Source organism: Bacillus rossius, chromosome 3 (assembly GCF_032445375.1).
Source record: "Bacillus rossius redtenbacheri isolate Brsri chromosome 3, Brsri_v3, whole genome shotgun sequence".
Classification (NCBI taxonomy): domain Eukaryota; kingdom Metazoa; phylum Arthropoda; class Insecta; order Phasmatodea; family Bacillidae; genus Bacillus; species Bacillus rossius.
This window is the reverse complement of record NC_086332.1, coordinates 37902200-38190557: the sequence shown is the minus strand read 5'-3', so window position 1 is coordinate 38190557 and position 288358 is coordinate 37902200. Positions and strand designations below refer to the sequence as shown.

General features: G+C 39.6%; 5 protein-coding genes across 11 annotated transcripts; all 5 read right to left on the bottom strand.

Annotated features, from left to right (window-relative positions):
- Positions 1–14331: 14331 nt before the first annotated feature.
- On the bottom strand, positions 14332–43635 carry LOC134530539 (protein fem-1 homolog B). 2 transcript variants are annotated; one of them, XM_063365444.1, is made up of 11 exons: positions 43540–43635; positions 42823–43434; positions 40323–40500; positions 38479–38844; positions 37739–37931; positions 35241–35562; positions 33538–33681; positions 30123–30340; positions 29606–29722; positions 23480–23586; positions 14332–18844 (listed from the first exon to the last, which is right to left on the bottom strand). In XM_063365444.1, the coding sequence occupies exons 2-11, from the start codon at positions 42988–42990 to the stop codon at positions 18684–18686; spliced, it is 1974 nt and encodes a 657-aa protein (XP_063221514.1). In that variant the 5' UTR covers positions 42991–43434; positions 43540–43635; the 3' UTR covers positions 14332–18683. The 2 variants fall into 2 exon arrangements, with proteins under 2 accessions (XP_063221514.1, XP_063221513.1); XM_063365443.1 differs by having other exon boundaries at positions 42823–43626.
- A 6149-nt stretch (positions 43636–49784) lies between these two features.
- On the bottom strand, positions 49785–63354 carry LOC134530541 (MIP18 family protein galla-1). Its single transcript, XM_063365448.1, has 4 exons — positions 63001–63354; positions 58530–58609; positions 57156–57339; positions 49785–50327 (listed from the first exon to the last, which is right to left on the bottom strand). Exons 1-4 carry the CDS (start codon positions 63176–63178, stop codon positions 50230–50232), a joined length of 540 nt encoding a protein of 179 aa, XP_063221518.1. The 5' UTR covers positions 63179–63354; the 3' UTR covers positions 49785–50229.
- Positions 63355–81722: 18368 nt separating this feature from the next.
- LOC134530540 (maternal protein exuperantia) lies at positions 81723–95908 on the bottom strand. 2 transcript variants are annotated; one of them, XM_063365446.1, is made up of 4 exons: positions 95516–95908; positions 89816–90090; positions 85765–86094; positions 81723–83546 (listed from the first exon to the last, which is right to left on the bottom strand). In XM_063365446.1, exons 1-4 carry the CDS (start codon positions 95520–95522, stop codon positions 82515–82517), a joined length of 1644 nt encoding a protein of 547 aa, XP_063221516.1. In that variant the 5' UTR covers positions 95523–95908; the 3' UTR covers positions 81723–82514. The 2 variants fall into 2 exon arrangements, with proteins under 2 accessions (XP_063221516.1, XP_063221517.1); XM_063365447.1 differs by lacking the exon at positions 95516–95908 and adding an exon at positions 95124–95143.
- Positions 95909–117491: 21583 nt separating this feature from the next.
- On the bottom strand, positions 117492–120950 carry LOC134530538 (uncharacterized). The gene is made up of 2 exons (XM_063365442.1): positions 120795–120950; positions 117492–119861 (listed from the first exon to the last, which is right to left on the bottom strand). The coding sequence occupies exon 2, from the start codon at positions 119457–119459 to the stop codon at positions 117786–117788; it is 1674 nt and encodes a 557-aa protein (XP_063221512.1). The 5' UTR covers positions 119460–119861; positions 120795–120950; the 3' UTR covers positions 117492–117785.
- A 2756-nt stretch (positions 120951–123706) lies between these two features.
- Positions 123707–272725, bottom strand: LOC134530536 (homeobox protein orthopedia B-like). 5 transcript variants are annotated; one of them, XM_063365440.1, is made up of 5 exons: positions 272602–272725; positions 216293–216648; positions 141937–142123; positions 137834–138031; positions 123707–128304 (listed from the first exon to the last, which is right to left on the bottom strand). In XM_063365440.1, exons 1-5 carry the CDS (start codon positions 272636–272638, stop codon positions 128042–128044), a joined length of 1041 nt encoding a protein of 346 aa, XP_063221510.1. In that variant the 5' UTR covers positions 272639–272725; the 3' UTR covers positions 123707–128041. The 5 variants fall into 5 exon arrangements, with proteins under 5 accessions (XP_063221510.1, XP_063221507.1, XP_063221508.1 ...); XM_063365437.1 differs by lacking the exon at positions 272602–272725 and adding an exon at positions 272083–272437; XM_063365438.1 differs by lacking the exon at positions 272602–272725 and adding an exon at positions 272083–272437 and having other exon boundaries at positions 137834–138013.
- Positions 272726–288358: the final 15633 nt, after the last annotated feature.

Genomic DNA, 288358 nt, shown 5'->3' with positions numbered 1-288358 from the left:
CGCCTGTTTCTGGATCGGGTCTGAAAGGATCGTCTTCATCACCACGGTATCCTTGCAGCTACTGTGATACGTCGTTCGCATTTTACCATGATGCACGAAGACATGAGCGGAGCAAATGCGCGAAGAATCCTTCTCGCATGAAGTTTCGATGTGATGAGTGCCTTAAATGGTTTACTCGAATTGACAGTTTGCGACATCATGCGAAAAAATGTAAAGGTGGAGTCTGTGCTCCTACTGCTGAACTACCTGCCGACATTTCGACTCCTCGCTTTAGATTGGAGACACGAAAGCGTACAACCAAAAAAACAGATGCCCAGCAACCGATTGTTATGACGTCTGAACATGGAACTAAACCTAAGACTGTGTTCGTAGCATTACAAGTGAACGATAATGGCTTCTACTTGGCGCAGTCTGCATTTCGTGGAACGTTGAAAGACTACTATTATCTAAATACGTTCGGTGAGTCGAAGGACATTTGTAATTTTCTTGACGATATCAGACAGAGATAATCAATCAGCTTACTGATGATGTAGCAACAAACGGACCTTTGAAATATAACTTGTGGTTGGACTGTATATATGGAAAGCCATATCCGTTCGATGACGAAGTGAAGAAGTGTGCATTCAAGACATCTGCTGCAGTAATTTACAGTTCTAACGATGTGAAGCAAACTGTTAAAAACGGTATCCAGAAACTCTGTCAAGAAGAGGTGGACTATGTCTGTAAAGGTTCTGGCTGGACTCTGTCTAGTATAAACCGATTGGAGCTAAGAATTAGTCATTTCACACCGCTGCGGAACTAAATGATTATAAGATTGTTGGCTTTCGTAAGTGATCCTGTAGTAGAATAGAAATTATGTAATAAATATTATGTTTGTAAAAGAACTTGCGGTGTTTAATTCCTCGAACCTGTTACTATTATGTTAAATTGATGATATATTTAATTTTTTTTGCATCATCCTAGATCGTACCAAGGATCTTAGTCGATCTAATTAATCAGTATATTGATCGGAAATTTATTTAATGATTTCTGAACTTTTTCCCGGATCTCTAGCATTAAAATTACACATTTCCAATATGGCGGCCAAATGACAAGATGGCGGATGTCACAGTAATAAATGATTACTGCACTCTTGCGGATACGAATTAAACTAACATGTCATCGGCGCACTCTAGCCGACGATACAATGATGATGGCTTCCAGCATCGAAGACAAGATGGCGGCCATGACGTCATACTAGATGATGATAAAAAGTGGTGGGAGTCAGTATGCCTGCAGCCACCTCGGGGGAAGGATCGGTCGCCATTTTTATTTTTTTGCACTCGTCGGGTTCGAACCGAGGACTCCGAGCTCCGTGTCGTAAATGTTTGTTTTTTAAATATTTTATTAAAAATTTTATTATTTAATTTGTTTTATGAATTTTAAATTTTTTTTCATTAAAATCGGATAATAAATTTAAAGATGGCGGCCGTAACGGAAATTGCAACGATGACGTCATAATTCAAGATGGCGGTCATGGTATCCTTATTCCTAGAAATGGCTTAACTGAGGCTTGAGTTAAGGATGCTTAAGCCAGTTTTAGGAATTTTCAGCCGCTGGGATTTTTAAGGACTAAAAACGGGAATTTTTCCCTCGAAACGGGAAATTTTTCCCTCGAAATGAGAAATTTTTAATTTGTGGAATTTTTTGAGATTTTTTGGCGGAACTTTTTTCCACAGAAATGGAAATTTTGGCGATTTTTGAGGAATTTTGGGAAAATTTTGCCCAATTTTGGCGGATTTTGGCGATTTTTGAGGATCAAATTCAAGGTCAAGGTCAAAGGTCAAGGTCACATCCATCCAAGATGGCCGCCGTGACGTCAGAATCCAAGATGGCGGTCGACAATCTTCAATCCACAGCCTTAAAGCCTGTTTCCGGAAATACATTCGTATACTACTAGTGACAGTGTCAGTTCGCGCGCATTCTGTCAGTGACAGTGCCAGTTCGCGCACATTCTGTCAGTGAGAGTGCCAGTTCGCGCGCATTCACAACCGTCCAGGCAAGCGCTGGGGCTGTAGAGGCGTGCGCAGACAAGCATTGCCCCCTTATTTGCTTGTTTTAAAAGAACTATTAATGAAGGCTTTGAAGAGTAATGATATTTTAACATAAACTAATTGAAAAGAGTCTTTAAAATCGTATTCGAAAAAAACAAACATAGGTTAGTCTACTATTCTGCCAAGTGATAGCCAAGTTGAGGATGATGGACTCTGATTGCAACAACTTTTTAAAAACGATTTATTCCTTCCTTTCAGACAGGAGAATTCGCTGAAATTCATTTCTGGCGGGGAATAGAACCACTTTTCCCGCTATTTTCTTTCAAATTATTTACATTTGTTGGTGGGACTGACAAAGTTTTTTGAATTTCGGGGGGGGGGGGGGGGGGGGGGAAGGTAATATATTTCCCCCATTGCGTACACCCTTGTTTTCAGATGCTGCTCGTTTGCAAATGTACTGGTTGACATTATATAATTGGCCCACAGAGCAAAAAAGATAAAGTGGTAACTCAATGCTATAACTAACGCTCTTATTATTTTTTTTGAAAATCAGTGAACTCTGTGGTATTTATTTACATGCAACCTAACAACCTGAAACTCGTTAAATTCTCGAAAATAAATGTTGGCAACCTTAATATTTTTTTTATTGCGGTCGTTCGTTGCTGGGAATATTAACCTAATACGTTTAAGAAGATTTATTTTTCAGTACAGATCAGCCAAAACACTAAACTAAAATGCTTTATATTTTGTTTCAAATATTGAAAACTGCATAGCCGCGAAGTTCGAGCGCTGAAAATCAAAACCTCAGTTTCTATTGTTGAAAATAAACATGAGCAAAGTTTATACAAGATTTTTCTTTACAGCCATACTTACTTCATTGCTACCAAATTAATTTAACAGTGGCAAAAAAAATTCTAAAGTATATTTTGCCCTTTATACTCAATATGCCACTCCGTTAAGACACCATTCCATAAATGCTGGACAAAGAATGTTCGTAAATATTCTTTTGTTTATTTGCATTATTATATTTAAGAAATTTACATGTTTTTCTCGTATTGAAAACTTAATTGTTGATGTTGACATTACTGAACCGCACAGTTTTTACGTGGCCGTATTCCGCCTGTTCAGTTGCGCCCCCTGCTCTGGCCCGTCCTTGTTCGACTCCCGGAGTGGCCGCCAAGTCGCGTCTCCTGCACCGTGAAGGGGGGGAGGGTGGGGACTAATTGCCGCGGTCCCGTCGAGCGACCCGAGTCCCACGTTTCGCAAAACAGGAATGAGGTAGCGATAAGGAGGGGGGGGGGGGGAGGGAGGACATCAGAAGCTCTCAACCTCCTTCCTGCCCCGCCGTGAGCCCCGGGTGGCGCAACTCGTCCATTAGCCCGCCGGGGGCCGCCATGAATGGAAGCGACCGCAGGCACGAGCTACCGGCTGCAAGACGCCGACAATTATTATCTGGCACTACTAACTGGGATGAGATGTCCCCTCCTTCCCCCCCTCCCCCCGGCCATACCCCCCCCCCCCCCTCCGAGAGCTAATTGTCCGCGACTCTGCTATCCCCGAGATGATGGTGCCGCGAACACAAGAGACTGGTAATAAATCCAGCGAACAGACTCACGAAAGCTACGCTCGTTTCCCTCAGGAATCAGTCGTCGTTTTCACACATCCACCTTTTTGACAAAAAAAAAAAACAACTCAAGCACCATCATTTATGAATACCTACTTGCGTGAGTAATACAATTAATTATCCTTTCAAAGTATTAAACGACTGGCGTAAATGTCACAAAATTTACTTCTTTGGACATTATCACAAAAAAAATTGTATGCGAGCGCTAAATTATGCTATTGCGCAAGCATGCAAGTGTTAAATTATGCAAGTATGCAAGTGTGCAACTATGCAAGTGTGAAAGTATGCAGCATCATTTCTTCTATCTCTCCAGGCGTCTCCACCTCTACCGGTTCCCCCACCAAGTACCTAAATATTCCCCTCCTGCGATCGAATTTTTCGTAACACTCGAAAATTGAAGACCCCTCAGCAAAGAAGTTTCACTTCAAAATTACAGTTCTACACTGAGATTACTATTTATCAAACAAAAGTAAAGTTACAGCTCTAAATTCCAAGGATCACCACACGTGGTGCGTTACAATTTTTTTTCCCCATTATGTATTCGTTCCGCGAACAAGCGACAGTAACTCAAATGTGCAGCTAACTGTGCCGCGCGAATTGTCTACATCCGTGGCGCAAATGGTTGAAGCACCAGCCTAGAGGAAAAAAAAGAAATTGTGGGTTCGAATCCGGTGTCTTGCATAAATGTATGGCGTGGTTTAAATTATAAGATTGCATTTAGTCTTATCTTTTAAGTTCTCCTCCCCACCCTCCTGATTAATCTGCTGCATATAAGTGGGGTCGTTTATAAGCCGAAATTTTAAGTACGAAACTGAAATATCGTGGTTCACGGAAGTTTGAGAACATTTCAGAATCAAAACGTTTGATTGAGGTCAAAAAATATATTATCTTAAAGTTATACTTCTTTAGGCGTGTTATAAAATAAGATTGATTGAATTTTTTACAATGCGCACACACCATGGAACTAAATTTTCACAGGATAAAAAAGGGCTACATACAAAAAATTACATACAGATAAAAATCAAATATGTGCTTTTAAATCTTATACTTTAGTGACTGATATTGAATACTGGTCCATAAAATTAAAAAAAAAAAAAAAAACATTTATTTATTGTGAACATTAGTGATAGAAATTGTGTTTATGAACTTTTTCAAGCGCATTTTCATTTTATATATAAGTGTGTTTATGTTTCCGAATGTATAATTTATTTGCATTATAAATTATTTAATTAATACTCAATACATCATTAAAATTAATAAATGAGATTAACCATTCAGCATATATATTTATTTGTATTATTAAATAAAATTGATATCAATTATTTTACTTATTTAATTATTATTTTATACATGCAATGCCTCTTTTTTTTAAATTTGTTTGAAGTAGGTACACATACACAAAGTATCTCTCTATCTGTCTCTTTCTATTGCATGCAAAATTAAAGTTATTTTTTTTTATTACGCCAAGTAAGTACCTATAACTTCTAACGCGCATACATTAGTACCCGCACTCATTTTATTAAAAATGGTTTTAACTATAAGAAAATTTTAATTGTAGCGATGACCAGATTATTTAAATGTTATCAGCTGCAAGTTTGTCTCGTGGCCCTGAAGTGGTGAGAGAACTGGAGAAGGGATTCGCCGTGAAGAAAGGAACCACCCTAGCTCTGGAGTGGTGGAGTGCTGGTGGTGGTGTGAAGCATTACGAAAGAAAGCCAGAAAACCTGGTTGACGTCAGGCACCAAAGACACGCCGCTAGAGACGACGCACATACGGGTATTTGTTAAATTTAGCTGGCCAATAGTCGAATCCTCAGAATTTCACATTGCACTCAGGTAAAACAAAAACAGAAATACAAAATCAGTCTAGAAAAATGTTCCATCACATCTAATCTGTACATAATACAAAGTTAAATTAAAAAATTATTTATTATAAAATTATAGTCAATCCTAGCTTTGATATTTACTAAAAAAAATTATTTATGATTTGAGTATTTCAACAATGAGTAAAATTTATTGTTGGTTAGTCAATTTTATTGATAAATAATTATTGATATCCTGAGCAGTTATTTTTTAATGAGTAATAATTTTGTTCATTCATGTTTATTTAGAACAATTGTCTTCTTTCTCTCTTTTTGGTCTGTCTGTCTCTCTCTCTCTCTCTCTCTCACTGCATTTTACCCCTTACGATATACTTACGAGTCGAGGTTTGAATTGCCAAAGAAGTTTCACTTTTCTTACATGTAGCCTACTGAGTAACATGCACTATTTTTTTATTATTTTATATTCTGTTGTGAAAAGATAAATTTTAGTTATGGATTCTTAAACTGCTGGTAAGATTTTTTATAACCCAAATAGTATAACTTTACACGTCATTTTATTCTTTTGCACTTTTAAAAAAATAATGCATTTCCCGGCTATGGTTCTTATATATTCATAAATTATAGAAATTAAACTTCTTAAAAATGTATAAATTGGTTCCAGCTAATACATGCTCACCCATGTAGAGCAATTTAAAATTTCTAACATGAAAATGTGAAAAAAATTATAATTTTCGATAAATGTAATTTTTGTTATTTCAGGACATTTTGTAAGTAGTATGATGACTTGTAAGGACATATTTGACCTGATGAGATCATAAAACTATCTATATTTTAACGACAAATTAGAATACATCGAAGATTACTTGATTTTACATAAAACTTATACTGAAGAGCAAATAATAAAAAAAAACATAATTTTTCAATTTTGAGATCATAAATGAAACATCGCTGGGTAGCAGCAAAAACAGAAATGATTTATTTGCGAAAAAACAATGAAATGTTGTTGAGTGTAGTGTTTGAATTATCCGTGATACTGGCAAGACCGGGTAGACCAACAAAACCTTTTTTCAAGAGGTTAATGAGAGAAGAAAAAGACACAAGACTGGAGAGATTGCGTTTGTCTATGATTTATGATATCCCTGAGAAAATTATCTATACAGCTGAAATGGAATTGAGAGCCCAAGGAAACATATGTGCGTCAAATATCCTGAAAGAGATTTCAGAAAATGAGGGTCAACTGAGTGCGACAAGGCACAATGCAAGGAAGTTTGTCCGGAGGAAGCACTAGCAATGTATGTAGACGCAGGTTTGTTAGGGACGCAGTATGACAGGATCAGACAAACGACAGGAAATCTTCCCTGCTGATCAGTTTTGCAGCAATAAAAAAAATTCCTCCCGACGAATCTTTCGATGTAACACACAACCGAAACCTGAGCCGAAGTGAATCTACAGAGTGTCGTGAACCACACAGCCGAAAGATTACTTTTACATTTAGGAGAAGTTTTGAAAACCCTTGTCGATGATGAATATGCTCTCCAAATGATTTGTAAATAGGGATGTGATTGCCCGCAAAACTTGGAAAATGATAGCGGATGTGACACAAACATTTTTCAAAGTTCGTTTGTGCCTCTGCGTACAGTTTATGGAACGGAAAAGATATTGCGGCAGAACGCAACTCCATCATCACCCCTCTAATGTAGACCAATCCGTATACGCTTTGTAAAAGAGACGGTTGACATAACGATGAAATAAATCAGTTACGTGGAAAGTGCGGCAAGTAAATTGGAACCAACAACAGTTAACAATTGGTGGAAGATAGTGTATTGTAGAAAACAAGATGGTGCTAACAATGATAGTCTCAAAAGTGTTCAATGCGTTAACAGGCACAAAATATACAATGAGATGTTATATACGTATGTGGAGCTACATCTAAAGATTTCAACGATTTGAATAAAACAAGTGAGATTAATGAAGATTACTTAAAATTCGGTTTGTCTATTTCACACGCTAGGATTTGGCGTGCAAGATTTGCTCGCTAAATCTGTAGCAGACAAACTTTTAATACAAAGAAACAAATAAAGAATTCAAGACGAATTTAAAAGCAAGCTAGTTCTCTGTGTAGATTTTCACAAAACTGGATTCGGAAACATTAATGACGGAAATACAACCCGAAGATTTTTGAAAGTTCTGAGTTGGCAGTTGAAATAACCGGCCTGGATGTTAATTTAATAAAAAAATAAAAGTGATTTTTGAATGCATTTCAAACAGATACCAAATAGATGTACAAAAATTTCAGAAATTTTAGAGTGACTGCAGAACTTTATGTTGCACTGTATGGTAGGAATAATATGACGCCTATGCAACAATTTAAAATCATGTTTCAATAATAATAGAGAATGTGCTGTTGCCAATAGAAAAATTGTCTAAAGAAATGGCAGAAGCCAGAAATAAACATTTCCGTTTATACAGGAAAAATTTCGCACGGAAACTCAATAAGAGTAAATTGTAATACATATATTTTAAATAGTCAGTTTCTAGCATCTGATATCCTGCTTGCATCAAAGTGAATAATGATTAAAAAAAAAGTCTTTTATGAAGGAAACATTGGAAATGTTAATATGTGAAGACAGTTAAGACTTTTTCATTTAATATTTATATTTTAGTCATGAAATATAATTATAATAATTATTTATTTTTATTGAGTTCGTATATACATATATATAGGTATATATATATATATTACAGCTGTAATTATTAAAAAAAAGAAGGAAAAAAGCAGTCATGGGGACTGTCGACAGAAATAAAAACTGAAAACTTTGTTTTCAAATAAATGTAATATGACATCATTTCTACGTCAAATGTACGTAAGAAAATTATTTTGGTAGGTATTATATCACTAGTATGTCGGTGATGCGAACCTAAATTTTTGCCCCTACTAATAATAACTTTAAAATAAGAAGACACGAAATTTAATCTTTGAAAAAAATATATGAACTTAAATCTACAAAAAATCAACATTACCTCTCATAAATCAATAACCTGACATTTGAAGAAATTCACTACGTAAATAAATAAATAAACAAAAGAAAAACATAACCTCAACTTAATTACCTACTAAAAAATAACCAATACTCGCAATATGTACCACACAATAACGTTAAAATTTCCTTGGAAAATAAAAATTAAATTAAAAACTTATAACTTTAAAATTAGAATAAATGAAGTTTTATCCTTGAAAAATTCAAAAAACTATGTACTTAAATCCAAAAATAATCAACATTCACTACGTAAATAAACAAACAAAAGAAAATCGCTCAACGCGGTCAATTTAACTTCACTTACTGCTACTGCAGCATGTCGGTGACGCGAACTCACAAGATTTTACCCATCCAAACAGAGTCCAACACGCACAAGATACAGTCGAGTATATACAATGTATTAGTGTACATATGCGTATACCTACATGTACACAGGCAGCTGCGCATCGCCAGTCTGGCGCAACACGTCACTAGCGTGTCGGTGACGCGAACCCACAAGTTGTTCCCCTTCCAAAAACCGCTCAACGCTGCTAAAGAAGTTTTCACTTCATTAAATTTTACTTATAAGTACTTTGATTTTCTTTCGCCCTTTGCTGCATTGCTGGAAACAGATACTGATACGTTTGCTTACAAGTTTTTATGAGTTACAGATTATTTTCCAAACGATCAAGAACGATAAATGATTTAGTCGTTGCTAGATCAGTGAAATGCCACGCGATGTGCCGCGCACAGCCGGCCGCGAGGTCGCGGGGCGGAGACCTTGTGGGAGGGCAGCTCCAGTTCCCGCCCGCCGCCTCTCACATTCCGCGGCGGCGCTCGTCTCCGCCGACCGCGCATGCGCGGGCACGTGACTGCTCCCGGCGCCCAAGGACGCGGTCTCGTCTCCAGTTTCGCAACCCGCGGCCCGCCGCGAGAACACACACCAACCTATACACACAACTACTGACCACGTGCTTCTTTTGTAATATAACAAGAGTCACAACTGTACAATCATTCCTGAAACATCATTGAAGCGCACACTCCTCTCCATTTAAAACAAAATCATTGTTAGGGAAATGTATTATGAATGAGTCAGGGCCGTCATGGTGGGGGGCATATGAGTGTGTTATGCCCTGTGTCCCACTTAAAATGAAAAATAATACACGTTTACTCTAAAAAATGGCTAGTTGCAGTCAGGGGCGCAACAACTAAATTTCCAAAAGGGAGGGGGGGGGGCAATATACCTTTTTATAAAGAATCATCGATCCCCTCTTATTGAAGCGGGGGGTCCGGGGGTCCTCCCCCGGGAAAATTTGTATTTCAAGGTGGAAAATGGTGCTATTTAAGCAGTTTTATTATCTAAAAATTGATTACACAGCACTTTCTTTGCCCCCGTTTGCCTGCACTTCAAGGTTTCAGAGGGGGGGCAAAATACCCTCCCCCCCCCCTGTTGTTGCGCCCCTGGTTGCAGTCACAGGCGTAATTCGGGGTGTCAAAGGGTGGCATTTGCCACCCTAAAATTAACTCAAGTAATTAACAATTAATAGTTTAGGGTAAATAGACAATGTTAGCAATTATTTTGATTTGTGGTGAAAATAGTCTAAAAAAAGCTTTTCAAATAATTAACAATTTAATGCTTAATTATTCCACACCCATGGCGTGGTTCGATCCCATCAACATCACTCCAAATATGCTAAGGTGGGTCCGGGCTCAGGGCCGGCGCGTCCATATAGGCGAACTAGGCAACCGCCCAGGGCACCAAGTAGCTGGGGGCGGCGCAGCATGACACATAACAGCTTATATAATATGTTTTAACGATTATTGAAACTAGATGAAAATGGATTTTTGTAACACTTTGGAATGTTTATATTGATATAAGTAATCATTTAAAGTCCACGGTGACCTGTTTATGATTTGTAATAAGTAAAAAGTAAAAAAAAAAAAACAAGCCTGCTTACATTTGATTGTTGACAAAATCTTAGGCTTACGTGATGTATTTTGAGGCAAGGAACAATTTTTTTGGGGTGTCCGGCGGGGGACGTTAAGGTTTTTCGCCTAGGGCGCCAATTTACCTTGCACCGGCCCTGTCCGGGCTCTTAGGCCCGTTCTACAATGGCGGAGAAATGGATCACGCAAATAGATCCGGACTTCCTAGAACGTCTGCTGCTTCCACAATTCACGGAAACGTAACCAATGGCAACCAACGAGACTACATTTTAAAGTTAAGAAATATTACTTGAATTATTAAATGTTTTATGCTTCGAGATAATAGCACGGGCAGAATTGAGTATAAGTTATAATAAAAATAAACGACAAAGTTATAATATAACACTAGATATTCTTGTACTGAAATAAATTTTAATATATTTATAGCATAAACAAACATGGCTACCATCGCAGCCAAGTACCTAATCGGCTTCTAGTGGTAAACGAAAGAGCTCAGCATTGCCTAGCTAGTAATCCATAAAAGTCAGTCTCAGCCTGCGTGCTATTGTAGAAACTGTGTTCCGTAAGATCCGTATCCATGACATTGTAGAAAGGGCCTTAAGAACACTAATTTATTACCGCTATTAGATATTTAGTAATTATCTGTTGTAAAAATTAGAGATGAAACATAAAATGCAAGAGAGCTTTTGCAATAAATTTACCGAAAATTCCTCCAATAATAATGGCAATGCCTAATGACAAGAAAGTGAAACAACCAACCCAACGCGATGTAAAATCCTAGCTGTACCTAATAGTCCGTCCGTCAATCATGTGACATGCAGCCAATAAGAAAGACCGAAAATTTTCATCCGTCCATCGCAAGCATGGTAACTTCATACCTACTTTTAACGAACGGATGATATTATAACCTCCAAATGTCATTTAAGTGTTTGCGTGTCAAAATATATTTTATTAGAAGGTATTAAAGTTTGTTTAATTGTTTAGCTGCTTCCAAAATTATTTTTTAACTTACGTTTGAAAACATTCGAAAAGCTTTATTTTTATTTTTTTTTTTTTAACAAAAAAATGGTCTATCACATAAGTGTATTAATTACACATTTCAAGTTTTTTCTGAATTTTGAAATTAAATAATGCATCACATTGCTGGAAAGAAATTTTGAACTTATTACGTTTGTGCATTTTAACAATTTTTTTTAGCATGAATAAATATAAATCACAATAATATTAGTTACATAATAAAATAATTTTTCAGTGATTTTTTTACAGTTTTAAAAACATAATTTCATTTTTACACATACAATATTTTCGCTTACAACATTCATATAAAAATTATTTTAGTTATTTAACATTTTTAATCTCTTTAATCGGCCACGTGCTCTTCGCCATTTTAAAGAATCGTTGAGAAAGGAAACGGATGTTTTCAGTTTTCGCTAGGCACGATTTTAATCAGCCGATCACTTCCAACATATTTTAGGACCCGTCCTATACGCAGAATAACTGACGGAAATTCAAAAGTCATCCAACTTGTCAAACAAAAATGGTGGCGAAATCACAACCCTCCAACTTAGACACAACATATTGGAAGGTGTTTGACTGTGTGACAGAGCCTTAATTCAGGATTAAGTCGGCATGGCAACCCCGGGCAGTCTCCTCGCCGCTGGGACGTCACGTGGTGCAAGTCGCAACCCGCCCGCCTCGTATCACGTGGCCGGCCTTGAGCCCTGCCACCTCGACCTTGCGCGGAGCGAGCGAGGTCGTCCAGTGCAGTCCCAGCTGTTCAGAGTGGTTTTAGGCGACATGCAGAACCACCCAGTTAATGTTGCGGCATATTTCGAAAAAAAAAAAAAAAAATAATAGCTACCGGTATTATATCTACGCATTTCTGAAGTCTTCAAACTAATTAATAAACAATATGGTTTAACCTGATTTTAGTGTGTTTAAGTTAAAAAATAAACACATCAGTACATCCCTCCAGTTTTTTTTTCTGGTTCAAGGAGTTGGTTTTAGGAGGGGAGGGGATCACCCCTAGGCCGGTGGCAGTCAGTAAACTATAGCACAGTCTAAAGTAGCTATTAGCATAGAAGTGTCCTTGGAAGTTGTGACTGCTAACGCTCGAACAGCGCGGGCTGTGGGGCATATCTCCACACTCCACAACGACTTGAATTTATGAGCATAAAGTCGGTAGCCACTATAATCTTGGAGGTCAAATCCCTTCAAATCTATGTGCATAACCATGCAACTTTCACATCAACAGGCGAACTTGAAAGGGTAAAATTCATTTACTGCCCATCTTGCTGCAAGGTTAATTTCTGGAGATCATTCAGTAAATACAAAGTATGTAGGTACATAGTAAAAAATTAAGGGAGTGGGAGAAAGAGGTGAGAAGATGGATGAGGGAATGCAGTTCCCCACTTGAAAAAAAATACAGGCTTGACCCTTGCCAGAAATATAATTGTCTTGGTGGAAGACTATAATGGCCTCTGTGAAGAAACATGCAAGCACATGGCACAAAGATCATCAATTGCAACTGTTCCTGTTACAGAAAGTTACGACTCTCATTAGGGGCGGCAGCACGTCCTTTCCCCTCTCCCACTCCAAGGCACTCAATTTCTACAGCCATGTGTTAAGATCAAGTAGCTTGGAGCTCACCATAACTTAAGATTTCGTAGACCTACCTTTACCTTTCTGCCAGTCACCCCTTCTTCCCTTCGAATCACCATCCTAGAAGTCATCATGGCATCACTGGTCATGGGCTGGTTGACCAGTGAAGATTTAGGGTTTTATCAGCAACCAGTCAAAGAATTCAATAGTGATATGAAATGTACGTAAAAAAATATATGTTCAACTAACAAAATATAATGTTAAGATAAAATGTGTCCACCAGACCATGCATACTTTCATTACTCAGTTTGTCTGTGCTTTCTAAGATCTAAATTTGCAATTGCTTTCAAGAATGAGACACATTTGAAAAGTATAGGAAATTACTGTGTGTGTAAATTTTGAAATTGTAAATCTCACAGTACACACGCCTTTGTTAATCAATTATGTTCGATCTTACTTTATAATTTGCTTACAAAAGCTTTTTCAGTTCCCAGGTTGCAATGAAATTAATATTTCATATTAAATAACACAGGGTTGACATATCATTTAAGTTTGTTTGATCTTACTTTATAATTTGCTTAGTGATTTTGTAAATCTCACATTACATACACACAGTATTGTTTTTGGTATCATATTACAAAATGAGTTACAAACTGAATGAAAATTTTATTGACACAAAAACATCCTAATTTTGTAGTAGGTACAAACATTGTTTGTAAAAAAAATTCTGAACAATAATTTACAAAAAAAAAATCTATTATCTGATACCATCATAGCTCTTGATAACTGATAAATTGTGTCCCAATTTTAAAAATTGTGTTATCTTCATCAGCAGTTGTTGCAACAAGGATCTAACAAATCAATTCACACCAAAAACAGAAAAAAATTACGAGACTATCCATTGAATTCTTCAGAAAGGATGTTTATTACATTATATCTTCCAGAAAAATAAAATAATAGGCTATTTATTCCCCAAGATAAAAAGCAGCTCTGAAAAGGAATGTATTTTTAATATTTTTTTAATGTCACTATCCAATCTACAGTAATAATCTGCCAAACAATGGCTTGAAATAAGTCCTTAGCTGCTTTACACGAAGTTTCTGCTGCATTTTGAGGTTTCAAGATAAAAGTCTACAATATCTTCAAAAGAATATTATTGGGACAAGTTTAAAAAACAATTAAATGTTAAGTTTCAAAATACTTAGTACAATCTTTGGTTTCCACAAAGATCATGCAGTTTTACTGCCATGTATCATTATTGAATTTAAAAAAAAGGTAGTCAGCAAACAATCAGTTATGTTCTTTTATTTAAAAAGGAAAAACTCAGACAGTTTTTTTGTTACACGTCACTAAGTTTGGCCTATTTAAAAATAAAAGTAAAAATTAAACAGGCATATATTTTCTAAAAACAAGAGCTGTAGACTATGCTCACAGATCAGAATAGTGATAGCTTATGCAATCTAATGTTTCCTTTTGCTTCCCTGAAAATCAGCAATGGATTGCTTCTTGTGTTGCAAAGTGATGCACTGATTGAAAGGGTAGGAATTATCCAACATTTTACAACTGAACCTTAACACAAGTTGCTACAATCAAAGCAGTACCAGACAGAATACCTAAGTGCCTCTGGTTAACTAGATGATTGCAGAACTAGAGAATAATCTACAGCTGAGATTGAAATACCTCTTACTGCTACTGAATATGACCACCTGGCTTTGGATGTAGCTACACAACTGACACCTTGCTTGGATTAAATCAAAACACTTTTACTAATTATGAAGGAAAAAAAATCACTTTTTCAAATGACAAAACCATTAAACAGGCCAAATGACTAGAAACACCATACATTGGGTAAAAAATTATTTTAAACAACAGGCACAAACACTTTCTTCAAAGTTTTAAATCCACAACTTATGTAAAGACCACTAAGAAATAATGCCTATAGCTCTTTACTTGAGTCCTTAATTTTCACAGAAACCACTTTTTCACCACAACAATTTAATTATTTATTTATAATAATAATAACCAACCTAATAAATGTCACGTGACTCAAATTTTGCTCGTCACAACTAGACTGCACCAGATTAATAATTAAATAACTTTCTTCGTAAATAAAAACACAACAAAACAATAATAAACACAGGACAACTTAGTATGGAAAAAAATCCTATTTTCTTCCAAAAAAATAAGTCTTCTCAATATTCACATGAGTTGATCAAAAGTATTCAGAACAACCCACATTAAATCACATACATAAAATAACTAGTTTTAAGATGTGACAAGAATTATAGAATCTACAATTTAGAGTTAAACTTATGTACACCACAAATATTAAATTTACACCAACCTGTTTTCGAAAATTGGGAAAAATAATTACATTATATATTAAAAAAATGTAGATATTGCAAGTTAATTAATTTTTTTGGAATAAGTAGTTAAACCTGACACGTGAAGCAAAAAACAAATCAATTCTGGTAAAGTAAACTGTATGTTCCATGATGACAAATATATGCATTAACGAGTACCGGCTTGCAGCAGTTTATGAAACACTGTCTTACGAAAAACGGCAACTATAGAAGTTCCCAAGACAAGCAAAATGCAAGGTTGACCATTTTTTTGTCAACCTGCAAGAATACTTCATCAGTTGCTAACTGCAGTCATACATATGCTATTGTACACCTATCCCTCACTTAGCACGTCTTCTGATTGTGCGGATTCATTTAGTGTGATGTTAATTTTACTGCCCCAGTCTTGAATAGCATGTCTGTAAATTTCAGTTAACATGAAATCACCGCAGGAAAAAAAAAATGTCTGACAGAATGCCACGAATTCTGTTTCAATTTCTTTAAACAACAGATGTGCCGAGGGATACAGTTAGCCCAAGGGAGGAAGAGATGCGCACAGGTCTGACTACGCTATCGGCTATTGTACAAACATCAGCTATGGCAAGTTAAATTTCAGCTATGGAGTGTAAATGACCAAATGTTTTTACGTCCGCGCGTATGTCACCGTGCCGTGCCGTTGTTGCCTGGCCACAGACCGGGCTGTGAACTCATTGTAGCCAGTGGCAGGGAATTCACTCAAACAAAAGCAACGTCTGCCCATTCAGATGCCGGTAACTGTACATGCTTGATCACTCATAATGCATCGTGTTCAAGTATTTGAGACAAAACTATAAGTATTACGGAACGCAGATTGTCATGAAGGCAATGCTTATGTTGGTCGCACTTTAGTTTTAAGCAAGTCAACTGTGCACACAATCGTACGAAATAAGGACTCTTATCAAAAGTTTATATAAGTCTGATGCTGTTGGTTGTACTAGCGGAAATATATTTTACATTAGATACCGAAACAGAAATGAACAGATGATTCACGTGGAAAATGTTGTTAAATGAATGTTGCAATGAAAAAAATAATCATTAGCCTGACAGGATTGGTGTGAACCAGGTGGTGATATGCGAATAATAACTTTAATTTTTGAAAAATAAAATGTAATTATCCGGACAGTAATATTGATTTAACTGTCAGTAAAGGATTGTTTGGAAAGGTACGCGATGTGAATTGAAGGTCACGCCCAGGCGGGCAAGTCAGCCAGCCAACTGACGATGATAAAGTACATAACCACGTATCTCCTGTTACGCAGTGTCGTATTTGTCATACAAAGTGCGATGGGAGGCATATAAAGATTAATGGTGTGACATATTTGTAGTTTAGTGTTATTCTACGGATTTATATTAAGTAAAGTATATTTTCCTACACAATTTTGGAACACATTAAATAAATAAGCCTTGCTATTTATGGAAACTAATGCTTCAAAAAACGTGATTTTGAATAACACGAGCATTTTTAGGAACAAATTAGTCGTGCTAAGTGAGGGATAGGTATACTAACCAGAGTACTCATACTTGATAATAAACACTATTTTGTTGGAACACCATGCCAGATAGAATTGTAACAATAATTAATTTAAACTATTTTTTTTTTGTAACAGTAACAAATGGGACTTAAATATGCAACACCGCTTGCTTGTAGGTGTATAAAGAAGTTTTAAAAAAGAGTAGCCTTTTCTTGTAAATTTGTATCTGATTTATATCTTTTTGCTTATAGTATAGTGCTATTATAACTTTCAACTGTACTTCTGAGGTACCATTTTAACCACAACAGTCTTAGCTACTAAAATATTGATAACCAAATCATGTCACACTTGATATTTTATTGTAAATAACCAATATGCAAGTAAAAACATGGCTGCATAAAACCATGTCAAAAGCTTGGATTTTAGCTAATTCTGAGATGTGCGATAATATAGGTATCATATCTGCACAGTTGGTTGTCACTGTACTTAAAATATTTAAACTTTTAACAACTTAAAATATGTTGTTTATTAGTAAAGATTTTTCCTTAATTTTCAGGTGAACACTAGCATAAATTTCATGTAACCTAGAATATAAATAGAACAATTGTTATGTAATTTCCAGAAGAGTTTACAATTCAGCCTTTATAAAAATAATTCCCACAAATGCATCTCTTTAGGTCGAAGGCTTACCTAATATTGTTTGCCATGAAAATATCTTTCCACATTTATAAATTATAAGATGATTTGAGGAAACTACAAAACATATATAAAAAAACTATTAAAAAGTTTCCACTGAAAATTTTATCTAAATAATAAATTAAAATAATTTTGCACTTAAACTGTTGTAAATACAGACAATTGAACCCTTTCAATAAGTTTTACTCGTAAAATATAAAATTGAAGTCCCTTCTTAAATATATATATATTTAATAATTTTTGTTTTTCAAACAAAAGAAAAATATTAAAACATGACGAAGTCAATCAAGTTGCAAAAAAATTAAGAAATTTGCCCATTTTTTCTATTTCAAACATGATTGTGTACAAATAATCAGAAGCTTTAGCAAATGATACAAAATTCTGGATTTTCAAATGCGTATAGGATTATGACATCTAGCTAACTCAACATAACAAAAATGATAGGATCTTACAATAATTTAAAGCACTGCACATATAAATTATTTATGAATTCACTTCAACCACAAAAGACATATATTATATTCTACACTCCACCAAACAAACAAAAATTCTGAACACACTTTAAACTGTCCACAAAAAATGTTTTAAAATGCATTACACAATTTGTATGGTACAATAAAAATATTTACAGAACAAAAATCTGAGTTATGGCACTATACAGTTACATTAGTAACAAATTTTGTATGTTGACACACAGACCATTTTCTTCACATTCTCAGTAATTTACATATTGTACAGTTAATAGAAATAAAAATCAAACCTATTTATTTCACAGTTCGCCAAAAAATGTACAAATGTCCTAGCATCAATATGACATTGAAGCAGGCTTCTAGAGTATTTATTTACAACCTCTTAACCCTTTCTTTATAAAAAAAACTTATAGTTTATATTGCACAGCTGTTTTTATCACATAAAAAAAAAATTAGCTGGCACAAGGTCGTGGACTTGGTGGCAGAATCGGAAATGGCCACACACACAGCCGTGCGCTGTTAAACGTGACAACCTTTGGGCCAACTCCAAAAAAAAAAGAAAAATCACTAGAACTTAGGCAGTGAGAAACGTCTGTTGGGTCTGCAGCGCGCGCAGACACCTAGCCTTGATTTACGCTGCCGGAGCCGTGCAGCTCGATGAAGCTCTCCAGGGAGCGCGGCACCTGCCCCTGGTACGTCAGGCGGTACGTCTTCACGGCCTTCGCTGCCATGCACTTGAGACACAGCTTGGCCTGCGTCCTCAGGATTATCTCCGCCACACCTGCCACAAACACGTCTCGCTGCGATCTCCTCACCCACAACGCACACTCAGCGAGGTGGCCTCACATCCGGGTCCATCCAGCCAGCTTCATTTTGGTTTTTCGTGTTCACCCTAAATACTCCAGGCAAATGCTGTGACAGTTTCTCACTAAAATATTCTGCTTCCTTTCCCAATATCACTGGCCTGTATTGTTCCTCCAGTCTCAAACCTTCTATCGACACCCACCCGCCCACCCACACATTGTGGAGATAAGCTTTACCTGTTTTACTTTAATCCTCAATCTTCTTGTTTCAAAGGTTTTTTTAATACCTTGTATTAACTGCACATTCAAAGAAAAAATTTTAATTTAATGAGGAAAATATATATATTCCTTCTCCATGATAAACAAATGCTAAAGTGCATCTTCAACTATTGTAGTGAAACATCATTCACAGAATTTTTTTTTTTTAGGTGTACATTGTGATAAATTTCTATATTTGCATTTTTTTTTGTGCTTATACTTAATATGTACTGTCACGGGTTTTACAGTTGAATTATTTTGATATTTTATAGCTAATTATTTAATTAAGGCTAATTTCGGTGTTATTTCACGATACCACGATTCACGACATTTCCGTGCCCTTAATGATACAGCAAATGCTAATCTGGCAGGGTTGCTGTCCCAAACATGCCAAATCAAAGATCCTTCACTGTACTACCACAACAAACACATCTCATGATGATTTTCTCTGCACATACAAGGTACCATATACATATCACCTCCCCCACACCTACCAAAGAACACATTTCCTAATTATGTAATACTGAGCGACAGTCAAACATTACATTTGCACTCCTGAGGACCCAGGTTTGAATACATCTTAATTTCACGTGTCTATAGTTTCCTGAAATCATCCCAGGCAAGGACTGGCATGGTTCCTCACTATAGTTTACACGTAGCGCATCTAGTAAAATGCAGAAACGCATCTAGTAAATAACAGTGTCAGGAATTACATTAATCTCTTATATCAAAAACATTATTACGTACATATTTTGTAACTCAGAAATACAATGCAGTACGTGAATTATTAAATTTAATTTTAGGTGGTTTTATCTCAATTTTATTCAATATTTATTTAAATGTATGGCTATCTAGACATACGTATATTAGTACTGTATAGTAATTTAGCGGGAGTAGTGTCTTGATTAAAATGGTACTCAGCAAGCATACTAACCTGAGTGGAAAACGAATTATTTTGACTCTCTTATTGAAAAAACGCATCGACAAGCCCTGTTTTGATTAGCACTCCGTTTTCTCGGATACGAATTAGGGCGTTACTTCATCTAATTTTCACAAACTACATGTATATACATATTAGCATACTGTATGTCAGATTATAAACTGACGAAAATACGGTGCTGTGGCCACTTGATTTTAGATTTATTTTAATTAATTTTGAATCATGGCTGTTACGTAATTTTAGCTTTAATATTTGCCCCTTTCTTTTTTTGGTTTGTTATAAGTTTGTAAATCTTATTTTTAAATATGTTTTTATATTATGTTATTTTTTACGTTAATGGTTTAGTTTCTTAATATTTAATAATAACGCTTTGGACTTTCAATCAAAATACTGTGTGCGACGCTCCCCCGCTGTGAGCATGCAAATGGACTGTTCCAAGGCTATAAGGTGGTGGGGGAAATACGTCAAGAAAAAAAGAAAAAGACAGAATGAGCTGTAGGCGGAGTGTCGTCAGCTGATCGCCGTGTGGCGTGTGTGCGCTTCGAGCGTAACGGGCGCGATGGCTCGTGGTATTGGGCCTGGGCAAGCTCGCGAATACTTTTTCAATAAAATCAGCTGACGTGTATTGAGCATTGGGGAATACTTACGTCGTCACGGGTGCCGCCAAGAAGAAGAGTTCACGCTACATTTTCCGTTGATTGCAGAGTTAATATGAAGCATTTAGCACCTCTGCTAAATTACAGCCTGCTAAACTCCAGGCCAGGAGGTCCGGGGTGTGATTCAACGTACATCATTCGTCCAAGTAAGTGATTCCGGCCCCTGAACTTTTGCCCCTGTAATCCCGGGGCGTTGATTTGAACTTTGCCAAAATAAGAGTGAATAATCCAAAAATAACTTCTGCAAAAAGACCCTGCCCACAACTTCGAGTGTATGTTCCATCGTGGTACCAATTTTAACGAACCTTGTACAGTAAACTCTCGCCAGTCCGTGGCCCGAGAATCCGAAGTTCTCAGAAATCCGGGGTATTTCCGAAGTGACATGATCGTTACTGTTTAGATGTATGTATCACTATTCTCAGTGGATGATAAGAGCGACGCTCACTGATATTTATAGCGCGGTAAAAGGCTCTGAACTGGCGCGCAGTCATCTCGTTCCCGTCAGATAACTGTGAAATTTGAGCGGTGACCGTAACATTATATGGCGGGAAAATAAAGATAAAGGTGTAATGCCTTTTCCTCTGGTGCTTTCAAGAAATTTTTTAACGGTTTTTTACACCTAAAACTTCAAAACCATGCCTTTTAGCCATTTTAACTCCTCTTAATCCGATATAAAAAAAACAGTTGGGCATTAGCAAATTCTTAAATGCTTTTCGTAAACAGACTCCAGTCGGATATTTAGAGTAGGTTGGAAATCGCGTAGGTTTTCCTGAAGCTCTGGGCACCGTGTGTCAGTGTGTGAAACATGTTGCCAGTGAGTGTGACAAGTTTCCTAGCTGTGCGCGGCACACGACTGTAGTTGTCATGCGTCACACGCCGGGAATGCTGGCCGGAGGGAAGGTGAGTATAGTTCATTTGCGGTAAAAATAAATACTCTAACCGCCCTGCTAAATTTTTCCATTAAAGAAATTTTGAAGTTTCAGAGATTTTCCACCAGAAATAATGTTCTGTAACTAACAAACAAATTGTATCAAAAAATTAACGGTAAATGGCTGCCGTGGGGGGCCTTAAAAAAATGTTCATTTTACCGGGAATGGACTATACAACCTGGCTTTCGTCGCATGCAGTGTGGAGTAGGGGAGGAAGGATGTTGACAGTTTCACACGCAGAAAATGGCTAGAGGGCTGGAGAGAGGGAGAGAGATGGTTTGTTGTCTGGGAGGGAGAGGTAAGCCGTATGACGTCATGCATCCGCTGCCTTTGCAGCCGCCAGCCTGTCTAGACGAGATTCTCGCACTCCCACTTACGTCGCACAAGCTACTGCTGCCGTGTTTTTAAACGGACTGTCCAATTTTTTTCCTCTTATACGAACATTAGTAAGTGCACTATAAACCAACACAAAATATATGCTGCATGTTAAATAATAGCTTTGTATAAGCTTTTATTGTGAGTTTTACCATTTTTTCCCCGATTATTTTTGTTTTGTGCCAAAATTTCAGATTTTTTGATGGTTCTAGTGTACAATTAACTAATGATTTTTTTTTTATTTCTCCCGTTTCTCTTTAGTTTAACTGGACTGGCCGTGTGTCTGTGAGGGAGTGGCCTTGAGTCTCTTGCCAGCTACGTATCGCTTCTCTCTCCCGCCCCTCCTAAATTCACTTCCCCTTATCAAGGGGCTTCCCGTTTCAGCGCACGCCACATTGCTACGCCTAGCTCTTTCACATCAAAGTGCGACTTCGGGTGCCATTAATTTAATTTAAGATGACTTTAAATTACTTTTTACACAATTTACTACCAACTTGAACAAATGGGTGTGTTAAATTTAATCAGGCCAGGCTGTAAATTTTCAGGAAAAAAAATTTCTCGGGTGCTTCATTTACTATGAATGGACTATACTGGTATTGCTTACGTACCATTCTGTTAACTTCTCAAGTGTCTTGTTTATTATGACGTCCTGTGGTAGTATTACATGTTCATTGACTACCATCTTATCTTTTAGAATTTTTTTTTGTATTTTAATGAAAATTTTTCAAAAATCCGAAGTTTTCAAAAATCCGAAGGTCATAAATCCCCGACACCCACGGATTTGCGAGAGTTTACTGTATCATGCTTGCCGCGAAGTGTCGAAAATTAAAAATCACCCGGGTGTAATTAAGACATTTTTGAGTGACATTAACTATTATTTAAAAAGAATTGTAATTCATTATTTATATACATACACACACACACAGATATATATATATATATATATTTGAGCAGCTTTTCATCAATATCTGATTTTATTTATGGGTTTATTACAGTATTTATTTATTGGTATATACTAAAACGTGGCTCTATTAAAAGACTCTGTAGCTCTATAGGGCAAAAGGTTATAGGTATTATTGTAATCTTTTTGAGATTTTGTCTTCAATTAAATTGCCTGCCATGTTCATGCGCAAGTAGTCCTATTAAAGTTTTTGGCATTTTAAGTAATTACGTGTTTTTCGTTTTAAATACTATTACTCTGTTCTCTTCCTTTTCCAAAAGGTCTTTGAATAATTTACTTAAGAATTTTGGGGCCCCGGTTTATTGGAGCAGCCCGCAAAATAATAATTTGAAAAAGATTAAGAATTTACGTGGAGTGTTTAAGGCTGTTCCCAGACGGGTGTCTGACTTGTGGTGGTGTGACACAGGGGGTGCCAACCACGACAGTGCATTCACGAACAGAGATTGGATTAAGTACAAGAGGATTAAAAAATAAAATGAAGGAAATGCACCCACCTGTTGTGGCAGCATCAAAAGGTGTCTCGCCGTTCACATTCACTGTATCTATGTGCGCACCAGCTTCAGTCAGATCCAGAATAATAGAATGCAAGGTCAGGAAATCACTGTAAAACAAATTTAATTTGACACTATAATTATAAACACATGTCAGTTCACAAATAATGAATACATTAAAGGATAAACACACACACACATATGTATGTACAGGGGCGCAAAAACTAAATTTCCAAAAGGAGGGGGGGGGGGGGGGGGGGGGGGGGGGCAATTCCTCCGGGGAAAATTTGTATTTCAAGGTGGAAAATGGTGCTATTTAAGCAGTTTTATTATCTACAAATTGATTACACAGCACTTTCTTTGCCCCCGTTTGCCCCCACTTCAAGGTTTCAGAGGAGGGGCAAAATACCCTTTCCCCCTCTCCACTGTTTTTGCGCCCCTGCATATGTATATACATAAACATACATACATTATTGTTCTAAGGAAATTGAAACAATGAGAGTAAAGTGTAACCTCTCAACCATAAAGGTTTTGTCTTACAATCAATCACACATTTTCTTCCCCAAGTTTAGAATTTTTACATTTCATGATTACAGACAAAATTTTATGGTTTTATTTTTATGTCTATTTTGTTTATAATACTTTAGATTTCTGTGTTATTGTTTGTATTTTTTTATAAATTCTGTATATTCATAAAGATAACATATTATTGAACATAAATGACACATAAATGTTTTCTGATACTTATTTCACCAAAATAGTGTCATTTTAACTGATAGATGATGTACTTGAAATAAAAATAAATGTCCAAGTACATGTTTGAAAAATGTACCAACATTGTAATGTAAAAATGAGTTACTAATGAATTAAAAAGGAGTAAAATAAATGTTTACAATCTACTTAGTACATACATTTTTTGTAAAAACTTAATGCTAAATGCATTATTACATTCATTAAATTTAATATATATTAAATATTACATTTTTGTGATTTGTTTAAAGTTTTAATCAAAAATGCTGATTACTTTCATGATAGTTGACAGTTGTTGCATTTTGGTGCATTATGGTGTATTAACTTACTATTCAGTGTTATTGACATATTATCCTTATTCACAATTAATTAAACTTTATTACTTTTATTCAACATGCAACTACTATCTGAACATTATTTAAACACTTGATTACTCATTATCTATGCTATGACATATCAGAAGCTTTATGAAATAGGTTTTAAATAGGGATGGGGCGAATCCTGATTTCCTCGAATCCGAATCCTAACTCAAATCCTTGACTGGAATTGCCGAATCTCGAACCCAAACCCGAATCTTTTAATAGATGATGTCCACATACCTAATGTAAGTGAGATGTATTCTGCTTGCACTAAAAGTCCCTTGACTTTATCACATGTAGTTTGGTACATTTCTGGTATAAGTGTATATAAAGACAAAAAAATTTTCTTGAGAAATTTCAGTTTTAGTACAGATTAGCGGTTAGGATTTTTTCTATAAATAAGCTAGAGGTCTGCGAGCCTAAGAATTTTACTTCGAGCCTAGCTCGAGCTTTTGTGTACAGTTACACTTTTGGGAAATTATTTTTATCTTAAACTTAGTATAATGTTTGAATAAAGTATTAAAATGAAGTGGGCTTATTAATTTTGGGTAACTATTTACAGAGTGTGTTTACATTTTGCACTGCCATAAAAAAAAATAACATTTTTTTCCATTGAATCTTACCTGTTTCCATTGGTTAATTAGTAACTGATATCATCCAACTAACATAACCAAGTATATCTTTGTGTAAATGTAACATATCTTTGGAAAAATTTCATCTTTGTCAATTTTTCTGGAGTCCTTACTGAGCTTCAACAAACTTAGCACCAAAAATCACGTTGTTTCAACATTTCCACTTTTTAGCACAATAATTCTGAGAGAGATTGTCACAGAGTATTAAATTCTGTTCTTTAATCTATCATGCAGAACAATAATTTGTTCTGCACGTTCAGGAGTTAAATTAGATCTACGATTGGAGATAGTGTTTCCAGCAAAAGAGAAGCGTCTCTCACTGGCAACCTGCTTGGCTGGAATGCTTTAGTAAAATTGCTTAACCTCAAAATTAGTGTCATAAATATCTGTAACTGGTCATTAAAGTTTAATCAATTGAAAGTAATAAAAATAAAAGCATTTTACTTCATTCAATTTACACTTGCAAAAAAACATACACACAATAAACCTACATGGAAATTAAAGTCTTTTTGGTAAATCTGTATTGTACGGATTAGCGCCAAAAAAAATCGTACAAATATGAAATAACTTTCATTATATGCTCTTTTACGTCCTCTTTTCAAAACCGCCTGCGGAGATTAAAAATTCCAATTACTTTTGGAGATATCGCCGTTCTTATTTTGCAATACAAGCCCTATGTAATCATTCAACAGACGCCATTTTATATTTTGCCGTGTGTGCATGAATGCCTAAATAACAGAAATTTTCCATTAGGTAAGGTTAGTTACATGATAAATACTTCAAAATAAACGGAAATTAAAAATAATATCAATTAATTTTACTTATATAGTTTTAAGTATTTATAATGTAACTGACCTGACCTAACAAGACAGGACAAAGGTAGATTAGGTCAGGTCAGCTACATTATAAATACTTCGAAACTGAACGGACATTAAAAATAATAAAATTAATTTTAATGGTTGTTTAGTTTTAAAGTATTTATAATGTAGCTGACCTGACCTAACAAACCGGGAAAAAGGATGAACAGTAGGAACTCACGTAATTTTCATTTTACGTGATGTAGTCGTTCAACTACGTCGCAGAAAAAAAAAATCATACTTGTAAACAAGCAACAATGGTGAACGCGGGAAGCCTACGATTCACTCATCTTTCTGGACATACCCGAATACTCACGTTGGCAAGCCTTCTTTCAACAGGCGAGAGGCTAACGCCCGATCGTGCATCTTCGGTTTTTTTTTTTGTTTATTGTAAATAAATATGCAACTCATGAAAACTAATGGTCAATTAGGTTATGTTAGCTACATAATAAATACTTCAAAACATTGTGGATGGTTGATTTGGTTAGGATAGCTACATTAAAAATACTGTGAAATCATGTAAACGGTTTCCTAGCGCTGGATAGCTACATATTAAAAAATTATTTGCTAAGCAACCATAAAATGATTTTACAGTTTTTTTAATGTAGCTATACTTACCTAATATAACCAACCATCCACAGTGTTTTAAAGTATTTTTAATTACTTCTTGCTAATTTTAAGAAAAGAAGGCTTGCCAACGTGAGTATTCGGGTATGTCCAGAAGGATGTGTGAATCGTAGGCTTCCCGCTCAACGCCGCATCAGTGCACATCATGAAAATTAAAAAATTCCATATCTCCTAAAGTATTTAGAATTTCTGATCTCCGCCGGGTTTAATGAATAGAGGAAGTTAAAGAGCACAGAATAAAGGTATTTTCGGATTTTTAAAATTTTTTTTTAAAACAAAATCGCCAAAAAATGAATATTAAAAAATTCGATACCTCCAAAAGTTATTGGAATTTTTTATCTCCGCAGGCGGTTCTGAAAAGAGGACGTAAGATAGCATATAATGAAAGTTATTTCATATTTGTACGATATTTTTTGGCGCTAATCCGTACAATACAGATTTACCGTCTTTTTCAATATCCTGAAGTCTTAAAAATGTTTACTCATGTCATTAAATGTAGAGCTGTATTGAAGAAGCCGATTTTGCCAATATTTAGTTGAATCGGCATTTCTGCCGACTTCCGATACAGTACGCTCGTTAATTTTCGGCCGATATTACTGAAAAACGAAAGAGACTGCCATAACCTAAAAATCCACGAGTACCATTTTCACTTTTCGTAGAAGTACTGCATTCTTTCAGATCGCATTATTTCTTAGCAACATGTACCAACCGTACATATCAAAGTTTAACATCCTTTTTTTCCCCAACAATGTTCTTTAATTTAATATGTCATAAATAAATAATACATTACTATCACGGTAAATATACATCTCAGTTGTTACGGTAACTATAGTGCAAATATGGTAGCTATCATGCTTCTGTAGTAATTATGGTATTCTACAAAGAATCTTTAGTTCTTTTTATGGTAATTATCTTAAAATAATTATTGGGTTTGTACTGTAGTTATGGTACATCATCCATATTTCTTCGTATGTTGTTCATTTGTCTTTTCTTCATATTTACGTGGGCCATTATTTGAGACAGGAAGTTTCAGAAAAAATTTTAACGGACATTATATCACACATTTAATGGCGTAAATGATGAGACCTCGGGCAATTTAAACGCTTTATACGGAAAAACCTACCATGCGGGACCTCGTAAGCGAGTTTTACTGTATTTTTTTTCCCGTAAATAGTAAAAAACCGAATCCTTTGACGAATCCTTTATCAGACCCGCCGAACCTTCGAATCCCTAGGATTCGGCGGATTCGGCGGATATTGGATTCGGTCGCCCCATCCCTAGTTTTAAACTAAACTGTTCTGAAACATAAGTAATTTTGACTTAAGCAAATGGTCACAACTTATCATGTATAAACCATCAGAATACTGATGTATCCAGAAGCAAACTTTTTTGTAAATTAAATTGCTACATAAACAACAAGAAACACAGATTTCAGAGTCATGGATATTGTTGTTGTCAATGTCGTCAATATCTGGCTATTTGTTTTTGTGTATTTTACTACTGTTCAACAATCAAAGCATACATCAGTGGTGTTGGTGCTTTTTTTTTTGACAATGTATATGGAAGAAAAAAAAATTGTTGATCAAAAATGCAAGTGGATAATTATAGCAATGTTTACAATAGATTTTTGGTGGGACAGATTATTATAAACTACAATCATGGTCAAATCATCCATGTGAGAACAATACAGGTTTAACCATAGTTTTATTTGGCTGAATTTCCCTTTAAAGCACAATATGCATGACAGATGCGCAATGTGTTCACCACACTCCCTTAAATATCAGGAAACGAGATTCATGAACTACACTGCCGCTTCAATTCAGTTGCACAGGCTCTCAAAATTGCACCTGCTATACAACCTCTAAACACCCACTCAACTAACTGTTGTATATTTGGTCCAACTAGCGGATTATTCAATTAGTTTAATACAATTATGTAGTTCAATAGATCAATACACATTAATACACACAACAAATGTTTTTAAACCCATTTATAAAGCACGTAAAAATCTAAGAATATTTTATACAGCAGCAAGATCCAACTTCTAATACCCAGAGACAGGATTACAAAGAACACTCTTCAAAACATTTTTTGCAATGGAGGCATTGCAAAATACCAACAAAATTTTTGTACTTGGCCATGCTAGGTTAGCCATCTATTTCAGGAGAAAATTAACTATGGCCAAACATTTATCAATTTACTAAACAAATTTTTTAAACAGTTTTATTTACGATTAGATTGTTAATGGCAGCTAGGTAAAGTTTATTTTAGTTCAGCAATATTATGAACACATTTTTCGCCAATTCTGAAATCCGGAACAATAATTTACGCACTTGATTTACGTTAGAAAGCTTTGACTGTCTCGCAAGATGGTAAATTAATTGTGACTTGATTCAAACACCTTTGCAACTATTGCATTCACTTATTTTAATGGCCATCACAAGGACTGCCGTTTTGAAATGAACACAAATAAAAGTTTTTTTTTCAAGTTTAAACTGTCCAAAATAGTGTTTTTAACTGTCCTCGAGGTTTTTGTGCAACTTTTTCACAAGACAGCAGTAAAATAACTTTTTATACTTGTAAGTTTAAAATGGTGAATAAAGTTAATGTGTTTGAATGTGGGGTCGCATTAAAAGATCTAAACAGGGTATTTATATCGCACAAATTACTTAACCTCAAAAGTCAATGTTCAAATATCGATATGACATTTCATGAGATATACGTACTAAGTTTAATATTTATATAATAAATTGACTAAAACACGAATAATGTACTATTCATATTTGAAAAGTTGAATACTTATCACGTAGTTTGCAGATTTGTAAACAAAACCAGCCCAACACTTATCTTCACCTACTTAATGAACACATTAATAAAAATATTTAAGAAATATTTGCCACGAACCTAATTGGTTTTTGATAGCTGACTATGAAATGCAGAGGAGTATTCCTGTTGTTGTCCATAGCATTCACGTCTGCACCACACTGTATCAACAGTTTAGCTGTTGCTGCACAAGGAAAACTGTAAAACCACAAAAAACATTCATATTAACAAAAATAAGAGCTCAAGAACAAGATAAACATAAAACATAAAAATCCACTAAATCTAGTGTGTTACTCAACTATGTTTAGGCATAAGATTGTATTTTGGTAAAATTTATTTTATTTTTTGGAGCAGGTTTTTACTTTGTGTCTGCTACTAAATATAAATTAGTTTGATATAATTTGGACTGCAGTACCTTTAGGGCAGTGTAAAATTGTAAAATCACTATTTCCTCCTCAGTAATCATTACAAAACCTAAAGGAAATCTGATGATGTGAGAGCTGGTATTATTGTAAAGATGATATTGTCTATCCTGCCACAATCACAGCAGGCTTGCAGAAGTGAAAGGGTGGAAGGGCAGGATGGACGAGCGACCTACTTGCAGACGTCATTGGTGTGGAAGTCGTCGACGGGGGTCTCGGAGCTGACGCACAGGTGCAGAAGGGTCATGCCCTCCCGGGTGGTGACCTTGAGCTGGTTCAGCTGGAACACCAGGCGGAACACCCGGAACTCGACTCGCTTGTTGCACGACTTCATCTGGTTGGTGATGATCACCAGGATGTACAGAGACGTCATGATGTTGCTATCCATCTCCTCCTGCAACCATGGAACCAGCATTTGGGCTTGACTTAGGAACTCCATGTGTGCCCGGGCTGTGCAACTCCATGTGCGCCCGGGCTGTGCAACTCCATGTGCGCCCGGGCTGTGCAACTCCCTGTGCGCCCGGGCTGTGCAACTCCCTGTGCGCCCGGGCTGTGCAACTCCCTGTGTATCTCGACTATGGACCTCCCTGGAGTCCAAGTGCCATAACTATATGTAGGCGAGGGGTATATAACACCAAAAACAAAACAGTTACCAAACATTACACATACATGCTAAATAAAGTTTAAAAAATAACTACATCTAATACTGAAAAATACTGTGATATTGTCTTTGATTTAATTTCCTTGTTTTGCATATAGACACCAAGAAAAGTTTAACTAAGAATGATAATTACCATATTGGCCCGTATATAAGACGACCTGCAGTTTCAGGAGGCCAAACAAACGTGAAAATAATTTTGGTAGAAATTAATTTTTTTTGAATTCATTAGACATACATTTTGTGTTGATAAATCTTTTTTGCATTTATGTATAACAATTAATTTATATTTATCACATTACTTATTTAAAAAAAAGTTTGAATGGCCTACCGTAAAAGTCAAAAGAAAACAATTAGAAATTATTTACATTTTTGACTATTACACTAGAAATTTTTTTGTATTTTCACTCTAATGCAGCTGCATCATTGTCATCTTCAGAGCTGCTTTCTTCCTCTGAAGTACCACTTGCCTGTTCAGAGACATCCTGCCACAGGCAATCATCTTCAGTTCCATTTAGATCATTGGAAATACAGCACTTTTTGAAGCCTTTGACAATGCTCTCGGAAGTAATGCTCTGCCATGCTGTCGAGATCCAAGCACAGAGCTGTGTGACAATTGGTTTTTTTATTTTCCCCGATGGAGTCAATGGATGGTTGTTACAGAGAAGCCAGTCATTGTACAAGCATCTCATTTTGTCTTTGAAAGGCTTGTTTACTACAACATCTAATACCTGCAGTTGAGATGTCATCCCACCTGGTATTATCACCAAGTGTGTCTTCTCCTTCTGCAAAGAAGCCTTCACCTCTGGAGTAACATGGCCATGGAAAGAGTCTAAAACAAGCATGGCTCTCTGGCCCAGTAGTGCTCCAGGTCTCCTGCACCATACACACTTAATCCAGTCCATCCATCCCTTCTCTCGAACTCTAAGGATGACATTTGGTGGCTTTTCCCTCTGCATTGTTTTCCTTTTCAAAATGATGTAAGGTGGCAGCTTCCTTCCATTTGCTAACACAGTTAGCATAACTGTCACTGTTTGTTTTTCATTTCCTGTTGACACTGTTTGCACAGACTTTGCCCCAACATTGTCTACTGTTGTTGACCCTGGCATGTCAAAATATACTGCTGTCTGGTCAGCATTTCCTATTTGAGATAGGATATATTTGTGTTCCTTCCACAAATTAATAACATACCTTTGGAAGGATATCAGTTTCTCATCAAAATTACCAGGCAATTTTTGGCAAACAGATGTGCGCCGGTGTCAGCCCAAACCTTCTCATCATTCTTAGACACCAACCAATACTGGCCTTGAACTCAGCTCTCGGAACACCTAATTCTGCTGCCACTTCAATGGCTTTCATTACCATCATTTCTCGCGTAACTGGTTTTCCTTCGTCACGTTTTGCTTTCACAAAGAAATCTACGCGCTCATCGACTTCGGAAAGACGTCCATTTTTTGGTCCTCGAAACGCCTTTCGTGTTGAATGAGCACTTCGCAGCCTGTTGTAATCCTTACGCCACCGCCTGACATTGCTTTCTGTGACGCCGTACTTCCGTGCAGCGGCACAATTGTTCGTCCTTAGAGCCTCCTTTACCACCAACACTTTGAAGTTCGCATCGTAACTTCTCCTACAACCAGCGTTTATTTGTCTAGAGCTCGTTCCCCGCCGTTCCACAGATGTGTGATTGTTCATTTTTCACAGTTTACTGTATATACGAATTTAAAATTTTTACTATGGCTATTAATCACTCTTAAAATACCGCATTTAACTTTCCATTTCACTTAAGCTACGTATTACTATTTAGTAGTGTGTTAAACATAACAAAGCAAACAAAGAATGCAGCTTGCCGGAACAAAACAAGTGGCTAGCTGCCATGGTGAAGCATACGGCCATGAATAACTTCGGCGACGTGACCGCGAATATTGTCCATATTACTCTCTGACAGAGTCTCTGTCCTATGAATTTTAAAGAATAATCTATGATAATTATGTTGTTTGAAAGGTTTTTACATAAATAAAGAGTGGATTACTGTGAAATTATTAAAATAGCTTTTGAAGCAACGTACCAAATTCCTGTAAATATGGCGTCTTCGTGCGTGTTCGGCAATGTTCGTTTTACAACAAAGAAATATTGTGGAAAGACAGTTGGCAGCCGTGAATTTCCAAACATTACATCCAAAATGTTCTTAACATTTTCTGTTTGTAAACGTAAACAATCGTTCTGAAAATAGCTGTGATATTTTAGAACAAATATTTCCGTTAAAATTCTGAAAATAAATTATCGTAAATGTTAACACGCGATTGTACACAAAGTACAAATATGAATTGTGTAATAAAAGGTTGCCATTTCGAGATGCTTCTTCAACATTCACATTTCTACTAAAGAAAAAATATTTTAATTTTAAACTCTAAACAATTGTGAATTACTGCAATATTGGGTGGATTCATCATTTTCCCCGTGTGAGGTAACGAAGTTTTAGTTAATATAAAAAATCGTGAACATTTTGTTTAACAATGTTTCTACTGTAGCTTTCAGCTTGAAACTAATGTTTGCGGTGCGGACGTCTTGGGTGCAAAAATAAGGCGACTTCCAATTTTCGCATTTCTCGTTTATGTAAAAATGATCGCCTTATATTCGGAACAATACGGTAATACTCAATGATGCTATTAATTTGGATTGGTGAAATTCTTTGATTTTTCAAGTTTTCCAGATTTGAAGTGATGAATTTCTGATTTTTTGAACCAGGATGATGTGTGTATACCTCTGTGTTTACACCTTTTCTGGTAACCACGTCCAACAGGCGGATGAAGATTTTTTTAGTTATATTATCAACCATAATGAATGAATAATGCTTAAGTGTTGCTGTAGACATATTAGATAAATGTGGCTATTGACAAAATCCTTGTACAACATTCAAAACAAATGATTATTACCAATATTTGGTCAACATCATCCTTTGGGCCAGGAGACACCAGTTTTTCTTTATTCCTCTGCAGTTCCAGAACACACGCCGACAAAACATCTTCTACGTATGCGAATGGTACTCCAACACCAATGTGAATCATTTGAGAAAACACCTGAAAATAAAATAAGCCATATGAAGTTCTCATTTAACACCTGTTGGAAATAATAAAGAAAGCATATTATTACGTTAATGCAAATTTACAGCGCATAATTATTTTTGGCAGTTCAGTAAAAGCTCTTTCTTAATCCGACTTAATGGGCCGCACCGAATTAGGACAATTGCTACATCATGGAGTTTCAATAGTTTTCACAGGTGCATCAAAGAAAAATTAACATATAAGTACACCTACGATGATATTTAAATTAAGTTGTAATAATATGCTCTTTGGTAAAAAAAAAAAAAAAAAAAAAAAAAAAAAAAAAAAAAAAAAAAAAAAAAAAAAAAAAAATGGGATGGGCCAAACAAATCCTCAAATACCATCCAATCTAGTATTTGAAGGATTCAATATTCGAGATAAAAGAATTGAAGAAAAATATTAGAGGAATTAAAATAAATTAAAAACATTCAACATTGATAACCTCTGAAGTTTAGTAAGCCAATTTTTTTCTTAATACCTATCTTATTACCATTCCCCAAGATATTGTAATTTTAATTACAATATTTATTGATTCTGGAAACTAAATTTGTGAAATAATCATTTAAAGGGTAGGATGTTTCAAAACCATGGTTAATATTTTTCTTATATTGTACATTAATTTATTTTTGATCCCTGACACTTTGATTTGGATTTGAGGGGTATATTCGAGGTACTCTCTGGAATATTAACTTGAGATTCGGATCCAAGATGATTGGGATTTGACCCATTACTCAAAAAAAAAAAAATGTATCGGAGCGATACTGTTTAGAAACATATTACGTGGCATTGTGTCCATGATTTGGATCTCCAAAAAAAATCATTAAAGATTATACACAAGTTTATGAGTTTTGCAGAGTTACAACTGGCGGTCAAAGTCAACAGCAGATATGCACCCAAAAAAAATCCAAACATAAGCAGCTTCATTGGTGCCGGATTGGAATGTGTGGTACTCACACCATATGGTACATTCTCACAGTAAGCAATACAATTATGCAAAAGGGTGAAGACAAGTGATAAGTGATGCTACATAAAATACGTATTGTTTAAACATTACATGGGCTTTCGTATCATTTTGGTTCAAATTACAAGCATCAATAGCACACCACAAGTGTAAACTACCCTTCACTCGTTCTAAATTGCGCTCAGCCAAGACCTGACCTATTGTAACTCTAGTGCACGGCCAAAGAGATTAACCAACTGCATGTTTTTACTGTCACGCGTGCTACATCAGGAAAGTAATAATGAGCTATTTTGTTTATTTGATTGAAATGTAAGTGAACTATAATAATACTTTAAAAAGCAATTAAATCTGCTGTGTGCTGTGTCAAAAGTCTTATATTCTAGAAATAATGAGAAATTTTTTTTTTAAATTTATCACTAAAAACAGTGTGTCAATACAGGCCTAACTAGGTAAGCTTTTCAACTTTGATGTATTTCCTTCCTATGAGATTATACACTATATTATATGTATGTTTCAACGTCTTCTCTCCCCGGACTGGTAACGACACGCAGGTTGCCCTGGACGGGGTGCGGACCTGAGCGAACCTCAGCAGGTCCTTGACGACGGCCACCTTGTTGACCTGCCGCAGGTGCAGGGCGTGCAGCCACAGCTCGATGCAGCGGTCGAAGCGCGCGCTGTCTGCGAACACGGCCCCGCGGAAGATGACCGGGTGGGGGACCTCCGGGTTGTGCGTGCCGAGGATGCGCTCGCGCACGGCCAGCGCCTCCATGTGCAGCGCGTTGGGGTCCCCCTCTATCCTCTCCAGCTGCTCCAGGGAGCGGCACTCGTCCCAGTTCTCGTAGGCGGGCACGCGGTACGTGCCCCGCTTGGGCACCACGGCGTCCCGGTCCTCGTACCTGCCGGCGACACCGTGCACATTGCTCCGGCAGTAGCGCGTAGTTAACGCTGACTACTCCTCACCCAAACAAAAACAACATTTCTGAGAAGAATGTAAGAAATACAAAATAACATAAAATTAAGACACATACATAAAAAAAATGTTTAATAAGTTCATCAAATTTGACTGGTTTTACAATTTCAAACTAAAGTTACATACGAATGTTCATTGATAACTTTATCACACACTGTTGCACAGAAAAATATTTAGACAACAGTTGTTATGGGTACGTAACATTTTCAATTAAGATGGGTTTTCTCAAATTGTTTATCTTAAAAAAAAAAAACATAACTTTCTTCTTGACACACATGAACTGAGGACAGTGTATTAACCGACTAAACCTATAATGACAACTGAAAGTCCAGAATTAAGCTATACATTTCATAAAATTCGTGACTATTCCTAATAGTGAGAATCCTAGATGGAATGAGTTGTGAGCTTAATATGTACCAAAATATCCTATGCCAAACAGAACACTTCCGAACCAGGTACCTGTCTCCCCTAAGGGGTAACAAGTCCTACAATGAAACAGAAATGGACTGCATAGAAGTGAGAAATGGAAAACACAATTCTCCTGTGGAAAAATAAAAACCAACAGCCAGCGGCAACATCCACTATTAATACAATGCAAAAATTTGATCGTGATGGGAACCAAACCAGGATATTTCTATGGTATGTGCGAGTAGTTTTATCACTACATCACATGCTTAGGTATTTACACACGCAAGTTGAGACCATATGCTTATCTACAAACTCAAGTCAAGTATTATCTCAGGATGCAGCCTTTTAGAGAACCAATTTTCCTTTCTAGTTGGACTGCCTGTGATTTAAAAGATTTTTTTTTGTGCTCAAGTCAACCAGGAAATGGCACACCAATCCTGAAGCCAAGCCTGTCAAACATTACTGCTCAAATTTTACATGTCGGTATTCAAGGGCATATCCAGCTCAAAACAGAAAGGGAAATGGAGAGGGAGCATTTATCAAAACCAAACAGGAGGGGTGGTAATTTTCAGGAAATCAACATCTTTCATGGGGGAATAGGGCCCATGGGGTCATTAAATATTAAACAATAACAAAGAAAAAGCATTATTCAGACCTGCCAACTTTCAAATTTAAAAAATCATGAGGTCCTCGATAAAAATTTTCAGGCCCATAAATACAGGTTAGATATAAAAAACAACAAATGAGAATCTTTAAATTTAAGTGACATACCTGTACATATGTTACATGATCTCTGCTTCAAAATTTATTTCTACAAATTATAGGTTGCAGATTTAATTTAGTTGTACATAATTTAGCGCTGTCGTGTAGTGATCATGCAGGGCCGCAACTAAAAAAGATGTAAAATAACATTCTGCTCGTGTAACATTATTATCACTGTTCACAGCAAAAATTTTTTTTTTATTGGAAGCAATACACTTCACGTGTTAGTTGTGTTTTTTTGTAGTGACATGTTTCACAATGTCTCCTCTTCCACTATGCGAGATAGAAAAATCAGCACGGCACATGCTACAAAACCCAAAATTGCTTCCTTACGTGACTCGAGTATTGATGGCAACTCGTTACTGTAAGCTTTCGTAAAACTTGTTTTGTAACTTTTACAAACAAAATCTTGGGGCCCCAAAAAATCGTGAGGAAACACTATTTTGGCGTGAGGGCGTGAGATGGACCTTAAAATCGTGAGCCTCACTCCAAAATTGTGAGAGTTGGCAGGTCTGTTTATTTAAAAAGAATTATTTATTAAAAAAAATTGTGATCTGCAGTTTGTGAGGATTAGCTGGTAATTTTCTCTAACTACAGAGCTTTGCTCCTTGTTTAATTTATTTTTTATACTTTAAAAAGGGGCAGGGGGCAACTATCCTTGGATACCCACATGTCAGTACAAGAGGGGAAACAGGTTCGAAAAGGATAGCCCAATTTAATTAAATAATGTTTCATTATTTAATAAAATTTACACTATTAATATTTACAGATGTATAAATAAGAAACTTTATTACTAATTTAAAGTGAAACTGAACAACACAAATTGAGAAGACAAATAAATGTTATCAATGTTAATATCTAATCATTAAATTAGAGTGTTAAAAACAAAGAAACTATGTGGTCTTGTACTTTGACAGTGCATGATAACTGACCTCATCACCATGGTTCGGTGCAGATAGTTGTACGCCTGCTCCAAGCAGTAATAGTCCTTGTCGTTGGCAAATGACGCCCCGAGTAACTCCAGCGCATCTATCTTCTCCTCACGCGATACTTCTGGCCGAGTGATGAGGAACTCCACGACATCTGCTCTTGTCCTCTCAGCGGCTGCTATGAGGGGCGTCATACCTACAACGCAAGAGCCAAACCTGTATCACTTATGTGCATGCATTAACAAAATTTTATATCACTGTTTACACACATGAACACCATGAAATTTTAGTCCTTAAAAGTAAAATTTGATGGTACACGAATCAAGAAAAAAACCTTACACTGCACCTCCACAAAATTAGTTTATTTTTACCATATTTACAGTTTCTTAGTTAAGGAATTATTACTTACAGTGCTATGGTATAATTTGATAAAAAAAAAGAAGAAAAAAAAAGATTATGTATTTAGAAGCTAGCAGGATTTTTACAACACTGATAAAAGTGATAACCTTACACTGCTAAACTTCTTGTATCCTTCATTTTCTTGGCTTCTGGGTGTAGGCAGTGCAGTTAATTGTCTTGCCATGTTTCGGCAGTCATTGCAGCTGCCATCATCAGGTAGACTAAGTCTGACTTACACCCAGAAGCCAAGAAAATGCAGACAATAGCTGTGAAAGCCTGCGCTCTTTATTCTTGTATCCTGCTGTGACACCACGCAATGCAGTTGCCGGCGGGACGGTACTCACCGTGCTCGTTCCTGGAGACGAAAGCGCCGTGGTCCAGCAGCTCGCGCACCACGGCACAGTGGCCGCACTCGGCAGCGAAGTGCATCGCCGTCGCGCCGCAGTGCGCCCGCTCGTTGGGATCGGCGCCCCGCGCCAGCAGGAAGCTCACCACGTCCAGGTGGCCCTTGTACGCTGCGATCATGAGGCACGTGTTGTTGTACTTGTTGGCTATGTGAATGTCGGCGCGGTGGTCCGCGAGGTAGCGCACGATGTCGAGGCGGCCGTCGAAGCAGGCGGCTCGCAGCGGCGTCGAGTTGGTCTTCGTGGGATGGTTCACATCCGCGCCCATCTTCACCAGGGTCTTCACCACGCCGAGGTGCCCTGCACCTGCCACACGCAACATCGTCCATCATTGCTTCAGTTCAACCCGACAGCTTGGTGCCAACTACTCACCAGAGAAGGGGGAGGAGGCTGGGGAAACCACTTTGGGAGGAAACTACCGCCAATGCTGACGGCCCAGGCACAAACCCACAGCCTACCGAATGTGAGCGAGAAAAGCTACAGCATAACCAAACATGCTCACATTAATTTTATTTTGAATATGTGCACAAGTTACTATTTATATAGTTTTAACATCGTGTTGCCAGCGAGGTCATTACAATGAAACCAATCTGGAATATTGAGAAAGGATCAGTCATGGCCAATTGTGAGGAATCATTCCAGTGATTTTAGAGAAACCATGGGAAACCAAAATAAGGAAGACCAGACCTAGACACTCACCTGGGTCCTCTGTAACATTAGTTACGGTAGTGTCTTACCATTGTGCATGCCACCTTGCTCATAGTTTGAGTATGGTTCTAAGCCCCAAAGTTACACCAATTTTAATAACTTTTGGTGATGGAGAGATGCGCAGTGGTATGACACTGGCCTCCCGATTCCAGAATACCCATGTTCGAATCATGCAGCGGCAATCCTGTTTTAGGTTTTCCATGGTTTGCCAAAATTACTCTAGCCAAACGTTGAGGTATTTCCTCGTGGTAGGCCAGGAGCGATTCCTGTTCCAATATCTACATTTGGTATCATCGCATGTTACCATCTATAACAACCTCGAGTTTTACAAGATGTTAAGCCCAAATGAAAGAAAACAATAATTGAAATAGACTTGTCGTAAATCATAACCTGTAGTGGCACTACAGCATTACAATGCAACTTGTACAGCTTAAAAAACACCAACAGACATAACAAAAGCTACATATATCTGCAGCTCAGTAAATATTCAGATCTCACATCTACCAAAGTGATCCCGATTTGATTTCCAGTTGAGTCAAACTCAGATTTTTCTATAGTGGGAAACACAGCAGATGTGAGACAACAGGTTTACTTGGGGCACTAATTTTCTGTAGGTAATTGTTTGTTTATAAGCATCTCTTTTACTAACATTATTATACAGAGGTACTATTTTAGATATTTTAAGATCAATAAAGAGTTTACCATCAAGTAATTTCTGGGTGAAAAATTTCAAACTGCTACACTGGTATAGTACAGTTTAGGAAGTACATCTTTTAAATTACAGCTACATTAAAAATACATAAATTCCAATCTGAACAAAAGATTTTAAAAATTATTCATGTGGCTGACTTAACCCAACATTTTATTAGTTACTATTCCACTTATTTCCTCAAAGCCACAACTCAACACATTTACCAAACACAGCAGCTTTTTTCATACAAAACCTTACTCAGTACATTTGGAACAAGTATACGTAAAGCACAGTGGATCACAATTGAAGCAATGGGAAATACACATAATCAATCTAAAGGGAGTGGAAATACGACTTCACGGAAAATTTCTTTTAAAGCTCTCACCTGCAGCACACCAGAGAGAACTGGCACCCTCTATCACGTAACCATCAAACTTGACGGTGCCTTCCTGTTCGATGTCTTGCTTGAATTCATGCAGCAGCATCTTAACCACTTTGTCGTGGCCTTGCCTCGCAGCTATTATCAGCGGAGTGCACTTCTGCCCATCTTCGTCGACAACCGCCTGCAAGGAAGGGAGAAACCTCTGTACTGCGTGTCTCAATGTTTAACAGCACTGGACAAATATCAGGCTTAAAGGCACTACTTGAACTAGAAACAAAAAAAAATATTTTATCAAAGTAGTAACAGTACTCAGCTGTTTGATGTTTACATCAGTTACTCCAAAATAACTTTCCATCTTTGTGCGCTTGAAGGTATGACTGGCCAACTGCTTAAAATTATGTACGACTGTAAAACCACACATCAAATGAATTGGTTAAGAATGGTCTACAATTGACATAGACACTAACACATGGATATTACATCAATAAGCACTTACAAAACACAAAACAAGCCCAGCATCATTAGTACAACTCAGTTCAGCCTGGCTAAAAGCTGCACTGTTCACAAAAACACTTCAAAACAAATAAATAAATTCTGAAAATGTTTACCAAAAATTTTCTTGTCAATGTTTTAAATTTTCAATATTAAATATGAATTTAGTTGGTCAGTTAGTAGACCTACTGAAGTAAGAGATTTAGTAGATTTAGCTTTATTTTTTCGTTCTTGCACAAAAACAAAACAGTGTACACTATTACACAATGTTCACAACAGGTGCGCACTGGTTCCATAGCAACAAAAATGAATTTTCCCTGCTCAAAAGTGAATGTTTATAATTTTGATGATGCCAAAACGTTCTGAATACTCACACATACTTTACATCTCGCAAACAAGTCCTGACGTCGCCTGGCATCGACGGTACGAGTCAAGGACAAATGTGTACTTGGAATGATGGCTAAAAGTCATAACTCTATCGTGGGCTATATGCAAACGACTGTGGTCACTAAAAATCTAATTAAACATGTTCGAAAAAAGGTTAAAGAAAACGGCGCATTCCGGACTACAGCCGTAAAGTTTGTCACTTAATACTACCAATAGTTTGAAATATTTACACAAAACCTAGTAATGGTACTTTACTAATAGTTTTAAAACTTATTATTTTTATTTTTCAAGAATGTGGCTTTCCTCCAAAATTACCAATGTTTTAACCAATCAGCATAAAACTTCCTCCCATATACCATGTAAATAGAATTTAAAATTAAAATCTTCAAAGTGTTGATTTTATGTAAATAGAGAAAAAAATTGAGAGAAAAAATAAAACCTAACATGCCTGAACACGACCTCGCAATAAAATGTGAATCTTCTGTTTTCCGCATTGGTCTGTGTGTGTACGTTTTGGAATACTTTTAGTTAATACAGGTATTATATTAATAACGAAAATAGTTAATATTATGTGCTGTCACACATCACAAATCTTCACTCCATGTCTCCATAGAGCTAAAAAATTTCTGGGTTGGGTTTGGATGTGCAGTAGGGACTAACAATATTTTTAGTTTTTATTTACCTTCCACTGCATCACAAAATTGAAATACATAACTTACACATTATATAAGGAGAATTACAGTAACTGCAATGAAATTAAAGCAACAAATGGTAGTGGCAGCATCAATTGAACAAGTATTGTAATGTAACCAATAAACTGAAATATCTCAGAAACCAGTGAGAATTTATCAATGCTGTTTTCAGGGACAAACAAGGAACATTTATTGTACTCAAAAACACAATTTTTGGAATTATATTGTTATATTTTCGGAAAAACCCTGACGTAAGAAAATCACTGAATAAGTAAAAAAATTATAACAGCATAGATGGAAACAGGAGATTAACAAGACATTAGCAACAAGAACAATAAATAAATACAAAACCAACCTTGACAAATCCAGCGCCAAACAGACGAACTGAACGATGATACTAAACAGATAATGTGGACAACACAGAGAGCACAAATTAAACTCGGGACATGACAAAACAGATATTCTGGACACAATGACGCCAGCATGGACAAACACAGTAGGCTTCCTAAGACAACAGTTGTGTCGTTTCGGGAACAAGATATGTTCCTATCCTGAGGCACAAACAGAATCATCAGTTCAGACTGATCATGTTCATTTTTTTGTTTGTTATTGAAATCACCAATTACTTAGGCCTATGTCCAAACTAAATAACAACTTGAATTATTCATTTTTAGTGTTGTAAATAACAAACGAGGGGATAGTACTCAATAGTATTGAAAAGTCAATGCATATTATTAAAACCAAAATAATCTCTAGTTAAAAAAAACACTGAAAATTAAATGAATGTTCATATATTATTCACATTCGAACAAAGAGGTTTCACATTGTGTCTAGTTCTTTGACATTCAAGAGAGGAAAACTGAGAGTACCATATTACAGTCTGGTTTATTTTATTTACACAAGATGAATAATTTAATGTTGATATTCCTTACCTCACTTAAAAGATCCTTAACCTCACTCCTGTCTTTGTCAGCCAAGAGCGCGAACAACGTTATTGCCATGCCATCACGTGCATAATAATAAAGCCTATGTTTGAGTCGCTGGGGCGACAACCCTGGTTCAGTCATTTTCTTACAAGTCCGAAACGTAGGCGATGTCATTATCAGCTTGCATTACTTCAACAACATCCACTCAGCGATGACCAGCATCTGCTGACTACTTCTGGCATTACGTCCCGAATTTCAAGATCACTACCTTAGTCACAGTTTTCTTTTGGACACAAAACAAGGGAGACAGTTCTCGGAGCTATGATCTGCGACTTTGGCACTTGACGATGGTCACACTGCGCGGCAAGCTGAATCCAGGCAGTTAACGTAAACCGTTTCGCGTTTTCTATAATTGGCACATTTCAAGGAAAGGTTTCCTGTAACTTTGAATATCTGCCACAATTGTGTTGCCCATAAAGCGCAGCGCAACAGCAGACGGCAGAGATGTGGTAATGCTTCAGTACTGTTCGGTATTCGCAGCGGGCCTGCTTTTACATGTATATTTTAACCATGCTTGTTATTTATTTAACAGTCCAGAGAAGTAAGTATAACTTAGGGCTGTAAATGAAAAGAAATATTAATAGCTTACGCTACAGATATTTAATCATAACACACACTTAAACAACTATAGATTTAGTTAAGACATATAAAAATACACTTCACTTAAAACGCATAACATCTTCTTTCTCTTCACGTTGGCAACATTCCTTCAGATACAGCTGGACCTGGAACAAAGCGCTGTAAGGTTGCCAGCAACTTATACACAGGTCGACAACTTTTGTTATGTAATAGACCAGAAAAAAAAATGTCTGTGGGAGAACAGTATTTTTAGTTTTACGTTTACTGTAAACTTGGTTTGATTAATCTACTTTTTATTATTTATTGATTTTAGTTGGTTCAAGAACAAAGAAAAAATTATGACGCACTAGGTACTATTCTGTTGGGAAAAAAATTAAAACTGAGCTTACGGAAGTTGCAGTACTAAGGGAGAAAAGAAGTAAATTAAATTCAAATGAACCGAAAAATCACCAAAAACATACGCATGTAAAACATTTTTTTAAAATTAGATTCTAATCTAAGCCTACATAGTTGGCTTTCTAATATGACTATATTGTGAATCAAATTATCACTTTGCTTGAGTGGCGACCCTTTATTATTTCGGGCTTGTGCCAAAGGGGAGGGGAGGGGGGAAGCGGGCATACGACCTTACCTTTACCCCGTAGGAGTAATGCTCGTTGCCTTTACCATAGAATAAATAGTTGGCCTTACCGTGGAGGGGAAAAGGACAGTGGCGTAGCGTGGGTGGGGCGGAGGGGGCGGCCCGCCCCGGGCGGCAGCCCGCGGGGGCGGGTCGCCGGTGAAGCGGGTTGAGATCTGATCTATGATTCATTCATTACATGTGTCAGACACACTAAAATGTTCCATTTTTATCTAAAATTTTGCGCACCAACTATTTTTTAATATTTATTTAAAAGAAAAACTGCGAAATCACTGACAGAGCTCTTTATAACGTTTGTTTGTTTACATACGAACGGCAACATCGCATCACGCCGCGCCGCCCGGCGCGCACGAGCCGAGTTGAGCGGCACTCATTATGTTAATTACTCATACAAAATCTTTTGTTTCACGTGTCGGCTCGTGTCGATGCCTCTCTTTCGCACTCATTGAATTTAGTATGGGGGGCGGCAAAATGGGTCTCCCGCCCCAGGCGCCGAGATGGCACGCTACGCCACTGGAAAAGGATATAGAATATCACCAAGAGAAAATGTACTGGGGTCCTTCCCTGAAAAATTTTTACAAATAAATTCTTTAAGACTAAATTTTAAGCCAATCTGGAACTTCATTTTGACAATGGTTTTGCTAACTTATCATAATAAAATTTTGGTTTTTACAAATGCATAGATATTTAAAGGACCAGCACAGGGCCTTTGTCGGTCGTCCAGGTTCCTCAGTGGCAAGTTCCCATCTCCTTAGATAACAGTTTATGACTAGAATTTTTTTTTGACGTGACGTCTAATAAATCGATGAACGCTGGCTGCACGCACGAAAAATTGTCCCACTACGGATGTGTTTACGCATGCGTGGCATATCTCTGGTATGTTACGGATGGTACGGAGAACTCGGCCGGCACGTGGCGGCGTACTGCTCAGGTTTCACCCCGACGTGCTGCAGGGATAGGCGGGTTGCGCCGGTTGGATCACGCCTGCGCATGTCGCCACACACGGCTTGGGGCAGACGACAACATAGCAGGGTTCGAGGTTTTTGTTGTGCACTGCGCCACGGAGTATATTCGCAAGGAAATGGCATTCTTACAAGTACGTATTATTTTAATTACTAGTGTAAATCAGTATATTTAAACAGCTTTGTATGAGTATTGTTTTGGCTGTGTAACTAAATATTTATTGCTGGTGTGATACTTTTCAAGCTTTAGTTTGACATTGGTAATTATTTGTCATGAGTTATTATTTGATCAACTAAATCACACACCGTATTATAGTTATGATACCACGAGCGTGTAAATATTTCGAGTCCAACAGAGAAAATGCTAGTTAAAAGAAATTCAAACAAATATTGTGCGTGGAATATTATTAATTTAAAACATCTGAAACAATTATATTCAATATGGCCTCGTGGCCGTCATACAAACCAAAGGTTGTCGGTTCGAATCCCAACAGCTGCAAATTTTTTTTTTGTACTTGTAAAAATAGATACGGCACACGCAACATTTCAAAAGTAATAAATATATTTGAATTAATGAATGCAAATAAAAGTAAATTTATTAATTAAATTGTACATTTCATTTCACTCCTTCTTTGTATCCATACAAAATAGTGATAATTCAATAAAATTGATTCAATTTTATTCATAAAAGTATGCAGAGGTAGATTTTATCATACAAAAGATAGAAAAATTAAAAAAAAAATTTCTTCCTCAAATAATATAATATTTTTAATGCCTAAATGGTTTGGTTGCAAAAACCTATTACGGTTCAGTCTCAGGCAGAATATGATATTTCCTTTTCTTCTGGATCAATAATTTCATCAATGTTTTGTTATGACTTTGTCACATTAAACTATCGTCCGTAAACCGACTTTACAGACATTTTTTTTTTTTTTTTTTTAAATTTTCAATTTGTATCTTGTCAGAAAAATCATGACGCAACATGTGATACAGCTATAATCTATCTAAATATGTAACCCATCTTTGGTGGATGCAGATTTTTGCTTCCACCAAATATTCATGTTCATGGATTCAATCCAACACCCTGGCCTATCTCAAAATTGTGAGCACTGAGTCAGTACCCAAGTGGTTTGGAACCCACTTTAATTGGAAGTCCCATTGCCTCATTGCACAATGTGCTAGGTAACAGCCTGTAAGCCAGCCAGATTTTACCAGAGGTTGCTAGAAACAGTCTGTTGTATTGGCACCTATATTTCCAAGTCTTGATCGCAATGGTATCTAGCCTAGAGACAAAGTATTCAATGAATATGGCACAAATCTTAAAATGTTCTTTAAATAATTTTTACAACGGTGATTACACTGGATTCTACAGAATCCTCAAGAATGGACAAAAAAGATAAATTCATGAACACACAGAGAACAGCCAAAATCAGCTGATGTCAAATGTTAATTAAATACACATATTAACATAGTGGGCTGACAATGAGATAGTTCTGAATTTAATTCCTTCCATGAAATTGTCTGTACTGCCTGGGCATTTAACATTTGGTATCAGCTGATTTTGGATTGTTCTCCTTGTGTTTATATATTCACCTTTTCAGTCTCTTCTTGAGACTTTTCAATGACATCCTGTGTGTAGACCAACAATGGCATATGTTCATGAAACTGTTTTACATCACAAATCTTAAACCTTATAATTTATAATTTTATATCTAATAACCTTGAGTTTTTGTCACTCTGTCCTCCCTCCAAAAACCACCTCTGCTTAAAACAACCACTTCTCACCTAGTCCGTTCCAGTCCGACCTCTCTGTTCTACTCACCATCTCAAGCTTTCTGGAATCTACTTTCTTACTCCCATTTAGCCCTTGTCCACCTGCTTATTCTCCCATACTACTCATTCATTACCTGCTACATTCGAGACTTCAATCAAAGCCTTTTTCAGTTTAGTATTTTTTTTTTTTACATTTATTACATATTGGTTTTGTGTACTATTTTGCACAACATTGGGGAAGTCAAGAACAATAAATCTTTAAAAAAATTATTTATATGCATCTCCTTCTATTAAGTGGCAATCTCCAAATAAAAAAATATATAATAGATCCAATGAGCACTAAAACATTAAAATGCATGAGTTTTGTCGTCAGCCGGGGCTTCGCCCCATGAGCCTGGTCATCCTCCGTTTCCCTCCCCATCCCTATCCTGCCCGGCATTTGTACCAATACGTACGTAGTCATGTGGGTGTTTGAATTGCGTGCCACGAACTGCCGCAAGAGGGCGCTTAGCTTCAGTGCTTCGTACCACTAAAACACCTAAATTAATATTGTAAGCCTTTTTCTTTTAACCCCTAAATAATGTTACGACAGGTCAGCCAAGTGAGTGTTCTTTTGTTTCTTAATTAGATAATTTTAGTAAAGTAAGTACAAGCACAGCCACGTGGGGGCCATGTGGGTCCTTACTCCAGTCAGCGGCGTGTGGGATGCCCTAAGAGCCCACTGCGATTAGGTAGCAGCATGCCCGACGCTGAGAGCGGGCTAGGTACAGGTACAGATGTCAACGCCGGAGTCAGGAGGGCCAATATCTCGCCTCACACGAGCCACATGACGCCCTGAGTAAGAGTTTCCAGTCGGGTCCATGTGCCCACTCACATGGTGGCGCCCACTATTTCCGCAATCAGTATAAAACGCAACACCAGTAGGCCTTCAAGTTATATACTTATTGATAACAACAAAAATAATCTCAGACAGAATAGAAATAATATGCAATCAAGAAGTCTGCTTCAAAAACTTCATTAGTAGTGACAGATTAATTAAATTTTCATCAACAAAAAGTTTCCCAGCATGTCAAATGTTACAGAAAATATAATAGCCAAGTCTATCCAGTGCCTTTATTATTTTCATTTTCATTTTCCTGATAAAAATTTGAAGTTTCAATTGACTACAATATAATTATTTGGTATTTACAGTTTAATTCTCTTATTCAAAACTGTAATTATTAGATTAATTAGGTATTTAGTATGATGTTAGGTGCAAATGAGGTACATAGTTTACATCATTTTAGTGTAATATTGTGACACAATATTTATTTCTAGTTCACAAATAGTTCTTTAAATAACCATATAGCCTGTAACAATTATGAAATGAGTGAATGAAATAAAAAAATTCTTATAATAATATTGCAAAGTGATTAATTTTGCATCACTGCTAGATAAACAGCAACTCTGTGATTAGACAGGAAGGAGTTCGCTTAACAATGAGAGTTGTAGCAGTGACACTACACACCAGATATAAACTTATTTTCTTTGTATAAAATTTCTGTCACAATTACCTTAAGAATAATGTAATTTTGTAGGCTGAACTCCATTTAGATTACCAGCATAAAATCTACACATTTATACAAAACAGTAAAATAAAAATACTGAGTTTCAAGAACACGAAAAATTTTAAAAATATGATTAGGATCCTCATTTAATTTATTGTTAAAGAACCTGCATTGTAAAAAAAAAAGAGGAAGTAGTCTCAGAACACAACTAGTCATATCATTGGCAAATGACAAATAAATTGAACAAATGTGTTTATTTCTCATCACATCTAATAAAGATTAAGTGACAGTGCAATATTTGTGTAATTCAGTAATTAAATTTAACTTAAAGCATACGAGTAGAAGTCAGGCAAAAGATTACTAGTCTTACAAAATCATCCTCATAAAAATAGAAGTATAGATATTTAATTTATATTTCATATGTATAATGTACCTATAATAAATAGTGCTATACTTTCAAGAAGAGCAATTAAGATATCTAGGTAATGATACTTCTCTAAAGAAACATTTATTTTCAACAAGACACAACTTCTCTAGAAGAAAAAGGAGTAAAAATACCGTACACCTCTATCAATATTTAAAAATAAAAATCCTGATCACAGCTATTTTAATACCAGCAACAAAGAGCATACAAAGATTTAACAAACTATTTAAATGATTTCTAATTTCAGCTGCACCTGGAATATTATTGATGCATCATTTTAATATCTAAAAATTTGTTTGTTTTTCTGATGCTGTATAGTTAAGCAAAAAACATTTATTTATAAGGTGTATTTTAAAATGTATAACATTTTGCTTTACAAGACAGAATAGGTCGTACAGTGGTACAATTTGTGAGCGACACTTGGGTTTGATTCAGCATTGTCCCAACAAAATGCACAGCTTTATCATATCTGGTATTTTATTTTCTCTGTTAATTATTGTGCTCGAAAAGAAGTACTATACTGCCATTATTAAAAATGAGATTAATGCAGACAACTTTAGCTATGCGCTATGACCATGGCATAACAAAAAAAATTTCATTACACATAACATAGGTAGTGGAAATAAAAACCTCCAATAGATCCAATGCATACCCCTTTCATGTCAAATATTTCCTAAATAAGTTACAATCAATATTTTTGCAACAATAAAAAAATAAAAGAAATTACAAGGTACCAACGAGGTGGTGAACGTACAAGTGAAATTATGTGGAGAAGGAAGGACACTCTTCTTGCTGTGGAACGTTGCAAAGAATACCGAGAAACAGACAGATGCAGGGAGTGGAAGCAAAATGAAAATTGAGGAAAAAGAGAAAGTGGTAGAATGGCGGAGAACAAAGGAATGTGGACGAAGACAAGTTTACTAAGCTGATCTGCCCACAGGAAGGAAACAGTTGACGATGATCGTAAGTAATCATCAAAATTATTTATCTTTGCTAAAGAAATTTATTACAACTCCAATATCACCAAAAATAAACTTTGTTCTTTATGCCTGTTGTATCCAAAATATGTATTTATAATGCAGATCAATATAACTAAATCTGTTTGTATTAGATAAAACTTTGAAGCTGAATTCAAAATGCAACAAGAATTATTCTATAAAAATGTAACTGTCTCAATTATTAACTAGTGTAATTTTAATTTTATAATTAATTTGCAAAAACTCATACCAAGGAAAAAAAACCTAAGAACTAACAAATTTATAAACAATAAAATACTCCACAATTAAAATATAGCACAACAGAAATTAATTTCATAAATATGACCATAAGAGGTTACAATTTGTCCATAAATATGTTACAAAAAAATTTGTAGAAAAATATTTACAATACAATTTCTAGTTTTATGTACAAGTGCACCAAACACACACTTCACTCATCATCTAGTATGCACTCTTCAACCAATTTATGAAGTTCTGGATTTTCCATTGCTGCTGCAATTCTTTCTTTGTCATTGATCTGCTTGTTAACTGCAAAAACAAGAACAAGTAATAAAGTCAACTAACATATTTTTTATTTATATTCAATATTTTACATTTACCTTTTCATCCTTGTACACACACTCGGTGAATAATTGTGACTCCTATTTTAAAAGCTCAAACTTCTTTTATTAAAAACCACTGTGTTAAGAATAATGCAGAATAATTACAGCACAATGCAAAAATTTTATAATTAAGATATTAGAGAAATTAATCACACATTACATTCTTATGTCTATTCAAGGGATTAACAAATTTATGTTCATTGTGCAGAATGACGAGTTAACTCAGGTCAAATGACATGCCATTATTTTTTCCAGTCTTGACCAAATGATAAACATTGTAATTAATGATTTTAACTATCTTGTCTCGTGCAATGCAGTAATGGCTAAATTTTCAAACAACCTCCTAAGAGCAATGAATCTCATTACCACGCTTTTATTAGCTTGACCTGTATTGATAAATGAATTGACTATGTAATAAAATCTTCCCTTTCAATTTTTACCCACTTTTTGACTTCCAAATGTGTTGAAATTTTGCATGCATATAAAGAACCTCTGAAATACAATATTTTGATATTTTAAGACCTTAGAGTAAAGGGGTAATGGTTGGAGGGGGTCAGAGAGTCAATAAAACCTAATTTCGAGCTATGGGTACATGCTTTTTGTGTATCCATGAGGTCGGGGAATTTTCCCCAAGGTCGACTGTTCCCCTGGGGGGAGGGGTGGGGAGGATTAAAGACCAAAAATTTTAAAACTTAAAGGTTTTTGATTTGGAATATTTCCGAGCCAAAAGGTTGGGTTATGGTGGTAAATGTGTCCGAGTGCCCCTAAATTTTGAAATTTTTTTAAGTATATTCTTTTTTATTTAGAGCTTTCCTGAGGTCGTGTTATAGTGAAAAATGTGCCTGGCTTCGTCTTTCTATCTTTCTCCCCCTCAGAAGGAAGGAAGGGGATGGGAGGCACAAATCCCCTAAATTAAGCAAATTTTAAAAAATATATTCTTTTCAATTTAGAGTATTTCCGAGGTTGGATTTTGGTGAAAAATGTGTCCGGGATTTGTTAATGAAAATATGGGTACTATATCTGAAATTATCTGGCCACTCTACAGGTGTGATAAAGTGTTGCCGTCACCCGACCTCTGTGAAAGGTCCGGGGGGTACCTGACGGGCGCTACGGGCGTCGCGATGCTCTTGTTGTCCGGAGGGGCGCCAGGCTAGCGGGCTGCTAGGCCGTTGGTGTTGGGTCGTGGGTACTCTGCCCCCGCGTGCCCCGCCAGGTACACGGCTTGAATCTACCCTGAATGGCTCTCCCTTGACTGTGAAGGCCGCTCGGCCGTGTGGAGGACGGGAGACTACGGAAAATTAGTGTACACGAGTTGGTGAGAATTACCTTTAATTTAGTCCCGCTACAAAAAACTCTCACCAACACTTGGCGACGTCTAGCCGTTACACAATTAACACCAAAAAAACATAACACTACGCGACACTAATGGTTACCGCGGCAGTCTCGCGGGGCGTGGGTCGATGCTCGCTGGAGACGGCCAGCGCCGAAAGTTAACGGGTGCAGGGGGGGCTCTATGAGCGGGCTCCTAAATTCGGCGAAACACTTACGTGTGTGCAGACGGCAGGCATATGCACGGCGTCCTTAAGTAAAAACACTTTTGCTGGAGTCGGCCAGTACCGTACGTTCTGTGATACGATACATAGCGCGGTATCACACTGAAGGCGGTTGGGATAGGCCCGGCTCCGCAAAATACGCGCCGAGTCGACGTGGGCGGCGGTGAATCAACAAAAGGTTTTAAATTTAAAGATTTAGTACAGAATAAAAATAATCAATGAAAGAAACTTGGATGCTGCCCACGGACACACGTCTGTTCCCGGCGCGGAGTGGTTGGAGACTGCCGAACATGGCCGCCTCGCAAATAAGAGAAACTTTCTCTTCTTTGTGAGTCGGCGTCAAAAAACTTATATTAATTGAATTTACTCTATTACCAGTTAAAACATGTTCCAGGTGCCCAATTAAAATGTAGCACCTGGTAATTGGGTGCTTAAGGCTTAACAATGGTTTTAATGTATTTAATTATTTAAATTGTGACATCAAGTTGGCGACTGTAAATTCATACCTGCCAACTTTCCAAGATGAAAATTAGGAAGACATTTCAAAATGTTAATTTTTCGCGTAAAGGACACGCTGCAATTTTTACTCCATGCCACAAAAATTACTGTGATTAAAAATAATTCTAGAAGCAATGCTAAATAGCCTAAACCAACCATTTATCACATAAATATGATGTAAATTAACAGAAAAGTATATATGAACAGTTTTTTCATTGTCTTTTAACTTAATTTGAGGTTGAGCATTGCGATTTCAAAGAGGCTGTCGCCTTCTTCGCTTTCTTCAAAAATTCTGCACTATAATTCTGTTCATAACATACACCAGTTTGTCTTGACTTGAGGATAGAAATTGCTTCCAGAGTTTCATTTGACATTGATGACCTGAACTGTGTTCGATTCTTCTTAATTAAGCTGAAAGTACGCTCACACTCTGCGTTACTGTGTGGGATGGATAAGATTGATAACATTACTCTAGCTATCCGATTATACTTTGCCACTCCATCTACTCCTCGAATACTGGCTAACTGAGACCATTTTATATCTTCACTTACTTCTGTTGCACAAATATCTGAAATGTCGTTGACCTGAAGAGTTGTGAACTGCTTTTGTATTTCGTCTATAGCAGCATCTTGTGTTTCCCCTTCCTTTATAGCAAGCATAATAGGAAATAATTCCACAAAATAATGGACAGAAGAAAAGCTGGCATTCTCAATGTTACTGAGTCTAGCAACTTCTGCATGTTTCAATACCTCATCTTTTAAAGGAAACTTGTTGACAATGTAATCGCAAGCTAAGACAAAGTACTTACGAACAGAAGAATAGAAAACTATTTTTTCTTTGTCTTCCAGTGTTTTCACAATGTTAACAGCCTGATTCCCTACAACTAAATCAGCGTCTTCTTTCTGATTCTCAATGGAGTGGTAGTCGAGTTCAAGTAAGGAGCTGCCTTTAATTATTTTCGGCTTGACAAAGTTTGATAACAGGTCTCTCAAAAAATCAAACAACAGTTGCCTAAGGACATGGATATGTGGAGATGCCGACTGGAGGGTTGTATTTACCTTATCAAATGATGGTATTACACTAAGAAGAAATAGACAAAAAGCCTTGCTGAGTTTAGATGTCAGGAACATAAACAACTTTTCTTCTCGATTAATGACAGGAGTTAGATTCTTCAAACAAGGTTTGTCACGAGAGCTTGCTAAAGCAACTGTCTTACTACTGGAACTAGGGACACTAATGGAATCTGATTTCCTTTTGCGTTCATTTTCATTTTTGGCATTTAGGCCTACTCCAACAGGGTTTGGAATGGGTTGTTTTTTCTGTGAGGGGCTCATCTTAGGAATTCTGTACGAGCTAAGGCTACCAGATGATGACGATGTCTGACTTGCAACTTCTTCACTGAAGAAACTAACCAATGGGTCCCATTGTTCAACTAGCCTACACAAACTACGCCCAAGAGAGAGCCACCTTGTACTAACGTGTTTCAAAATATTTTTTGCTTCCTTATTATGAAGCTCTTGGAATTTGTGGAATCTGTCTATTCTCTTTGCACTTTTTTCTAAGTAATAGAATATATCCACAAGTATTTCATCTATTTTTATGGGTAAACCCCCTACAGCTTTTTCGGCAGCCAGATTAATTAGATGGCAAATGCATCCTACAACTATGAGATCATTTTGCTTTTCTTTTAATACAGCTGCAACGCCGTTCTTGCGACCTACCATTACAGCTGCATTATCACAACACAATGCTATGCATTTTGTAAACAATGGACCAGGTCTTCTGTTTTATCAGAAGCCATTTCACTTACAATAGCTGCAGTTTTAGTTCTGGCACACCCGTACTTTTTGGCTATCTCTGAGTTTGGAAACATTTTCCGTAGCAATGCACCTGCATGATCAGCAGCAGTCAAAGGTATATTATGCTCTACCAAAAAGGCCGTAAACAGGCACTCTGCTTTTATCACGTCTAAGTCGGCATTTCCCGTTTTGACAAAAAAAGTTGATATTTTCTGGCTTTCTTCCTGGCATTTTACATTTGCGGCATGTTTGGCGCTTCGACAATGAACTGTTATGTCCGTTTTCCCACCATGTGCAATATTTATGTCGGAATGACAAACTGTACAGTAAGCAAATATGTCACCCTTTACAGACTTCTTAATAAAAGAGAATTCAACACTGTACTGTTCTCTAAATACTTGATTATACACTTTCTGTTTTTTCGTAGTACTCATTTTTACCGAATTTAAATCAAACAATAACCTGAGAAACAGATTAACGGCTTACCTAACAAAAAACTTGTGCCTCAAAGGCCGAAACCATAATGAATAAAGAAACTAAACGTAACAATACCAAATTACGCTGCACAAATGGTATACTGCTACATTAAAAAAGTCTTTAAATCAAATTACATCACGCATGAATTAATTCCGCTAAAACACCGCCACCTTAACGGCAACTAATGAAAACAGAAAACCATCAGCATCAACAAACGGGATAAAACAAACGATACAACAGTATCGACACATACTCTAATGTAAATATATCGTTTCCTAAGGTTCACATCGATATATCGATTACAATACTCGAGATAAATCGTTCTGTTACGCAGAACTTATTCAAAGTTGTGGAAAATTCGTACAAAACAACACTTGTCCGTAAAATCGTACAACGAAGCTATTTTTCGTACATTTTCCGGGAAAATCGTACAAGTTGGCAGGTATGTAAATTTACTAACATATTGTCCCACTGTGAATTGTTTTAGAGGGATTTCTCCTATTCTGACTTGATCATAGTCACGGGCATTTTAATTAAGGCCAGTGGCCGCGGTGACTGTTAATGAGGTTTTTTTGTCTGCTCCGTGCGTGGTGTACTCGCCCGGAGTGGCTACAACGCACTTATTACATGTCGGGTAATTAGTAATTTCGTACTAATGGCTTTTCCCTTAATTGAATTATGGGTTCGAGCCTCCGGGGTTCCGTACCTTTAAATTTCATTACGTCTATTGGGGTCACGCCGGAGGCGCTCGCCTGACTCAATCCGGCTGGGCAAGGGGTGCACTCCGAAAACGGGATACGATACTGGTGGTGCGGAGCACGGGCTTAACGGCCATGGTCGGTACGACGTCAGTGTATGATACAGACATCCATCATTCCATGTTGATTTTGGCACAGATGTCAATAGCCATTCGATTCCATCAAAATACAGCTATGTTACTGCTGAAAGGCGAATGTTGGCATCTACCAAGCCTAAAATACAAGGCTGCACTATAGATTATGCAGTTGTTTATTTGGGATCGCATCTCTTTGCAGCCGGACAGGCTTATGTAGCTCTTAGTCACTTAACGTCACTGGATGGTCTCCCGTAGATAAACTTGATTGCTCTAAGATAACACGAAAAGTTCCTTTAAATGTTGATGCATTAGCTGAAATGACTAGATTACGTGAACATTAATGACTAATTTTATGTTCACTCTAACAAATAAATACTATAATCATTCATATTTGGTAATTTTAATTTGTTTCAATTACTCTTACTCAATATATTTATTTTATTTTGAATCTAAAAAGAATAAAATAAACTTTAGTTTAAAAAATATATATAAAAAACACTTTTATCATTGAATGAGCTAAAAATTAAAAAGTTAAATTTTAATGTAAATTTTTTGTCCAACAGCCAAATAATGAATTACAACTCTGTATAACTAAAAGCATGGATTGCTCTCTCCTATCATTTTATAATACCTATATTCTAAAATTAGTGATAGAAATTTTAAGACAAATGGTTTCAAGAACTCCGCATTTTTAGTTGTACAGAGTTGTGGAGGATTATTTGGCTGTTGGCAAACAACTAAAATTTAAATTTTGTTTTTTAATTTTTAATTTATTTAACGATCGAAATGTTTTTTTTTTTTTTGGTTCTTAAAACTATAGGTAAGTTAATTTTATCATAAAGTTCTTATACTAACAGCTAACATGCAAAGTGGATAGACCAGATGTTAGACAGTGTTCATCCTGAAGAGTAGAGAAAAAAACTGGTGTCAAAGTTTTAGTTTTAGGTTTACACCTGTAATTGGACTTCAACCGGTGGCAAGGAGTAGTCCTCCTACTTCAATCTCCCACTCCTTTGAGCTTTCTCCTTAGTTCCCTCATTCCTCTCACTTCCCATGCGTTCCCCTCAAGGCAACTCCACTCACGTCCCGTCATTAACAGATACGAGTGATTCTCCCTTTCTGTTCACCTCTATTCTCTGTATCTTCCACCAGCCTTTTTACCCTGTAACGTCTCCCACACCAGCTTCCTGATCATGATGGACTATGCATCTTGCCTTCTTCCTCTTTCTTATCCTCTCCATACCCATGACCAGGGGCATATTCCCATGGGGCTAGTCAGAGGGGTTGATTTGAAGCATGGGCGTAGATCCCAAGGGGGCAAAGGGGCCCCGGTCCCCCTGGAATCAAACAGCCCCTCTCTGAGGGAGCCCGCATGCGCTTGCCTTGGAACCCTACAGATTTTCGCTCATGATTGGAAGGGTTGATGTATCCCCCCTTCATTATTTTTGGGTAAATACGGTAATTTGTTATTATTAAAATGTCTTTAGTTTTGATCCCACACTGTATGAGACAAGTACCTAGAAATCACATATGGGGTGATTTTTGCAACTGGTGAAATAAGTTCAGAGGATGACATGGAAGTAAGTACTTACTTTCATCCTCCGTGGAGTGTGTTCCTTTCTTAATGTATATGTCCAGCTTGTACTTTTCAATAAGACTTCGCTGCAGTTTCACCCGTATGCACAGTCCTATGAGTGTCGCGAGGCTGCAGTGTGGGATGGTGGGGTTGAACTCTATGCGAATCACACACACTTTGTCATCCGTTGGTGACTTTATCTGCGGAAAAAAAAATGACATCACAATAGTTTAACCACATTGGCGGCACATAAGAGGAAGGCTGTTGCGGAATATGGTACAAATAAAAAAAAAATTACAACAAACAACTATCCCGTTTGTTAACTTGCATCATTTTTAATAATGCTGCACAAGTTTACATAAATATATCTAGACTAACAACTCAATATCTGCTGTTAATGTGTAGTCACTATCTCAGCTTTGCAATTTGACATTCACATTTTACATTTGACAGTGGCAACATTTTGGGAAGCATCAGGGATTGATCATGAATCTCCATGATCGGAGGCTGCTGTGTTGACCACACAGCCACCTTAGCCCAACACACATAAAACATGGTTCGCACTCTCTTTTGCAATAAAAAATTAAAGAGTTTCAAGGACCCATTTACTTCATTGCCTTCGCTACTTTCAAGTGGCAGAAAACTTTGTAATATCACGAAAACCCTCAATAAAATAACAATGTTAAAAAGTTATTCACCAAAGTAGTTTTTATGGTTAGTCAACCCTTATAGATAAGCCCCTACTGTCCAGAATTATCTCTGGAACGTATATCTAACCCAAGCAGAGTTTCTATCTGAAATATGTAGTCCTAACGTTTAATTTCGTTATAATTACTTTGACTTGATGAGTTATAATTAAGAAAGCAAAACACTTTTTTTTTAGCTTAAAAATGAAATAGAAAATATAAAAAATGATTTCAATTTTTTTTCTTCTTTCCTTTTACATAAAATCTAGTCACGTGGCCTGAAATTCGCCAATTGTACTGTGCATGCATGAAGTTTTGTTTGCTGCCAATTAAAAAAAAAAAACTTTCAAATACCCCACTTATACTCATCTTTTAAGCAGGTTAAACTACTGTTACGAACGCAGACAGGACAGCGACGCACGACAGGTTCGGAGCTGGCTGGCGGTATTTGGTGACAAAGATGCTAAAGAGGGTTTTTCCTTGGGATTTTACTGGATTGTGTAATCCCCTCTATGGGAGGTTTACAGGTGACGCCTCATTTGTATCCTCCCTGGAGTAGAGGTTTTGTGGTGAAACTCCCAAAGAGGGAAGTAAGTATGAAATATATTTCCACACACACTGAAGATTAAATTTTTTTTGTTAAATGTAAAAGCAAAAGTCATTGTTAAAAAAAAATAGATTTCTAAATGACCGATAACACCAACCATAACTCCTTCTTCATAAACCACGTGTAAATCTTCCAGAGTTGCAGGCTTCTCTGGATCACGGATAGTTCTTATGTGTTCTGAAAAAACCAATCCATTACAGTAAAATTATACCTGAGTTGCCTGCAGATTCCACATAAGTAAACTGGTACATTATACCAGAAATAAATAACTAAAACACCAACCTAGCATACAAATACAAAAGATTATTTAGGAAGCAAAATAAAAGTGCAGGTAAGACAGAACCAGCCTGACCAGCAAATAGTATGATAACTGCTGCATAATTACAAAATATGCACACAATACCTATTTTTCTGAGTAAATAATAGCACAATGTGTACAGTGAAAGTGACAAGTGAAAAGGCACTGGAATGATACTATCGGACTGTTGAAGTACATGTAAGAAAGAGAAGAAGATGAAAAAAAAACAGGCTGAAAGTGGATAGGTATAAACCACAGCTTTTAAAATTATTTAAATTACAGTTCTTCTATACCAACCCCAATTTTTTTTACAAGTTAGAGACACTTTGTAATAACACTCTTTCAATAAATGATTAAGCCACAGTTTTAAAATACAAAATTAATGTTTTCCAACCATAGGAATACATACATTTCTGTTGGGACGAATTACAAGAGTAGAGTATTTCCACATGATCACCAAAATTATCATTCTTTCACCTAACTGCATTTTGTCAAATCTACAAATTAATATTTTATTCACTCAGTACAGATCTTTCATAAAACCTACTATTTAATTTACGTAATGCTGCACTTTTTGACTGCCAGTTATTTCAATCATGTTGATTAATATTTGTGTCATAATGAACTATATTTTGAAGTATTTGTAAATTAAGTAGTTTTTTTTGCCACTACAGTAACATAAAAGTAAAAGAGAGTAAAAAACTCCAACTGTTCAAATTACATGATTCTGTGAGACCAAGAGAAAAAAAATGGCAATGCATGTCAATGACTAGATGGAAAAAAAAAACTGTGGCTAGCTTCCAGCAGTAATTAGAGTTAAACTAAATAATTCTTTAAAAATGGGGATTTTCTGTTTCATATGGCAATGAGAATGACATATAGCAACACACATCTATGTTGTTGCGTATGATGTTGAGAAATTACTACCTGAAACAATAATAAATTTTACTTTAGATGTGTAATTTTTGCTGATACGACGGTCTTAAATCACTTTGTAAATTTGTGCTATTAACAAAAAAAAAAGGCTTTGATATATTTTTCCTTGATGTATCGCTAGGATCAAATGTTAATGGTCACATTGTCAAGAAATGTTCCTTATGGTCATGTTGAAAACATTGGCAACCCTAGATCACATTAGCTTGTTTCAGCTCACTGCGAAAATTCACAGAATAGTGACATGTTGAAGTCTTGAACTTCCTGGTCTGTGTAAGTATGTTTTCATATCACTGCAGAATGAGAGAGGGGAAAATTTAGGAATATTATTACAGACCAAAATGTTTTGTCTAATGCGCCTGGCACAAGGAGCCGACAAGCTTGCCGACTGCTATTGTGGTCCGGACTGCTTTCCATTTAATACACACAAGAAAACAATGCATGTCCTGAAGTGATGTTAAGATAAAAAGTTTTCTTGTATTAAGTGAATAATAACATTTATTAGTTATGGTAAAAATGCTTGTTTTCCTCAGTAAGGTAAGATTAGTTTTGAGCTCACATAAGAAATAGCAACAAGGAAAAATTTGGTGAGGTTAATTCAGCTACACTAAAAAATTATTTAATAAGTTTACATCTCAATATGTTAGTGATGTTGATAATGTTATCAACAAGGTGGTGCTGAAGTACTTATGACCTGTACATTCTTACAGTTCAAGTGCAGTAACAATGATTATACAAATGCCTGTTTTGCACAATAATTGTTTCATGAGGAAATAACATTAAAAGTAAAAGTAATATGTACCAGTATGCTGTTCTATGATGCTCTGGATGTTTAATTCCTAGTTAAAACAATAATAAACAAATTATGATAATATACTATCACAAAATATACTACATAGAATATAATACCATTGGTAATCTACATTCAGTATCACATTCTACACTATAAACTAGCTGGGACTGTAGTATGTAATACAATACCCAAAAGTTAGTTTAATTAAGAAATGTATTTATGCTTAACCAGCATATGACTGTGCTTAGCCCAAAAACCCATAATCCTGCACTTTTTCCCTATTTCAATAGGTAGTCATGGTATAAGGTTCTACACTAATCCCTATTTCTTCAGTACTGCTCTCCCCTGCCAATCCGCTGTAGATTTGCAGTCACGTAACTGGCAGGTTAGCCAATTACCTTCGGCGACAGTTTGCACTGCAGATGATCAGCTCATTGTGCCAAGCAGTGGCGAGGCGTGAGGTTTACATGAGGGGAAGCAACAACTCCGTTCACATCAAAACTAGCTTGAGGGGGGGGGGGGGGGTGTCCGGGGGCCCTCCCCCGGGAAAATATGGATTTTAAGGTACAAAATGGTGCTATTTAAGTAGTTTTTTTAACTGAACATTGACTATTCCACAGGTAGAAAAATTGACATTTTTTTTTTTAATAAATTATTTTTAAAAAAATGTTTGACTTACATTATTCTGATAGTAAAATACCTACTCTACATTACTTATATACTAAGTGGGAGTGTAGTATCATCGATATCTGGTACAAAATATATAAACAGACAACACATGGCAAAGTAAGTACTTAAAATAAAGAGAAGAACCTCATAAAAATGTACTAGAATAGTAAAAATTTAATCTTGGTATTTTTCGTACCAACACAAAAGAAATTATCTTCATACGTGATCAGAAACTCTGTTAACTGGTACGTGTACCAAGAAACTGGCACGTCAATCATTCCTGAAATGCCACGATTTTTTTTCCTAGCCTAAATTATTCTAAGTGTGTAAGGGGAGGGTCCAGGTTAAGGGAGGACCTAAGTGTGTCTCAGGCCGAAGCCTATACACTCTACCATGCGGGTTTTTAACCATGTGGGGATCAATTAACATGCATTAAGCAAGCAGGTAACTACTGGACAAGAGGGAAGAAGGGTCCAGGTAAGAAGAGTTGGAGGGGCTGAAAAATCAACCATGCTGGAGTTGGGTGCTTGGGCCTTGCGACCCGAATTTAAATGTTGGGTACTCCTGGGTTATTATTAACCAGGGGCGCATGCGCCCCCAGGGGCGGGCGACTTCACTCGTCAGCCCAGCCCAGCCCAGCTGCCCAGGCAGCCACAGTTAAACCAGATGTGGGCAGACGAGCCAGTAAACCGGCTCGAACTGCAGGCGCACGGGGCGAAAGGCAGCCTGACATTGCGCCATCTTCATATTCCTTCTTCCAGTCGACAGCCAACAACCTTTCAAGCCAGGGTGGGGGTGAGTCGTTCAGGCGAATTAAGTATCTTGCGAGTCGAACCCTCTTGTCCTACAAAATCCCGGGACGGTTGAAGGTCGCGCCGCCCAGGCTACCACTGGCTCCAACAGGGCCCCAACTTAAAGGCGCCGCCATCTCTTCCTTCAGAGCTACGATGTTGTTCAGTTCCGTTGCGCGCGCGGCAGTTCACAGCTCCGCAATTTCCAGCCCGCAGTTCGTCTACACTTCGCATCCAGGGCACATCGAGCTCCCCTGCGGTGCCTTCGCCGACGGAACTGCTTTCTGCCACGCGCCTAGCTGCATTCAGGCTACCTTTCACCCCGATAGCCGTAATAACGACTCCACAGGCCGGCCATTGGTCCGCGGACTGCTATTGGTTATTCACAGTCACCCCAGAGAGATTGCAACTCTCGAGCTGGGCTCCCGTATCCGCCACCCGAGGGACGTGGTCGGTAGCAGTTGGCACTGCTAGGCCGCCTCCCGTACGCACACAAATCCCCCACGCACTGCCAGCCAACAGCCCGCGAGAGAGATGCGCGCGCCCCGAGAGACGACCGCGCGCCGACTGAAACGCGACCTCGCCACCTGCCCTGCGGACATAGCCGAAGCAGTCGGCGGAAGAATTCCACCGTCTGCTTCGGCCATGTTCGCTTCAGTTCGGCAAGAAAGCGCTACCTTCGTAGCTTCTACCACGTGTTTTTACAGCCAATCCCCTCCCTGAACCTTTGTACCATGCCACCTCCCCTTCCGAAAGGAAACTACTGCGGCAGCCTTCCTGCTGAAAGCGGTCCTACCAGCGCTTCTAAACCTAGCAACGCTTCTAAAACAGCATGTTTTGTGTGTCAACGAGTTCTTTTCTTATAGCGCACAACGCACAGTACTGGGTCCCAAGAACATAGTGTAAAAAATACACCTAACGGCACGAGCCAAAGTAAGATACTATTCTGAATAAAATATTTATTTAAAAAATACAATGTCTGGAAACTGCCTGGGCAAGCACTGCTTGCCTTGCTTGCCCTGACGAGACGCCACTGGTGCCAAGACGTAATAAGTAAAAAATAATAATAATAATAAACCAATACCATATATTGTTTCCCTAAGTTCAGCGTATCTTTCAGAATCAGTTAGGGTATCTTTCGCACATTCACTGCTAATAGTTGTGGTCTCATCAGTATTCTCATTCACTTCACGTGCAATCTCAGGCGTTTGACTGATACCAAGAATCGTCTTTGATTTCTGCAATAACGTTGACAGAAACATATTTAGAAAATAATACTAGCATACAATTCGAAGATTTCATCAATTAAACACAGTTTTACTAAAAGACAACATAGCTGATCAGCTGATTTATGTTTTTGTTTGAAACAACAAAGTCACCTGCAAAAAAACAAATATCTTAAAACCAGAGATTAGATTAAAACAAAGGTAAATACTTCTAATAATTATAAACCAACGTCAGCCATTTTGGTGTCAGACATAAAAAAAAAAATTTTCACTTAAATTACGTCAATATGGTTTGTATAATAATTTACTTTATTTATTAATAGATTCCGTTTACCCTTTTAATTATTAATAATACCATAAGTCTATGGAACACATTTGACATAATCAGAAATCTGAAGGGATACATTGATATAATGATATAATTATTTTAAAAAAAACGTACATAGCTTTGAAAGGTTTGCCGTCACCCGACCTATGTGAAAGGCCCGGGGGGTACCTGACGGGCGCTACGGGCGTCGCGGTGCTCTTGTTGTCCGGAGGGGCGCCAGGCTAGCGGACTGCTAGGCCGTTGATGTTGGGTCGTGGGTACTCTGCCCCCGCGTGCCCCGCCAGGTACACGGCTTGAATCTACCCTGAATGGTTCTCCCTTGACTGTGAAGGCCGCTCGGCCGTGTGGAGGACGGGAGACTCCGGAAAATTAGTATACACGAGTTGGTGAGAATTACCTTTAATCTAGTCCCGCTACAAAACACTCTCACCAACACTTGGCGACGTCTAGCCGTTACACGATTAACACAGAAAAAACAACGCTACTCGACATTAATGGTTACCGCGGCAGTCTCGCGGGACGCGGGTCGATGCTCGCTGGAGACGGCCAGCGCCGAACATTAACGGGTGCAGGGGGTGCTCTATGAGCGGGCTCCTAAATTCGGCGAAACACTTACGTGTGTGCAGCCGGCAGGCATATGCGCGGCGTCCTTAAGTAAAAACACTTTCGCTGGAGTCGGCCAGTACCGTACGTTTTGTGCTACGATACGTATCGCGGTATCACACTTAAGACGGTCGGGATAGGCCCGGCTCCGCAAAATACGCGCCGAGTCGACGTGGGCAGCGGTGAAATTAACAAAAGGTTTTAAATTTAAAGATTTAGTACAGAATAAAAAGTAATAAAATGAAAGAAACTTGGATGCTGCCCACGGACACACGTCTGTTCCCGGCGCGGAGTGGTTCAAGACTGCCGGACATGGCCGCCTCGCAAGGAAGAGAAACTTTCTCTTCTTTGTGAGTCGGCGTCAAAAAACTTATATTAATTTAATTTACTCTATTACCAGTTAAAACATGTCCCAGGTGCCCAATTAAAATGTAGGACCTGGTAATTGGGTGCTTAAGGCTTAACAATAGTTTTAATGTATTTAATTATTTAAAATGAAACATCAAGTTGGCGACTGTAAATTTACTACCATGTTGTCCCACTGTGAATTGTTTTAGAGGGACTTCTCCTATTCCGACATTCACGGGAATTTTAATTAAGGCCAGTGGCCGCGGTGACTGTTAATTCGGTTTGTTGTCTATTGGGGTCACGCCCGAGGCGCTCGCCTGACTCAATCCGGCTGGGCAAGGGGCGCGCTCCGAAAACGGGATACGGTACTGGCGGTGCGGAGCACGGGCTTAAAGGCCATGGTCGGTACGACGTCAAATGCCCCCCCCCCCCCCCAGTGGAAGCCCGTCTCCTCCCCGTGTTCCCGCTCCCGCGGTATGACGACCCCCTAGCTCAGCCGGCACCCTTCCACACGCGATCCCATAGCGCGTGGCGCCTTAGCGCCGGCGGCGCGTGAGGTGCTGGCCTAGGCGGACGCCGCCTCGGTCGCTGCGTGGGCAGCTGGGCCGGGAGGCGGCGCCGCGGCGCAATGAGTGTCGGCACAGGCGGACGCCGCCTCGGTCGCTGTGTGGGCAGCTGGGCCGGGAGGCGGCGCAGCGGCGCACGGAGTGTCGGCGCAGGCGGACGCCGCCTCGGTCGCTGCGTGGGCAGCTGGGCCAGGAGGCGGCGCTGCGGCGCATGGAGTGAGGGGCGGCGTGACGAGACTGCCCAGGACGTACTCGGCCAGGTGGGCCGGGGGTCGGTGCTCCCGTCGGGGGCGCTCTCGCGGGCTACTCTCCGCGGGGCTCGTCGGGCCTTGCCGTCCGTAGGGTTGGCGTTCCCGCTCGGGTATCAGCGCCGGGCTGGGTGAGCTCCGCCCCGGGGTGGTGGTCAGGACGAACTCCCGCAGCCTCGCCGGTCTGCGTCGTGTCCAACGGGGACGTGCAGCCCCCTCCTCGCGCGGTTGTGTGACGGTGACGCGGAAAGTTGCGTCGGCAAGGGAGGCCGCGTGCCCCCAACCACCTATGGTCGGGCTCGGGGGTGATTCCTCTTCGTCCTCGTCTGGGTCGGATATGATGGGTTCGGGGTCAGGGATCGCTCCGGCGGAGTCTGCGGAGTCGTCCCCCGCGACTTCTGTCACCCGGCACCTGGCGTTGCGGGGCCGGCCCCTTCTCCGCCGGCGCGGCGTGGTGTGAGTCTCCGTAGGTTCCTCGTGCCGCGGGGGCGGCTCGCTCTCGGGGGCCTTCCCTCGTGGCGCGGTTTCTGCGGGACAGGGTGCCTCGCCGGGGTCGTGGGGTGCGTCCATGTCCAGTTCCCCGTCGGTGAGGTACTCGGGCTCGTCTGGAGCGGTGTCCTCGGCTTCCTCTCGCTGTTGCTCCAGTCCTCCAGGAGGGCGTGCATCAAGGGGGATGTCTGGTCCATCTGCCGTGTCCCCATGTTCGGGTTCTGTCGGGAGTGGTTCCCCGGGGGTCGCCGCCACTCGCAGGTGGTCCCGGTGGATCTTCTGCACACGGCGGCCGCCTAGGTCCACCATGTAGGACGTCGCCCCCAGGCGCCGCGTCACGGTGTAGGGCCCCTCCCAGCGGGGAGTGAGTCCGGCGCAGTAATTGCGCGGCGCTGCCGACAGGGGGTACGTTCGGGCGTACACCCGATCACCGGCCCGCAGTTGTGCCGGGGGTCGCGCTGTCTGGGGCGTGATTCCCTGACTGTAGCGGGCTTGTCTTGCGCGTGCCGCGTCGTGCTCCTGGGTTCGTCGCTCGTCGCTCTCCTCCGGTTGCTCTCCTGGGTGCGGTACGCCGTGTGTTGCCAGCTCGCCGGGCAGCGGCAGGTTACGCCCCTGGATCATCTCGGCGGGGGTCATCCCAGTGGCCGCGTTCACGCGCCGCCGGACGCAGAACAGTGCGTCGGCGACGTGGCGGTCCCACTGGGTGTGGTCCTCCCCTAGGCGCAGCCGCAGTTGAGTTTTCAGATCCTGATTCCTGCGCTCGGTCGGATTGGCCCTGGGGTGGTATGAGGGTGTGGTGTGGTGGATGATGTGTGCCTCTTGGCACCACCCTCTCCACCTGGCCCCCAGGAACTGGCTGCCGTTGTCCGTCAAGACGGACTCCGGGTAGCCGAACCGAGTGAGGAACTCGCGCGTCAGGACTTCGATGATGGTGGCCGCCCGTGCGTTGCCGCAGGGGTAGGCTTCTGTCCAGCGGGTGAACATGTCGGTCACTACCACTAGGAAGCGCTTACCCCGCGGCGAGCGGGGGTACGGCCCCATCACGTCCAGCGCGAGCGTCTGGAACGGTGTTGACGGCTGGCGAGGCTGCTGTTGTTGTGTACCGTCTCCTCGGCGGGCCTTGCGGCGCTGGCAGGTCTCACACTCCCGGACGTAGACCCGGACATCCCGGTTCACCCCCGGCCAGTGGTAGTACCGGCAGACGGCTCTCCGGGTCTGGTCCGAGCCTGGGTGTCCGGCGAGGTCATGATCGTGGTAGAAACGCAGTGTTGCCTCGCGCGCTTCGGGTGGGATGTAGGTCTTCCACTCGTCCTCTTCCCCTGGCGGTCTGGTCATGACCCGGTCGCCCCGGAGCTGCCAGGCGGGGTGCTCTCCTCCGCGCGCTGTCTCGCGGCGCCGGTCGGTGTCCGGCGAGCGGCGCTGGGCCGTGAGGACGCGCTGCTCCAGGTCGGCCTCGGTACTGGGAGGGTCTTCGGTCCCCTCTACGCCGAGCGTGAGGCGGGTTCAGGTAGGGTGTCCGTCGGCAGTCGTGCTGGTGTGGGATGGAGGCAGGATTTCGTCCCACTCCTCCTCGTCCAGCACCTCCCGTCTGCCGTCTGGCTCGCGCGAGAGCAGGTCGGGGAGCTGATTTTCCGCACCTGGCACGTGCTCGACCGTAAAGTCGAACGACTGTAGGAGCAGCGCCCAGCGAATCAGCTTCCCCTTCCTCCCCTGCATGGTGTGGAGCCAGGTGAGGCAGCGGTTGTCGGTGCGGAGGGTGAAATGCCTGCCCTCCAAATGTGGACGGTATTTCTTCACGGCCCACACCACCGCCAAGCACTCCTGTTCGTTGCTGTGGTACCGCCTCTCCGCAGCGCCGAACTTCGTGCTGGCGTAGTCCACCACTTGCCGTTCTCCGTGGTCGTTCACCTGGTATAGCACGGCTCCGGTTCCCAGGGCGCTGGCGTCCGTCTGGAGGACGAGTGGGCGCTCGGGGTCGATGCGGGCCAGTGTGTGGCACCGGGGTGAACGCGCTTTTGACGGCCTCGAATGCCGTCTGGGCGGGCGAGCCCCAGTGGTAGCGGACTTGGGGCGACAACAGGTCCGTCAGAGGCGCGATAACTTGTGAAAAATTCGGAATATAGTTCCGGAGCCAGTTCAGCAGCCCGATGAAGCGCTGCAGTTGCTTCCGGGTGCGTGGGACTTCTGCCATCGCGATCTGCTGGAGGTGTCCTAGTTGGGGGCGGTTCCCCTCCGCGTTGACCATGTGGCCCAGGAAGTCGTCCTCGGCGGCTCCTAGATGACATTTGGCTGGGTTGGCTGTCAGGTGATTTGTGGCCAACCGCTCCATCACCAAGGCCAGATGGCGGCAGTGGTCCTCCCAGGTGTCTGAGTATACTATGACGTCGTCCAGGTATGCTAGGGCGAACTGTCCGATGTAGCCCTCCAGCACAAGGGTCATCATGCACTGGAAGGTGGACAGGGCGCACTTTAGGCCGAACGGCATGGCTCTGAACTGGAACCTTCGTCCGTCTGGCACCGTGAACGCCGTCTTCTCCCGGTCCCCGCGTCGTATGGGCACTTGCCAGTACCCGGACTTCAGGTCCAAGGTGCTGAAGACCTGGGCCCTTCCCAAGCCGGCTACGGCGGCCTCGACGCTAATCTGGGGGGGCGGGGCGCTGACGGTCACGGCATTTAACGGCCGGAAGTCCACACAGAATCTGCTTGTCCCGTCTTTCTTGTTGGCCAGCACAATGCACGCATTGTACCGGCTGTGGGACGGCTCGATGACTCCGTCGTGCAGCATCTCGTCCACCTGCTCCCGGATGATTCGCTGCTCGCGAAACCCGTAGCCGCGGGGCGGGTCGAACACTGGGTCATCAGTCAGGGTGGGGATGCAGTGTTCGGTGACGGTGGTCCGCCTCAAGGTTCCGTCCACGGCAAACACTTCGGGTCGGGCGGTGAGGACCTTGTTTAGCTCGGCCTGGTAGGAGGGGGGGACGTCGTGGCGCACGTCCGCCAGGGTCAGCACCGCGTCCTGTCGAGGGGGCGTCTGTCCTAGCGCGTACACCACGTACCTCTCAGCTCTTCCCAGGTTGAGGCGGGGGGGTCCTAGCTCCAAGACCGCATCTTGCTGGACCAACCAGGGGAGTCCTAGCACCACCTCCTCACACAAGTCTTGCACGACTACTGCGGACACACTACTGTTCAATTCCTGCGTACTCACCACGATCTCAGCATGCCCCAGCATCCGCCCGGTGTGTGTGGTGGTAGCCAGGCGCAGCTCGCCGCTGCCCGGACGCAACGCGCCTGCGGGCACGAACACAGGGCGTACGAACACGTCGCTCGCTCCGGTGTCGACGAGCGCAGCAGCTGGCCGGCCGTTCACCTCCACGGGGATGCGGAACAGGTTGTCCCGCGGGCGGCCTAGCTGTCCCAAGGTCGGGAGGGCGCGCACCCCGCCAGGCGCGGGGTTGATGGTCTGTGCGGGGGGAGGGGGCTCTAATCCCGGTCCCCCCGGGGGCCGTTTCCCGACTGGGCCGGGCTGGTGCGCTGTGGCGGAGGTGGTACCACGTGCGTCTCCTGGCGCGGCGGTGTGGCGGGTCGCACCGCCTGGAATCCCCGCGGGCACTCGCTGTGCCAGTGACGTTCGCCACACGGGCATTCCAAGCGACACAGGGGGACTTGCTCGCGTGCTCCGGCGTCCCGCGGTCGCTCCGCTCGCCATGTTGGCGGCGCCTCGATGGCTCGTAGTCCTCGGTGTTGGTGTGAGGGTGAGTCCTGTAGTGCGGTGTTCCGCCGGGCTTCTGGTGGGCTGTCACCCCCTCGAGTGCTCGTGGTCGGGCCGCGCTTGCAGGCTCTCTGGAAGTTGCGTTCCGTCTCGCGTGCTTCCTGCACGTACTCCGCTACACCGCCGGTGTGGCAGCGACGCAGGAAGGGCTGCAGCTCGTCCCTCACTAAGCCCGTGATGATGGGCAGTGCCCCGGACAGGGGGGTGCCGGGCGAGATGCGGCGAAACAATTGGAGTTTAGTGGCGATGAACGCCTCCACTGCCTCGCTGTCCTTCTGCCGAGCCCCATAGAATGAGGCGGAACACTCGATGAGGGGAGATCCTGTGTCGAACCGGTGTCGGAACGTGTCCGTGAACTCGCCCCATGGCATGGCAAACCGACCCCACATGTTCCACCAGCTCCGAGCGGTCCCTCGCAGCTGCTCTCTGACCCGCTCTACCCACTCCGATTGGTGCGTCCGGCACCCGGTCAGGCGCGCCTCGCACTGCATCAGGAATTCCCCTGGGTCCTCGTGCGGGGCTCCGGCGAACTCTGGCAGAGTCGCTCTGCGGGGCGGCAGGGCTCATGCCAGGTCTTCCAGGCCAGGCCACATGCACTTGGCCTCGGTGATGTCCAGCGCGCGCGTCGCGTGGCCAGGGTGCGAGCTCCAGTCGCTGGCGTGGGTGGTTGGGGGGGCGGTGATGGCCGGGGTGGTACGGCTCGGTAGGGGTGTGTGGTCCATCGGTGGTGCTCGCGCCTGTAATTCCGTCTGCGTGCTGTCGTGCCACGGTTCTATGAGCGCTTCGACCTTGATTGCCGGCAAGTTGTAATCAGGTGCGCATTTACATGTCTGTAGAGGGTTCGCTTTCCCCGTTACCAGGTCCCTGCCCTGTGGCCAGTAGCAGACTCGACAGGTGTTCATCTTGAGTCTGTCTGCCATTGCGTCGCGCGGCGCGTCGGTGTTGACAGTCGCTTCGTGCGCGCACGTGGCTCTGTTTACAAACAGACTCCCGATGAAGGCAGAGGGGTGAGGGGGGTTGGCGCGCGCGCTGATTCGGGCCGCTGGCCGAGAGGCGCCCGGACAGCCGCACAAAAGGGAGAGTCGAGACTGGCCACTGCGAAGGGGGGATGCGGATAGCCGTGTGTAGCGGCGGCCGAGAGCACCCGGACAGCCGCACAAAGCGGTGAGCGCGAGGATATGAAGGTGGGTTGGGGGGGGGGGGTGGTGTGCGGGCGAGGATGTTCGCTGAAGGCCCAAAGGGGAGGGGTGGGGGTGAAAGTGAAAGTTGGCGAGGGTCGGCGCGGGCGTTGACGCGCGCTTCCGGGTGGTTCCTTTGTAGCTGCTCCTCTGTGCGCCAAATTCCACTGCGCGCGTCCAAAATGGCCGTCTTCTGTCCCCTTTGTCTGATTTTCGGCTGTAGTTATGCCCAACGCAAGGGCGCCATTTGCCGTCACCCGACCTATGTGAAAGGCCCGGGGGGTACCTGACGGGCGCTACGGGCGTCGCGGTGCTCTTGTTGTCCGGAGGGGCGCCAGGCTAGCGGACTGCTAGGCCGTTGATGTTGGGTCGTGGGTACTCTGCCCCCGCGTGCCCCGCCAGGTACACGGCTTGAATCTACCCTGAATGGTTCTCCCTTGACTGTGAAGGCCGCTCGGCCGTGTGGAGGACGGGAGACTCCGGAAAATTAGTATACACGAGTTGGTGAGAATTACCTTTAATCTAGTCCCGCTACAAAACACTCTCACCAACACTTGGCGATGTCTAGCCGTTACACGATTAACACAGAAAAAACAACGCTACTCGACATTAATGGTTACCGCGGCAGTCTCGCGGGACGCGGGTCGATGCTCGCTGGAGACGGCCAGCGCCGAACATTAACGGGTGCAGGGGGTGCTCTATGAGCGGGCTCCTAAATTCGGCGAAACACTTACGTGTGTGCAGCCGGCAGGCATATGCGCGGCGTCCTTAAGTAAAAACACTTTCGCTGGAGTCGGCCAGTACCGTACGTTTTGTGCTACGATACGTATCGCGGTATCACACTTAAGACGGTCGGGATAGGCCCGGCTCCGCAAAATACGCGCCGAGTCGACGTGGGCAGCGGTGAAATTAACAAAAGGTTTTAAATTTAAAGATTTAGTACAGAATAAAAAGTAATAAAATGAAAGAAACTTGGATGCTGCCCACGGACACACGTCTGTTCCCGGCGCGGAGTGGTTCAAGACTGCCGGACATGGCCGCCTCGCAAGGAAGAGAAACTTTCTCTTCTTTGTGAGTCGGCGTCAAAAAACTTATATTAATTTAATTTACTCTATTACCAGTTAAAACATGTCCCAGGTGCCCAATTAAAATGTAGGACCTGGTAATTGGGTGCTTAAGGCTTAACAATAGTTTTAATGTATTTAATTATTTAAAATGAAACATCAAGTTGGCGACTGTAAATTTACTACCATGTTGTCCCACTGTGAATTGTTTTAGAGGGACTTCTCCTATTCCGACATTCACGGGAATTTTAATTAAGGCCAGTGGCCGCGGTGACTGTTAATTCGGTTTGTTGTCTATTGGGGTCACGCCCGAGGCGCTCGCCTGACTCAATCCGGCTGGGCAAGGGGCGCGCTCCGAAAACGGGATACGGTACTGGCGGTGCGGAGCACGGGCTTAAAGGCCATGGTCGGTACGATGTCAGGTTACAATATTCAGAATTTTTTATATTTAGTTTTAAATATATATATATTCTTGTATTAAAATTTGTCATTTTTAACATGAACAAAATATATAAACTATGGACTAAAACAAATATGAAAAACTTGCTGTCTCGTGACTGAAGTACTGATACTTTATGCCCAGTGAGCTCTCCAGGGGTTTCCTGGCCATGTGGCTGAAGACAGCTGTGATTGAATGAAAGAAAGTAACTCAAAAACGATGATGATTTATTACAGAATAGGTAACATTTCACATGGTGCTACCACAGAACCCTACCCAGACATCTCCCGAACACTCATAACTATAAGTTAGGTTAGGAAAAAATAAACAGCACTCAGCCCATATTATGTCGATCCCAGAGCATGTGTCTACGTACTTATGAAATTCAATCATTACAATTACGATTTAAGAAGCAGTGCAGAAATCATAACGAGTGTCCAAATGTAAGGTTGTGAGGAGGTCCGCGGGTGATAATATGAGGATACAGTCTTATTGACACATCACATCCATAATGTAGAACACAACAAACACTATACCAGCTACAGAACACAGAACACTAAAATTACAAAAATGTGTCAAAATTACACATGCAGCTGGTAGGGAGTATGTGATGTGGAGCTACAAGATGCATATGCTGGCAGCTTGACACGTCTCGCTAGACATTACATCTAGTACAGTTCTACTATACTTTGGAACGGTGACGATGTTTCGCAAGACATAAGAAGTCTCTGGACTTAAGCATTGGTGGAGGGCCCTCGCAAGCACATTTCCCACATGGACGAACGTGGCCTACCACAAATGTCCATGGTTAAGAATGAGATAGGTTTGCAGAAAGTTGGCATGTTTAGATCAGAGACAGCCAGTGCGGGCGATGTTGGAATGTTCAGAAATAGTACCTCCTACCTGAGAATAGATGCACGAATGCGGCCCATCAACTACAAAGGAAGGAAACGTAAAACTCGAAAACGCGTTACTCTGAACGAAAGAATTAAGTTATGCGGCGGGTTCCTTCAAGCCACACCGATGCCAAAGGGCCGATGCAAAAGGATTAAGAAACTTACACTTGCCATCAGCCAGGGTTTCGGTTGCGATTCCCACGGCGAGTCTAAGGAGCTGTACGTGAAAATTGGGGTGTTATCCGGGAGGGAGCCAGAATAGCTCTGTCGTCTAACCGTGAGTGGGTCGATCGCCCCCAGCGTGTCTCCTAGACTCGGTGGCTTGAATTGGAAAGTAGCGACGGCCGGGTTAATCCCTGCACCGTAGAAAAACAACCGACCCGGAGTCGCGTGGGGAGTTGTGTTGAAAAAGGTATTTGGTGATGACTATAGTTACTAGTCGTGAGGAATCAGAGACAAAACTTGAAGGCTCCCCACGGTACGCGCACGTCCGCTCCGAGCCGCGAGCTGATCAGAACTGCCTCAGGGGTTGGCGTGCGGAGGGGGGGACACTCCCTCCATGTGCCAAGGTTACGCCGCTCGTCTCATCTGGGTGGAGACTTGGCGAGGGGTGCGTTCCGCCAGCAGGAGCCAGTACTGCGGGCTGAGGCCGGGCTAATGGCCTTCGGTCGGTACGAAGTCACACTATTGATGTCCAGTTGGTGATGGCCAGATGTTGTAAACCTCGTGGTGCGCGGACGCGTTCGACCCCTGTGCCGAGTGAGCGGTGACTGGCGTGGCACCTCAGCAGCTCCAGGCCACCAGCCACATTTCCCGCGCGAAGTACGGAGTGCGTGGGAACGACTCAAGCTTGGAATTGCGGCAAAGTCGCACAATGAATAATGTTCTTTTAAATAGGAAAGACAAATGATACGGTAATGAAGTTTTTGTTTTTTTCTTTAATTATTAAATATAAATTAAACCCTCATCATAACCTGCCCTTGATTAATAATTAAACATTTATTCACTGTCCAATCAGGTGACAAAACTTAGCCCTAATCGTTCCCGCGCTCTGCATACTTCTCACAGGAAACATACAAGTTGTCGCTTGCCTGGCTCGGAGGCCGGATGGACGCCACTGTGTCCTCACTGTCTTGTTCGTCTGACTTAGTTGCAATAGTGTAAGTACATCCTAATCCTTTCTCATCGGCCCCGTGGCCGGCCTCACCTCAGTGCTGCTTTAAAAAGTGCACTGCTTAAATGAAATTTTTCTTTCGCAAATGCACATTCGCGGATTTTAGCATCACTATTCTTGTAGTAGACGGCCCACGTGCGAGCTCATCCTCTGGCAGGAAGCTGCATTTGTGAACTGTTTGAATTTCGCCCGATCTAGCCGTCCATGGACGAAACATGTAGACATTTTCCTAACATAATGTAATTTGTATTCATTCTTTCGTGGGGCTTTTGCTGTACTGTGAAAAACATGAACGTGGGAGCCTTCACCCATGCTTAACCATCGATATGCTTGGTATCGTAAGCATCAACATCGTCACAGTGTTAATTCATACGTAAACGAACTAAACTCTATTTCCCGCGAGACATAGCAGACAGCCGTTTTCCGCGCACATTTTCTAGGACTAGGTCCATATGTGCTTTTAGTGTTTTGAAATGTTAAGTAATTTCAGTTTCGTCATCCTTAAGTATTCTGCCATGTAAAAGTGTTCATCATGTATTCTGCCACGAAATTTGTATGTAATTTACTTTGTAGTAATCCACCGCTACAGGTGGGCCTTTACTCCACGGTTTCCTTAAACTGCTAATTTCGCATACCGATTCTTAACCGCAACACTCATGTTTTTCAAATACGCAGGACCATGCTCCAGCACCGAAACACACCAGGCTGAATGCTGCGGTAGCACCATGTATAGGTTTATTACCGCATTAAATCGTCATTCTGCAACTCTTTTTCTTCATTTCGTCATTGTTGTCGTCTCTCGTCACGTGACCAGTTACCCTCCTTGAGAACTCACTGGACATAAATATTCTAATTTCACCTTTAGAGACAGCCGGACAATAATAACTTTAATTAACAAATAATTAAATATTTATATAATGTTTGGGATCTATAACCGGCGGACGAATACACATAATGCAACAGTATAACTCCTCGATACACGCGCAGAAAGTTATCGACCCATCGACATCGGTTTAGTTCCCTTCCACTCACTTTCATACACTACCTATACGTTCGTGTTACACACACACACACAAGATGGGCGTCGTAGTGGCATAATGACGGGAAGCCTTCTTTTCACAGACGAGAGAGCCACACCCGAAGTTCCTGCTAGGAAACCGTTTACATGATTTCACAGTATCTTCAATGTCGCTATCCTAACCAAACCAACCGTCCACAATGTATTAAAGTATTTATAATGTAGCTAACCTAACCTAATTGACCATTAGTTATCATGAGTTACAATGAACAAAAAAAAAAAAAAAAAAAAACCAATGCACCATCGGACGTTTGGCTCTCTCTTCTGTGAAAAAGCTTCCCCACAGTGGCGGATCCAGGATTTTGGTTTGGAAGGGGCTTGACCCAGCTGAGGCTAGGCTTTATCAAGGCAAACACTAAAACAATAGTGGAACCAGATGCTTTTGGAGGGGGCTTGAGCCCCTTAGCCCCCCCTCTGGATCTGCTACTGCTTCCCTATGACCTGCGCGACAGAGAACCGATGGTTGGCGTCAAATTTATATAGGTACTTTAGAAACTCAACAGGACTTAAGATATTGCAATTGCCTCGGTATGTAGCTTAACTATAGAAAATTGTACTGTCCTAATTGGGCAGAGGCTATTCACTAACTTTTAAAGGTGATATCTGAAAGTTAATTTCGGTACTCAGTTGCTATGCTACTGTTAAATATTTTCGGAGCGATTCTTTCATGCCAGAGTCGGTCAGCCCTGTAAGAGTGGTGCCTGCTCGCACGCCCTATGGTGTGTGGCGAAGAAACTTGTGTGTTTGGACGGGGGGGGGGGGGGGGGGGGGGGGGGGGGGGCGACATGGCAAATGCATGGAGAGCTTCACAAATAAGAGGTTAAAAGCAATAGGGCAGTACCACATCACTAAAAATTACACTTGTTGGTACATCTTGCCAAATTAAGCCAAACATATATTTAACACAAAGACTGTGGGTCGTAAGTTAACTTGATGTTACATGGGCCATGAACATGGCACTTTACAAGTCCTCAGGCTGCATTAACTACAAATGTGATTTGCTATGTGGTGGCCCAGTGCAGGCTTAACAGCAAATGTAACAGGAAGACAGTTCTGTAAGTGAAGCCTGGGCCATGTCTTGCAACCATACAGCTGTTTTGTTTCGTTCTCGAAAAAAAGTCCCTCGGATGGACAAGTAAATTTTAACTTGGCAGCCTACGGAATAAATCCAACTGCGTGGAGCTGTGAAATCTAATGGTTCACTCAGGTAAAGAACTCTGCGGGCCACAGACGCATTGAGCCCCGGTGCTGGCAGATGAACCGACATGGCAACGCAAATTTAAGTCTCGTCATTATATGAAAACGTGTAGTGATCAATGAATCAGTCTAGGCTATGTAAAAAAAAAAAAAAATTGAACAAGACTATTAAATATTAACAATGGCTATGATAGTTTTTTATTGTAATTCTATAAAACGATAATCAACCTGTCAGTCGTAACTTATTAATACTTTGTATGAACACCTTTTATGTTTCCAAATTAATTTAACAAATGCTGAAGTAGGTACCAATAGTACCCATAAGCTAATTAAACTAAAGTGGCTTTAGTGCAGTATTTTTTTCTTTAAAATTTTCTCACAAAATGCAATTTGTTTTGTTTGGAAGCAACCCCACCCCTCCATCCATGCACAAATCCAATCAGTCAACTACTGGTAGGTAATATCAAAGTGAAAGTAGCAACACATTATCTAGGTGAAACTTGTCAAACCTCTCACGAGGCCTGAAACCCGGTCGCCAGTAGTCGCCCCTGCCTGCACAATGCACCCACGGCCAAATAAGCAACCCTCCTGAGTCACCAACCTGACTCAATGTGTTGCAATTATGAACTTGCATAACTGCAAAAGGGCTCAGCCTATCACATAAATTAACAATGATTTTACTAGGCCAAGTGTACCAATTATTAATATTTAAAAATAAGCTTTTTCTAATTAATTTTCTTTGTGGGTTACGACGCAAAGTACATCGTCCGGCAGTCACCAGGTCGTGACTCGAGTGGACACACCATTCCATGGGGAGCCTTCATCTTTGTACAACTCTTCCATCACCTCCTACTATTAGCTACCAAAAAATTACTTCAAATTCATTTCACAAGTTCAGTTTCCAAATAAGGTAAAAAAATTAAATTACATATAAATAAAAAATGTTCTTTCTGGTAACTATACGTCAACACCCCTAAACATTTTTATACTAACTCCCTACATTTTCCCGGGGTCGTTTTGCCGTGTGGACCTATCCCGACCACCCTAAACTTTACTCCGTTACATGACCACGCTGCACGGTCAACATTGTACAGAACTGACGGACTCCAGAGTAAAGTTTCCTTTAATAACCAGCACATATGCCCCACAGAATGACACTTTTAATTAATCCATTGTAGATTCAAAACTCATGAAGCCAAGTTTGTCACGGTTAAATAAGCAATTTAAGGGATTGGCCGCCTCCAAAGGAAACAACCCTCTCCTGGGCAACACTGCCGCAAGTATCAATTTATGTCTTGACTAACTTAACATGTGTAGTGTTTTAAATGTGAATGTACTCTGTCTGCATAAGTCATACGTGCAACAAGAGCAACATGTGATTAAGGCCACATCCTTTCAATAACATTTTACAGCTATTTATCAGTTTGCATTCTAACTTAACGAAGAAACAGCGTAGCATACTACCCAGGGAGTGTGCACCTGTTCAATATATGGTTTCATTCAATCAATAGTACTTTGCAGTCTTCGATCCTAGTGGATCATGCTGGGGCAGATGACCCACACAGCAGCAATTGGTTACATTCAAAGCTAGCCTGGCACCCTCTCGGATAATGACAGCACTCCAGCATCAGTGACACCACTAGGTCCACCCTGAGTTTTTACAACCTAAACGCAGCTGATGGCTAACATATTCTTCATTTCACAAAACTACCCCTTTCCAAACTCCCCTGCAGATGCTCTTACAACACATATGTACCTACTTATTACTTAATTAAAAAAAATTATTATATTTAGTTGAAGGCAGATCTTCTAAATAACTGCACCCTTTTAATGTTTTCAAGGTAGCTAGGAGATAAATAGTAGAAATAAAGCATTTCCCCAGAAAGTAAACAATTTGCATTTTTTTGAATCCAAAAACCACTGAATTCTTATGAGCAAATGGATTGCAATATGGTATGATGTTTAATTTAATTTTAATCAATTCAGCCAAAAACTTCATAAACAGCCAGTACCAATCCAAATAGAGTTGAGTAAGACTAGGCTTATATTAAAAGTACTGATTCTAAACAATTTGTAACATGAGTTTTAACATAAATGTTTTTCTTTAGTCAAAATAAAAATCTCCGTAGATAATGTTGGCAGGTAAACCATTTGAAGCATCATTCATGCTATAAAGTAGATATGTGCGAGAAGTCCTTTTCAAAAACCGAGACGAGATCGAGACAGAAATACTAAAATTCTCGAGAATTAATTTTTTTTTCTTATTTCAAAATTGCAATTTGGTGTCAGTGAAGTTTTCCTCAACGAGATTTTAGATGCAATAAATTGGGTCCACCCTACTCTTTCCTCTTGAGTTCTTTGTAATTCTTGATGTGCAAATATCAACAGTTTTACATGTATAAGCTATTTAATGAAAGAAATGAAAGGACTACACATACGCTATAGAATATACATTTATAAAAATGAATCCACAAAAATAAATAGGCCTGCACTGTAGTCACATGAGTATTTCCATAGGCCTATTATTGAAAACAGTCTACTTTATTTGGTATCTCACATTTAAAATCTGCTGTTTAAAAAGACAAGCTGCTCTATATTTTCGGGCAACAGATTCTTTCTTCTGGATGAATCAGTGCTACCAGCACTGCTGAAAAGCCTTTCGCTTTCCACCTGCATGGCTGGTATGGCCAAATATTTTCTTGTGACTCTGGCAAGAGCAGGGAAACGTGACTGGTTCTGCTGCCACCACATAAGAGGGTCACTTGATTGGGGGATAATATTTTCACCAAGATAAATGGTAAGTTCATTTTCAACTCTTGGTGACTTTACTGAGGAACAGCTTGATTTCTTCAGATGTTCAAAAGTATTCCACAGAGAACAGATAGCTTCAACTGTATCTGATGGATATTCTTTTGAAACAGGTGCTGATTTATTATCAACAACCACTTTGAGATCTGAAGTAATACGCTGCACACAAATAAGATTTTCGTGGTCTTGCAGCAAAATGTTTTTGAAGTGTGGGTCAAGTACCATTGCAATCATGTCTTCTTTTACTGTTGTGTACAACAGAAACCTAGATTTAATACTTTTCTGGAGAGATAGCAAATGCAATTCCAGGGTTAATTTGATCTTCAACATAGTTAGAAAGTGTTGCCTCAATGCCATACAGCAATGGTATTTTGGAAGAGATAGTGGGAAATTTAGAGCAACACAGCTCTCTTGTGGCTTGTTCTATTGGCTGTAAAACACTTACATTAGCAGCAAGCTTCCCACTCACTCAATGTGAAATTTTCTACTGCCATTGAATCTCCTAGATCTGCAGATAAGGGTACCTGCAGCTCAACAAGGTGGAAGAGCTTTGTAAACTCACTGTTGCATCTTGTCTGCACCATTGGTAACAGCTCGTGTACAGGTTTGTTCAACTTTAGCTGCAGAGCATGAAGCCTTTCTCGAGCAATATTGCTGTGGCGATAATGTCCCACGATTGCCCAGGCTTTTGCTAGAAGGTCTGCAACATTGTGTTCACTTTTAGCATCTTGAACTGCCAACTGTAGTGTGTGGGCAAAACACCGTGTGTGAATCCATGATGTTTTGTTTATGGCTGCTGTGAAATTCTTAGCATTATCTGTAACTACATACAATGGAATTGTATTGGTGGGAAAATTCCATTCGTCTATAGCTGCTGTCAGCTTTTCTTGTATTGCCAGAGCAGTGTGCGAACCTGAAAGTGGTAATTTCCAAGAACATGATATTTCAACTCAAAGTCTTTTGTCAAATAGTGACTTGTGAGAGAAATATAACTGTCCTGCCTTGCGGATGACCACGTCAGTAGTAAATGAAAGACTGAAGTGTATCATCAACATCTCTCTTTTTTCTTCTGCAAGTTTGGCTTTCTCTTCACGGTAAATTTTTGTTACAATAGACCTGGAAAATGTAGTGCGAGATGGTACTTCATAACCTGGTTCTAATTCATTGAGCAGTCCTTTAAATCCGTGATCCTCTACAATGCTGTATGGCTGGAAATCCAATTTTCCTGTCAATTATGTTTTTCTAGCTTCGCTAACTTTTTGTTTCTTTGTGACACAGTCTTGGATTGATAACTGTCTATAAGAATTTTCTTTTTGTTTTGTAGCTTTTTCATTTGTTAATTCCAAATAATCCTTTTCGGCGGCTGGATGAAGTTTCAAGTGTCGCAAGAGACGACTTGTTGAACAAGTCGGCGTCTGAATACTTTTTTGCACACTTTGCACTCACCCTCACCCTTTCGTTTTTCAAAAATTTCCAAATGTGCGACAAGTTACTGTCTTGAACATTTCCAGAACTATCAACCATTCTAATAATTACACGTATTAGCGCTGAAAATAACTTAAAAAACTGGTATGATCCTTTATTTCCCGGTAATTTAAAGTAAACTTAACCCCAAAAAGAAAATATACACAGTATTGAGCTCTTTCCATAGATTACGGGACACACAAAGTGAGTGTTCACTTCTTGCCATATCTGTGCTGTTGTTGCTAGCGATCCAAGCGACGTACTTACAAAATATGGTATATTCTTAAAGTGTGACATGTATTGGTGTTCGTTTGAATTGTGAACCGTCACTGTTTTGAAAATTTTTTTACGTGAACATGGAAAATAAACGATAGAACATACACTGTGTTGTGTCGGCATGTGGTAACTGATTCAAGTTATTATTTTAAGTACCTGGTAGCTTTATTTAAATGCATAAGTAGACAATCAGAGATAAGCAATACAAATTCTCAAAATTTTCGGAAATTCTAAAATGTTCTCAAGACCAAATTAAGAATATTTTGATCTCTATAATTTCTCAATATTACAGAGACTCACATGTCTCTATTATAAAGAGAACATGTCATAACCACTTTCAGCTGAGCATAAACTAGTCAAAGTATCTGATGTTAAGTTTTTCCTATGCTACTTTTGTGTGTAAAATACTCTTTTGTTTCAAGAATCTCCAACACACAATCATACATAGTTCAACATCAATGATCTGAGTCTGTAAGATAATATTAGGTATATATAATGAAGTATGTATATTAAATAAGTATGCCAAATATAAATGTAAAAGTCTTCTAAAACCTACTGCTATTAGTTGCCAAAAAATTGTTTTGAATTCAATTTGCAACTGCAGATTCCAACTCAGGTAAAAATAATTACATTACTATAAATTAAAAATGTCCAATTACTGCTTCCACAAATAATTGTATTTAACAAAAAGCTATTCCACAATTCCAGGTAATGAGATCTTGAAATTTTTTTTAGCACAATAAACAGAAATAATGATCATAAATAGCCAATTATCATCATCATAAATAATCATAAAAAAAATTAAATTTTCTGTAATATGACAAGAATTTAAAAATAAAAAAAATAACAAGATACATATATCAGATTTTAACAACTTAACTGCTGCCATAACATCACAAAATATATCTTTGCTAGCATACACACTTCATAATCTGTTTTGAAATAATACACGCTTAGCCCTTACTTCAAAAAATCTGAAGCAAAATACATAAATATTAATGATTCAAAAAAAGGTCTTTTCTAACACAAAACATTTCAGTAAAAAAAAATATCTCAAACTTATATCTGCACAAATGGTTAACAAGTGAAAATATCAGTTACATAAGGCATTAGGTCACACATTAAAATAAGAATTGTAATTTAAAGAACACTTCAATTTAATATCAACAAAAATTGGTACCTACATCCTTAAAGATTATTTCAGTAATTTATTTTCTAAAGTTAATACAACAATGGTATCACATGAAAAATAAACACACTTCATGAAGCAAACAATGATGTATCATCTGATCATAAGATAGCAACAGAATAAACAAGTTCTGTTATGTTAAGTCAAATTAAGGCCACAATGGCATGAACAAAAAATTAATTCTTTAATCCAGCATTGTAAATAAGGCACTCACAGGCATCCTGTTTGCATAGGAGAGTAACTAGTGGGTCAACTAGCTTAGGACGCAGGTGAGTTGGTTGTAGCAAGTTCCTCTTGAACCACTTCACTCTCAGGAGTACTAGGTGCCTGCTGAAGTGGATCACTGCTGACAGAAGAAATCTTTGGTGGTTCAGTACATGTAGTTGTTGACTCTAACGAGTGTAACTCGGGCGAAGAGGGTTCGGACTCTAATGAAGAGGGTTTAGATTCCAGTGTCGACGTTTCAGACTCTGGCACAGTTGGCTTACTTTCTGACAAAGAAGGTTTAGACTCAGGAGCAGGAGTGACAGATTTATTAGACTCCTGAGAAGCAAGCTGCACACCCGGCACAGTAGGCTTGATTTCAGAAAGTTCTTTTGTTGAAACTTCACTCTTAACATCCTGCTTAACAGTGTTGAGTACCGCCTCACTTCTGGGTGGTTTCGGAGTCTCAGGTTCGACCTTCAAGACACTCTGCTCTGTGGCGTTTTGTACCTTGGACGGGGAACCATCTTCGCTATGAGCACCTGTGCTTTTCGAGCTAGCATCCGGGGAGCTCTTTGTCTTGGCAGCATTTGGATTAGTTTCTGTAAGGCTTCCCTTCCTTGGCTTGCGTGGTCTGACGTTGCGGGGTGTCGTGTCCTGGGAGGGCTTGTACGTAGGGTCGAAGTAACCAAGCAATATGTCCTTCAAATCGATGATGTCCTTTGGTTTGGCCGAGCTCAAGGTGGCGAGAACGTTGTCGATGCCAGCGCTTCCGTTCTCTGTGTAGCTCTTGGCAAGAGTCGCTAATTCAACACCTTCTGCTGCAAGCAACCGACGCAGAACGGTGGCTCTCTGACGCTGGCGAAGGGTTGCACGCAGCTGCGAGGCAAACACAGGGGTAAGATTCTTCTGTCGGTCAAGAACTAATTTGATCTCCTCTATCGCTTTCTCCTCAACTTCTAGAGTAACACCAAATTTACAGATTGCCTTCCCTAAAATTAAATTGGTATCACCAGCAGCACAGTCACCATCACCACCATTAGTTTCATCTGGTTTTTCATCTTCAACGCATAATCGATGAGCAATCTGTAGAAAATAAAACATGACTATTATCATTCAAGTTATAACTATTACAAAACTGTACTTAAAAAAAACCAAAAAATATTTTATAATAAAACATTGTGGAGACCAATCATAATGACTGCACAAGCTACAGAAAGATTTAATGTAAATATGGATTACAGATTTCGCACACATCCAAAATAAGATACCATCAGATTAATTCTAAAATTTATATTATAATCCAAATTTTTGGTACGAAAGGGCAAACTGAACTCTCTTACTTTTTGAGTTACATAAATTAACAGCGTCCATTTTGTATTTGCAGGAAAAGTTATTAGCAGGAACTAAATTTTCGGGACCTTTTTTTCATTAATGAAAAAATATTTTAACTTTGGTAAAGCATACAAGCAACTAAAAAATTTAATCCTTACTATTATTTTTTGGTATTCATTATGATTAGAGACACGGAAATTTCGCGAATCGCGATATCGCGAAATAACACCGCAATTTACCTTAATTCGCGACAAAACACCGAAATCGCACAGCATCGAGAAATAAAACTGATAATAATGAATTAGACCACCCATGCAAGACATCGCGAAAAACAAGTAAACACGACGTTGACGGCACATCGCCATTTTTCTAAGTTTCAACATGGCCGCTTTGTAGTAATGAAAGTAAATAATGATTTACAGTATTCCCGTCACGTAATCATTACAATTTGAAACGAAAGCAGTAATTGCAATCATAAACTAATTAAAAAGAGAAAAATGTACCTGAGCATCAACACAAAGTTAATAAAAAATACCGGCGATGTTTTCAACACAATATAGCTGCCATGATTTTCAACCCGCTGTATTTACACATTAATCTTGTAGAGAAATATAAAATTTTAATTCTTCCTTTCATGTTGAACAGTTAACAACCTCATGCTTTCAACTACGTTTGACTGGCTTGGCAACCTACTCGTTAGAGCTGTAGGTGTAGCAAACCGTATGTATTCGGTACTGACTGAGTAACGGGTGCGCCATCTAGTATCGAGTAACGAAACGTTACACACGGCTGGATTTCGTTACTCGCATTTTTCGTATGTTTTACGCATGCGCGCGCATATTCGATGAATTTACGTTACAAAGAACGATGTTTGTTTATTAAGTATAATATGGAAATTTGTCGTCCAAGTTTTTTACTGTTTATAAGAAAGTATTTTTTACAAATTAGAAATATGTATGTTTTTGTTATTTATTATCGCGTATTTTCACGTTTTTTGTTGTTTTTATCTTAAAAGAGATAATATAATAAAACCGCTCTAATGAGATTTAATTGTTTCTTGGTTAACAAAAACTGTTAATTATCAAATATTGTTAATTGTTTATATTCTATTTATTATTATTTACGTGACGTCATACTGTACGCGTACGCAATACGACTCGATTCGTTGCTGCAACATAACATTGCATGTTATGCGGTATCAGAAGTAACGAGTAACGTAGCGACACGATAGTAACGAGTACTAATTGTTATAGTAACGAATACATACGGGTACACTTTTTTTCGTTACTTTTACACCTCTACTAGTCGTAAACATGAACACATGACACTAAGCCGATTGATAAGCAAAATCAGTGACCTTTAACTGCCGTAACTACACTTCTCAGCAAATGCAATACGGCCGCAAAGCAAGTGAATACGGCGTCAACGGGACAAAGAACAGCAGCAAGAAATATTAAAAGAATACTAAGTTGAGACATGCCGTGCCGAGGCAGCGCGCTAGGCGACACCGGGCCGTGCCGAGGCAGCGCGCTAGGCGGCACCGGGCCGTGCCGAGCTGTTTCAAGCCTACAATTTTTATTTGCCAATAGTGTTGACTTTAGAGTGCAGTATACGAGTATACGCCGTGCCACTATTATTTAGCCAAGCAAAACTTGTAGGTCATAAAACCATTCTCAAAAGTTAAAGTAAACATGAAAAACCAAAACAGCGAAATAAAACCGAAATTTGATTTTTTCAAAACGAAATTTAAGGAAAAATAAAACCATTTTTACGGGACTCTAATTATGATCCATCACATTTAACTGTCTGAAACACATATAGATAGTTTGAGGGACAGAATGGTTAAAAACTGATTTTACACTGACTTAACAATTCAATAACATAACATATTGGATAACAGAAGCCATTCACAAGTCTAAAACTTACTGAACAAAATATGAATGAAAAACTTACATGTAAAAAAAATTACCTCATAAATAAGTTCTGCACGATCCTCAGCATTGTCCAGGATGGGATCCTTATCAAGCAGAATCCTCGACAGAGTGCGCAACGGGAAGAAGCGAACACTCTCGGCGCACTTGGCCTCTGCCACCTTGTAGCCATTGACGAAACCCTTGACGACAGCAGAGAACCTATCCAGCAGGTTGTACCGACGGAGTGACTCCAAAAGCATTGGTGCAATCACCCGGAAGTTTTCATGGTTTAACAAGATGATGCCATCCAAGTTGCTTCCTCGAAGGTCTTCCAACCACTGGAGGAAGTCAGTTAATGCAGATATCTCACTTTTGGTTTTCAGAATCTGCAATAGACACAATTAATTTAGCTTACCGTTATGGTGATATATTTATTTATAACACAAGCCCACATAAATATTTTTTTTGGTGCCTAGGTTTTGCAACTGATCTTTATTAAATATGAAATTAGTTTTTTTTTCTATCAGCTCTACTTTATGAGATAAGCGAAGCTTGAAATGTGTTTTACACAATGGGAACAAATATGGTTCAATACCAATTGCTCACTCAACGACAAAGAAAGAAACATATAGCCCATAGCTTTGGTCTTGAAGAAGAAAATAAGATACCGTGAAAATCAATGGGTGATTTGTGTGGACTTAAAAATGGTAACATTTCTCAGACAGCAAAGTGGCCACACTAAATATCCGTGCATCTTAAGCCTCTGGGATAGCAGAGACAAAACACACCACTGAATTAGACAAGAGTGGCCTAAGAGAAGACATGGTCCTTACAGAAAAAAGTTATTAAAGAACCCTTAGTTGAACTTGAAAAAAACATATTTTTTCCACTGCATATCAAGCTGGGCCTTATGAAGCAGTTTGTAAAGACTGAAAAGACAGGTATTGCTTTGCATTTACAGGGGAGTGGGAATGCCTCACATTAGTACGTAAAAAATTAAAGCAGAATATTCAACGGCCCAGAAATAGGAAAATTCATTAAGGACCAAGCCTTTGCAAACTCCACGAATAAGACTAAGAGAAAAACCTGGACTTAATTTGTTGCAGCTGAAAATTTCAAATCCCTTGGGTGAAACATGAGTATTAAGGTGCACTGTTTACACAGCCACCTGGACAGTTTTCCTGAAAATTTAGGAGACAGCAGTGAGGAGCAAGGTGAAAGATTTCATCAAGATATTAAATTATGGAGGACAGCAATTAAGGAAAATGGGATATGCACATGACGGCAGATTATTGCTGGAGTTTAAAAAGGGACTGTTCCAAGATATATTCAAGAAGTTCACGAAAAAGAAGCTTCCGAAGTGATGAGTGTCTAGTTGGTTCCTTCTTCAATGACTTGTTACTATCTTTGTATATATAAAAATATAAGTATATATTAGTAATATTTGTATAATATAATATACTATTTGTGTAATTAAATAATAATTTCATGTTTAATTTTTAGAATAATTCATGGATTTAACCTAAAATAATGTAAAACGTACATGTCACTAAAACATTATATCTTAAAGTTTGACCTCCTAGGCAAAAACTAATGCCATAAATTCAGGGCACCAAATTCATGTGAAATCAGCTCCAAATATCCTGGCACCAAAACTATTGTTTGCCTGTGTAAGGTATTAGAATCAAGAACGTTATTAAAATATAGGATGTTTAAGTTAAATATGGACGGCTAAGAAATTATGCGAGTTCAAATCATGTACGTAGTAGTATAAAAAGTGAAAAGTGGATTTTTAGGTAATGAGAGAGACTTTCATTTTTCAGTGATATTGGCTGAAAATTAACAAGCGTACACCTATCCCTCACTTAGCACGTCTTCAGATTGTGCGGATTCATTTAGTATGATGTGAATTTTTCTGCCCCAGTCATGAATAGCACGTCTGTAAATTTCAATTAACACAAAATCTCGGCAAAAAAAAAAAAAAAATTGAGCACGACGCCACGAAGTCTGTTTGAAGTTCTGTAAACAACAGATGTGCCGTGGGATAAAGTTAGCCAAACAAGGGGGGAAGAGATGCGCGCGCAGGTATGTCTACACTATCGGCTGTTGTACAAATATCAGCTATGGCAAGTTAAATTGCTGCTATGGAGCGTAAAGGACCAAATGTTTTTATGTCCGCAGGTATGCTGCCGTGCCGTACCGTTGTCGCCTGGCCACAAACCGGGCCGTGAACTCAGTCTAGCCAGTGGCAGGGAATTCACTGAAACAAGAGCAACGTCTGCCCATTCAGCTGCCAGTAACTGTACGAGCTTCATCACTCATAATGCATTGTGTTCAAGTATTTGAGACAAAACTAGAAGTATTACGGCGCGCAGATTATTATGAAGGCCATGCTTATGTTGGTCGCACATTAGTTTTAAGCAAGTCAACTGTGCGCACAATTGTACGAAATAAGGACTCTTAAAGTTGATATAAGTCGATGCTGTTGGTTGTACTAGCAGGAATATATTTGACATTAGATACCGGAACAGAAATGAACAGAGATTCACATGGAAAAGGTTGTTAAATGAATGTTGCAATGAAAAAATTAATCTTGGCCTGACAGGATTGGTGATACGCGAATCATCACTTTAATTTTTGAAAAATGGAATGTAATTATCCGGACAGTAATATTGATTAACTGTCAGTAAAGGATTGTTTGGAAAGTTACGCGACGTGAATTGAAGGTCATGCCCGGGCCGGCAAGTCAGCCAGCCGACTGACAATAAAGTACATAACCACTTATCTCCCGTTACGCAGTGTCGTATTTGTCATACAAAGTGCGATGGGAGGCATAGGTATAAAGATTAATGGTGTGACATATTTGTAGTTGAGCGTTATTCTTTGCATTTATATTACGTAAAGTATATTTTTCTACACAATTTTGGAACACATTAAATAAATAAGCCTTGCTATTTATGGAAACTAATTCTTCAGAATACGCAATTTTGAATAACATGAGAATTTTTAAGAACAAATTTGTCGTGCTAAGTGAGGGGTAGTAGGTGTATAGTGAATCGACAGTAAAGCAGATTCAACTACACATCTGCAAAGTCGGCTTTGGTAGATTCATATCGGTACAAATCCAGTAAAAATAATTTAATTCAGAATGTTACTTAAAAAATATAGCCTATTGATAAATACCGAACAAAAAAAGTGTTAAAAAAACAAACTATAATAACATAGTGTAAGTATTCACTTAATACATGAACTATTTTTTATGGATTTAGGCCTTAACTAAACTATTCTGAATTAAGATATTCCAAATAAATTAAGATATCAGGATTTTGATGTGCTGGAAAAATTATCCTGAAAATGTAAGAAAGTTCCACAATCATTATTAAAATGTATGGGCAGCAACATGCATTCCAACAAATTTCCCAAGCATGTACTACATTCCATCAATTCCAAAATAAAGTCTCTCACACTACATAATCATACAAACATTTCAATTAGTACTTCATATCTCAGAACTTATAGAGCAAAATTTAATTTTTTTTATATTTTTAAAATTTAGTAATTTTAATTTATGTGAATAAATCTTTCTTTTACATAGTTTCTTTATGTATAGCACAAATACCCTGGTATGAAAAGTTTCCTTCTAAAGATATTCATATTTTCAAACTAAGTTCCCGAAAAATTATCACTTTCGTATAACCTTTTTTATATATTTAAGGTAACATTTTTAGAATTCCTACCCATTCAAACCTAGTCTTGATTTTCCCAGACCAAAAGACCCCTGTCAAGAATAAAATCTGTTTTGTCACCGACCAATTAAAACACATATCATTTTAATAAGCCATCAAGTTACAAAACAACTATTTTCTAGCATGTTGCCAACTTGACTGCAATAAATATAATAGACAAATGCACTTTTCAGGCAGGTAACTATATAAACTATTAATGGTTGGTTAGCTTTAGCCTATTGGAATACAAAGAACTCTATATAGTTAACTAGAATAAGTGGTGTGGAAAGACTGCTTAATGTTAAATGAACCTTTTACAAAAATGCATTCTTTTATGGGCATGCATGTAGGCATGGGCTAAGGAGCAGGTGCTAGAGCAAACCTTGCCGGTCTTGGAGTCCTTGAGCATGCGGTAGCGGCCGATTGTGACCACCCTGATGTTGTGCCGGCGCTGGGCCCCCAGGCTGATATCGCGGTGCGGCATCACGTACTGGGAGAACTTGGAGGCGGGCGAGAACGCCGCGATCTGGCAAATCTCGTCGATGAGGCGGCGGCCGGTGGTGTCCAGGTCCCAGCCTACCACGTGGTACTTGCCCGGGGGTATGCCCCCCTCAGCACCGTTCACTTCCGGCTTTGTCGACACCATCTCGTCTAGTTCTGCAATCGTCCACAACTTGCTTCACCCTGCTCAGCAATCACATGTATGTATGCAAGACAAGACCACCAACAGTATTAAAATCATTCACAGAGGGATTAACAGGCAGATACTGACAGATATTTTAACTTCCATAAATATCAACTCAAGTTGTATAAATAAACAAAAATAATTTTAAAAAAATATGATTACAGTAACTTAAACATTGTCTATGATTTAAATGTTCCATAATTTTTTCGTTTGAAATGTCAAAAACAAAAACTTGCATACAACATGTACAGTGTGATTACCAAAATAAATAAATTTTTGACAAAGTAAGTGATTGGTAATATTTCACTGAGTAAAATCAATAATAGTATATCACTATATTAAAACAGGTTTTAAATATACATTATTGTATAACAATATCTATAAACAATATTTAAGTGTCAATTGTTTGTGTCTCGCAGGAAGGAGGATGTGTATCAAATTTGGTTATACTGGTCCTGTACTGAGGAGAAAATAATATCACTGTTAATGTTATTTGACCAGTAATCAATTTTTTTCTCAACAAAAATTAAGAAATTTATACTAGTCAATGGCTGTATCCGAATACATAGGGATGCGTCCTTAGCACACACATCCCTACATCCCTTAGCAAATGCAGCCACAATGTAGAGGACGCATTTCTAATGGATGGATAGTATCCGAATACTTTTACTACTAGCACCACCTGTTGACTGTCAGTCGTACTAATGTTCACGCAGCCATTTTGTGTAGGGATATCTACGAATATTCAGCAAAACGTAAATAATAAATACCTACCAATTAAAAAATAATGTAACGTGTATGTTATACATGTTAGCGATCCAAATAAAATACATTTTATAAATTGTAAACTTTAAAAATACTTATGAGTTTTGAATTATCCTTTAAGTTTAAATTCGTATTTTTATTATATTTATTAACGTCTTCATTTGTCTCTGTTTAAGTTATCACTTTCGCTTATAATGTTTTTAACAAATATTATGCTGAAAATCTGAAGTAATATTATACACAAACAAAATAAAACCCGATTCCGAAGCTAATGGATGTAGGGACGCGTTAGTGGATGCGAGTGTCGCATCCCTTAAAATCTCGAATTAGTGGATGCGTGAAGGGATGCATCGGCATCCCTTGTGAGAATTCGGATTCAACACAAAGATGGCCGCGTCCACTATGATGCACTTTTAGTGGATCCCTTAGCTAAGGGATCCATTAGGGTAGTATTCGGATACAGCCAATGTTTTGTACATGTGTTTTTTTCAAAATTAATTTTGCCTTTTAGTAGTATAATGAATGCTTGGAAACAAACATTCACAAATATGTAATAAATAATTTCAAAAAGCAATATTTAAAAGTTCAGAAAAATAAATTAACTTGTATTTTAATAGTAACGCTTACATAACTTTTAAAACAAAATATATAAACAGCCTAAGTTATTCATAATAAATATATAGGAGCTTTGATAGCAAATAGGTCAAAAGCTATAAAATATATAATATGGCTAATTCCATACGAGAGACAAGTACAGTTGGAGCGCACTTCAAAACATGCTGAAATTCCAGAAAAAAATACAGCCTCTCCATTATATGCATGTTCATTGAAAAGGGCAAATCCATCATGTCCATTATAGCAGACTATTAACACTGCCAATATGCCATGTGCTTGTAATGAAAATAACTAGAAAAAAATATCTCACAAAACATTTGTTATTTAAAATAATATTAATATTTATTTAAACTAGGTGTTACATTTACTTTTTTCTCCTCCATGTCAGTCACTGGTAGCATTAAACTACATTTCTAGAAATCTTGCAAAACGATAAGAAATTCAAATTTTATTTAGTCCCATCCTCGTACTGGTTTCCGTTATTAAAGTTGATTTTCTGGTTTTACATGAAAATTAAAATTTTTTGATTATGTAATGTGTTCTTTATTTTCAGTTATTTTTGATGGTGTGTTTATTAAGCTTAAGGTTTTTTTAAAGCAAAATAATAGACTGAAAATATGGTGTGTGAGTGAAGTGTTTTGACAATGTTTCAATACAGCAAACTTGGTTGTTTCAAATGAGTTGAGACACTTTGGTGTCACATTGGTCATTAATATTACTTGTAAAATATTAGAAATTAAGTATATCGGTTTAGTACTATATGAAATAAAGGTTTTAAAACAGTTAACTAATATTATCACTGGCAAACATATTAGGGTAATATTTGTGTTGAGGAAAACTACATAACAAAATATTTTCAAAAGATGTGAATCAAATAATGTTACACAGTCAGGTTGGAATCCCTGTTTTGTTTAAATCGCACTCATTAAAATATTGTTTTTTTTTTCATGCCCGTCTGATGAGTACATTAAAAATAATAAATAGGACGCATAACTATTAAATAATGCGTAGCACCTAAATGTAAAGGAATCGGGAGAACTCAGAAATTTTTTTATGTTTAAATAGCAACATTTATAGTCAAAGATCCCAGAGCAATAAGACATAACTTATTTTCACTTAGATGAAACCTTAGGTTCTCAGTACCTAGCGTCTCGTGAGCTTTGAATACCTGCATGCTTGTGGAGCTCACCCTGTGACACCTGGGCAGTACCAGGTGAGAGAGTTAACTAAAAATAAGAGTTATTTAACTTAAATTTATATAGCTGATTTTTATGTATATTTTGTAGAATATGATTCTGAAGTCGTATTATAAGTGTCAGACACTTATTATGGACCATAACTTTTGTCAGTCGCTTTAAAGCTCCACAAAAAATAAATGAACTTTACTTACTTTTACATGTCTGATTTTTAAATGAGACGCTACTGAGAACCTAAGGTTTCATCTGTGTGAAAATAAGTTACCTATGTCTTATCGCTCTGGGATCTTACTCTATTATGTTAATTTTGTGTAACCATGTGTTTGAATAAATCAGTTGACTCTTGAAGGCACTAGTTAATGGTACATTCCTATTTGCGTATTTTTGTTGATTGTTGCAACCACTTAAAACCAATTTATGTGTATTGCATTAGATGGTTATGTATTGTGAAACAACTAGGTTAACCTAACATTGTTTTAGACCACTAACTAAACCACCTTCCATCTCTAATAAAATCTTACAAGAATCCTTCATTATTATGTACCCTAACTGAATATCAAGACACTAAAATCAAAATGAGACCATATTTAGCACTAGATCCTGAATCCAAAGTTTGCTAAGGGGAACCTAGATCCTGATACAGTTCTAAAACTTAATGTATTTTTTTTATGCTTTGTGGTTGGTATTGTGAAAATCATTAGTGCCCAATTTTAGAGAAAAAAATACGGAACTAGTTATGTTCAACCTGTGAGTGAAATCTCTCAACTACTATACTACTTGGTCACACAGTATTGTGAAAGAATAAAATTTAATTATTTATCGGTTGCTCTATGTAAAGTTTATTGACTCTTTCATGGTTTGACCCCCACGGGCAATAAAAAATAAGGAATATTTAAAGATCCCTTTACATCATCGCCTTCACCACTATCATGAGGTAAAATACCTTTGTAATGTCACAACATCCCTCAAAAAAATAACAATGATAAATAGTTAATAAAAAAGTTATAATGCTTTCCTTTGTAAGTTCAATTCTTACAGATACACCTCTTCTGTCCACAATTATCTCAGAAACACATATATAACCCAAGCATAGTATCTATCCAAAATTTGAAACTCTTAACATTTCATTTGATCACATTTACTTTATAAGTTCAAAGGAAGACAGTAAAACACACTTTTTCAGTCTAAAAGATACAGCCAAAATACAATAAATGAATAATTTTTTTTTTGCAAATAAAATTGTATTACTTACCGAGCGACATTATAACTATTCATAAAAGGCATTTTCCAGTTTTTCTTCAGAAAATTTACAAACCCCTAATTACCATTTTATCATTGATTGGTATAGGCTTCATTATACTATTCCTTCTTGCATACCACTTTCATTTATTCTCCCTATTTTTCTTATGTTTTCCCTTAGTAAACAAGTTATTCTCAACTTGTAAAATGCAACTGAACCCAACACAGATGTTGGAGAAATTAATGTGTATGGCAAAAGTTCCATGTCACATATACAAGTTTACATATATCCTGATGCCTGCTATTTAATTTAGCTAATCAAAAGATCCTGGACATAATATAACTTGTGCTATAACAGTAAATTATTCCTGTTAAGTTGAACACAAAAAAAAATTCCACAAAACTTGACATATTTGATTGTATTGTGGAATTCAAGTTTTTTTTTGGCCAGGATCTTTCAATGTATTAATTTCAAACAGCAAATATCATGTACCACAGGATCAATGTATATACAGGATTATGCCATCAGGATCAAAGACTAAACTTGGATATATGATACGGAACAAATACCACATGGAAAAGATAATTCTGTAATAAAATTTCAAAAAGAAAGAAAACTGGAAGGACTTAAGAAACCATCCCTTCAAGGTAAATTTAAGGATGTAGCATGTGGAAACAATTTTTTCTGATTTTTTCTATTCGCTTTAAAAAGCTGTGACGTCCAATAATTACTGTAGGCTATTTTGAAAGTAGCTCACATAAGAAAACCAACGTTTACATGATTTAATTTTTATAGCTACACTAACCATATTGATGATTTAACTGCATTTCTAATGAAACTAACCTAACATCTAATTGAAGTATGACAAAGCCCTCTCACATGATTGGAAAACATGTCAGAAAGTAAGAAATGTATGTATTTCTTAAATTTTTTATTGTTGAGGAAAAGTTACTCTGCAATTTACCCAGAATTACCTTGACACACTTAAAAAAATCAAACTAGTGGCAATACTAGTGAAAATCAAACCAGCATTATTTAAATGGTCAATATTAGGTATAATTCAAGATGGGTAGGTACCAGCAAATAATTTATGGGTTGGGATTTTGGTTATATCGGCAATAAACCTTAAAAAATCAATTTCAAACTATCAACATATTCACTTAAGACTAATACATTAGCCGCTACTTACGTATGAAAGGTGATTATTTTCTTGCCAAAAAAATTGGGTTTGATTTGAACTTTAACCTACTTAAAACAGTAAAATTTTAATACTTGTTCTAGAATGGTCTGACAATTTGGCTCAAATTTCAGCACAGCAAATAAATGGCAATAATAATATAATACAAACTGGCAATTTAACGCGAATAAATAGGAAAAAATATTGATTACTGTAGAATTGCACGGATTATAAATTCAACCGGCGGCACATATCTTCGCCATGTCAGATGCAATACACACGAAAAGGTTTAAATATAAATACAAACAATATAATTGAAAGTAGCAAATTACATCATAATTTTTTCAACTTGCCCCATTCGCCTTACATCAAAGGCATACACAAACACTCACATATTACCTTACCTGCCATTTTAACATCAGCTGGTTGAATGCGAAGAATTTCACAATACTAATTAAATGCGTCGATCGGGAATTTACCTTACTTCAGATTACGTAACTTAATAACAAAAACTGATTTTACAAAAAATAACGTGTACTTATTGAGAACTGTGCCCCGCCCCTTCTATATTTAATAAAACTGAATCAGGTTAAACACACCGAACTAACAAATAATAACTAAATTAAACTTACTAATATTCAATGACTATCACAACTTCTACAAATCCGTAAATCTTAATCTTCCGTCTAAAACCTTCGATTTTAATATTTTTCATACGAAAGAAATAATTGAAAGCACTTCCAACAAACAACACGTGGATGTTCGAAAATGGCCGCGTTCATAAGCCAAGTATTAATGATTCATACATAATTACGTTACTGTTCCAAAAGAAAAAAAAGAAAACTAAATGTTCTAAATCGATTGCACACATACATGTATATATATCTATATTAAAACATGTATAATATTTTTGGAAGAATTTTATTAAAAAACTCTAATCCGATACGGGAAATATCTTAGAATTATCGTCCAAATTTCCTTTCATATTAATCACGAAATAATACCTCACAAGACAAACATGCTTCTTGATGGACAGTAGACATATCTTTAAAACTGAGTGCAAATATACAAAAATGTTATACGAATACACTATTAACACAAAACAGTACTGTCTTGCTACTCAGAATGTTTTGGCACACCGAAACATCAAATGTATCCTAAGGTCATGTGACAGAATAAGAAAAATAGGAAATTTACAAATAATGTAAGACCATTGAGACATTTTAGAGACCGGACTGTATTTAAAGTCTGTTATCACAATATTGTTTTGACGTCGTACCGACCGGAGGCCATTAAGCCAGGCCTCATCCCGCCAGTATTGGCTCTGGCTGGTGGAACGCACCCCTCGCAAACTCACACGCCCCACACAACGCATTACGTGGGGCCGTGCCATATACGGTACGGGCCGACTCCCGCCACCACAGACCTTTAATTAATTGCCAAGTGCACAGGCACTGGCTACATCCAATCGTAGACGTGTTCTTAATTTAATAGCAAGCCGCGGTCCACACAGGTGGGCCTGCGCGTCGCAGTTTACCAATTACGGGATTAGCCGACTTTAATCAAACACTCTCCCTCAACTGCAACTGGCGTGAGGGCATAACGCTAGTGACGGCGCGTCAGAGCGCCTCGTGTGTAATTGACAATGTACTTTATGTTAGGGAATTCGTGTGATTGTAAGTGCCGTGTAATTTGCCATCGTAATTAAAAGTCCACTCCGCACACTCCGTGCGCGACGGGTGAACAACAGTGCAAAGCCGTGTATATTATTTCTGAACCTCACCAATCCAGTTAGGGATCAGCGTCCTATGCTGTGTAGGGCCAGTGGGGCATCAAGCATTATGGATCCCTAGCATCATCACCACCGCCGCCGTTCCTAGCGGGCGATGCAGGGACTTTCAAACCTCACGACCCACCTCGTGGCTAACCACCGCGTTAGCCTGGCACCCTCCCGGACACATTTCCCCGCAAGAGAACAGCCTTCTCGCTAGGAACACCGCCGAGTCTCGAACACGAGAACCCGGGCGACGGCAACATGTTTTCAGTTTGACGTCGTCTGGCCGACGACCACCCCAGAGCCCGACCTGCACCCGCCAGTATACGCTCCCGCTAACGGAACACACCCCTGGCCATGGCCCACCCGAGTCAGGCGAGCCGAACAGCAATTAAAGGCAAAACCGCGGAAACCTGAGTAGACAAGAGAAGAACCGTACCCATTCCTCCTGAAACATTAAATTAGGATTTTGGCGACAATAAAATCTCTTCCAGACACACCCGTTTGGAGTCTAGCGTAATGAGGTCACGCCTGGCGCGAGAGAGACCGAGCCTCCCTCGGATGCCATGCCAGTTCGGCAGTTCAGCGCAGCTCACGGACCGGGGCGGACCTACGTCCCACGGAGAGGCAACATCCTTTGTCTACACTGAAAGTAACGTCCGGTAAATATAGTCACTAATTAACAAAACCCCTTTTATTACTTAACCTCTCCGTGAGTACCCGGTCCCTTTTTTCGGTCCAGGACCTAATCCGGCCGCATCAATTTAAAGACACCCCGCACCACACTTGGTCAACGGGGCTGCTCTTCAGCATACGACACGGGCCGTCTCCCGCAACGTACAGAACTTGATTTAAGGTCACGCGCACGGCGCTGACCACAAACCCGCAAGGGAACTTGGACAAACTTAATTGCGGTGCGTGTTTCACCACAGTGGGCACAACACCCGCGCCGAGACATTTGCATACGGGATTGGCCGTCTCCAATCGCCCGCCCCCTTAATTCAGTGTATTTTTGTATCCCGTATTTTGTACTGCTAACTTACGTTACCCGAGTAACGAGTGCCACGTAACTTGTGCGCACCCCCTTAATTCAGTGTATTTTTGTACCCCGTATTTTGTATTGCTAACTTACGTTACCCGAGTAACGAGTGCCACGTAACCTGTGCGCGCCCCCTTAATTCAGTGTATTTTGTGTCCCGCCTTTGTGTTACGAAATTACGTTACCTGCGTACCCAGTGAGACGTCTGAGACGTAACAGCATCCGAGGCCACGTAACGCGGAACACAAACAATACGGCGCCACGGAATAACAAGTAAAAACCCCCCCGGGGACCTCTGTAGAGTGTTGTATTGTGTACAACCCGCTCCTCTGAATAAAAGGTACAACACCGCCGCCGGCCCTAGTGGGCCACGCAGGGGCACACACATCCACGACCCCAAATTCACGACTAGAAACGAGCTAGTCTGGCGCCCACCCGGACAACACAGATCAAGAACCGCCTTTTCCCACTAGGAGCCACACCGGGACTCGAGCCCGAGACCCCGGACGACGGCATTTGGCGCCCGCTGCGTGGGGCAGAAAATAACGTGAAATTTTTTTTTTCTCCATCTCCTGGACATTTTCGAGATAAATTCACCAACAGGCGACAGCGGAGACACGAAACGGCCATTTTGGACACAGGAAGGGTCGAAGGCCAGACAGACCGGCGCGACGAGGCGAGCGGACAAAGGACACTCCAACCACCCCCACCTCCACACGTCATCACGGCGAGGCGAGCAACGGAGCGACGTCACCACCCCCACCCCGCGCGGACCGTTTTCGCCTCCTCTTTGTGCGGCTGTCCGGGCGCTCTCGGCCATCGCCTCACACGCCCATCCGCACCCCCGCCCACACCGCGGCCATTCTCGGCCTCTGTTTTGTGCGGCTGTCCGGGCACCTGCCTAGCCGGCGAGCGCGACCCTGCGCGCAGACTTGCACAGCGCGCACAGAGCCACGAGTGAAAAACACGACTCGACACAGCTGAACACGCACGATAACAAGAGATGGATGCAGACGAATGCATCGGGTGTTACCACCTCTACCCGAGATGGTACTTAAACGGCAGGATCGCCGCGGGGTACGAGTGTGGCTATTGTCAAGAGTATCGCACATACGGGATGACGATGTGTGGAAGCCGGTCGTGTCCTGGAGGAAGTAGCATGGGCTACCACTGCGACGAGTGTACCGACCTATGGCATCGTGACTGCACCAACGAGCGTGAAGGTACTTTGAGGCGCGAGTCCTTCACGTTCACGTGCGCGCGATGTACCGCAGAACGAGCCACCCAAGTGCAGTATTCGGGAGCAGCGCTACTAATTCCTCCCCTACGATATGCTGCGACAATTCACGACATCGAGACGCCACTCACGCAGACGCATGACGTATCACAAACTCACGCCCCGACGACATCCGCACCGTCACGTACAACCGTCCCGACGCCGACGACCTTCATCATGCCGCCAACAATCCCGCTCCCGTCGCCTCCTGTCCCGGAGCCACCAACCTCGGCATCTCTCGTAGACCTGACGCCTCCCGACCCGAGTCCGGAAACACCGTCACCAGCGAGACAACGCTTCATCAACCTGACGCCACTCACGCCGACGCACTACGCCTCACCAAGGACGCCTCCCGTCCCGACGCCGACGCTCGTCAACCTCTCGCCGCCAATCCTGCTCCCTCCACCCCCGGGCCCAAAGCCACCAGCCTCAACACCCCTCGCAGACCAGACGCCACTCAACATGACTGTGATGATGCTGGACCCGCCGAAGCCGACCGAACGACGCATGATGCCGACCGTCCCACCGCAGTCTGTCACGACGTCACGAACCCGCCTCGTGTCGGAGACAACTCACGACGCCGGGATGGCCTCGCCACCGCACCTGACCACCGTCACCGTGCCGCGAAGGACCATTCCGACGCAACCCGCATCGTCTCCGACACACGCCTCATCCGGGACGCCACCAGACTCGACAACGACACGTCGCGCCACACCGTCGCTACCGCCTAGCTTCAACGTCATGCAGCCGGCCTCACTGCCACATGAGTACGCGGTCTCAAAAGGGACGCTGGACAAGGCAACGCCCAGAGCCACGACGCCGAGACGCCTGTGCGAGGCCCCGCCGCCTGGATTCGCCCCACGGTGCCCGCCTGGCTTCGAGGCTCAGTCGCCACGACGCCACCCCTCCGCCAGCCTGCCACAGCAGCCGCCGAGGCGACGCGCACTCAAGCCGCCACAGGCGCCACGACGCCACCCCTCGGCCGGCCTGCCACAGCAGCCGCCGAGGCGACGCGCACTCTGCGCTCCAGAGGCGCCACGACGCCGCCCCTCGGACAGTCTGCCACAGCAGCTGCCGAAGCGACGCGCACTCTGTGCTCCAGAGGCGCCACGATGCCACCCCTCGGACAGTCTGCCACAGCAGCTGCCGAAGCGACGCGCACTCTGTGCTCCAGAGGCGCCACGACGCCGCCCCTCGGACAGTCTGCCACAGCAGCCGCCGAGGCGACGCGCGCTCAAGCCGCCAGAGGCGCCACGACGCCGCCCCTCGGTCAGCCTGCCACAGCAGCCGCCGAGGCGACGCGCGCTCAAGTCGCCAGAGTCGCCACGACGCCACCCCTCGGCCGGCCTGCCACAGCAGCCGCCGAGGCGACGCGCACTCAAACCGCCACAGGCGCCACGACGCCGCCCCTCGGACAGTCTGCCACAGCAGCTGCCGCAGCGACGCGCACTCTGTGCTCCAGAGGCGCCACGACGCCGCCCCTCGGACAGTCTGCCACAGCAGCTGCCGCAGCGACGCGCACTCTGTGCTCCAGAGGCGCCACGACGCCGCCCCTCGGACAGCCTGCCACAGCAGCTGCCGAGGCGACGAGCACTCTGCCCTCAAGAGGCGCCACGACGCCGCCCCTCGGACAGTCTGCCACAGCAGCTGCCGAAGCGACGCGCACTCTGTGCTCCAGAGGCGCCACGACGCCGCCCCTCGGACAGTCTGCCACAGCAGCCGCCGAGGCGACGCGCGCTCAAGCCGCCAGAGGCACAACGACGCCGCCCCTCGGTCAGCCTGCCACAGCAGCCGCCGAGGCGACGCGCGCTCAAGCCGCCAGAGGCGCCACGACGCCGCCCCTCGGTCAGCCTGCCACAGAAGCCGCCGAGGCGACGCGCACTCAAGCCGCCAGAGGCGCCACGATGCCGCCCCTCGGACAGCCTGCCACAGCAGCTGCCGAGGCGACGAGCACTCTGCCCTCAAGAGGCGCCACGACGCCGCCCCTCGACGTCACCGCGGCTACCGGGTCGCCTGAGCTCCCTGCATCTGCCTGACGCAATGCAGGTCGACGCCACGGCACCTGGACGCCCGACCGCCCCACCACCGCACGTGACCGTCACTCTGCCGATGACACCTGTCATCCGTCTGGCAAGAAGAGCCGCTAAACGCCCGCATGTCAGCAAGGCTGAGCCGGGCCGTGCCGAGCGCCGCCCGTCCTTGCTGCCCGCCTGCCGAGAGCCACCTGACCTTGGTCGCCGCCGCCCCTGCCGGCCGGCACCCTGGCCACCACCGCACCGCCGCTCGCTGCGAGACACCGCAACCACACTCGGAACCACTGTCACCCCCCGAGAACGAGTCCGGGGAGGTGCTTAGGGCACAACCGCACAACGACCACGCCGACACCACCCTCATGATGATGGAACTGGACGACGGGGACGAGGAGGCCTCTACTCCAAACCCGCCTGGCACACCGGAACGGGAGAGGAGGCTGTACCCATCCACGCCGTACCAGACGCTGAGGGCCAACGTCAACAGGCCACCTCGACGAGTCGACCCCCGGATGTTCGGCGTGGGACGACCCGGGACAGGTGCTCGGGCCCTACCAACTGCGGCCACCGCGAGCACCACCCGGGTGGAGCTGTTGCCGGAGCTAGGAGGCGCCACGACGCCGCCCCCGGCACACCTGCCACGACGGCAACCGGGGCGGCACACACGTTGGCCCAGTCGGCTACGATCACCAGGTCCAGTGCGCTGGCCCTACCAGCCGCTGACCCCACATCGGCACCACGACACCGCCCCCGGCACGCCTGCCACGACGGCAACCGGGGCGGCGCGCACGCTGGCCCAGTCGGCCACGATCACCAGGTCCAGTGCGCTGACCCTATCAGCCCCTGACCCCGCCCAGGCGCCACGACGCCGCCCCCGGCACGCCTGCCACGACGGCAACCGGGGCGGCGCGCACGCTGGCCCAGTCGGCCACGATCACCAGGTCCAGTGCGCTGACCCTATCAGCCGCTGACCCCGCACAGGTGCCACGACGCCACCCCCCGGCACGCCTGCCACGACGGCAACCGGGGCGGCGCGCACGCTGGCCCAGTCGGCCACGATCAACAGGTCCAGTGCGCTGACCCTATCAGCCGCTGACCCCGCCCAGGCGCCACGACGCCGCCCCCGGCACGCCTGCCATGACGGCAACCGGGGCGGCGCGCACGCTGGCCCAGTCGGCCACGATCACCAGGTCCAGTGCGCTGACCCTATCAGCCACTGACCCCGCACAGGCACCGCGACGCCGCCCCCGGCATGCCTGCCACGACGGCAACCGGGGCGGCGCGCACGCTGGCCCAGTCGGCTACGATCACCAGGTCCAGTACGCGGAGCCAACCAGCTGCTGAGCCGCGAACCACGCCGGGATGGAGCGGCCGGAGCTAGGGGTGGCCCCATGTTAGCGGGACCATAAGCGGCGCAAGGTCGGGTTTCGCAGGGGGGGGGGGGGGGCGTTTGACGTCGTCTGGCCGACGACCACCCCAGAGCCCGACCTGCACCCGCCAGTATACGCTCCCGCTAACGGAACACACCCCTGGCCATGGCCCACCCGAGTCAGGCGAGCCGAACAGCAATTAAAGGCAAAACCGCGGAAACCTGAGTAGACAAGAGAAGAACCGTACCCATTCCTCCTGAAACATTAAATTAGGATTTTGGCGACAATAAAATCTCTTCCAGACACACCCGTTTGGAGTCTAGCGTAATGAGGTCACTCCTGGCGCGAGAGAGACCGAGCCTCCCTCGGACGCCATGCCAGTTCGGCAGTTCAGCGCAGCTCACGGACCGGGGCGGACCTACGTCCCACGGAGAGGCAACATCCTTTGTCTACACTGAAAGTAACGTCCGGTAAATATAGTCACTAATTAACAAAACCCCTTTTATTACTTAACCTCTCCGTGAGTACCCGGTCCCTTTTTTCGGTCCAGGACCTAATCCGGCCGCATCAATTTAAAGACACCCCGCACCACACTTGGTCAACGGGGCTGCTCTTCAGCATACGACACGGGCCGTCTCCCGCAACGTACAGAACTTGATTTAAGGTCACGCGCACGGCGCTGACCACAAACCCGCAAGGGAACTTGGACAAACTTAATTGCGGTGCGTGTTTCACCACAGTGGGCACAACACCCGCGCCGAGACATTTGCATACGGGATTGGCCGTCTCCAATCGCCCGCCCCCTTAATTCAGTGTATTTTTGTATCCCGTATTTTGTACTGCTAACTTACGTTACCCGAGTAACGAGTGCCACGTAACTTGTGCGCACCCCCTTAATTCAGTGTATTTTTGTATCCCGTATTTTGTATTGCTAACTTACGTTACCCGAGTAACGAGTGCCACGTAACCTGTGCGCGCCCCCTTAATTCAGTGTATTTTGTGTCCCGCCTTTGTGTTACGAAATTACGTTACCTGCGTACCCAGTGAGACGTCTGAGACGTAACAGCATCCGAGGCCACGTAACGCGGAACACAAACAATACGGCGCCACGGAATAACAAGTAAAAACCCCCCCCGGGGACCTCTGTAGAGTGTTGTATTGTGTACGACCCGCTCCTCTGAATAAAAGGTACAACACCGCCGCCGGCCCTAGTGGGCCACGCAGGGGCACACACATCCACGACCCCAAATTCACGACTAGAAACGAGCTAGTCTGGCGCCCACCCGGACAACACAGATCAAGAACCGCCTTTTCCCAGTAGGAGCCACACCGGGACTCGAGCCCGAGACCCCGGACGACGGCAAGTTACAGTGTATGTATTATATCTGTAGTTAGGCACCAGCCACCTTATGTTGAACAGGGAGTGTCACTATTGTCTACTAGCAGTTAATACCACCCTTAAGATACAGCCACCGAGTCTATGGAAGCACGCTGGGGCCGATCGACCCACCCTATTGGTTAGACGTACAATCTAACCTGGCGCCCTCCCGGAAAAACACACCATAAAGCACCACCAGCCCTTTAGGCCCGAATTCAGAGTTGACCTTCGAAAGCGCATCCAACTCTCATTCATCTGGCAGACTCTCCACCTCTCATACTTCAAAAACGCCTTTCGAATGACTGCCAGCTGAAAGCTTGTTCCCATCCACTTTCAGTGAAGATCTGGCAACATGGCACACAAATTTTCTTATATCAAGTACTTGGAGTGTGTGTGGAAAAGCGCCCTATTTCATTTCGATTGTATTTTGTTTGCTCTCCCACTGAAAATAATATTTTGTTTGGATTGGGTTAGGGTTACCAGACACTGATAATAAAAAAGGATGACATTCATCTCGCAAAAGGAGGACATTTCACTAAAAAGGAGGACAATATATATTTTTTAAAAAAAACCATGAATTAATTACAATGGAGTACGATATTTTACAATGTTTTGGCATACAGTTTCAGTATAAAGAATCAAACAAACTACGCATATACAGCATATTGAAAACACGTGCTTCTGCATGTGCTGCTACCTGTCAAGCTGTCGTAGTACTACTTCTAGTGGGATGACTCTGCGGACAGCGCGCGCTTTGCCCAGAGTGAAACTGCAGGAATTATCTCACTTTATAAAAATGCCGGACATTTTGGAAAATCCGGCCGGACGCAAAAAAATACATAAAAAGGAGGACATGTCCTCCTTTTGCCAGACGTCTGGTAACCCTACACGAGGTTGAGAAATTTTCTTAAGATGGATACGTTGCCTAAAATTATAGTGTTTTCTCCAAATGAAAAAGCGATTATTTTTTATCTCGTGAGAAAGCACAAAACCGTAATCGAAAACAAAACAATAAAAACAGATGCAGTTTCTTTCAGAGAAAAAAAATTGTGTTTCGAACTCTTGATCCCGACAAAAATCAAACAGGTCTGCTAAATTTCTTATATACCTTCGCGGAACTGGATTTTCATTTTTAAGATCATCAAAAAATTCAAAAACCTCGTCAATGTGATTTGGAAATTCATCCATATCTTCTGCCATCGCTACAAAACATGTGTCTGATGCACACTTTGCGGGCGAAACGATTTCTTTAAACAGGCATATTTAATTCCAAAACATATTTTACATATCTGCCATATGACAAAAATGTTTTAAACAATTACAAACATACATGAACACGTTTTTATGTGGGAATTATATATTAAAATCATCAACTGCTCCACCAATTTTCAACTGAACAGGCATTCGAATGAGCTTCAGACCACATTCACTTTCAAGTGGTTGGCTCTCCTTATCCAGCAGTCAACCAACCACTGAAAAACGTCTCTACCGAGCAGCTTCAATGGAAAAGCCTTTCGGTGCATGGATAACCGTCGAAAGAGCTCTCTGAATTCGGCCCTTAGACTCGCCGCGGAACTCTAACCCGAGACCCCGGTCAACGGCAGTTTAATCATGGAGTTCAAACCCTGTCATATTGTCAAACTTTCGCTTCAAACATCTTATAGTTTAGCTGGTCCAATGACATAGAAATACTTAGTGACGACTTGCCGCCATCTGCCGAGAACTTTTTTTGATGATGTTGATGAGGGCGCCAAATATCTTTAGGTACGGGCTTGCGAGCTGAGACTCTTTCTCGTAGCTTATTGTCGCCATGCGGCTGGTAGACAGAAGTTGTTGGCTCGACAGAGAACCCCCGACTATTGTAGCCATCGGGAATGCTATATTAATAAGGGTTGTTAATAACTGAACTACTACAACAGTAGCTCAAGTATGGTTGACTTTACTGAAACAGGACCCTCGTACATGCACTGCATGAGACATGGCCTGTCAAGTCTGGAGCCTCGACTCATCGCGGCATGTATTAGTGGTCACATGATCGTGGCAGGTAACGACACATTTATGCTTCTAGTGGTTAGTTAAGGTCCCTCTGGCCTTAGCTATAACTAATGATACAGGCATCAATGATGCTCTTAATTGATATTAAAATAAAGTGAGACATAACACGGTTAAACAATGGCAGTGGTCATGATGCACACTTGACGAAACATACATAAACTACATAACACTTAATTATAATAGCTATCCTCCAGTAGCGACACTACAAAAACAAGAACTCTATATTGCATGCCTGCAGATACACAAAAGAAACTACTTGATATGTATGTGGGCAAATAATTATGTAAGATGCATTAACTATCCTATATGGCTCTGAGCCTTCAACTATGTAAATGCCACACTGGCTAAATAGTGGGCTACGAAAGTTCTCACGCTGTATTAAATGAAAGTAAAGTTAGTTACACTGTTCACATTTGTAGCGTGGTAGCCCCATGCGGACGAAATTGAAAATGTCTTTCGACTGAAGTCCATTATGTGTGGCCTGGGATGCATCCTGCAATCAATCAAAAATTCATTATTATGTATTTAGTGAAACGTCCCTCAGGAGGCCACAAACAATTAAGTTAAACAGCTGGTGAGTTCAAGGCAGCCATAGGGGACTAGCTGCAGAGCTGATGAATGAGGATTAAAAATAATACTCTATTGCTGAAAATGTGGTCTATGATGAACAGGTTGAAGAGCTCTGGGGTGCAAAACGCCCCTAGCCCAGATTAATATGGATGTCGAACTGGCTGTAGCAGCCAGCATCCTGCGGAAACATGAAGTGATCTACAGTGTATGTCAGTCCATTTTTTGAGCATAATCAATGGGATTCCATATGGAAGAGAAAATGTGACATGGAGCTATTACAACCACTGCAGACAACACAAATAACAATATGAACCCAGCCACCAACACAGAAGATACATTACTTGACATAAAGCCAGTCCCATGCCCAAATTGCACAAATCACACTCCGAGAACTCACGTCACTATCCAACCCAAGTATGTGGGTTGTTCCACGTACAGTGTCGAGTATAGGCCGATTAATGATGTAGGAATTTGGCAGGCTACCACTGAAGGCTCAGGCGCCAACTTACGACAGTGCAAAGTACGACTGACACAAGCAGGGATACCGACTGATGTGTGGGTCGAGCATGCGAGCGAACAGATGAGATGCATGTTCAATCACTGATAGGGCCTATGAGGCCAATTTGGCATGCTGTGGCCGGAATTTACGAGACATTCGTATACAATTTCGACACGGACACATCAGTAGCACAATGCACATCACTATTTTACAGAGGCCAACAAAGGCACAAAGCACAGTTTTTCAGGTATGTATCAGCCTGTATGAAGCTGACAGTAGCATTATCGACCATAGCAACATTACTGTCAGATTAATTACCATTGTTTTTCAGATTACGCCAACCAGCACCCATGGAAGATTATGTACAGGAAACCATAGCTACTGAGAGGAATTTTTAAAAGGTGTGGCATCGGAACCTATCTACCCCAGACACCTTATAAAGATTTCCCTTACATATTTTCTAACACGCGAGTTCTTAAACCCTTGCGAGTAAAAACTGACTGAACAGAGCACAGACCCTTATGGTGAGCGAAATGGATATGTCGTTTCATCGCAGTCCAGAGGCTTTGTTGAGAGTCCAGGCTACCCATTCCGGCTTCGGCACCACCAGCATCCTAGCCCATTCAGTGATCTGGCGCATTGAAGGGCTATGTCGAGAGGCTGAGGAAATCGACCCCAGACAGGAGCAATAACAACCCCGAACCCCACCTCAAGCCAGAATAACCCAGCCTTAACACAACAAGACAGTGAAAGTTAACCACAACCACCACAATGGTGACAATGTGCCATGTATAGCACACCAGACTCATGCACATGCTATGCATTGCATAACCAGTATGATAATCCACCACAAATGGCTGCCCCCATGTCCGAAAGGGTACCCATCTCACTGGCCCTACCACTGGCATAGTGACTACCCAATCACACCATCACAGCACCAGAAGCTGCTGGTACAATCATCACAAAAAGGACCACAGAGGGTGCATAGTTAAAGATCCCACCCTGATGATCAGATCATGTGGGCTAAGGGTGGCCCAATACCAACCCTGAGCCAGCGGTTGCCCCTACCACTGCCTTACAACCACTTTCTCTGCATCCCGATGCAGGTTAACAGCCAACCCACAGCTGTGCTGGTTGACATGAGTGCGAGTTTGTCACCCCGAGCCTCACACTACTGGACTCACTATGATGATACCATACAGAGCTGCACCTATTGACCAACAGATGGCCTGGTTTGTCAGTGGGCCAAGCGGACATAAAGGACATAAAGTGGCACATGATCCAGTGTTGGATATGAGACCTGCTTGCATCCCTGTAGGAAATCACGAATATTTTAATGTGTATGCCATGGGCCTCGCACCTGAACCACCTGAGGAACTACTGTCTTTGGCCCATTTATGTCACAATGTTCCCCAGCACAAACTGCAATGCTTCATAGGACACATTCATTTGTTAAGATGTTACATCATCGAGTTTTCGCAAGTGAAAGCACTGCTGACCGACCTGCTGTCATCCCAATTCTACTACAAGTGGGATGCCACCACCCAGTGTGTCTTTGTCAGTGTTAAGGCCTTCACATGCTGTCATACACTGGAACAGGTAGATCCTGAGCACCACTTGTATTTGCAGATGGATGCAAGCACCCTTGGGGTGGTCCATGTTGACCAGCAGGGGTAACAGACAGGTAGTAGACTATGATAGCGCCAATTACGGAAAGGTGGAATGCCAGTACCATAGTAACAAGCAGTAGTGCCTTGTGATCGTGAGGGCGATGAAGAAGTACCATCCCCATATGGAACGATAAGCCTTCATGCTCTAAAATGACAACCAGTATCTCACCTGGTTCCAAATTATGCAGAGGAGGAAAGGCAAGCTGATACAGTAGGCATTGTTCCTGCAGTTATTCGATCTGCTGTCCTGCGAACCAGAGGAGCAGAGTAAGATGGTCTATTGCAAACATTGGGAAGACATCTTGCCTCCCAGTCGCAGAGATGGACAATGGAGCCAAGACACGACATGCATGCACATAATGGCTGACACACACAATGACACTGACCCACCTAACACAGCAACCGACATACAGCACCAAGTGCTCAATGCACAAGGTTTACGACATCCATCTGTGCTCCCTCTGCTCATACAGGCTGGTTTGCATCTCGCTGCTTACAGGGGTGTGTGTATCGCCAAATAAGTGACACAAATGGGTGCAGTGTGATGCATGTGCAACTTAGTGCAGCAACGCGAACATATGCCACCACCAACTAATCAATTGCCACCCGAGCGGCAATCTTGTTAGTTGTTACTTCACATAAACAAGGAATGTTCGATGTTTTTACCTCATTAATTGTGTACTAAAATATAACAACTTTCTGGATTAGCACGATCACACTCAAAACATGGCTTGATGTACCCCTTTTGTGCATGGCAATTTTGCTTGCGTAGTTGGCCTCTGGGGCCATGTGGAAACCAGGGTCTCTCTCAGTTTGGCTTGTTTCATCACAGAGGCTAGGCACATTTCTGCTCTATGGAGCCCCCCAATCTTTGTCATCACTCAGGTAGATAAATAGTATAAGATTATCGTAATACTTTCTCATCGGCTCCATGGCTAGCCCCTCATGACTGGCTCAAACTCACCAGCTTCTTAATGTAATTAATCGTGCCCTTCCATAGGATGCTTTTATTTTTGTTCATAATTATTATGGATTTTAGCCTGGTTGCAGAAGCAGTCCAGGCCTCTCGTAATTGGACTTAATCTAAATATGTTTTTGCTTCACCTCTACAGGGCCATTGGTTAGGTGAAATGTGTAACAGGCTCCTTTTCATTTAATACGGCCTGAGGACTTTCGGGGCCCAATATTTGTGCAACCCACTAGCATATTAACTAACTTAAGGCCTAGTACAATGCGAGTTAGTCAGTGTATTTAACACAGTTAATCAAGATTCGAGAGGTAGATTTAGTTTCTCAGTCATTTTGTTAGTTATGATCTTGTTTGTTCGCACGATGCGCCTCTGTGGAAGTAGCCATCGCATATAAAGCCCTTTGTAGTGTTAGCTATCAGTCAAACTGAATGCGGGAAATGCCACCTTGGTGAGACCAAGATTTATTCAATTTTTTTTCAATTGAAGGCAGTGCATCACCAGCACCTGTGCTACTATGATATAAGGCAAGAGCCCCCTCACTTAAATAATATTAGTTATAATGCCTTAAAGCCAGTCACGAACACCAAGAACAATGCTGCTGAGAACCTCGGTTCTGGATGTAAGACAGAAACACCATTGTTATAATTCAGTAATTATTCAACAGTTAATATAGCAGCCCCAGTGGCTGCAACAGCCTTAGGGGGAGGAATTCTGCCAGTTTCACACCTGCTCTCTGTCATCCACATGGTAAAGTCAAACCCAGAGATGAGTCTATGTGCAACTTGTGAACTAGCTTACAGAGTTTCTCAGTTAAAGCTAGTTAGCACCATCGGCAACCATTTACAGGCACGACATCATGGTAGAGAATGGTAGGGCATCACCAGAAGACTACCGATAGCACCATCAGGTGGCCATGGGGCTTCAGGAAACCTGGTGGGATGGAGATGAATCAACCGCCCTGAAGTCCCACAGACTGGAAGACCTAAGTATCACCCGATGCCCGGGAAGGCATGTTAAGTTTCTTCCATGACCACGATCTGATTGGATACACCAACATAGACCAGACTCGACTGGCTTTTTACCACTGGCCTGGCGCCACCTGTAACATATGCGAATACGTGCGCGAGTGCGAGACCTGTCAACTGCAGAAGGTCCAAATATAGGACAAGGAGATACAGAAGCGACCATGGAAGCCCACCATAGCATTCCAAACCATAGCATTGGATTTAATGGGACTGTAGCCACGGATGTCCAGAGGCAAGAGATTTATACTAGTGGTCCCGGATTTTTTTCACAAGGTGGACGGATTCCTATCCGTGCAGGAAAGTACGAGCCTTCATCCTCACAGATGTCCTAAAACATGAATTGTTGCCACATTGAGGTTACTCCCAGTCCATCCTCTAGGATAACGGCAGCCAGTTTCTGGGAAGGCTGCAGTGGTCTGCAAATAAAACCTCCACACAATGCCTGCCTACCACCCTAAGGCAAATCCAACAGAGCGCCGGAACAAGGAGGAAGGTACAACTGCGCATACATCTCGGCACGGACCACACCCCGTGAGACTTGCCGAGATGATACAGGGGCATGACCTATCATCCCCGGCGAGTTATTTCAGATTTGAAAAGTTCAATATTTTTAAGAATACAGCAAAAAAAAATACAATTAATACCAAATTGTATTTAAAATTAAAACAAAATTTATGCTATAAAAATTGATTTGTTTCCGCAAATCTATGAAAAACACTGAACTTACACCATTATAAACCTATTATTATGAAAATGTTTAAATTTTACATGACAAATAGGTATTTATATACTAGTTAGTTGTAGGTGCCTAAAATGCCCATTGAAAAATTATGCATGTAACAAACACTTTATATACACGAAATATTTATTCAAAATTCAATTACTTACTTTTATTATTGTGCAAATGAAAATAAATTCACACACATACATACTACCACACGCACACACACACACACACACACACACGCATATATAATAATACAAAATATTTGACACAAAAAATAATTTTATTGAAGAACCTCTTGAAAAACTACACTGTTTGTGAATTGACTGATTCAATAATCTTCAGTGGCGTAGCGTGGGTGGGGCGGAGGGGGCGGCCCGCCCCGGGCGGCAGCCCGGGGGGGCGGGTCGCCGGTGAAGCGGGTTGAGATATGATCTATGATTCATTCATTACATGTGTCAGACACTCAATAATGTTCCATTTTTATCTAAAATTTTGGGCACCAACTATTTTTTAATATTTATTTAAAAGAAAAACTGCGAAATCACTGACAGAGCTCTTTATAACGTTTGTTTGTTTACATACGAACGGCAACATCGCATCACGCCGCGCCGCCCGGCGCGCGCGAGCCGAGTTGAGCGGCACTCCTTATTATGTTAATTACTCATACAAAATCTTTTGTTTCACGCGTCGGCCCGTGTCGAAGCCTCTCTTTCGCACTCATTGAATTTAGTACTACGCATTGTACTGTAAAGTTTGACCTTAACCCAGGGAAAACCAAACAACTTCCGCAAACCGGGACACAGTAAAACTCCTATATTGTAGGAGTAATAAGGTAGCAGCTGTAGCACACATGCTACAGTACTGATCTTTGTTTGTTTTAGTGCATCGTGAAGTACCGTTACGCAATCACGCTTTACTCGTATGTTTGTTTCGCGAGAGTTTAGGATACGGAACGAAAGTCATTTTGATTGTGTTTCGATCTTTTAAATACTGTTGAATCTTCTAAAACTAAACATTTAGAACTTTACCCAATCTTTGAACTAGTTTTTTAAAATGAAAAGAGTCAAAGAAAGCGGTGCGGAATTCCGCAAAAAAAAAAAAAAAAAAAGGCTAAGAAAGAAGCAGATGCGAAGAAGTCTCAAGGTGCATTACTGAAATATTTTAGTTACAGTTCTGGTTCGAAAGCCACGTTAACGTCTTCGGTGGCATCCTGCAGCAGCGGAAGTGATTCCAGTGTAAGTAGGTATATGATTCCTCCATCTAGAATCATGCATGGCCTAGAATTACTCCAGTTATTTATTATTATTATTATTTATTTATTGTTTAGAAAAGTTACAATATTTCTTACATTAGTCTCGCAAAACCTATTCACCTAGGTTTGTCTGCGAGTACGGAATCACACTCGTTCATTAAATCTTATTTTATAATACACTTAAAATTGCTCTAATAGCTGTTTGAACATTGATTATTGTTTAAAAAGTATGGAGTATATTAACATAAATTATATTGAGTTAAGGTACATCTTTTTAAGTTTACGACTGAATTTTGTCCTGCTACTTGAATTTAAAACTTCAAACTTTTGTAAATATAGTAGTAGTCTAGGAATATTTTTTTTTGTTTTTGGATAACTTGATTATTTATGGTACCTGTCATACAAAGAAAACATAATTTTTCATTTAGCTCAAAAATGGCGCCAACAATTTTTCACAAATTTCTCGTCATTTTATCTTTTAATAACATCTATAACATGGCTTACTCAGTCAGTTTTTACCGGGAAACTCTAAAAAGGGTAGCTTCCATACAAAATCAATTTTGTTTGTAAATTTTCCTGTAAGCCCGGCAAACCGCGCCGTCACCAAAACCACTTTTGTTTTGTGATAGATAAAATACTTATTTGAAATTCGAACGTGTCCTCCGGCCAATATTCATGGGAATACATAACTTATTTTACAGGTACAAGAAGAAGACGTACCTGCCGTCGCAGTTGGAAGTAGTTCTGGTCCCACCACAGAGCAGGGTCAAGACGAAGTCGACTCATTAAAAGTACCTCAAGCATCTAGTCATAAGCCTGCAGAAAAAAAGAATGTTGCCAAAGAAGACATAATTGAAATCGTGCCTTCTGCTCCTGCCGAAATCAAAGATGTGAATCTCGACGATGTAGGTTGCTGGCCTTCTCCTATGACCGACGAAGTAAGAACGCTTCTAGTACGTCGCGGATCTGACTCAGTACAGCACATCGATTCCAAATTTGCCGATGTTGTTCGCTCAGGGACTTCAACGAAAGGCGGTACCCGAAAACTAACCAAAGAGTGGTTCTACAAACCATTATCTAACGGCGAAAAGGTTCTCCGAACATGGATGGCGTACTTGCCTTTGAAGCAATCCTTGTATTGTTTTTCTTGCAAGCTGTTTGGCAATTCCGGCTCTAACTTCGCATCTGAAGAAGAATTCAACAAATGGTGGAAGCTAAATCCAGAATAGGAGACCATGAAAACAGCCTGGGCCATGAACAGAGCTTATTGAAATGGAAGGAGTTGGAAGCGCCTGAACTGTAAAGCAACCATCGCTCAGAAACAACAAGAAGTTTTCGAAAGTGAGGAAAAGAAGTGGAGGGATGTACTGTACAGGTTGCTGAATATTATCCAGTTCTTAGCCAAACAGAATCTGGCCTTCAGAGGACATCTAGAAGACATTCGAGGAGATGATAGTGGCAATCGCGGGAACTTTCTGGAGTTAGTGCACCTCCTAGCTAAATACGACCCTCTTCTAATAGAACACCTGACAAAGATATAGCTGGGAGCAAGAGTCTCAGTTTCGTATCTACCTCCAGAAACCCAGAATGAATTTATAAACTTACTGGGACAGCAAGTTCGATCCACCATCATCCGTCGTATTCAAGAAGCTAAATATTATTGCGTAATCTTTGACAGTACACCAGACATCTCCCACAATGACCAAATGAGCCAAGTTCTGCGATACGTACATATCGAAGGAGAAAAAGTCGCCGTGGTAGAATCTTTCATTGACTTCTTCGAACCAAAAGGAAAAAATGCAGAAGATCTCAGCAACGATATAATCGCGAAGATAACATCAGACGGACTGGACATACAGAATCTGAGAGGACAGGCTTATGACAATGCTGCCACAATGTCAGGGATCCACAATGGAGTTCAAGCCCGGATTAAAGCACTGAATCCGAAAGCTATATTCGTTGCATGCACAAACCACTCACTAAACTTGGCTGGGGTACACGCTGCTTCTGAATCAGTGGATTCCGTGACGTTTTTTGGAACTCTGGAGAAGCTGTTTGCCTTCTTTTCCGCATCAACTGTTCGATGGAACGCTTTGGTTGCCATCACAGGTCAAGCAGTAAAACGAGTCACTGAAACGCGCTAGAGTGCTAGACATGTAGCTGTCAAGATGCTTAAAAATAAGTTTGAGGTAGTTCTTGAGGTACTGGAACAATTAACAGATTCATCTCAAACTTCCGAAACAAGATCGGGAGCCAGTCTTCTCCTGACAGCCATGCAGTCATTTAACTTCCTAACTTTTCTTGGTTTTTGGGCTGCAGTGCTACCTGAAGTAGATGACGCACAGATTTACCTGCAGCAACGAGGACTAAGTGTGGATAAGTGTGCTCAGAAACTCTGCGCTTTGAAAACCCTCTTAGTGGAAAGTAGAGACCGTTTCGTGCAAGAAGCAATTGACTTTGCTAAGACTCTCTGCGAAAAACTCGGAATCGAACTCAAAACGAGAAGAATTCGCAGGGAAAAACGCATGCATGGCGATGAATCTTCTGAAGATGCAGCTTTGTCTCACGAACAGGAAATCCGTCGAGAGATTATCGCATCATTCGACAAGATCATTCAAGAAATGACGACTCGATTCCAGAAAATTCAAGAAATATCGGACAAGTTCGGATTTTTTATGCCAGCGAAACTTTTGGACAGCAAGTTCGAGTGTGATCTTTCCCATGTATTAGAAGACATCGACAAGGACGAGTTTCAGATGGAGCGGAAGCGTCTTCAGCAGTTTGTTGTTGTTGCCTGTTCTGAATCAGAGGAAGATATAAGTGGTAAAGGACCACTGGAGCTCCTCCAGTTCATTCAAAAACTGAATCTCGGAATTTCGGTTCCAAGTATAGTCATCTTGATTCGTATATATTTGACTTTGGCGATTAGTGTTGCAAGTTGTGAGTGAAGTTTTTCGAAGTTGAAGCTAATAAAAAATTACCTCAGATCTACTATGAGCTCCGCTAGACTATCAAACTTGGCTATATTGTCGATTGAACAAGAATTGGCTGCTAATATTGATTTTGACAAAGTTATTTCTGACTTCGCTGCTCATAAGGCCCGTAGAATCCGCTTGTAAAACCGCTCATCCTATTTTAACTTCAATAAAAGGTACCTCATTGCATGTGAAATTTAATTTTAACTAAGCACCTATAGAATGGGGGCGGCAAAATGGGTCTCCCGCCCCAGGCGCCGAGATGGCACGCTACGCCACTGATAATCTTCGATAAATTATAACAACATACATAATAAAAATTGATTTTCAGTGATAAATTTAGTATTTACTTGCTTTACGAAGTTAATTAATCAAATTCGAAAAGTAAAATAAGTATTAAAATCTCACAAATTTATTTTCTGTATCATATGACATCTTTTGGTGAAAAAATCAAATGCACTTCTTAACACTAGTAGGTGAATATAATTCGTTTTGGGGCACCGGCTCAAGGCTCGGGAGATAAGGAGCCACAGTATCCATCTTGAGTACATCACTTCCGGCAGTCATCTTGGATTAAGTCAATTCCAGCATCCATTTTCATGTGAGGACTCTGAAAATTTTCTGGTCCTTTGATGTCTAGAATGGAGTAAATAATGAAATTTAATTTTGACGAAAGAAAAGTTATTAAGAAGGCCCCTATTATTTTTTTCCTAAAAGTATTTTTACTTTATTTAAACCATTTAATATGCAACAATGAGATGATTAATTTGATATATGATAACATATATCTCAGACTAAGCATATAAACATTATATATATATGTCTTTAAGAAAAAAATGGTGGTCACAACCACCATCACAAACAAAATGACTGTGGATTTTGTGGATTTTTTGGTATATAAGGTTTATAACAACACTGAATAGAAACTCGTACTTACATACTCTGATGTACTTTAGGTACTGACACTCAATAGAGGTATCCATAAGATGAAATAAAGATGGCGGACTCTACTAAACAAGATGGCTGCCTCCAGAAGACGATGCTTGTATAATCTAATTAATTGTTTTATTGTTATTTATTTTGTTAATAAATATATTTTTAAGATGTTGGACATAATTAAAAGTGCAACATGCAGGAGCGGGGTGTTCAGTGATGATAAAATCGTAACGAAAAGAGCAACACACAGGAATGGGGCGTTCGATTGAAAAAATGCTGAATCTTATAGAAAACAAAATGGCATAATATTCTGGGAAAACCAAATGGTGGAATGTTCTGAAAAACAAAATATTGTAATCCAAAATGGCTGCCGGAAATGACATAATTAACGATGGCCACTGGGGTCAAACGTCAAGGTTATTCAAAATGGCCGCCGGAAGTGACACACTCAAGACGGCCACCAAAAGTGACGGAATCCAAGATGGCCGGAAGTGACTTAATCTAAGACGGTCGCAGTTGCTCTTTGGCTCCCGAGCCTTGAGCCAGTGCCCCAGAACGAACTATATTCACCTACTAACACATAAAAAAAATGCAATTGTAAATGTGTGTAAAACAGAAACTAGAGGTGTAAAAGTAACGAAAAAAAAGCGTACCCGTATGTATTCGTTACTATATCAATTAGAACTCGTTACTATCGTATCGTTACGTTACTCGTTACTTCTGATACCTCATAACATGCTATGTTATGTTAGAGCAACGAATCGAGTCGTATTGCGTACGCGTACAGTATGACGTCGCGGCGCACAGTGGAGTATTTGTACCGAAATCCTGGCCAAAAATATTTTTTTGATTATTTGAAGTCAAACAGTATAGACGACTTTTTGTGAACTATTTTTGCAATAAAACACTTAAATGAAGCTCTTGTGCACCAAAGAACAACTGGATTCAACAATAAAATAAAAGCAAAGCCTATTAAGTGGAAAGCTATTCACATTGCTGATTCATTTTACATTTACTTCTGTATTCACACCAGTCTTTATAGATGATAAGTTATTTACAAAAATGAGTTCAGTTTATTCTCAGCCTTCATTGTAATTTCTTGTGTCTTTACGATGAACGCGCACTGTGTTAATCCGAGTCTTCGGAGCTACAGCTACGGTTCTCCTCTGCTTCCTCGTAATTATATTCAGCTTCTTCATCGCACCCATCTTCGCTTCTTTTGGTAGAACGAATTTCAGCCATCTCTGGCAGAAGAAGCTCCAGAGTCTCGCTGCTATATGGCTTAGTTGTTTTCCTTCGCCTCTGTGTGGAGCAGCTCAAAAAAGGATCACTGGTTAACAGCAGCCTATTGAGGACATCTCTGTTGCACACTTCTCTGTTAAATTTTCGGGAATACTTCGTCCTGTACATCCGGAAATGTTTGTTCCTAGCCTCAGCAGCTTCTTCTGATAGCTGGCCTATAGGCAGAATAGCTTCTTTAAAAACTGCAGCTCCGTGCAGCAATACTTTGTGCATTGTTGGAATCATGGGATGCCAACTATAGAGGCTCACATATAGCTTGGCTGTTTCATAAGCATACTTATGAAATTTCGTCTCATCAATATGGTGCCCACTTGAAATAGCTTCCAATATTACTTTTAAACTTTTAATAAGTTCAACATTCACGCCAGTAATTCGTGATGCAGTGTCTGGTTCTGCAAAGAAGCGTCTTGATGTGTTCCCATCATTCGTAGTTCCAAATCCTTGCTTTGGAACATCAACCAATAATCCAAGTTCGTCTTTAAGCATTTTTTGAATGTTCATTTTAGTATCCGCAACAATTCTCTTCTGTTCTTTACTTATTGCTTGCCAAATGCTAATTGGTATTCTGTATGACAAACGCAAAATTGATTCCAAAAACCTGATCCGTGTCTGCAGAGGGGACAGTCCAAACGTTAAAGTATTGGGGTTTTCTGTGAAATCCTTACATAATTTGTTAACATCTTTTGATGTAGATCCACAGATGTAACACCTCATTGTCGATGTCGTGCCAGTTGCAGCATTGCAGACTTTTCCGTCAACCATTGTTAACAGTAAAGTGTGTCGAATCTTCACAGCTCCATGAAAACTTGGCACTTCTGTTTCTTTCAATGTTTTTATTTGTTCCTGAATGTACTTTATTTCATGAAGAGTAACATCTGCAGTTTCATGTACAAAACGGATGCGAATTGGCCTACAGAATCTTGTGGAGGAAGGTGTTGGGTTCTGCCATATAATTTTTTTCTCTGTATGGTTATTAGCAATTAATTTTATGGGCACACATGAGCTTTGAAAAATATTGGCATCACTATCAGCTATGTTTTCAAATTTTTGTTTGAACTGTGTTTGCTGAGAACCATCGCACCCCCATTTTGAGATTAATTCCAAATTTGGTTTTTCTTCTGACGACAGTACCTGTAACACTTCTTCTAAGTATTTGCATAACCTTGAAGAGATGTGATCCAATAAAGACTGTAACTTAACTTCTGCTTTTGTTTCAGAAACGACAATGGAGTCTTTGCTTGGGTAACATTCTTTTTTTGCTTTTGTGAGCAGTGAATAGCAAGAGTAAACATTTTTGTTTGCACTATAAATTACTTGATATTGCTGTTTTGTTAATTCCGCTTGAACAAAAATAGACAATGCTTCTGAAGGGTTGTGTTTTTTTACTGAATTTCTGTTTGACAATAGATTTGTTTTAATTTTACTAGCCCTTGTTGGAGTCTCAGTGATTTTTTTCATTAAATCAGCAGCATCAGAATTTCCTGAAACTCTGTGATTCATTGATGCAGCATATGTTAGTTCTTCAGGGGTGAACTGTTGACTGAGTTCTTCTGTTTTCCTGCGTTTTGTCCTCTCACTTGACTCAATGAAGTCCTTCGTAGGACGACCGCGACCTGAGGTAGTTGATGAAAAGTTGGGCACCTTAATGGTATGCGATAACCATTTACCATTGTTCTGGAGAAACCGTTACTCTTTGTTATTAGCTAAAGACCACCTTTTCTTAAAATCAGCTTTAAAATACCTGAGTAAGCGACTTAATGACTTTCTCTCATCTTCTGGGCACTTTGCTATGTCAGCTCTGTGTTCCATAAAATGAAGCTTTTCAACAATGCACCTGTTTGGAGATTCCCGGAGTAGTTCATATAATGACATTCTCGTAAATTCCTTTTCCTTGTTCGGAACCTAAAACAAAATAAACTAATATTTATGACTGTAATTAATTATGAAATAAAGTTTATACTTACATATTATTTTAAAAAATTATCTAAATCTTATTTACGGTTTATATAAGTATAATGTAGGCAATCACTTAAAAACCGATATCTTAAATCTTATCTATATCACGATAAATATAAATGTATAAGATTTTTAATAAATCTGTGTTAACAAAACCACATTTCCTATCACATTAATATCTGGATAAGAAGCATGACTGGGACAAAGAAAATAGTAAACGCACAGAACTTTGAAAGTGAATGTTGATGGGAATATGTCCACTCCGAAATTAAGAGAGGAGCATCACATAGGGTATTTTCCTCAATTTATTTTCTAATTCCCAGTCTCCAACACGTGCATATCTCAGCACTGATGAATCAACTGGCTCATAATATTAATTTAAGCACAAATATTGAATAGCAACTTGTACCTAGTTCTCTAATAGTTTTATTAGAATTTACTAGCGGTGCAAAACGTTTGGTAGGGACTGTAATGTTATTATTTCTTATTTAATAATGCTGGCAATGTATTACAAATATAAGAGCTATAATAAACCAAAGTAAAATTAGTTTTTCCGGTATCCTTTGATAGGCAACAGTCAAATTTGTTAATCTGAAAACTATTGTAAAAATCCACACCAATGTTTAAAATAAGTGTTAAATAAAAATGGCAACTACATGCGGGAAATTTCTCTTCTGGTATTGAAACTTAGTGGGCAACGTATTAAGAATATGTTTAAACGACAGCCCGACAAGGCCCGACACACATTCAAAACTTCTCTTGAAACCATAAATTTTTTCTAATCTTTCGAACACACATTTTCTCCTAAGTTTGTTATTTTTTATTACGGCACTTAAATAATTTTTCACAATAAAATATACATTGAAATGAAACAGTTACCTTATTTAACAGCTGTACGAAATTTCATGACAATATGTCAATCCTAACAGCTAGTAGAAACACGTATGTTGAAGAACACGAACGGTGAACTCTCTAGCACAAGCACGTCCGCACACATAGACATCAACTCTTCAACTAAGCGTAGCAGTCACCGGATATGACTCATGGTACCAAAAGAGACCCTGCTCGACGCGCATGTGATTAGGCAACAAGAAAATACCATTTCTGCTGTGACTAAACGAAATATATTTTTTTTCTTTTTTGGCCAGGATTTTGGTACAAATACTCCACTGTGCGGCGTCGCAACATTCGTAATTTGTAGAAAACATACCAAAATGCGTAAGGTGCATTTTTTCACTTTTCCGTATTTTGAACCAGACTTGTGTTTAAGTCATTCTAATTATAATTTGATTTAATAGGTAAAGTGTAGAAATACATACGGTGTGCAACAGCCCTAACAGGAACTGATGCTACCTGCAGAATGCCGGCCTCGATCTCCTGGTTGGCGACTTTTTTGTCGAACGCTGGCATTCTGCAGGCAGGCGCTATCTTCCAGAGTCACAGTCAAGTCAGTGAGTCAGTGATGAGCGTCAATATAGTATACATACTTTTACTTTATTCTTGTAGTAACTGTTGTTTAAAAAAATATATATTTTTAAGATATTTAGGACTTAGTGCTGAATAATATTGTAGTTATTTTTTTAATTTTTGTATTTTTGATTACTTCAAAACCTCAATAACGTCAATTTGTTACCTACTTAACTGTAAATTAATCATGAAATTGTGAAAATGTGTGTGTGTATGTAGGTACTGCATAGATAATTTCAATTTTCTACATTCAAGTGCATACGTTTCGTCGATGAACCTGAAAGAATGATCTAAATTAATAATGAATCAATAAACAATAACTATATTAATAAACGCAAGATTATGGCTGGATCTAAACCACATATAAACCTACTGAGTGATAATAAACCGTAGATATATTCGGAAGAACATAATTGATATTCCTTTGATAGAAAGTCCTATTACGAAATACTCCTCTGATTTTAATAAAATTTTACATGATAATAAACTTCGTTAAAACACATTTAATGTATTTTTTCAAGGTGGTCACTTAATTAAAAAACCTATACAAATAACATAAATTCTATTTTATTATTAATTACTCAGACTGGTATTGTAAAAAATGCATAATATTCTTTAGAATATTCACTTTTACGTGGTTTTCGAACTATCACTCGGTTTGGTAACGATAGAAAATGGGTGCGTATAGTTATATACGCGTGTTAGAAGTTATACTTACTTGGCGTAATGAAAAACTAACTTTAATTTTGCATGCAAATAATTAATAGAAAGTAAATGATAGTGATATTATTAATACGATTGGTGAAGTATAAATTCAATAAAATCAATTTTTTTAAATAAATACTCAGTATTAAATGTTGATATAAAGAGGTGTATAACATTAATAATAAATTTAGTAATATAATAGGAAAAATATTAATTAATAATAAAAATCAATAAGTTTATTGAATTATTATTTTAATTTAATAATCTCAATTATTTATTAAAATAAAGTAATAATAAATTATGCAAATAAATTATACATACGGGAACATAATCAAATTTATATAAATAAACTTGAAGATACACTTAAAAAGATTATTTCTAGCACTAATATTCATAATAAATATATATATATATTTTTTTTTAGTTACATGGACAAATATTCAATATCAGTCTCTAATGTATATGATTTAAAAGCACATAAATACATTTTATTTGTTGTGGCCTTTTATATCCTGTCAATTTTTGTTGCATGCTGCGCGCGCATCTTAAAAATTCTTTTTCATAATTTTTTCAAACGCGCCTGAAGAAGTATTAAATTAAAAAAAGAAAACTAATATAGTTTCTTCTGTCAAATTTCTTTCATGTTCCCATAAATACCTTGTCTTTGTCCAAAAAAAATGTACACATATCACTTAAAGGTTCACCTAAACGAAAACACAGTTGATTATAGAACTTAATATTTTTGGGCAGATCGCCTATGCATATCCGGCTGTAGCCCTTAGAGTCGTGCCTTGTGTAACCATCATAGGTACAGTTTCTTCGTCACGAGTGCGTGGTCTCAGGATAACCTGTTCTGCCTTGGAAGAGTCAAGTTACCAAGATCAACGTGCGTGTAAATCTGGATGCACAATTAAAAAACAAAACAAAAAAAAAAAACAGTAACAGTAGGTCGTGTGCATAAGATTTGACCGGCGTGTTTTTGAACCGACTGATTCAAAATAGCGCACAGGATGGCCGTGTGCATAGGAGGGGAATTAATATATTTTACTTCTGTTTCGGACGCATGACGCAACAGCCAATGATATTAGATAAGGATGCGATTTTGGTGGGACTAGAGAACTGTTTATAATTGTCATTAATATTGTGGCAAGAAATTGTTGAGATATTAAAATGGATTCTTGCTTTAAATAATTAATTATTGTTATTGCTTATAAAAAGTCACTAGTATTAATGCAAATAAATAATAACAATGTTTCGTGGGCAGAATTGTAAACCAAACATTTTACATAGGTAACCCAAATTAATTTATATTTCGAAAAAACTGTTTTAACCAATTGCTGGTCAGATATAGTGGGTAATTTTGTAATTAATATAGTTATTACATAACACTATCGATACATCGCGAAATTTCATTGGCTGAAATGAACAGTAAAATTCCAATTGTGAACCGATTTCGCACAGGTCGTGTGTACAGTTGTGCGCTTATATTATACATTTGCTTACATTATTTTTTAAATTGGGAACCCACATTAAATTTAGCAACACTACGCTGTCTGAGTTGATTGCTAATAGATAAAGGAAGTAAAGGTTTGGAATATCCCAAATGATAGTCATTAAACTAATTATGTACATATTTTATTGCACGACCCAAACGTGTAAAACAATTCGTCTTTTACAGGGTATGCTCGACAAAATACTTTACTGACCTTAATACATTTTACAATACACTTTTATTCACAGACTTCTGACTCACTCTGACACACTCAACATTTCTTGCAATTTTTTTTTGGTAAGTTCTCATAACAAGAGACGTATACGGTTTATGCTCATAGAGTTGACTTCACTTTTATAGTGTACCGCACGAAACAGTTCGCACCTGCAACTAGTGACACTTCTTCGAAATAATTTCCAAAATATCACACAAATAAAAAAAACATAATTTACACAATAGCTGACATGTTTTATTTACAAACATTGGTTCTGTGCTAGACTACTTATTTGATAAGCAACAGTTAAAATATTTGCTTTTATAACATCTAGAAAAGTACAAGTTTCTAAACAAATAAATGGGTAAATCGCCCTTGTTTTCGAATAACATTAATTTTACAATAACATTTTTGTTCTCATTACGAAGTAGTCTCTGGAGTTGGAGAAAGGATCTCAAATAAAATGGCGTGTATTTATTATTTAAGAATTAAGTGATGAATTCAATATGATTACAAGTTTAAATTCATTGGAAGTGTAAACCACCTTAAAAAATTATAAAAATAATCTGAATTCATTCTTTTACCAGTTTATTGAGAAGTAAATTCAAAACAAATATTTCATATTAAAATAATATGAAACTGTTAGAATTTTGTTTATTTTTCAGGAGAGTATGTTCTCGTAAAAAACTTTTGTTATACTGTGCTTCTTTAGAAAGAAGTAAGATTTTTTAAAAAATTTAAGTGGTGTGATGGAGCGCTAATTAGTTAATTTATATTCAAGCTAAATGGGTTGTCGAAAATATCAGATGATAATACATTTCCTATTATTTTTTTAATGAGGTGGCTTCGAATAAATCGTGTATGTTTTAAAAATATAAGTATCTAATAGGTAAAGAACCAACGATCACTGATTACTCTTACAATATAATAAAAATGGATATTTATAACTTCACATCAAATCATGAAAACATTTTTAGCTGAACCACCATTCAGGTGCCATTTGATACAGGAACTTAAACTGAAATAAGCTTTTTCAGCAAACTTTATTGAGCACACACATATTGAAAAAAGAATTCCTACGTTATTTAACTGTCAACAAAAAACAAAAGCTACAGAAAAAAAATGAGCGTCTGTTTTTGTAGCTAAGTGAGCTTATGTAATATTGATCTTTCATGGGTAAGTAAATATCCTCGCCAGTTCCATTCAGCAACATTGACTCCACCGCAAACAGTTTAGGCCTAATAATAACAGAACGAGTTTACAAACTTTACCTACTGCTGATACAAATGAACCAGACGAAAATAGTTAAGGTTTCGAAAATGCGATGACAGTCTAGCTGCAAATGTGTGGTTCAGTCAAAATTAAAGTAGTATTAATTGACGCAGGCTTAAATCTTTCTGTCCTTATGATATTAATTAGTTTAAATATTACGCTGGCGACTGGCGTTCTGATATTGCTTTTAATTATAAGCTTCGACTGTCATCTTTTCTTCAAGTTCATTCGATAATTGTAAATTGAAACAAAAAAAAGAAATGTTTTATGGAACTGCATTTTAACACTTTACTGATAGCTTTAGACATTCATTTTTGAAAACACATTTAATCATGTTTATATAAATTTAGTACAACTTAGGCATACAATGGAGTGAAAATAAAAACGAATTGTTGTGATAGGAAAATCAGAATACTTTGAGCAGTGATATATCATTTTTGTAGCTTGTAGTTGTTACAGTCTCATTTATTTAAGTGAAATTATTGTTAACAACACAAGTTGTAGGTCACTGTTTCATTTCCCAAATACAACATAAATATGGCGTGTGTAGGTTTATTGCACAACTCTTTCATTTCACATTTTACTTGTGCTTTGGGTATCGGGATATAAAAAAATTACGTTACAATAACATCTGAGTACATTCGTCGCATCACTTTGTCACGGATTTGCACAAAATTGTGTAGCAGAAGCACCACCTAAATGTATCAACTGTCTATGGTTTGTACGTTGCGGTCGTATACTGTGTTCTGGAACAGCTTGAAGTGACTTTATTTTTTCATGTGAAACACACAGTCTGGCTATCAGAAACAATTAATTAGACGATATATAGAAACACAAACCAAATGTAATATCATTCCTATTTTTTTTCTCGAGTGATAGTCACGTTTTCAGATACTATAACAAAGAAAATTAGGACTATATTTTAAAATCACTTTCAGATAGTGAAAACTGAGGCAATAACTAGAGAAAAAATTCTGTGGTTTAATTCACTGACTGTCATTCTGACAGATGAAATTAAATTATTGTCAGTGCACTTACTTAATACTCCAACTAGGCCTATATTGATATGGAATAACAGAAATCACAGTATATTTGGTATTTATGATTGAAACCACCGATTACATTTTCTAATGAAGACATGCTGATCTTTACAATTGATTTGAATCTAAACCTTAGGTTTGTCATTCCTACTATTGCATTGGCGATAAAATTTGCTAGTTAAAGGTTTGGTCACAAAATACGAACAAAATAAACCCGGTGTTCAAAATAACTCATTAAGTTTATGGGTGTCTTTGCAGAGTCAACGGCCATTTGCCAGTAGGATTAGGCCATTAAAAACTAAAAATAGAATGTATGTATGCTATACATTACGCAAACAATAAATTATTCACTCAGCAAAAAGTACTTAGTAGAGCAACATAAATTATATTGTACAGTAAATAAAGTAAAAAGACACACTAAATAATATTAATACTGAATTTAAACTATATTGTTGATGTAAGTATAATATTTATAAACTTAAAACAGAAGAGCTTTATATATTTTTTTACCATACATATTGAATATATTTGAATTTTCTTAAGAATACATCTTAAGAATAGCTTGGTAAAACAAAGTTTTTTTTTTAAATTTAAAAATGGCGTAGATTTATATGCAGAAGTTCAAATGTGATGGGCATAAACATGGAAGACATAATATCGTTCATAAAAATGTTCACTAGCTGTGATTTCAGATTGCTTAAATTTTTCTTATAGGCCTACCCTGCCAGTTTTTACCTCCCTGAATGTCTTTACTTTATAGTATTTTAATAATTCAAAAATAGATTCGATAATTAGGGGAGGGGGAGCAGTAAAAATATTTTAAATATACATAGTAAGGCGTGAAGATGATTTTGCAACTATACTTGCCCAAAATGAAACTTATAATATTCCCAAAAATTCTTATGGAGTGGATCTGCTTATTTCGAATTTGAAAAGGTAAAAAAACTGCATTTGAAATCAAAACAAAGGGTATGATATAAAAAAATGTATTACTCCTATCTGCTAACTCTACAAAAATACGGAATGTTACACAATAATAAACCAATTGTTATGCAAACGTTTAATACGTTTTACGTGTTAAATATTTGTATTATTTATTTAAAAATATAAATGGTTTTTTTAAAGTGATGGTGCTGTGTAAGGAAATGATAGGTAGGACTCGCCTCAATAATTGAATAAGATTCATTTCTTAACAACATTTTGATGAGTTAAATTAAGCGACCTCTAGGCGTATCCTTGTGGATCAGTCTTTTAGGCGCAGCATTAGTCGTGTAAATTTGTACCATGTCGATTTGCAAAATTTTAAGTGTCTTGCACAGTCCGTAATACAAACATTTCACAACTGTCGAAATAAACAAAATAGATAAAAAAAAGTGTGTGTTAATGGAAACACTGGACATTCATACCAAGTGAGAGAAATGTGTTGAATATTTTTCTAGCTCGCTCGTAAGCAATAATTTGCTTGCTTGTAAGCTTGATGACGTTCTAAGACCAATACAGCGATTCGTATCACTATCTGCTGGAACACAGAATGTAGAAATGTAAACATCAAGTAACAGGTATCAATTTCCAAATTTATTTAAAAGAATATGTTCAAAAATAAAAACACACTTAGCCCTCGCTGAGTTTGTTCGAAGCGGACTGTCCTGCTCCCCGCGGAACGGCTGCGAGCGTGAGGAGCGATGCAGCGACTGTACGCCGCTACGCGCAGGGCAGTGTGGTCGCCCGCCCCTCACCCACCCACTATGGCGCTCTCGCGAGGGCAACGTTCTCTGTCTCTATCCTCCCTCCGGCGGCGCATGCGCGCGCGCGCGAGGCTGAGCACTGGGGGAGGGGAGGAGCGCTCCGTCTCACTCCTACCTCCGAGCCGCACGGAGCGCTCCGTCTCACTCCTACCTCCGAGCCGCACGGAGCGCTCCGTCTCGCTCCTGACCTCCTAGTCGTAGGCCGCCATGTTGGCGTGTTCGAGCGCGCGTCGCCGCAGCGCCTCGATGCTCTGCCCCCGCCACCACCCCTCTTCATGCTGCTGCTGCTGCTGCTGCTGCTGCTGCTGCTGCTGCTGTTGTTGCTGTTGCTGCTGCTGTTGCTGGTGGTGATGAGAGTGCTGCTCAGTTGAGGGCGTCGCTTCCGTCATGCCCGTAGAATACTGGATCTGGGGGTGAGAGGGGGACCCGTCGTTAGAAGAGGGCGTCTCGGGACCTGCGTCAGGGGGGACAGGAGAGGGACGTCAATACGGCGCTTCAGCACATCAACACAATCACGGTTAGGGGAGGGGCGGGAGAAATAAAAACAAAATAAATGCAGGGGTGAGTTGATTTGCAGGTTGTCCATCAGATAGTCTTAACTGCTCGAGGCGCCTTGTTTGAATTCATAGCAAAATTTCTCAACCGATAAAATCAAATACACTCGAGACTAACACCGGATAGCTCTACCTATACTAACAACACAGGCAAGAGAGTGAGAAATAAACTAGCGGCAAGAGGAGCAACTACACAATATTTTATAGATAAATCGTTAAATTATATATTTATATTATCTGGTGTCAAACATTAACTTCTTTTTAAGAAGTTTGAAACACTGGAGTTTTATTTCACCCGTAAATCTGCATAATTTTATATAAGTTTTTCTAAGAGTTAAGAAAGTTTTTTGTTTTGTCATAATGTTGGCACCATATGTATTAAACAGCTCTACTGTAAATACTGGGAATACAGTCTGCCATATATCGGATTGACGTGAAAACAACGCCAGCGTTTCGTACAAAAATCTTGTAGCTGTTTGGTATTAAGTCTCCAGTGCAGCTGTTCCCGAAAGGTGTTCGCTGAACCATGGGGTTCCTTGGCAGGGTCACAGGGGTTCCGTGAGTCAGGACGAATGTCACATCTTTGAATATATATTCAAAGGTCACATTAAGCAGGCAAAATTATTGCCAGTTAACTTCCTTTGAATGAGTTGGGGTTCCGCCAAAATAAAAGTCGATCATAGGGTTTCCTGGCCGAAAAATAAATTGGGAACCACTGCTCTAGTGTATTTGATAACTTTTTTTTACTACCTCAGCGATTTGCAGTTGCAGAGATAACAATTTTTAGATTGAAAATAGTCTAAGGAACGGCCGAGAATTAAACTTTGCCAATTACATTCTAAAGTTAAAACAAGTAGAGGAACAGACTCACGTTTTCTGACTTTAAAATTGGGCCTTTCAACTTATCATCTCGTTTTGTCTGACGTTTTAATATTCTGCGTTGCATTACAGTGCATTGCATTTGTGGTTAGGCGCACAGCATCCAAAAAGCTCATTCTGCGTATGAAACGTGGCAAAAATACACCCATAAATGCCTAAAATATTTGTTCTCGTGACTATAAACTAAGGAAACAGAAAAAAAGGTAATGTCCAGAAATATTTTTTAAGATAAATTCTATGCACAATACGGGTTGAATTTAATTACAAACAACAATTTAACCTCTGAAATACAATGTAAAAATAAGCCGTACGTTTACATAAACTATTGGACTGATGGACAACCCTTAAATCTTTGCAGGACAAAAAAAGAGTATAAACTACAAATTCATATCTTATATACTAAAATTACATGTAACTTAAGTAGGCTGCTATGGTACACACATACTAAACTCACCTGTCACATCATATTCACAGAAAAAATAAACTTAACTTACATCTTATGGTTACAAATTTTGTAGGCAAGCATTATTCAGCATTTTAGTCGATGCGTCAAATAACATGCTCAAACATTGGGCAATTTGCCGTGATATGGTCAAAAATTGTTTTCACAAAATTGAAAAAAACTGAAAACTTATCATAAAATGATGTAATTGTTATTGATTTAAGGCAAAAATTAACTCTTTTTTTAAATTTTAAATGTATATATGTAGGTGTTCGATTTCTTTAGCTGCTCTGGTTAATGGACGTAGAATCAAATGCTTGAAATGTGTTTCTTCCGTTCTAAGTGGATAATGGGACCAGTTTCACTGTATGTAGTGTTGGTCTGCTTATCTCGATTTCTGTTATGTTTAATGTCTGCAATTTGTATTTCCTTTATCAAATTAAGATTCTTCTGGCAGTGTAACATATAAGTGTAGCGTCGTAGGGACTCGGTACTTCATAAGCTTCTTATCGAACCTAAGTATGCGTTCCGTTTGTTCATAAAAACCGACGCTTCACTTGCCTTAAAAATGAAACTAGTGCACATTTAAATAATAATTATATTATTTATTTTCTTTACAATTAATACTAATTTGCATCTTTCATTGGAAAACTAAGTTATTCAGCTCAGTAAATATTTTCTAGTTGAGCTGCCAGCATGACTATTCAGGCTGAAACTTAAATTCACTCACAGTTTTTTTTTTATAACGGAAAGCTTGGTGGAAGTATTTTCATGCAACAGACACGTTGAACACCATTGCCTATGTGCCTGTAAGTAGGCAGACACCCTTTAATCAACCACACGTAGGGTAGCATGATGTGTAGGAAAATGGAACCATGCGAATCTAGCCTTTACCATAGACTGCTTTACTTCGCTTTGTAGTAAATGATTGTGCTATATTTTTTATACAGTGAATCCTGCAGTGTTACCAATTACAAAAATAAAAAGGAAGTAGGTTGTGCAAGGGCTTGAGAGAGCTCTAATAAAGATAGCAGTTTCAATTAATTGTATGATTCCAAAATCCCTATCACAGCAATTAATGTTTGTAGGATAGGTGTCAGTATTTTCTACACTGATACTATGATACTATTCTAGTCAGGATCTTCTTCCAAAAGTGTCTGTTTCTTTGGAAATGGTGACACTTTTTTCTAATCACAGTGAGATGCACTTTTCCCTAATAGCCTTTTCTTGAGATTTTTAGGAATAGATTGTATGCTTAGGTGTTTTATAATTCATGAACAAATTAAATAAATATTTTCCTGTGTAAATTGCTTAACGCATATTTTCGCTGTATACACTGTTGGAAATTACAGTCAATTTACAGTTTTTTCAACGAAGAATTTACCTGAATTAAAACAAGTATTCTTCGTAATCTGATACAACTGGATTTTCTTAAAACTATGCCTGATTCCGACTTAGAATTGAGTGTTCCGTTGTAAACAGGGTAAACACAAGTGCGGAATGAAAAAAAAAAAAAAAAATATTTGAAAACATTTCTGATCCGTGTACGTGTAAACCAGGGACAACAATGCGTGCATTATTACTAAATGGCTTCTGCACGAGCAGCAGTTTGTCAGCTGATGTCTGCGGGACGCCCAGAACATTGGGTGAAGTGTAGTTTTTGCATTGTGGAAACAATTTTAAACGAACATCCGAGTGGGGCCTGTTTACGAAAATCATTTAAGAGTTCGCTGAGTGTCGATAAGTAGATTGGTTTCATGAATAATTTTTTAAACTGTATTTTCAGAAGAGTTAAAAATGGCTAAAAGGCGTGTTTTCAGAGTAATTTTTAGGCATAAACAGCCGTTACAGATTCTTGAAAGCACTTAAAGAACTTGCATTACACCTTTACCTTCATTTCTCCGCCAAATAATGTTACGATCACCGCTCAAATTCCATTGTCATCCTATGCACGACGAGAAGACTGCGCGTCAGCTCAGAGGCGGTACCGCGCTAGAAGCAACAGCGGGCGTCGCGCTTATCATCCTGCCTCATTGCCACACACACACCCCTGACCAGACAGCTCCCTCAATGGCGGAGAGCGGTTACCCCTGCGAGGCACGCTACCCTCCAAGTACAGGTGCGGTGCACCTTGCCTTCTCGCGGCCAGCGGTGACAGCAGTGCCTTTCCTACGACCTCGCCAATACCCACACGCCATCTTTGTTTCAGACCATTAACTACACAGGCACGTACATTTCAGTTTTATTATTTTTCTTCAAAATTTTGTTGCCAGACATTTTTATTAGATATGTAGGCCTACTGTAATTTGCAATCGGTAAAAAGACTGGCATGTTTTGGTAACTTAAACGTTTTGTTCAACTAACTTGAATTAGTATTGTCTCTCTCTCTAGAAGTGTTTCTACGTCTGTAAAATACATAAATATACTTCTATACAAATATCGTATCAGTTTAGAAACAATTTTTTCACAAAGGTCTGGAATCAGCAAAAAATAAATAATAAAAACGTTGCCTTAAAGAATATCATACAAAGCAATTTATCACCCATTATATTTATGGTGAATATGAAGTAGTTATTTAAGTGATGACTGTTTTAAAAGTGGGAATGTATGTTCGGACAACCCGGAATGGCTCAAACTCATGGGCATCGAGCAGGTTTTGCAAGTGGTTCGGATCCCACTGTGATCTAGGAGGCCCGATCCAAGCCTTGCGGAGTAATACCTAATGTCGTAATAGGACAATATGGGAAAAACTGGCCAGTTAGCCACTGGCGAAGCGCGAGACACTTAACTGCATTACTTTCTAGCTATTTTACACTCCACTCCGCTAGAGGCCACTGTTGTAAACTAGTTCCTCGCACTTAAAAACGCAGGTACACTCCACGCCGCCAGGTTCGCTGACATCACTCGTCTCGCTTATTTCTTTCCTGTTTCCCCGCGGCGTTCCTACTACTATAGTTTGTAATACCCAACAAAGCACCGAACCAGCCAAATTTGCGGACGTTTTCCCAGGCCGCGGAAGCTTCGCTGTTGACGGCAAATTCACCGCGTGCCAACATCGTGTTAACAGCAGTTTCGGCGGTGTTTAGCTCACGTGGGAGCGAGGGGGTTAGATAAAGATCAATAGCGGTCACCCCTCCACGCGATAGCATGGGTTGAGAGAACAGGCGGGAGGTGGTCGTTGTTTGCACAGTGTCGGATGAGGGGGCGACATTCACAACGGACACGTGCGAAAGACGCCGAGCCCCTCATTGTGCGTGCGTCCCAGGCCCGCCGCTGTCCCGGCGAGTTATTTATTAGGGAGCCTTATTGGATTGCCGACCTCGTGACAAGTCAATCGCGGGGCGAACAGCTGTCGCGTTAAGCTCGGGCTTATTAACCGCCCCTGCGGCGCGGCGCGTGAGTCCAGTCGGGGCGTCGGGCCGGCGCGTGTCCGAGTCGACGTGGCGAGTCTGGACAGCTAGCAGAGGTTGGATAGGCCTCCACCGGACCACGGGTTCACTGGGTCTCAGTGTGATGTGGGCGCCAGCAGTGCTGATAAGGTGTTCAAAGGGCTAAGAACACAGCCAAATGTCTGGTTAGCTGAGTGAGGCAGGGGGCCAAAGTGGTGACTATGCTGGGATGGGTACCTAGCCCTGGCCTCAGGTCATAGCCGAAGCCCTAACACCTTCCCTAGACAGTTTTGTCTCAATTACTTGTTCTGGAATTCTAAAATCTGTCTGTAAGCTGACTCCCAACCTACCCTAAAAGGGTACCTACTTATTTGGGAGGACAGACGAGGGTGCTGACCTATTGGTTGGAATATGATGTGTGTCAGAGTCGCCCGGTCGCCCTCGGGCACGACGAGAGAAGTCGCTTCGCGCGGAAACAACCCCCTCTGCCTGCTCGCAGAGTGACCGCATTCCCCCCCCCCTCCCCGTGAGCTAAATACCACTGAAACTGCTGTTAACACGATACGGGCACTCGGCGAGTATGCCATCAGCAGCGAAGCTTCCACGCCCAGGTAAAAAAAGTCCGCAAATTTTATGAACTTTCGGGGCTGGATGTGACTTGCTTGGGTATTACTCCGCAAGGATATTGCACCTCCTAGATCATAGTGGGCTCCGAACAACTTGGACACCGATCCATTCCGGGCTGTTGCAAACGAGCCCACGACCCCTCAAGAGCGCGACCACAGATGTAATTTATGCGCTAGGCTAGCGGCTCCCATTTTTTTTGTTTGGCCAGGGTCCCTAATGATAAAAGTTCTTTTGGAGAAACCTCATCTCCTTCAAAAGAAAGTTATTTGTTATAAATTGTGAACATTCAAACCAAATTACTTTTATTTACACCTTATTGTTAAAGACCTCCTGATACATGATTGTTTGAATGTTTGTTCGTACAGAAAAGAAAGTAATTTTGAATCAAAAGCTTTTATTGCACGTATCTAATGTGATGAATGAAATTTGTTCTTAGTTTTATTTATAGTAGCCCTAAAATTAGGTTTCATGTCCGTCGGCTGCCTGCTTTATACGACACACGTCCTGCCTCTCTGAACCCCAGGGAGTTTGGAGGCAGACAATCAGCAGGAAGTACCATCGACTAACGACTCTAGAGAAAACACGTGTCGATATTCACATTGAAATACTTTTTTGTGTTAAATGCAAAGAAAAATCTGGGTGATTCTGGATTTGCCTTTCCAAAATTTACTTTGTTAAAGATTAATATTTTTTCCGTGAAAGCGTAGTTGAAATACGTGGAAAAATAACTTTATCGTCTTGCTCCTTTTTGACAGCTTTGAGATTTCTGAGGGCCCGGCACGCCTCCCTGGGCGGATAAAGGAACGTCTTCCCGATGCGACAGGATCACGACACAGGCTGAGAGCTTCTCGAGCGCTGATACCTGGAGGGCATCAGGCCGCTGTCTCGCATGCAGCATGTCTGTGACGAGTCCTCGAAATGTACGGGATGCTCTCGTAACTTAGAAACACAAAACTCAGAAACACATAAACTAGAAACATACAATATAGAATTTTATCAGTTATGACAGTTATAAGTTATGACTTCCTAATTTATGGCTGTGTGTTTTGGCGTTGCGTGTTTATAAGTTCTGACAGTTCCAAGTTGCGTGTTTCTAAGTTCTGAAAGTTCCAAGTTGCGTGTTTCTAAGTTCTGACAGTTCCAAGTTGTGTTTTTCTAAGTTGTGATAGTTTTAAGTTATTACATTCTAAGTTATGATGTTTCTAAACTGTGTGTTTCGGCCTTGTATGTTTCTAAGTTATGATCGTTCTCACTTATGACAGTTATAAGTTATGTGGTTTTATTCAAGAATTTCAAGTCATGACTGTTCTAAGTTGTAAATTTCTATGTTACGTGGGGATCCCGAAATGTACTAGTGGAGTGAGTTTTTTCTGAAGGACAGCATCCGCCAGAAAAATCACAAAATGCGATCTAACTGTAAGTGGTGTACAATTAGATGTGGAATGTAACTGACATATTTGGCGTAATCTTCTCTTAGGAACACATACCAAAATACTGAACGGGTATACTGACATACTTTACTACCATTATCCCATATTTTACTTAACCTATAGTGTCTGTATAGTAATGTGAATAAATTATTTTTGGTTACTTACTATGTAGCTAAACACATCACGTAACATAAATTAAGATTAAAATAAATAAACACCGAGCATATATTTTGAAAAAAAAAAATTGTCGTAGCAACAATCGATAATTTAAATGTGGCAAATTTTTTTTTTGGGAGAGATACAAAAACAACTTTATTTTGATATGCGACCAACGATGGGAAGTGCTTGGCTGTGACTGTGGCGCCCCTGGCGGTGGGGCGTGGAGGGGGTGGGGGCTGGCGGAGAACAAGAGTGACGTCACAGCACTGTCCGGAAGCGGGCGGACCCGCTAACGCGAGCTAATCACCAGCCTTCCTTTGTCGCTCCCGCTGGCGCTAACGCACACACAGTCTCGTGAGGGGGGACGTGCGAATAACAGAGCCGACCTGCTGGCTGCTTCACTTGCAGCGGCTCAGGGGAGCTTCCGACGACCGCCATTGTTTCGGCAGTCACCGTGATCGTTCATGAACTCATTGCTGATCACGGTGTTCGGTTGGAGCTTCACTTCTGTGCGCAGGAATGCGTTAATTCTGAACACTAGGATGCTTGTCAATGACAATGGCGATAAACAAGTATGATATTTAATATGACTAGGCGTATATGCAACAGAAAAAAGTGCAATTCAAACGTTTCCTGCGAGTGTGTAAATAACGAAACAAATTTGTGCACGATTAAAACAATAGGTAGGCCTACTTTTATAATGATCGTGTTTTTCTGTAAGGTGGAAATAATAAACCTTTGAAACTCGGCGTTCTCTGATGTAACACCTTATACTAATTTTTATCGGATTTACCCTAGCTCCAGTTTATAATGTAAAGAAGGCTTATGAACTAAACTGATCATATTACTACGGTAAAATATCTAATACTATAAAAATGCATAACACAACAGGGATTCGAACCCTGCAACTTTTTAAGCCGATGTCGGCTGGTGCTTCAACCAACTCCAGCGCGAAGATTGGCGTTATCAACGACAATCCTCCTACATACAGCCAGCAACGTGTAGGAACTAAGACGTCTCGATGAAGTCGGCTCCATTGACCCCCGATCAGTTCCGAACATATCTGAAAGTAGCTACTCGCTCGCGCAACCTCGAGGTCGGCATCATTTTTAAAAATTCGTACATTTTTTTAATTTTTAGAGTTTTTAATATTTTCACCTAACTCAATAACAATTGCTCATATTCGTGAGAGAGAAAAAACCAACCCTCCTGATTGTAAGCATTATTTATGTAATTAATTAACGTAACATTATCTATTTATTTTTTAGCTACAGTTAGAGTTACTTTCTTCTTACGTAAACCTACAATCCAGAAGGGGGGGGGGGGAATTAATAACGATTTTTTTGTACTATTACAAGGAAAATTCTCGGGAACTCAGTTGCCGAAATAAATTGTACAACTGCAAGACAGAGCTTTGTAAAATTACAAATGCCACAAAGCTCTGCCTTGTAGTTTTACAAGCGATATCGTTGGGAACTGAGTTTACTAGGGATTTCTTCGTAAACGTACAAAAAAAATTACAGTGTGTGTGTAGCACACCTGACACAACAAGAAAAAAACAAAACCAAAGATGCACGAACGCGGATCATTTATTCGGGTGACTGACTCGGGGTGTATGAATGTTAAGTGAGAGGTTGTTGGCGTGACTACAAAGACGTCTGGGTTAGTGCTCAGAACCGGGAAATCTCGGTCCCGAAACTACCGGGTATTCCCGGGATCTTTTGATATAGCAAAAGAACCGGGAATTTAAAATCGATTCCCGGTTCTTTCGATACTTTCGGGACCCGACATCGACAGCATAAAATTTCCTTTATATTGCGCGCTAAGGTTACTCTCACTTGATGCTCTCCTGTGGCGAGGCGATCATGCGAGCACTTCTCAGTCGGCAGTCGGTGTTCGGTGCCTGTGGTTGTTGCGCCAGTATTCATTCAATAACGATATGTTTTTTTTCTTCTTTTAAGTTTTTTATGAAAAGAAGAAATGTTATTTTAAGTTAGTAATTTTGTGATTTTGCATACGTGAAAAGATTATTTGTTTGAATATTTTTTTTTAAAGATTGAGAGTAAGACCGAGACTAAAGTGATTTGTTCACGTCAGTAGAAACCTTTTTTGCAATTAAAAAAAAAAGTAACTTAAATGTTCATCTTTTTTTTTTTAACTTTTGGTCAGTAAAACTTGTTTGGGAGTGTGATACTAACTACTACTACTTCAATCACCGACTGCCGCTGAAGAAGCGAAGACAAGAACTGGCCAGTTCCGAGAGTACCGGTTCCTTACAATCTAAAAAAAAAAAAAAAAAAAAATTGTACTTTTACAAGGGAAATTCTTGGAAACCCTGTTGCCAAGGATATTTTTTTTTGCAAAACTACAAGGCAGAGCATTGCAAAATCGCACATGGTACAAAGCTCTGCCTTGTAGTTTTACAAGTAATATCCTTGGATCCAAGGATCTTCCTTGTAAAATATACAAAAATTTCTTTCAGTATAGAGCCTAGTGCGGTCACCTAGCGTGTTGAGGCCGTAGTGCGCCTGGTAGACGGTGGAGCCGTTGGACGCCATGCCGGAGGAGATGGGCAGGCCGGAGCCCAGCCCCGACGGGCCCAGCGCCGAGCCCTGGTTCAGCTGGCCCAGGGACTGGCTGAAGCCGCCCATGGACACGCCCCCTTGCCCCAGCTGGCCGAGACCTGCGCACCACACGTCCTCTGCCCGCTCAGTCGACCGGCCGCCCGCGCACCCAGCCCGCACTCCACGCCACACTGCAGCGCAGTTGCTTCCGAAATCCCGCGTGATTTCACAACCAAGTCAGCAGAATGTCCCAGTTATCAACTCCAACAGTGTCGGCGAGCGTCGCAGAGTGTTGGTTCGAGGTCACAATCAAAGAACAGCTCGAACAGTTTTAGATGAGCGCATGCGCGAGTACTGTTTTCTTTATATTATTATTACTTTTTTTGTTTTATCGCTTGCAGCAGTGCGAAATAACGTCTCTTTCCCTAGTTAGTAGAGGGCGCACCTTAAAAATTTAATTGGCAAAAGGATGGAATGTCTTTGCACGAGAGTGGTTGCACGTCGAAGTCCCTTGACCGTTGGATTGGTCGTAATGGACGAGACGACAGAGCCGTTTTCCGCTGGTCTCCACGTTCACCTGACATAACGCCATGCGATTCTTCCCCCCCCCCCCCTTTTTTTTGGAGCTAATGATTTGCCAGGTTTGAAACATTTTAAGATGCCATTGCTTCCATTACTCCGGACGTGTTAACCAAGGTGCGGGAATTATTGGATGCTAGGTTGGATGTGTCCCGTATGACTAAATATGCACATATCGAACATTTGTAAGAAGAAAAAACTAGGTTATTTTACTTTTAAATTTGATTTATATATGTTGTAAATAGTCTAAATTGAACTGTTATAATATACCATTAAAACTGGGACATTCTGTTATGTACATCCTATAGCTATAACCTCAATTAATTGTGTATAAAATGTTTTATTTTCTACTTAAAAAACCTTATTAAAATGACTTTTATCAATTTAAACTCATAATTTTATGTCGAGCCTAGAATGTACTGGAAGCATGAAATATGTATTGCATTTTTGAATTAACCGTTCGTATGTAGCCTTCGTCTTAAATTTCTTAATTTTAAGTTTTTTATTAATTAAATCAATAAAAATTAAGTTTTCCCACAAGCCTGGAATACTAAAGTTACTGCAGTTTGGGGAAAACCTAATTCTTATTGATATAATGTGCTCGAATGGTTATCCCAAACTGTGTACTACATGCCGTCAAGCTTACAGTAAATGCTATAGGATCAACATAAAAATTTGCCTTCAAGTTTTATATACAATTAAATATGGGTATACAAGGAACTTATTTAAAATCATGTTAGAAATATGAAATATTATAAGCAAATAAATTAGGATATTTACCCCTTAAGGCCGGTGTCACACTATACTGTAGAACTGGAGCTGTTTTCAGTTCCTATTAGGGGAATTTCTTCCAGATCACTTGTTTACATGTTAGATTTTGATAAATTTATGAAGTGCATTCATGAGAGACCTGTGTTGTGCACTCTAAGAAAAGAGGTAAAAAGAATATTTAAAAAAAATGGGTTCATCTACTTATGTACGCGCGTTAGGAGTTACATTTACTTGGCGTAGAGTAAAAAAAACTAACCTTAAATTTTGCATAAAAATAATTTAAAAAATTAAATAATGAAAGTACTGAAGTGATATTATAAATAAGGTTGGTAAAGTATAAATTTAACACAATTAAATTTTTTGAAATCAAAACTCAGTACCTATTCAATATTAATATAAACTCCTGTATAAAATTAGATATTTAATTTAGTAAAATAATCAAGAAACATTTAATTAATAATGAAAATCAATAAATATGGGGTATGTTTATTCTAATTTATTAATTTAAATTTATTATGAACTAACAATATAATAATTTATAACGAAAATCAATTATACATACGAGAACATAACCTTACAAACACTCCCATGAAAACGGGCAGGAGACTACTAAACCTTCCACAGACACTCCCTGCCAGCGACAATGGAAGCTTACAAGCAACCTGCCATTGGTACAGATGGGAACATAACTTCGCTTGTATACATACCTACACTTGAAAAAGTTTATAATTACAATTTATATCACCAATAAGTTATTTACAATAAATATATATATTTTTTAATTATATGGAACAGCATTCAATACAATTACTAAAGTATGTGGTTTAAAGCACATATATAATTTTTATTTTAATGTAGCATTTTTTGTATTTAGCCATTTTTATCCTGTAAAAATTTCGTTGTGCGCGCATCGTAAAAATTCACTTTCATAATTTTCTTCAAAACTCTCCTAAAGAAATATGACTTCAAAAAAGCTGCGGAAATTTTAACCGCAGCTGCAGAAACGCAATGCGTGACACCGGCCTTAAACTGCTTTAAAATATTTATTCCATTTTACATCTACACTTCATCACCAGAAAATGTATTTACAAACACCAAACATCAGTAAAAAAAAAGCGTTACAAACTTGGGGAAAACATTAATTTCTCATAATTTGGCTCGAAATTCACCACCATGTAAATAGGTAAAAGCGATGGTTGTGATTTTCCTATACCTCCATTCTGAAATGTTTAATGTAAAATTTATTACAGGCTAACCACTATAGTAAAATAAAATAAATGCGTGAATATTCGTGGAATTTATTCAGCTGATTAAATAAACAAAGTATAAAGTTAAAATCAAAATAAAGAGCGTTCGCAATATTAAAAAAAATCATCAAGAAAATCTCAAATATCATTGACGCCATGAATATGTCAACACAATTTTATGGGTTACTAGCCGTTTGCCCGATGCGAAAACATTTGATCCTCATTTCTGCTGAATTATCAAACATGCTGATACAACTGACGTTTATTTACAAACAGAAACCTAAATACCAATTTCAGTATTTTTAACTTCAAAAAATAACTTTCATACAAAATTTATCCCCTATTCAACCCCCTTACGGGATGAATTTTCATAAAAACCTTTTTAGTGCTCACATACCTTGTATAAGGAACTCAAATGCAAAATTGCATGATTCTAGACCCATCAGTTTAATATATGCGGTGTCTCTCATGTAAGAGTTTTATTAAGTATATTGAATAATATATAAACCTGAAATTTTTTTTACACAAATTTCGTTCTCTAGTTTCAGCTTTAAAAAAAATGTTAAAATTATTGTAGCCATTAGTTCAATATGAAACATTTTTATAAATGAGCCATTTTTCATTCGTTTGAAAATAAACTGGCCGATGAACACATGAAAACAACTGGACGAAAAGCGCATGCGTATTGATTGCATTTGACTTTGTCCGGTTGAATTCCCATTGCATGGTGCGCGCGTACTTCGTCGCGTACTGAAATTTCACGCCGAACGCGCCTGAGGAAATGCAACTTCAGCACGTCAGTGCGAGATTCGGTCCTCTGGGTCATGAAGCCCGGTGAAGTTTCCTTTGACTTCCTGTAGCAAACTATGTACTACCGTTTAAAGGAAAGCAAAAACACACATAGCGACACACGAGCTCCCAAGAGCCGTCAAGAAATGGACACGCCATTTCATCGCGAGTCGGGGCCAGCATAGGAGAGCAGAGGCTGAGGCAACCCGTTCCAGCATGCCTTTTCCCATTCAGCCAACCAGCAGATGAACTGGAACGAAATGCCCTCACATCGCCAGAGCCCTGAGGGGCAGTTGCAACCCTAGTCTTTGCAGGGCTCTAGCACTACGTCTGGTAAAAGCAGAAAATATTTAAAAAATAAACTCTTGAAAACTATGTTTGTATCTTAAGAAATTTCGATGTTCTTTCTAGAAATTTTGTACTTGTTATACTAACTATCAAATTCCGTTGAAATTGCGTCATTATACGCGGAAATATTATTTTTGAAGGTTTTTGTTGATGATTAAATAATGAAGAGTTCAAATGAAATTATTCCTGTTACCATTAATGTCGTTGTTGTTTTTTTCACATAAAAGACTGTAGACGAAGGAGCGGTGGAGGGGTGTCCAGGAGTGGTGGAGGGGTGGTGGGGTGGAGGGGTGTCCAGGAGGACCTACCTGACGTCATGCCGGACATGCCCCAGCGCGTGTCGGCGCCGCCGAACATGCCCGAAGAGCACAGGCCGTCCGACATGGAGCCGAAGGGCGGCAGGCCGTGCGACGGCAGCAGCGCCCCTGGCGTCCGGAACACGTTCGTCGTCTTCTTCCGCTTCTTCCACTTGGCGCGGCGGTTCTGGAACCACACCTGCGGGCACAGACCCCCGCGCCCCGTCAGCTCCTCTGCAGGCGCCTCCGAGACAACCTCGGCCTGCCGTCCAACTCATCGCAGTTTACCATCGTGCACTAGCATGGCTCAGACCTGTCGGCTGTCGTCTGAAATACGTTTACAATGATGCATCGAAAATTTAAACTCATTATGATTTTTATGTTTTTGAACTTTTATAACACGTTATTTGCTTCTAATATTGTAGATAAATTACATTAAATAAGGCATTCATTCCAAGATTATTTTAGTTGTTTTACCTTTACAACATCTTTGAACTAAAGACATTTTTTTTTCTCTGGGAACAGCTCAAAATGCACGTTTAAAAAAAAAAGAACCAGTGCTGTACAAAAATTATATTTTGTGTAAGTTTAAATCATCCGTCTAGTCAAACAAACATGGCTGCATTAGTGACGTTTTCGTCATAACCTTCCAGCATTATATGGTCAACTTATTGGACGGTTTTGAAAGAGGAAACTTGCTATATTGGATAAGGCTTTTAAGGCTTTACCCACAGCGCAGTGGTTTGAATTCAGCAATCATGGCGCAAAAAAAAATTAACATTTTGTTTTGAACTGCAATTTATGAAATATTTTTGAGTAAAATCTTGAATAAGTAAAAAAAAAAAAGGCAAAATCTCACATGGCGGGTTTGGAAGTGCCTACATAAAAATCTACAGTAAAATACGTGAATCGTCTTTTCGATGAAGTTCACACTTATCTGTCAGCTTTTCAATATTCACATTAGTATAGTTTAATCTCGGTAGATCCTGTTAATGGATTATTATTATATTTATCCGACCATTAAACATTTTCAGCCACACGCAAAACAATGCCGAACCAAGTTCTAGAAGATAGACTGCGAACTCTTGATAAATTACCATGAAATCAGCCAGTGTCAGCTGGTCGATGTTGACCTCAAACGACTTGGACATAGCTGGGCCTCTGACATACAGGGCGTATAGAGTAGGCAGATATGCCAATAAACACATGCCGAACGATTCACGTCATTGCCTTGCAGAGCACCAAACATATACTATGTAGAGTGAACTGTTGTGTGTTCATCGCGGACTACAGTACTCTGATAACATAACAGCTGTTTATTGTTATGTGTATGTACCCAATGTGTTTTCGTTTGTTTTATGCGGATAGTGTAAATAGCAAAGGCAAGCATCTACCACCACGTTGCGCTCGACAAATGCGAATTCAAAGTTACACACAACAAGCTATTCACACAAATGATAAGGCTATTCTCCCCAAACCTTTTTTTTTTGCAAGAAAATTTGTTGATTTTCTACTTACATTTGAGTAAACTAGTTTGTTTTAAAAACCCAGTAAGCGAAAGTCTGTTAAAATCAATATTGGCCAACTAAAATGACTGTCTTTAAATATTACATTCTAGGCCCTATTCTCTCTGCAGGTGAATATTTAATGTCTGGAAAAGTTTATTACTAGAGACTGGAAAAATTCGCGATTTCAAATCCCTAAACGATAGACTCCATTATCCTCTATGCACTCGTGCAAATTACATCTGCTGATTGGTTACCGAATCGTAATACCTGTTGACTGGAATGATCGTGATTCGCTAATTCTTCTGTTAAAGATTTTTCATTGGCCCAGAGTCCTTCAGATAAACTGTGGCCCAATCACTGAAGCAGAGCAAATGTCTAACGTATTTGGACTCTACCCTATCGCGAAATGAATCCGCGAATTTTGTCTGTATATATAATTAATTAACATATATATAATATAGTAATTATATTATATAATAATTATATTCATTTATACGAGCAAATCATTTAAGTTAAAATACATCACTCATTTATAATTATTTAATTATTTCATGTAAATAGCCTATTTGTTTTAGGAAAATTAAAATATCGCTTAGAAATATTTAAAAATGTCGAAAGAAATGCCTTTTTTTACAAGTTTTTAACCGAAGGGTGCGTGTGAATTTATTGCAAAATACGTAAACAAATTTTGACTAAAGTAAAATCTATAAGACAAAATATTTAAATATAAATTATCATCAATCGAAACACATTGGTTTAGCATTAGTCAAGTTCCCAGGGAATAAAAAGGGGAGGGGATGTTGGTGCAAACATATACCAAAATACACACACAGACACACAGAGATTAAGGTCTAAGTTATTTTTTATATAAATATAAATTCTGAAAATATAAAGCTCTGCGATGCTGTGTGCGCTAGAAAAACCAAGAAATATAACACAATAACGAAAGGTACTTTAGCTATGAACAAAATATTAACAAATACCTTTTCATATTAATACAGAATATTATAGAACGATTATTAAGGAGAATGTTAAAAAAAAGTTTGGTTCTGCATTACTAGCCAGTTATTATTTAAGTTAAGGTCTGCTTTATCGTAATGTTTCTAAAACATCACCACAGCATCTGTGCACATCGGCAGGAACATTATTTTTTTTGCAGAGACTCTCTTCGATAGTAGAGGCACGCCTCTCTCCTCGCTGCTATTCCAGTCGAAGGGCGACATCTTGCAGGCGTCGCCCGAGGCGAAAGGCGCGAAAAGAGAAAATTGGCCGTAGCTCGTCGTTTGTTTTTTTCCCTCCCGCCTGTGTCTGGCCCGGTACTCGGAGCACGTAGTCGCCACATAAAGAAACAGGTTGGTTCGGTCGGAGGAAGTAAGAGTTCCTGGTCGGCGCCGGGAACGGACGGGAAGTGCCCTGGCAATCTGCCGCGGGGCCCGACCCTGCTTTTCTGGCCGGAGACATCGGCTCGGCGGGAATTTACGCCGGCTCGAGGCGAGCACAGCGTCTTTACTTTCTCTCGTTTCTCCCTCTTCTGCTCAAGTTCCGGTGCCACGTCTCACGACTTCAAGGCTCCCCCCCCCCCTCCCCGGCAAAATTCATAAAATCACAATTAACCCCCCCCCCCCCGGGAAAACACCAAACCCCTCTTCACCACCTCGCAAAGACCTAAAGACACCTAGGTGCGGTATTCCAAGACATTAGCGCAAGGTAGCGAATAAGCAATACTACCTTGTCGGGATAAAACTGTAACCAAACTCGCAGACCGTATTCCAGAACGTGTCCAAACCCAATCCCTGCTAGGCAACGAAAAATAAAAACCGTTTTAATAAACGGTACCTTGCACGAGGCTGGAAATTGATTTCAGTGAATTCTAGCGGGACGTTTGGCAACCATCGATACATTTTCTAAGCAAAATACCCTACACTACCGCGCCGAATTTAATGGTGTGATTTTTTTTAAATTTTATCTAGTACTTTTAAAGATGCGACAAATGGGGCCTGAAAGTTATCGTCTGCCCTTTTAGCGCAATCTGTTGCCTTGCAAGTAGGGGAGGGGTGGCCGAGCATTGTTTAAGCTGGACAGGTAACACTGGTTGTGTCGCAGTGCAACCCAGGCTGACTCTAGTGTAGTGTGTGCGTGTGTGTGTGTGATAATATCCTCAAAACCTATGACAAGGAAAAAAATCGGTCTTCAAATAGAACGTTAGTTACACAATATTTTTGACAGTATTATCAGTCTGAATGCCAGGGGATAGTTTATATCTTTACAGGGACGGTGTGTTTACATTAAACCATTTGAAATAGCCCATCATTGAGTTAGTTAAATCCTAAGCTCTGACACATCAGATGGATAGATGGATATCACTCCCAAACGTTTACGAGTCTAAATGTCAGAGTTATTTAATCTGGTAAATATATATTTATATATAATTTTTCATCGCTGTATAAAGATTGCTATACATTTTTAACGCGCGCGAACACACACACTTTTATCTACTTAACAAAACTCTAACACTGGCTGACTGAGAGACAACGCAAGGCTTAAACCGGTGGATCTAGAAGCATTAAATTTTGCTTAGGAGTTCCTTATACAACTTAGGTGAACACTAAGAAATCATTTTTGAAAGTTCATTCCTTGAGGTGGTTAAATAGGGGATGAAATTTTGGGAATTACCATCGGATGCACGGCTGGTATATTATAAATTTATTTATATTCATTTGTATGTACTTCAAGTGACAAAAATTAATAAATTACTATATCGTAGTGTGAATTTAATCTTTAAATTGCTACCCTTAGGTAACTATCATCTTCGAAAGCTTGAAACGAACATACACTTAGATAAAAAAAAGCTTAGTCGTTCTGGGATTTAGATACCAGAACTTCTGGAGAAAAAAACCCCTGGCCATTAGTAATTTTACCCTTCAAAATACGTAAAAATTCAAAATCTTGATCCACCACAATTTTGCTCGGGTCTTACTTGAGCACAGTGGCTGTGCTAGAAAACCGCGGGAATATTGACATTAAGAGGCCTGTGGTTTACAGGACAAATAGACATACAACGTGTAGGGTCTATCATAGTTTACAGATTGTTATTTTTCATAAAAAGTGAGCTAGGGGGTAAAAGAAAGATAGGTCACGAAAATCAATATCCAAGCTATTAAATTAAAACGATGGCTCTCTTAAGTGCCTCTTGGGCATTAAAAAAATGAGAGCATTGTGAATTATTGCTCCATAAATTCAATCAAATATCTCTTTTGATTTGAAACTATCTCCCTACTTTCTTTAATAAAAACTAATTTATTGTAACTGGAAATCATTCAAGAAGAGAATTTTTTTTTCAACTTTTGGGTTTTTGTCTCTTCCTTAGCTATCCCAAACTTATCCAAACGAAATTTAAGTTGCGTGCTAATTATTTTTTGTTTTCAAAAACGTGCTCGGAAAACCATGAAGCCCCTGATTGTGGTCACGCGGTGAGCACGCAGTGTTCTGGGTTCTATTCCCGCCAGGATCCCTCAGAAGGTTTCTGCGTGCGGGAAGCGCGGCGATCGTCCTGAGCACACACACGGTGTTCTCGGAACTACCCTCCGCCATCCCGGGCCTATGCGCGTGAACCACGCGACGTGAAACACAACCGTCACAAGTGTGAAACCACCTTCGGGATTTACCGACCTGGGAAACGACCTCCACATTACATTACTACCCCATAAGTAGGGACAAGTTCATGAGCGTCGCAAGGATATATTTTTTGAGGGGGACTTCAATATATTTACTTAGTTGTTGAGGAATATACATCCTCTGGAAAAAAGGACCCCCAAAAAATTTGGGGTTTGAAGGTGCAAAAAGGTGGTTTTTAGGCATTTTTCTTTCCTAAATATTCTTATTATAGTTGTTTGCAATATATAATTTATTTTTTCTAAAAAATATTTTCATAGAACAAATTTGTAAAAACACAGTTATCATATCTGTATTCGGTATCGGACCTGATTTTGATATTACACGAAGATCGAATTAAAAAGTGCTCACATTACCACGATTGGACTAAATGCACCATGCGCAACATATGGGTTGTATCACAGAAATCATATTTTTAATATAACTACGAAACTAAATATACCTATTATTGGAGGGGACGAAATCGAAGACTTTTATTATTGGGGGGGACGTGTCCCCCCCGTCCCCCCCGGTTGCGACGCCCATGGACAAGTTTACATGGTGAACTGCACTAAAGCCGAAAAAGCACCGAAAAGAATGTCAATGCAGCATGTAACACCAAAATGCCCCAAAAAAAATCATAAAATTAATCAGCATATTTAATTAAAACTCAACGGAATCTTTAAATAAGTTAAATTCAATGAATGTAAATAAATTAGCATGGAGTTAGTACCGAAAAGTATGTACTAATTAGATTAGAAATATATTTTTTTGCTTTTTTATATTGGAACTGTTATTGTAACTAATTTTTATATTACGACATTGGAACATTTTACAAACGCACATATTATTGCTGATTTATTTTTATTGTTCTTAGTAGTTAGACAAGATTATTACAAATTATTGTATTTTTTTAAACAGTGCAACATATATGATTTAAAGTGTAAATTTTTTTTCTTGAAATAAGTATCATTGAACAAGAGTGTCGTAGTTGTTGAAAATTGTGCTATCTTGATGAATAAGCAGAGTTTATAAAAAATAAAAAACAATAACACAGAAATATCTTGTTAAAAATAACGTAACTGGCATAAAAATAAAGCCATAAATTCTTGTATCTACAAACAAGTGGAGACCTGCAAGGAAGCGTTATTTCTGGATGACAAGCTAGGCTCTGCGAAACCTTTCAAAGATACCTTCGTTGCCGCTTGTTGGTGGATGTTGCAGGGTTTCACCTCCTCTTATTGTCGCACATGATCCCATTATATTATTCTTGTTAGTCATTGTTGTTTTCAAGGCGTGTCAAATAACATTTTATCCAATCTGAATGATTTTCCGAAAGTACAAAAATTTGCAAACCAGTTTGTCCCGAACAGTAATGCAAATTTTGATGGTCACTACAAATTGACGTCCCGGGCAAAAAAATTGTTTTTTAGTAACACGAATAAACCACAGCCGGAAAACTGTGAAGTAATTAAAAATATTTCAACGTTTCAGAAAGAAATCTGGCTCTGGAAGGAACAAACTTTTAATTCAAGTTCTAGCAAGAATATTTTTTTTCTTTCTCTTGATATTACAAGTCATTAAGAGCGCGTCGGCTTCATAACGCATACGGTATTATTTTTTTTTTTAACATCTCCCCCGGCCGGCCGACGTTATGATCATCCCTTAGTTACTCACCCTCCCGCCGGTGGAAGGAGAGAGCGGGCTTCTTGAAAACTCGCCCCCTACCACCTCGCCATAATACCGCCGCGTAGTCCTCCCTATTATTTATTGCCCTCCGAGCTATATTGCCCCGGCCTCACTCCCGCGCCCGCCCGTAATTAGATTGAGGATCTATTGCGGCGGTGTGCAGGGGGGGGGGGGGGGAGAAGCTACGTCATCAGGAGTCATAGCCGGCTATGACCCGCGCCGTGCTTCATAAACACACATGCGAGAGAGAGAGTGCTTCCTGGCTGACCTCCCCCCCCGAGCCGGGGAGAGGTATCAACAGCGCTCGACCAAGTCGCCGCAGTGATTTGTCACCCCCCTGGCGGGCGCGGGGGGAGGCTGGGAGGGGGTGTTAATGTCCTTGTTGGCTTGGGGGAGGAGAGGGGGATGAGAGAAGTCGACCAAACCCTCCTCCACGTGTCCGGGAGAAACATGCATCACACCCTCCCACCCCTCCCCTCATCCGTACGTCCTAACACCCCATTTTATCCGAGGGTGCAAAAAGTATTGGCCTGGAGGGTAAATGGGGGTATCATTCCTGCATTAGGGGATTAATGAACCCCTTTCCATCCTTCCCCTCCCCCCCCCCCCGCACGAAGCTTCGCCTTCTTTCGCGGAGGGTTGTTTTTATTCGTGCTCTTTATTCCGCGGCAACCCGCAGAAAATTAACCTCGCGCCGCGAAGACAGGGGAAGGGTCTGCCAGGGTTAATACACAGTGTTGCTGGACGGCGATCTCCGCGCGCTGTTGCAACATCGTGCGCGCGTGTGCCGCAGGGGGGTGAGCGCGGCAGGAGGTCCGTGTATTGCCTCCAGATAGCATCTGGACCATTCTGCTCTCCCGACAACAACCCCGGTGACGCTTAATCTCCGATCCGCGCAGCGTTATTCAATAAGTACTGATTCCGCGTCGACGATATCAGCGCAGGGTTACGTTCCTGCCGCCAGGGAGACTTCGTGAACGGTTTCAAGACTCGCTCTATCCCACCATGCTCTTGTTGACAACTTTTGTTTAGTGGCAATTTATAAAATTTTAACTCTTATTCTCCCTAACATTTGTTGTTCTGTCACAAATATGTTCAACAATTATGGGCGTAAAAACACGCTCAAGACTCCCTAATCATCACTTGGAGCGACATTTTACATACATGACACTGAACTAAGTGAATTTCTGTTGAAAATATTTGTGGCAAAACAGAAAATGCAAGGGAGGTTTTCAAGTTAGAATTTTAGAAATAGCCCGTGATAAAAAAAGTCAACATGTCGTGTGTGAACGAGCCTTAAATGAAAACATTGCTCAGAAACTAAGAACGTAAGGGTAAGGTCGCGAACGCACCATATTATTAACAAGGATTCTGTACTTGTTGAAAGTTTTAAACTGATCAAATTTCGCTAGAAATATTTTCATGAAATGAGCGTTATCACTCCCAAATGACCTTATTGTGACCTTATTGTTGATAGACACAAACATTCTTTAATAATCATAAATATAAATGTTTGTAGGCTCCACTTATAATTTATTTGTAAAACTCTTGTTGATCAGATGTATTTGCAATAATATTAACCGAATACTCTGTGTCGTTTCACTATAAATCAAACTAAAAATTTTATTACTCGCATCAAAGGAAGTAATATTTTATTTCAGTTTACTTGAAACATCATTAATCTTATCCCTCCCACTGTACAATCTATCGGTCGCCATGCAGTTCGGAGCCCACAATAAAACCATAAGACCTCAGGACATACCTACTCGTTGAAGTTGAACCCCTGGAACACACTATACCTTCGACCCTTTATGTTAACATCCAGTCAGGCCAAACCAAAATTAGAAATACGAGAGCGTTTAAATGAGCGACGCACATGTCAATTTTTAAGAAGGAAAGTAATGAGTAGATAGTGAAATGATATACTAAAAATGGAACTAGAGGGCGCTTCTGACTGGGAACAGCGCAAGATCTCGTGATTCCATGTACCGATAGCATTCATCAGTCACCAGTAAAATGGCGCCAGTGATTACGTCGTCAACTGTGGAGGATCAACGTGCACCTTACGATTTACATCTGAAGACGTTTAACCCATGAAGACGTTCCACTCATGAAGAAGTTCCTCGGCGGTAAGAAGTTAGTCAATGACAACGAACTCAAACGGGCCGTGCGAATATGTCTCGTCTCGCAGCCTACAAAGTTGAGACAGGGATTTTCAAACAGATACATCGTTGTGACAAATGCCTCAACATGCATGGAAGTTATGTGGGAAAGTACCTAATAAATGGGTAATACTTTCATTTTTGTTTCATATTGTCACTAATAACTCTTTTTTTTTACATTATATCCGTTACTTATTGGTACACCCTCGTAACTACTTGCTTCTTGAAACGTCCGTGGAAATGACGTTTCAGCATGCCTTGTTTCAGCAATCTTCAAGTTGTTATCGTCATTGAAGATGGCTGCAACAAGGCATGCTGAAACGTACATCACACCATCTTTCCCAGGCATGAGATCTTAACCCAGAGCCAAGATTTAGTCAGTGACTCAGGCCACGAAATTCTACGATCTGGACGAATTGAAAAATATTCGATATTTTACAACGTAAATGCCCATTTCGCGCAGCAGGAGAGATGGATCTGCCTATGCCTTGCATACGTCAGCCATCTGCACTAAGCATAGACCTACTTGTCGACGATATTTTACGAGGAGGAAAGAGAATGGGTGTTATTTTAACTCTTCACAGTCGACAATTTACTTAAACGCCCCTCCAAATTCTCGTTCTCGGTGAGCTCTGGGAAGCAAGATATAATTTTTATGGTAATATTAGTTTGTTAAAATTAGTTTGAATTAAAAATTAACAAACACTCAATTAAGTACTTGTCAAGATTAGCTTCATGTTTCATGCTCAGTTTGAGCTTGTAAAAATACTGTTACGAGTATACTGGATATAGGGACGTGGGGCGGACCAGTGTCCTGTCTAGCCAACCAGCTGGTCCTCTATCCCGGGGGAAGGGGGTGTCCAATACTGCTACACGCCTGATTCAATTAGCAACGGCGCCTCGTTACCCCATTCCCCCTTCCACCCCGCTTTCTCATTGAACTCTTTGCGGTTATGGAGGGTTCGGCACGTTCCCAGAGCTCCACCTGCGTGAAGTGGCATAACTAGGACGCCATTGTTCTGGGAGCTTCGGGTGTCAATTCGACCCTGAAGACGCGACACTTCTAAGGGGAGTGAGATCATTCCTGAAGGGGCTGAGGGGTTTAAAAACGGTGACGGCAGCTTCTGGGGCAGTTAAGTGAAGAGGGCGAGTAACTCCTTTGCGAGCGAGAGCGGACGAGGAGCGACGGGCTTCGTGTGCGGAGACTGGTGCATCGGGACTGTGCTGTGTGCAACGGACGAGTGAATAGTGCGAGGCAGTGTGTTGGGACTGCGGTGCGAGGTAAGAGACGAGCAGTAGAGAGAGCCATTTTCAAGCAGAGCTCCATTGGGGAGAGTGATCTGTGGACTGAACGAAAGAATGATTAATTTGTGGACAAACACTTTAAGTATTGTAATTTAATTAAACAGTTTAAATGGCGGTTAATATGTAAAAATGTACTTAATTAATTGGGCTATCCTTTTCAAACATGTTTTCCCAGACGTAACAAAAATAACTTGAGTAATTTTTCTAGTGTATGTTTGTTAATGATAGCCAAATAGCACTCTTTTACAAACCATGCCAGTTTGGAGACACATAAAAAGTAAATAATTTTTTGAAAGATTTACAAATAATATGAAAAATAAGTTACCAGGATGTATTTTTTGATACAATGCAAGCAACTTATTGTTTCCTACATTTCCCAACACAACACTATCTATGGGATACGGGAGTTAAACAATTTTTACTAACTCTCTGCGTTTATATTAAACTATCCGCAGTACCCGTGCTTCGCCTCGGCGGTCTGCAGGCAGAACACACTCGCACTGCTCATTTCACATGCCCATCCTCGCGGGTGCGCCACTGAAAGCCTGTAGCCATGGAAACGAAGAAAGCATCATCAATGAAATGGCGAAATTTAGTCAAGAATAATTAAATTCTGCTATAGGGGTGGGTTTCTCGAAATCTCACCTAGACGTTGACCTTCATCGTGTTTCTAAGGTCAACTGTGCAAAATTTCATCGAAATCGGAGAAACATTATATATTAAAAAAAAAAACCAACGGAAACTCAAGGAATTTTTTTTAGGAATTCTTTAGGAATTTTTTTTAGTCTTTTATTTCTTTATGGTATACTTATTACAACTCCGCCCGCGTGTCATCCAGTGCAAGGGCCACTCAAGACTGACCTCCCTTTAATATGAATGAACTTGAACTGGGAGCTCACATTATGTTAATTTGTTGCACTTGGTTGTGAAAATCATGTTGTTTAATTGTTATATCTCCGGCTCCCGTGATCGTGGCCAGATAAAATAAATACCGGTTTTTAAGTCAGATAATGAGATTTTAAACACAAAAAAATCATCTAAACGGTCCAATAGTTTTTTCATGATGCTCGAACAGACAGACAGACACACTTCTGTTTACAGTTTATAATAGTGTCAAATTAGTTTTTAGTGTTCAGATGGATAATTTGTTATAAACCTTTAAGATGATTACTGTAATAATGTTAGCGTCGATAATATATACTTTGATTAGCCATAACCGTACAACACTTGGCGGGTTGGATATTGCCACTACGTTTATTCAGCGGTGATCTGTCTGCAGCAGAGCTCACGGGAGGCCGCAACTCGGCGGTTGGCAGCACTGCCAAGTCCGCCCTCCACGGCGCTAAGATATCGCCGGCTTGCTCCTCAAGTGGCTTGTCGAGGAAACTGCGCGCTCCAGGTCGGGGGAACAAATGAAAGTCTTCTGCGACAATCTACTTGCGCTTGGCGCGCTCATTTGTTTCTCCTTGCGTGGTTGGCGAGGGCGGAAGTGGGGGCCGGGGTCGACGGTGGCGCTGCGGCGGGGGAGGTGGAAGAAGGACGAACCTCTCTCTCGTTTCAAGTCGGCCCGATGCTTTTTTTTTTTTTTTTTACAATATAGGGGGACTCGAGGAAAGTGTTCTTTGGAGGGAGTGAGAAAGAGACGAGGAAAAAAAGCGAGTCAACACTCGCAATAACGCGTTCTGCTATACCTGCTAGTCTTCTACCGCCATTTTGGATTTGTGGTATTTTACTAGTTACACCTATTTATGTAGAAATCTTTCAAAAATTGGACTGTAGACATACAGTTGTATGCATTAACCAGCTGCGAGAACACAGAAAACGAACTTCTAGTGAGGTTAACAACAAAAACGTATGCAATCTTATGTTAGGTATTTAGCCAAACATCTCAAGAAATCGCACGAAAAATAAATGACGTTGAATGAAAATAGCTAGCTGAATCCTGGGAATGGCAGAGGCAGGCTGAGAGACCCACGGGTCGCTATGTGAATGCCTATAATGTGATCCTATCAACATGATAATGGATCGTTGAAGGAGTCAACGCGTGGAGAAAAAAGGGAATAGCTTGCGGCAAAGTCCAATCACGTTTCCCAGTTGCTCCACCTTGATGGCAGGCGAGTGATCTCACTCCAATTTTATTTATATTTGACTCATTGCTAATTTTCGTTACCAACGAGCGCCAACTTTTATGCTATCCATTTTCTTGTAACTCTCCACTAGATAGAGCTGCCAAGCATCAACTTTTCTATACCATTCAAGCGATCGCCATTGGAAAATTCATTTTCGTAACAGAAAATCATAGGTCATAGACATGTAACAAGCGAGTGTGTGTCATTTTTCTATGTCCGCCACAAGGTCATATAGACCCGTCCGCTTAGTGGAGCTCGCGGCGGCTAGCGAACTAACGGCGCTAATAACGGTTATGTTTTGAACTTCGTCAAGCGCTATCGTTTAGTGCGTTCGTCACGTCTTGAATTATTAATAAAGAAATGTATATAGTTCATCATGAACTAATACCAATAAAGTCAACGACATCTCTTCAGTTAAGTAAACTTTAATTTTTCCACTTTTGTTTCTACAACGCTTTATAGATTCTAGATAACATACAGACCATCCATTTTTAGATAAACAGAGGTAAATTAATATACACCGACAGAATAACGTCTGCCGGGTTCTGCAAGTGGTATAAATTATTTTGCACACTTGGCGTACAATTACTGTCTACATCTGATTTCGAAAAAAATCCTCTTCGCACTGTGTTCAGCCCGGGAAAAGTCGTGCCGGGTACTGCAGCTAGTATATTTGTATTTGTGCTCTATGTTTTCTGCAACACTTGGACACTGTTAACTGCTCAGCATCGTGAGTGGTGTAGAGAAGGAGGAAGGTGCACTTGGAGCGTTATACTACAGAGGGGACGGAAACCACTTTAGGAAGTTAAAAAAAAAAAAAATAACGCGGGATCGAACACTTGACCTTTATAATGAGAGCCGAGCTCGCTGACCCATGACTGAACATGGTCGGCAAATAGTTAGATTTTTGAAGTTATACTTCTTGTAGGGTCGTTATGAAAAAAAATGATGAGAGTGTTTTTTTTACGTTGCGCGCGCGCAATTCAACGCAGTTTTTACAGGGTGAAAAAAGGCTAGATACAAATAAAAATTCTATATGTACTTTTAAATCTCTATACTTTTGTGTATTAAAATCATTCATGCGCTCGATGTACAGTATGTGTAATTTAACTTGTTTCAAAATTCGACAGTTCTCAGAAATAATGCCAATGATTTACGTATCATTCGGCTAGGGTTGTTCTGTCAACAGTGTTTGTAAACAACCTCATGTGATCGTCAGCGCTTACTAACACAAATTACGTGATGCTTTTCGAGTGACAGCTGGGAACTGGGTACCTCTTGGTACTACTTTTGAGAATTGTCAGATTTGATACAAGTTCCGTGGCACAGATTGTAAAAAGTAGCACAAAATGAAGTCACTTTTGGCCACAAGCCAAAGCTGTAGTTCAGAAACAGTTAACTTTCAACTAGATGTTCAGGTTATTGCGTGTTCCTACTCGCCACTTCTTGTTCAGTTTCCCCACTGCTTCCACCTCAAGTTACCACAATGGCTTCGGAAACAATCAAGCGAATGGCTACTGACGGTAAAAACAATAAATATCTCATGGATTAGAAATGTCACGGTAAGATGAAGAGTTGTCACAGATTTGTGAAATCCGTTTGGTTTCCGCACTGCTGTTGTTTCGATGCCACTTAGGCCAAATAATTATTACATATTATACAATTTCACAATGCTGAAGCAAACAAATCACTACTTAAAAACTAAATGGCTTGATCACTATTTTTTAATTCGTATAGCAATATTATCTCTGTGTCTTTTTTTTTTAAGTTTCCATAAGTATTATCAAATTGGTTATGTTTGAACTGAGTTTAGGTAAAATGCCGAAGTTCAACCTTAATAAATAAAATATTTTTAAATGACGTGTTTTGCGCAGGAGTTCTGCCTGGTTGAGAACCCAGTACATCCAGGAAGTTCTCGCATACCCAGCTACAGAACAAGCAGCAATCTCCAACAAAACGTCACTTCCTCTTCCGCCTGCTGAATCACTAGCACGATCTCATCGCATTCCTCTTTTTAAAGAATGGAAACTCCGTTGGATTTGAATAGCAAGAGAATTTTTTTTTTTAGTTGGTAATCGATAGCACAGCGTAATCGGGAAAACAAATTAAGTTTATCACTTGAAATAATATTATAATATAATTAACCCACACACTTCCAATCGTCTAGGGAATAAAAAAAATATGTTAGCTTTGGAATATAAATAAAAAGGAATTGACATTTATTCAAATGTAAGAGAATGTATAATTTGGCGTATGACTTATCAAAGCTATACAAAAAAAGACAACACAGCCTTTGAAATCACATTGGGTTAGGTCTAAAAATAATTAATGAAATCTGAACTTGAACTCAAACCATTACGCAGATATATTTCAAATATTTAATTAGTATTCATTAACTCAGTTGTGGAAACTCAGAAAATGTCTTTCAGTAAGTGAACATACAAAAAAAAAATAGTCAGGAAAAAAAACCTTAATTATAAATATTTGCCTGACTTATAACAAATAGCAGATAACTTGTAGCATATAGCTCCAGTTTTGATACCAAGTTCAACATGCGTAATGGAATATTAGAAATTGTCCTTGATAAAATAAAACGAAAAGACAAGTCGCACAAGTGATGATAATTTCGAAGACTTGCGCGCCTTAAAAGTAGCTACTTAATAGTCCCTTTTCGTTGAGCCTGAACACAATGATCGTTTTCATACGTTCACTTATACGCTGTTGTAGTTATGGTGACTAAAATGATTTTACCCTAAGAAAAAACATGCAACATTTTAACCATCGATTCAAATTTTAATACGGTGCTGGTAAAAATTAGAAAGATAAATTAGAGATAACTCAACTTGCTCATGATTTACAGTAAATTAAAAATATATACATATTAACCATTAATTTTCTTAAAAAAAAACTACGTGAGCGGGTCTTTTAGTACTTGCCAGTGATATATAAACATACTAGATAATGCCCGGCATGCGTTGCAATGCCTCAATCAATTTTTTTTGTAATTTTTAAAACGTATACTAAGCATCTCTCTTTATCTCTCTAATTCTCTATCTCTCTATGTATACCTCTATAACTCTCTCTATCTTTCTATTTATATCTCTATCTCTATATATCTCTCTACATATATATCTCTATATATCTTTCTAGCGGACCCGACAGACATTGTCCTGCCCAAATGTACTTTTTGTGAGATATGGATATGGCGGTAAGTATTTCTATGCTGGACATTTTGTATCTTCTCATTATACATACCCCTCCTCTTGGGCACGCCACTGCCGTTACCAAAAACCTTTCCCATGTTTACGCAGAAGGCAACAACAATGCCAAAGCCCGTTGCCATGGAGGCTAATTATCAACAATGCTTAGTTTTTTTGCTTTTAAAGCGTGTTTTTTTAGTTTTTTCTTAACTCAGAATCGAGATAAAATATCCAATTGTGAATCTAAACCATCCTCGAATCCCCGTGAACTCACACAAAAAATTTCATCAAAATCGGTCCAGCCGTCTAGGAGTTCAGTGACATACACACGCACACAAGAAATATATATATAAAGATAACCTCGGTAACGAGCAATGTTGCAAATGCACTTTCAAAACGAAACTCAGGCCTCGGACACGAAATTTAACGGAGAATTCTTTGAAATAATGCCGAACGCGATACATACACACACACACACATATATATATATATATATATATATATGCAAACTAGCTGAAGTACCAAGCGTTGCCTGGGATAAACACATCGTGAAGAGGCTCCTTATTTGTAAAATAAAGAATTACAAATATCACAATGCAATAATAGTTGCCATGGCCACGAAGTAAGCATCAACATTAAATTTTGTAGAACTTATTGTTGAAAAAACTGAAAATTTTTATATTTAACACCCCCACGAACCACCGCTACCCTTCCCCCCCCCCCCCCCAAATTGTTACAAAAAATTGGATAGCATAAAAATGTTCTCCATGAAAAACCTTAGCTGTGTCAACGTTCATGATGATCGGTTAAACAGTGTCGGAGTGGATCAATATCTTGCACACATACATATATACCAACACACACACATATATATGTATAAGGATCACGATAAAATCAAAAGTTTCTAACTTTATAGGTTAAACATATAACAGACGTAAAATAACAGTAAATATTGACTTTCTTCATCGAGATGGAAAAAAAAGTCAAAATTTCTAACTTAATAGCTTGTACATTAAACAAAAATACAGCAAACCAAACTAAAAAATCAAGCATTGTTGATGATTTGTCTCCATGGCAACGGGCGTTTGTAACCCAATGCGATATATCGGCCCTCAAAGAGAACTTACCAAGGAGAAGGTTGCACATGATCGTAGGCAGACATAGAGGAACAATACACACTCACTGATAGTATCTCTATTAACTACCTTCTATGATTTTCTATTATAAATCTAAATTTACCTCTTTTTCAATCTCTTAATGATGGAATTTCATAATTATGTGTAGCCTTTGTCTTATTCCAGAATATGAGCTAGCCGTGTGCCAACTTTCACTCAGATCTGTATAGTGGTTAAGGCCTGAAGGATTAAAAAAAAATAAGTTTGATTTCCCACACAAAATTTCATCCCCTATTTCACCCCATTCAAATTATATTTGCGTTACAAAAAGTAGCCTACGTCCTTCTCCAAGGTCCAATCAATTTCTATACCAAAATTTATCAAAATTGGTTCAGTGGTTTAGGAGTGAATAGGTAACAGAAAGAGTTACTTTCGCATTTATAATATTAGTATGGATTGTGTTTTTAACTACATTTATTAACGCGAATCACACGTAGTTTCCGCACCCGCCGCTAGAATTCGTTGCCGGAGCAGCTACGTTGACCACCGAATCATTCGGTTTGCAGAGCGAAAGTTTAAACTATACAATGAAACGGCTCCGATAAAAGCGAAAAAGCCTTGAAAAATTACCAAATCCAGTCTTTTGTAACTGATTTTTACAAGGAAATTTATTAAAATATTGCCCGCCTTGTTAAAATTCACCAAACAACTAATACTACAAAGTTTCCCCTTTTCTTTGTGAAATCTGGATCGCGCCATCCGCCACAGATGGCAGCACCGTGGTACGTGGTTACACATTTCCGTTCCACGCGACTTCCGTTCCATTCGCAAAATCAGTTATACAAAATGTTATATACAGAGAACTTAGATATTACACATAAAAAAATGAATGCGTTTACTTATGTACGCGCGTTAGAAGTTATACTTACTTTGCGTAATAAAAAAAACTTAAATTTTGCATGCAAATAATTAACATAGGCCTACATATATAATAAAAGGACTAAAGGGATATTATAAATACGGTTGCTGGTGTACCAATTCAATAAAATATTTTTTTTTTAAATTCTCCGTATACAAAATTTATATAAACAAATGTATAAAATTAATCATTTAACTTAGTAATATAATCGAGATGAATTAAAAAAAATAATGAAAATCAATAAATATGCTAAATAGTTATTCTAGTTTATTAATTTTAATTATTTATAAATAGTAATGTATTAATTTATAATTTATGCTGCAAATAGAATACACATACGGCCACATAATCTTACTTATATAAATACACTTGAAAATACGATTGGAAAAGTTTATAAACACAATACACCAGAATTCAAAATCAATCGCTAACGCACTTGATTTAAAAGCACATATATAATTTTTATTTGTATGTAAACTTTTTTTCATCCTGCCAATATTTGTTGCATGCTGCATTCTCATTCACTCTCATAATTGTTTTTTCATAATCCACCTACAGGAAGTAGAATTTCAAAAATTTAAAAAAAAAAAGTAATATGACCATAGCATCGCATTTGATTCAGCTGACAGAAACCCCGTTGGTAAGTTCTGCGCTCGAAGCAGTGACCTTGAACCTCATGAAACACGACTGTTGTTTTGTCGGACGACGAGGCAGGGCCTGTGGCCTCGCGTACCGGACTCGCAGCAGACGAATCATTACAAATTAAACGTCTAGGGGTCGGGATGGGAAGCGGGGAGGGGGGAGGCGAGGATGGAAGAGTCTGCGCGGAGGCTGGGTGTTAATGCTACTGGATAATTCAGCCGGGGCTCCTGGGTGTCGCGTAGGGGTTGGTGGGGGAGGGAGGGAGATGGGAATGGATAACCGGTGTCGGGCGATCTCCCGAGGGGCGGCACATAACTCAGGAGCCGGGGACAGCCCCGGGCACTCGCAGGACTTGGCCCCTTCTTCCCCTCGCTCCCCCTTGGACTCTGCCCGCCACCCCTCCGGCGCCGCGCGTGATGGATGCGTCCAAGCCAGCCCCTGCCGCGACCGGCGCGCAACCCGCAGCACACCGGGCAAAGGGGGTTTGTTCCATCCCCGCTGTGCCGAACGTGAGTCAGGACGACGAACGACAGGAAACGTGGACGTACAAATCCACGGAACGGACATAGCAACCAACAGAAAAAAAAACTTATCAGTCGGGAAATGGAGACACATAGCAAACAAAATGCAAAGACTGGGTTCTGCTCTGTTTTTTAATATATAAAACTGCAGTTCAGATGTTTTGTGCGACATGCACTTCGTGGTCGGAAGGTAGCGGCCATGGTGACTTGTGAATTTTCGTGAAGGAGTAATAACAAGCAGTTACAATCATTTTGTGTACAAGAGACTATTTCGGTAATCAATCATCGACAGTACATCATTTTCAAAAAAAAAAAAAAAAAAAACTTTAGAAGAGTGATTAAGTTTGTTATTTTGGAACACTACAAGGTATTCATCGTGTGTGATGTCAATATTTACCATGCCCGGAGGGAGGCAATTTGTAGAGACTGATACGTACCGCTTTGAAGGAGAGAGATTATAACCTAAAGACGCCATCTTGGTTTCAATCGTTTTTCGGTTATAACAATCTTATGGTGTTTTAAGTTTAATATTTTTGTTTCGTTAAATAATAGAGTATGATCTAGTGGAATGTCCGAAGTTAATAGCGACTGGCTGCTACAAATAGTTGGTTTGGTTATTATGCATTCATTTTTGAAGATGAATTACATCATAAATTTTACTTTTACTTCTTTAAATTACAGATTACTGAATCATACAAATTGTGCTTTAAGCAAGTATAAATGAATACATTTTATTGTTTTATATTGCTATAATATTATTAAATACATTGTTCAGTTCATTATATTGATTATTTCATACCAGGAGACATATTTAATCTATTTTAACTTAAAGTAATATTAAATGAATTACGTTTGTTAGGAAATTAATTTCCAAGAATTCGCAAAGGTAATAAATATAAAATTTATAATAGTAGGTATAGCTCTCCTATAACACTTAATAATTTACAGTTAATTAAAGTGTGCAAAAACTAAATAGAATTAACTTTTTTTAAAATTTGAACCAGGTGGGTAGTATTTTAACAAAATTCCTTGTCAAAAATCAGGTCCAATCCGGGTTCAGAAATTGTTCAAGTCTTTTTCGTTTTAAATGTAGACGGTTCATTTTATAGTTTAATCTTTCGGATCTGCAAATCGACTGATTCGATAGTCGACAGAGCTGCTCTGGTAGCGAATTCTAGTGACGGATGTGGAACTACTTGAGTCGCGTTCACAAATTTAGTGATTAAAATTGAAAACTGATTCATGAAACTAAAAACACTTATATTTGGAGAATATTAGTGATATAAATGGTATTTATAAACTTTTACAAGTGTATAAAATACTTTTAATAAACAATGTTTTATGATATTTGTAAATGTGTGATCTCTCTCTTAAAGAATTTTTTTTAGTATCAAACGATAAAAAATATATTGTAACGGGATAAAAACGGTTGATAGCAAGATGGTGTTTACAGTTTATCTCTCCCCCTTAAAAAAGGCTCTAAGTTGGTAAATTACACTGGGGTCGGTAGTGTAGTTTTATCCGATCCAGACACAACAGTGATCTCTTAGGTGAAGTTATTGTTGAACTCCTTCAGTTAAGGCCTTGTCACACTGTCAAATATTTTTCTCCACTATATTTGACAATATAGTTGGAGGGGAAGTATTGGACGGAAAATTTTCCAATTTTCTCCAACAAATATATTTGGACAAATAACCTCAAATATGTTTTTAATCATGTGACACTACAAAAGTTTATTTTTAGTTTGAGCTATTTCAAACTTTTCAATTTTTTCCCCTCATTTTTGAAATTAAATAGTATTGTAGATCATAGTGTTGTACATATTTTATTTTACTTTATATATTTGTACATTTTAAATTTTTTTAATGAGTAAATTTAAATCACAATATTCGTTACATAATTTAAAAAAATTTAAAGATTTTTCAAAGCTATAGAAACATAATTTCACATTTAGGCCTACACATAAAATGTTTTCGGTATATGATATTCATATTAAAATTATTTAAGTTATTTTAATAGGTCATGTGCTCTTCACTGTGTATTTTAAAGAATCGTTGAGACGGAAACCAAATTCATTTCCAATTTCTCTAGGCGCATGATTTTGATTGGCCGATCGCACCCAACATCCAACTTATTTTTAGAACGCGTCCTATATGCGAAAATATTCGACGGAAACTCAAGTCGTTCAGCTTGTCGAACCAACGTGGCTGCGGTGGTGATGTTTTTCAGCGGCGTCATGCAAGGTGTTTGACAGTGTGGCAGGGCCTCCAGCCTCGAGGCCGTCACTAAGCACAATGAGGGCGGCCAGGGACTGCTGTCGCTCTGTCGGCGAGAGCGCAGGCGAGCTGGGGGCCCAGCCCCGGGTCCCTGGAGACGGCTGGTCCCGTGGGACCAGATCGATAACACCCCCTCCCCGGCTGCCGAACTGCTCCTGGAGGCGGTGGAATGTGTCATCCGGCGCGCGGGTACAATCACTGCCCGACCCGACCCGCAGGGCGCGCGTTATCGCTACTTCTCCGCCCGGCCCAGACACGGTGACGTCGAGTCTTCGGGCTGGGTCGCATGCTCGCCGTGGGCACGTTGGAAACATACACACACGCGGCGATTCGTGACCGAGCGGGACAAACAAAAGTACACAGAGAAAAAGGTTTGTTTGAATCAAACAAATATTTGTTTATATATGGTGAAACAAATATTTACTTGGTGGAACAAAATATTTTGTTAGTTTAACCAAACTCGGTAAGTAACAAAAATAATTTGTTACACCTAACCAAATATACATTTGAGTTGACAAAATCATTTTTTTGGGTCAACAGAATCTTTCCTACTACAAAATATTTGTTTGAATTAACAAAATATATTTATTTCGCCATATGTAAACAAATATTTTGTTGAGGCAAACAAACCTTTCTCTCAGTGTAGCTGATGACTGACGCTACTTGGAGTAAAAACTTGCTATGCCAAAAATACTTATCCATGGGGCAAAAATCTATGGGATTCGCAAGCCCCGAGAGTTCCAACCGACACAAGTCATACCTGGATAGTGTGCTTGTATGTTGTACGCTGCCCATATGTTGGCCTACACGCGTGCAATAAGCGGGGAACTTTAAAATTTACAGAAAGTTTTTCATAAAAATTGTTTTGACGTTTACGTTTATCAACCTTGTTTCACAGTCACGGTTTCATAAGCGTAAGCGAGCGTCCTCAGTGAGGGGCTTCTTTACTCCAGGGCCCCCTTACCACCAAGATGATCTACTCCCGTGCTTAAGGGGTTACGATGATGCATATGGTTGCACCAACGACCGGCAAGCCGGGTTTACGTCGGACGCGCAGCTGTGCTGTGCTGTGCTGTGCTGTGCTGTGCTGTGCTGTGCTGAGCTTCTGCGAACGCGCCGACGTACCCCCTCGGACGGCGTTTCCGTCCACGTTAGAGCTGTAGCAAACCGTATGTATTCGGTACTGAGTAACGAGTGCGCCATCTAGTACCGAGTAACGAAAGCTACACACGAATGCATTTCGTTACTCGCATTTTTCGTAATATGGAACAGTTCACTTGTAGTTCTACACTTTTTCTATTATATCAAATTGAATTTAGAATGACTTAAATACAAGTCTGGTTCAAAATACGGAAAAGTGAAAAAAATGCACCTTACGCAGTTTGGTAAGTTTTCTACAAATTACGAATGTTGCGACGCCGCGACGTCATACTGTACGCGTAAGCAATACGACTCGATTCGTTTCTCTAACATAACATAGCGTGCTATGAGGTATCATAAGTAACGAGTAACGTAACGATACGATAGTAACGAGTACTAATTTTTATAGCAACGAATACATACGGGTACGCTTTTTTTCGTTACTTTTACACCTCTAGTCCACGTCGTTTCGAGCTCAGCTCTGCTGACGTCACTAATCCGAACCTGCTGTGATTCTTTCCTTCCTACCGGCGGTGTTGTCCAGCTGAACATCGGAGAGTTGAGCTTCCTGTACAGCCAACGAACGGCACTGTGGCATCCGAACAGCAATAATAATATTTAAAACACTAAAAAAAACGATAACGAGCCACTTGGTGTGTTTTTTCCCCCCTTCTGTTCTTTCCGCGGTCTCTTCAATATTACGCCGACATAACGCGCAACATAACGATAGCGCACCGACTGTGTTGAGAATTTGACATTCAAACAGCAAGTTTTCGGTGTGTATTCCGTGCGTGCAACCTCCAGTAGCAAGCGACACTTCCAGCTCATCACCTCTCTCCGTGATCGCTGCCTTGTCGGGCGCAGTCCAGCGCGCCAGACTCCGTCTTGCGCGCCAAGCTGCTTATTTGTTTATTGTTTTAGTGACTCGTTTTATGTGGCGAAGAAGGCGAATGTTTACAAAGTACAAGTAATGAAGTTAAAATTTGAAATGTATTTAACTAAGTGAGCCTTGATAAACACTATAGCAAAGAATATGAAAAAAAAATCTAACAAATACTGTACAAAGTAAATAAAACAAATTTCAAGCAAGTGTAAACAATAGTAAAAGTTCAAACGTATAATGCCATTATGTCAATAAAAGTATGTCCCAGCTATACATTTTAATGTTATCATCTGTAAGCGTTGTAGAGTAACTCAAACAGTTTTATATAAGCGCATGCGTGAGTAGTGCTGTTTTTTTTTTCTCGCTTGCAGCGCCACGTATGAAAAGTGGTGACTCCTGACCGTAAAGCGTTTTTTTTGTTCTGCAATTTGCTAAGTGTTAAAGTCATTGATCGTTCGATTGGTCGTAATGGTCGAGACGACAGAGCTACTTCCCACGTTCACCTGACATACTGCCATGCGTTTTTTTTTTTTTTAAACCTTTGGGACTTTATAAAAGATCGTGTCTAAGTTCCGCCGCTACCTAATGATTTGCCATCGTTGAGACAAAGAATTGAAGAGGCTAATACTTCCGTTACTCCGGACGTGTTAGCCAAACTGTGCGAATAATTGGACTTTAGGTTGAATGTTTGCCGTATAATAAAAAGGTGCACGTATTAAACATTTGTGAGAAAAACTAGGTTAGATTTGTTGACCATTGAATCTGGCACATTATTGTATGGACATCCTGCTGTATAGAAAGTGTGATTGAACGTGACCTTTCACAACTCGAAGAAAAAGTTTAGTAAACATCCGTTGGTGAATGTTGCGGCCCAAAAGCAAATGTGCGAGAGACGAGGACGGCGATGAAGCCCGCGAAGCAGTGGCCACTGCGTGCTCGAGCCGACCGTCTGCCCTCCTTGTCGGCGGCAGCTGGGGGCGGGCGCTGGTGCGGTCAGCTGCTGGCTCCAGCCGCCCACCCGGCCGCGCAGTCACGCGTCGTCACCCCGTGATTGGCGTGATTGCCTCCCGACCAGAGGGGCATCGCCGACGCTACTGGGACAGGCGTTCGCGGGTCTTCACGCGCCACCATCACATCTCAGGCCCGCAACTTCTTTTCCGTTGTCGTCAAAGCGCGGTTCTATACAGAGTGATTTGTAGAGAGTTAGACAAACTGAACGGAAGTGTTGGTGGTCCCATTTAGAAAATACATATTGAGCAAAAAGGCTCTAGTGGTCCAAACGTTTTTATCATAATTTTGTTTATATTTTTCTTTAAGTTTTACAAAATTTTGAGCTCTTATCTCCTGAAGCTTTTTTTTTTATTAAATTTTGTCTTTTGATTTACGCATGGTCCCTGATGCGTTCTTCATCTATACAAGGGAGTGTTAGATGCCAGGAATAGTCTAAAGAATTAGTTCTGAACTCATAAAGTCAGAAAAATGGAAACAAATAGGAAAAAAACTGCAACTATAACTTAATTTAAAAAAAAATTATCGCGCTCAAGAAGCTTCTACGAAGCTATTCAAGCTTAAGTTAAGATACTAAGTATGAATAAAGAATTACAAATATACGTATCATCACTGTTTTACCATCTCCACAAATTACTGCCTAAATAAAGTGACGTGAGAGAAACCACTGGAACTAGTGCTTCGATTGTCTGATTGGCCAACAACAAAATCCAATAAGATGAAGCCATACATGATTATCCGATACAGTAGTCAATGACTCAAGAGCTCTCGTCTGATTGGCTGGCCCTATAGCCAATAAGAGGCATCATCTCGTGACTGGATAACTGAAGAAGAGACTCATTGCAGGTATATATACGTCCCTATCACCTCCCAGCTCTTTGCTGATTGTCAAAACTGAAGATATCTGCTGCAAATAGAGAGAAATTTCGGTACATACCAGCACTTCGACGCAACTCAACCTCGTATGTCAAGACAGTATATAATGCAATGAAAATCGAAAGCGCTGCAAACTACTTCAGTGGTATTCATTGGTAAAGAACATTGCGGAAATGGTGCTTGATAACGTCGGATGATAGAAGTATGAATTAGCATCTCCGTCGTTAAAAACCGTTACTTTAATAAAAAAAATAAGGTCACTTGAAAATGTTTCCACAATGAAACAATACACTTCAGCCAATGTTATTATTTAGCGTCTAACCAATATGGCGCACGTCTCCTTGACAACCGTCCTCACTACCCTCCTTGATTCCCCAATCTCCCGCCCCTCCCCTAATCAAACAATCCCCCGTGTCCTCACGGCCGTCTTCTCCACTCCGCAGCCCCCACACAGCCACCCCGCCCAGTGCCAGAGCAAGATGGTGGACCTCCAACGGTGCGCCGATACAGTGCTCGTGTGAAACGTCTGCGCTGCAAGCGACGATGGTCTCGCGACCATCCAACGAACTCCATCAAGTTATGTTATCTCGTAGGACACGTGCAAACTCATGTGTGTATCTACCTCATGCGTTTTCTTCATCTATGTAATCTAATACATTGAGTATCTATGTTTTTATCTCGAATAATGTTTTTTTCCCCTGCCTATTTTCCCCAGGAATAGATGTTGATTCAAGCTTATTGCAGGACATGGTAGCAATGTGACATAGATCCCACCCAAATGCACGGAAGAGACTGAAAAAGTCTAGCACTGTTGAAAATAGCATTGTATTATTGTTCAATGTACTGGTGCGACTCTGTGTCACTTGTTTCGAAAATCCAGAAGAAGGAAAAAAAAAGCATTGTAAGACCAAACCAAACCAATATGGCGCAGCAATTCGCTGAAGAAGAAAAAAAAAACCGGCTTCACACACTCTCTACGTAATCATGCAGATGTGGCCACCCTGTGATGTAAACGGTATTTTGACGTGAATACGTTTTTGAAATTGTTTCCATAGTGGGAGGCAATTCAAAAAACGAATGATAACCAAATCGGGGGATACAGTTTGGTGTCGCAGCTACATATCTATGATCACCATCCAAAATTAAATTACACCATTGGATAGCTACAGGATCAAAGTGAGGACAGTGACGCATCGCGCGTGGTGGATGGGGAAACGCCGCCTTTTTGTGAGGTCATTTTGCTGCGTTTCGAGATTTACATTTAGTATAACTTTTGACTCGGAGAAGCGACGACGTTCGTTTAGGTTTCGATCGTCAGCTCTCGTCAAAATCTATCGATTGCATATATAACACATTACTGTAAAATAGTTACAGTGAATATATATGGTGTTAAAAAAATAGTTGCTATCATAAACAAAACATGGAAACCCGATGGACTTCTTAGTGTTCAAACATGATTATAACATACATAAAATAGCGTATTTTATATATTTTTTAATAGAAAATATGACCTGTTACGTACACGTATTCACGTACAACACACGACCGTGTCCATGACACAGCCACACCTCATATTTTCCCCCCGGCTCTGACTATACTTAGGCGCGGGCCACGTCACCACGCGAGCGTACCGCGACACGTGTTCCACGTTTGACGGGGGCTTGACGCGCTGTCAGCACGACTTGTTCTGGGGGGGGGGGACGACGACAGCAGGGGGAGGAGACACCCGCCCCCAGGTCCTCGCATCACTCAGTGACGTCACAACGTCACACCGGCGGGGGCCGCGTGTCCCGGTGCGACGTGACACGCCTAGGGGCTGTTCGGGGTCGAAAACAACCGCGTTCCGAGAGGGGCTGTTTTAATCAAATTGGGGACTGGGCTACATTCGATTGTAACCCGAGAGAGTCAAGTATTCCTCCTTCCAAAAGTCTTTTTTTTTTGGAACAAATTCACACCAGCCAGTAAACCTATATCGCCCTAGGTAATTATTTTCCATTATTACTATATTATACCCTGGAAAAGGGTAAACATTAGATCCGGGGAAAAGTAATATTACTAATAAAACATATTTTTCAAAGTTAAACTAGAATTTAGTAATCAAACTGTAATCTTGAGAATGTGTGGTTAGGTAAGTGAAACATTTTTTAAAAGATATCCAAGAAAAAGTTTAAGCTCCTAAATCATTACGTTTCGAGGCGAAGAACGAAAGCCCGCAAGAGAAAATTCACGGAGTTCAAATATTACTTGGCTTCACGTTTGACGAAAGTATGAGAAAGGTTGTAAATATTTTTTTTTAAAAAAAGTAGAGGGTAAGCAAACAACTGTTGGTGCAGTAACAGGTTATAGGATATGTGGAACAGAATGAAGTAGATGTAGGATTAATTAGTAGAGGAACGAATTATCGCGAAATAATCTCATCGCAATAAGATATCCCTGCTCTAGCCATTGTTTCCTTTTAATTGGTGACCATCTGAAATTACCCTGTTTGGCCGGGCCATTCAGGATGCGTTTGCTTCTTCACTGGATTGCTGTGGTTGGTGTGCTGACAGTAGACATGTACCTGAAATAAACCCGGCCAACCACGAAACACAAACAATGCTACCCTGTTTTAACACACAGCTGATCTGGAAATCTTTTCGCGCGGAAAATACGTGCCCTTATTAATAAGCGTCAGGAGTGTGGACAGATAAGTGCTTGCGCGGATTATGTTGCAAGCCACCTTGCACGCATGAACTATGCGCATTGTGCTGGAAACTGCTGAATGTTTCATCTGCTGTGCTTCGGTGCCTGTCAATACGTCCGAGTGTATTTCCGAAAAAAATATTTTTAATTGCCAACCTTTCAAAGAGAGCTCGGGCAGGTTTTAATCCTGCAGATGGATTTACTTTAAAGCCGCCGGAATCCATTAACGTCCCTCGCGAGGTTTCGTTGTCAATTAGAGCTGGTTGATAGGTCTCCCGAATGGACTGCATAGCGCGTCACGAGGGGCAGGTGTCCATCAGGAGGCTTGTGGAGGGGGGGGGGGGGGAGGGGGTGGTTGGTTGTCGTAGTGGTTAAGTGCCCGGAAATCCCAATGCGAAGAAACTGAAATATTCAGAACGGCCGGGCCGGCGTAGGTCCCGGACGGCCGCCGCTATTTCCGGAGACAGGAGCTCGTTGGACGGAGTAGGCGCCCGCGCGACTTGCATGTTTCATCGCGGCGAGGGAGGGGAGGGGGTGATGGTGGTCGGTTCGGCGGAGGATTATTTCGCGCGGTTTTGCGGCCCTGCGAGAACGCGCATTAATCCGCGACAAGACAAACACATTTATGGCACGATGGCCGTTTCGTGTTTTCCCGCTCAGGCAACGAAGAGTTGGGGGGTGGTGGGGGAGGGTGAGGTTTTGGCTGTGTCCCGCGCAGGGTTGTTTGATTCTTCTACCCTACTACGCCTCCCCCTATCAACCTTTCGAACACCCCCCCTTTGGGCTCATCGCCGACATGGACAGGGAGTTGATTTGACCACGCTCGCAGCGGTCAGAACAATCCGGAATAACGTCCGAACTTTTGCCCCTATCAAAGGAAGTAGTTGCTGAGGATTACATTCATCTGATACCAATTATACCATGAAAGAAACAAACTTTACCTGTGTAAGGACGCATCTCGAAGCTAGCGAAGGTAAATATTTGTCAGAATGTTTTTTTTTTTTTTTGACAATCCTGATTGCTGAAGAGTTGACATGGACGCCAGCGTAAACCCAGGCTTATTTTGAAAGATCGAGTGGTCAGGATATTTCGCTTGTGGGAAACTTCTTCCCGGGCCTACCCGGCGGAAGGCAACCGTAAACCTTTGCAGAATCGCTCGGCCATGAGAACCTCCAGTCACTCCGCGACTGAAACAAGTAGGCCACGCCCCAGGCATTCCTGCTCAAGTACTGGCAATGGATTTTATAAAGTGACCTGTAGTATACAAATCATAATTCACGTCTTTCCTGCAAAACTGTAATCAGTTAAGTCGTTCTTTTTTGAAGGTTCACAAATTCATGCTATTTAATTAACTAATAAAATATATATTTTATAAATTTGTTAAAATAATGTCACGTGGTAAATCAATTCTACAAGCTGTAGACTACAGTGTTTCACAATTTTTTTAAAACACGTATACCGTTTGGTTATTCGTCTCAGAGAAATCATTATAGGAAAAGAAGTTTGAATAAAATTGTGTTTTTTAGGGATAGATACCAACATTGCGGACTCTGTGAATGGTGAACGCAGACTTCTCGCTCGAACGTAACAATTTCTGAAATAATCTACGACAGCGAGGTTTCAAGCATAAAAGAAGCACAGAAAGGTTGTTTATTTTCAGGCTTTTTTTATACTTCACGATTTAAAAAACAGGGGAGAAGCGGTAAAGGAAATGCACACTTTTTTTGTAATGTGATACCATAAATTTGAAAAAAAAAAGTTCCAATCCTAGCGTGTTTACCTATTGCATTGAATACCAGGTTTGTTTTAGTTCTAAATACCTAGTTTTAAAGGTTGTAGCTAGTGATTTTGTTTATTGCAGGTTATTATTCTATGAAGATGGATTAAGCACACACCATCTTAATTTTTCACAAGAATACAAACCACAGATCATTTAATTATGATCCGAAAATCCTCAAAACTTAATTTCAGACTCGCGTAGCAGTTAATTCAAGGGAAATAATTATTTACTTTCAGGGGAACTTACATGGAACGTGTTTTTGTTCACGCCAGACTGAAACAAGGTGGGAAGAGAGGGGGGAGAGGGGGAATATTGTTGGACGGACATTACTTGAGCGTTGTGATGGCGATAATTAAAGGTAAGCGACGCAGAGTGCGGGCTGAAGCAGGTAGTTGAGGCACCAAAGATGGCGCTGGACGGGCCCATCGCTCGATAACCCCCCGAGCTTGGCGGGGCGACCGAAGCGCCGCCCTGGGTCCGGCGACAAGTGGCGCTCCGCGCGACGCTGATTGGCAATCACTCCCCCTCCCTCCCCCTCTTCACTCTTACTCCCGCCCAGGTCGATACAGCTCCGGCGCCACGGCCCTCGCGCCGACCCAGCTGGGCACGGCTAAAGCTGGGTTTACGATTGATTTCCTTAAGAATTAAAACTTAACATCGAGCACACGATTAAGTCAAAACTACATTTACCAGTTTATGATTGACATAGAAGTCGTTAATTCCAACCAATCACAGCACAAAACACATGGTCGGCCATTGTTCGAAATGGAGAAGCAGCTTTGAAATAGGTTTTTGACAAATGGGATATCTATTTTTCTTCTATCATTACATCATCTTCTACTGAAATGTCAAATTCTGTTGCATAAGAATGTTCACACATGTCTAAATTAATTCGTAATTACAAATATACGAATTATAACCAAAAATACTGCTTCGCTCGGTCCAATACCAAGACATAAACTTCCGGCTGAAAAGTTCCGGTTTGTTGTGATTGGTCGCTTCCCTTAAGTCTTAACGAAAATTATAAAATATAACCATTTATGTTAAGTCTTAAGTCATCATATGGTTCGCACACGACCCGTCAAAATTCACACACGACAGTCATAAACCATTCCAATCGTTTACATAGAGTCATCTAGTAAGTACACGACTAAGTCTTAATTCTTAATTCTTAATTTTCAATCGTAAACCCACCTTTAACGTCTCAACTCATCGACGCACGTATCGCTTGAATTATATCGATACCGGTAAAACATCGATATTTTCTTTGATTGACTCTTTATAATACACAAACGTTTACGCGTGCTTTACTTATTATAAAATTAGTATTTTAATTATATGCTATACTAAGTTCTTGATACAGCTAGTACTGAGATAATATAAAGAAATGTCCTAATACAAGTTTAGCTCTTTCTAGCAAAAGTGAATACAATTTTTTTTCCCTCTAATGTGTTTTGATTATTTCTCCAACTTTTTAAAATTTTAAAAATAGTATTTATAGATTGTGATTGTTATAGACATTAGAAGATGTTAAGCTAAAAAGAAGAAAATAGTAGAAAAGAGAACACTGAATAATATGAAAATGAAAAAAAAAAAAACTTAATTGTATTTGATTTTTCTGGTGAGAGCAAAATCTGTTATAGGTAATTTAATCATAATTAACTCGAACCAGTATAAATATATTGCATTTTTTTTGTCAAACTTTGAAGCATTTATTTTTCAGTTATCCAAGCTTTTATTCGTTTACTATTTTATTTTCAAAAAATTATTTACAATTAATTATAGTAATTTTTTTTATTTTAAGAATATCAATTATTCAAGTTTGATATCATTGGAACAAAATATCAAAATTTAAAAAATACCGGCACTAAAATATCGATAGCTCTTCTATCATTAGTTTGAAACTGAAATATCGATATTGCCGATATATCGATACATCGATGCCATCCCTAAACCAACTGTCGAATCACACGTCTTGGCTCACACAGCACTTTATGTGAGGCTTGAAATACCTAACTATATCTACAATTTCAACAAATGCGTACGTCTGTCAGAGTACCATTTGCAAATAAACGTACATAATGTTGTTTAAATTTAATTAATTTTCAACACATCTGTTGGAAAAATCATGATCGTGATTTCACGTTATATTTTCGGTGAACACTGGTTATAAATTATTCAGAGATATTCGAAAATTTTCCGGCACTGTGTTAACGTATTTTGAACACGAATCAACAATGTTAATCTTATTACACTAACCAAACATTCAAATTCTTATTAATTATACAAAAAAAATACTTTTTTTTTTTTACTTCTATGCTTGTGTTTACCCTTTTCACAACGAAACATTCAACTCGATGTCGGAATCAGGCGTAGTTTCTACGATGATCCAGTTATATCCGATTTCGACGAACACTTGGTTTATTTCATGTTAATTCTCCGTTGAAAAATCCGTAAATTTACTGTAATTTCTAACATTGTGGTTCCATGCTCAAAAGAAGAGACAGCCTGTATCATCATTATTCTGTGGTCGACACCACAGACTAGGTAGTGGCTCCCGACGCTAAGTTCACAAACTTGTTCAACATCACACGAATAACATTCACACTGGGAATAAAATACTGCGCTCGTGGAGTCAGTGGCCGTTCGGGCTTTGAATATATATATATATATATATATATATATATATATATATATATATATATATATATACTGTATAGAAGTCGCGAGTGGATAGGATTTACTCTACGTTTTTCAGGAGCGTATGATGAGCAGCTTGGGAACTTCACCGCTGCAGTGCGCTGCCGTAACGCCCTGTATCGTCTTAGTTGTTATTTACACGTTAGAGCGCAGCACTGTCGCCCGCTGTCATTCCCCGCACCCCCCACCTATCATTCACTGCAGCTCCAGGTCGTTAAACAGGAGGGGGAAGGGGCGTTTGAAGAGTTCGACACTTGTCCGCTAGGGACCACCACAAGTCGATGCCCTAGAGACGGTGGCGATTGCGGCGGTGAATTAACCAACTACCTCAAACCGTATTAGAAATTTTAACCTGGGCTGGCGACTTCTATACAGTATATATATTCAAAGGTCCGGGCCCTGCCAGGTCAGACCACCGCTGGAAGGCCCACTCGGGTACCTGGCTCGCGTCGCTAGCTTGCCTCACAGTACGCGAGCGGCATGGTTGGTGCCGGATTACAGGACGTGATGGACTGAAAAGTACCGGACTGAAGAGCTCCGACCCGGAATAATTCCGAGTTCTTTAAATGATTCCTTGCAAATGGAAATTCTGATTTAATACAATTTCTTGGACATACGCCATTGCAGTTTGGCACTGTTTGTCACGGAAAAAATATTCTAAATGCAAAAAAAAAAAAAAAAAAAATGGAAACACGAACCCACAAAGAACAAGCCCAAATCAGCTGATGTCAAACAGATAAACCCAACGACGAACCTAAACAGGTAGGTATTATGGAAAGCCTCTGAAATTTAAGTTTGAATGTGCTCGTTTGTGTTGTCGTTGCGTTGTCCGTAATACCTGTTTAGGTTCATCGTTGGGGTCATCAGTTGATTTAGGCTTGTTTTCTGTGGGTAAAATTTTTTTAATTTCTTATTTCGCAATTTATAATTTTTTTTCCCCCCCCGTGTCAAACAGTGCAGAGCTGCAAATGGCGTATCAACGATTGTTGGTGTTCCCGCGGCCGTCGCTCTCCCGGCGGGTGAACGGCACAATGGGGTCCGTGCGCGCGGTCGCCCCACGCGAGTTTGCCCGCCCGTCAACATCTCCATTGAGCGGGAGGAGACCCGCCGGCTAATTGGCCCGATGACGCGCCGGCGCACGGACCGAGCGCTTCTTCCATCTGCAAGGGGAGCGCGCGGCTGATGCTAGCGACAGCGACTTGCCCGCCCCGCTGCACGTACGACCACGACCGGCTCGGGTTTTTTTTTTATTTGTCGCGGAAGTGTGATAGCTTCTATCCTTCTCCCTGCATCGCGGAATAGAGCCTCTCTCTCTCTCCCCCCCCCCCGCCCCCCGCACCCAACCGCACGCTGCCTCGACGTGGGACCAGAGACACCGCAACTTGGAACAGATCTTTTTCAGGATCACCCTCGAAGGACCTGCAGTTGCCTAACCGCGCAGGTTTACTGGCGTCTGCTCTCGAGCACGGGCTCGAGTCCAAACTGCACGGGCTGCCTGGGGGGGGGGGGGGGGGAACTGACACGGCACTTCGAAGCAGTACGGAGTCGTCGAGAGAGACAGGGGAGACCCATCGACACCACTTCGACCCCCAGCCCTTTCAGCAACCAAAGTCGTCTTTCCTACTGGCTAGCCCCTTCCAGCAGGCAGTGGTGGTGCCAATCCGAGCCTCTCACATATCCGGGACTCCTCAGAACAGCCACAGAGCCCGTGATCCGGCCGAGGGTGTATCCGGCCCCTACTAGCTGTCCAGGCTAGTACAGGAGCGGCACACTCACACACAACTTAGAACAGTTATAACTTAGAACTCTCGAAAAAAAAAATCCACTTAACTTAAAACTGTCATAAGTTAGAACAATCATAACTTATAAACACACAACACCGAACAACATAACTTGCAAGAAAGATACCAAATAAAACTATTATAACTTAGAAACACATTACTTACAACTGTTGTAACTCAACACAGAAAATATTTTTGTTGTTGTTGTACTTTTACAAAAGATTCCTTTGGAAACAGTTGCCAAGATGTAGTTTGTAATACTACTAGAAAAATATTGCAGCTTTGTACAACACATGGCTATGATTATTTTTGCATATATGAAATACGTTTTGCGATATAACACTGAGTATTTATTACGAAATTTGGCACATTATTTTATATTTTAATTAATGCTTCATTTAAGCATATTAAAAAAAAATATGGGAAAGATAATCAAATATTTATTAATTGATTTCATTGGTTTTTTTTAATGATTATGAATGCGGGCAGTTAGTACTGAATAGCTATTCAACGAACGGTTTATAAATAGCTTTAACTATTGACGGGTAAGAATCCAAACCCAGTATTACAGCGAACACTATTTTGTAGTGACAGAGGTGTATTTAAAAATGTACAAAATAACAAATATCTGTAATTTTAAATGAATATTTATGTTCCATTTACAAAAAAAAATATATATAGTGCAGAAACATTTAACTTAGAAACACACAACGCCGAGCCACATAACTTAGAACTATTACAAGCTGTAACAGTAGGCCTAAATCTTAGAACAGACACAACGTAAAAAATTCTGTCTCGAGTGATTTAAAGTTGTGTGTTTCTACGTTGAGGCGGAACCCTCGCGCGATACTGGACGCGGCGCTGCGAGACGCAGTGTCTGTGTGAAGTTGGAGTCGCAACGCCACGACAGGCACGACACGCTCAGTAGCCAATGAAATACAAGGTCGCCGTGACGTCACCCCGACAAAATACGCACCCCGACGGCCCACAAGGAATAGATTATATTACTAATTTCGTCGTGTCGGGCTGCCCTACAAAAAAAAAAAACGGAAACGGAAAAGAAACACTACGGAACTAAATTTCCAAAATATGTACCTACTTGGTAAATCTTTATGCTGAAAAATGCAATTTCGATTTTTAAGATTTGTATCTTGTCTTCATCTGTTTGTACAAACGGATTTAATTGTGTTTATGGTCAAAGTTGTTATTGTATTGCACGTAGCTATAATAAAGTTAACCTCATATCTTCTAAGAGACGACTGAATGTTATGTTTTTATTCAATTCAAACTGTAAATAAGAAATAAAAAAAGACACACTCTGTCTTTAGCGCATTCTCTATTGCATTTTATGGTAGTATTTGGCTTGGAACGATTTTCCGACAGTCAAATAAGGAATCGTCGGGTCAGTGTTGTCGTGGTTTCCACTGATCAAGTCTAAACTGATTTTTAGTGAAGTTCACTGATTTCTACAATAATCTAAGATTTTTTTTTTATGGGAAAACACATGCTTAAACTAAGGCTACAAATCTTGCTTGAGAGAAAAAAAGAGAATAAATTATTCAAACTATTAGACCAGTCATAAAACCGATAATAATCGTATTCGTTCTTGCAGAGTGCGCTTCAAAACCTTCGAAAGCCACGAAGATGTAAGTAAAGACGCGAGAGGCTCTCTCTACCTACGACGAAAGACTGAACAAACAAATAATTCCGAAAGAACCTTTTGCAATAATTCGAAAAGTCAGTAGAACTAGCTGACGAGTAATAAGACCAACATTTAAAATACCATTTTGTTCACAGTGTCCCTTAGGCAGGATTTTGGACACCACCGTTGTTTTAATTTTCATCTTCGGAACACCGTCCGTCCGATACGTCCTGAACGTACATGAACCAACATTGAACCAACATTTAACATTTATGTTCATAAATAAACCAATGGACCAAGTCTGACCGTTTCTGACTGAAAGTAAAGGAATATGCATAGTGATAATTAATAATAAACGTGGCCAGAACTTTCTAAAAGCTTCGTTATGCCAAGTCCACAATCCCTATGTGCGGGGTGCGTGCGTGACTGTTGCTTGCAGCTGGCAGTCAGCGCAGACCTCCTCGCTGACAGCACACCTGGGCCTCAGGTCGATCAGTGATTCACCAGCGGGAACATGGCTGCATCTGCCCTCTCCCCCCCCCCCCCCCCCTCCACGGTCCCATCATCCGCTAATCATGTCCAGGTGTTGGCCGCTACTGACGCCCACGACTTCTGATGGGCCTACTATGGAAATTAAAAGTGACCGCCGAAAAAAAAAAACACTCTAAAAAAATGGGTGCGTGTACTTACGCATGCGCGTTAGAAGATATACCAACTTGACGTAATAAAAAAAACTAAGATAAATTTGGCATGCAAATAATAAATAAAATAAAATTAATATATATTTGGAGTGATATTATAAATACGGTATCTAAAGTATAATTTTTTAAAAATAAATACTCAGTATTTAATTTTAATATAAAAATGTGTATAAAATAAATTAGGTATTTAATTTAAAAGAAAATCTATATAAATTTTAATTTATAGGTAAAATCAATAAACATGCTGAAAATGCTTAATTATTAATTTAATTTATTGACAAATTAAAAACGTAATAGCTATATATTAATTAATCATTAAAATAAATTATATATACAGAAACATAAGCTCATTTATATAAATACACTTGGAAAAGTTTATAAACACAATTTCTATCATTCATATTCACAATAAATACATGTTTTTAATGCTTTGGACCAGTATTTAATATAAATCACTGAAGTATATGATTTAAAATCGCATGTATAATTTTAATTTGTATGCAGCCTTTTTCATCCTGTCAATTTATGCTGCCTGGTGCGCGCGCATCGTAAAAATTCATTATAATTTTTTTCATAACGCGCCTAAAGACGTTTAACTTAAAAAATTCAACAATTCAGAGTAACCTATGCATTTGTAAATTACGCACACCCCAGACAGCTCTATACTAACAAAAAATGCGACATTGTGAAAAATAACATAGCGGTAATTGGTAAAACTACAAAATAATGAATTGATACATTGTTAAATAGTATTTTGCATTATCTGGTATCAAGCATGATTAACTTCGTTAAGAAATTTGAAGCACTGGAGGTTTTTCCTTCCATAAATCTGTATATTGATAAAAACCGTTTTTCCAAGGTAAAATAACGCTATTTTCAATGTCATACTGTTGATACCATATGAATTAAACAAACACATTGTTCAAACTAGACATACCGTCTGCCATCTATCGGTCTGGCGTGAAAACGCCAGGTTTTCACACAAAATTCTTAAAAGCTGTTCAGTATTAATGTACCTACAGTGTATTTGCTTCGAACCAAGAGCTACCACAACATATGGAATTGCAACCATTACTACGTAGCATAGAAGACTTAGAAGCTTGTTTTGCTTTCGCGTTGAAAAAGATTGTGGGTATGATCAGCGGTTTGCTACCAAAGCGTGTATTTTCAAACATTTTGCAGCGTAGTTCCTCGACAGAAAGACGACACTCTTTTAACTCTTTCCTGGTCAGACGTTTACAACTGTCAGTTTGTACCTACTGACAGAGGCGAAAGCTGCAGAATACCACGGAGACCAAGTTCACTGCGTCATTACCCCGTGTAGCGAAGCAGTAAACATGGAACTGCACCACGAGACTTGTTTGCGAAGGCGTAACGTACGCTGTTCATTCTCTATTAAATAGAACGTACAAAAATGTGATCACGATGTTTTGGGCGCTACGCTTTTCTTCTGAGAGTCTCTTACGGCCAGTTGCACCATTCTGCTCTTCGACCCACGATCCTCTGATCTTAGTACAAGAATGATCTAAGGATCAGATCATTCCTCTAAACGTTGCGCCAACATATACTGGGACTACACGATCTTAGCTCACTTGAATCGAAATTCTTACATTCTGGTATTTCGTGCGTACCATCCAACTTGAGGTGTATAAAAAAATGAAATGGCTGCAAATAAATAAACGTATTTATTTACCAACTTAAAACGAATGGAAAAAAAATTGGTTATATGTAAATTCGATTTACGGACGATAGTTTAACGTGACGTCATAACAAAACATTGATGAAATGATTGCATAATTTTATGAATAAAATTGAATAATTTTTTATTGAATTATCGCTATTTTGTATGGATTCAAAGAAGGAGTGAAATGAAATCTACAATTTAATTGATAAATTTACTTTTATTTGCACTCATTAATTCAAATATGTTCATGACTTTAACGAAGAGATTATTTTAACTATAACTTTTATACATGTTTGCTATTTAACTTCTTCCAATCTGTGTTATTCTGTTAAGGATAGGACGATGATAGGAAAAGTAGGAAACGAATGGGAGTGTTTCAAGTTTAATGTGCCTCGAAAAAGTCAAATCGATGGTTGTTCCAATCGAGTGGAAGAGAGATAGATGCGGCGCAAGCGTACAATGAGCGTAATGGGACACAAATCAACGGGACACTTTTTCGTGCGTGCAGCCGGCGTTCATCGATTTATTAGACGTTGTCACGTCAAAAAGATTGGAATAATAAAATTAAAATGTGGCGGCGATGTGAGGTGTTGACAGGATAGGTTTTCGTTTAGTTGGTTTGAAAAAAAAAGTGGTTTTTTATGGGGGGGGGGGGGGGGGAAGTGCCAAGATGAGTTCTTGCCCCGGGTGGCAACTAGTATAGTCACGTTCCTGATGTAAGTATTCTTTTATTTGTCCAACTAAAGGTGGCAGTCTCTGCGATGCCTCCCGAAAGGTATGGGCTAAGAGAACATGGAGGGGATAGTTTGCAGTAATCGCCGGCAACCAGCTGCCCCTCCTGGCCAGACCAGCTGCGCACTGAAAGGGTTCGTCGGCGATACCTTCTCCGCCAACCGCAGCCTGTGTTTCTGCCCTTCGGCCACCTCCTGCCTGCGTGCCTCGTGCGGCCAGCCTTAGACGAGCACCGGGCACGGAACTTGTGACACAGCCATCTGCAGCCAGGAGCTGAACATTTGCCCCCAGGCAGTCGCGTGACCCGGGGGAAAAGTGTCCCAGGTCATAAACAATTGCTAACACCTTCGAATTGATGATTTACTTATGTTTTGGGTTTTCGTGTCGCCGACGAGGTCATCACAGTGTAAAAACTTTTTTTTTTTAAATCTTACCATACTAATATGTAGAGACCGGAAAAATTCGTGGATTCATTTTACGACAGCCTAAAATTCATACAGTTATACCCCAGTGCTGCCTCTGCTATTGGCTCGCAACTCACCTGGATGACTCCGGGCCAGTGAGAAACACTCAACCGAAGCTGTGTCGAATCACAGGCTGCTACATTGACACACCTTCGCAAGACAGCAGCCAATAAGAGGGTGACATTTGATCGAGTGTACGTAGAACTATAAAGTTCATCCTAGAGGTCATTGAACCCGCGAATTTTTCCGGTCCCTACTAATGTGGTAATTCTCCTACCTTTGTTTAGGATAATGTCAAACGCATATAGCCTACAATATCTTTATGATGACTAATTGCCTATAAAATTGTATAGGTTAATAATATCTTAGGTTAAATTGTTTAGGAAAATCACAAAACATTTATAGTGTAGATTCGGACACATACTACACAAACCAAGATGACAGTTGGCCATGAAGCATGCCAGCATTCACTTAGATGTGGTCGAACGACTGATTGAAAAAAAATCAATTAGGACTAAACATCTCATTAACATCGAGGTGAGTAGATATGGACAGTCTAGTCTCTTTGATTCTGACCAGTTAACAGACATTCTAGTACGGGAGAGGGGGGGGGGAAATTCGTAGGCTATCTGACGTTTTAAGAATTGACAAGTTTTCATGTTTATATATTTAAATTGTATTTATTTATTTATTTTGAAGTAGTGTTTGAAATGCATGTATTGTTTGGTGAACATAGCTCACGACCCGAGAGCCCTGGTGGGCGCGCCGAGATCCATCCAGCAGACGGCTCGCCCTCGGGTCGTTACCACAACGCCGAAATACCACAACGCCGAAATACCACAACGCCGAACGTACAATAACGCCGAATACCATAACGCCGAATGTCAAAATTGACCACAACGCCGACAGCTAGAAAACTGCTGTGTAACACAACGCCGAAATAACAACTGAATGAATTTGTGTGTGTTTCTTAAATGTACCTTAACGCCGAAATACCACGATCAAACCTAACCTTACCTAACCTATCGTAATATAACCTAAACTAACTTAGCCTAGCCTAACCTAACCTAGCCTAACTTAACCTAGTCTAACCTAACCTAGTCTAACCTAACCTAGTCTAACCTAACCTAGTCTAACCTAACCTAGTCTAACCTAACCTAACCTAGTCTAACCTAACCTAACCTTTGTGGCAGTCCTGCAATGACATTTTTCGGCGTTAGTGTATTTCGGCGTTGTGGTACACAGCAGTTTTATAGCTGTCGGCGTTGTGGTCAATTTTGACATTCGGCGTTATGTTATTCGGCGTTATTGTACGTTCGGCGTTGTTGTATTTCGGCGTTGTGGTGCGTCCTCCTCGCCCTCGCACGGGCCTGGTGGACAACACCCGGGTGTCTGGAACGAGCTGACCCGACCAGGTGGTCGTGGAACACGCGGGTCGTCCAGCCGAGGGCCGGTCGAGAGAACCCCACGTCTCGGCCCGAGGCAGGCTCCACGTGGTTGTACCCGCAGCCCTAGACCCTGGTGAGCTGTGCTACTCTCACCTGTCTCTGTGTCAGCAGGTGGGACGAGTAGGCCTATAGTGTTTGCTGGATCCGACAAGGCTGGTTTCAGGGAAGCTAGCGACACACTCATCCGTCTCTGCATCCACAGGTGGGGCAAGTAGGGGGGCTGAGCATGGCCGGGTTCTCGAGCCCTAACATTACCCTTGTCTTTTACGATCATGATTTCCGCAGGAGCTGAAGAATCGTGGTTAGGCTATTTACTATTATGAAGTCCCTCCCACGCAAATTAAAAATTTAAAAAAAAACTCTTACAAACAAAATTTTAAGCCAACTAGGGAACTTATTTTTTGATGATGGTTTTGCTATTTTGTCTTAAGAAATTTTATAGTTATTTCTTTGATAAATTATCTTCTGCCCGGTTTTATAAATGCTTACGATTAAAATTTTTTCGGCGGAATCGAGTAACTATACGTGGCAGTAAAACATTTGAAAAGTTTTCTAATGTGAAACCGTGAACTGAAATTGGTATTGACCAGCACTTTAACTTGAATGCTAACAGAATCTTCCTCTTCCCACAAATGTAGCAGAGCACCAGACAAACAAGTAAAGCGCGGTGGGCCGACAGTAGCGGAGTCATGCGCTGGAGCGGGCTGTAGCTCCGGCCAGCCTGGGGAAGGCACGACGCGAGAGGAGTTGAGGTGTGCAGCAGCGACGGAATGAATCGAAGAAACCAATCCCAATCCATCTCAACCTAATACAATTATAATCAAATTAGGACCACTAATAATTTTTACAGAAAAAAATAAATATCAATAACAAAAAAAAAACTAAAACGATTTGAAAAAAGATCATATGATGTATAATACATTCTACAGTGAGGGAAACAGGAGTACAGCGATGTTTCTCATTTGCGAAATTCCACGTTTGAACCCGCCTGAAATCGAACCCCCGGTCGTGGTGTAAACACTCGACCACCGCGTCTCAACTCGTAGCATATGATTCTAATAAGTTTCCTTCTAATTCTATCTACAGTAGCGTTATTTTTTTTAAAGTTATCCCCCTCCCCTTTACACACCTCAAGATGAGTGCATGCAACTGGAGTTCTTCTCGACTTTCGAGATTGCTGATGGATTTATAAACCTTAAATTACTGTCCGTACTTGAAGCTCTGTTCGAGAGGTGTTCGTCATGAATTTTTAAAACTGAGGATAGAAATCTTGTATACATAAAAAACGTTTCCGCACTATCTTTGTCTTAATAGTTTGTAAGAACTGAAATTAATTGAAGTTTGATCGTGTGGTCGTGTCAAAATAGAGTTCGAAGTATTAAACTGGACATTTTGAAAAACCCAAAATTTACTTAGAAAGGGCAGAAATTTTCCAGGATGATGAAACCTGGACTCGGGGCAGGGCTGAACAATAACGGGCTTATCGCAATGAACTCGGCAGCACAGTGTTTGCCCAAGTCTGGCGCCGCGGTCAGGTTGAGAACACCCGAGATGATTTACGGCAAGAGCTAACGCCGAGGGTAAACCCGCGAGTGATGTTTGCCGAAAACATTCCTCGTGAAGAGCCCGCTGATTCCTTCATCAAAGTCGCTTTCTAAACGCCGTGAATTGGATGCTGCTTGAAATGACAACAGTGGACGCCCACTAACTAAAGGGCATATGATTGTTTTTCATAACAGAAATTGATATTGCCTGTGTTTATTCGACATTATTTTCACAGGCAGTAATACAAACAAGTTGGATGCAATTTGAGTAGTTACGGAATTTCGCATGATTATTTACTGCAGAGGAGTATTTATAATACTTAGATACTACTTAATCGTTCCTTTCGTAACTTGACCGAATTATTTTCGGCGTACACTGCCGGAAGCCATAATTAACACAACAGTACCGTTATTTCTTGAAAATATAGTAATTTATTTTCAACATCATTGAAACCACAAATATTAGGTTTAGGATCCAGACTACATTATTCATGGATATGTGAGTTTACTTAATTTCATTAGAGATCAAATCTGAGAGCAATCATAGCAACCATAAAAATATTCATCACGTAACTTAGTTGGGTCTTTACGCTTTAAACGTTGTAGTGATGATTAGAGAATACTTGACTCGACATTGAACGACCAGTCCAGTCCTCCCTTAAGATATAATTGAAGATCATTGCATATTTATACGGCTCATCAGGGCCGCAACTAGAGTCTCTGGCACCCGGGGCATGAATGGATTCATGCCCTCCCCCCCCCCTATTTTTTTTGCACATACCACACCAATAAAGCGGGGGTCCGGGGGCCTCCCACGGAAAAATGGTGCTATTTAAGCATTTTCCATACCTATACATGTAACATTTTCTGTGGTACTGTAATTTCCAAGCATGAACCCACTATGTCCATAAAGGAGTCCGTATAATCACTAGACTTGTTCATTAAATTGTCATAAATGTTTTTTAAAGATTCAAATTCAACTTGCGAGACCTTTTTGCAGCAAAGATTTTGATGATATCATCATAGCAAATAGAGGATGCTCTCTCGTGTTCTATGGAACGAATGCTCAAATTCGACAGTCTGTCTTGCCTCATACTATTTCTTAAATATTTTTTTAAAATTTTCAATTTGCTGAAACTTCTTTCGCCTGAAGAAACTGTTACAGGAAGAGTAAGAAATATCTTAAGGGCTGTGGTCAGGTTTCAATTCTGTGTTCATGAATGAGCTTCAAGAGGGTCGCTGCAGATGCTGTTTTCATAGTGTCATCAACTGCCAAGGTGTGATGTTTAAAACTTTCCATTTCTTGAACTATTTCTTCTCCATTGATGTCATCTTTGTATGTTTCAGACAACCATTTGGCTGCAGTCTTCAAATCTTTAACTTCCATTTTGTAGATGTTATTCCCATTTAAAAAGCTAAACTTGTACTTGAAGAGCCTGAAACCGGGATTTTAAGTCATTCACTATTCCATTCCACTGCTTCCTCACTGCCAGCGGTACCACCCTCTCTGACAACATTGTACTGTATTCGTATAGAGGACGCATTAAAACTTTATAACTTCTCCCTTTACAATTTTTTATGTTAATGATGTACTTAACATTTTTCTCAGAGTATTTTAAAATAAATATGTTGAGACGTTATATTGTAAATCAGATCAGACATTCCTGGCATGCATGTTAAAAAAAAAACTTTTTACCACTTACCAGTTGTAGTAGGAAGGAATTACAATGCAAGCGATTTCGGCGCCCCCACAGCTTTGCGCCCGGGGCGTATGCCCCGCTTGCTCCCCCCTAGTTGCGGCCCTGCGGCTCATTACGAAATGAGCAAAAGTGTAGTTCTGGTGTATTGTAATAATGAAGTGATGAGGCACGTTAAATTGCAATTAATCTTTGAAAACTAGTAATTATGAATCACCACGTTAAGTATTATTTTAATTGGTATGAATAAGGCAATACGGATACTGTGACTACAACTTTTAATGAACCATCAATATATTTATGCCGAGTAGCTCACGTTTATATTCCTCAGTGATTTATTTTATAAGAACGTTAATTTCAAAAATGTTTGTGTTAACATGAACGCATTGCTATGTCGGCAGAGGATAAAAATATTTAAAAATTATGATTGACAATATACATAAAAGGAGACATTATTATTGGCAACTGAGCAATAATTGATAGGCGCGAAATCAACTTAAAAGATAAAATGAAATTGTTGAGTCATATTTTTCATTTTTGATGCGATTCTTTTATTTTACTGCCTCGTGCGTAGTCGTAAAGTTTCCTAAAGGTTTCGTGTAAACATTGTTCAGGTGTTTCTCTTATTTGCGGCAGAAGAATTTTTTTCCCCCTTCCAAAATAAAAGCCAAGTGTAGCCAAGGAGAGAGAAGGAATGAAGGACAGTTTTATTTTTATTTCTGCACTGCCGTAAAGAGTTTCAATTTCCGTGTGGGGTTTGCTGCGCTCCGAGTTTGGTTTTATTGCCGCCAGGGGCGCGCGAGTGTTTGACGAACAAGGGTGGGTGGTGGTTGAAAAGATGGGGAGGGGGGTTACGGAGAGAGGAGAAGGATGGTAACACGCGCGCGCAAACAGCGAGGCGATGGCCGCTTAAGGAGGAAGATGAAATAAAAAGTACACCTATATAGGTGTGTGTGTGTGTATATATATAAAAAAAAAATTTGTTTAGAGACAGAATACCTCTCACTACCTCAAGAAATTCTTTGTGGCATTCTTGGAGGAGCTCTACCCCCGTGCCGGAGAAAAGGGAACTGCTGTCGGCGTGGAAACGGCAGCTCCGGAGAGGACAACCTCTGTGGCGCGCGGTAACAACCTCTATGGCGCGCGGTAACGACTCCTCGTGGGAACCGCCGTGTCGGGGGAGGGAAATGGCGCGCGGGAAGAGGGGGAGGGGAGGCGGGGGTTCGCGCCAGCGAGTCCGTGCAGAGCGGCGAGTGTGTGAGCAGCCACTTAGCGGCGCCGACTCACGGCCCGGGCTTGTTCCCATGCTGAGACACCCGGGCGCGCTGATCCCACGAGTTTCCCAAGCGTGCGTGCCGGCTCGCCAGACTCAACCGAACCAACCAGAAATTCCCTTTCGAATAAATATTTATTGTCTTTCATATTAAAGCTCGGTCTGCACGCGCCATGATGGATTTCACATTTTTACTCATTTATGATTTGTATGAAGAAATATAGCCTATATAATATATATACATTTTTAAAATGAGACCATATATGATATTTTTTACCTATGCGTTACCCAGTCGTGATGATATGGACAATCAATTTCTAGTCGGTGACAATGACACATTTGTCAGGTGACATTTTATAAAACGCAGATGAAATGTAGGACATAGATGTATCTGGCGGAAAAAAAATTGCTACCAAACACAACCATTAGGTGATTACATAAAGAATAATCCTTAGAACTTGTTCTGGATAGAAAAATAACGTCAATAAAATGAATTACCCGAATTGGTGGGTGGAAGCGGTTCTTAAGGAGGATTAAGCCCCGCCATATTAGATTTTCCCTCTTTTTGCTATAGTTCTAATTTTGAACTATTAATCCCAATTTTCGGAATGTCAAGGCATAAATAATATCTCCCAGACCTTCTAAACCTTGTTGCAACCACATGTTTACTAACAGGTTCTAGTCTGTAAGCGCTGCGAGGAAATAACTTATTCTTTCACGCGGGAAACTTCAACTGTCATGATGACCACACCAGTTCACGCTTGTTGAGTCCAACAAGTAGCCGAAGCTACCATGTCATATACCATGCCAAACCAAAATTTTTATTACGGAGGCTTTATTGCACAAGCGGTATCGAAATATTTGAAATTGCAAGATGGCGAGGCATAATCCCCCTTAAGGGACTCACCTATCCAGGAATGCGTGTGTATTAGAGAGGTGGGATGATAAGTGCGAGATTCGTTGGATGCAGCTTGTGCGGGGTCGCCTCTAAAAGCGAGGCATTGAACCGACGAGCAGTCTTCTCGTCGTGCTTGGCGCAACTGTGAGCCTGTGAGAAGCGACCTAACGTTTTACGGCGTATAAATTAAGATAAAGGCGTAGTGCGGCGTCCTGTAGTGCTTTCAAGAATCTCTAGCTTGATCGATATTGGGTCGTACTGCAGGACGCGCTAAGGTCGACGCCACCACGCTCATAAAGTGCCCAGACGCCCTAACGCGCAAGTCACTGAGATGGCGCGCTGTTTTTACCGCGTGAAGCGTGCTTTCTGTGTTGCTGCGATAAAACAGTTGAGGAGGGTGTGATAAAGTTGGAATGTTTTCGCAGATATTTAGTTTGGCAACTTTTAACTAGCTGCACGCATTATTCTGTGAAAAGATGTCGATACAAGCCGAGAGTTAAAACACTGTAGCATCGTCTGTGTTTCGCTGTTAGTTGAGTTTGTTACAGGCACATGTGCACAGTTGGTACACAGCCATTCGGTGTGGAAGCGAACGCGTTCCTAATGGCCTCATCAAATAAGGCAATTGTATCTTTCACAGACGGTCGCCAATCGTATTACAACTTATTTCAGTATAATGCAGTCTGATTTTACCGGGGAAAAAATACATAGCGGCACTGTTAACACATAGCAGCTCGGAAATGCCTTTTTGGCCATGCTAAAGTTCTTTGAATTAATGTTGACCTAACGTTTAATATTCATGAAAATTACAGATATTTGAAAATTTGTACATTAACATGAAAACCACTTTATCACTTCAAAAAAGTGTACGAAGTAATACTGGGTTCAGATTCTTACCTGGGAATTTATTCTTTGCGTTGTCCCGGTACATAAAATAGTTAAAATTATTGGTAAACCGTTCTCTGAATAACACTTAAGTATTAACTGCGCTAATTAATAAGCATAATAAAACAAAATAAAGGTCCATTAGTGAATATTCGGTTATGTTTTCCATGAAACATCAATTAAAGTATAACATTATGCGCCAATTTTCGTAATAAATACTCAGTATTAGCTCGAAAAACGTATTTAATATATGCAAAATAATCACAGCCATGTTTTGTACAACGTTACGATATCTCGCTTGTATTACAAACTATTTCTTGGCAACTGGTTTCCAAAGGAGTATACAGGAAATTATTTTACGTGTAGGTATAACTGCATGTGACGTAGCTGCAGTGTAGAGTAAGCGAAACGACTCCTCGGCATGTCTCCCGAATTCCCAAGGTGCAAGGCCGACACATCGCTCGGATCTGAACCAGGGGAGGAAATGTCCTTCGACGAGGCAGATAACCAACCGTTGACTCGCCAAACTCTGAGCCGAGGTCGCGGAGATCCTTCGGACGCGCGAGAGTCACGCTCGTCGTAATCGCTCACGCGCGTTTTACGAGTTCCCGAGCAAGTTTACGAGCTCCGCCCCCCCCCCCCTCCTGCACCCGCGCAGTCAGGGACTTCATTCCCCCCCACGGCGAGTACCAGAGGCGTGTGCTAATGGAGGCGTAACAGCGGTAGACGCGCTAATTGCTATCGGCAGCTCCCCGGCCTGTTGGGATAGGTCACACGCCCTCTGCATGGCGCGGCCGTCTGTAAGCTCCGAGTCATTCTCGGCCCGGTGCGTCTTTGCATGGTCATCAGCGCACACACTGTAAACAATTATGCTAGTACGTATTCCTAGGGGCAGGCCATTTTTCGCGAAAAGATCTGAACGACCATTAGACTGCAATATGGTATGACCCGCAACAATTGTCCCCCACCCCCACCACCGCCTTGTAATTTGCGGCCGTGTGCAAGAGAAGCCATTGCTAGGGGCATGTATTTTCCGCGAAATAAAATCTGATTGCTGATTATGCTTTTATAGTGTTTTAACCCTCAGCTAGTCTCGAAATATTTTTGCGTAAAATAAATGCTCATACGTAAGCACAGAGAACTGACAAGTTCGCGTTATAATTTGGTGACAGTTTAGATTGCAAATGTTTGTACACTTGAATGTCTCTTGTCAAAAGGCGCGGCCTGAGTGACTAGAAGCCAACGAAAGACACCTAAACCATAATATGACATAATAACCAAGTGCGAATCGGAGATAATTAACACATGGCATCGACTTAACTACACATACGGTTGGATAAACATAGCAAATATTAGTATGCCCATTGAATATATATAACATTATATATATTCAATGGTTTAACTCTGGAGATAAACTTCACGGTCTGTGAAGTAGGCATGTCACTACGCTGCTCCCGAATGGACAGAGATCGGACAAATTCGTGGATTTATTTCACGTCATGGTAGAATCCAAACACTTTTACTTCCATACGGGTTCAGTGATTGGATCACAATTCAACCGAAGGACTCTGAGCCAATGGAAAACCTTCAGCAATACAAGTATCGAATGACCAGCGCTCTAGTTATTAGGTCTCACCAGTCAGCAGCAAATGAGCAGGTCCCTGCGAATGGAGGATAAATAAAATCCACATGAAAACTTCTTGAAGGCATCGACCGATGTGAACTATAGACTTTGTGGTGCAATATTCACTCTGGCCGGCGTCATTTGGCTATTGGTTGGTATGGATTTAGCGAAACTCATGTTTTCTGTTTGTCAGCAGGCTATAATGAAAATGCTTGTGAATACGAATTAATCTGATCACGAGAAGTTGAGCATGCACTGAATAACTAGAAGACAAGAAGACAAGATCACAAGAAATCACTGCCTTATTAATTCAAATAGATCTAACGTCAGCAGTTGTTGCTATAAAGATTAATTCAAGGTACTTTTTTATTACTCTTCGTATATATGGTGTTTAGAACAACTACATAGGTACTTAATACATTAAAATAAAATTACCGATTTTTTTCGCGACCGTATGCCCAAGAAAAGCTGTTTTAGCAACCATTTTAATCTGGCAATAGTTCGTCATCCAAGCAGTAACTAGCGACGAACTAGCAAGTAGTTTTGTCGAAGCTGTAGGAAAGTTTGGACGGCAGACTGCGACCAATGAGGTGCTAGGGCCGTTTCCGGAGCGTCACGTAACCAATTAACACTGAGCTGGGATGCGCTGTTTCGTTTCTGCAAGCACGCACTTAGTCATTCAGTTCTAAAGCTCTAGTTGGCCCAGCGCAGCTTGCGACAGCTACGTGAATCACCGCTGTGCTCAGTGCAGTTATTGTTTTGCACTGAAGAAACACTTCATGTCACGGAATATTTTTGATAAACTTGGGCCCTACCAAATGTTTTTATGTCGTGTCCTCGAGATGACGTATTTTTCGCGAAAATATTTTGAGACTAGCTGAGAGTTAAAACACTGTGTGCTGATTATTGAGTTTCTTTCAGGCATATAATTATTGTTGACACGCCAATCACAGCCATCCAGCGTGGAAGCAAACGCGTCCTGAATGGCCCGGTCAAACAAAGCAATGGCTTTTCTTGCAGACGGCCGCCAATCACAAGGAAGAAACAGTTGGCGCGGGCCTACCATTTTGCAGTTTAATGGGCTTTCAAATTTTTTCACGAACATGACTGCCCCATACGCATTAGTGACAGTTAAATGCTGTTGTCACTAATATATGTTTTCTTTCTTCGAGACCACTAGTTATTTTGTTGTCAACACAAAATATCTTAAGGTTTTATTATAAAAAGTTATGTAGGGGCAAAAAAAAACTGGTATATTTATTCTTAGCATTGAAGCAGGATACCAATAACTGATGTTTTAAGCAGCTTATAATTAACTAACAGGCAACGAAAATAACCTATGAAGTAGATACTGCAGTGTATAAATATCACTCTGACCTTATAGGCACCAAAAGATATGTCATATAAATAATATGTTTCCACGTTACGAATCAAGCAATTATCTGAAAATACATTTACGCTTAAACTAACGCATAAGTTTTACTGCAAAAAGGTAAATGTTGAATATAAATATTTTATACGAAGTTTCCCGTCTATAGTTGACCCCACGAAAGTTCATTTTTGTTGCGCAAAATAATTGTTTTTATTTGGCAAAATAAATATAAAGATTTCACCAAAACAAATATTCTGTGACAAAAACGATTTTATCACCCAACAAATATTTCATTAGCGGTTTTTCTATATTTTCTTTTGTGGAAACAATTAAGTTAGTCGTTAATTTTGGCTAGGACAGCAAAGCAATGTGTTGCAACCAGCAACTTTTTTTTTGAACAAAGATATTTTTCCTGTGTTTATCAGTTAATCAATTTTTCTTTCGAAAATATATTTGTTATTTCATTGTGATTTCTTATAATATGAGCATTAGAAAAAAGCGATGTTTTATTATCTGCACGATACTCACTAAGATAATTATTTTTAATCGTCTCTCTGGACATTTATTCTCTTTGGAAACTTTGCGGAGCGAAAAAAAGTATACAGTTTTCCTAAGAAACCTTAGAAAAATTTATTAAAATCCTATGTTAAAAATATCATAAGTTAGAAAATAAACATTTTTAGGTATTCATGGAAATTAATGAAGAGTGATTGAGAAAAAAGATTTCAGAAGGATGTTTGGTGAGATAGCTTCACTGCCTTAACAGTTATATGGATTCCAGTGTGACCTCGTTAAGAATATTTATTGTTCGTAGTATCGTCAGTTTATGATTTCATTTGCATATTTAGCTTGGGGCCGATAGTCCAATAAAGTATAAGTGAAGCATGGAAAAAGGTGAAAGAGATGATCTTCAGACACTGCTATTATTAGCAGTGCACCATGAAACGGAAATATATAAGATAACTGTATGTCAGTTGAGTGTTTCTTCTCTTAAAGGTGGGAAGCTCATAAAGCGCAATATTATGTCGTATTTTTTCCCCCGGGAATACAGAATACACTCCCACATGGATAACTGCGACGCTCGCTGGTGCTTCTAGCGCGGTATCGCCTCTAAGCGCGAGGCTGTGGACTGGCGCGCGGTCTTCTTGTCGTGCATGGGGCAAATATGATATTTGCGTGCTTCCAAGAATCTGTACTGGGCTTTTAATATCTAAACATTAGTGTTTTAGTCATTTCCACTCTTCAAAAAATACATTTTAAAAACGGAATACGGGAACAACACTACTCATCCGCCGGCAGTGTATGCTTGAATGCTTTTCGTTAACAGACCTCGCTCAGTTATCTTGACCAGTTTTCGAATGGCGTGGTTCCTCCTGAAGCTGCGCCCAGGTAGGCACTCGGGCGAGTGAGTGGTGGTCCCCGCTAGAAGCACTTTCCCCGGACCATCCCGTGGCTCGGTGCCTCAAAGGGAAGGCAGGGCGTCGAAGGGCCCCCGCCAGCCATAAACGCGGGCGGAGTCGTGGGTGGGCTGGAAGGGTTGCGCGCGCAGGTGCTGCCTCGACGCGAGGGCCTGCCGACTACAACTACCGTCACCGCAAACACCCTTCCCCCGACAACCCTTCTGCCCCGCGGGGCCCGGAACATTCCCTTCCGTGGGTCGCGACACCTCCGAGCCAGCGCCGCCCGGCCGCCTGCAGTGTTTCCTCTGTCAATTAGTGCCTTGCCCCGTGCCGTACACTCGGCTCCGCTGCGCAACGGAGCACTCCCCCCCACCCACCCGCGCCGAGGCCCCACATGACGCCTCGCGCAACACCCGGGTGTCAGCAGCGTTACAGGGACGTACTGGGCAGGGCCGCGACAACATTCCCACACCAGCCGCGTGCTGAAACTTTGTGGCACTGGCTGCGTTTGTTTCAGACACGAGTCTATTGTCAGCACACACCAGTCATAGCCATCCAGTGCGGAAGCAAAACGCGTTCTGAACGGTCCCTGCCAGATAGGGCCGATGGATTCTCTTGCACTGCACACGGGCATATCTTATTGCGGTCTATAATAAGCGATGAGATTATTTCGTGGAAAATACATGCCAATCTCCATGGACGCAAGTCTTAGGCAGCTATGTGTGGTAAGAGATGAAAAAAAAACATGTAATTAAAAAGTAACCAAACATAGGGGCATTATGGAAGTCACCATTCAGAGCAAACATCGACAGACACATACCCATCCAAAACAACGTGTGCCATATGGAACACATGATATAAATCGGTCATAACAGCACGGTTTTTTTTTGTGTTACGTGTAACAACTTTTAAAACATTCCTACGTACGGTGATTTTTCGATCAGCCTGTACTGTCAAACAGGATGATTCACGAGTAGCTGCGGCCACTCGCGGGCTTGTTTTTCACATCACTTGGAGCAAATATGTGATATGAATGTGTGGTCCTGATACCAACACTGGCTCGGATCATGCATGCCGATAGACTGTAAGAACGTTTTTGTAAATAGAACAGAATTATTCAGATGAAATTACAGATGTTTGTACATTTTTGCACTTACATTGAACAACTGTATAGTTTTCGCAGTCATACTGGGTTCGGATTCTTACCTGGGCATATATGCTTTGTTTTGTCCCAGTACCTCCAATAGTGCAAGAATTTTGTAAACCGTTTCCTGAATAGCTTTTCAGTACTGTGTACATTATTTAGCTCAATAAAAAAACCTAAGTCTTATTTTTGAATATTCGATTATCTTTTCAATGTTTTAAATACATGCTTGAATGAAATATCTATTAAAATATAACATTATGCTCCAATTTTTGTTTGTAAGAAATAGTTACAATATCTTTTTTGTAGTATTACAAACTATCTATTGGCAACTGGTTCCCAAAGGAATGTTTTTGTACACATAATTTTTTTCCTGTGTGCAGTAATCAAAGACTGCAGCCCCGTAGAGTAGGCTTGTACACTAGGGGGGGGGGGGGGGAGACATCCTAAATAAAAAAAAACCTACCAACTAAAGATAAGAATTTTAAAAAAATTTCAGGCAAAAATGTTTTATCTCCCCCCCCCCCCCCCCTTCCTTTTCCCATCGAAATGAAATCCTGAGTACGCTCCTGACGTAGATCAACCCGTGCGGCCAAGAGTGTGAAAGTAGACGAAACAATTTTTGAACATAGATATTTGTAAGCTTGTTGCTCGTAATCGAGATGCTCAACTGTAAACAATGCGGTCTGATAGTAAACCACTGTATTTGCCTCTGAATGGGTTACTATTGCATGCGTTATTTCTCTGATGTTTCGAACTACTCTTTATGTACTGGAAATTGGACCCAAATTTATCAGGCATACTTAGTTTGTTCCAGATGATGTTGGTCACAACCCCGTTGAGAGGCAGTCATTACACGAGACTCGTATTGTATACTTTGTATACTTACTAATCCAGACTTTTTTTATGAATTTATTTAGACGCGTGACTTGCCTTTTTCAAAAACTTAAGCTGTTTACTTCAAATAACCGCCATTTAGATGATTGAAACATAGTCCTTTCGTCAATGCTTTCTGCCTCTCTGAACTAATGACGATCATTTAGTGGCCTTTTCAGCGGAATAAAGTTCATACATTTAACATAGCAAGAATAAAATATTATTTGCAGTCTTTTTAACATTTAATTTCTTTTTTAAATCAATATTGCTTGGGTTGCAATCCGTCTTTGTTTAAACGTATTTGTTTCATAACTTAGAAAAAGCTAGAACTATATAACCCCTGAAAATTTTGTCTTTATTTTATTTGACTGCGAGGAATTGGGGATAACGGATGGATATTATACTTTTAGTATATTATTTACTCGATGTATATTATTAGTATTTTCACGTACTCTCCGTGAGTACTTTTATACGTGTCAAGTACAGACCAGTAGTTAGATAATTGTTAAAATCTGGTTAGTTCTGAATCGTATTGATATATATTTTTTTCTGTTTCGTAACCATATTCGAGGGAAAAATAAATCAAGTTTAATATTAATTGCTATATGATATAACATTATATAAAAATAGGTACTTAATTATATCACAGTTTCATTGGTGTATTATAACAGTTTAAGTTAGATTATTTAAAACAAAAGAGGTAATTGAAGGCAAAATAAAGTAGTTTTTTCTTATAAATTTTTAATGTGTACACCTTTAGTTATACGGCACACAAACCACACTTTGGTTAACGAGTCCGGAGTAATGGAAGCAAAAGCCTCTTCAAATCATTAGGTAGCGGCGGAACGTAGCCACGATCTTTTATAAAGCCCCAAAGAAAAAAAAAAGTTATGTCGGATGAACGTGGAGGCCAGCGAAAAAGAGCTCTGTCGTCTCGACCATTACGACCAATCCAACGGCCAGGGACTTCGACGTTCAACCACTCTGGTACAAAGAGATTACGATGGGGAGAGGCTCCATCATGTTGCCAAATAAAGTTCAAATCTTCCTCTACTAATCGACATTTTGAGTCGGTGAAGCTGTGAGCGAGAAAACAACAAATCAGTAGGCAATCGCGCATGCGCTTATCTAAAACTGTTAAGAGTTACTCTTTTATTGTGACCTTGAACTTGAACTAACACTCTACAACGCCTACTGTTGATAATATAAAAATTTATATCTCAGATTTTTTATGGACGTACTGTATATTCAGCCTAAATTTTATTAAATTAAATTTAAAAAAAATGATTTTAAAGGTTTTATTGCGGTTCTAGCAGAGCCTACAGGAGTGAAGAACTGGACGGTCCCCATTTGTTACGGACCGGCTTGTACGAGGCAGCACGTAGTCTTACATATTTCTTGCCATCTCCAGAACTTTCTCAGGGTCACACAGGATACAAAGCAGCGTTCGAGTGGTGTTACAAAATAATGAAACACATATTTTTTTCCCGTATATTTAATGTGTTATCGTTTGTTTCCTTCTAGCACGATGGCGCAGTGTTAAGACATTGGCAGGCAAAGAGCAGGTTTCGAATTATGGACCGGACATCTTGATTTCATTTTTTCCTTCGCCTTACGAATTTTTCTCCATACGAGTTGTGGGGCTTTACTATAGGACATAAGCGATGTCTTCCGCAGTTTCATTGAACTGTGACGACGAGTGTGTCCGCCTGCAATTACTTCCCTTAAAAATACCAAAATATTTTATTTATCTGTAATACTTTTATTCCTTGTTACATCACAAAAAGTGGTGAAATTTAAAACTCACATTACACTGCTATGAAATAAAACGCTAAAAGTTTACTTTGATAACACATATTAAGATGCAAGTCAATATTAAAACCACGGCTACGTTCTTGTTAAAAATTAAAAAAAAAATTACAGAAACATTAGAAGAAAAAAATATTTCAAGGCCAAATTTTAATACAACGTTTTCGTGAAATATTGTTGTGAAACATTTCTGACGCGTAAAGGACAGAGAACAGGTACTTGTCCAAAGAGATATAAAGAGAGTATTATGCTATATATGCTACTGGTCTCGTTTTCGTTCTCCTTTTTGGAGTAGCATCCCTCACAAAAAATTAGAACCGAGAGAGATCATGAACGAAAGAATAAGACAGAGAGTGTGCGCATGCGCATGTTTAATAAAATAGATATAAGTATCCTATACATTCAGCTGTGAGTGTCTTCAATTTTATATTTGATACCAGCGTACTCACGTTCCTCCTTGTTCAACCAGCAGCGTAGAGAGCGCTGTTGAGACAGTCCGTGCATTTACAGAATATAGAGCGCTATCTGTTAAATATTTAATATTTCATTCAAAGATTTGGTGTGTTCAAAATGGCAGAATTGTTTTAAGAAACATTAAGACGCTCAATTTTTCTTTATGGCGTGAGTATTTCAACAATGATTAATATTTTATGTGAATTAATCATTATTGATTGATCAATAATTATTGATAGATATCCTGAGCAGTTATTTTGAAGTGTATTTTTGATGAGAATTTTTTTAAAATCGAACTTCTAATAAATACAATAAGGTTATGAGTCTTAAATACTTGAAAAAAAAAAATGAAAGCCAAAAAACCCCGTGCTTTGATAGGCTATATTTTTCTAATCATTGTGTAAATTGGCATTTCAATATTTTAAGTAATTTATCAATCATTAAACAGTTTAATTAATTGGTTAGTGTCATTTAAAATGCTATAGATTTGAGTAAACACTGGGTTAGGTTAGGTTAGCTACGTTTAAAATATTTTAAACAACGTGTGAACGGATGCTTACGTACTTTATATATTTTAGTTACCATGGAGCTATAATATCAACATTAGTGTAAATACCGAGGAAATTAATTCACAAGTTTAACTGATATTTTTGCTATAATGTTTTCATTTTGATCCTTTAAATACTTTTCTTAAATCCTACTAAAACTATAAGTGTTTGTAGCAAATTGTCTTCCTTCTCTCTTTCTCGCTCTGCCGTTTTACTTTACCCCTTACGATATACTTACGTTTCGAGGTTTGAATTGACAAAAAGTTTCACATATACTGAATTACACGCGCTCATTTTTTAAACTATAGTTGTTTATTATTTATCCTACAAACAACTGAAAAACAAAATTATAGGCAAATATGTTTGATATGTCACGTGAGGAGTTGGTATTTGTGGTTAGGCCCGGTCGGTGGCCGAATGAAGCCCTCGCCGCGTGACGTCGACCCCACTGCGCTGCTCGCGGCCGTCAGAGGGGTCGTTACCACAACGCCGAAATACCACAACGCCGAACGTACAATAACGCCGAATACCATAACGCCGAATGCCAAATTGACCGCAACGCCGACAGCTAGAAAACTGCTGTGTACCACAACGCCGAAATACAGGAACGCCGGAAAATGTTGATATGGGGGGGGGGGGGGGGGGGCACAGGAGCAAAATGAAAAACAACTGAATGAATTTGTGTGCTAACCTTACCTAACCTAACCTTTGAGGCAGTCCTGCAATGACAGTTTTCGGCGTTAATGTATTTCGGCGTTGTGGTAATTCGGCGTTGTGGTACACAGCAGTTTTCTAGCTGTCGGCGTTGTAGTCAATTTGGCATTTCGGCGTTATGGTTTTCGGCGTTATTGTACGTTCGGCGTTGTGGTATTTCGGCGTTGTGGTGCGTCCCCCCGTCAGAGCCGCGACGCTTGTGGACGCCGGAGGGTCGATGTTATCGGCGCAGGTAGTGCGCGCGCGGGCTCCCGGGGACGGGAGTGCGCAGAGTTTTATCGACGCGGAGTCCTGGAGGCAATAAAGCGATCCCGCCGCGCCTCCCACGAGGTCCCGCACGTGATATCCGGGCTTCCCGGGGATTGAGCGGCCCTCCCCTCCCCACCACTCCTGTAGTTCCCGTCCCGAGTCACACCGCTACAGCTCTTTATTCCAGGGAGAAGCGCCGGCGTTGTTCGTCTTCGGCAGCCAGCTCCGGGCGACAAACACCACCTTTTCGTCAGAACATTTCTTATTTACAGTGTGCAAGCTGAACTAAATTTATTTTTTTTGGAAAAGGCTGTCTAAGAGTGCTTGGAATTCGGTTTGCAGCACCCGCGTGGGTTTAAAGATGATAAAGTACATTTCACAGAGATTTCTGAATGCTGCAATTCTCGACGGAATATTGGGATACGCTTCAAATCGGCATTCGCGTAAATATTACCGAAAATATATTGAAAATGCTGCGCGTTGTAAATTTTTTCCCCCTCCGAAAGGAATAGAATATTTATGTAAAATTACGGATATTTGTCGATTTGTACATTTACACGAAAACAACTGCATCGCTACATAATTATGTTCGCAGTAAAACTGGGTTTGGATTTTTCCCGGAGATTTATGCTTTGTGTTGTCGCAGTACCTCCAACAGGCAAAGTTATTCGTAAACCGTTTCCTGTAGCTTTCCAGTATTAACTGAGGATATTAACAAAATAAAACAAATTAAAGTCATATGGTTAAATTTTCCATGGTTTAAAAAATCATGCTTGAATTAAGCACCAATTAAAATATAAACATGCGCCGATTTCAGAAAGAAATACTCTCTATTATCTTGGAAAAAAGTATCTCATATATAGCCTATGCAAAAATTACAATTATTATGTATTGTACAAATTAACAATATCTTTCTTGCAGTATTAAAAAAAAAATTATTTAGCAACTGGTTTCCAAAGGAATCTTTTGTAAAACTACAGAAGATATTTTTCTGTGCATCGTATTAAATGAAATAACTGTGTTTCAGTTACAGTAATTCATTCATTTTCAGTTGATTTTCAATGGAGTATACTGATTTGGCAGTCATTACAAGAATAACAACTGAAGTTTTAGTGCAAAGCATTTCTAGGGGCGGAGGACTTTTCGCGAGGGGCTGTCATACAAAAAAAAAAGATAATGTGCATAACATGACATTAAATTAGTAAGAGATTGACCTTAGAATGTTTAAAAATTCTTGGTCTCAAATAATTAACTTAAATAGCGTCATACAACTTTTGATGAAAGTAAAGTTAAATGCATGAATTTAATTATTTAATTAATGTCTATCAACTTTATTGGTGGCATTGTTAAGGCGATAAGACTTTTCTTACACTTAACTACATTAATCATTTACATTTCTCTACATCAACATTGCATATTAAAAACAACATAAAAAAACAGAGCAAAGTTATACAACTCTATATAAAACAAACTTGAATGTAAACTAAATATATAAAAATATAAAACATAGACAGAAATTTAATTTGTATTTAACTCGAAATTGTAGTTCACACCTGCTGAAATGTAATAAAAGGTTGGGTCATTAGTTTTCAATATAATATACTTAGTATTACTTTAATACCAGTCTCCAACGCATTCACACACACATTCTAACAGTAGGTAAACCCCGAAGTGATAATGATGAGTAGGAATTCCAGCGATGTTTCCTCCGCCTGTATTTGAAGGTTGCTAGGTTATTAGATTGCCTTTAAGATTTTTTTTTGTAAACATACCGTCCAAAAAAAAACAACACCAAAATTAGAAATTCGGGATTGGAAGGTTTATCACCCCCACCACCTTAACATTTAATTGCTTGAAACCACTTATTAAGATCTGGAGTGGCTAAAATCCTCACACTCTCCGTCACGTATGCGGTACGTAATTTCGTTCAGTGCACGGGCAACTGTCGTGTTCAAGTAGCCTAGATTTGTCCTCCCGCAGGACACCTGTCTGGACTCCTCAGAGCAGCGCGGGCTGTGCCTCGCAGGACCTCGCCTCCGCAAGTCCTCCAGGACTCTCTTGCCGGCCTTGGAGCTCAGTCGCACTCCCGCACTTCCTTCACTCTCGCCTCTGGCTGATAACGACTCTCGCTTGGGACGGAGAAGCCAGACTTACATCGGCCGCCTCGGCACAGCGCCGACAATTACCTACCATTCAAGTAATTCGGAGCTAACTATTATCACTTCTAATTATAAACAAGCAAGGTCAGTTTTAATTATTTGACATACAGGAGTAAGCTTACATACGAGTTGTCTCAGTCCATTCCACGTTATTTTCATCAATTGTGTATTTCAGTTTAAAGTCCATCATGAAGAAGTTTTAATGAAATTGGACAAGTTGTAGATATTTTTTAATGAAATTGGACTAAGTAGTTGTAGATATTTTAAATCCAGTAAATGTACAAAAATCTATGGAATTTAATTTTTTTTAAAACTTTAAATTTGTTAACGGTTTCGAAAGATTGGAACCAAGATTATCTAATACATTGTATTTATAAGCCTCTCACTGAGGGGGCCCGCTTGTGCTTTCAAATTCGTGACTGTGAAACAGGGTTGATAAATGTATACGTCAAAAATCCTATGTTTTGTGGAAAACTTTCTGTAATTTTTAGGGGTTTCTGCTTGTTTGCATGCATATAGGCCGAAATATGGGCTGTATTCAACGTACAAGCACCCTAGCCAGAGATGACTTGGGAATAATATTTATTTTTATTTATTTTTTGCCAGAATTCTTTACTTTGTTGCATTTTGTGTGTATTAGCAGTGCGCGACCCTGGCCATGAGACGCTCGTGCAGAGTGGGGGTTCTCGTCTTGTACTCGCTGCCATGCCGATGCTGCCAGTGGCGAAGGCGAGTCACAAGCCAGACGAGAGAGGGTCTGTATCGCGCCTAGGACGGACTGCAGCGCCCACAGCGGCGGTCCCGCGGAGTTCCGGCGGCTCTATAACAAAAACAACGTGCGCGCGGTGGACGGGGTTTATCAAAGCAAGCCCCGCGTGTTATTATACGGCTTTCATTGAACGCGCATGCGCGCGATTCCAAAACAACGAAGACAGTTTTCCCTGCTCCGACCTATTCTTCCTATTTCCCCCCGCTGCGCTGTCGCCGACGATGTCTCGACGCGCGCTTCTTCCATTCAGTCGAGCTTCATCTGTTCCCCATCCCCCCTTCCTCCTCCCGGTTCGTGCGCAAGGGATGTTTATTTCAAGAAGAGCAAACCAACCATTCTCAATTTATGACAGGTTATGTATTTATTACTAGCTGAAGTACCCGTGCTTCGTTACGGCAGTCTGCAGGCAGAGCACACACATCATATAGGGCAAGTGTACCGAATATGAGACCCCTTTTTAAAAATATTTATATTTCGTTATTAAAACCACTATTGGTAGATTTATTTATCTTAGAAGATATATTATGTAATGTACTTTTACTTCGAAACAGGAATGAGCACTTGAATTAAAACAGAAAGTAATTAAACTAAGAAATAATAAAAATGCGAAATTTTAAGAAAACAAAAACGTGTTCCTAATATGAGACATCCCCTACATTATGTTCTAAATTCCATATTTGATATCATTTAGTCACTTTTTGCACTTTTGTTTGTTACACATAGGACACACAAAACATGGATCAGCTCCGCAATCTTCATGAGCCCACCCATATCACTTGAGGCACTGCCGCCATTTCTCGCCATGTTTGTCCTCTGAGAAAAGGCAGCCGCATAACAAACACTCTGCATCATCATCACTTACAGATCCATCACTTTCATTTGAACTGTCCTGCAGCGAAATATTTTCGTCACTGGAGTGCTCAGAATCTACAGCGATGAATGATTTGGTAGTTATCCGTAATTTGTCCGTGTTGCGAGATCTGGTTTGTGTAGGTCTAGCTTCGTTTCCTTTCTGTTTCCCAAGAACCAATTTCTTACGAGCTTCAGCCTTTTTCTTTCTTGCGACATTTTCATCCAAGCTTGTTTTGTATGGCGATGTGATAAAATTAGCACTGCCACATCTACTGGATGTTTCTTTTGAAGAAAAATTTGGTAGTGGTGAAATATCCACAGGTCTGATAAAGGCCTAACTGCACTGCTGCAACATGGCTGATCTGGCTGCATCGAAGTTTCTCTTGGGTGGCTCTGGTCTTCTCTACAAATGGCTGTATCTGAATTCTCTTGAGCTCCATTTTCTTCTCTAGTTTCTTGGCCATTTAATAATTCAGAGAAAGCACCAAATTCATAATCACGAGATATGTTTCGGTTAAATGGAAACAGGCCCGTTTTATTAAAAGAATTGACAGATATTTCAATTGTTGCTGCTCTTTGGTATGCAGCATTGAAAAGTTTAACTACTGTAAAGTTTGTAACAACATTATTTGGGTTTTGACGCAGCCAGTCTTTTACTTCTTGAGCATAATATGTATAGAGAGGGAACATAAAACCTACGTCCAACGGCTGCATCTTATGAGATGAGTGTGGAAGTAAGCAGATTATCGAAACATGGCTTTCCCTGGCCTTCTCAAGAAATGTTCTATTACAAAATTTTAAGATATTTTATATAAAATTTAACTTATTAGTTACTGTTCTTACAGCGACAGTATTATTTTTAATCTAAATTACCTAATATAAGACCTTTACTCCTAATATGAGACCCTGTCTCAAATTAGGACACCTAAGTGGTCTCATATTAGGCACCTTATAATGGCCGCTACAAAACACATCAACAAGGCTGAAATTTTAAACTGCCATAGTTCCTTATTTATACACATGGAAGCTTATTTTACTGCTCATAAGAGAGTATGAATGGATAATTAATATAAACGTACCTCTATGTTGATAATAAAGCTGCAAGATGCCACTCACGAAAACTCAAAATGAAGAATATCGTATAAACTGTTATTCTGGATCTCGCGCGCGTCAGATAAAAGTCTCACTCTATGCGTGGTCCGGAAATGGAGGCTGCTGGTAGTTCCAAGAGCGGCTGATAGGTAGCAGCTGTTACTTGTCAAGATAACCAAGGGTCTCATATTTGGGTCACCTACCCTATACGCCACTGTCACGCCTCGAATTAGAAAAAAAAATGAAACCACGCAATAGCGAATTGCGAATTGTCATATTGTAGAATCAAAATTCTGCTTTACGAGGGTGTTTTTCTCGAAATTTCACCCAGATAGTAAACTTCCTCTTGTTTGGAAGGCTGAGTTTGCAAAATTTCATACGTTTGTACAAGAAACAAACTAAAGACGCAGAAGTTATCAACAATGCAAAAGCCTGTTACCATGGATACGAATAAAACTTCACTCTTCAGCTCTATCCCACAGGAAGTGAGCGTTTTTCCGGGATGAAAAATAGCCTATGTCACTCACCGGCCCGTAAACTATCTCTATGCAGGAAATCATGTCGATACGTGGCTCCGTTGCTGAGTGAAAGGACAAACCAAGAAACCAACAAACATACTAGTTATCGAAATCTATAAAATTAAGTACCGATAATTGACATTGCACGGCCCTACAATACCACAACCATACGACTATGCTTTTTAATTTAAAACTTTTTTTATGGACGTATGCCCACCGTGTTTGTCTGTGTTGATATTTTTTTACGACTATTCTTTCCATGGAATTCTCTGTGGTGTCAATTTATTTAACATTCAACCTCGGCTGATTTTGGTTTTCTTTCCTGTGTGTTTGTTATCATCTTTCTTGTCCATTACTGTGGTTTCTCTATGGCATACAGTTAGTCAGTAAAAACCAGCAATGGTGTATGTCCATAAAAATGTTTTAAATGATTCTTACCCATCGCAAGAATCTTCCAACGTACTTATTGTTTTCTTTCGCGCTTTACGTAAGCTTGCAAGTTGAGCGACAAATGGCTTTTAAAGCAAACTGTAATCTGATCGAAACATGATACACCTACATTCTGTGTCATGTATCTTGTCTCGAATGACATTTCTCAGAATTAATTAATACCTACGAGTGGCACCAGTTTCCCAAATGTCACTGTTGACTGAACAACAAGGGCAGAAGGCGACGTAGACCGCTGGTGCTACTTTTGATAACAACTGTCAGGCTCTAGACACGTTCGTGACGCATATTTAACTAATTCAACTGTAGTTACCGAAACGGCGACTCTCTTTGTTTATCCATAAGGCGCGGCGTCGCGCGGTCACGCGAAGAGGCTTAAGGCGGTGGGACTGCGAGCGCTGGGTTGCCCTCGGTGTTTGTGAATGGCAGTCACGCCGGGGTGCTGGAAGCCTCCCCCAGAGAGCGCGATGTGGTGATCACGGCTCAGAGGACCGCGGTGGTCAGGGTCGAGAGGTCAGGCGCCAAGAGTGGGGGGGTTGCAGTCGTAACGTAGAAACACACAAGATAGAATTTTATAAATTATGAATGTTCTAAGTTGCGTGTTTCTAAGTTATAACGATTCTAAATCAAGTGTTTCTAAGTTGTGACAGTTATAAGTGATCATGTTTCTAAGTTATGGTGTTCGGCGTTGTGTGTTTCTTTCTAGGTTACGTGTTTCTAAGCTATGACTGTTTTAAGTTCTGTGTTTCTTTGTTATGATAGTTCTAAAGATATGAATTTCTAAGTAACGATGTTCCTAAGTTGTGTGTTTCGGCGTTATGTGTTTCTAAGTTACGTGTTTATGTAAGTAATGATAGTTCTAGGCTGTTTTTTTTTTAAATAAGTTATGATGTTTCTATGTTGCGTTGTTCGGCGCTGTATGTTTATATTTTACGTGTTCATAATTTATGACATTTGGAAGCTGTGTGTTTATAAGTCATAATAGTTCTAAGTTACGGTGTTTCTAAGCTGCGTGTTTCTAAGTTATGCGCTGATCTCCCCGGCGTGATGTCGGAGGTCCCGCTGTCCTGGACCGAGGACAAGGCTGCAGTCCCCAGCGGGGGTTTCACCCAGCATTGCTCGCGAGTGGGGATAGTGGCTGTCGTCACAGGTAACAGGCGAGTCTTCACGTCCTCCCTACATCACCTTCCATTGTCTCTAACGAACTCTTTGTGAGACGTTTAGCCCATTCATTTATTCATTCATTCACTCGTGTAAAACCGAAAATTCAACCACATAAAAAATAAATAAATTCGAGACCACCACAAAAACTTTTATTTTTCAATGAAACACTTTTTGTTGACACTGAATAGTTTTCAGGAAATAGCCTATTAGAGAAAGCAATGTTGTTGATACTAATAAATGGTTTTTCTGAGACTAAAAAAAAGTATTTTATTTGGTAGGGTGTTTCCTGACAAAATATTTTTTTTAAAGTCACGAAACAGTTTTTTTTAGTGCACACAATTAGAAATGTTATCAATGGAGTATGTGAATTCAGTGATTAAAAAAAACTAAAGAAGTAGTTAACTAATGGTCGGGGAGGGAGGGGGGGGGGGGTTGTCACAGAAAGCTGTGTCTGTGAATCGAGCATCTTCTGACTCGCCACGCTGTTTTGAACGCCGCACAGCGTGACAGAACAGTAAACTCCACCAAACAATCGGCCGGGAGACGGAAGAGTTCCCGCGGAACTCGTTTCTGCGCCGCGGGACGGAACAATGGTGCCAACATTGAAAACAAATACCCACATTTAAAAACATTCGTTGATGTGCTGACGTGCGGCCAAGTTAGATTGTAGAACAAACTCATGTGATAAACTCAGTATATTTTCTTTCATAAGAAGTGTTGAGGAATTTTTTTTAAATTTTATATTTTATTTCGAGGAGGGAATAGAAAAATATCCTACTCACTAGATAAACTTTGTGTGGAATTGTTGCATTTTGGTAGCGAATCGCGCCAAAGTTCTTGACAAGAGTACTGAATATCAGAAGCTGGGTGTGCATAAGGAGGGTGTTTAATATATTTCCTCTTCCTGAAGGAATATTTCTCTGTATATCATGATTACTTTCCTTTATGATTTTTAATATTACTTATATTAAGATTGTTTATTGACGACTAGTGAATAAAAAATACTAAAATAAAAACCATTCATATTAATGGTATATATTATTAAGTAGATAAACATGTCTACACGCTGTTACAAATTAGAATAAATTCATGGACTTTCCCACAAAGAATGCATTTAAAATAAAATGTTTTTTTCTTCATAATTTTAGCTAGCTTGATATTGTAGAAAATGAGCTGCATTCCAAATTTCAATAATCATCATATTTTGCTGAAGATAAAAATGCTTGTGGAAGCAAGAAAGGTAAAATAAATAAAAAAATAAATAAATATATTTAAGGTTTCGGTAGAACTCCAAAGATTATCCTTGTGAGCAATTCGCTGTATGTATAACATTAAACTCACAGTTAATGGTTACTTTTCGTCGTAATTAAATCTCACTCTGTAGTATATTTAGGGGCAGGCATTTTTCGCGAAAAAAAAATCTGAACGCCTACTAGACTGCAAATAGCTATACCCAGACTAGCGGTTTCTTCCTTCTGATTGACGACCGTCTGCGAGAGTCGCTCAGGTGTTTGCTTCCGCACTGACTTACTATGATTGGTGTTGTAACAGTAGACATGTATCTGAAAGAACCTCACCCAATCACGAAACACAGACGATGCTACGGTGTTTCTACTTCCAGCTATTCTCGGAATATTTTTTCCCGCGAAAAATGAATGGCCCTAAGTATAGGTATTGTAAATCATTCCTGAAAGTTGAATATCCCTCTAGAATTTCACCGGTAAACCTTTGATGAACACATATCCCAGAGAGGTTATGGATGAACTAACCACAGAAATGGCTGCCTTATTCTCAAGGGTGTCACGTCGCAGTGGCGATGTTCTGCAGTTGACGGCGGTGCGTGCGGACTGAGCTACTCTCTCTGCCTTGCGAGGACCACAGACGACCCGGGGGAGGGGGGGGGGGGGGAAGTTGGAGCAAGGTTAGTCAGCCCTTCGGGAGGCTCTCTGCTGTTATTGTTTTGCCTGGAAACAACAAAGGAAGAGGAAGCGCAGTTGCCGAGGATTACAGCAGCTTAGAGAGATCTGAGAAGTGCCCCGAGGAAGGGGGGGGGGAGGGGTGGAGAAACACTCAGTCGCCGTTTGCCAAAGGATCCTGAAAAGCTTAAGCTATGCGCGTAAAGTGAAAAACTGCTTCAGTGCAGTCTTTTGTTGAAAACAATATATTTGCGCAGTTCGAATTGCAGTTATAATTTTATACCGTAACGTTACCGTCGTACGAATAAGTATACACAAAAAAAAGTGAATTATTTAGATTATATTTGATCTCTTTTCTGTGTATAAAATTAAAGACTATGTAATTCATAAAAAAAATTCGTACACACTTTTTGGATATCGAATCAAATTATACCAGGAAAAAAAAATGACTTGTGAATAATTCAGAAATGTTTTTATGTGCATCTTTAAAAAAATAATTTTCTTGAAATATTACTTAAGAAGCACCTTCTTTTCAAATACACTTTTTCATTTCTCTACAAGTTGTCAGAATGTTATTTTATTATTAGATAATCTTCCAATACGAAACAGGTTTATGAGCTCACCTTCCTTTCTGAATCTCTCTGTGTCTATGTGTCTGTTTATTTGTGTGCGTATAGATGTGTGTAGTTTTATTTGCTTAACAGATTTCGATGAAATTTCTTATGGGTAGATTATTTTGCTTCTTAATTGGTTTTAAATAAATATGCAAACTTAGGCCCTAAATTACAAATTCCACATTAACTTACAAAATATGCATTACATCAAAAATTTTAAAGCAACTAAAAATTTTTAAAATTAAATTTTATACACGAATAACATTCAATGTGTATTGAGGATTTAAACTGTCTGCCCATTTGTCACAATTTACTGAATTTTAAGTCTTCTGGTTCATATTTCAATAAAATTTCATATTAAGGAGGTGTTATAGAACTCTAGTTTTGACTTGGGTTTTCTTGGATAACTTTGATTTGCAAACAACAAAAGTTTATTTAGGCCTTAAACAACGAACATTACCATAACTCGCGCTATGTGTCACATCAAAATAGTTACTTGATAAAAACTTATTCAATTTTAACTATTGATCATAATACAATTTAAATTTTATAAGTTTTGTATACAAATTACTACAAATTTCTTTTGAAATATGATAGTGTGGCTTTTTTATGAACCGATTTAAAAATAAGTTTGTTCATTTAAAGCTTTAAAAGTGTTCTAAATTGAAAAATAGTTTTGATAAACATTGGTTGAAAAACGCTACCACTTTCTTCAAGGTCCAAATAATTTGAAATAGCTCTAAAATATCCATGGCATCAAAAATAATTACTTGATGAAAAAAATAATAGTTGCGATCTTTTTTTTTTTAGAAAATAATATTTATTTTATTTTGGGTTCGAACCAAATTTTACGATCTAGATGAAAAAAATTGATATTTCTATTTATGTGAAAAATGACATTTAAAATTTTAAAAATATTTTCAAATATTACTTATTTTTAATAAAATTTGGCTAATATTACTCTACTAAACCAAATATTACATAATTAACGATTCCTGAAAATTCTTCTATTCCCGTCCATTTTTCTAAAACATAAATAATTTATTAATAAAGTGAATTTTTTGCCGGTAACTAAATATATATGTTTAATTTATTTCGGTAATTGATCTCGTTTCAATACTTTTTCAATAGAAACGAATTTAAATGAATCTAATTTTAGGCTTAAGTAACTCAGTTAGTAATAAGTCAAGAAATATGCACAGCGGTAAAACAATACATAGAACAAAATAAAAATGATTAAGATACCTAAAACTATTAAAATTAAACATTTACTATGGATTTAAAAAAATATTATTCTTTTCATAAGTGTTGGTCTAAAACAAACACAATTAAACTGTTTTTAATTAAATTTTATGCATGTATTTATTTTTAAATTTTTTTGTATACAAAAACCTATAAACGTAAGATTGACTGAAATTCACTCACAGTTTTTCTCAACTGTAGAAACTAAGGTACTGGCGAATCATTGTTCAAAATGGTGAATTTACGTCATGGTTTTCTATTATTGATAACAATTTACCTGTGGATAGCAAAAAAGAATTTAATGTAAAATTAACAAAGTTTATTGAAACTTTAAACTCACTTTTACTAAGCACAAAATGCAAACGTTAACATACAAACAAAATTAATTTATGAAATTACTAAAAAATAAATTTTGCTTAGCTTAAAATAGCATATTACTTTTTAAAAATTTATTTTTCGATTTTCTATTTACTTATAATTAAGTAAAGCTGATCCCAATAAAATATTAAAAAAAAAACTGAAGTTCTATTTTTACATCTAAGTTTACCTACGCCTCCTAATCTTATTTCTGCCTAGAGTCTGAATTAAGTTTTAACAGAATCAGATTGCTTTAGTTCTTTGAGCTGATGAAAAAACTATTTTTGAATTCGCTTAACTAATTAGGTATTTTCCTTTATATATGTTAAGTAATGTATAGGCCTAATGTAGGCCTACATACATAAACGCGGGAAACGAAGAAATTTCTAAATTTTCTCACAAAGTAAAAAATGAGTCTGTCTGTTGTCAGTATAAAACTCATACTCGACATTTTTTTTAGGTCAATGAAGGGGCATTACCACTTTGTAGCGAAAGTATTGGTTCAGAGCTATTTAAAGTCACCTGATTACTGAAAAAACTGAGTGCATAAATAATTTTTATTACGTGGCTCATACATGGTCATGCTGGTCATTCATCATTTCATTTATTAGATATATCAACCACTCATATAATAAAGTAGCATTCCCTATTTTTAACTGGGTGTGATATATATTATCACTTATATTTGTATAGTGCCAGCCTGTAGATTATGTCTGCTGGCCGTTGATTAGTTAATAAATAAAAAAATTATTGAAATAGGTGAAAATTAAGATATTATAGTGTTATTTTTACTCTAATATTATCACGTAAGGTATATTGAACTATAAGAATAAATATTTTACTGACGCTGATTAATAATTGCTAACTTGTATTTTTGAAACACGAAGGTACATAGCATGCATTCATAAATCCAGAACCACAATGACATTCACATAATTATCTGAAATTAATTTACAGTATGAAATTAACATCTTTCAAACGTTTAAATATGTCATCTTAGACAGTATATTAAATTAGAAAAAAATTTGAAATACTTTATTTTAAATTAATGTAACTATATTTACACATAAATTTTATTTTGACCTACAGACCACTATAAATTTAGTAGCCTATCATAAAATAAAAAAAATTTCTTACTATCGCCACTCAAATTTAAAATTAATTATCTGTGCGTAACTAACAATAAATTAACATGAAATCAAACTGAAAGTCATGACGGATAAACATGTGTAACATATGTTCGCCCGGAGATGGTTCGCACCAATTGTAGATGTTATCAACTTTACCACGATTAAAGCATATTGTTCGTTCAGTGTAGGTAATCAAAAATTAACAAATTATAAGTAAAGATAGTAAAAATAAGCGATGTTTCTCTTTATTATTTAAAAATTCAATAAAACTTGGCAATACTGATGACGATGTTTCAAAGAAGTCAAATCAGAAAATCAGATAAAGGGCTTTATATCACGCTAGTAATTTGTTTTTTTGTTCCACTAAATTCGTTTAACAAATCCATTATTCTGACATGCCGAATCACTTAATCATGAGCTAATAAATTTAACACACATCCTCAGATTGAAAATGTACCGTTAATCAATATCAAACACTTTCCAGCGAGAGCGGCCGATTTATTGGTAGAATGAAGGGCCAGTAACGAGCCAAACCAAAGTTTATTACGCCCATTAAAAAGAATCGGCTGTAAATTTCCGGTGGTTGGAAAGGGGTTTCCAACTTGAAAACAGTTTTTTTTTACTGCTGTAATGAACGTCGATTATGTGGTCAGTTCGTTTGCAAAAACAACGGATTAGCATACGCAGCCTCCGCAGCCATCATGTTACAAAATTAGCATTTACAGTTTCAACAAGTGGTCATGGTCACTAACAATTGTTGTATATAGATTAAAGATGGATCGATTTTCGTTGCCCTCAATGCATATATACGGCACTCATTTTGGACTAGAAAAAAATGGTATGCAAACACCCATTTCTTCGTCACAACGTCGTAAGTACTTTTGAGTTATTTATTTTATGTTTAGTTTTACTATATTTTCAATGAAGGATGTCTTCGTGTACAGTATAAAAGAACCTTTGAATGCTACAATGGGGAAAATTGATTAAAAATATTATTTTGGACAAGCAATGACATATATACAAAATTATGTTTTAAATAATACAAAAATATGTAAAATTTAATAAGTTAATACGTACGACGTTTTCTAAATGTTCTCTTTTTGCGCAAGAAATTTTGACCTCGCTACTTATTCAACGTATGCTTAAAACAATACAATGAGTAGCTCAGTTTGGTTATTAATTAATCAAGTTAACGTATACCAAGGTTTACTGTAGTTGTACACTTCGATAGTTACACAGTTTCGAAATAACATCTGAAAATTCATTACGTAAAAGGCATTATAATGTTTTACTCTTAAATTTGTATTTGAATGTAAACGCTGCTGTGGTCTCAGGGCAATTTTCATAAATGACATTTTCTGGACAGTGCTGTTTACTTATGATGGTATGAACCATGAAACCATCATTGGCTTCCGATTTTCAGAAATGGGATTGTTTACAAACGGTAGGCGTTTCAAATGTAGAGTTATTATTCGAAACCGTATACCTATTTCAATACACTGGTCACGAAGCAGGAAACAGTGAAGAGTTATTGGGAGTATCGAGTTACCTTGTACCGGCGAGAAATACTGTAAGAATGAACTTTACGCCTTCACGAAGCACATCTCCGCCTTTGAGACTTGTGAGCGTAGACATTTCGCTATTACGCAATGAAATATGAGGTTATCTGCGACAGTGAAGATTTAAGAGCCCGTTTTAATTACAGCAGAGCACGGAAGGATATGTGACGTTTACGATTTCACTGTTGATGCTTATTTCCTCCTGCACGGAGAAAAAGTTTGATACCTCGATTAAAATTATTACAAAATATTAAAACATTAATTTCAAAAAATAAGCCCATACAACTCTAGAGGCGTTCATTTGTTTTTCCTTGAGAAAACTGTGACACAATATACATTAATTAACAATGTTTTATTTGCGAAAAATCTACAAGCCTGTAGCGAGGGAATCCATGCTCCGAAAATGAGACATTCAAAGAGCGCTGAGATAACTGTTATATCGAAAAGCGTGATACCGAGAACATATTTTTGACACGTTATAAGCAGGGGCATGCGTATTTCGCGAAAAGATTCCGAGACAAGCTGAAAGTTAAAACACTGTAGCATCCATCGTCTGTGTTTCGTGATTGGTTGAGTTTGCCTCTGGTTCGCGTCGACACACGAATCGCAGCGATTTTGTGCGACAGCAAACTCTCGCTGATTGGTGGGGGTCAAATATGACAGTGGCTTCTCTTACAGCCGGCCGCCGATCCAAACGAGAAACTGTTTGTGCGAGAGCATTATTGCAGGCCAACGAGAGCTCAGACTTTTTCGCGAAAACGCCCCTAACTAACAAGTATTCGATGCCAGGTCAGCTCCCACACAAGAACCATCACGCCATTAGTCCATCCCAGCGGTAGAGACAAGCACACTCGTGTTATTGGGCGGCCCCCGTTGGACCTCACTGCGCGCGCAACCAAGTCCATGCCGCGTGCTGATTGGCTGTAGCACCATTCACCTTCTCCCCGGGCCACGCACTATTGGCCTCAGGGCCGTAACAACTAGCCCACGATCAATGGAAATCCTGACTGTTGCCAATTAATAACTCAAATTTTGCAGGTTCGTACACAGAAAAAAAAATTTCTGTACTTCTACAAAAGATTCCTTTGGAAACCAAGAAATAGTTTGTAATACCACAAGAAAGGTATTGTAACTTTGTACAACACATGCCTATGGTATGTTTTCGTGTATTAAATATGTTTTTAGAGATAATACTCAGTATTTATTACAAAAACTGGCACACAATTTAATATTTTAATTTATATTTCATTCAAGCATAATTTCTGTATAAGCTATGGTATAGATAATTAAATAATAAAAAATATATGAATTTATTTTTTGTATGATTCTTATTATGTGTGCAGTTAATCCTGGAAAGTTATTCAGACAACGGTTTACAAATAACTCTAATCAGGTTCTGGGACAAAACAAAACCGGGTAAGAATCTGAACCCAGTATTACTGCAAACACTATTTTGTAATGATACAGTTGTTTTCATGTAAATGTACAAATGTACAAATATATGTAATTATACATTAATATTCCTGTACACTGTAACTAGAGGAATGTAATTTCTCGCGAAAATATGTGGACGTTCATTATACTGCAATATTGTATCCACGCGCCAGCTGTTTCTTCATTGTAATTGCCGGAAGTCCGCGAGAGAAGCCATTGCCCTATTTGACCGGGCCATTCAGAACGCGTGTGCTGACAGTTGACGTGTAATGAACAAGACCAATCACGAAACACAAACAATGCTACAATGTTTTGCTACACAGCTAGTCTTGAAAGCTTATCGTCAGAGACAAGACCAATTCTCGGATTCATTTCGTGATAAGCTGAAAATTATAAAAAATTATACATATCTGTAGATACCGGAAAAATTCGCGAATTCATTTCGCGATAGGCTAAAATACAAATAGTTATACCTCAGTGCTGCCTCTGCTATTGGCTCACAACTCACCTGGATGACTCTGGGCCAATGAGAAACACCCAACCATGGCTTTATCGAATCACAGGCTGCTACGTTGTAACGTCTCAAAACACAGCAGCCAATGAGTGGGTGACATTTGACCGAGTGTACGTAGAACTATGGAGTTCATCCTACAGGTCATTGAATCCGCGAATTTTTCCGGTCTCTACATATCTGCAATGGCAATGGGTAGAGACAGGAAAAACTCGCGATTTCAAATACCTATAGGATAGACACCATGATCCTCTATGCACTCGTGAAAATTACATCTGCTCATTGGTTACCGACTCGTAACACCGTTTGACTGGGATGATCGTGATTCGCTAATTCTTTTGTTAAAGATTTTTCAATGGCCCAGAGTCTTTCAGATAAACTGTAGCCCAAACACTGAAGCAAAATAATGTCAAAGGTATTTGGACTCTATCCTATCACGAAATGAATCCGCGAATTTTTCAGGTCTCTAGCAATGGGTTCACTGTTAATCCGGGGACTGTGGTTAGATTAGAGAACTTCAATCAAAACCGTGTCTAATCTCAAGTTAGGTGCCCAGTTGAGACGCCTCACAAGCCAGAGCAACGTACAGGTTTGTCGCCCGAGTATGTAGGGGATAGTGGAGACCAGGCTGGAGGTCATTGAACCCGCAAATATTTCCAGTCCCTGCTTATCGCGAGAAATGCACGCCCCTTCTAGCAAGTAGCGATACGGTAGAATCCAAACACTGTTTCAGTGATTGGGCCACAATTCAACTGAGCCAATGAAGAACCTCCAGCAATACAAGTATCGCATGACCAGCACTCTAGTTATCATATCTCACTAAGTCATCAGTAGGGGCCATGCAACTTTCGCAAAAAGATTCCGAGTCTATCATAAAGTTAAAAAACTGTAACATAAAATATGTTTCGTGATTGGGTGAGTTTCTTTGAGGTAAATGTCTTATCGTTAGAACACAAATCACAGCTATTTATTGCGGAAGCTACACGTCCTGAGAGGCCAATCACAAGGAAGAAACCGCTGGTACGGGTATACCTTGTTGCAATCTAATAGGCATCTAGATTTTTTTTTTCTCGCGAAAACTGCCTGTCCCTAGTCAACAGTAGAGACCCAACAAATTCGCGGGTTCAATGACCTCCAGGATAGACTCCAATATCCTCTACACACTCGGGCAAATGCCAACTGTTCATTGGCTGCTGACTTGTGAGTCGTCTCGACTGGGTTGCCTGTGATTCAACACTTCTATGAGTGAGGGTCTCTAATTGGCCCTCAGTCCTCCAGATTAACAGTGAACCAATGACAGAAGCAGCACTAAGGTATAATTATTTGAATTTTAGCGTAACACGAAATGAACCCGCGAATTTTACGGGTCTCTAGTCAGCAGTCAATGAGCAGGGTCGTGACGTCTATGCTAGATGGCACTGTAATCGCCGATTTCTCCGGTTAGCCCAGCAAACAAGTAGAGAGGAGGGACGGTGGTTACCTGGACGCGAGACTCGGTGAGGCCGATGCGCATGGCGATCTCCTCGCGCATGAAGATGTCCGGGTAGTGCGTCTTGGAGAAGCAGCGCTCCAGCTCGTTGAGCTGCGCCGGCGTGAAGCGGGTGCGGTGCCTCTTCTGCTTGGCGGGCTTGTCGCCGTCGCCCGGGTGCTGCTGCTGCTGCTGCTGCTGCTGCTGCTGCTGCTGCTGCTGCTGGTGCGGTGGGGGCGGGCCCAGGCCGCCCGACGCGGGGTCGCCGCACAGCGCCGGCGGCGGCTGCCCCAGCCGGTGGTCGCCGCCGTGCTCGAGCTTCAGGTCGCCGTGGTGCCTCTTCAGGTCGTCGCACACGTCCTTGGGCCCTGCAACACGCCGGCCGCCACGCTCACCCCGACCTGCCACCGCGTTCACTAGGTGCTCAGGGGTACATACTACCCCCAACGAAACACTAAACAAATATTTATCATTACCACCAACAAAAGAAAATAATTCTAAAGCAAGCATCGGGCAAAGTGGTTCTATTCCCTCCTCCCCCTAAAATGAATTCCGTGTAAGCTCCTGGCTGGGGAAACACAGCAAAATAATTTCTAGTGATTGATAATAAGAGTCCCGGAAATTTCGTGGATTCCTCTGGCCTCAGGATAGAATTCAAAGTTATAGGTGTGCTCGACCCATGTTTACTTTCCCATTGGTTGATTTCTTACCGAGAACATTTTTATCCTTGTTATTTGGCACTACCTGATTCGCTTACTTCTCTCCTAGCTGGGCATCATTGGCTCACGGTCGTAGAGGGGCGTGTCCAAACAACTGCGAGCCAATCATGAACACAGTGCGACAGTGTGGAGGTTTGCATTCTAGCTTGCGACTAAATGAATACGCGAACATTCCGTTCTCTATTGATAATGTCACGAATAAACAAACAAAAAAAATCATTTCACTATATATAACGACTGGCTTCTCAAAAAAAAAAACCGATAATGGTGTAGGCTAGGTTTTCCAGCAACAAAAAATAATATGTGATTCTTATTTGTTGAAACGCAGGTAGAATTAGCCCTTGAACGAAATTAATGACATGGAGATGCACTAACTCAACATGATGGCGTAGCCCAATTCTCATGGGACCTTGAATGCACTAAGAAATGCGACTAGATTACCCTGCGCGCTTACACTAGGCGGGCGCCTCTTAGACTCTGAGACTCATTTGTGGTAACGCCTCAATACAATATGTGGCAATAGGGCTTATATTTTACTGCACAATGACAAAAAAGTATCGTATCGTTTCAGATTTGATATTTAATACTTGTTTTCCAACATGACTTTAAAATATTTTCAAAATTTATTTTGACGATTTAAATAAAATAGTTTCAACAATAATACTGGAAACAATTCGTTTAAAAATAATGGATGTGCGTCATTTTATTCTCAACGAAATAATTAATAAATATTACATGTATATATAGGTATGTATAAATGGCGATTATAAATGTCTGCAGAAGGCATTCACTAACTGAAATTTGGCCACTTTCTGGGCTCATTAGGTCTGGAAGCGTAGAGTGACAATGGCTCACGTATCATACGCATGTGCAACTATGTATATGCACATGATGGTAACATGCCGTGCAGTCTTTTCATTCGCAACGCACGCGCATCTATGAAACATCGGCTGGTGATTGCAACCATAAATATTTGGTGACCATTAACAAGCTCAGTGATTGACATGTTATGACCAATGTTTAAGCATGTTCGGTGAACAGACACGGTGTATAACCTCACGTTAGGTGACCAAACACGGTTGGTGGCTGAAAAAACAGGTCTAGCGTCACCTGTTTTTTTTGGACCAGTGACGCTATTACAGACAGGAACTCTGTGCGATTAAGTCCGAGATGTTACCCATTCAGAAGCGACAGCTGTAGTCAGGGCCGCTGCAAGGTAAATTGGCGCCCTAAGCGAAAAACCTTAATGCCCCCCCCCCCCCAGGCCGGACAACCCAAAAAAAATTTTCCTTGCCTCAAAATACATCGCGTAAGCCTAAGAGTTTGTCAACAATCAAATGTACGCATGCTTGTGTTTTTTTTACTTATTACAAATCATAAACAGGTCACCATGGACTTTAAATAATTACTTATATCAATATAGACATTCCAAACTGTTACAAAAATCCATTTTCATCTAGTTCAATAATCGTTAAACATATGATATGAGCTGTTATGTGTCGTGCTGCGCCGCCCCCAGCTACTTGGCGCCCTAGGCGGTTGCCTAGTTCGCCTATATGGACGCGCCGGCCCTGGCTGTAGTGGACAGGGTGTTGAGAGCATACGGGGAGGATGAAGTCTTCCCAGGAGGCGGAATAACCAAGCGAAATGTCATGGTATTATAAAACTAGTTACCATACCGTACCGTAGTATTCGGTAAGTAAAACATTTGATGCACATGTGTCCATCATGACGTCGGACCAGAGTCCACATTTATGAGCACCGTTTTGGCACCCAAGCCCGCTCATGTGTTAATAGGTCACTTCATGCCCATACACAGACACAGGAAATTTTCGCGGATTCATTATAGTCTAAAATTAAAATACATTAGCTCACTATTCATCTGGTCAACTCTGGGCCAGTGAAAAAAAAAAAAAAAAAACCCTCAACGAAAGACGTGCCGAAACACAAGTCAGCAGCCAATGAACTGGGCGTTATTTGCTAGAGTTTACAGACGACTGTGCAGACCATCCTGAAGGTCATTGAAACTGCGGGTTTTTTTTCCAGTCTCTGCCGTAACGGTTCGTAGAGCCACCTGTGCTTGATGATGAGTGTTGTTTTTGGTTTGAGACGAGCACGTGGCACCTGGAGACCACGGACTTGTTGTTCCTCGCGGCGTGAACGGGCGCACTAATCAAGTGGCCGCTCGGGAGGCGCGCGGCGATGCCCCGGGGAAGGACAAACAAGGCATCTCTCGGGGGCTGCACGTGTCGAGCAGCTCCAAGCGCCGAGGAAAGTGGAGCGGCGTCTGGCGAGGCTCCGTGGAGTGCTCCAGGGGCCGGGCAAGAGGGGGAGGGTGGGTCGCAGACGCAAGGAGCTCTCCAGCAACTTCACCGAGACTCTAATTAGCCGCGCAAACGTTTGCGCAGCCCGAGAAGCAGATCGTGCGCCCGGCCGCCGCCAGCACCACGTACCCACGTCGCCTGCTGGCTCCGTCGTCGAGGGCAATGCCTACCTGCAATGGACGTGCATCTCTCTCCGAAGTGTTTCCCGACTAAGTGAGAGATATAACACTGTGGCGTCGTCTTTCGGGTACGTTTCCACCCTCGGCACACCAGCCACAGTAGTTCACTGCGGAAGCAATCGCGTCCTGAGTGGCCCGGTAAAAATAAGTCGAAGGTTACCAATTAAAAGGAAAAAAAAACACCTGGCACGGGAATACCATGTTGCGTCAAGATCCTTTTTTTCCCCTCGCGAACTCGGTAAAACCGGCGAAATTTTCGTTTTTATTCAGAGAAAGGCTGGATTCCATACCGTTATACAATTGAACTGCTTCATTGGACCACAGGTAGTTTCAAAAGATGAAAAACCAATAACTAGAGACCTGCAAAATTCGCGGATTCATTCGATGATAGGCTAGAATTCAAACACATATACCTCTTAGATAATTTTGCTATTGGCTTACTGTTCATCTGGACGAATCTCAACTACGTAGTTATAAACCCTCATCCAAAGATGGATCGAATCACAGACAAACCAGCTGAGACGACTTACAAGTCGGCAGCCAATGAACTTGCGTTATTTGCCCGAGTGTTCAGGGGTATGTGCAGTCTATCCTGAAGGCCATTGAAACCGCGAATTCTGCAGGTCTCTACCAATAACAAACGTACGAAATTCAAATTATCCAATCACATCAATCCGGCCGGAAGGTAAAATGAGTCAGCAACCAAAGGACGAAGGACACCACCTTGTTTGTGTACAATTGCACGTAGAGGTTAAACCTGCTACCAGAAAGTAACATGAAATTGGCAGATCGCAAGTCATCGGTTATCAAATTGAATTCAAAATAATATTGCTGTTCGTGGTGTACGGACCCCAATTTGAGCACATGATTTACTATAGATTCTTCTGATGAACTTTACTGTGACTATGGTATTACGAATAGGTATATCATCTAGTTACGAGCTCATTTGTAACCTCAGGTAAAAACTCATAATGCTGACTCATCGTTCAATATGAAGCAGGAAAACATAATATGGTCTGCACCCCTGAATATCAGGATTCTAGAATAATTATTTCAAATTATATGGAAAATACTCGAGATAAAGCACCAAATTTAGGAATAGTGTATTTTTCAATGTAATTGATAAATTAATTTTTTCAATGTAATTGACAAAAAATATTGTGGATAACGCGATTATCATATATTAAGATTATAAACTTTGCCATCTGTAATTTTAAAAATACAGCTAACCTTATTGTTTAGGATCATGTGAACAACTACATTTTTATCACTTTCAAGCTTCGGCTCAAAGAAAAATCAATATTCGTTGTTCGATCTTAGGTTTCCGTGCTATTCCGAACAAAGCATTCAGAATCTCGATTTTCAGAGCACGCAAATCTCTTAATACAATTTTTACGCACTTTTGAATCAGATAATTACCTACAACTGTCCATATTCAACTGGAGTTCAGAATAAGTTTTTATATTGCTGGGTGAACTATGCATAAAAAAGAGACATTCTACGTTAACAAAGATCATTACACTGTATCATTAAAGACCGCGTTATACAATACCAAACCGAAAGCATCAAGTCGTTACACGTGCAGATGACACGCCCCAAGCTGAACAACAATGAAACTACAAAATCCCTGATATTATTAAGGAATGTTAATCAGCGAAAGGCCTGAGACAGTAGTCAGTACGTAGCGGCTTTTGGAAGAGGGGGAAAAAAAAGGGGGTGGGTGGGTTGTGATGCACAACTCCCCTTGCCTCGACATACCGCAAAATATGGAGGTACTCCTTTCTTTCGTAGTCACACTTCAAATACAGTTGTTTTATCAGTTGTGTTGTTTGGTCTATATTATTCGTAAAACAACACTTAATGGCAACTTAGTTTTTTTTTTTTAAAAAAAGTGTAAACCATTAAGTGCTACTAAGTATCTGTGCACCAGATTTAAAAGACACAATGTCTCCTTTTTTTTTAATGAATATAGTTGTCTCCATGTCCATAATGTTCATTTGTCTATTTAATTAGTTATATAGAAGACTAGCTGCAGTACCCGGCGTTGCCCGGGCTGAACACAGGCTGAATGGGACCTTTTTCTAAATCAGATGTAGACAGTAATATTGTCTTCTTCGTTTGAATGTCAAGTGTGCAAAATAATTTATATCGCTGGCAGAACCCAGTAGACGTTGTTCTGCCAGTGTTTAGTTATTTACCTTTATATATCTAAAAATTGGTGGTCTGTATGTAATCTAGACTACTTATATAAAGCACTATAGATAAAAGCTAAAAGAATAAAAGATTACTTATATAGAAAAGATTCCATTATCTAGCTAATGCTCGGCATGCGTTACAATGCCTCATTCAGTTTGGTTTTGTAATATGTTTGAAGTAGTTACACATATACAAATGATATATCCATCTTTATATATATATTTATATCTTTTTCTCTATCTGCATCTATATATCTATGTATCTCTCTATACATTTATACATCTATACCTCCCACCATCTCTATCTCTTCTATATGCCAATCACTATATAGCTCTATACGTCTATATATATCTTTATCTAACTCCATTTCGTTCCCTATACCTAACTCTATCTCAACCTATCTTTGTCTCTCTCAATCTCACTCTATATCTATCACTCTATCTCTGTCTCTCTTTTATATTTAATTAAATTGTCTAATGCGTGCGCACTTATACAACGAAAACTGACAAAAAACCGCTATATAACATGAAATAAACACATTTATTGATACGACTCTCGGGCTACCTATTAACTCACCAAAATTTCATCGCAATCGGATGAATGATATAGGAACGCATACGGCACAAACAAAATAAAATTCAAGATATGACAAACGCATCAAACGATGGTGCGTTTAAAATTCAAGGCAACTCTATCTATTGACGAAGTTAAGAACAAAACTGTTATTAGCGCCTTTATTTTGCTAGCCGCTGCGAGCTCCACTAAACGGGCTGGTCTCGTCAAGGAGAACGATATGAATTTGCCAGACCTTACTATATGTATGATCGTGTGTCAGACATAGAGAAATGAAACTCACTATTTGTATGTCTATGACCTATGATTTTTTCTGTTATAAAATGAAATTATCACTTTTTCACTCCCTTAGGGATGAAATTTCACATAAATGTGTTAATCCAGGTTATAAACTATGTGTGCCAAATTTAAATCAAATCCGTTCAGCCGTTTTTGCGAGATTGAGTAACAAACATCCATCCATCCATACTTACAAACTTTCGCGTTTATAATATTAGTAGGAATATGTTCAGCTACTATAAATCAAGTAGGCCTACGCATGTCCAGTTTAATTCAGACATGTGGACTTGACTCGAAAACTTACTCTCCTAAAAAAATAAAGTTTTGTGACATGGTTTCCTTTCATTCCGGGGTACAGTAAACAGAAGACTATACTAAATGAGTCAAGTTCAACAGACAAATTTCGGCTACGGGTTCATCACGAAAACATTAGTTCAAACCTGTACACAACTTTAGTTCTTAAGCGTGCCTTCGGAGTTAAAGGTGATTAAAATTTTCATTGCAAATGATAGAGTAATTATTTAACATGGACTAATGAGCATTTTGGTAATGTTTCATTAAATAAAATTCTGCAAAGACAACTAACCTTGTCATTGTCGTAAAATGATTTATTTTTATTAACTGGGGTAACTACTGGTTAGATTAAAAAAAGAGAGATAAGAGCATCACACAAAATTATTTCACATACTAACTCTTCTATTGGCTTCCCACAAGTTGATACAGATTTTTAAAAGAGCAAATTTCCTTTCAAAAATTATTACAAAAATCTGATACCTCTAAATAAATTTCAAGTTATAACTATTTTTTGTATCTGGCTTTCAAACTGAATTTTTAAAATCCAATACTATGTGGATATGATGGAAAATACAGTTACAGAAAGAATGTATACACAAACTATGTTTACTTGCGAGGTATAGCTTATAGGTAGGTATAGGTACTAGCGAGATGAAAGTACACATTATTTATTTTTTTGTAAATGGAACAGAAATATTCATCAAAAATTACAGATTTTTGTAAAAACAACTGCAACACTACAAAATTGTGTTCGCAGTAAAACTGGGAGCGGATTCTTACCCGGGAATTTATTCTTTGTGTTGTCCCATTACCTCCAATAGTTCAAGTTATGTGTAAAACCGTTTCCAGAATAGCTTCCCAGTATTAACTGCGCACTTAATAAGAACGATACAAAACAAAAATAAAGTACCATTACCGAATAGTCGATTATCGATTAAAACATAAAAATTATGCGGCAATTAACGTAAGATGTAGGTACTTAGTGTTATCTGAAAATATATTTATTTATTTTTTTTATTTTTCTTCTACAGAAAAAGTGCTTAGCAATGGCGTATGTCCAAAAACTTACATCAAGTCATGCCCTCCCATTGCACAAATCTTTTAAAGATAATAAAGGTATTTCATAACCGTAGCCTATGCGTTGTACATAGTTGCAGTGTCTTCCTTGCAACTTGAAACAGTTTCTCGACCGGTGGTTTTTTTTTTCCAGAAGGAATGTTGAGTGGAAGAACGGGGGGGAAATGGCCGCCCTCACTCCTAGACGAGAGACCCCGGCTGGCTGCGGCTCGCACGCCCGCGCCGACGGAGAGAGGCTGGTGTTGTCGCAACTCGCGCTTGCCCAACGCCCGCGGCTGGTCACTTGCCGACCAGCGGCCCTGGCTGCAGCGAGGTGAGGGGGGGGGAGGGGGAGGGGGAGGTGCTAGTCACCGCGACGTGAGGCAAGCCCGTCTCGTAACCTGTCCCTCCAGCCCGACACGCCTCCACACTAGCCTCCACCCGCCACTCGCTGCTCCGTCGGCGACCTCCGCGCGGCCAAGCACCGCGTCACCGTTCACTGTCGCATTTCAGACATATACATTCACACACACACACATATACACTCATTAATAGAGACCCGAAAAATTCGCGGGATCAATGACCTCCATGATAGACTCCAATATCCTCTACACACTCGGGCAAATGCCAACTGTTCATTGGCTGCTGACTTGTGAGTCGTCTCGACTGGGTGGCCTGTGATTCGACACTTCTATGAGTGAGGGTCTCTAATTGGCCCTCAGTCCTCCAGATTAACAGTGAACCAATGACAGAAGCCGCACTAAGGTATAATTATTTGAATTTCAGCATAACACGAAATGAACCCGCGAATTTTTCAGGTCTCTACTCATTAACTAGAGACCGAAAAAAATTCGTGATTTCAAATACCTATAGGATAGACTCCATGATCCTCTATGCACTCGTGCAAATTACATCTGCTCATTGGTTACCGGCTCGTAACACCTGTTGACTGGGATGATCGTGATTCGCTAATTCTTCTGTTAAAGATTATTCATTGCCCCAGAGTCCTTCAGATAAACTGTTGTCCAATCACTGAAGCAAAATAATGTCAAAAGTATTTGGACTCTATCCTATCGCGAAATGAATCCGCGAATTTTGCATGTTTCTATCATTAACACATACACTTATATGTGCATATAGATAGGGACTGGAAAAAATTATCGTATCCAATGACCTCCAGGATAGACTCCCCGATCCTGTGCATACTCGGGCAAACGTCACCTGTTAATGGCTACTGACTTGTGAGGCGTCTCAATTGGAGGACTCGTGATTCGACATTGCTCTGACTAAGGGTCTATAATTGGCCCACAGTCCTCCAGGTTAACAGTGAACTAATGGCAGAAATTACATAAAAGTACTATTATTTGTATTTTAGCATATCGTGAAATGGATCAGAGAATTTTTCCGGTCTCTACATATCGGCTACACTTACACACATTTATCTGCATACATCTGCATATATGCTTACGGAAATTGGCTTTTACACAGCCGCTTTATTTTGTCCGTACTATAACCACTTTCTCCTTGGCAAAGAAAAAAAACAATATCCAAATAAATTATTATTCTTATTAAATAAACACAACATTGGAAACGATGACATTTTACTTATAATATATGATATGATTGTTGCCAGTATGAATTTCCTTTACTATTCTGATTTATTAAAACAGAAATATTTCTTTGAGTTTAAAGTAGCCTATTAGTTTAGCTTGAAACACAAAATATTTTTTTCATAGCAAAAGCATCTAACTTCATTATCTGGAAAGTTGTTTCTTTATTTTTATGACAACGCACACATTTTTTAAAATGTAAATAGGTCTACACATGTCGCACAAAAATTTTGTTTACAGTAACATATTCTTAACAATGGCTCGTATCTAAACGAAATATTTGTTGGTCGCAATATATCCATTTGTTGTGGCAAAGAAAGTGGTTTTATATTGCGTTATCTAATGACTGCGTTTTGACGTAGATGCACACAAAAGCGATTTCAAGCGAAGCTCAGATAAATAAGCATATAACTTACTCTTACTGTGACTTACTCGTCACTTCATAGCTCGCACAAATGTACACCTGTCTTACATCGCCCACGTATCCTCCTATTTGTCTCTATACAGTCATCAATTAAACTCTGCTCTTCCCTTATTGGCAAAAACAAATCTTAAAATGTTGTTCAACTTGAAAATGCTACTAGTTAGTCTTTGATTGATACAGACAATTTGGATTACTCTTTTCTCTGAAATTTCAGCATGTTACTAGCAAACAACTTATTTTAGAGTATCAGACTATTTAAAATCAATTCGCCAACCTTAGCTAAAAAAAACGGAAGTGTATAAAATAATTTGCCGTTTTTGTTGTCAGTAACAAATAAATTATTGTGTGTGCAGTGAGAAATAAAATATCGGCTTTTCATCTGCGTTGAAATTTTTAAATTAATTTAAAGTTTGAATAAATTTCATTTCACAACAGTATGATGACCATTTTGAGGTAGAAAAAAAATTTGAGACTGGTGGCCACAGCATGTTTGTAAAAATTTGTAAAACGTTTTATGGTTACAACTAAATAGTTTTGTGGTGTCATAAGTAGGCGTTTGTTAATGACAGAAAATTGTTGTTATCACTTACAGTTTTCAGGTTATCAGGCCACGATAGAATTAACTTTTCATCGTGGCGAGTTTACGATTTTGTGTTTATGCAAAATATTTTGTTGTGGTGGCAAAACTGTTTATACAGAATGTCGATAAAAGAACGTCCCAGTTTCAATTATATATTATAACATTTTGATTTAGACTATTTAAAACAAACCATGTATCAAATTGAAGGTAAACTATCCTAGTTTTTTTTACAAATGTGCAATATGTGCACCTTTAGTCATACGGCACACATCCAATATAAAGGCCAATTCTTCCCACACTTCGGTTATCACGTTCGGAGTAATAAACGCAATAAATATCCTCTTCAATGCTGTGCCTCAACTCAGGAAAATCATAAGGTAGCGGCGGAACGTAGACACAATCTTTTATGAAGCCCCAAAGGAAAAAACAAAATTATCGCATGGCTTTATGTCAGATGAGCGTGGAGGTCAGCAAAAAAGAGCTCTGTCGTCTCGACCATTACGACCAATCCAACGGTTAGGGACTTCGACGTTCAACAACTCTCGTACATAGAGATTCCAATGGGGAGGGCTGAAATTACAGATTAACCCTTAGTTTTACGCTCATTTCGCGTAGGTGTCTTCTGCGAGCGAGAAAACAACAAAAAGCAGTACTCGCGCATGCGCTTATCTAGAACTGATTGAGCCACTCTTTAATTGTGATCTTGAACCGAAACTCTGAAACGCTCACAGTTGGCACCATTAACGTTTGTAACTGGGACAGTCTTCTGTGGACCTGCTGTATTCGGTGCTTCTCGGAGCGAACCAGCCCCGCGCGGCCGCATTAATGAACTGTGTGCGGAGCGACGGATGACGTAAACGACGCAGGCCTCGTGATTCGGGAACAGAAAGGAAAAAAAAAAGTTGACATTTTTTTGTGACGTGTGCTGTCGCAACGTGCTGCGCGGAACGTGGTCTGCTCGCAAACAAGCTCCGACTCGATAACACAGACGCAGGCGAGGGGGAAAAAAAAACTGTGAAAGCGTTGTCAAACTTCTGTTTCTGCTACAACTGCGAAAGTATTCCTTTCTTTTGTCTCAGCGCATTGGCTGCAGCTGCAGTGACGGGGTTTGTAACAGCGGGGGCAAACGTTAACTTAGCTTAGCGCTTACTTAGAAGTCGCCCGTTGAAAAATGAACAATATAACAAATACTTTAATTTAATAGACACAAAATATTTATCAAGAAATGCATTGCATTGCATGTGAAAATTATTTCTGATATAAATAATTATAAAAATTATAAAAAAAGTAGTTGAAAAAATAGTTTCCATTGAAGAACCTCTTGAAAAACTACATTGCGTGTTAATTGTCTCTGGTCATTCAATAATCTTCCTTGCTGTGGATTACATTCAATATACACCAGGATGGTAACCATATTGGCAGTGTGATTCGTATGAAGGTGCTCAATAGAACAGAGTTCGCAACAACATTAGCTTGCTACAATTCAAATGTGCCTTAACATATATTTGCGATGAATTTAATCCCTTCATTAGCGCTGGGATATTGACACAACAGTGGTTGGCAGATTCATATTTTCAAGTGGAGGCCCACAACTTGAACTATATTAAACAGATATACGCCGCCAAAACGTGACAAACCAAGAAACGGCTCGCTACTTTATCACTGAAAAATGCTGAAACTATCGGCCTCGTAAAAACATGACGCAATGCCCCTATGAATATCATCTTTTCCCAGCAAAGAGCAATGAAAATGTTAACACTTAAAGTGCATTAAAACAGAATTCATACATCGTTACAAAGTCAGTCAAGGAGTTAGTGATGAATGTATTTATATAAGCCTAAAGTCTATTTTTTTTTAGTTTTAATTACTTTCTAGCACGTGCATGCCTCTGCTTAGTTTTTAGTTACCTCTAAATGATATTTTTGGTAAAATCTTTTAATGGATCCCTCTTATATTTTAAAGTTTAGTTAGAATTTATTCTGCTGTGTTTATTATTGCTTATTTTATCATCAGTTTATGTTATGCTTATTTTTGTAAAATTTCTGTATTTGTGGTTAAGTGTAATAAAAGGTGTATCGCCTTAACTTCACCGCCATTAAAGACAATAATAAATAATTCATGAAGAGGGGTATAACGATTATCATTTGAATTTAAATGTTCGTTTTACATTGGCCAACATGTATTATGTTCAGCAGTAAAAATGTTAATTTTAATTCAAATTAGTATATCAGTTTTACTGTCATGTCAATTACTTACAGGATATGAAAATCATTAATTGTGCGATAGTGATTAAAAAAACCTTCTCATTAATATTATCATGAATATGTAGAAAATATGACAGGATAAGAGCATGGATGTTTTAAATACTTTAAATATGTTTTTTTAAGTAACCTGGGGAAAAGAAATTTAAGTAGCATATCCGCTTAGCCTAAGCAGAAGTGTGAAATGTTGTTTACGAAAAGAGTGTGATCACTGATACTTGAATAGGAGCAATGCATGATACATACAGACGGACTGTTAAAAAAAGCTGTCAGCCCATTTGCATGAATTACAGTTAAAAGGAAAAAGATATATAATTTTGGTTGTCCTTAGAAGTTTATACAAACAACTTAGGAAAAAGTAATTTACGCTGCACATGGTGAAAAAAAATTGGAAATTGAAGGTAAAATTAAGATGATTTATTATGAGAGGCATTTTTAAAATACAAATCATTATATATTCCTGAAACAAAAACCAGCACGATATAATTATAATAACTGGAATTTATTGTTCCAAACTACAATATAATAATTTTCAACGTAAATTTGATTCTACTGTTAAAATTCACTTCTATTCATACATCATGAGTAAAACAGAAAAAAATGTTTTGTATCTAATAATTCTAGTATGCATGCTAATCCCGGACTTAGGGTACCACCAATTTTGGACGTTTTTCAAGACCACTCTTTTGAAACTAGTTGCCAAACAATTTTAATTAATTATTTTAGTTTTTTTTCTAAATAAGCTGCTGTAGGACAAATCACATGTTTGCTGTAACGCATGGTAGAGTAAGATGGGGCAAAAATCCGCGTGGGGCAAAGGTCCTATCTTGGAATATTTCGTATAAATGAAAACTGTTGGCAACATTGAAATAGTCAAGAAAAGTGTCGCCATTGTGGTCGTTTATTGCCATGTGTGTCGTGCCAGTGTATAACACCTAGCGAACATAATGAGGTAAGAACTAATTTACTATAATCTGATGTAATTTTGCAGCAATACAAAATAATGTATGTCACCGGGAACAACGATCGGGAAGGATTTATAAAACCACAGTAAGAAAGTGTGCTTCTTTATGGTTACTGTGCATTGGTAGTAGTAGAGATTGTCAAACACAGGTAGCAGCAGGAGTCGCGCACAGGCCAGACTGCGCTCTGGGGCAAGCATCCGCAACTAATGACGGGGTAAAGATCCGCACTACGTGTTTCATGCGGAAAAGGTGCGAGCTGACATTGATCATCCTGTATTGCTTCTGCTGGATAATCATTTGTCACATTTGTCGCTAGAAGCAATTAACTTCTGCCGTGACCATAGCATACATTTGCTGACACTTCCTCCCCACAGTAGCCACAAAATGCAACAACTTGACAGAAGCTTTTTCGGACAACTGAAAGCTTTCTATGCTCATGAATGCAACAAATGGTTAGTGACACATCCTGGAAGAAACATATCTCCCTACCAGTTTTGTGAATTGTTCGGTAAAGCTTATGAAAGGTGTGCAACATTAGAGAAAGCAGGAAATGCTTTTAGAGCATGTGGGATCTGGCCTATCAATTCTGATGTATTCACGGACGAAGACTTTCTTCCTTCTAGTGTCACTGATTTCGCACAAAATAGTGAACGTTGTAGTGAAGAACTTAGAGATAACAGAGCAGAATCTTCTCAAGTGGACAAAGAAGTTGACTCAGAACAGTCAACGTGTCAAAAAACTCAAGATATTCGTAGGTCAGTTCCTAATGTGGACGATCCTAATCCTGTGACTCCTCCCTAAACATGTGAACCATCAATAGTCTTAGACATAAACAAGCCAGGTTGCTCAGGCGCTAGAGCCAGAACTCCAGTTTCACCAAAAGAAATCCTTCCAATGCCAAAGAGGTCTGAGCAAACAAAACGGAATAAGAGAAGCAAACATTCTGAAATAATATCAAGTTCGCCATACAAAAATAAAATGCTTGAAGAGCTGAAAGCAAAGGAGAAAAAAATTGCTGATAAAGACGAGCGAAGGAAACAACGATTTGGAGTGCAGAAAGGAGGTGTTAAACAAGTAAAATCAGCCATTCAGTCAGACAAAATACAGTGCCCAGGCTGTGAGGCATTGTATGAAGACCTACCTAACTAGGACTGGATCCAGTGTACTTCATGTGAGGCATGGTGGCACGAAAACTGTAGTGCATATGAGAATACACTAAACTTTGTGTGTGATTTGTGTCAATGAAACTCCAGAATTGAACCTGTCTGTAAACTACTAGATAAATGTTGTATTTGTCCCGTCACTATGTCAATGCTGTTACTGCATCTGTTCAATTTTTTATTTTATTTTATGCCAAGGCATAAAAGAGAAAAAATGATATTTTGCATACATTGTGTAAGTTGAAGTTATCTTCTTTCTACTATGTATTCTATCGTTAGTCTATTGCCATTGGGTTTCTTAACTTTTCATTGGTTTATTTAATTTCAAATTTGTAGAGCTAGAATATTTATAATTTTCTATTTAAATATATATTTTAAGAACGCTAGAATTTTATTTTGAAATTAGGAAATTTGACATTGTTTTATATATATTTAGGCAATATTTTCAAATTTATGAATTATTGTCTATTTATATTTTTGGACTCTTTGTGTGATTTTGTAATTTACTGTTTAAAACTTCCAATGTGGTGATATTTTACAATAATCATATTATAATAAATATAATGTTTTCCTGTAGATAATAATTGTTGATCACTGTGGGTTAAGATGTTGAAAGGTGCGGGTATTTGCCCCACTCAATTCGGATTTTTGCCCCACTAGTGGGGCAAAGATCCGGATTTGCACATCTATCGATACTTGTAACTTATGAAATAATTCACTTGTTTTCCTACTGTTGTGAATATCACTGAATTGCATTAATGTGTGTGTATTCCGGACATGAAGATAAAAACATCCTCCTGCTATTTGGACAGTCAGAATATCAATTTAAACCTTAAGTGCGGAGCTTTGCCCCATCTTACAATCATTATTTGATAGACTAAAATACTTGCTTGTTTAGAAATCTATAAGTTTTATACATTCAACAGTAATGTATTGTCCAATAAAAACTATTCTTTTTTTTCAGATAAAAAATATTTTGTCCACTAGTTTTTATAGAAATTAGTTATAAAATTACAAAAATTTTACATTGCGCGATAACGATTGTTTCTGAAACACTCCATAGAAATGTCTCATTTATTGGAAATAAAATTTCGTTAGCTCATTATAGATTATTATTTAATTTGAATTTAAACTGGCATGAATACTCTTTGAGAGTGGAAAATCTTTTTGGAAAATTTCCTGCTAACCTATTTTACAAAAACTAAAGTATTTTATGAAAATTTTTAATATTTACAAGAAAAATTTGTAAATAAAATGGGTACTCACCAGGAGTTATTGAGCTTGTAAGGTCATTTATTATACCAAATATTTTGACAATGAAAGTATTTATTCTATTGCCTGATCCGACACTTCTCACCTAGCCCAATTCAGAATCATCCAGATAAGGAAAAAAGTTTGCTAATCTAGTTTGAACGACAGCCTGTCTATGCCAATGCACGTTCAATTAAGGAAAATTAATGAAGTTTAATATTTTTTCTCGACTCCTGATTTTTCTAAATACTTTATACTTCTTTAAAATCACATTTAATACATGTAGTAAAAAACACGGCTATTACAAATATTATTCATTTTTTATTGCAATGTTTTAAACACAAGTATTGCAAGATACTTCTTTATTCATTTTGGTTTTAGTTTTTTTCACGGTAAGCAAACTGAGAAATGTATAATTACATAATTAGAAGTACAATCTGTGTTGATTATACGGAGGTATTTAATATTTTTACATTTTCTGTTTAGTAAATTATGGCTTAGAATCACCAAATAGTGTTCACAAAAGCTTAGTCGCGTGGCAGATTTAAAGTCTGAAACTGTGAGTTCTGACCTTGCTTTATAATTATTCACAACACTTGATCAAGCGAACAGGTGGTATTGTTTGCTATTTTTCTTTTTCTTGTTTATGAGCGGGAAAAGTATCTTTGGCTAGGTTTTCATGAGCCTTTTGCAGCGTGGTCCTCAACTGAAAACTTATTTTAAAGAAAAAAAAACAGGGTTTGTATTAAGATAAAACACGATTACAGCGATAAACAATCATTCCGTATCACCATTCAACGAGTTCTTAAGTTTGTAGAAACTTAACGCTGTTTTATAACAGCGCACAAGAATGAAATTGCATAAAACGCGCAACTGGCAGGAAGTGTTTTTTACCCGCTGTATTAAGTTACATTCCGATTGTAGATTACGCAAATTTAAAACTCCAGAAAGCGATGACGCGTGGATTCGCAATGCCCAGAAACATGTGCTTCTGAAAGACTGAATATCACAAACAGCAGACATTGCGATAATAACTTGGGTCTGGCTACAAAAACAAAAGCGTTCGTTTGAGAAAAAAAAACACGGGCATACAGTGTATCGAAAACAACTCGTTATTAAGTGGCCGCAGAAATTTTCTGGTTTCAACTGTGCGTTCATTGTTATTTTCATCCAAGGATTGTGATGGTCACGCATTGGTGTGTTTTATTACTGAATTCGGAGTTTTAATCTAGGAGTTTCAGCAAGTGGAAAATGTTTGGACCCTTGGAATATTATTTAGACGTTGGGAAATTTATTACATGAATTGTTTTTGGACAGAGACTTAGAACCAGATTTAGAGTGTTATTAGTAAGTTGCATCGAGCCAACATAATGACATGATTGAGCAATTCAATAATATTATTAAAATCTTACTTATTTTGCAAAAGTAACTTTGACAAACGATACTTTATAATTGGAGAAGTAAATAGACTGATAATTGAAAAAAAAAATAGTCACAATGGTAAGCACACCTTAATTTACTTTAAATAGTTTTTTTTAACTTCTCCAGGTTATAAAAAATTTGTTTGAGCCAACAAGAAACAAGACAAAAAAAATTAGTTGATGTTTCCAAAAAGTGTTGTCTATGCATTTAACATTTGACATTGGCTGAATTTGGCTTGTTTTGATGTGTGTTTGTGTATTCATCTTTCTTGTCCATTATTGAGGTTTCTCAATGACATACATTGAAAACCAACAATGGCGTATGTCCATAAAAAATGTTTTAAATCAATCTTCTCCGTTGCAAGAATTATTCAAAGTATGTAAAAACATTTTGTTACTGCAACACTATCAGACTCTCTGGACAACATTCAGCTGGGACAGCTAACTCATCCTGCAACACACCAAACTGTTATGAACTATGACTTAGAGTATTCTGTAAAAATATCATTCTTTTGTTGGTGCTGAAGCATGGTCACTGCTGCCCTGCTGACTTTTGTCTGCTCAGTTTTCACAGAGTACATCTAAGTACTTTCAGTGACTTCAACAGTTATAAAGAAAAATTGTATAAAGGCCTTCGCGTTGGTATTAATATTAGGGAACATATTACAAAACGAATATACTGTATGTTGAATTAAATATTACGGATGAGATCAAGTTTAAAAGTTAAAATATGTAAGAAGGTTTTTATTTTATACTTTTAAAAACGTTTTAGATGGATGACTTGTCTTTCATTTCAATTCAAGAGGGATTAGGCCTCGCCGTATTGGATTTTCCATCTTTTCTCTATAACTCAAATTTTGAACTATTTATCATACTTTTTGGCATTTCAAGGCATAAATCATATCCACCTGAAATTCTTTACCTTGTTGGAACCACTTATTTACTAAAAGGTTCTAGTCTGTAAGTTTAATTCAGGTAATAACTTATTATTTCACTCGGGCGACTACAACTTCCATGATAACCACACCAGTTCACAAGCGTTGACTTCAACAAGTAGCCTAATCTATGTCCTATGCCATGTGAAACCAAAAAAATGTAGTCCTACCACGGATGATTTTTTGCAATCGGTATCAAAATATCTGAAATTGCAAGATAGAGAGGCCTAATCCCCCTTAAAGTCCTGTTTTTTTTTATTTTTAAATTTTACACGATATGTTTCCAGGATAATTCAAAATTATTACTTGTTCTGGGGAGTTGAAGAATTTAATTTTTTTCCCATAAAACATATGTGAGGCCTAAAGTTCTGAAATTATATTCATGCCATTAAAGCGTGAGGTGCGCGGTAGACAACTACAAGTCGAGCGATGATATAATGTCTCTGAATCAATATAGCTACTTTAGTTACGTCCACGTTGTGATTGCCTAAAACCTCACTGAAAATGCATGTACTTGGTAAACATGAAATAGTTGCACATCAGTTCTGACTAAGTAAGAACATGCGGTTTTTATGCATTAGAAACTGTGTCATTTTGTTCCACTTCGTCACCGCTGAAAATGCAAGAAATCAGTTGGATACAAACATAATGTACACGCTTATGGAATCTGGACCTTATTGGGGGGAGGGGCTTATTGGGGGGGGGGGAGAAGGCGAGCGAATTGATTAATGTACGTACGTGGTCTCTACCGTTTTAAATAATGCACTGAAATAACATAGGCTATATGTTTTTATTTTTTGAAAAACAATAAAATTTTTATTTTTAATGACAAAAAAATTATATTTGTTAATTTTTTTTGTCTCGTCGAACAACAAGACCTAGATGTGGATACTTTATGTCAACATTCGTAGCTTGGTGTGAAGATAACGTCAGATGTTGTCTCCGATTGGTGCCAGCGGATGTTGATTATTACCAATGACTAAGATGAATGACCCAAACCAGGAATCACAGGGAACGTAAACGACAGGTAACGAGATGTCGGGGTGCATCGAGCGAAGCGCCTGGAGTCGGTGGCAGGCGTAGGCTACACGCCGCGAGGTTGGCAGGCCTGCGCGCACGTGGTCGCAGCGGGCGCGGCGGCGGGCGTGTTAATTCTCGTGCCTGAGTCATAACCACGCCATAAGGACACGAATTGGAACCGTCAACACGCTGTTGTGCGGCGGCGGTAATGGCGTGATTTGTGGCGTGCCAGCGGCGGCGGCGGCGCGAGCTCCGAACCCAGCATCCCAGGAGGCGGCCAATCAGCGCCACTTCCTGGCGCCGGAACTCCCTCCTCGCCCCACCTTCCCTCCGGGTCGTGCACGGTCCGGTCTGATTTCTGAAGTGAAACTTCTTTGGGTGCGACGAGAGCAACATTTCAAGGCCGCATTTTTGTGAAACGTTTCTGGCACAACAAAGGACAGAGAATGGGTACTTGGTCAGAGATATATTAGAGCACTATACTACATACGTTGCTGGGCTCGTTTTCGTTCTCTTTAGGTGCGATGATTAGTCCTCAGCAAAAAAAAAAAAAAAAAAAAAAAAAAAAATTGAGAGAGATGTATGGACAAAAGAATGACAGAGAGTGTGCGCATGCGCTTGTTCCTATACAGTCAGCTGTGAATTCCTTCAATTTTATTTTTACGCTCGCGTTCCTCCTTGTTCAACCAGCAACGTAGAGAACGCTGTTGAGACAGTCCCTGCATTACCCGCATAGATAGAGCTACCTGTAATGAATTCCATATTTCGTTCAGAGATTTGGCGTTTTCCAAATGGCAGAATTGTTTGAAGAAACAGTAACACGTACAGTTATTCTTTATGGTGTGAGTATTTTAACAGTGAGTAATATTTATTGTTATTTAATCAAAATTGATTGAGTAACAATTATTGATATCCAGTTATTTTGCAGTGAGTAATAATTTTGTTACTTCATGTTTATCTAGAAGTTTGTCTTCTTTTCTCTCTTTCTCTCTCTATCTGCCCCTTATGATATATTTACGATTCAAGGTTTGAATTGCCAAATAAGTTTCACTTCTATCACGTGTTCTGAGTTACACGCGCCTTTTTTTCTAAGTTTTTGGGGTTGGTCTCTAGTTCTTTAGGCCGTGTTTTATAACTTGAGACCTGAGAAATTCGCGGAATCATTACGCGATATGCTAGAATCCAAATACGTTTGCCTTTTTCCTGCTTCAGTGATTGGGCCACAGTTTATCTGGAATGTGGGCCAATGAGAAACAAAACACTTTCCCAATAAGAATCGAATTACAGACTCCCTAGTCAACACATTCTCACAAGTGAGCAACCAGTAAACAGGGGAAGTTTGCCCGATGATGAAGTTGACTATGGAGTCAATCCTGGAGGTCTGTGAATACACCAATACTTCCGATCTATATTTATTACCAGTGATCCAATTACTATTGCCTTTTTTTTCGATAATAACAGTATGTTAAAACACTGTAGTATATTTCGTGATTGCTGATTGCTTGAGTTTCTCTCAGACACACGTTTACGTCGATACACGAGTCGCAGTCATGCTGTGTGGAAGCAAACGCGTTCTGAATGGCCCTGCCAAATAAGGTAATGGCTTCTCTTGCAGACGACTGCCAATCACAATGAAGAAATCGCTAGCGCCGGCATATCTTGTTGCAGTCTAATGAGCGTTCAGATCTTTTTTTCGTGAAAAATGCATGGCCCTACACGCGACAAGTGTCATCAAGGTGTATAAAAATTTGCCATCTAGACTGTTGCTAACTTTTAAGTTTTCTCGGGTGAGACAAACTTTCGATTTATAAACAAATCGACATCCATCGTGCGTACACAAGTGTTTTCAAGGTCTGAGCATAAACTTATATGTATATATGTATACATACTTGCATATATACATACTTGCATACGTACATATATGCTTAGAAAAGCATTACTTTGAAGACATCTTGTCCACGCATGTAAATAGAAGCCACTGGTTTATTTCTTGTTTCTTTTTTTCACAGTTCAACTAAACTATTTCAATATCTAAAAATTATATATATATATTTACATGCTCGATTTTATAATGGACAATCAATAAAAACATTTAGCCCAACAAAATGTGAAATATATTTTATGGATTCCCAACAAATGTTTCCACAACAGAATGTTGATCCCGCTGTACGCAAACTTTACTGTAATTTTTGGAACGGAAATATTCATGTAAAAATACAGAAATTTGTACATTTGTACATTTACATATAAACAACTGTATCAATACAAAATCGTCTTCGCAGTAATATTGGGTTCATATTCTATCCAGACATTTATGCTTTGTGATTTCCAGTACCGCCAATAGTTAAAGTTATTTGTAAACCATTTCCTGAATAGCTTCAACTGCACGCATAATATAAGTAGAGACCGAAAAAATTCGCGGATTCATTTCGCAATATGCAAAAATGCAAATAATTGTACTTTTATGCAACTTCTGCTATTGGTTCAGTGTTAACCTGAAGGACTGTAGGCCAATTTCTTCTTAGTTTACCTAAGTATGCAGGAGGGAGTGGCTAGTTAATAGCATCAAACTTTGATGAATTTGGTGATCACGGTGGACGATGTTGAAAGTCTTCACGGTCCGGTAGCGAGGCCTTGGGTATAATTTTGGGCAAGACATAGGCCTATATGAGAGAGCTGTTTCAAATTGTAGAATTAGGCTCGTGTGTGAAAGAATATCTAGACCCTTGTTTCCTGCTTGGACAACCGCAATAGCTTTGAGGGAACACAGAATTGTGGGACACAGTTAGTGCATAGTCCCATTAGATCAAACGAGTTCGTCGTGCGTATATAAATCACATAGGTAGAGACCGGAAAAATTCGCGATATCAAATACCTATAGGATACACTCCATGATCCTCTATGCACTCGTGCAAATTATATCTGCTCATTGGTTACCGACTCGTAACACCTGTTTACTGGGATGATCGTGATTCGCTAATTCTTCTGTTAAAGATTTTTCATTGGCCCAGAGTCCGTCAGATAAACTGTGGCCCAATCACTGAAGCAAAATAATGTCAAAAGTATTTGGACTCTATCCTATCACGAAATGAATCCGCGAATTTTACAGGTCTCTACACATAGTTAACTAAACACAAAAAAATATCGCGTGCATAAAAGAGTTATTATTTAAAAATTTTGAATATTTACGAACATAAACTAGAAAAATGACATCAAATACTCGTCTTCTTACAAACGCGTCTTATAGAAAAGAGTGAATAGGTTTTATGCATTATTTAATATTTATAATATTTTAGCGAAATTATCTGAAAGCTCATTAGAATGCTAAAAAAAAAAGTATTTTCGCTTAAACAATTTGTATCATCTGATTGGCGGCCGTCTGCAAGTGAAGTCATTGTTAGAGACCCGGAAATTTCGCAGATTCTTCTGGTCTCAGGATACAATTCAAAGTTATAGGTGTGCTCGACCCATGTTTACTTTCCCATTGGTTGATTTCTTAACGTGAACATTTTTATCCTTGTTATTTGGCACTACCTGATTCGCTTACTTCTCTCCTAGCTGGGAATCGTTGGCTCACGGCCGTAGAGGGGCGTGTCCAAACAACTGCGGTCCAATCATAAAAACAGTGCGAGAGTGTGAAGTTTTGCATTCTAGCTTGCGACTAAATGAATCCGCGAAATTTCCGGGTCTCTAGTCATTGTCCATTGGCTTGGCCATTCAAGAAGCGTTTGCTTCCGCATGAATGACTATGATTCGTGTGCCTGCAGTACACACGTGCCTGAGAGAAAATCAACGAATCACGAAACACAAATAACAAAGCAATTTTTTATCATACAGCTAGCCTTAAAACATTATCGAAAAATTTATGGACAAAAGTGCAGATGGAAACCAGAAATACGTTTCATTTCCAGTAATCATCTTCATTGCCTTGCGACAGGACTTCAAAGGCAATATTTGCGCTCTAAAGTGATTTTGTACTACGACAGTCTTACGTTATTTAAGAAGATATATTGGGATGCTATCAAGTAATTCACTGTAATCGGCAGGCTAGCACATAAAAGCATTGATCGTTGAAAATTACTTTCAAGGACATTGTTGAGGCTCAGAAACATGCGCGGAAAGAAATTGTTATTAGAAATAAAACGACAGTACACCCCGTCGAAAAAAAAAAACTATTCTTCGTTGCACACTTTGTGAATATGTAACGTAGCACAACAGTGAGAAATGCACGAGTCACTGAGGCTCAGCAGCGCAGCGCAGCGTTCACGAGTCACCGTGGTCCAGTAGCACAGAGCAGCGTGGCACGAGTCACTGTGGCTCAGCAGCGCAGCGCAACGTTCACGAATCACCGTGGTCCAGTAACACAGCACAGCTGTGTGCCACTCGCCCACTGTGGCTGCGCGGCGCGACACGGAGAGACTTCAGTTCACTACAATTAACCTGAGTTCCCTTTCTACGTTCGTTAATTTAACGCGAAAAACGGGAACATTACTAGGTGCTACGTCACTTCGTGCATCATAAACACGTGGTCGAAACACAGGCGACGCCATAAGGCGCGAACGTTATCGAGAACGATTAAATGTTTCGGTTCGCGAGTTATTGTGTAGTCGAATTGAGATTTAAATGGTTGAAGTTTGAATATAGTTGAAACAAAAGTGCACGTAGACTGCTAGGTGAATGGTAGAACATTGTAAAGTAAATGTCTCAGGTAAAAATATATTAAAGTATTAAAGTTTTCTGTGTCCTCAATTTTAATAAAAACAAGTGCAAACGAGTGAATGGAAGTCATATCGTAAATCTACAGAATAACAATCGCATGTATCTATACAACAATTTTGTAAATTTTGTAAATTTTGTACCTAGTGTAAACTGCAAAACAATTAATTTTCTTATGAAAATTGGTTTGGTTGGGACAAAAAATTATTTAACTGCCCCCACAAAATTTTCGGTGGAGTGTTTATCTCAAATATTTTTTGTAACGGTACAATTTTTTTCCCTTTTCTTTTCAGAGTGCATTAAATTAATCTATAGTCTAATGACTTGTTTGCAGGTTCGTACCTTCGTTCAGTAACGGAAAAAAAGTCTTACTCTGTGAACCCCCGCAGCTATTCCTCATTTCGCTTTATTATTAACATGCCTAGACACGTGCCCAATTCGCGTTATTATGGAGATACATGCTAGAATGCATCGGAGGCTGATTTTAGGAAAACCTCGTTGTATGTAATAAATAAAGAATATCCTTGCTGAGTTTCAAGCATGTAGACATATACTTAAAAGACAGTCAAGAGCTTTCATTTTATCTAGAACTCACACATTTATATGTCTTCCTTTAAATTAGTTTTTCAAAACCATAAACGTTTGTTATTTAATTTCATAATAATTTTCAACTAGCAAGATAAAACCACTGTTGTCGTAATTTTTGTTAATTAATTTATGTCTGCAGTTCTGTGGTAGTGTTTAATGTTAATGTGCTATGGTAAACAAAGAACTACAAAATTGGCAAAGACAACTGTATCAAACACAGCGACATTTCATTTTAGACTAAAAATAATAAAATAAACTTATAGTTTAAAAAACTTAAAAAAAGACGCTTTTATCGTTGAATGACCTAAAAATTAAACAAATAAATTTTAAATTGAGTTTTTTTGTCTAAAAGCCGAATAATTCATCACAACTCTGTATAACTGAAAGCGTGGGGTGCTTGATAACATTTGTCTTAATTTTTTTTATCAGTTCTAACAAAATGATTTATAATATATTTTTATCACTAATTTTAGAATATAGCCAGTAAGAAAATTTTAGGATATAGTCATTACTAGAGACCGAAAAAATTCGCGATTTCAAATCCCTAAAGAATAGACTCCATGATCCTCTATGCACTCGTGCAAATAACATCTGCTCATTGTTTACCGACTCGTAACACCTGTTGACTGGAATGATCGTGATTCGCAAATTCTTCTGTTAAAGATTTTTAATTGGCCCAGAGTCCTTCAGATAAACTGTGGCCCAATCACTGAAGCAAAATAATGTCAAAAGTATTTGGACTCTATCCTATCGCGAAATGAATCCGCGAATTTTACAGGTCTGTAGCTCATTACGAAAATGAAAGAAGAGAGCACCCCACGCTTTTAGTTAGGTAATTGGGAACTCAGATGTGAACCGACTCTCGGGTCGGTTCGTAGCAATGATATCGTATCGACACATTGTCAGCAGACATGGCCGGCATTTTCACGAAGTTAATGCACGTTTATTTAATCTAATGTAAATATAAAATTTTTATTTGCAAAATTTCAGATCATATAGGCTATAATACAAGTATCAAAATTTTTTACTTATTATAATGTTACAACCTTTTTCTCGCGAGAAATGTTTATAATGCTTGATATTTTAGTATAATGTTTTAATACTTTATTTTGTTATTATTACTTTCCATATTAAATAGAAGCGTAAGTAATTTTTTAAAAGTCAGAGCCTATTAATATTTCCGACTGCTTCGTTTTGTATTGAACTTTCAAAACACCAGAAAGTGTTTTCCAGTCGTTATCAAAATTCAAAAAGATGAGGCAGCGACTGTATGTGTTGCTACCTTGTGGCAATCACATCAACCATTTTGTTCGCCGTGTCGTAATCGCTCCAGCCCGCTAGTAGAACTGCATCTAACATTTCTCGGGCACACTGCTGCCGCCTGTAAGAGCTGCAGTTCACGCGAATGAGTCCCGCGTGGTCGCAACCGTTCATGAAAGAACGATCCGGGGCTGGGTCGCGGCTGGAAGAGGAGGATGGTGCAACTGGCCATGGGACCGCTTGGCCGATGGCCGACCCTGGGAGGAGCGGACTGGGGGGCGGCGTGTTTGCGCGGAGGAGCTGGCACGGAGCGACGAGGTGTTTGAACGGGGTCGCGGCAAACAAGGCGGGCGAGGGGGCGTCGCCACACCCCCTCCCCGAGTGTCCCGGCGGGCTCGTGACGGCCCAATTCGACGGCAGCTAACGAGTGGCTCACGGCCGACGAATGCGTGACTCGGCAATGAGCTGCCGAGAGAGACGGACGTATTGCGAGAGAGAGAGAGAGAGCATTTAAAACCTACAACCACGGTAGACTGGACACTTTCCAACGTTCCTCAAGGAAGCTCTTAGGACAAAACTTTTGGCGGAAAAGATTTCCAGACTAGCTGAGAGTTAAAAAAAAAAAAAAAACTGTAGCGTCGTCCGTGTTTCGTGACTGGTCGAGTTTGTTTCAGGCACCATGTCCACTGTCAGCGCACCAATAACAGCGATCCAGCGCGGAAGCAAGAGCGTCCCGAATTTCCCGGTCAAAAAAGACAATGGCTTCTCTAGCAGACGGTCGTCAATTACAGGCAAGAAACAGTTTGTGCGGGCATACCGTATTACTAGAGACCTGCAAAATTCGCGGATTCATTGACCTCTAGGATAGACTCCACGGTCCTTTAAATACTGGCGGAAATGACACCTGTTCATTGGCCACTGACGCGTGAGACGTCTCAACTAGGCTGTCCGTAATTCGGCACTTTCTTGGTTTAGTGTTTCCCATTGGCTCACAGTTCCCCGGATAAAATGTGGGCCAATCTCAGAAGCGGTACGAAGGTATAGTTGTTTTGATGCTAGACTATCGCGAAATGAATCCGCGAATTTTGCATGTCTCTACGTATTACAGTCTAATGGTCTTTTAGATTTTTTTTTTCTCGCGAAAAATGACTGCCTCTAAACACATAAGATGCCAAAATATTTTATTGGAACGCAGCATGTGAAATATTGCACATTTTCCCTTCACATTTATGTAAAACAGAACAAACGCATGGTGAAATTCAATGTTTATTTTTATTAAAAGATAATAAAATTGGTACTCACTTGCTCAGATACACCGTAAATGTTACATGTTTAATAGTAATGTAACTTACAAATTAAGACTGTTATTTTTCTACATTCACAACATTACTACGGTAGAAAATTCCAAATAATTAATTTCATTGTAACAAAGAATTACTGTGCATACCAATGTTATCAATAGGTAGAGACCTGAAAAATTCGCAGTTTTACTAAGTTATATGCTAACATTCAAATAATTATACCCTTGTACGGCTTCTGTAATTGTTTCACTTTTAATCTGGAGGACTGTGGGCCAATTAGAGACCCTCAGTCATAGAAGTATCGAATAAAAAGTTACCCAGTCAAGACGACTCGCAAGTGAGCAGCCAATCAACAGGTGGCATTTGCCAGAGTAAGCGCAGGATTGTGGAGGCTATCGTAGAGGTAATTCTATCCGCTAATATTTCCGGTCTCTATCAATAGGTAGAGACCGGAAAAATTCGCGGATTGATTTCGCAATATGCTAAAATGCAAATAGGCTAATTGTACTTACTTTTATGCAACTTCTGCTATTGGTTCAATGTTAACCTGGAGGACTGTAGGCCAATTATAGACCCCAGTCAAAGCAATATCTAGAGACCTGTAAAATTTGCGGATTCATTTCGCGATAGGATAGAGTCCAAATACTTTTGACATTATTTTGCTTCAGTGATTGGGCCACAGTTTATCTGAAGGACTCTGGGCCAATGAAAAATCTTTAACAGGAGCATTAGTGAATCACGATTAGTCCAGTCAACAGGTGTTACGAGTCGGTAACCAATCAGAAGATGCAATTTGCACGAGTGCATAGAGGATCACGGAGTCTATCCTTTAGGGATTTGAATTCGCGAATTTTTCCGGTCTCTAGCAATATCGAATCTCGCGTCCCCCAATTCAGACGCTTCACAAGTCAGCAGCCAATGAACAGGTGACGTTTGCCCGAGTATGCACAGGATTGTGAAGTCTATCCTGGAGGTCATTGAATCCGCGAATTTTTCTATTCCCTATCAATAGGGACAGGAAATATTCGTGGGTTCATAGATCTCTAAGATAGACTCTACAGTCCTTTACATGCTCGAGAAAATGACACTTGTCCTTCGGCTACTGACCTGTGAGACATCTCAACTAGGTGGTCCGTAATTCGGCACTTTCTTGGTTTAGGGATTCCCCATCGGCTCACAGTTACCCAGATAAAATGTGGGCCAATCGCAGGAGCAGTACGAAGGTATATTTGTCTGGAAGTTAGCCTATATCGCGAAATGAATATCGAATCTTTCCGGTCTCTAGTCATCAACACTGCCATCATCTTGGTACGTCCATCAAGTTTGCCCGCATAAATTTATGTGTTTCCACGTCTTGTGCCATCGGACCATCGTTAATCTGATACGCCAATGGTAATCATTCAGTCATCGGTGTTGCGGAGTCTATGTGGATAGTTGAAAGACGAAAGATGGCGTCTTAAGATAAGTGATAGTCAGTGAACTGATTACAATCCCTGGAGTGTGAGTAGGACTAACCTGTTGGTTCAATATACCAATGACTAGAGACATGCAAAATTCGCGGATTCATTTCGCGATAGGCTGGCATCAAAACAACTATACCTTCGTACCGCTTCTGCGATTGGCCCATCTTTTATCCGGGTAACTGTGAGTCAATGGGAAACACTAAACCAAGAAAGTGCCGAATTACGGACAGCCTAGTTAAGACGTCTAACGCGTCAGTAGCCAATGAACAGATGTCATTTCCGCGAGTATTTAAAGGACTGTGGAGTCTATCCTAGAGGTCAATGAATCCGCGAATTTTGCAGGTCTCTACCAATGACATAGCTAGGTAGGGTTTTTCTAAATTATGGATACATAGGACCATATATTTTTCGCGAAAAAATCTGAACGTTCATTAGACTGCAATAAGGCATGCTTACGCTATAGGTTTCGTCCTTTGCGATTGGTGACCGTCTGCATGAGACTCGATCGACTTATTTGAACAGGACATTCAGGTCGCGTTTGCTTACGCTCTGAATGGCTACGATTCGTGTACTAGCTGTAAACATAAGCTTGAAAGAATCTCTTAAACAATCACCTAAACACAATCTCTCAGCTAGTCTCAAAATCGTTTTCGAATAAAAATGCATGCTCCTGTGGATACAAACCGAATCGTGCATTGGGCGCATGGAAACAACATTGTTTATGATCTTCCAACATAACTTCAAATTCAGCCTGGTGTATATCACGTGCATTTTTTTGCGCGTGATTTTATTTAATTTATTAATTGCAAATTATTATTTTGTCACAAAACATACTCAGATGCACTGACAATTAAAAATAAAATACTTCTTTGAAATTGACGTACAGGATGATATGATATTACACAACCCCAAAAACTTGTCAAGGACTTCCTCATTACACAGGTTTTTTTTTACGTTCTTTAAATGAGTCTTTAAATGGGGAACATTGATTTAAAACCATATTTTTGGAGGTATTTTATTGATTTGTTTGTACCGTTTGTCACAGAAAAATCTCCAGAGTGGACAACTAATATAAATACATAAATTCACGGAGAACAAGCCAAAATCAATTGATGTTAAAACTTAAATGTTTAGACAGCGCAGAGAATTCCGAGTAAGAAATTTAGTCACGAAACTATGGCAGCACAGACGAACTCAGTGTGCTGACAACGACGAGACAATCGCAACAAGAACATAAACCGCAGACAAAACAACAACAACCTTGGACAGCACAGCGACTTACACACAAACCCAGCGATGATTCCTAACAGATAATCTGTACAACACAATGACATCACAGCTACGCACAGACAAATCCAGCGATGAAACAGACTGCTCGCGCCGAATGACGTCGAGACTTTTTTTTTTTTATCTTAGGAAGACTACGGTTGTCTTTGTTGTTGTCCAGAGGTCAGCAGACTCTCGAGTGAGACAAGCCAAATATCAAGCAAACAGATTCTACAATTTTTTTTGTTACAAATTCGCAACATGTATATTCTCTTGCATCTACATGGAATTATATAAAGACAATAAAAAATAAAACGAAATAAAATTAAAAAAAATTGTTTTATTAACAAATTTAACATAAAATCTTTCAAATAAATGCTACTTGGAAAAACAAACACGTATAACTGATAAATAGAGACCGAAAAAATTCGCGATTTCAAATCCCTAAAGGATAAACTCCATAATCCTTTAAGAACTCGTGAAAATTACATCTGCTGATTTGTTACCGACTCGTAACACCTGTTGACTGGAATGATCGTGATACGCTAATTCTTCTGTTAAAGATTTTTCATTGCCCCTGAAGCAAAATAATGTCAAAAGTATTTGGACTCTATCCTATCGCGAAATGAATCCGCGAATTTTACAGGTCTCTACTGATAAAACAAGAATACCTCAATTATTTTAGTTAATTAATAATTGAAATAAAAAAGAAGCAGCAGGGCGATTGCGGGGTGGTGCGAGGGTGGGTCGCGAGCGCAGGTTGTGAACATCAGCTGTGATTTTGTTCGGCGCTTTGTCCGCGACCAGCAACCCCTGCACTGGGCCGTGATTGTTGGTGTCGACAGCGGTCCAAAGACGAGTCACGCGGCTCGTCGAGACACATAAAATTAAATAACACGCCTGCACGGCACACTGTGAGGCATATACATGTATCTATATTTTTTTACTGGTGCAAGTTTGGATGGGGCACCATTCTTCCCCTCGGTTGCGCAAAAGAGTGTGGACGCAGGCTTATCGGCGGTCTGAAGAGTCGACAACGCACGGACTAGGGAAGTGTCCGGGGGATTGACCGCCCGGACATCAAGGCAACGTTCTCCTTGGGAACGCGGCAGATACCAGCTGCGGTCTTCTCCAACCCCCCTTCTCGTTATCTCGACCTCGGCCATGCGCTATCAGTCGTCCAGAGCGATGCCCCTGGAGAACCAACCATTCTGTCATTGTCGTCGAGGAAGCATTGGGAAGACAAGAGCCGAGGATTATCTGTGCCGAGTCTCCATTTAAACACACACACACTCCAAAAAAAAAATATCGCGTGTAACTCAGTACACATGATAAAAGTGAAACTTCTTTGGCAATTCAAACCTCGACTAATAACTATATTGTATGTAAGGGGTAACATGGCAGAGAGAGAGGGAGAGAGAGAGGAGAGAATAAAGAGAGAAAGAAGACAAATTTTGAAGATAAATAGTATTCACTCTTAAAAAACACACACAGTAAAGAAAAAAATTGTGCGTGTTACTGTTTCTTCAAACAATTCTGCCATTTGGAACACGCAAAATCTCTGAACGAAATATGAAATTCATAACAGGTAGCACTAACTATGTGGGAAATATGCAGGGACTGTCTAAACAGTGCTCTCTACGCTGCTGGTTGAACAACGGGGAATGCGAGTGCGCTGGTAGCAAATATAAAATTCAAGGCATTCACAGCTGACTGTATAGGAACAAGCGCATGTGCAAACTTCAAAAATATTTTTCTCTACAAAAGAATCCTTTGGAAGTTAGTTCCCAAGAGGTAGTTTGTAATACCACACGAAAGATATCGTAACTTGGTACAGCATGTGGCTATGGTTATTATTGCATATATGAAATACCTACTTTATTTTATCGAGATAATACTATTTCCTACGAAAATTAGCGAATAATTTAAAAATTTTAATTGATGTTACTTTCAAGCATAATTTTTTTTAAACCATTGAAAAGTTTTCGGAAGCTCAATAATTGAACTTTAATTTGTTTTATTATGCTTATTAATGTGCGCTTTTAATACTCGAATGCTATCCCGGGAACTATTTACAACTAACGTGAACTACTGGAGGTACTGGAACAACACAAAGAATAAATGCCCGGGTAATAATCTGAACACAGTAATTTTTTTTTCCTTCGTGTAAATGTACAAATATCCATAATATTGCATTAGTATTTCTGATCTATTTACGAAAAAAAAAATAATTACTGTGCAGAAAACAAACTCAATTGCCAGGAATTCAACGATCGGTAATTTAAACCAGTTACTGTAGCTGTTATAGTTACTGCATAGACGTAGGGGCATGCATATTTCGCGAAAAGATTCCGAGACTAGCTGAAAGTTAAAAAACTGTAGCAATCTTCTGTGTTTCTTAATTGAGTGATTTTATTTAAGGTCAATGCAGATTTTTACAACACCAATCACGGTGAGTCAGTGCGGAATCAAACAAGTCCTGATTGGCCCGGTCAAATAAGGCAACGACTTCTCTCGCAGACGGCCGCCAATCACAAGGAAGAAACCACTGGTACGTGTATACTTTGTTGCAGTTTAATAGGCCATCCGATTAATTCGCGAAACATGCCTGCCCCTACATATGCGTTAAAACTGAGCCAGTGGTGAAACCTTCGACCAAAACAATAATATAGAATCGCAAGCAGACCAGTTGACAGGTCTCGTGGGTCAACGGCCAATGAGCAGGCGGCATTTGCCTGAGCATTTTGTAGGGGATTTGGGGAGTCCGTCATAGAGGTCCGTTGAAAGAAGGCGAATTTTTTTTCGGTCTCTAAAAGTCATGAGAAGGGGCATGCATATTTTGCGAAAAGATTCCGAGACTAGCTTAAAATCAAAACACCGTAGCATCATCTGTGTGTTTTTGGTTGGACGAAATTCTTCCAGGTACGTGTCTACTGTTAGAACACCAACAACAGTAATTCAGTGTTTAGGCAAACGCGTCCTGAGTGGCTCGGTCGAATAAGCAAAGACTTCTCTCGCAGATCGCCTCTAATCACAAGGAAGAAACACTCTGGTCCGGGTATACCGTGTTGCAGTCTAACAGGCGTTCAGATTTATTCACGAAAAATGCCTGCCCCTAGTCATGAGTTAAGACCGGAAAAAACCGCGGATTCATTTCGCAATATGCTAAAATGCAAATAATAGTTCTTTTATGCAACTTCTGCTATTGGTTCAATGTTAACCTGGAGGACTGTAGGCCTAAATTATAGACCCTCAGTCAAAGCAATATCTAATCACGAGTCCCCCAATTGAGACGCCTCACAAGTCAGCAGCCAATGAACAGGTGACGTTTGCCCGAGTATGCACAGGATCGTGGAATCTATCCTGGAGGTCATTGGATCCGCGAATTTTTTTAGTCCCTAGTCATGAGCTAATGAAGGAAGAGTGTGTCCCCAGGTCCTCAAAAGGGCGATTTTTCGCATCTGCAGTGATTGTTCCCAGCGCGAAGTGTCAGCGATGCCGGCCACCCAGGAACTTGAGTATGAGTCCTTGAGAGGTTGTGTCGTAGCGGAACTCGACTCGCCGCCAATCAGGGGTGACTCCTGCGCCGTCGCCCGTCGGAGCCCCACCGGTGCTTTCCAGTTCAGTTTCACTCGCTTGTCTGGTGACATCTTCAAATACTGGACATTACTGGGAAAAGAAAATTCAAAATATTTACTTTCATGTGAAATAAGGAACTGGTCAATAACAGTTTCAATTCATCATTTCATATTTTAAAAAAACTTCCAGATATTTTATTGCCACGTAGGCCTATACTTAACGAGATTACACCGGAATATGATCGTAAGCATTCATAAAACTGACCCGAGGAAAATTTATCAGGAAAGAATATAAAAATTTCGTAAGACAAATTAGCAAAAATCGTCGTCGAAAGTTAAGTTCCAGGTACTCTTGGAATTTATCCAAATTTTTATTTTTCCAGACGAGGGTCTCCGTAAAACCCGAGGTATTCAAGCTTCACGTCCGCGCCTTTCAAACCGACATTAAGTTGTGAAACGCACATTACCATGCGCGCTGGTGTACTGCGTCGGCCTGCAATATCCGAGGACATGCGCGCAGTTAGGTCGTGTTCGGGTGATCGACGCGAAATTTGCCCGCGACGACAAGTGCGACGAAGATCCTCGCAGGCTACAACTAGTTGGCACAACTAAGAGAGCTTGACTATTTGTGAACATGAAGCCTTTCATAAATAGCCTTTCATAGGCGAAGCTAGCTTTTTCAATGAACTTTAAAAACTTTTTTTCCATATATTTTTACAAAAATTAGAAATAGAAACGTTTAACTAATTATTTAATTTATTTTTATTTGTTTATTTATTTTATTGTCTTATTTTAAGTAGCGTAGTTATGATGTGCCACCTTGTCTTCTACACTTAACCACATAAATACATCTCTACTAAGTAGGTACATGCAAGATTAGCTTGATAAAAACTCTAGCCAAGAAAACGAAAAATACATACAAATACAATAAAATACAAACTAAACTAACAAATAACTAGCAATTTGAAAAATAACAACAATAAATTGACACATTAGATAAACATGATATAACTTACGTACAAATATTAAAGATTAATTTAAAAAATTTTATCTAATGCTATAGTTTTAACGGGTTTAAAATAGTTTATGATATAAAACAATTAAATAAAAACTAACCATGTCATAAACATATTTAACCACAGGGTATCTTCCAGATCGTATCACATGTTTGACTGCCATTTGGAACACGCTTATGGCAAAAGGATACTACACCATTTAGGTGGAAATGCATTTTACTAGCAGAAATAACAAAAAAAAAAATCCATAAAAAACCCGCGAACTGACGTTACTGTTACAGCGTGCACAGAAACGGTCGAGGGATGGGTAAAAGGGGCGGATAAGGGAAACACGGGGGGAGGGAGAAGGGGGAGGTGGTGGTTGTGGTGGGGGGTAATATCTGCTCTCCAAACGGAGCCCCGCGCCTAATGAATAAATGAACGCAACCCGCCCGGCGGGTGCGGGATAACTCCGATCCCCTATGCTCGCCTCATTCCCTCCCCCCACTCCCCAACCAGGCAGCGCGCATGCGCGTCGTGGTTCCCCGGCCCGGCCTAACGACCGGATCGCATACATTTTAATTTATTAATTAAAGCCGGCCGCTGCCGAACGTATCGGAGCGAGGGCTGCGCGCTCCGGCCGTGAACAGGCGGAGCCGAGCAAACAACTGTTCCAATCCATTCCTTCCAGCTCATTCCGGCGCGATGCTTTGGATACCAGTGGCATTTGAACACAAAACTAAACTTTGAATCGGAGAAACTATCGACAAAACCGATACGTACGTCTAGGTTTTAAAATAATATGGAAACGTTGCATAAATATTGACGACGATTTCGTTCTGTAATTTTTTCAATTTTGCTCTATCTTATTTTGTTACCGTACAGATAATTTTGGATGTATAAAAACCTCACATCTCGGTATACGGAATTTTTTTTGGAGTACTGTAACTTCATGAAAGTGGAACGGAATTCCATGTACGGAAATGTGCGACAAAGATGGCGGACCCACGTGTAGCAACTTAAACCCGTGTATAGCCTATTTCGTAAAGTATTATGGTACATATCATACGTATAAGTGTGCCAAATGAAACTTTATGATAGGGAAATTACCCTGAAATACTTATATTTTGTTCAGCAATATAGTAATAGTAAAGAGTAATCACAAGATTTTAAATACATTTTACCGATAGTCATAGCTTAGTGGTAGAACGCGTGATTGTTAACCTGAAGGGATGGGGTTCAAATTTCGTCACTACAATTTGTTTTCTTATTTTAATAACAATAAAATGTAATAATAGTATTATATAACAATATGAAGTCAACTCAATAAGACAATAAGGTTAAGGTTTGTTTTTTATGAAGTATTTAAAGACTGATTTCAATAGTTTAAGCAAAATCTTAATGTTTTAAAATGTTTCAGTTCAATATTTTAGTATTGCCATAGACGTATGCGAGAACTTTATAGTATTAAAAGTTTAGTGAATTTTTACAAGATGGGACAGTATTTAAAAAAAATTCCTTGTCGAAAATCAAGTACAAAGACTGGGATCTAGTGAACTGCAAACTTTAAGTTTGAAAAATACCTTAATTTAGCGCCACGTTCGTAATGTTTTTAGAACCAACCAAATATTAAATAACTTTGATTACTTGTCCGTCTCAACACAATTTTCCTGGCTAGTAAATTATAGGTATTTTTAAAATTACTACGTATTATATTTTCTTATGTCTATTCAACTTTAAAAAATGTATTCCAGGATAGTACCTATCCCTACCATAACGGTTACATTGGCACACCAATACGCTTAGTACTACATCCATTCGTGAAAGATGCACGGGTGCATGTTACGTGTGTCCACCATCTTGATGATTTAGGCTCATGGCTATAGCAGTTTCTGCACGCATGCGCATTGGACTTCCAACCTATCAAATTTCCGTTGTTTAATGCACACTTATTATTTATTTATTTTGCATTTCTGGTGCATACTAAAATTTCATCCTTCACGCACCAAAAAAAAAAGTATAACCTCAAAAGGCAAGCAATGATATTCTCGGTCTAGGGGTAAACGTCACATGTCAGCTTTGAAGAATTTACATGCCACGCGTTCGGTAGGCCTACTCCTGTTGTTCGACTAGCCCTGAGAAACCAATAGTACCACGTTGTTAAACAGAATTATAGTTAGGTTTTTAAAATATTAAAAAGTAAACTTTTTCCCTTAAAATGAATACTTTTCGTATATTTATTACGCTCAACGTTATTTTAAAGGATTCCAAATTAAATTTAGTGTCCGAGTTTCGTATTATAAGTTTATTTGAAGCTGAGAACAACATGAGTTTGCTAGTTACCGAGGTTAGATATTTATAGGCTACATCACTGGCAAGTAGGCTACTGAAAGACTAGCTCACTTTATTTTTAAAAATCGGAACGTAGGTAAAATTTTCACCTTCAATAATATTCGTCTATTTATAACTTTAAAACTACTCAATATTATTAGTACTACTATTATTAATTATTATTATTATTTACCTTAGTAAGATCGAGATTAGGGGATGGCTCTGTCATCTGGAACTCTATAACTACCACTGACTCAAATAGACTTGAAAATATACAAAAAAAATTGTTCAGATACATTTATAACAAACATTTAATAGATGATAATTCAGAGAATTTTAACTACGATCTAATCCTTGAAACCCTGAACACGCATACACTGCAGTTTAGAAGGAAAGTTTCTGATACTGTTTTTGTAATAAATTGTTTTATAAATGTTTACCACAGCACTGAAATATTAAACAAAATTGGTCTTCGAGTTCCTTCATTCAATCATAGAACAATGCGACCCTTTCGAACGTATCACATAAAAAATGAGCTATCAAAACGGTGTACTGATAATTGTAATGATATTTTGAAAGATTTAGACCCTTACCAAAGGGCAAAATTCTCTATGAAAGATATTTTGAATTCTTAATTTTCTTGCAGTTAAGATAACTTCTGATGTAAATAATGTTTTATTGTTATTTCATTGATAAGAATTAATTTAAATTTGACAAATTTAGCTACTTAATCTTATAAGGGTCCTTTGTCATGTGTTTATGTTTGTGTTGTCCCATTTTTATTGTTGTGTTTATCATTGTGTTTTGTGTATGTTATTGTTGTTTCTTTATGTAATATTTGTTTAGTGCCTACCTGTTAAAGGCTTTGACTGTTGGTAGGCACTCAAATAATAATAAATAAATAAATAAAATAAAAAATAAATTAATTAATAAATACTTACTACTATTATGAAGTAACGTTTTTACATCAATTAGCTACTTCGTGCTTACTTTACATTCACATTAGGCGTAAGCTATAAATATAAAAAATTTACAAAGAAATTCTTGATTCTAGTTTGTGGAAATGCATTTTACTTGCATAACTTATAAAAAATTCCAGAAAAACGCGAACTTACGTAGCTACTACGAAAGCTGTCGAGGAATGAGTAGTTGTTTTCTTTAAGGGATAAACTATAAATATGTTATAACGATATCATTTTGCGTGCAGGGTTTTTCCGGATCGCTAGGTTACGCAATAGAAAACCAAAGCATCAACGACGGGTAAAAGCTAATTGTGCAGATGCAACTAGCATATTATTTTACCAGTAGATTGGTTTAATGAGATGTAATGAAATAGTAATTTTTGTTGTACTAGACGCATTTAAATGAACTTTGTGAATACTTGAAAGTAAGTAGTTTCAGCTGGGGTAGTTTGCGACTATCGCTCAAACTGTGCACGCATGAAGTGACGACGACATGCGGTACCCGACAGGAGAGGTATCTGAGGACAAAAAAATTATCCTTGAAAGGAGACAGCGGAAATTTTAGTTGTTACTAGGGAGATACAATTTAGGCTATTGATCGATAGAACCTCGGGGGCGTGAACTGGTTAAACAGCTCGGTTTGTGTGCTGAGCTCTGCGCGGGAAGAAACAACGGGACACTACAGCCGTATAAACCCGAGAATACGGATGCTCTCACTCTCTCTCTCTCTCTCTCTCTATATATATATATATATGTGTATGTATATATATGTATATATATAAGTACTAGCTGCCCGACCCAGCTTCGCACGGCACTAATGGAAAAAAAAATTAAGCCACATCTCCCATTTACAGTAATGGTAAATAAAAAAAATTCAGTGAAAATTTATGACAATGCTGTATAATGTACCGGAGAGAAAATGAATAGCACCGATGGTTTCCCGAATCTTGCACGCAACGTACAACTGATGTACCCGTACTTCGCTACGGCAGTCTACAGGCAGATCACTCTTGCGCCGCTCATTATACATGCCCCTCCTTGTGGGTACGCCACTGCCGCGCGATGCCCGTTGCCATGGAGACGCAGAAGGCATGAACAATGAAAAATCCTGTTCTCATGCAGACAAAGTACCCACTGTTGCCTGGTTTTAACCACCCATGGGATCTAATCTTCGGAAAATGTCATCCTGCGTAACATAAGGAACATTACTGTGAAGTTTCAAGTCTGTCAAATATATATACTTGAAAAAAAGGGCAATAAAAAACAAATTAAACACAGAGAGAGGAAAAAAAGAAATAGTTTAGATTTGCGATTTAAAGTGATAAAAAGTATTTAAATACTAATTGAACTCTTATGAGGGTACTGACTGATTGCTTCGTTGTTAATATCACACGGGTGTGTTTTACTTGTATGGGAAAATTAATAATGATAAGGCATCTAGTGCGTGGCAACAATGTTAATAGGCAATAGGAAATAAACTTCTAGCGCCTGCGGCATTGTCAACACACACTTCGTACGTGTACTGCATGTTGTATCTAACCCCCTACAACGCATTTGATTCTAAATTGGACTTTTAGTAAGGATCCCTAATGTTATTGATAATATAATATAGCATATAGCCTTCCTCGATAAATGTACTATCCAACACTGAAAGAATTTTTTGAATCGGACCAGTGGTTCCTGAGATTAGCGCGTTCAAACAAACAAACTCTTCAGCTTTATAATATTAGTATGGATATATAAAATTTATCTCTTCGTTCAAATTATGATGTCATCTCGAGTCAACTATTCCGGAGACTAATATATATATATTTTACCTCATTTATATCTCCTAGATAGTTATGCTCAACTATCTAGCGTTCTACAAAACTGAGTGAAGCATACCAAGAAATAGAAATTGTGATAAATTGGCGCAGTGTAGTTGGTAGTGCTGAGTTGCATCCACATTTACCTTTGACCAATGAGCAGAAGAAAGGAGGACCACATTACAGTCGTGATAAGTTCCCATGCGAGCAGTCAACAAACAGTAGGTACTGCCAAACTGGATTTTTTTAAAAAACTTAAAAAAAATCTTTTGGAAATAATTTGCCAAGAAATAGTTTGTAATACTAGAAAACAAAAAGTTAATTGGCACAAAAATATTATGTTAATTTTTCCATATATGAAAAATGTTTTGGAAACGATAATGAATATTTTATTGTCGCTTAATTTTAAATTGATGGATGTTTAATGCGATCATTAATTTTTATAAGCCATGGAAAAGATAATCTATTATTCAATTGGTCTTTAATTTGTTTTATTATGCTTATAAATTTGCGCAGTTAATACTGAAAACTATCCAGGGATTGGTAAATAAATAACTTTAACTTGTGTAGGTACTGGGATAACACAGAGCATAAATTCCCCGGGCAAGAATCCAAACCCATTATTACTGCAACATTTATTTGTAGCGATAAAGTTGCTTTAACGTAAATATATAAATTAACAAATAGCCTATCTCTAATTTAACATTATTATTTCAGTTACATTTAAAAGAAAGGTTTCAGGACAGAAATACAACGATCGGTAATATTATGTAATATCACTCAGTGGCTAAATTAAAGTGTTTAAACACAAAGTCCAAAAAAAAAAAAAAGACCACTGACTATCAAGATAAAAAATTTACCCTTTCACTTAAACTTTCAAACCAGAAACTGTTTTTACTTCTTCTGGGGCCAAATCTATTTCTATTGTAGGTAGGCAGACCAGAGTTAACGTCAAAGTAAATTAAGTTTTATGTTGGGATATTTGCAAAGTAAATAATTCTTTACAATTTTAAGCAAAAAGGAATAAACTTGGTTATGCTAGCTGCCGAGACAGACAATATTCTTTTTAAATTTCCAAGAATAAGGATGTGGAATTTCATAAACAATGTTCGTTATCATGTTTAATTTACATGAATGGTTCCACTTTAAAAGAGCCGGAACTGGAGCATAACAAAAGTAATAATAAAATTATCTCGACTTGTTTTACAGAGAATATAATACAACCAAACATAATTTCCCGAGCACGCATGATTGCGATTAAATTATTCTGTATTTATTGCGAAAAACTTTCTTTACAGACACAAACTGGAGAGCTAAAAGAAAATGCAAACCCCCTAAACCTAAGTCTTTGATGTTTTTACTGTAATAATCAGTTTTAAATTTTGCTGAAAAAAGTAAAACTATTTCTATACTACATTAAAAAAATATATTTTGAGTTTATTTTGTGTTAGTGGCACTTCCTACACTTTGTATAGGTACCTAAAATTTCATCCCCAAAAACGGTTTGATTAATTTAAGTTTCACCAAAATTTATTGTCATTTTTTTTTGCAGAGAAGCTAAATTTTATTGGAAAGCATACTGATTGAAAAAAAAAAATATTTTTTTTCGACGTCCATTAAACTACTGCATCCTACAAGTAGTTCAATATCTCCAGATTAACGAGAGAATCTGCTTGCTGATTAAGTTCGCTAAACCAGCTTGGAAGTTCAACCGACTTGTAAGGAAAACCTCGAGATCTTTCCCGGGTTCCAAAAAAATGAGTAGGCTACGTGATATATATATTTTTTAATTTGACGTCTCAGCCACGTTACTCCGGTCAAGGTACGACGTCTAACAGTTATTTTATTTTTTCTAGTGTGACATTTCATTACGAAATAGTACAAATGTTACGTCAATAGAGACCGGAAAAATTCGCGGATTCATTTCGTGATAGGCTAGAAACCAAAAACGTTTGCATTTTTACCGCATCAGTGATTGGGCCACAGTTTATCTGAATGACACTCGGCCAGTGAAAAACCTTTAACGAAAGAAGTATCGAATCACTAGCGTCCCAGTTAAACAGGTGTCACGAGTCAGTAGCCAATGAGCAAATGTAATTTGCCCGCGTGCATAGAGGATCATGGAGTATATCCTACAGGCCATTGTAATCGCGAATTTTTCCGGTCTCTATATGTCAATAAATTAATAATTTCGAACGCATGACTACAGTTCTTGTCAAAGCGAGTAGGTATCTATCGTCGACGGGTACGCAGACTGCACCGGGAGAAGACGTCGCCGAACTCACCCATGACCCGGTAGCGGAGCCCCAGGCACTCCTTGCAGTCCGTCAGCATGTTCCTCGTGTGTAGCCGGGGGGGGGGGAGGGGGTTGTGTTGTATCTTCACCACAGCTGCCTCATCCTCCCGTCGCGACGTCGCGACTGCCACCGGGCGGCACTACGAGCCCCGCGGCCCGAGACAAGACAAGGAGAGAGATATACAGCGCGCGTGTGATTGCCGCCGGACCCTGATCGCCGCTCCACGGAGCGTTAACCCCTCAACCAAGGCCGGAAGAACGCTGGCTTACGTGAGTCGGGGCCTCGGGGGGAACGACGGTAATAAAAAATACAAAAATGCGCGTGTGGCAGCGCAGATGTAAACAGCGCGAAAGGGCAGACTGCTCGCGGAGCGACGGTGCGCTTGGGGGTTATTGCCCGCGGAGCGCGCGTGGCGTCTGCAATCGCTGCACCTCCCCCCTCCCCCTTCCTCACCACCTCATCGCTCGCTCGAATGGCGGGGGATTTGTTTGTCGGCGACGAAGCACGTCCGGGGCGACAACGCTGGTCGCTGGACGTGCCCGTCGTGTCGACGGACCGAGCGACAAACCTCTCTCTCCCCCCCTCCTCATCTTCTACCACTGCTCGTGTGAGGACCATCTCTCTCCCTGGGGCATCGCGGGGAGTGACTCTGTCTCGAGTTCCCAGGATGAAGAGCCGGTCATCATCGGGGGCCAGGGGGGCTGCCGTGGGCCGACCGAGGATAAACAGCACGTCTGCAAATACAGACAACAACTGAAGAGAACTTCGAGAACAACTAAAAACCACTTGTAACTACAACTCTCCAAGTGTTAACATACTGAAAATTGAAAGATAAATAAGCATTAACGAACATATGCTAACCATGTGGATTACACACGTTGAGGTGCGGCACGTAATTTGTTACACAAATGATAGAAAATATGTTTGCAATAAATACAATTAATAAACAATGGAGTGTTTGTGAATCGTGCAATTTCGTTTTTTTACAGTTTATTAGGAGATTCAACATTTAAGGGATGTCGCAGTCATTGCAGATGTGTCTGTAGAGTGAGAATATAACCTAGGCTACATCGTCCTCGGATTTACTGACTATGAGAATCCCAGCATGAACGGCAGAGATCGCTGATGACGTAGTGGAACTAGTGGTCTGGGCAATAGTCCGTGTTAGGTTAGCCAGTGGACCACAGAGTTTACCAGGCGAAGTCTCGTTGAAGGTTCTGCGCTCGTGGGAGGTGTGTCCACTGTTTCCCCGGACAACGGCCTGTGAAACACCCAAGAGCAGGCTGCACGCCTGCTCTACTTGGTGGAAGTGCCCGAGCTCTGAAGAACTCCCTGTTATGGGTCTGCTGCAGGATCCAGTGTCTGAGTTTAGTGACAGCGTGATTAGGTATAGGTCCATTTTGTGCCTTTGCACACCCACGAAAACATTGTTTTCATATTCGCAGCATAATATGCTAACCAGCCCTATGGGAGCTGTGACAGGCACATCCTGTAGCTCATGCATCCGGTATTGACCGAACACTGGACTCTTAAGACCGTCTGAAACAGTCCGAACCTATAGGCGGTCCGTGTCTTTATCCTAACTGTTGATGACGTCACACTGTCGTACAGAAAACTGTCCTGTCTAAAACTGCGATGTTCGTTGTCTGAATCAAATTATTTATAAAGTAGTCACCAGATTGCGATGTAGAGCGCCAAAATAAATGTTTTTCGATTGTTTTCATGCATCATAAATTAATATCCAGCTAAGTTATTGGCGATTAATTTAACTTGTGAAAGTTTTGTGAGTATAGTAATATTTATTTAGTATTTAAGGCCAAAGTAAATGCTAATAGATGAATTCGAAACGAATTAGTGTGTTCTGTCTTTGAAAAGCGCCGGTCGGAAACGGACAATGCTGATCAATATTTTGTTTCGGTCTTCTTCGCTTCCTACCACACCGTCCGTTATTTTCAGACAACCCTTTCGAAACGGAAACCAGAAACACTTAAATATCACGAGTGTTCTTCTTCTTTGCTACCAAAACATAGATTGGAACAAAAAGTTCAAATTGACCAACACATTTTGACCAGGAGAGTTCGGAAAATCACCCACACCACCCATGACGTCAGAGGGTCACGTGGTCCAATCAGCGATCAGTGTCCGTCGAACACAATTTGGGACATTGCAATTGTAGACGGGCCTTCATTCCCGCAATCATTCCTGAAAATATCTAGGACGTTTCTCCGCTACGTGTAACAGCCGATTCCTTCCAGAGATCCCTGCATTGTTTGTTGCAAGCATTCGTGTCTGTTGCCGATAGGACGCTAGGCCATGCTTGTAAAACAATCATGCCGCTAAATGATGATGTTGTCGTTGAAAAGGCCCACAGAGGCAATCCACCGCCGCGAATAGAGGTGACAAGGATATATGAGGGGCTCGCTGGCGTGGCCCTTAGAGGCGCGGCGCCTACGGACTCCTATCACGAGCACGAGGCCAGAGGCTCTGTATCGTGGTCATGCCCGCCGACGTGCGGGAATGTTTGCCGACGAAGGGGAGGGCTTCGTATCTCGACATCCGCCGTGCGTGGCGCTGAATTTCGCAATGAGCTCCGCGAAAGTGTGCACGACTTGCAATCCGCCGCACCTACCACCCTCCCCCCCCCCTCCCCAACCACCACCACCAGTTAGTTACAGCATCGACAAGTCCAACGTTTCATTTGCTGCCTCGAGCACGCATTTGGCGCGCACCTCGTTCGGTTCAACGCTCGACAGAACTCGCCAGTGCAACGCCCAATATTTTTTTTTTTGGGGGGGGGGGGGGAGTAGGAGGTTACGATCGCGAGAAAAAAAATTCATACTGAAACATAGCTGACACAGTTTCCTACTTTGGTTGAAAAAAAAAAACATTTAGGAGGTACCTTGCAAGCAAACGTCGAAACCAAAAAAAATATTTATGTTATTTGAAATTGACTTACAACAAACCTATGACCTATAACCTGATTTAATACAATTTCTTGGACGTAAGCCATTTCAGTTTTGCACTATTCGTCATGGAGAATAATCCAAGAACGCAATTTAAGAAATAAAAATAAATATATAAACCCACAGTTAACAAGCCTAAATCAGCTATGTCAGACATATAAACACAACTATGTGCCTAAACAGGTATTATGGACAACACAACGACGGCAGCACAGACGAACACATTGAGACTTTAATATCAGATAGCACAAAAATTCCGTGGATGAAATTTAGTCATGAAAAAAATAATCGCAGCACTGACAAACACAGTGGGCTAACAACGACGAGGCAGTTTCAACAACAACAGCAAATGCAGGCAGAAAACAAAACCGAAACAACGCAGCAAATATACGAACACAACGATGAAATCTGTTTGTGCCTGATGATTGGAACAGATTCTAGTTCCTGAAACGTCGCAACTGTTTTGTCAAAGGAATTCTACTCTGTTCGTCGGTGTCGTCGTTGTGTTGTCTAAAATATTTTTATTTCCATTAAAAACAGTGCAAAACTGCAATGGTGTATTTACATGAAATTGTATTAAATAAAAATTATCCATTTCATGAATCATTTAAAGAATAAATCTATGTCCTTTCTTAATATAGGGGAATATGTTTCATGCTGGAAAGCACTTTGATATCTTTTGGGGCCGCAATATAGTAATTAGTCAAAATATTCACTGAAAAAAAAAAAAGACTCACAATAATGTTTGAAAAAAACAACAAAATTAGAGTGTGTAGCTCGGTGAAAAGTTCAAAGATTTTGAGTGGCGACCAAGACAGTTATTTTTTTCCACGGAGCATCTGAGTTATGTATTTTGTGTTCCAACTGGATGTTCATAATAAGGAGCCTATTGAACCTAAATGTTGATCTTAAACAAAAATGGTACCTAGATCCTCCCCAGATGCGAAGATGCCCTAGCGCTCACCACTACTCATAATCATGTATACCTACATAGTAGTTGTTTTGTCATAAACATGGAATTTTAAAGTCCGTAGTTACTTTTTTGTAGATTCATTCTTGGAAGAAAAAAAAAACTTTTTCATTTATTTCATGTCCTACAAAATTATTATTTCCTTAATTAAAATAATTATTTTTTCGTAAAAATAATTTCGTAAAGTAATTTAAATAACTGTTTTCTCTTACTTTCAGTATAGTATTTTATAAATAAATTCAAACTTAGGTACTGATGTTAAACAACCAAAACTTAATTCGTTCGTAATTAAAATTGTATTTCCTACCAAATTCAAAATTTCGAATACTGATGAAGTAAAACCTCGAACCAAAACTAGACTTTTTGAACACTGGTTGAAAAAAAGAAAGAATAAAGTACCTAAATTGTTCAAAATAATTGTAAAAGTGTTTGTAAAACAGTTTTATCTCTAAGTGAATATTATAGGCTATTTAAATACAGCACGTTATTTCAATATACATGATATTTTTAAAGCATAATTTATATTTATGAGACCAAAGTAAAAAACTGAAGAGTTGAGGTTTAAATTGAAAATACATTTTTGCTGAAATGGATAGTTGTGGCTATTTTTAAGATACTTCAAGCGTATGTAAACATATATTTAAAATAAACATTTTTTTCATCCAGATAGTAGGCATTAAAACACACTACAAAAAGTTTTTAATCAGCTAAGAAAATATTGAAGTTTTAATAAAGAAACAATAATATAACCATATATTAGTAGAGTAGAGTAGAGTTTGTTGTGATGTAGCGAATTGTTTAGCGTGATTGTGTTATTGCTGAATTTGTTTAAGGAAATTAGTAAATAATGCTACTTAGTGCTTATCAACCAGCTATTCGCCTAATATTGATCTAAGAGATAAATTTTAAAATATTTCTTACTAACAAATTTATTCTTTCTTGTAGGCCTGAGTAAAATGGTTATACTCTTTACTAAAAATAATCAAATTTCAAATTTTTTTGTTTTATAAGTTACTATCGATAATTTAAAAAAGAGGAAAATTCTAAATACTTCTGTTTTTAGACATTTTTGATAAAATACGCTTTTCAATGCAAAGTTGAAATGCGCGCCAACAAATCAAAATTAATTCTTGCTAAAAAAATATAGAAAAAACCCTCAAAATTACAAAATTAACGTTTCATATGATAAAAATATTTTTATAGATATTAACATGTTTTATATTTGGTGCTAAATTAAAGGGCTGATGTCTGTTGGCTAACTTAATTCAAAATTCATATTTGTTGGAAACGTTAAGACTTCATTCATTTCCGTTAAATAGCCACCATATTATATTTAGGCAAGCATATATCTGCAAATAGAGAATAATCTATTGATAACCAATGTTTTCTTTGCAATTATTGTAAATATAGGTACATGTGACAGCGTAGGCCTAAGTAATTGGCACACATCCTATGTAATAATTTAGACTAAAATATGAGTCGTGACATAAAATAATCACACGGTGGAGAGAAATCAAGCTGAGATTCAAAACCAGCTCAATTAATCGACGATAAACAATTATTCACATCACGGAGTAAAGTAGGCTGTGGTGTGACACAAAATTACGAAAGAGAAAAATAAACGTACATACACAACTTTAGAACGACACTGGGTAATTATGTCTCACATTGAATACCTGATAAATTTCATCTCGTCTTTTCAAGGGAATGACTCAAGACCTGTTAAGGCCTACTCACCTACTTCTAAGGAAATCTTTACAAAGTTAATACGTATCTAATGAATATGCACGGACTATGCAGGCCTATGGTAAAGTTATTTATGCATGTTTATGGATGGCGGAGCTTGAGCGGAGACCATCATCATTTCTAAAAAGTCTGGATTTATTAATTAAAACAACTAATAGTGTAGTAGTGCAGCTATTTCTTTTGATACTAAGCTACAGGTCGCTTTCGTGACCGAGAGACGTTTGTTTACATATCCTTGTATTATTCTTCAGCCAATTTAATTTTATGATTGGTTACATTAACTAAAGAAATTGCCATGGATTTGCAAAAAGAGTATGATAAATTATTATAGTAATGTATGCATTCGTTATAAAGCTTTATCCACATTTCACCCAAGATAACTAATTATTAACTTTACATTTGATAAGTTCTACACTCAGAAATTTGCTGTCACCATTAACTGATTTCTTTGATATTACATTATTTTTACCCTAAATTTGCTAGTTTCAAATGTAACTTTCCTGCCCATAAGAAGATAGAAGGAACCCACACCCCCTCTCCTGATGACGTCAAGCAAATGTACACCGATGGCTACTATATTTGAAAAAAAAAAGGATCTTTTCAACAATTATCTGAACTTAACGATTTCAAGAAAAGGCGTATCATTGGCCACAACAAAGAGTAATATTTACCAAAAAAAACGTCGATTCGCAGCAGGTATACAGTCCCAACGCAGAGAAAATTCGCGGAACACTAATAAAAACACGGCAGTAATAGGTTTTGTCGGCTGTAAAGAAATGCTGCAGAACATCCTTTCACGCGCGCGGGGAGAAACGACCGTTGGGTGTTCCCCGGTGTTATTCTGCCAGTTGCAAAAGGCTAGAGTTGAACGCGGCGCAGAGAAGCAGCCCTGACCTTCGCGAATGTCCGACGGCGACGTCGCGCCAGGTAACTTCCAATCCTCGTTGTCTAGGCGGCCGAGGGGATCTTCGCGCTGAAGTGCGACGCTCTATCCATCCTCCTCACGAGCCAGAGAACATTTTTTGTGCTCTCTGAAGGTTTGGTGTGACAGAGGTTAAGTAACTTGGTGAGAGCTCATAGACACGCGCCATTCTGTCGCAGAAACCAGACAAGACAAACTGCGTGAACGTGTGCACAACACAGGAACAAAGCAAAGGACAGTTGTCGAAAACAGAAAGAAAGAGTCAGAGGAGGAATTAAGTCTGACAAACCACAACCATCTGCACAAAAACTGAACTATATTGATCGAATAATAAAAATTAGACTTGGCAGCGAGGACAAAAAAAAAATTACCTCAAGCAGGTAAACAGCGCTGGACAACACGGCAAGACATAACAAGCTTCTTGTATTGCGGACCTTGCTGAATGAGGGGAAAAATCAAAACAATTAAATACATAAGTAATCGTGAATTTAAGTCTGTGAAATGTTGGTAACATATAAATCCGTCTTATTTTTATTGATTGATAATGAAAAATTAAAACTATTTAAGATGGCAGGTACCTGTAGCGGAAGACGTTTTGAGGAGGTACATTCTGTAACACTATAATATATTTTCCTTAATATTATTTGTTGCAACAATCATTTAGAATAAATTTTGATTACATTTATTTGTGTGGCAACTCTAATTGAAAACAGTCATCAGTTCAGTATTTCAATAATTACAGAGCTATTTTGAAAACCGTATTATAGAATAAATTATCTTTGAACTAGCGTTAGCTATGCATGATAAAGTGCTAAGCTAATAATACTAATGCTCGTGATTTAAAAAAAAAGACCCTAAATTATATTGTACTATGAAGTTATTTTCTTACTTGCATTATGAAAAAATAAACTAATGCAATAAGAAATATTGTCTTTTTTTCAGCTCTATGGAATTAAATATAGTTTATTTATTTTATTTATAAACAACTTAAATTACCTAGACCTTAAGGTATTTCTGTGACCAGATGGTAGTTGTGTATTATTCTTTAATAGGCAGCCTACAAGCCCAACCAAACATTTCAGACCATTAGCTAGTAAATTTAAATCGACCAAGGTTTGATTATAAAATTCTAACAATTAATTACATTAAAAAAAATTTTCGTAATAAAAGAGAGCAAAACCAACAAAACTAAGTTAAAAATTATATAAAATTTTAACTACATTAGACGTCACCCGTGTTTTATTTGGGATTTATGAAATAAAGGCGTTTATATACATTTTTGTTCGTTTGGACGAACCTATAATGAAACATAGGTAAAATTACAAGAAATCGAAGATTTTATTAAAGAAAGCTGTACGCAAGTTTTTAGTTCTGAATTTTTTTGCTCTAATCAGCAAGTCGGCTTTTGTATATTGGACCAAATTGATATAAAGATATGAAATCCGTAGGAATCTGGTTATTATAGCTGTTGTACCTAACAATCTTCGGTTTTAACCCACAAAACTAATTTATGAATTCTGATGAAACTCATGTTCATACATGCAAATAACGGCAATCCAATAATGTTATTTGTGAAAGTATTCGACTTTGGGTGAAAGGAATGAATCCATTGCGTGGACTGACAATAACTCATACAATATTATATACATAATTCTTCGAGATAAATCAAAATGACCACAAAACATTATTATGTTTAAAGAGCCATTTAGCTACTTATTAGACCAGAAGCCTGTTTAAATTCTGCCAAGGAACTCGCCTCATTAATATTAGAAAATTTTTTTTTGAGAGTATGACACACACATAAACTTAGTAGGCTGAAATATTAACAATCAACCATAGCCTATCTAATATTTACATAAGGGGAGAAATGTTATGCACTAAAGATTGAGTTGGAACTAAGCTGCTGCTATCAGGGGGTAAGTATGCTATTTTAAATGATAACAGTCGAATATGTTTATTTTCACAGAATACCCTACAGAATGTAGCCTTATACCCTACAAATAAATCAATATATTGGTAGCGTATAGGTAATAAAATAAGTGCCGAACACGCGCAATTTCTACAGACCTATAATACGTATAGCTAAAAATTTGCCCATTATCAAAGATTAGTCCGTAAATATTTTACTTACAAACAATTTTTGGTACAAACTTAAATAATATTTATGAATTTCAAGAAATTTAATGTTAACGAAGCTAATAAATGCTTTGCGCTCCAGAAACTTTTATTCTCTTATTTTTAAAAGTTAATTAAACGTCAAAAAATTAAGTTTTTACTTAAAAATTTCAGTGGTCACTCAAGTCTCACAAAGATGAATCAAATAATGAAACCTAAAAAAAAATTAACAACGGTTATAAGTTATATGGGCCCAATTCGAACGTAGCTTGTTACGCATTACTTTTGCATTAACAAGAAAACATGTTTGTGTTCTTTTGGAACTAGGCTGAAAAACTTTCCGTGAATTAATGGTAATTTTTTACACAAATGTTGAGATTAACAGTTATGATGAATAAGTATGTAATAATAGCGGGAAGATATTAATATTTATTTTAGGTTTCAAATCCAATTTTCTTTGTTTAGGCTATGTTTCAATTTTTTTTGTGCGCAGTGCGGTAGTCTCATAAAAAAAGAAAACTTATTTGCAGTACTAAACAACGAAAAAATTTAAATCATACCTTGGTGTCGTAATTTACAGAATTTATAGAAATTTTTTGTAATTTACGAACAGTCAGCAAATAAATAAGCGTCCGTCAAATCGTTGGTTATTTTACAAAAAAAAAAAAAAAAAAAAAAAAAAAAAAAAAAAAAAATCCGAACCACTTTTTCCTGTAGTCTTCTTTTCGTAAATTTACTGAATATTTTACGGTGTATTTCATTACAAAGTTAAGCCTATAGAAAACATTTTTTTTTCCACTAAAATATTTTTTTTCATTGTTTTGTTGCGTAAACGTTATGTTTAGGTATCATTACTATTGATGCAATTAGAATTCCACTAATGTCACTTGAAACAAATATCTCATTGTAGAGACCGGAAAAATTCGCGGATTCATTTCGCAATATGCTAAAATGCAAATAATTGTACTTTTATGCAATTTCTGCTATTGGTTCAATGTTAACCTGGAGGGCTGTAGGCCAATTATAGACCCTCAGTCAAAGCAATATCGAATCACGAGTCCCCCAATTGAGACGCCTCACAAGTCAGCAGCCAATGAACAGGTGACGTTTGCCCGAGTATGCACAGGATCGTGGAGTTTATCCTGGAGGTCATTGAATCCGCGAATTTTTCTAGTCCCTACTCATTGGATTATTCAAACGCATATAAAAGTAACACTTATCGCCGACACCAATCAGCTGAGCATAAGCTTAACCCACACTAGGTAAACAAAATGTATTTACTGTATATGCAGGTACTCTGTACCGCTAGTGAGTTTCTGATATAACAAATAGAAAATGAACAAAAACCCAGACAACAGTCCTGAAGAATGTGAAATAACCACGTTGTAATCAATGTCAGCAGTCTTTTAAAATCACGGAAGTAAACGAAAAATTTAACACATGGAAATCTAGGTAGTATATTGCCTTAGGAAGCAGCGCTGAATTACAAAGTTGTGTACATGTGCTTAGCCTAGATATTATTCAAATGATTTTAAACATAGTAATTAATTGTCGAAATAATATTAACATTTAATGAGTAGAGCCATGTATTACTCGCGAAAAGAGTTCCAAACCAGCATGGTCTGTGTTTCGTGGTTGGCTGAGTTTATTGCAGGTGCATGTCTACTGTCAGTACACCAATCACAGCCATCCAATGAAGAAGCAAACGCGTCCTGTATGCCCCAGCCAAATATATGGCAATGGCTTCTTTTGCAGACGGCCGCCAATTACAAGGGAACAAGTCATACCTAAGGGAGCAGGCATAAGTAGGGGCAGGAATTTTTCGCGAATAAATCTGAATGCCTGTTAGACTGCAACACGGTATACCCGCACCCGTGATTGGCGGCCGTCTGCGAGAGAAGTTGTTGCCTTATTTGACCGAGCCACTCAGGACGCGTTTGTCTAAACACTGAATTACTGTTACCTATTGGTGTTCTAATAGTAGACACGTACCTGAAAGAATTTCTCCCAACCAAAAAAAAAAAAAACACACAGACGATGCTACGATGTTTTGATTTTAAGCTAGTCTCGGTATCTTTTCGTGAAATACGCATGCTCCTAGTAATTGCGATCAGAATATTTTCGCAAAAAAATACATGCACCTATTAATGAGTTCCCAGTTAACTGCATGAGCATTTTGGTGTTTTACGCGTGTCTTTGGGCGTTCTCTACTTGAGAATTCAACAATGTTAGGACGTATGATGGTCTATGAGAACAGCATGTAACTTCGACACTAAATGGACGTCTTTCCTATACGCAGAGAACTATTATAAGTTATCAGCTATGCATAAAGAACTGAAAATTTTGCTGATTCATTTCCAATCAGGAATCGTTTTCAAAGTCACTTTGAATGCTCAGTCCAGTTTTGCATTTTCACAGGGCATTTTTCTTTGGACTAAGCTGCTAACCTAGAGGCCTTGATTCATTCAGGTTGTAGGTACCTTATGACTGGATTCAGGATTGCTGTTTGCCGTGGAGCGAAAACTCTGGCATAACTAATAATCAAGAAACGCAATAAATATAAGAATTTAAGTCCAACTTGCGATTAAATGCAAGGAGAGAGATTGTAAATTGCGAAAAAATGTTTCCAGCCTAGAAGAGTGAACTATTTCAGGTTACTCATATGGCGAATCATAGACGTTCAATAGCACAGAATTGTGTCCTTGTTGGACCAGTAAAGTAAAAAAAAAATTCTTAATAATCATAGCCAAAACAGAAAGACTTTTAGCGTATATTAACGCAACATGTCAATGTTTTTCAAGCAGTTTAGTAAGTAATTAAATACAATTATTTGGACATACGCAATTGCAGCTTTGCACTGTTTGTCATAGGAAAAAAAAACTTTAAAAAGTTCAAGATGACGCAATAGCGTATGTCCAAATTATTGGATTAAATCAAAATTCCCCATTGCAAGAATAATTTAAATAACACCTAAGTTGTAGGCCTATAACGAAACTAAAAATTTTACTACGTTTTTCAAATAGGTTTAGCTGATACAGCAAAAATCTCGTCGCAAGAAATCACTGCTGCATTCATGACTAACTGTCACGAGGACTACGGGTAAGTGGACTTGAAACACATATAGGTACATTTGTTTCACTTTAAAGCTTGGCCAACAGTTTTCTCGACATGTCCTGATTGACACAACCACGTGCGACCCATTTCAAACCATTAGAAGCTTTTGATTTTTTGATTGGCCAAAGACTACATAGAAGTGACAACATTAAACTGCATTACACGCAATTTGAACATTTAAATTTTTGCTATGTGTTGAACAAAGGGTTGCAATATGATACTACTCGTCCTAATACGTAGAGACCTGTCAAATTCATGTAACTATTTGTCAAAAGTGTAGACTGCAAATGTCTGTACTCTTGTAAGATCCTTGACATTGGGTCAATGACAAACACCTAAATAAATCTGACCGAATCGCGTGCGACTCTGAAAGAAGATGAACCGATTCATGACATCGATGTGAATACGCACACGTCGGTGAAGTCTAACCTGGAGCCAGAAAACAATGCGCATGTCACATGTCTGGACTTTCAAGTTATTAGTATAGGGGCATGCATATTTCGCGAAAAGATTCCGAGGCTAGCTGAAAGTTAAAACACTGTAGCATCGTCTGTATCTCGTGATTGGGTGAGTTTCTTTCAGGTTAATATCGATTGTTACAACACCAATCACAGTGAGTCAGTGCGAAAGCAAACACGTCCTGAGTGGCTCGGTCAAATAAGGCAACGACTTCCCTGGCAGACGTCCGCCAATCAGAAGGAAGAAACCGTTGGCGTGAGTATAACTTGTTGCAGTCTAACAGGCCTTCAGATTTATTCGCGAAAAATGCCTGCCTCTAGTTATTAGGTATAAGAGACTGGAAAATTTCGCGGTTGGCTACTGACTCGTGACACCTGTAAACTTGATGCTTGTGATGCGACACTACTTTCGTTGACGGTTATTCATTGGCTCAGAGTCCTTGAGGTAAAGCGTGGTCCAATCGCTGAAGCAGCAAAAAGCTAAACAAATTTTGAATCCAGCCTCTTGCAAAATGAAACCGCGATTTTTTCCAGTCTCTAGTTATTATTCGGGGGCATTTATTTCTCGCGAAACAGTCTGGGCGCTCTTTGGACTGCAAATATGTAGGTAGCCTACATATAAGCCAGCGCCAACATATTTTTTCGTTCTAATTGGTGGCCATTTGCAAAAAGAGCCATTGACACCTTTGACCAGGTAAACCAGGACGCATATGCTTCGGCATAAAATTGTAGCGATTCGTGTGCCGACATTGGAAATGCAGGCACGAGAAACTTAACCAATCACGAAACACTAACTATATTACAATGCTTTAACACACAGCTTTGTCTTGAAATCGTTTCGCGATAAATACACGCCCCTACGCTGTAGAAAAAAAAAAGTTGTACTTTTTACAAGGATAGTCTTGAAAACTCAGTTGCCAACGCCATGGTATCACTTGTAAAATTGCAAGGCAGAGCTTTGTAGCATTTGCAATTTTACAAAGCTCTTCCTTGCAGTTTTACAAGCGATATCGTTGGCAACTGAGTTTACAAGGATTTTCCTAGTGAAAAGTGTAGTTATTACACAGAGTGCCGATAACATACAATGTTGATTGATATTGAATGTTCGCTACAGTTGTTGACAGGAATAATTGTAAGTCGATATTACACCGAAATGCGTTTACCCTGGAGCAAAAAATTAAATTTAAAAAAAAACAAGAAAAACAAAGAAATGGCTAATTAATCGCAAGCTCGGTATTGATGCCAGATAACTACAGAGAACAGGAAACGTTGGCGGATTAATTTCACGATAGTCTAAAATTCAAATGCATTTGACCTCAAGCTGTTTTTTCTATTGGCTCACTGTTCATCTGGGAGAATCTGAGCCAATAGGTACAAAAAAAACACCTTAACCATAGAAGTACCGAATCACAGGCAAACAAATTGAGACGACTCACAAGTCAGTAGTCAATCAATGAACTGTGACTACTAAGGTGTAAAAAAATCTTTGTAGTTTTTACAAGGGAAATCCTTGGAAACCCAGTTGCCGACGATATCACTTGTAAAACTGCAAGGCAAATTGTACAAGCGATGCCGTTGAAGACTGAGTCAGGGACCATCCTCGCGAAAGCACAAACAAGCGGCGTGTATCCTGAAGGTCACTCGCAGGCGTCCCGCGCCGCCGCTCACTACTGCACGCGCACCACGCACGCCGCCGGGGGCTGACCTGGCAGGCAGCGGTCCTCGACGCCGCCGCACGCCGTGTCGCCATGGCCGGGTTGCGGCGAGCACTTGCAGTCCGCCGCGCCGTACGTCGCCTCCCAGGCCGAGCAGATTGATTGCATTTAGCGACGCCGCGCCCGAATAGGCCGCCCGCGGAATTGGCCTTAATTCGCGGGTGGCGCCCGCGACAGCGAAAAAAAAAAAAAAAAAAAGAAACCTCCCGGGAGCCCGCAGGAGGGAGGGTTCGGAGGAGAAGCGGAGGCGCACTAACTCAATTTAATCCTGTTTATCGCGAGGAAACTTCCTAATGAGCGGGCGAGGAGGAGGCTCGGAGAAGAGGAAGAGAGAGAGAGAGAGAGAGAGAGAGAGAGGCGGTCTCTCTCCCCGCAATTAGCGCTGTTGCCCCCGGGCGCCCGAAGACGGAGTGAGCCTCACGGCGTGGCCGGGCCCTTATCACCGAGGAGCTCCCCCCACTCCGGGGCCCGCCCCCCGCCACACCTGGCCCCTCCCACCCAGCACTTACCTCCCAGCGCGAGGCCGCCGGCCAGGTGGTTGAGCATGCCGGGGCCAGCGGCCCGCAGCGTCAGCGAGGACAGAATGGCGAGGCCGGGTGTTCGTCGTGACTGCCGCCGGCGCACTCGCTCTACTCCGCTCCACTCGGCTCTGCGCGGCGGTCCGCGCTTCGAGCCCGCCGCCCGCCCGAGCGAGGGGGCGTGGCGCCGCGGGGGCGGGGCCAGGCGCCGGCCAATGGCGCCCGCTCCGCTCCCCCTCCAGCGACCCGGCCGTGGCCACGCCCCCCGCGCTCTGGTGGGGGCGGGGTCTCGTCCACCATCTCCCCCTCCCCCTCTTCCACCTTTTCTCCACCTTCTCCTTCGCTCTGCAACAAACCCTCGGCTACAAATTAAATTAAAAGAGGATGGCGATTCTACGTCTATTAATTTATGCCCCTTATACTGGAATAACAATAAAGAAACATTTAGTTGAGGGTATTTGTTATGACTGATCATTTTTTCCCGAAGTGATTATTTTTATATTTTCACTGAACGATACACTGGCATAAAATTTTTCAAGTTATTCCCGAACCTTAAAACAAAACATCAGAAACGCCTATAATGGTGACGCAACCTCAAACGCAAACCACACTGCAATCAAAATATCAGTGCCACAAAGGCATAGGTAAGCAAAGTAGGTAGTCTATATATTGCCTTGCAGGTCAAAGACCTTCCAAACGTTCTGCGTTCATTAATCAGATTTTCAATAAACCTCATTTTTTTTATAGTTGTGATGGAAAAAAATAATGTAGGCTACATATAAACGTAGATTCAAGCTAAACTCTTCATGGTTTCAGGAAGACAACACATTATATTATTTATATAATTGCTTATGAACGCAAATTCTTCATATTCCGCTTTTGTTTCCGTGATTGGGAACAGGTGCTATAATTTGTTATAGGTATCCAGAATTTCAGAAATGTACTTAAAAAAATAATTGATCGTTACTGCAGATGAAAAAACATAAACTCTGTTTGTTGAACTTCTGTTGTATTTGATGTCCATGTTCGAGCTGTTAGCGACAGAAATAGTGTCGCTCTGACCTTGACCCTACCTACCACAACGCCACATTGAAGGACCTTGTTGAATGCGTGTAGGTTATTCATAAGCGCCAAGGTCAAGTCCATCGATCTAGCTTCCTCGCAGGCACTCACCGCATAGTGCTTTTCCCAAGTAGAAGGCAGTGATTTGTCAAGAAGCATCGACCTTTCAATCATACCGAAAAGAAATGACTGATAAAACTAACAAGCCTATTTTCCTAGTCGATTACTCTTTCAAAATTCTTCTTTATTATGGTTTTCCATTTGCACGGTATTGCATTTTTTTTCTCTTTAGATTGTAATTTTAAATGTGTTGTCAAATGAACTTTTTTGCTTGAATTTATATTAAAATCATGCTATTTACAGGCAAATAGTTGAATTTAAAATTAAATTCTGAATAAATTTCTGAAATGTTGGGCACTGATTCATTAGAATTAAAATTTTACTATTATTGAGCATTAATTTAAGTAACTTAATGTGCTTCATTTCGAGCTCAAGATAATATATTCAAAATAATTTCCAATATTTTTTGGAGCATGGCAAATCAAAACAAATTTTCTGAAAATAGTTTATTTATTAAAAGTTAAAAAAGTAGTTTTGATATGCGACATTTTAAAAATGAAAAACTAAGTAGGACCTATATGGCCTTTGTATGGATTATGTGGATAGAGTGTAAACAACTGAACTTATTAAAATAATAAATTAAAACGTATGGTCTTAATGTTTTTTTACTCTCTGTAATTTAAGAAAAAAATGTTTATCACCAATACTGATCAAACATGAATTAGGTAAGAAACATATCAAACAATCTCCAGAAAAAATCTGGACTAATTGTTACGTATAAGTACTTAAGGTTTTTATATTTATATTTTCATAGAAATTATTCCAGATGTAAAATGGACTGAGGGTTAAATTCATGAAAGTCTTTCATAAATGAACAGTAAGTTACTGCATAACAGTGAAACAAAATGTGGCGAATACAAAAAATTTCAACACTTTGTTGAAGATTTCGAATCACTCGAAAGCACAAAGGATAAAACAATGGAATTGTTAATGTGAAATGATGTGAATAGGGAGTCTTGAGTGATAACTTGAATTACGCACACACGTTTTGTTACCAGCTTTCAGATTACTCCGTTATCAAAAACGAGAAATTTAACTCCACACATTCTTATTGTTTATGCACAGCTTTAATGTCTTCTTGCGAATGACACGAACCCAGCAAAAACATTTTGCTTTTCCACAAATAAAGTACCTTAGATGTCACATTTATTTTCTTTGCTAAGAAGTGGTTTTCGTATCTGACATAAGTAAGTTGTATTTTTAATTATAACTGGCTGTACCCGGCCACGCGCTGCTGTGGCTCGGTCTGGTTCAATGGAAAATAAAGAAAAGAGAAAGCACACAATTTTTATGTAATTTGTTTGAAGTAGGTACACATATACAGATCTCTCTATATCTCGATATAGCCTATGTCCCTCTATACATCTCACTATATTTATATATATATATATATATATATATATATATATATATATATATATATAGAAATCCTCAATGTCTTTTTATCTCTCTATTTATGCTTATAGGCTATATATCAATCTCTCCATATAGGTACATCAATCTCTCTATATCTATATTTCCATCTACATCTCAGTATACCTATCTCCCTATCTATATCTCTATATCTGTATATATCGCTTCCATTGCTCTTCATACCTCTCTATAGGCCTACCTACTTCTCTAAAGTTCTCTATATCTCTAAGTAGTCTATATATCTTCCTATCTACATCTTTATCTTTACAAAACAGAATGCTAAAACACGTTCATTTTTATATTTACCTATAGGTATATATTTTTTAAATATATTTTTACCCGTAACATTTGTGACATAGGTAGTCTATATAAAAACACGCGCATATTCGAATGCAACGTTGTGTCAGAATTTCAAAGCAATCGGTGAAGACCTTTCGGAGATTTAAGATTTTGAACGAACATTTACATTTTTATTTATATCTATAGATAATTGAAAGGTTGGATGCAAGAACTAAGCAGTTCCAATTTCGTCAAAATCGAGATGGTATTATATTGAAAGTAGAAAAATAACCGCACATATAGGTACCTATAGGCTATGCGAGAACCATGCAGCTCCAATGGTTTCCATTTTTGATACGATGGAAAAGGAGACACACGGAAACAGCATTCATCATAACTTTAGTGCGAGAACAATGTAGATTCAACAGCCACCTGGTTCTTTACATCGATTACAGTTCACTGCGTCCTCACTGGCGCCGCTACTGCCCACTAACAAGAATTTTTGACTTCATGGCTATTCTGTAGTTATTACTTATATAGTTTTAGTTTGTATGTTTTGTTTTAACAGTACTTTATTTTATTTATTTGACATTGTTTGGCGCAGTTAAGGCATGTAGGCTACACGCATTCTCTTACACTAAACTATGAAACACAAACAACTTATAATAAGTTATATCTTAGAATCAAATACGAAAATCACAAACATGAAACACTAACCTAAATCATATTAAATATGGTTTTAAATAGAAAAAAAATAAAGATTTTTATTATTATGTCATTATCTCACACACTCACACATACATCCCTTCCTTTTTTTTCCATTGGGTTACGTGTCAGTGACAATACATATAAACATAAGTGATATATCGTCACTGTGTAAAAATTCAAGTGATGAATAAGGTAACCCGGGGGAAGATGTCACATTTAAGGGATTTTCCCTTCACAAATTTCGAATCACACTTGACAAAAAATGTAGCAATATGATACCATTTTCGTTGGACATTTGTGTAAATCAGAAATGGACGAAAAGTTTCGTAAAAAAATAAATGGAAATAAAAGCTAACGAAATGTTAAAGCCCGTATGAATGGCATGTTCCCCCAATAGTGCGGGTAGGATGCCACTTGATATGGGGGAAAATGCCACCATATTTAAACTAAATAGTGATTAGTAAAATATGATGAGTGCGTTAAAAAAAGTTGTTTTATTAGTTTGTAGAGTAAATATAACATACAGAATTACACAAAATAATGCTTGGGTTACAAAACTCCGTTAAAGAACATCATGGCATACCTAACACTTATCACACTGTAAATTGTCTGAACTAAAATCTCCATGCAACCATTTTCCACATGCAACACATTGGATCCAGTCGCACTTCGGACCTTTTATTTTTAGCATAGAAGTACCCATTGCATACTGCACAAAAATCATCACTACCATTGATATAATCTAGTTCACTGTCCCTCATACTATCTTGGTAAGTTGTGTCTCTACACGAAGTCGACGAGCTCACTTTGCTCTTTCTTTTTTGTTGGGGAGCACGCTTGGTCGCTTTTTATTTGGTTTGTTGTTTCATCTTGTTTTTTTTTATCTTGATTTCTTTTTGAAGTTGTGATTTCGGCATGTCCCATAGTATTGCTGGTGAATTCAGCACCACTGCTCTTTGCTTCTTACTACCAGTTGGCTTAGGCATACTAAGAACAGGAACAGGCGATATTTCTTCGAAGGGACTCATGCTGCTATCTGTATTTATGGAATGTTTTGACACATCATTGGCAGGATCAGTTGTATCGTTTTCAGGAGAATAGGAGCAAGAAGCAGTTGTCGATGCAATAGGCATCGGGACATTTTCTGCAAGAGTAGAAAAAATTTCACTTGTAACAACATTATCAGCACATGCTGCTGCGTTTATGTTGTTACCAGAAGCATTGTTTGATAGAGCGACAAGCGTGTGCAGGATTGTTTTGCGGGTTGTAAGGATAGATGCCACAAGCAGAAAATCCTGCACTACCACTCCCAATTGTTGCGGCTCGACTCCAAGCTGAATTTAACAATGTCCCAAATTGGAGACGTGTCAGTTTTCTTCCGGGGTTGCCGTGTATCCAAGTGTTTACAGCTTGCTGCTAAAATGTCTTCAAAGGTTTGAAAAACGACCGGTCTAAGTGTTGCAAATACTGGGTTGTGTGGCTTGGATGGCAGATTAGTATTATGTCGTTGTCTGCAGCGAAGTACAGTACATTAACATCTGAGCAGTGGGAACTATGACCATCCAAAACAAGCAAACACTTTCCTGCTTCTTTCGAGGTAAAAAATGTTTTTAACCAGTCAAAAAATATCTCAGTATTTACATAAGCAGACATTTGTTTCATTTTGACAAGTGAGTCAGGTGGCACGCCGTCTTCCTTCAAATTCAGGCTTCTTTCTTTTTCCTTTAAAAATGCTGTATGGGGGCAAGTAGTTCCCTTAGGCATTGCAAAAAGCAATTATGCTGATCGTCTCACCTTTCTCTCTAGATGTAACATGGTAAACATCTCTACTACCTTTGGTAGCTATCACTCGACCTGGATTATTGTTGATTTCAAGACCACACTCACCCATGTTGTAAATCTTCCTTGGGGTAATTAGAAAGTCATTTTCTTCACAAACATGCAAAAGCACTTGTAAATAGTAGTCAATTTCTTTACGGCACATTCCAAATCCAAATGCGATGGAGATACCCTGTGCCTTCCTTAGTGTTACTTCAGGATGACGTTTCAAAAACAGTTGTGGCCAGTCGTATCCAGCTAATTTCGTTTCAGTGTGCTCCTTTAGTAACATTTCCAGCATCAATTCGTCTTTTCAATGTTCTGTAGGGTATATGATAAAACTGGGACGCATCCCATACTTTCATTTTCCCGTTTTTCACATCTTCAGAAGCAAGAAGTAGGTTTCCTTCCGACCAGGACGCAAGATCCGTTTTCCTCTCGTACCTGCGGGGCATAACCTGCTTCGGAAAAGGTGTAGAATGAACAGTTTTGCTAAAAAGTAGTTAATGCGCAGAAATAATATTGATTGTTATCAACATGGAATTATAATACATTATCATGGGGGAAGATGCCACTTGACGTGGCATTTTACCCCACGTATTGGGGTAACACGCCACTGACATTTTTTTTGCTCCAATAATCTCAACGGGAATCGCCACACTTCACTTAAAAAACGTTAAAGATTGTTGAATCTTTGTATACCACTAGTTTTATACATAAATATAAATTAAATTTCTTACGTTTTACGAGATGGTAATAAAATATTATAAGATACGTACTCACCTTTCAATATCTTCAAATATTTAACCATGAAACGATGAAAAACGGTCCTACACGCCGTGACTCCTCGTGGCTTCTTGTACACGTTCAGCGCTGTTGCGTTACGCGGCTGGAGCTGCTATCTGTGTTTTTGTTCCGCAAAAAAAAAAAAAAAAAAAAAAAAAAAAAACACCAGGAAAAAGTTATTTTTACCTATTTGACGAAATGTCTGGACAGAAGGCACATTATGAAGTTGTATCCGGTCTTCGTAATTCTTTGAAGATCACTGTTACTCCTAGAGTGAAAACACTTTTTCTATCTTGTGATAATTAGTGTCCAAAATAAGATTCATATATTCATTCAGTTATGCTCTACACTAGTGAATCATTGGCATGTAAGATAGTAGAAAAAGAAAAAAAACGGAAGAGAGAAATATTGTATGTTCCTAATGACTATGTGGATCTCATAAGATAGTCAAGTTAAAAAATTTGTTGTTAAAAAAATTGACAGAGACAGCTTTCTAGACTATAAAGGTACTTTTGAAGCATCTTTCAAGAAGTATGTTATTGCTGTAGGTAAAGAGAAGTTCTCCATTTCCAAAAACCGGTTGCTTATTCATAGTGAAGAATTGCCTGGGACCGTTAAATGTTCACAGAATGCATCAAATATTTCTTTAAAGAGTGTCCTCTCTTAAAAGAAAAACAGTACTCCAAGTTTTCCTTATGCAAGTCGGAAACTGTATCCAGAACCTATGTGCACCAAGGAAGCTAACTGGTACTAACCGAACACTATATACCGTCTACTGACAAGTGTTATTACAACAACATAACCAGCCAATCAAGATAAAAAAAATGCGAATACCTCATCTATAAGTGATAAACATCAGCTGATATTCTGTAGTAGTGAATACACAAATATTCATTTTGGGTACTTATAATTTCTTTGAGTTATTATGAAGTTTTCAAATTGAAACTTACCTACTGTTTTGTAATCAAAATTAACATTGTAATACAATCATTCATGTTGTAAAAATACAGTTTTCTTGTAGGTAAAACGCAGAAATCTGTGAATTAAACATTTTCTATGCAATAACCAGGTGGCTACAAAATAAATTAATTTGTACAGAGTACAAGAAAATTGAAAATTGTGCTGCAACACAAACTGGATTTATCAAGGAGGTTATAGTTCATGTACTGACAGAAATAATTATGTGTACCATTATTCATGATTTTTTACTTACTATTTTTAGCTCCTGGAAAATAAGCAATAATGGAGCAATGTCTTCATGTTGAACTACGTCACCAAAAATAATTAAATAATGCGACATTGTGTAAAACGTATTTTAAAAGGTACGTCTTTTTCTTTTAAGAGAACGTTGAAAGTAACTTAATTAGAAAAGTTCCAAGGATTTGAAAGAAAAAAATACTCTGTTGTTAAACAGTATCTAATAATAATTACAAATCAGTTTTGACATGCACTAACAATATTTTTGAACAAAACATAGACATACATTATTACGTTCGCTACAATTTGGCTCAGACATGTCTTGAATTTATTTGATTGATTATTGGAAATTAGTGAATCGCAAGCACTGCAGTTTCAATTGGGAACATAACACGGTACTGCCAAACTATGGGTACTACTATTTTTAAAAAAAAAAACTTTCCCGAACTTGTGTTTATTTCAGCCTCAAGTGGCCTTGATGAAACCGCGGCCAGTAATCCAGTGCTCTAGTGTTCCGGCCGGCAAAGTGAGCGCATTCTCTCCCGCGCGCGAGTGCACGTGAAGTGTTCTAATTGCCGCCTCCGCTGCGGAAATAAAAAAAAGATGGCAGCGGTTTATCGCCACCGCGAGCTGCAAAACCGCGCGCGGTTGAAAACAGCGGTTTCATTACGCGAATTGAGCGTCCCGAAACGCAATTAATCACCGCGTGGGAGCAAATCAACTGTTCGTTTGCGCGCGAGCTTCGCGAACAACCGCGGCTCGCGGGCGGGGCGTTAATTCGGCGACGCGCGCGTTCTTACGGACGACGGCGTTGCGTTGCGTTGCGTTGCGTTGCGTTGCGTTGCGGGCGGGCGCGCCCGTCACAATATTCCCCTGCGGTCGCAGTGGTGCCAACCCGGGTGGTCGTTATGGCGAACACGGGAACTGACTTCTACACAACAACAGATAAAGGCGCAATTCGGGTGTCCGCGGCGTAGATTTTTCGTGAAAACGTCGGGATGAAATCATAACAAGTGTTTCGCATTAATATGTAATTTAATTACGTCTGTTAAATGCTCTGGTTCCACAGTACAATGGTTATATAATAGATAAATCACAAGTGTGGTGTCGCATGTAGCAAGCATGGTCGTAGTCCCCGGAAAGGAAGGGGGGGGGGGGGGGGGGGTTTGTGTGGTTAGTAGTGGCTCCGCTTTCTTTCGCTTTCAAAATCGTGACTGTGAAACGGGTTTTATGTTAAAACTATTTTTAATGGATAACTTTCTGTATACCTATTTCAAAATTTCCTGCTTATTGCACTCATACAGGCCAATATACGAGCAGTAGGCTACACAAAACACAAGCACCGAATCCAGAGATGACGTGTGTCGTTCGGTTGGGACTCACGTACAAAACTCTCTCCCCCCCCCCCCCCCCCACCTTCTCCCCCTGGGATCCTTCAGATTTGCGACCCTGGCTGCGAGGGTCTGTGGCAGCTGAAGCATGGCGCCTCGCCACGCACAAGAAGAACCCGACGGAAGGCACTATGACGTCACAGGCAAAACAAATACGCTGCAACAAACACGCCACGGGCACGATCCATGCTATTTGTGGGCTCAACCCATTGCTGGCGCGTTGTAAGTCCCTTTAGTTACTAGCGATTCTAATCTGATAATCTGAAGGTATTTCGTCACACAAGAGACTTCCACCGACCGTCACTGTGACGGACGAATAGGCGTTTTCACGTCAAAATGTTCTCCATATGTGGCTTATGCTAAGGGCACGTGAAGATGTTGACGATCGTTCTACCCATGACTGTGTGTCGTGGTCACAGGAAACAACACGTGGATGGCAGCCGAGGCAGGATGATGTCGCGATGGTTTGCCATTGCCTCCCGCGGGATGAAGGGGGGAGTGACCGCACAAACACCCAGTCCTGAACCCAGGGAGAAGGTATGACTCGAACCCGCGCCCCTTCACCCACCAGCCACACGCTAGCCACTGACCAAGTGGGCGGACAATGGGTTAGTCATTTCACATTTATCTATGTAATGTAATTGTTAAACAAATTGGTTGTCTGTAAAGTCGGTTTACGGACGACAGTTTAACGTGAAAACGTCATAACAAAACATTGATGAAATGATTGCATACTTTTATGAATAAAATTGAATCATTTTTATTTTAATAATAAAAGAATAAATACTTGAAATTATACTAGTAATCATATTTTTAAAATGCAAGAATAATTAACCTTTATTGCCGAAATTGTTGTTGTAATAAGCAATGAAATCCACATCAACTTTTCACTTTACTTTATGAAAAGTCAACGAAACAGTTCACGTGTAGATGACTTGTAATTAATTAAAAAAAATGGCGTTTAGCTATAAAGTTTAAATATAATTATGAACAAGTTTTCATAAAAATAAACTGTAATCAAACATCTATCATCAATTATATGAATCACCATAAATTTTAGTCAATTGTAACATAACCTATTATTACTGCACTCGCCGACAGATACTACTTTTTTTTAATAATAAAAGACTTGAAATTATACTAGTAATCAGATTTTTAAAATGCAAGAATAATTAAACTTTATTGCCGAAATTGTTGTTGTAATAAGCAATGAAAACCACATTAACTTTTCGTTTAAATATAACTATCAACAAGTTTTCATATAAATAAACTGTAATCAAATATCTAACATAACCTATTATTACTGCACTCGCCGATTGATGCTACTTTTTTTTAATAATAAAAGAATAAATACTTCAAATTATACTAGTAATAAGATTCTTAAAATGCAAAAATAATTACCTTTATTGCCGAAATTGTTGTTGTAATAAGCAATGAAAACCACAGATTAAAAGTCGTCCAGAATATTTTACGTTTTTATGTCTTCCAGTGCTCAAAATGATATGCAATTGTGGCCCCAGGCACGAAATTTTATTTATAATTCATTAATAATAACGCCCCTCACGATAAACAAAGGAAAATATGTATAAACGAGTGCTTGGTTTCCGCGGAAGCGAATATATAGCGCGATTCGTTCGGTTCGCGTCCGTCACCGTAGATCACAGCACCGTAGGGGAATAATATTATTTCGTTTTTATAATACGATTTTTTAACAAATACGCATCCCAAATACACCAAACATATTTATAACGTGTTACAATATTTTTTTTAAACATTGTGCAAAATATCCCGGATCTAATTTGAATTATTATGTGTAACTGTAAAACACCATCGTTCGTACAAAAAAACGTATTTGAAAATTTAACATTACTTTTAAATAACCGTACTGATTGTGCTGTAAATCGGTGGACGATAGTTAAAAAATATAATATTAATAATTCAAACGACGAAAACATGATTGAAAAGTCAAATCGATTGTTATTCCAATCGAGTGGAAGAGAGATACGGCGCATGCGTACAATGAGCGTAACGGGACACATCCGTAGTGGGACAATGTGCGTTACGGGACACTTTTTCGTGTTTGCAGCTGGCTTTCATCGATTTATTAGACGTTGTCACGTCAATAAGTAAAATTTGTGCTATTTAACCATTATGTTTCTATAAAACGCCATTCCAAACATTTTATGAATTGTTTGCTTCATCATTAAAAGTTTAATAAAATAAAAAATCGCTCCAATGTAAACATTGATCGTTGTGAAGCACCAATCTATTCATTGCTTGTGTAAATTTACTAAATCGTGCCTTAAAATTAACCGCTAGTTGTGATAATTTTACTCCCGCATGCATTTATAAAATAATATACATGCCACGGAATAAAAATACATCATTTATATACATTAACACCGTATAACTATTAAATAATGATATCTACCGTACTGAAAGCACAATTGAAATATTAAAATATTAAAAAAAAAAGTCATGGAATAAAAACTGTTGAAACCAATATGACGTCTTTCATTTCCTCTCTGTCCTCCTTAACGTCTTGTTTGCAGTGACTTCAATAAGGGCGAACGTATTTGTAAGTGAGGCGGGATGATAAGTGCGTCGCTCGCTGGTGCTTCTAGTACGATATCCAGGGGAGGCCAGTATAATTTAAAATTAAATTTTAAAAACAAGCGAAGACAGAATAATAAAATAACAGCAGAATAAGCTGCATAAGGGTACTGAGAATTGTTTTAGAAGGATTTTTGTAATCATTACTGGGCTGAAATAACGTAGTTCCTCCCCATTATAGCACGGCGTGCCACAGAAGTGGCATAAATTTTTTTCCCAAGCGGTCTGCATGTAATGCCGGTTTGCACTCACGTTGCTGCGAGCATGTCTTTCATACAAACTGAACACGTGTGTTTAACGTATTTAATAACATTAATTAAAATGTGTTTATGACTCTTTCTTTAAATGAAATCATCAAACAATTGATATGAAAACAAAGTGTTAAAAAGAGTTAAATAAAAACAAAATGATAAAATATTCATTTTCCTTCTCTGGAATAAAATAATTCCTTAAAATCCTGTTGTGTAAACGTTGGAGTTCTAAAATTCCACCATTCCCTGAGATTTTAGTGTAGCAGCCAAATTCTTTTCAAAATTCAATAAAACGAAGTCTTACTCATAAAAAAAATGATTCAATGTTTATGCTGGGCCACCTACTTCACCAAATCCTGGCCACTACCTTGTCGTATCACCTCTGAGCGCAAGGATTAGAACTATGCGTGCAGTCTTCTCGTCGTGCAGATTTGAGCGGATACCGTAACACATGGCGGAGAAGTGAATATACAGGTTTAATGCAAGGCCCTTGTACCAGTCGTTTTATGACTAAAAATTATTCTGAAAACACGCCTTTTTAGCCATTTTCACTCTTCTAAAAATACAGTTTAAAAAAAATACAATAACTACTCAAATATTAAAAAAAAAAAAAAAATTTAAATCACGTTTTTTTCTTCTAAATCTTCGCACACCTTGGTGGGCTCGGCTGGCCTCTACAGAGACGCAGCTTATAAAGTTCGAACTACCGGTCATTGATTGAAACTGAGTATTTGAAACGCTTGCAAAGCTCTCGTTCGGAGCCTTTGTTATCGGTGAGTTTGACTGAAGTTACAACTTCAGGTTTTCGTGTTTGATTGCGTGTTCTTCCGCGACGTGTCGCTCGCTGAGAAGCGTCCCGGCGCCGGCGGCGGTGGAGTGTTGTTGTCGCGCTCGTCGCACGCGGGCGCGCAGCCGACTGGAAGGAGAGAGACGCGCCTCCCCAGTGCTCGTCGCGCGACAGACGCGATGCGATGCGACGGGGCGGGGCGGGCGGAATGCAATATGTGCCCCTCCCCCCCCCCCCCCTCAACACCACCCCAGGCGCTCTCGCGATCGCTTCGCAACAACGTCTCTCCTGCGAGTTTCATTACCTGCGCTCCCCAGAGAGAGAGAGAGATAGAGGTAGAGCACCACCGGCCAATATAGCGCGTGCGCTATGTCGTTATGAACTTTTGTAACTTATTGGAGGACGTAGCGGGAGATCCGAGCGGGAGGCAACCCTTGTCGGATCTGATTCAATCCGACAGCCACCTGCCCGCCGTACAGTCCGCGCGCGGAATTAATAAAAAAACAACATCCGCGATGACGCACGACTGGGACATGGATATTTATTTTCGCCGGCGTATTATAAGGCCAAGCCCCCTCGGAAGTGGGGGATGTTTATAATTACGTAACGATGGTTTACTTTCGGGATCTGGTGACATCCACTCTGACAAGTCCTGGCTGCTGGGTATGCGTGATTGGTGGACGTTTCCCGCCAACGATCGTTATCAACCGGATTTTTTTTTGGTGCACGTAGTATTTTGTCGTATGTGTCGCACCACTTAACTAAGATATTTTCAAGCTCAAATACACAAATAGCAACAACAAAAAATGTGGGGAATGATGGGTAAATTTTAACCCCTGACGTGACTCAAATGTACATATGAGCAATGAGTTGGCACCCAGGTACTGTAACCTTCGAGGTCCCGTCAACTTAAGCCATTTAAAATAAAAAAACTAATTGAAGCAAAACATTCGATTTAATATTTTTTTTAGAGGAGAACAAAAAGTCTCTCTCTGAGTGAGTAATTTTCTCTATGATATCATTGCAATCCACAATTGGCCAGACAGTAGGCTAAAGGATACGACGAGGTGAATTTTCGAAGAGGTGAAATGTACTAAGTATTTGAAATCGCTTATTGAACTCTAGAACGTTGATCATCCTGTTTTCTATGGGAGGACAGTGCAATGGCCGGGACACCGCGACTTTCGGATCCGGTCACTAGGTTCGAGACCCAGATCAAGCACGGATTAGATAATTTACGTTTAAGAAATTTCTCAACAAAGCAAACCCTTGGGCATTAAAGGTTCAAAAAGTACGAGTTGGAGCCGACGAGCTTGCCTGCGATTGTACGCGGCGATATTAATAAGCGCAGGTAGGAGCTGGTTTATTGGCTATCGCAGGGGCGTGGCGGGCACGTTGGGGAGGGGAGGGTCGGTAGGGGGGAAAGAAAAGAGAGGAGGGGCAGCAGATATGTGGTCAGCGGCGGCCGCGGAATTCGTTACGGCCGCACCGAAGGGTGGATACAATTTCATTTCGCCCCGTAGCCGGGGCAGCGCAAACCCCTCTTTCCCAGGAACGATCCTCCCCCCCCAAACCACCCCTCCACACAACGGGGCGCGGGGCACTCGAAAACACTCGTCTGCCTCCTCTTTGTGCCCCGGATACCTGGCGCTGCTGCAATAAGCGCCGCTGTTATTGGGAGCGCGCGGGGATCTCTCTCGACGTATCCGCTGGACCGTGACGTCACACGGCTTGGGAGAGGCAGCGCGTGGCAAGACCCACACACATGTACCACGGCGGCTACACAGTGTCAGGGGAAACTTCACCTTTTCCTTTGTTTCTCTCATAAAAAAAAAAAAGAATTTCCAGCAATGTGATTTTTTTTTTACTTTTACGAAGTTAACTTTTTAATTTAAATAAATATCATCATTTCCTCTAACAATCCAAATTATAAAATTTAACTCGAAAAATTTGATTTTTCCCTGACCTTAACGTCATGTTTTCCTAAATATTTCTCAGTTTTCCAGAACCGTAGCAACGATGTACAATCAATTCCAAAAAAAAAACTATCAATGCACTCAGCGGACCTGTCAACACTCAGACTGTCAGGTGCATGAGCATATTTTCATGTCATCGTTTTAATTTTATGGCAATTATGAAAATGTTTCATTGTAACACGATTGCGCATTTTTGTGTAAACGCACAGAAAAATCATTTTTACTAGGAAATTGCTGTTGCAAAAAAAAAAAAAAAAATTCTTTAGCGACCCCGGAGAAGAAGTATTCCCTTGTTTCCAGACATACTATGTATTTGAATGATATAAGGCAATTTCTAAACCGCGTACCCAGGTAGTAATGATTTTTGTTGACTAAAATGACCCGCTGTATTTAGCTGAATTATTTTTGTCTGTCGTGTAGAAATGAACTGAAAACACTGGGAAAGAATGAGAGGTTGAGTATCAAACTAAAAAAAGGAAAATCTGTAAAAAAAAAATGTTTGACACATGCACATCAGTTTTTCTGGCATGCGAAAAAAAATTCTCTGCGCTATTTTATTGCCCGACGAACTGACAACAAACCTAAAAACGCACAAGAATGTGACTTTTTTCCGGGCACACGTTGGCAGAAATGTTCATGTCCTCACGCCGTTAACTATTTCATTACACTCAGCGACAGTTCTTCCCCCCCCCCCCCCTTCCACTCTCCTACTGAGCGGTACAGTCTGCGGACCGCATGAATAATTGGCGCGTACGTACCGACGGCCCATGCATAATTCCGGCTGATTATGACGGCCGCGAGCAGAAAATACCAATGTCAGAGCTGGGAGCAGGCGATGGTGGTAGTCGTGGTGGGGAGGACAGAAAGTGTGCTCATGTTTCCCTCCGTGACGTCAACACTCTGTACCTGTGTCTCGGAGCAAGTACACGACGAGTCAGGGTGCCGTTACAGGGATTGTACGAGGCGCGTTCGGAAAGTAAGTACCGTTTGGTCATTAAATAAAAAAAATAAACCAATGAAAAAAAAGTTTTTTATTTTAATTTAAGTTTATTACATATCTGCATATATCATAGTCGCACAATCAGTTCCAAGCACTTTTATGAACGCAGCGCAGGCGTCTGATGCGTGGCGGAGCTCCCAGGCATGCGCTCGCCAACGGTGACGTCACAGGCAATCTCGGGCTACAGTATTGTCCCACCTGCAGCACGCACTCTTGGGTCACGGGCGTGGATCAGTGAGCCTGGTAACTAGGCAACCCACCGAGCGCAGGTGTGTTATGCGAGGCGGAGCTCCCAGGCACGCGCTCGCCAACGGTGACGTCATAGGCAAGCTCAGGCTACAGTATTA

Excerpts from the sequence above, each read along its gene's own strand:
- LOC134530539 (XM_063365444.1), bottom strand. The coding sequence starts at position 42,990 with ATGACATCGCCTACGTTTCGGACTTGTAAGAAAATGACTGAACCAGGG. Across the intron at positions 35,563-37,738 it reads CACCGAACCATGGTGATGAG|GTACGAGGACCGGGACGCCG; the intron begins GTCAGTTATCAT and ends TGTCGCCGGCAG. Across the intron at positions 23,587-29,605 it reads AGCTATCAAAAACCAATTAG|TGATTTCCTGACCTTGCATT; the intron begins GTTCGTGGCAAA and ends TTTGTTTTACAG.
- LOC134530541 (XM_063365448.1), bottom strand. The coding sequence starts at position 63,178 with ATGTTTCTGTCAACGTTATTGCAGAAATCAAAGACGATTCTTGGTATC. Across the intron at positions 58,610-63,000 it reads ACTTAGGGAAACAATATATG|AACACATAAGAACTATCCGT; the intron begins GTATTGGTTTAT and ends TGGTTTTTTCAG. Across the intron at positions 50,328-57,155 it reads ACACTCCACGGAGGATGAAA|TTAACAAGCAGATCAATGAC; the intron begins GTAAGTACTTAC and ends TTGTTTTTGCAG.
- LOC134530540 (XM_063365446.1), bottom strand. Across the intron at positions 86,095-89,815 it reads AGGACTCCAAGACCGGCAAG|ATTCTGAAAACCAAAAGTGA; the intron begins GTTTGCTCTAGC and ends TGTCTATTGCAG. Across the intron at positions 83,547-85,764 it reads GTGCAGAACTTATTTATGAG|ATTGCTCATCGATTATGCGT; the intron begins GTAATTTTTTTT and ends TATTTTCTACAG.
- LOC134530538 (XM_063365442.1), bottom strand. The coding sequence starts at position 119,459 with ATGAATCACAGAGTTTCAGGAAATTCTGATGCTGCTGATTTAATGAAA.
- LOC134530536 (XM_063365437.1), bottom strand. The coding sequence starts at position 272,200 with ATGCAATCAATCTGCTCGGCCTGGGAGGCGACGTACGGCGCGGCGGAC. Across the intron at positions 138,032-141,936 it reads CATGTCCGGCATGACGTCAG|AGGACGTGTGGTGCGCAGGT; the intron begins GTAGGTCCTCCT and ends CTGAGCGGGCAG. Across the intron at positions 128,305-137,833 it reads CTACGGCCTCAACACGCTAG|GTCCCGAGACGCCCTCTTCT; the intron begins GTGACCGCACTA and ends CCCCTGACGCAG.